The sequence below is a fragment of the Chlorocebus sabaeus genome, chromosome 21 (assembly GCF_047675955.1).
Source record: "Chlorocebus sabaeus isolate Y175 chromosome 21, mChlSab1.0.hap1, whole genome shotgun sequence".
NCBI lineage: Eukaryota > Metazoa > Chordata > Mammalia > Primates > Cercopithecidae > Chlorocebus > Chlorocebus sabaeus.
The window spans coordinates 96,412,250-96,691,746 of NC_132924.1; the positions used below are offsets into that span (position 1 = coordinate 96,412,250).

At 37.0% G+C, this 279,497-nt stretch overlaps 2 protein-coding genes and 1 non-coding gene across 11 annotated transcripts; all 3 read right to left on the reverse strand.

Annotated features, from left to right (window-relative positions):
* Nucleotides 1-118,700: 118,700 nt before the first annotated feature.
* Nucleotides 118,701-197,772, reverse strand: IQUB (IQ motif and ubiquitin domain containing). 8 transcript variants are annotated; one of them, XM_007982772.3, is made up of 13 exons: nucleotides 197,267-197,771; nucleotides 177,411-177,808; nucleotides 175,334-175,468; nucleotides 168,593-168,754; nucleotides 168,335-168,507; nucleotides 167,987-168,142; nucleotides 162,137-162,347; nucleotides 146,430-146,605; nucleotides 135,888-136,058; nucleotides 131,356-131,532; nucleotides 127,875-128,123; nucleotides 123,890-124,075; nucleotides 118,701-119,136 (listed from the first exon to the last, which is right to left on the reverse strand). In XM_007982772.3, exons 2-13 carry the CDS (start codon nucleotides 177,802-177,804, stop codon nucleotides 118,954-118,956), a joined length of 2,373 nt encoding a protein of 790 aa, XP_007980963.3. In that variant the 5' UTR covers nucleotides 177,805-177,808; nucleotides 197,267-197,771; the 3' UTR covers nucleotides 118,701-118,953. The 8 variants fall into 8 exon arrangements, with proteins under 8 accessions (XP_007980963.3, XP_072865415.1, XP_037860358.2 ...); XM_073009314.1 differs by lacking the exon at nucleotides 197,267-197,771 and adding an exon at nucleotides 196,506-196,525; XM_038004430.2 differs by lacking the exon at nucleotides 175,334-175,468 and having other exon boundaries at nucleotides 197,267-197,772.
* LOC119626383 (U6 spliceosomal RNA) lies at nucleotides 124,492-124,594 on the reverse strand. The gene has a single exon (XR_005242552.1). It is a non-coding gene; the product is annotated as a U6 spliceosomal RNA (small nuclear RNA).
* Nucleotides 197,773-203,336: 5,564 nt separating the features above from the next.
* On the reverse strand, nucleotides 203,337-221,231 carry NDUFA5 (NADH:ubiquinone oxidoreductase subunit A5). 2 transcript variants are annotated; one of them, XM_007982777.3, is made up of 5 exons: nucleotides 221,151-221,231; nucleotides 220,780-220,824; nucleotides 213,915-214,031; nucleotides 208,167-208,232; nucleotides 203,337-204,761 (listed from the first exon to the last, which is right to left on the reverse strand). In XM_007982777.3, the coding sequence occupies exons 1-5, from the start codon at nucleotides 221,169-221,171 to the stop codon at nucleotides 204,660-204,662; spliced, it is 351 nt and encodes a 116-aa protein (XP_007980968.1). In that variant the 5' UTR covers nucleotides 221,172-221,231; the 3' UTR covers nucleotides 203,337-204,659. The 2 variants fall into 2 exon arrangements, with proteins under 2 accessions (XP_007980968.1, XP_072865418.1); XM_073009317.1 differs by lacking the exon at nucleotides 208,167-208,232.
* Between the last annotated feature and the right edge of the window lie 58,266 nt (nucleotides 221,232-279,497).

Consider the following 279,497-nt stretch of genomic DNA (forward strand, 5'->3'; position numbering starts at 1 on the left):
CTCATCTCTACTAAGTAAATAAATAAATAAATAAGTAAATAAGTAAGTAAGAAAATTAAATTAGCCAGACGTGGTGGCACACTCTTGTAGTCCCAGCTACTTGGGGGGTTGAAGCAGGAGGATTGCTTGAGCCTGCAATGTCAAGGCTGCAGTGAGCCAAGTTCAAGCCACTGCATTCCAGCCTGAGTGACAAAGTGAGACCTTTTCTCAAAACAAAAACAAAACACACATATGCTACTGAAAAAACATTGAGTCAAGGAAACAATTAAGGAGGATATTTTTAAAAATTTTTAAAAAAAATGAAAATCAAGACATAACATACCAAAACGTACGGGATACAGCAAAAGCAGTGCTAAGAAGAAGATTTATAGTAATAAATGACTGCATTGAAAAAGTAGAAATATTTCAAATAATCTAATTATTCAATTCAAGGCACTAAAAAAGCAGGAGCAAAGCAAATCCAAAATTATTAGAAGCAAAGAAACAATAAAGATCGGAGAAGAACTAAACAAAATAGAGACCAAAATAATTACAAAAGATCAATGAAACAAAGAATTTGTTTTTTGAAAAGATAAGCAAAACCAGTAAGTCTCTTGCTTGGCTAATAAAGAAAAAACGGGAAAAGACCTAAATGAAGAAAATCAGAAATGAAAAATGAGACTTTACCACTGATAAAACAGAATTATGAAAGTTCATCAGAAACTATTATGAACACCTACCTATACACGAACAAACTAGAAAACCTAGAGGAACTAAATAGATTCCTGGGCACAATCTATGAAGATTGAATCAGGAAAAAATAAAAAACATGAACACACTAATAATGAGTAATGAGATTGAATCAGCAATTTTAAGAAAAGTCCCCCAAAAAAGAAAAGTCCAGGGCTGGATGGCTTTACTGCTAAATTCTACCAAATTTTCCAAGAATAAATAACACTAATACTCTTCAAACTATACCAAAAAATTAAAAAGGAGAAAATTCTCCCTAATTCATTTTACAAGGCCAGCATTACACTGATTTCAAAACTAGACAAGGATGCAACAATAGCAACAACAAAAACTGCAGTCCAGTATCCCTGATGAGCACAGACACAAAAATTCTCAACACAATACTAGCAAACAAAATCGAAAAGCATATTTAAAGATACACCACGATCAAGTGGGGCTTATATCAGGGATGTAACGATGGGTCACCATACACAAATTAATAAATGTGATACATCATATCAACGAAATAAATCAAAGACAAAAACTATATAATCAACTCAACAGATGCAGAAAAAATGTTTGATAAAATTCAGCATCGTTTCATGGTAAAAAAAAAAAAACTCTCAACAAACTATGCATAGAATGAACATACCTCAATATAATAACATGATAAAGGCCATATATGACACTCCACATCACATTGAATAGGAAAAGCTGAAAGCCTTTCTCTAAGTACTACAATAAGACAAAGATGCCCATTTTTACCACTCTTATTCACTCTAGTACTGGGAGTCCTAGCTAGAACAATCAGGCAAGAGAAAGAAATAAAATACATCCAAATGAAAAAGAGGAAGTTAAACTGTCCCTCTTTGTTGATGACATGATCTGATACCCAGAACATCCTAAAGGTTCCACCGAAAACTCCTAAATCTGATGAATAAATTCAGTAAGCTTGCAGGATACAAAACATACAGAAATTAGTAGCATTTCTAGACACTAATAATGAACTAGCTGACAAAGCAATCCCATTGATAATAGCTACAAAAATTAAAATACTTAAAAATAAATTCCACCAATCACATTAAAGGAAATGTGCTACAAGGAAAACTACAAAACATGGATAAAAGAAATTGAAGAGAACACAAACAAATGGAAAGACATCCCATGCTTATGGAGCAAAATGATTAATATTGTTAAAATAACCATACTGCCCAAAGCAACCTACAGATTCAATGCAATCCCTATCAAAATAGCCGTGTCATTTTTTACAGAAATAGAAAAAACAATCCTGAAGTATATATGAAACCAAAAAGAGCTCAAATAGCCAAAGAAATCCTGAGGACAAGGATCAAAACTGGGTCAGGTGCAGTGGCTCACGCCTGTAATCCCAGCACTTTGGGAGGACGAGGCAAGTGGATCATGAGGTCAGGAGTTCAAGACCAGGCTGGCCAAGATGGTGAAACCTGGTCTTTACCAAAAATACAAAAAAATTAGCCGGGTGTGGTGCCAGACGCCTGTAATCCCAGCTACTCAGGAGGCTGAGGCAGAGAATTGCTTGAACCCAGGAGGCAGAGGTTGCAGTGAGCCAAGATTGTTCCACTGTGCTCCAGCCTGAGCGACAGAGCAAGACTCCGTCTCAAAAAAAAAAAAAAAAAAAAGGAAGGAACAAAACTGAAGGTATCACATTACCTGACTTAGAAATATATTACAAGTTTATGGTAACTAAAATAGCATGATATTAATATAAAAATAGACACATAGACAAGTGGAGCAAAATAGAAAATCCAGAAATAAATCTACATATTTACAGCCAACTAATTTTTTTTTTGTGCCTAAGATCTCAAAAGCACAGACAACTACAAGAAAAATAGACAAATGGAACTGTATTAAACTGAAAAGCTTCTGCATAGCCAAGGAAACAATCAACAAAGTGAAAAGACAACCTGTTGAATGGGAGAAAATATTTGCAAACTAATCATCCAGCAAGTACTAATATACATAATATTCAAGGAAATCAAATAATTCATCAGTAAAAAACAAATAATCCCATTAAAAAGTAAGAAAAGGACATGAATAGACTTCTAAAAATACGTCATACAAATTACCAACAGTTAAATGAAACAAGGTTCAACATCACTAATCATTACAGAAATCAAAATCAAAATCACATTGAGATATCATTTCACCCCAGTTAGAATGGCCATTATCAAAAAGGTAACAAAATAACAAATACTGTTGGTGGGAATGTACATTAGTACAACTACCATGGAAAACAGTATGATGATTTCTCAGAAAGTAAAACTATATAATTGAGCAATCCCATTACTGTGTGTTTATCCAAAGGGAAAAAAAAGGGATGCTTGCACTCACATATTTATTGTAGCACTATTCACAATAGCCAATATTGGAATCAACCTAAGTATCCATAAATGAATGAATGGATAAAGAAAATGTGGTCTATATAAATGTATTGGTCTATTCTCATCCTGCTATAAGGACATACCTGAGACTGGGCAATTTATAAAGGAAAGTGGTTAAATTGACTCACAGTTCCACATGGCTGAGGAGGCCTCAGGAAACTTGCAATCATGGTGGAAGAGGAAACAAACACATCCTTCTTCATGAGATGACAGGAAGAACTGTGGAGCAAAAGGAGGAAAAGCCCCTTATAAAACCATTAGATTTCATAAGAACTCACTATCACCAGAACAGCATGCAGGTAACCACTCCCATGATTCAATTACCTCCCACTGGGCCCCTCCTATGACAGGTGGGGATTATGAAAACTACAATTCAAAAGGAGAATTGGGTGGAGACACAGCCAAACCATATCAACAAACAATGGAATAGTATTCAGCCGTTAAAAACAATGAAATCCAAGCATTTGCAGCAACGTGGATACAACTGAAGTCCATTATGTTAGGTGAAATAAGACAGGCATGGAAAGACAAATGTCACATATTCTCACTAGGACATAAGAGCTAAAAAATTTGATTTCATGGAGGCAGGGAGTACAATGACTGATTCCAGAGGCTAGTAAGGGTGTGTGATTGAGAGTGGGGTATGAAGAAAGGTTGGTCAATGCATACAAACATACAGATAGACAGAAGGCACAAGTTATAATGTTCAATAGCAGAATAGGGTGACTGTAGCTAGCAACAATATATTTTACACTTTAATGTAGCTAGAAGAGAGAACTTGAAATGTTCCAAACACATAGAAATGATAAATAGTTAAGATGATATATACTCTAAATATGCTGATTTGATCATTACACATTCTATGCATGTAATGAATGTTAAGTTTACCCCATAAATATGTAAAATATTATATACCCAATAAAACCCTTAAGACATTCTTCATGGATTTCATAGTTCTCCCTGATGTCAATATTGTTAGCTCACTGGTTTTTTTTTTTTTTTTTTTTTTAATATACTTTAAATTCTAGGGTACATGTGCATAACGTGCAGGTTTGTTACATATGTATACTTGTGCCATGTTGGTGTGCTTTACCCATCAACTCGTCAGCATCCATCAACTCGTCATTTACATCAGGTATAACTCCCAATGCAATCCCTCCCACCTCCCCACTACCCGTGATAGGCCCCAGTGTGTGATGTTCCCCTTCCCAAGTCCAGGTGATCTCATTGTTCAGTTCCCACCTATGAGAATATGCAATGTTTGATTTTTGTCCTTGCAATAGTTTGCTGAGAATGATGGTTTCCAGCTGCACCCATGTCCCTACAAAGGACATGAACTCATCCTTTTTTTATGGCTGCGTAGTATTCCATGGTGTATATGTGCCACATTTTCTTAATCCAGTCTATATTGATGGACATTTGGGTTGATTCCAAGTCTTTGCTATTGTGAATAGTGCCGCAATAAACATACGTGTGCATGTGTCTTTATAGCAGCATGATTTATAATCCTTTGGGTATATACCCAGTAATGGGATGGCTGGGTCATATGGTACTTCCAGTTCTAGATCCTTGAGGAATCGCCATACTGTTTTCCATAATGGTTGAACTAGTTTACAATCCCACCAACAGTGTAAAAGTGTTCCTATTTCTCCACATCCTCACCAGCATCTGTTGTTTCCTGACTTTTTAATGATTGCCATTCTAACTGGTGTGAGATGGTATCTCATTGTGGTTTTGATTTGCATTTCTCTGATGGCCAGTGATGATGAGCATTTTTTCATCTGTCTGTTGGCTGTATGAATGTCCTCTTTTGAGAAACGTCTGTTCATATCCTTTGCCCACTTTTTGATGGGGTTGTTTGTTTTTTTCTTGTAAATTTGTTTGAGTTCTTTGTAGGTTCTGGATATTAGCCCTTTGTCTAAGGAGTAGATTGCAAAAATTTTCTCCCATTCTGTAGGTTGCCTGTTCACTCTGATGGTAGTTTCTTTTGCTGTGCAGAAGCTCTTTAGTTTAATTAGATCCCATTTGTCAATTTTGGCTTTTGTTGCCGTTGCTTTTGGTGTTTTAGACATGAAGTCCTTGCCCATGCCTATGTCCTAAATGGTATTACCTAGACATTCTTCTAGGGTTTTTATGGTATTAGGTCTAACATTTAAGTCTCTAATCCATCTTGAATTAATTTTTGTATAAGGAGTAAGGAAAGGATCCAGTTTCAGCTTTCTACTTATGGCTAGCCAATTTTCCCAGCACCATTTATTAAATAGGGAATCCTTTCCCCATTTCTTGTTTCTCTCAGGTTTGTCAAAGATCAGATGGCTGTAGATGTGTGGTATTATTTCTGAGGACTCTGTTCTGTTCCATTGGTCTATATCTCTGTTTTGGTACCAGTACCGTGCTGTTTTGGTTACTGTAGCCTTGTAGTATAGTTTGAAGTCAGGTAGCATGATGCCTCCAGCTTTGTTCTTTTGACTTACGATTGTCTTGGAGATGCGGGCTCCTTTTTGGTTCCATATGAACTTTAAAACAGTTTTTTCCAATTCTGTGAAGAAACTCATTGGTAGCTTGATGGGGATGGCATTGAATCTATAAATAACTTTGGGCAGTATGGCCATTTTCACGATATTGATTCTTTCTATCCATGAGCATGATATGTTCTTTCATTTGTTTATCTCCTCTTTTATTTCACTGAGCCGTGGTTTGTAGTTCTCCTTGAAGAGGTCCTTTACATCCCTTGTAAGTTGGATTCCTAGATATTTTATTCTCTTTGAAGCAATTGTGAATGGAAGTTCATTCATGATTTGACTCTCTGTTTGTCTGTTACTGGTGTATAAGAATGCTTGTGATTTTTGCACATTCATTTTGTATCCTGAGACTTTGCTGAAGTTGCTTATCAGCTTAAGGAGATTTTGGGCTGAGACAAAGGGATTTTCTAAATATACAATCATGTCATCTGCAAACAGGGACAATTTGACTTCTTCTTTTCCTAACTGAATACCCTTGATTTCTTTCTCTTGCCTGATTGCCCTAGCCAGAACTTCCAACACTATGTTGAATAGGAGTGGTGAGAGAGGGCATCCCTGTCTTGTGCCAGTTTTCAAAGGGAATTTTTCCAGTTTTTGCCCATTCAGTATGATATTGGCTGTGGGTTTGTCATAAATAGCTCTTATTATTTTGAGATACGTTCCATCAATACCGAATTTATTGAGCATTTTTAGCATGAAGGGCTGCTGAATTTTGTCAAAGGCCTTTTCTGCATCTATTGAGATAATCATGTGGTTTTTGTCTTTGGTTCTGTTTATATGCTGGATTATGTTTATTGATTTGCATATGTTGAACCAGCCTTGCATCCCAGGGATGAAGCCCACTTGATCATGGTGGATAAGCTTTTTGATGTGCTGCTGGATCCGGTTTGCCAGTATTTTATTGAGGATTTTTGCATCGATGTTCATCAGGGATATTGGTCTAAAATTCTCTTTTTTTGTTGCGTCTCTGCCAGGCTTTGGTATCAGGATGATGTTGGCCTCATAAAATGAGTTAGGGAGGATTCCCTCTTTTTCTATTGATTGGAATAGTTTCAGAAGGAATGGTACCAGCTCCTCCTTGTACCTCTGGTAGAATTCAGCTGTGAATCCATCTGGTCCTGGACTTTTTTTGGTTGGTAGGCTATTAATTATTGCTTCAATTTCAGAGCCTGCTATTGGTCTATTCAGGGATTCAGCTTCTTCCTGGTTTAGTCTTGGAAGAGTGTAAGTGTCCAGGAAATTATCCATTTCTTCTAGATTTTCTAGTTTATTTGCATAGAGGTGTTTATAGTATTCTCTGATGGTAGTTTGTATTTCTGTGGGGTCGGTGGTGATATCCCCTTTATCATTTTTTATTGCGTCTATTTGATTCTTCTCTCTTTTCTTTTTTATTAGTCTTGCTAGCAGTCTATCAATTTTGTTGATCTTTTCAAACAACCAACTCCTGGCTTTTCATTGATTTTTTGGAGGGTTTTTTGTGTCTCTATCTCCTTCAGTTCTGCTCTGATCTTAGTTATTTCTTGCCTTCTGCTAGCTTTTGAATGTGTTTGCTCTTGCTTCTCTAGTTCTTTTAATTGTGATGTTAGAGTGTCAATTCTAGATCTTCCCAGCTTTCTCTTGTGGGCAATTAGTGCTATAAATTTCCCTCTACACACTGCTTTAAATGTGTCCCAGAGATTCTGGTATGTTGTATCTTTGTTCTCATTGGTTTCAAAGAACATCTTTATTTCTGCCTTCATTTCGTTATGTACCCAGTAGTCATTCAGGAGCAGGTTATTCAGTATCCATGTAGTTGAGCGGTTTTGATTGAGATTCTTAGTCCTAAGTTCTAGTTTGATTGCACTGTGGTCTGAGAGACAGTTTGTTATAATTTCTGTTCTTGTACATTTGCTGAGGAGTGCTTTACTTCCAATTATGTGGTCAATTTTGGAATAAGTGTGATGTGGTGCTGAGAAGAATGTATATTCTGTTGATTTGGGGTGGAGAGTTCTGTAGATGTCTATTAGGTCTGCTTGCTGCAGAGATGAGTTCAATTCATGGATATCCTTGTTAACTTTCTGTCTCGTTGATCTGTCTAATGTAGACAGTGGCGTGTTGAAGTCTCCCATTACTATTGTATGGGAGTCTAAGTCTCTTTGTAAGTCTCTAAGTACTTGCTTTATGAATCTGGGTGCTCCTGTATTGGGCGCATATATATTTAGGATAGTTAGCTCTTCCTGTTGAATTGATCCCTTTACCATTATGTAATGGCCTTCTTTGTCTCTTTTGATCTTTGATGGTTTAAAGTCTGTTTTATCAGAGACTAGTATTGCAACCCCTGCTTTTTATTGTTCTCCATTTGCTTGGTAGATCTTCCTCCATCCCTTTATTTTGAGCCTATGTATATCTCTGCATGTGAGATGGGTCTCCTGAATACAGCAGACTGATGGGTCTTGACTCTTTATCCAATTTGCCAGTCTGTGTCTTTTAATTGGAGCATTTAGTCCATTTACATTTAAGGTTAATATTGTTATGTATGAACTTGATCCTGCCATTATGATATTAACTGGTTATTTTGCTCGTTAGTTGATGCAGTTTCTTCCTAGCCTTGATGGTCTTTACATTTTGGCATGTTTTTGCAATGGCTGGTACTGGTTGTTCCTTTCCATGTTTAGCACTTCCTTCAGGATCTCTTGTAGGGCAGGCCTGGTAGTGAAAAAATCTCTAAGCATTTGCTTATCTGTAAAGGATTTTATTTCTCCTTCACTTATGAAACTTAGTTTGGCTGGATATGAAATTCTGGGTTGAAATTTCTTTAAGAATGTTGAATATTGGCCCCCACTCTCTTCTGGCTTGTAGAGTTTCTGCCGAGAGATCTGCTGTTAGTCTGATGGGCTTCCCTTTGTGGGTAACCCGACCTTTCTCTCCTGCTGCCCTTAAGATTTTTTCCTTCATTTCAACTTTGGTGAATCTGGCAATTATGTGTCTTGGAGTTGCTCTTCTCGAGGAGTATCTTTGTGGCGTTCTCTGTATTTCCTGGATTTGAATGTTGGCCTGCCCTACTAGGTTGGGGAAGTTCTCCTGGATGATATCCTGAAGAGTGTTTTCCAACTTGGTTCCATTTTCCCCCTCACTTTCAGGCACCCCAATCAGACGTAGATTTGGTCTTTTTACATAATCCCATACTTCTTGGAGGCTTTGTTCATTTCTTTTTCTTCTTTTTTCTTTAGATTTCTCTTCTCGCTTCATTTCATTCATTTGATCCTCCATCGCTGATACTCTTTCTTCCAGTTGATCGAGTGGGTTACTGAAGCTTGTGCATTTGTCACGTATTTCTTGTGTCATGGTTTTCATCTCTGCTCGTTCGTTTATGGCCTTCTCTGCATTAATTATTCTGGTTATCAATTCTTCCACTCTTTTTTCAAGATTTTTAGTTTCTTTGCACTGGGTACGTAATTCCTCCTTTAGCTCTGAGAAGTTTGATGGACTGAAGCCTTCTTCTCTCATCTCGTCAAAGTCATTCTCCGCCCAGCTTTGATCTGTTGCTGGCAATGAGCTGTGTTCCTCTGGAGGGGGAGATGTGCTCTTGTTTTTTGAATTTCCAGCTTTTCTGCCTTGCTTTTCCCCCATCTTTGTGGTTTTATCTGCCTCTGGTCTTTGATGATGGTGATGTACTGATGGGGTTTTGGTGTGGGTGTCCTTCCTGTTTGATAGTTTTCCTTCTAACAGTCAGGACCCTCAGCTGTAGGTCTGTTGGAGATTGCTTGAGGTCCACCTCAGACCCTGTTTGCCTGGGTGTCAGCAGCAGAGGCTGCAGAAGATAGAATACTGCTGAACAGCGAGTGTACCTGTCTGATTCTTGCTTTGGAAGTTTCCTCTCAGGGGTGTACTCCACCCTGTGAGGTGTGGGGTGTCGGTCTGCCCCTAGTGGAGGATGTCTCCCAGTTAGGCTACTCAGGGGTCAGGGACCCACTTAAGCAGGCAGTCTGTCCTTTCTCAGATCTCAATCTCCGTGTTGGGAGATCCACCGCTCTCTTCAAAGCTGTCAGACAGAGTCGCTTGCATCTGCAGAGGTTTCTGCTGCTTTTTTTGTTGTTGTTGTTGTTTAGCTGTGCCCTGTTCCCAGAGGTGGAGTCTACAGAGACTGGCAGGTCTCCTTGAACTGCTGTGAGCTCCACCCAGTTCTATCTTCCCAGGGCTTTGTTTACCTACTTAAGCCTCAACAATGGCGGATGCCACTCCCCCAGCCTTGCTGCTGCCTTGCGGTTAGATCGCAGACTGCTGTGCTAGCAATGAGGAAGGCTCCGTGGGCGTGGGACCCTCCCGGCCAGGTGTGGGATATAATCTCCTGGTGTGCCCATTTGCTTAAAGTGCAGTATTGGGGTGGGAGTTACCCGATTTTCCAGGTGTTGTGTGTCTCTGTTCCCCTGGCTAGGAAAAGAGATTCCCTTCCTGCTTGCGCTTCCCAGGTGAGGCTATGCCTCGCCCTGCTTCAACTCTGGCTGGTCGGGCTGCAACAGCTGACCAGCACCGATTGTCTGGCACTCCCCAGTGAGATGAACCCAGTACCTCAGTTGATAATGCAGAAATCACCTGTCTTCTGTGTCGCTCGCGCTGGGAGCTGGAGACTGGAGCTGTTCCTATTTGGCCATCTTGCTCCGCCCTTCACTTGTTATTTTCTAATATTCTCTCAGGTAGTAACTTTCTCCAATTTTCATTGTGGGTTGCTTGTATACCTTTTCATATTTTTATAATTGAGAATGTTAACATGCTTCTTGTTTCTTTCTCTTCTTACCTTGAAGACTTTTGTTTTTCCTCAAGCACAACCAAGAACCACACTGAGGTAAAAAGTAAAAATGTTGGCACTTATAAGAAAATTATTGGTTACCTATATTTTACTATTGATGGAATGAGAAGTAATAGCAAGAGCAAAGAATCAACCTGGGGCCTTTCGTTTTCAAGCTAAATATGTATTCTTTCTTAATTTTTAAAACGGATCATTAGGTACAAACTTATTTGATTATGGCTTGTTACTATTGCCATTTTTAGTATAATATCTTGTTAAAATTTTCCCTCATTCTTCCAAGGATTTCTCTTTTCATTAAGATCCTCTGGTTCTAAATAGTTGATAAATTTGGCATCAAAACTTTTATGACATTTGGTGAAAAGGTGATAAAAAAAGTTGTAATTAATTAGTCTAAAAGCTCAATGATCAATTTTAAAGTAGTAATGGTCTCCATAAGAGTATTTTTGCAATGAAATACATAATATATATATCAGTCTAGATATAGATGATTTTCTACTATACTTGCTCTTTTCTTTTATGTGAAGGTTATTAGTTTGTTAGCTGGTTATACAAAGACTAGTCTGGGTATTGATCCTGATTCCTTGGTATATTTTATTCAAATATTTTATGTGTATCATGTATAGTGATAGAAATAAAATTCTATAGAAATATATATATATTTCATTAATATTTTAAGTATGTATATTCCAAAATATAGTTTTATATTTCACATATATTTATACATATATTTCATATGTGTGTAAACATATAAATAGATAAATTTATGGAGTATCTATTCATGTAGTATTATAAAACAAGAATTTTTAATGACCCTACCTCAATAATTTGAATTCCTATCTATGGATTAAGATAGGATCTAAACATAAATTTCCAACATGGTTCCTTAAAGTGTATTACTGCTTAAATCCTAGGAATAGAAATGCATGTGATTATATAGTATTTCTTCTTTTTAGTTTCCAGGTGTTTGAGTAGAAAAGGCTGCTATCCAAGTTTTAAGAGCTAAACTTTAAAGGCACACTAAAACTTTGAATGTTCTCAGATTTAATATGAGCAATATCCTTGCTCTTTTGCCTGCCTAGTAAATCATTTACTCCAGCAGGCAAAATTTTTCTTTAAAAAAAAAAAAAGCTTCTTTTGAAAAAAAAAAAAAAGTCTCAAAGTAGTGTTGAAGTAGAAACACTGTGTACTTGCTCTGGATACCACCTACCAAGACAGAAAAGTGGTTGGCTTTTTACTTGTGAACCAGTGGGAAAATGTAGGAAATGAGTTTTAAGTGAGAATAAATGATGTTATCTAAAAATCTTTTTTTTACTGAAACAGGAAAAAAAAAACCTTACAAAAGTTTTAAATTTTCATAGTAATGGAACTATACAAGTATACATTTTGTGCCCAAAGAACCCAGAGGACAAAATGACACTTCAGAATTTAATATCTATGTCTATTCATTCTCCACCCCAAGCTCTAAGAACAGGACAGCCCTGATGACATCTGATAGTCCAGAGTCCAAGTTAAAAGCATTCTAATATACTTGTGTTTATTTCTTATTAGAATGGAGAAGAAAAAAAATTCATAACCAAGACCATAACCAGGAAAGAAGCATGACATAAAAGAGGGAACCAAAACTATACTATCGCTAAATTTTTCTCCCCATGTCTTTTAATTGGACAATTGAGTCCATTTATTTTCAACGTTATGGGTAAAAAAGGACTCACTGTTGCCATTTTGTTGCTTGTTTTCTGGGTTTTTTTTTTTTTTTTTTAGACTTCTAATTCCTTCCTTCTATACTGATTTTCTTCATGGTTAAGTGATTTTCTCTGGTGGTATGTTTTAATTTGTTCCTTTTTATTTTTAGTCCATCTAGTATAGGTTTTTACACTGTGCTTCCAATAATACTTAACAAAAAAACTTCTTATAACAAGTTATTTTAAAGAGATGACAACTTTTCTTAGATCACAAAGAATAGAAACAAAGAAAAAATGAAAAACAACTTCTGCACTTTACCTCTATTCTCCCCGTATTTTGACTTTATGTTGTCTCGATTTACATATTTTTATATTGCCCCTCTCTTAACAGATTGCTTTAGGTATTATTGTTTTTGAAAGATTTGTCTTTTCGGCTTCAAATTAGAATTATGAGCAGATTGCACACCACAATTACAGTATTAGAGTATTCTGGCTCTGTTCGTGTATTTAATATTACGAGTGGTTTTTGTATCTGCAAATGTTTTCTTTTTGCACATTAGTGTTTTTTTCTTTCAGACTGAAGAATTTCCTTTAATGCTCCTTGTAAGATGGGGGTAGTGTTGGTGAATTCGCTCAGCTTCTGTTCATCTGGGAAAGATTTATCTCTCTTTCATAGTTGAAGGATAGCTTTGCCAGATATAGTATTCTTAGGTAGTAGCCTTTTTTTGTTGTTCTTTCAGTACTTTGAAAATGCCATCCCCTTCCCTCCTCGCCTGTATAGTTTCCATTGAGAAGTCTGTTGACATACACATTGGAGCTCTTTTGTAAGTTATTTGCCTCTTTTCTCTTGCTGCTTTTAAGGTCCTTTATTTGCCCTTGATCATTGAGAATTCGATTATTATATACCTGGGAGTAATCTTAATTGAGTCAAATCTGGTGTTCTCTGACCTTCTTGTAAGAAAGACCAAGTTGACCTGCATGTGGACTATTCTGTCAAGCACTGCTGTGGCTGCAGTTGGTATTTACCAGGCTCCATCCTCCAAGTCTTAAGTCTTAAGGGCAATGTGCATGATTCCTAATAAAACATGTGGATACAAAAATTAGGCAAGGTTTGTATTATCAGTCAAAAATGGCTCATTATAATCCACATTACAGGATTCATGAAGAAGATATGATTATTTCAATGGAAATTATGCTAAAAAGGCATTTGATAATATTCAACATGTATTGCTAATTATTAAAATTGGTTTCTTATTAAGAGTACCTATTATAAATAAAGATATAATATTATGTATAATGACAGATTTTTAGACATTTCTGACAAATTAAAGCACAAATCATCTGTGCTTTTAATTAATATATTAGTGGGGGATGAAGAGAGGGAAGAATTTCCATCATGGGAAAATTGTAGTCATGAGAGAATAGAAAAAATATGAATAAATAAGGGATATCAGGCAGTGGAGCAAGAGGAGAACAAATCAGAGAAAGGAGCAGAGGGGCCCAGTTGGGCAGTCTCCAGAGGATGGAGAAAGACACTCCTGTGATTATTTTCCTGCCTGTCACTGTAGCTTCCCTGAGGTCTGGCCACACCTGGGAAGTCCCAGGCTGTTCATGGAATTTTGTGTGGAATTCATTCAGTAAGCCCATATTTTCTTTTATTGGGGGAGGACCTATTTTTTCTGATTATAAAATGTCACCTTTGAAATTAAAACATATATAAAGCATAAATAAGGTGAAGATCAACCATAAGTTTAGCACTTATTGGTGCTTAATCTCCACTGTGCACATGCATACATATATACATATAAGGTATTTTTATGCTATGCTGGCGTGAACTTACATAACCATTGGAGGAGAAATTTGGAAATGTATATTGGGAGCTACAAAAATAATCCTACTTTTTTTTCAACAAAAATTTTTGAGTACCTACTATGTGCCAGGTATTCCTCGGGGCTTGTGGGATATACCTTTGAACAAAACAGGCAGAAATCACTGGCTGCATAGAGCTTATAACAAGAGAGAGAAAAAATAAACAACTAATATAATAAATAATACACATATTGTATGATTGAAAAAGATGAATGCCATGGAAGAGGAAAGTAGCAGAGCAGGGTAAGGAATGAGATTTCAGATGGAGCAGGATGGGGACATGTTGAACTATGAAATAGGGTTGTAAAACTCTGAGCACAGAGTTGCAGATTGAGGAAGTTACAATGCAGACACCTGGGATAAGATCATGCCACACAAATTATTGATGACAGAAATTTCCATTTTATGAACATATTTTAAAGAAATATAAGTATATATGTATTTTATATGGTTTTACAGTAATGAAACATACTTCATATACTGTTATGTAATCTGTCTTTATTTATCAATATATTATTACACATTTTATGACAATAGGCATAGAAGTACATCATACCTTGTAATGATTAGATGGTACTCCAATAAAGGGTGTGCCATAAGTTATTTAACCAATCCGTCAGTTTTCACTATTGCAGAGTACTACAAATGACACTTTTGTATCAATATTTTCCATATGGTTTGTTTTGTTTTGTTTTTTGCTTTAGAACAGGAAAGTACCATCTCTCAGTCAAGGAGACGCACAGTTTTAAGGCATCTCCTTGACCAAGAGACACCACCTTTATGTTAACATGTACTTTATAAGCTGACAATCCTTGCTCTCTTTGAGAATTCCTGAGATTGTACACATTCTTTGTCCAGGTCATAATGGCTGCTGACGTTCAATCTTTCCATGAGGACTCCCTTGCAGTCCCAGCACATCTTCCTGGGACTGACGTTCAATCTTTCCATGAGGACTCCCTTGCAGTCCCAGCACATCTTCCTGGTGTTTTCTCATCTGTTCCTGGTGAAATGGCAGGGAAGGAGGGTGGAGAATCAGACAATATCTTCTCTTCACCTCCCTTCTGAGATCCGAGGGTCACTTAGTGATCACTGGCAGCCATGAGTTTTGTGCTTACTGGTTTGCATTCTCTGAAACCCAATCATTCCTATTAATCACACATACTGGTTTTGTACAGAATAAAATTTAAAAAAATTCATCTCTGTCAGTTATTTTTCCCTTATTTCCCCACATTCTTCTCTAATCCTTCTATAGACCATTCATGTTCCCTGTAGTAATGCCTACGATGTTTTGACATGAGTTTACTACTTACAGTCCTGCTAGTTTATAAACAAACAAAACTATTGCTTTCCAGTGCTGGCAAGGTTCAGAGAAAAAAAAAACAGCACTTTATTTCTATCTATGCTGATTTCAGCATAAAATATTACATTCTTTTTTTTTGAAAATTGTTTGGCAAAATGGAACATGAGCTATACATTTTCATATATTTGGTGTCTGTAATCTCAAATATAGGAGTACATTATAAAGGAACAATTCAGAATATGGATATGGAAAGGCATGTTTACAAACATGTTCATTGTAATATATTTCCATAATTCCCCATCAACACCTGTATTCATTTTCAAAACAAAGGTGACTTTGCTATAGATCACAAATTAAGTGGCTTAAAATGACCGAAATTTATACTCTCGGCGTTCTGTAGGCTAGTGGTCTAAAATCAAAGTGTCAGCAGGGTTTGTTCTTTCTGAGCATTCTGAAGGAGAATCTGTTTCGTGCCTCTCTCTTAGCTTCTGGTAATGGCCAGCAATTGTTGGCATTGCTTCATTTGTAGATGCACCATTCCAATCTCTGTCTCCTTCTCACATGCGGTTTTCCCTGTGTCCCATGATGTTAAACAGTCATGGGAGAGGCTGGCCTTGGGCTGAATCCTGTTTATACCAGATTACCTGACTTGTGGGAGAATCAGTAGAGATTATGACTTTGCCAATAGTTACCACCATGAGGACCAGTTCCTAAGAGTGGTCTCCCCTTCAGTGTCCATGATAGAGTGGGTCACCATGCCACTCTTTAAGCCATCAGTCAGCATTATAATGTTTGGTATTCATTGTTTAAACCCTCCAAACTCTTCAAGCAAGAAGAGCTGTGCAATTCACAGATTCAGTCAGGGCACCATTGAGTACTAACCTTGTACAGTCACTGAAAGGATTTAAAGTTGTCATTGTTAGGATTTACATTTTAAACCTTGAAATGTGATAGAAATTTTGCTGCCAGTATACACAGTTCTTGGAATTTAAACACTTATTTTAAAAAAACACCCATCTTAGGCCGGGCGCGGTGGCTCATGCCTGTATTCCCAGCACTTTGGGAGGCGGAGGCGGGTGTATCACGAGGTCAGGAGATGGAGACCATCCTGGCTAACACGGTGAAACCCCGTGCCTACTAAAAATACAAAAAAAAAAAAAAAAAAAAAAAAAAAAGCCGGGCGTGGCGGGGGGCGCCTGTAGTCCCAGCTACTCGGGAGGCTGAGGCAGGAGAATGGCGTGAACCCGGGAGGCGGAGCTTGCAGTGAGCCGAGATCGTGCCACTGCACTCCAGCCTGGGTGACAGAGCGAGACTCTGCCAAAAGAAAGAAAAAAAAAAATCACCCATCTTATATAATATTTTAATTTCTAATAAGATGAGAAATATTCCATCATATAGTGCAATTTGTGTCTCTACCCATGCCATTGATAACAAGAAAAGAGACAAATAGCCTCCAGGAGTCCAGAATGAAGTGTTTCCCAGGTTGAAAAAGAAATAAATACCAAAAAAAGAAAACAGAAAAATTCATTATCTTCATTGTTATCGAAAAAATTGTATGTTTCTTCACTTATCAATCGCAGAGGAAAGATATAAACAACATCAAAATACATCCTTTCATCAGAGACACTGGTTGTAAATAAGGTTTCATCATTTATATGCTTGTCCAAAGTGGTAATTTAGAATGACTGCTACCAGCTCTGGCTGTATCCAGAATGATAATTATGAAGTAAGTGCTGAGCAGATGCTTGGAAAGAAAAGTTTGCCCTGAGCTGCCAGGAGTCTAAGGACAAAGCTAACAGCCCCCATAAACCCTTAGTTTGGGAACAGACTTGTCAATACAGCCACAGTCTGCCAATTTGCTAAGCATCAATAGACATTAGCCATGCATACAAATATGGATTATTTTAAGAAAATAAATTGTCACTGATATATAATTCTTTTTGCTTTCCTTTCTATGGATCTGTGCCTACTCTGATTATCTTAAAGCAGCACTCAAAATTAATTCACAAGTAAAGGAGAAACAGGCTAGTAAAAATTGTATTATAAGCTCACAGCAAGAAATGTGTGCTTAAAAGGGGATTTATTCTTTCTTATTGGAATGAACACTTAATTTTCTACCTAAAATGAAATAAAACTTTAAGAAAATCTATGGCTGCTGAGAAAGCAGTTTTTCACATGCCAAACTATGTTAGCAAAGTTGGGACTAAACCATCAAAGAAATCTGACTAGTACTACACTGCAGTTCCTGCAAGATAATATTTAACTTTATATCCACATGAAGCAACTGTAGGACAACTATCACTAATGAGTTCACTGAATTCTGTGAACTAATACCTTTGAATAATAGGCAATTGGCATTCCTCCTCTTTTCTTTGTGCTCTGAATTGTACTTCTTGTGCTTTCCCTTCTCATCTTCTTTCCATTGCTACTTCTCTGAAAATATCTTCCTTGTTCTGACATTAAAAGATTTGCACCACTATCCTTATGCCCTCAATTTTCTCCCTTTCTCATTTTCCCACCATTACTGGTATTAAGCCTGCTTCCTTGGCAGCTCCTTTAGGTGACAATGACAAGAGTCAGAGATTTGTTCTCTGTCTTTCCGGACTGCTGATGTGACATGTATTAAATTATACTCTTTATTTAGAATGAGAACAATGATTGGTAGTCTTTCTACAAATGGACTTAAATTTCTATTCTTTTATTGCTTGACTGCATTTTGAGATTTTGATCCAAACAAACAGAAAAATATTTGACTAACAGTTATAAAATTTAGAAGTTTTGAAATGAAGGATTGTCTTTGTCCTTTTGTAGCTTCTAATAAATATTTACTATTGATTTGAAAGAAAATTTTGGCCAATAAATTATGAGTTATATAAGTATAGTATATATATTGACTCTATACACACACACACACAGAGAAGTTTATGTAAATATAAGCATTATAGTTATATTAAATCTCTTAGTCAATTACAGTGAAGGTCGTTTATGATATTTTTAAAAAGATAATAAATACTATTTTTGGAGTACCTACTGTGTGTCAGAGACTTCACATTTGTTATTTAACACACACACCACCCCATGACAATTACTGCTATCTCTGTTAACAGCAATAAGCACAGTCAGTCTTGGAGAAATTATATCACTTGTCCAAGTTCTACTGTCCTGCTAAACCTTTCACAGCCTCAAACATAAAATCCATTTAATTTGCTCCCCATGATTTAGCAATGTATTAGGCTAATTTGAAGGACATGAATTTATTTTGATAGAACGTAACCCATTTATGTAGGGAAGTATTTTATAACAGACTTTCACCATATTTTTATTTCATTCCTATAATTCTTACTAGGAAATGATTTTTGGTTTGATATTCTTGAATCATAAGATTGAAATCTACACTTCTTTCTTTGTGCTGCTTAAATCTTGCTCTTACGTCAGAATTTAATGCATTTCAGGGAAGCTCAAACTTCCTTTAGCAGCAGGTTCTGCCAAAGACTCTTCACTAACACGTATTCTGTTGAATCTAAGGGGCAGATAGAGAGACTTTCCTTAGCCCTCACTAGTGATTCTGACAGTGAGGGAACGTGTTGAGGAAAAAAGCATAACTGAGTACCTATTTGCTTGCCCTTTGGAAGGAAAATGGCAAATGTTTTTACTCCAGGAATTCAACTTGTCACAGGACAGTCATGTGGAAATGAATCAAGTTAATTATCTCTTTCTATGAAAACTTACTTCTGGACATACTAGTTAAACATTAGGACTTAGAGAAATTAATTTTGTAAACTGCCTACCTCAGAGAATTATTGCAGATTAGGGGAAGTATACTGAAAGAATTCAGGAGTGAAGTTGTTTCGGCAGAATCAGGGCCCCTGTGCTCACATGGAATGTGTGAGTCACTTGAAAGAAGATTCCATTATCAAGTTTATTTCTTAATACTCATTGTCTATAAGACACAGACAATCTGTGATGATTCAGATGGTCAATCAAGGGAGGCATGAAAGCACTGTTTTCCTCAGAAGAACTCTGAACTCCTTAACACCACAGATTTTGTCTTATTAATTTTAGCCTCACTAAAGGTCAGCTGAGAATCAAATCAGATACCCATATAACCACAGTAAATGCATCTTCAAACATAAAGTTACATATATAAGGTATAATAATTTTGAATACATGGTTATTAAATTTTATATGCATTTAGTAATTTAATGTTTACAACTCTAAAATATGCACTATTTATATCCCTCATATTGTCAATGGTAAACTGAGGCACTTGTGAGTTTAAGTAATTTTTTCAAAGTCACATTGCTAGTGATGGGCTCAGCTGACCTGAATCCACGATTCTCTTGCCCCAGAATGTGTGTTCCTAACCACCGTGCTTTACCTGCCCCTCATAAAGTCCCACAAAAGAGTGGGAGTTGAATAATGAGAACACATGGACACAGGGAGGGGAACATCACACACCCGGGCCTGTCGGGGGGTGGGCCGCTAGGGAAGGGCTAGCATTAGGAGAAATACCTAATGTAGATGACGGGTTGATGGGTGCAGCAAACCACCATGGCACGTGTATACCTATGTAACAAACCTGCAGTTCTGCACATGTACCCCAGAACCTAAGGTTAAAAAAAAAAAAAGGCCGGGCGCGGTGGCTCTCACCTGTAATCTCAGCACTTTGGGAAACCGAGGTGGGCGGATCACGAGGTCAGGAGATCGAGACCATACTAGCTAACACCGTGAAACCCCATCTCTACTAAAAATACAAAAAATTAGCTGGGCGTGATGGTGGGCTCCTGTAGTCCCAGCTACTCGGGAGGCTGAGGCAGGAGAATGGTGTGAACCTGGGAGGCAGAGCTTGCAGTGAGCCGAGATCGCGCCACTGCACTCCAGCCTGGGAGACAGAGCAAGACTCCATCTCAAAAAAAAAAAAAAAAACAGAGTGTTTTCCTGAGGTACTATGTCTTTAGTCATGTGTGCAAGTTGTCATTTCTTTTAGTAGGCTGTGATCTCATTTTTTTAATTTTTAAAAAATATTTCATTTTTATGAATAAATAACAGTTGTACATATTTGTAGGGTACAGGCAATGTTTTAATACATGCATGCAATGTGTCATGACCAAACCTGGATAATTGGAATATGTATCACCTCAAATATTTATCATTTCTTTGTGTTGGGAGCATTTAAAATCTTCTCTTCTAGCTATTTTGAATATAGAGTAAATTATTATTAACTATACATGCCCTATTGTGCTATTGAACACTAAAACAGACTCCTTCTATCTAATTGTATTTTTGAGCGCATTAACCACTCTCTCTTCATCCCCCTCTGCACTACTCTTCCTTACCTCTGGTAACCACCCATCTATTTACTACCTCCAGGAGATCATTTTTTTAGCTTCTGCATATAAGTGACAACATGTGATATTTGTGTGTGTGGGGGGGTGTGTGTGCATGCATGCCTGGCTTATTTCACTTATCATGTCCTCCACTTCCATCCATGGTGCTTCAAATGATGGGATTTCATTTTTTATGGCTGATAACATTCCATTGTGTATATATACCACATTGTCTTTATCCATTCATCTGCTAATGAACACTTAAGTTGTTTCCATATCATGGCTATTGTGAATAATGCTGCAATAAGCATGCAACTATAGGTATCCCTTTGTCACGGTCATTTCTTTTCCTTTGTGTAAACACCCAGTAGTGGAATTACTGGATTGTATGGTAGTTCTATTTTTAGTTTTTTTCAGGAACCTCCATACTGTTTTCCACAGTGGTTTTACTACATTACACACCCACCAACAGTGTGTGAGCATTTCTCTTTCTTTGCATCCTTGCTAACATTTGTTATTTTCTGTCTTTTTTAATAATAGCCATTTTAACTGGCAAAAATCAACAGGGAAAGCAAACCAAAACCACAATGAGATATCATCTCACCCCAATTAAAATAGGCTGTCAACCTTGAATTCTTTTGGAAAGAATCTGAGTGCTAGTCACTGACAGAGCAAAACTTTGAACATATTGGGTTGATTATTGTTGAAAAGAAATCACATTTAAAACAAAATTCTTTTACCTCAGAGGTAAGGATAACCATGCTGGAAATCTTCATAGTAGCACAGAATATACTGAATATATTTGAGTTCTAGCTTCTCCAAGACAAATATTCCATGACTAAAATCCCCTAAGAAAGGAAAATAGGGGCAATATTCAAACTAGAGCCTAGACCAAAGCAAGGAACCCTGAGCTCTTTGTGGAAAGCCAAAAACATAACAAAAGGAAACCAAAGACTTCTCAGGGTCAGGGTTAATGTGGCAATCCTCCGAACAATATGCTTGGAGAAGCGACCATCAGTGGTCAGCTCAGAAATTTCTGCCAGTGGAAACATATAGGGTGAATCTTTTCCTATTTGGGTGTTTTCATCTTTTCCCATCAGCAGATTGATTATTAGTTTATCAGGCTAGTCAGTTGGAACCTGTTGAATAACATACAGGGAGGGAAGGTTTTAATCAGTGAGCGGAGAGGAATATAAATGGCTCCTGGCGGTAAGGAACCTGAGGAGACATCTAGCCATTACTTGTACAAGCAAGTGTGGGTTATGAAGGATTTTTGGTAATGCACATAGTTTATAAAACATTTTACCAAGTATACGAAGACCTAACCTTTCTACAAATTATGTAGCATTGAATAAGCAGCTAAGCTTCTTCAGGTTTCAGTTTCCTCAACTGTGAAATAGGAGGGGCCCGGAATAGATGATTACTATAGCTCTTTCCACCTCTAACAACTGGAAGGTTAAGGATTAACAGCGAGTTCATTAAGGTCAAAGTCAGCTTTAATCATTCAGCAGTGACGCTGGAGTTTGCAGTGATGAAAAGGCAGAAGTCCTAACTTAGCTCTCACCCTGTCCAGCACCCCTTTTGTCCTTCAATAATCGTAAAGTTCTAACATCTTTGGAAGCTACTCAGGGCCAAGGTACCTTAAGTACTAAAATAAATTCAATTAAAAATCACTGAAAAAGTTTCTCAAAGGAGGGATTTAAAAAAGATAAAAGAACCATGAATGGCAACACTTACTTTAGAAATCCCTTCAACTATTAAAAACAGAACATTGCAAAACAAAAAAAAATAGCTCTCAATTGTACAGTATTCTGTCACAGTGCAGTTTGGCATCATGCCAAATATGCAAACACAGTGAAAATTTATCTTATGTGTTCTCTAAGGGTCCAAAGTTTTCTCAATTCAAGCCCATCTTCTCTTCCAAAGGAGTGATAAATCTGAGATGAAAACAAGTCATATACACAGAAGGAATATAGACTCATAGTCTATTTATTTACAAATATGTACTGTTCCTTCACCATATGGTTTGAACAAAGACATTAAAATGTGAAAACAACAGCAGGTCTCGAGCTTAGCTGCCATAGAAATAGCTTAGTTTCCAGGTCTGGCCTGTTCTCAGAGACATGTCGACCCACAGTCTGTTCAACCACAGGCACTTCTGTTTCAAAACTGTCTCTACAGAACTCTACTTTCTCCTTTTTGCCTGCAGATGAATTAAATTAATGCTTTGCATATTTGGTTTTAAAAAGCAAGTGTAGGTTATGAAGGATTTTTAAAATCCTTCATAAATGACCCTTCCCTGTTTCAGTCATCCTTTCTTTCAAGAATAATATTTTGTCTGGCTATTCAAATACTGTTTTATTAATAAATGACATATGCTAAAGACCAGCCAGATCTGAATGTTGGCATGAGCTTTGTGTCTTCAGCCATGTCATATCCCACATTTTTGGTGCCTTAGAACTTTCTCATCTCAGTTCCTTGGTTCCTTCCACCTGCTTCTTAGCTGTTCTAGCTCCTTTGTTAAGTCTTCTCTTGTTCTATCCCCCTCCCCACCACTACTCAGAGCCAATCTCCTCTATTGTATTCTAGCCCACATTTACTTTCAAATATAATTATCTATGTTCTAAACATCTGATCTGTGAATTAGTGGTACCTAATACAGATATTAGCTAGAAAATATGTATTTAGAGAAAGAACACAAGATCGTGTATATGAATTGCTTTTGGAATCAAGTGATACAGGTTTAAGTCGCTGTTTTATAAAATGGTAAATTTTCTTCTGGGTCTAAACATCATTATTTCCTTGTAAAATAATACTCATTTCATATTTATTGAGCATTTACTATGTCATATATTGTGCAAAGTTTTAATAAACATTATGTCATTTAATATTTAAAACTGTCCTATGAGCTATGCATTACTCATACCTCACTCATTACTCAACCTGACTTTGAAATAAGAAAATTGAGGCACAGAGAGATAATGAAACTTGACTAGATTTAGGGTTTCCACCGACATTTATCTGAATCCAGTACCAAACCTCACCTTGCAATGTTTTTATGAGGATCAAATAAGATGGTGTATGTAAGAACATAGTATAGGTTACAAAGTACTGTGTGAATGTAAGCTACTGTCCTAACCAAGACTTTAAATTAATTAATACAGGAAGTTCAGGCATTGTGTTGAGTTAGAGATGCAGAGGATTAGAGGGCAGGAATCAAACCTACAGACTTCCTATTATGGAGAATAAGGATTCAGGATCCCAAGAGGAACAAAATATTGTACAATGAATAAGTATAAATAAAATGCACTATGTGACTAATAAGAGAGAGGCCTCTTTGAACAAGGAAGCTCAGGAATAAAGAAAAGTATAATGAGCAAACATTGAATTTAATAACCACTTCTTTCGTTTTTCTTTGGTTTTCAATGTCACTATCATTAATTCTTCCCAAACTCTCTAATATCATAAATAAATGCCTCTTAATGCTATTTTTCTAGCAGTGAAAGAAAAGTTGCATGGACAGGTTAAACTGGCAAGAAAGACTTGCAATAAGAATCAAGACCACTACATTTGGTGGTTAGAGATTGGACTCTAGTCCTTGAACACAAAAGTAAAAGAGTTTTGAAGCACTGGAATGAACTAGCGGATTGGCACTGGAGGATGAGGACTTTAAGGGGAAAATTTGTCAATGTGATTACGCTATTGGTTTTTGTTAATTGATGCTTATCAAAGTTAGGTCCCTACCCTTCCACAGAGACTAGGAGGCAGGCACCCTAGCTTTCTAGATGGTTCTGCTTCAAAGGAAATACTCCCAGGTCTTTGAGAACGATATTACTGGGAGTAAAATCGTCAAGAAGCTGGAAGACGATTTACAACTCAAAGGGGCAGAAAAGAAACCTACAATTCCAAGTTTTTCAAAGTGAATGCTCTAAGAAAAGGTGTATCGGGGCCAATCAGAAGAAGACTGTCTAAGGTTTAGTCAAACTGAAGTTAAGGGTGTCTTGGTCACTACATCTAAGCACATCAGATAATTAGATCCCCCCTTTTTTTCTGAACACATCTTTTCTGAAACTCTCTCCTCCCCTCTTTAATCTGGACTGGTTGCTGTCTAGGCCTGATGCATAGCTGTCAACCTGGGACTTTCTTTGCTTCTCTTCCCTTATCCAGAGACACTAATTTAGCAGAATACATAGATTTAGAAGAATATATTCTTCATTAACACCCTGAGACATGGTGCATACAAGTAAAATTTTAAGACTTCAAATGTCTGAAAATGTTCTTTTCTAGTCTCACTCTTGACAAATCATTGGACTGAGTATAAAATTCTAAGTTAAAAATCATTCTTACCTAGATGTTTCTTCTACTGTGTTCTAGCTTTCACTATTCCTATTGAGAAGTCAAATACTGCTTGGTACTCAATTTCTTGAATGTCACTTATTTTATTTCTAAAATGTTTAGTCTATTCATGGTACTGTAACAAAGTATCATAAACTGAGTGATTTATAAACAACAGAAATTGATTTCTCACAGTTCTAGAGGCTGAGAAGTCCTAGATCAAAGGACCAGCAAGGTCAGTATCCGATGAGGATTCATTTCCTTGTTCATAGATGGCTCTTTTTGCTGTAACCTCACATGGTAGAAGGGGTAAGAGGTCTCTCTTGGGTCTCCTTTATAAGGGCACTAATGCCATTCATCAGGGCTCTGCCCATGACCTAATAACCTCCCTAAAGCCCCACCTTCTAATACCATCACTTTTGGGGTTAGGATTTCAACATGTGAATTTTGTAGGGACACAACATTCAGTCTATAGGAGAGCTTGTAAGATATTTCTATTATTCCTGGTGGTTTGAAATTTTATTCATTACACTGGACTCTCAGTGACCCTTTCATTATGAAATCACATCCTTCAGTGATACATACGTTATTGGATTAATTATTTGAAAATTGTTTTGTCTCCCCTTCTTTTTTCTCTGTTCTCTCTTTTGGGAACTCTTATGAATCAGACATTGGGTCTCATGAATTTATCATCCAATCTTCTCTCCTACTCCAAATTTCTTTGCCTTATTATTCTATTTTCTCAAAGATTCCCTTGACTTTATAGTCATATTGATTTATTTAATTGTATTCTTAATCTCTAAAAGCTCAATGATTTTATTGCTTCTTTTAAAATATTCTGCTTTTGTTTTATGAATAAAATCATTCATTTCTGTGAGGATATAGATTTAAATATTGTTTAAAATCTCAGGGTTTCTTTTTTCTTTTTGTTCTTTGCAGAAATTTCTTTTCAATTGATTATTTGGTTGATTGGTCTTTCAAACTGGAAATTTTTCCAAACTGTTGAACAATCCTTGGCTGTCCAGTTATATTTAAGAGTGTGGCACTCAAGAGCTATTTGGAAGTATACTCTAGCAGATATTGGAGCACAGTGGTTTCATAGCAGGATCTCCAAATGTCAGTGTCTTTGCTAGATATTCTGCTTATGCACTGCCCCCACCATGACTTTTCTCCATTTATGTCCATCCTGTTCTGTCCTTGGAGGCTGACACTGAGAACTACACACTTGTACTTCCTGAATGGTTGGGCTTCGGTGGGTAGACACTCTGAGGTTGTTCGTGAGCAAAAAGGGAGAGCAGTCAGGGTATTTTTTTTCTCTTGATTCATTCTCCATTTCAGCACAAAGTCTCTAGTATTTGTAACTCTCTACATGTCAGTTTCTGTTGGGGGGCTTTGTTCCACTGCTCCACTTTGTTCCTTCTGTCCTGGAGATGCAATGGCTTCCCACTGTTGCTAGGTGCTGGGTGACTCACCATCTCCCGTTTATTTGCCCACGTGATGGTTAGTATTAAATAGCTCCTTCATTAACATCTCTTCATTTGAATCCCTTAGGATGAATCTGCTTTCCTGCCAGGATAGTAGTATCCACAAATTTTGTGTTTCCCTCCCCAACCCCACTTTGGAATACTTCAGTTTCTCCAGAGAAGAATCCTCTAATATTTTTTCAGAGAATGGAGGAAGCATATGCCTGACTGTGAATGTTCACAAAGCAAGGATCATTGGGGTGGGGGTTAAAGTTTCCATATGTAGCCTTCGGCTCCATGTTATCACCATTTTATTGCAGTAGTTCTACCCCGCCGGCTGCTATCCCTGGTATTTTTGAGATTTACTTTCCACAAAGTAAATGTCCATTTTCTTGGTGGGGTTGGGATGTAGGGGATGCAGGAAAAGATCATCAGGTCTAATTATCTCTCAGTGAGGTTCTTCTTAGCCAGTTCTTCTTGTTTTTAGCCCCAGGTCTCATTCCAACCTTCTGCAGTATGAGTATCTCTAAGTCTTGAATCCTTCCAAGTGATACGGTATGAATTAATCAGCTTTCTTCTTTAATGACACACCTGTCTTATGGCTCTTGTTTGTTTTTGTTTTTGTTTTTGTTTTCAGATCTGCTCATTCCTTACATTCATTTTCCATCTTCTAAAAATTTTTGGCATCTCTGATCTGCTGTTGATGCACTGCTGATTCTCTTTGTCCTTTGGTGTTTAGACCATATTTATACTTTTCTTCCAACTTGACTACAATTTTAGTGGGATTCATAGGGGAATTTAAAAATCATGTTTTTATTTCACCACAAAACTGGAAACTTCCCCCATTACCTTTTAACAAGTGTAGATCTTGGCACTGAGAGCACCCAATATTGCTGAGAGGAAAGGTAGGTAGGACAAAAGACTGGAAGAGCCCAGAAGGAGAAAAGTTATTCTGCATAAGACCCAGAGGGAAGATCTAAGAGAGGGGAACCAGGGCAGAGCAGAAAAACAAAAATGCACAATAGAAACTTTGATGACATTTCCCAAGCCTTTTCTTTTATACAACCTCTTTATCATATTCTCCCCAAGTCTTCCAAACAACAACAGTATAAAATGTGTTTTATTCACTAATGCTTTCTGGCATGGGTAGCCTTTAGGGGAAAGTACTAGATTCCATTATGAGTTAATGCTACACATGGAGACAAGCATCAGCTGGGCTCTGCTGCTTCTTATATTCATTTCTTTTTTCTCTTTTCTTCCTTTCTTTCATTCAGTTAATATTAAATGCTGTCTACTGGGGTATTATACTAGACCCTATGAACTATATATCTCTGTTTTCAGTATGCTTGGAGACACTGAGGAATACATTGCCATTATGGAAAGGTGAGAGAAGTGTGGGAAGTGCTGCAGTGGAATAATGAACAGAGAGTTTGGTGTAGAGATGAAATCAGACAGTCGCTGTCCACAAAGACTCTACATTCCAGACAGGTGGTTAGAATTTAAGATTTAATATATAGTTAATAATATTGCATTGTATACTTGAAATCGCCAAAAGATTGGGTTTTGAATATTCTCACCACACACACATACAACAGGATAAATATGTGAGGTAATGGGCACGTAGCTTGATTGTGGTAATCAATTCACAACGTGTATGTATATCAAATCATCACATTAGATAGCTTAAACATATGCAATGTTTTTTGTCAATTATACCTCAATAAAGCTGGGGTGAAATTTTTACCTAGGAGAGAGTATATTTCATACAAAAATATGTTATTAACATTTTTATTAGTTCATCCAATGACTCTGCATTTACTACCTTAAATAAAGAGTTAATAGAATAAGGTAAAAAAGAACATTCTAGACAGTGCTAAGGTCTGTGCAGGGACAGTGAACCTGAAACAGAGTGACACTTTTAGTGGCAAGCAAGCCATTTAATGTAGACACAAGGTGGGAAATGTGCAAGTAAGCACACGGGGCAGGCAGTTGTGTAGTGGAGTGCAGTGTGGTATAGTGTGAATTTCATCCTGAAAACTGTGACAGAGTTTCAAGAATTTCAGGATGAGATGTAAGATATAAACAGATTTAGATTGTTAGAAGACTATCTGGGAGCATTGTAGGGGATAATGAAGTGGGACAAGATTGGAAGCAGAGAGAATAGAAGAAAACTGATTATAGGCCAGTCATAAGCATGCACATTGAAGGGGCTCTGTCCTGGTTAAAATCTATAGAATCTGGCATTTGGTAATTGAAGTGGGGAAGGAGGCAGAATTAAAAATACGTAGAAAGAAGACCTAAAATCATTCTTAGGTTTTCAGCTCAGACAATTTATTTCAAGAGACTCAAAGGTTGTTTAGAGGTCTTAAATTGCACACAAATAGTATCTGGAGAGATGAGAATCAAGAGCAAAGAGAAAAAACAGACTGAAGTAATGGTAATGGGCCTAATAAATAATATTTGCTTATGTGAAGGTATTAGAGACTAGACATTTCTAGTTAAAACTCAAACTTAAGTGAGTTCCTAATGCTTTTCTAATGTTCACAACTCAGGGAGCCCAGAAGAACCTTATGCACTCCAGGAGAAAATGTAGTCTTATGCCAGAACTGATGCTGCTGCTGCTGATGATCTGGGTACATTTGAAGGGGTGCAGGGAAATTACACTGGGTGCCTCTCTGAACATCCTGAGAAACACAACCTACTGGTAGCTCAGTGCCCCACATGGAAGCACACTTAGCAGTAATAGCAAAAAATGCCCACATTTGTGGCCTTGTAATTGCATATAAGTTGTAGCTGAATAGACAAATTTATGGTGAGAGAAAGAAGAATTGTGGTTGCTAGGGACTTGGGGATGTGGCGGGATGAGGAATGATTGCTAATGAATATAGAATTCATTTTTTAGGTGGTAAAAATGTTCCGGAATTCAATAGTGATAATGGTCGAACAACCTTGTAGATATGTTAAGAATACTGCATTGTATACTTTAAAAGGGTGAATGTTATGGTATGTAAGTTATAACTCTCAGTTAAAAGAAATAAAATTTTATATATATATATGGCCAAGGCCCAGGGCCTAGGTGCCACTAACCAGATTATATGAGAATGAGGCATCTCCTTTTCCTAGGACCTTTGGACCATAGCACTACCCTCTGAGCTGGGCTCTACTCTCACTAGAGACCATCTGTCTTGGCAGTAGAAGCTTTAAGATAGTGGTCTTTACCATACTCCAGGACATTTACAGCTTCTCTTATCCTTAGGGAGAGCATATTACCCAGGGAACAAAAGTAGCAGAAACAGGAAAAGAAGAAAGTCATACCAACTAGCCCCCAGTGAAAAGTGTCTGCAGCTTCTAGCCGACAAGTGGCTATTTTCTGTAGGACACTGAGACTTTGTTCATTAAAGAAATAAGTGCACACAGAAATATACACTAAACATATATTTTTTAAGGAAATACAATATCTACCTCCTTCATCTTCATTATGTTTGATATTTAATAAAGTTCTTACTTAGGTTAGAAAGTAACAATAATATATTGAGTCATTCTAGTAAAACTGAAAAAGATTTTTCTTGTTAAGAGTCAGATACTACATGCCTTTGGCTAGCATGACACAATAAAAAGATCATGGGCTTTAATGTCCATAAGATATGGGGTTTGTCACTAGTGCCTTATGATCTTGGACGAGGTTTTTGGAATACAAGCCTTTGTTTCATCAGCTCTACATTGAAAATAAAATGAATTAAATGTTATAAAACATGCAAAGTGGCAGTATTTCACAAGAAGTTTTCAATGACCATTTACTCCATTGCCTATTGTGAGAAAGGATATCATTCTCTAGTCTTTTTTTCCTGTTTCTCTCTCTCTCCTCTCTCTCTCTCTCTCTCTGTGTGTGTGTGTGTGTGTGTGTGTGTGTGTGTGTGTGTATGTGTGTGACTGTGTGTGTGATTCTCTCAACATTTCTTTAAAAAATTGGGAGTATTTGAATTTTCCACCAAAAAGGAGGTACAGAAATCTAAGATTCTTTGAATGCCTCCTTTAAAAAAGAGCTAATAATCTACCATATTTAAAATTTTAGTTGTTTCGATGAGTCATGTAAGCATAAAATGGATGAAGATTCTGGAAGCTCTGTGATTTTCCATTACTTAGGCATAATAAGGTAGCTGATAGGTCTCTCTGGTGCTTTCATCATCACTTTCATCCTAGCCATGTTCAGTTAGCATATCATTTGCATGTTGGCAAGACAGTTACTTTAATACGCAGTAATAAAAAAAAAAACAGATATAACCCAAACAGGAAAATAGAACACCTTTTTAATAACTGATGTGTTAAATGAGGAACCGTTTTCTTTCATAAGAATATATTACTTGACCTTCTGCAGAGACAAGTTCATTGGATTTAATTTTGAGGAACCAATTACATTTTTTTTCTAGTCAGAGAGGTCTGATTTGACTGGAGTCTGGTTAGGATGCAAAGAGGCTATTAAAATATTTCAAGCATTTTTTCTAAAGAGCAGTGCATTAATTTCTTGCGAATATTCATCACTCAAACCTCCTACTCTATTATGCTCAAATTGGAGTTGCAAGATTATGATGTTTTATTGATATAATTAATAACAAATGTTACTTGTTAACTTGGTTATCGCCAAATTGGACATTTGACAAATGTACCTAGGGCCTTGAGTCAGTGAATTTAATATCGATATGAGGCAACATATCGACCTCAAAAGATGAAATTAAGAATATTACTGTTGAAATTTTAAAAAGGTAGAGAAATAATTTTACCAAGTTTTGGAAAAGTAAAAAATAATGATTTTTAAAACTAATCCTTTTTAGGCTTCTCTAAATACTATACTCAATTTAAGACATCTGTTCAACATATAACATCAATTGAAATGTTTAAAGATAGTTTAAAATACCAGAAGCAAGAACCCTACAGAAAGCAATAATACTCAACACACAGAAAATAGATTATGAAAAACAATAAATAACCCACTACTTTGCTCCACTTTTCATTCTACCTTCAAGAAAATCTAACTCTTATATAATCAGAAAATCAAAGGAGTAACAGCAATGAAAACCTGCCCTATTAAAATTCTGCAAATTATAACCATCAAAATTGTACTCTGATGTACACCAATTGATCTCGATTGTGAAAAGTCATAGGGAACTAGATTCACAAATGTCATCTAAGGGGCCCACAATAGGATTTTAAATCAGACTAGATTAATTTGCAATTTATCTTGGGCTGAATTGATGTTTACCTTTATATTACTTGAAAGAAAAATCAGAATGTTAATGAGTATTTTCTTTTATTTAAAGAAATAAACTATTTTCCAGCTTTAAGAAATATCTTTCACTATCTTAATTACTGAGCCATGTGAATACGTGGGGAGGTGAAGGTAGGGATGTGAGAAGCAGTGAAACAGGTAGACATTGGCGTTGACTTGACCAGACATAATCACTAGGTAGCTACAGAAGCCATTACATTCCACGAGGCCAGGGTAGGTGACTGTTTGATCCCATTTTATGGATGAAGAACTGAAGCTGAATGGTTATTACTTGTGCAAAATCCAACAACTGGTTAATTGTAGAGCTGAGAATCAATTCTAAGTCTTCTGCCTCTAAAGCCTCCACTTTTTCCATTAGGCTACTTCCAGGAAGACAATGAAAGAGCTCCATGCTATGGTTAACCTTCCTTCAACAATAAAATTGAGAGCAAGCCAGGTGGCTCTGGGTTTGCACCCTCCTCTTTGGTGCCCCTCATATACACTAAAGTGAGCTGAGGTCTTGACAGCTGGAAATGAAGATACCCAATCTTCCCTGACATTTAAAGCCTACCTGGTACATACACATATCATTATGTTATGCCTCAAGTGGGGATTCAGAGAAATAGAATACAATCCTTGTAACAAGATGCTTGTAGGCTGATTAGAAGACAAGGCTGATTAGAATTTTATTTCCCCAAAATTAAATATAATGAGAAGTTCAAGCAACTATGGAGGAAATTTGGAAGAGATATTTTTGGTCAAGAGGACTTTCAGAGGTTCTATATATTAGACACAAGTAGGAGTCAACTTCACAAAGGCATCAAGATATGTATATATATGTAACTGTGAAAACATTACTCCATTCCCTTTTCTGTACTCCTTTCCCTTTTTAGTACTTTCTTTTCTTTTCTTTTCTTTTTTTTTTTTTTTTTTTTTGTATTTTTAGTAGAGACAGGGTTTCACCGTGTTAGCCAGGATGGTCTCAATCTCCTGACCTCGTGATCCACCCGCCTTGGCCTACCAAAGTGCTGGGATTACAGGCGTGAGCCACCACACCCGGCCCTTTTTTAGTACTTTCACAACTCATTTCCTATTGCCCACCAAGGGTCTCCAGCTGCCTAAGTCCTACCTTGATTGTGCTAGGCAATTTATGCTCAACATCTTTTCTTTTCTTTTGTTGCCCTTCAAAACTTGCAGTCCTATTTCTTCATTCATAGTACTCTGCTTTGTCCTGGGAAAATCCAAACTTAAATGCCTCTTCTCCCAGGTAAAAAATATACTTGAATGACTACATAGAGTTGCTATTGGTAGCAATGTTAGACATCAAGGTAAGCTATAGATATTTTTAAGAAGATCACCAAAACTTCCAAAGGAATGTTTATTGTATATTCTTACTCAGACCATATTATAGAACAACAGCTCCTAAACCTGTCTTAGATTTAAGAGTTTCTATTAATTTTATTTCAAAATAATGGATACAGTCAATATTTTTAACCAGGTAATTAGTCTGACCTTTGTTCACATTTCTTTTGTTGTTATTTAAATTAAACAACAACAAAAAAGACCTGAGCAACTTTGCTTAATTAAAAATAATTCACTGTATTTCATATGTTTCAATATATTGTCTATGACTCAATCTGCCCAGTTTTAAAAAACTACTTTTAATTTCTCTTCAAATTTTCACTGTATTTTACAATTACCATCCTTTAATAAATATTGAAAACTAAGAGTTCAATGTAGTAGAAGTCCCACTAAATAAGCTTTATCCCTTAGAAGCACTTTCTTGACCAGAGGTAAATAAAACAGACAAATAGAGTCTCATAGGTAAATACTATCTTGGAAAAAAAGTGAAAAAATAGACTAAATTAGGGTTGTCATTTAAATTGCATATATCAAAATTTCAACAAATACTTGAGACACAATATATAGTTGTGAAACTATTTGGCCATATGACCAATGTCAACTCACTTCTATAAACTTCCATAAGGGTTTCAGATCCAAAATAAAGCACACTTATGATCATTGATAAGAAACAAAAGCTAACCATAACCAGCATAAACATAATTGGATTTGATATTTCCATAAGAAATAACCCTCCAAGGAAAAGATTGGTAAAGAGGTTGCTCAAACAACTATATTTCCTAAATCTGAAGGAGCTTCTGGTGCCTTGTAAAATAAAGCACTTTAAAATATAATTAACTGGGAGAACTACAATTTTGAAAAAACCTACATCTTGGCCGGGAGCAGTGTCTCACGCCTATAATCCCAGCACTTTGGGAGGCTGAGGCGGGCGGATCACGAGGTCAGGAGATCGAGACCATCCTGGGCTAACACAGTGACACTCCGTCTCTACTAAAAAATACAAAAAAAATTAGCCAGGCGTGGGGGCGGGCACCCTACAATCCCAGCTACTCGGGAGGCTGAGGCAGAAGAATCACTTGAACCCGGGAGGCGGAGGTTGCAGTGAGCTGAGATCATGCCACTGCACACCAGTCTGGGCAACAGAGCGAGACTCTGTCTCAAAAAAAAAAGAAAAAGAAAAATACTACATCTTTTATGATAAAGTGCAGTACCATTGAACTAAAGTTTATGGTGATTGGTAAGTCCTTATAAATATATAGATTCAATAGTTTAAAAAACTCACTAGTGTGTCACCATCACTGTCTAAGCGACCCTTTAAGACTCATTTAGAAATAAAGTCCTGGCCGGGAGCGGTGGCTCACGCCTGTAATCCCAGACCTTTGGGAGGCCGCGGTGGCCGGATTGCCTGAGCTCAGAAGTTCACAACCAGCCTACCAACACGGTGAAACCCTGTCTCTACTAAAATACAAAAAATTAGCCGGGCGTGGTGGTGCCCACCTGTAGCCCCAGCTACTCGGGAGGCTGAGGCAGGAGAATTGCTTGAACCAGGGAGGCAGAGGTTGCAGTAAGCTGAGATCGCACCACTGCACTCCAGCCTGGGCGACAGAGCGAGGCTCCGTCTCAACAACAACAACAACAACAACAAATCCTATAGTAGAGATGGATGATGATACTCTTTATTTTTATTATTATTGTCACTGTTCCAGAAGGCTGTGTGACTCCCCGTTTTATAGCATCATGGTTACCAAGTATTCTAATATTGATTTAATTTTGTAAAGAAACTTTCTTATAGGAAACACAATTTACGAACCAGATCAAGTGGGATTCTAGTTGATTTCTTAAATTTTATTACAAAAATTGGCATTCTTATATATAAATGAATTCCTTCAGGATGACTCAGTCTCTCCCAGAATTTATTTACTCCTGACTAAAATGAGAAAATTGGGTTTCTGTATCTGCAAATTGGAGGATGTATGTTGACCCTATCCAGAAGCAGACACTCTTGAAACCCAGTTCAAAAGCAGCTTTCCCTTTTAATTTACACTTTCGTCATTACTTCCACAAATGTTAATTTTTAAGATTAAACACCATTAGTCTCGTCTTTCTTGCATGCACATTTAGAATGAATTTCTATTGTCCTGAGGTCTCACTTTACAAAGGATGAATTACCCATATATTTATATTGATGTTTTAAGAAAGACAAATTTGTAGTCCACTTAATGTGACTAATATGCACTGGGCATCATTTTAGAAGAGAAAGTGGATTGAAATCAATCAGTAAGTGAAAGAGAGTTACTCCAGAAACGTTACAGGGCTCCCACGTCTGGAAACACAAGGACTGTCTATGGGACGAAGTGATGCCAGCTGTCCTAACACAAACATTTGAGACATTTGGGGCAGTGAAGCCCAGGCCATGCCTCCTGGGCAGGCAGAACATGCTCAATTTGTAATCTGCTTACACACAACTATCAAAACCTATGGCTAGTTGCCCATTCAAAAATTGCAGAATTTTGGAGCCACATGATATTTTACTAATTAGCAAACCCAAATGCTTAATATTTCCAAGGAATGGAAGATTTGCCAGAGGTTTCAGAATTTGCCTTTCATTACATGTCTCCTAGAAATAAGATGGCACTTCCCAACTATCTATCTAGAGCTTTCTATAGCCCCACCCTCATTCCCATTTTAATTGCACTGAGGGAGGAAGCTCATGCCTTTCAATCCTCACTGCAGCTACATCCCTTAGAAGCACTATATTGACCAGAGATAAATAATTATTTTATGTAGGTTTAATTAACCTCAAATTGACTAGTCTTGGCCCGAAACCTTCTGGAGTCCCCCAAATCAGTCTAATATGAGAAGCTGAATATGTTCAGCTTGATATGTTTTTTGGATGTACATGCATCTATCTGCTTGGGGTAGGAGATAAGCAACCACACTTTGCTGAGTGGAAGTTTCAACTGCTAGGAAAAAGTGGAAATTAACTAAGCCATCCCATCTAATAAGACAAAAAAAGTCACCCACAGGAAAGATAGCTAGATATCAGGTTGGCATGTACTCTGTCTTTACTTTTAGGTTAAAAAATAAGATTAGTAAGAATTGCTATCCTGAGGCAAAGTGAACATTGTTTTTTTCATTTTGAATAGTCCCAAGTTGTATTCAAATAATTTTTGCCACGATAGATAAACATTGAATGAAGAATGACTCATCTAATATATGTTCCACTACATGTGAAAATAACGGGAAGAATAACAGTCTTCAAAATTTTTCTTTTAATATCTCCCAAACAATTTTTTTTTGAGATAGGGTCTTGCTCTGTCACCCAGGCTGGAGTACAATGGCGTGGTCTCTGCTCACTGCAGCCTCAACCTCCTGTGCTCAAGCAATCCTCCCACCTCAGTCTTCCGAGTAGCTGGGACCACAGGTGTGTGCCAGCACTCCCAGCTAATTTTAGTATTTTTCTGTAGAGATTGGAGCTTTGTCATGTTGCCCAGCCTGGTCTCAAACTCCTGGACTGAAAAAATCTGCCCACCTCAGCTTCCTAAAGTGCTGGAATTACAGGTGTGAGCCACTGCTCCGGGTTTTAAACAAATTAAGTACAGGTTATTTTTAAATGGCATCATAGATTTTTAGTTTTATTTGGAAAATTAATTTGTTTACTATTTCAGCTTCCACAAACCCAATTAACCCATTCTATTCATGAAAAATGTAGCATGAAAGTGTGAGAACAAGCAGATGGCTCACAGCAAGTTGCCAGGGACAGTTCAGTCCCAGAAGGGTTCAGCAAGATCATCTAATGTAAAGAACAACACACTTGTCTCAGGGTAAACTAATGTCTAAGGCTAAGTGGTGCTAGGCAGTCAGTCCTGAAGCCATTACGAAGATTTTAAGAACCTTCCTGAAATTAACACATAACTTTTCTTGGTATCTTATTCATTCATTTATAAAACATTTATTGATCAGCTAGATGCCAAAGTACTGTGCTAAGAACACAAAGTCAAATGGAACAACATACTAGTGTTACTGAAAGCTGGTTCCATTCTGATTGGTTGATACCTGTGCCCTATTGGTTTCTGAATATTTTGAATAAACTCTACTTCCTTGTGGATTGCAGTTATAAATTTTAAGAACCTAAAAGAATAAACATGCCACTGAGGTGTTTTTTTGTTTTGTTTTGTTTTGTTTTTTTGTTTTCAAAGACAGGGTCCTGCTCTGTCACCCAGGCAGGGGTGCTGTGACATGATCATAGCTTACTGCAGCTTCAACTCCTGGGCTTAAGGGATCCTCGCACCTCAGCCTCCCAAGTAGCTGGGACTACAGGTGCATCACCACACCCGGCTCCACCACACCCAGATAATTTTAATTTTTTTTTTTTTTTTTTTTTTTTTGTAGAGAGAAGGTCTCACTATGTTGCCCAGGTTGGTCTCAAACTCTTGGCTGCATGCTATCCTTCTGCCTTGGCCTCCCCAAAGTACTGGAATTACAGGCATGAGGCATTCTGCCTGGCACTCTGAGTTTTAATAGAAGGCCCATGGAAGAATCCTACAAGGAGTGGTGAATTTCACATTATGGCATTTGAGAAGAGAAGATAATACTGGAGCTGAGTTTTAAAGAATGAGGTTTGGGGATAAAGGTGGGGATAAGGGAAGGGACTTGCAGCGGTATAAAAAACTGGGCATTACTAGAATTACCAGAGCATATTCTTTCTCAATAATATTTGGAAGCAGCTTGAAATATACAACTAAATACAGCAATTTCACTTAGACGTTTAAAAAGGTAAGATTACCTTTCATATTTTCCCCAAATATTCAAGGATATCTGGGAGTATTGTTTAAAAAAATCAAAAATGGAAGAAATCAGAAAATAACCAGAGAATAGGAAAGATGGTAGCTCCAAAACATTGTAAAGCACTTTAGACGAACCCTCTTCTAACTTGCCTGAATTCTGGATTGCAGATGCTCAGGAGAAACTGTGGAGAGGATGTCTTTTGGCTGCCTGCCATCCTCTGAACTGGGGCTGATAAACCACTAAAGTACAATAATAATGGTAAATTATTCTGTCTTGTTCCAAATGATTTTAATATTATTTGGAGAGCTTTCAAATGCTTTTGAATTAAGAGAATGATTGTAACCCTAAATTTTAGGAACGTGACAAAACTTCAAATGATCCTATTAAAGTTGAAGTACTTTAACTTTTAAGATATGTTATTTTACAAATCCTTACACATTTCAAGGTCTACACCGAATTTTTAAAATGTTCTTAAAGCTCTACATTGTTTTAAAGAAATTAATATGGACTCTCACTTAAATGTATAAGCTAAATGTATATTCAAATCTTCAATAGCAGCACATTAGTTTGTTAGTTTAAATGCAGTTTTTGAATAAACAAACTTAGAGCTTATGGATGGTACCAGATGGAAAACCAAAGTATTAGTGTCTGCCTTCTTTTGACTGACTAGGCAGTGAGTGTGGAAGCTTAGCTGTGCACTATGCCTCAACGCTGACCTCCAGAGGCTGTTCTAAGAATTACAAAGGTTTTCTTTTTTAATGCATTTATATAATTTCAACTTTTATTTTAGGTTCAGGGACTAACATGTACAGGTTTGTTGCATGAGTATGTTGCATGACACTGAGGTTTGGTGTACAAATGATTCTGTAATCAAGGTAGTGAACATATTATCCAATAGGGAGTTTTTCAGCCCTTGTCCCCACCTCTAGTAGACCCTATACCTATTGTTCCCATCTTTATGTCCATATGTCCCAATGTTTAGCTTCCACTTGGAAGGAAGAACATGCAGTATTTGGTTTTCTGTTCTGCATTAATTCGCTTAGGATGATGGCCTCCAGCTCCATCCATGTTGCTGCAAAGGACATGATTTCATTCTTTTTATGGCTAGTTACGTAGTATTCCAAGGTGTGTATGTACCATATTTTCTTTATCCAATACACTATTGATAGGCACTAGGTCGATTCCATGTTCTTGCTATTGTAAATAGTACTGCAATAAACATAAGAGTGCGTGTGTCTTTTTGGTATGATGATTTATGTTCCTTTGTGTATATACCTAGTAATGGGATTGCGGGGTTGAATCGTAGTTTTACGTTCTTTCAGAAATCTCCAAACTGCTTTCCACGGTGGCTGAACTAATTTATGTTAGCACAAACAATGTGTAAGCATTCCCTTCTCTCTGCAGCTTCACCAGCATCTGTTATTTTGAAGAACGACAGACAGTTTCCTAACAACAGTTGACTAAACTTTAGTAAAACTATCAAATTTGCGTACCTGCTTTAGTTAACCTGTCCCAGATCATAGCAAACAGATGAGGGAATTATCCTGTTTTAATACAGAGAGAACAATTCCTAACATCTGTCATTTCCAATGCAATCCTTGACAATTCCCAAGTGACTGGAATTTCTGACTTATTCAAGTGCTGCTGTTAACACTTTATTCACTCTTCTTTCTGTTCCTTATGAAGAATAATAATTCACAATATTCTCTTTATTCTTGACAATGATCACCAAGATGATTCTCAGTTTTTCTGAATAACCCTTTAATCTTTTTCTATGGGTCTTATTTTCTAAACTTTATTTTTATGTGTCTACTACAAGAAGACCTTTGTTAGATAAGCAGTTGACATTAAAGATAATGTAGTAATAATGAAGGATATAAATTTATTTACGGTCCTTTAGGGAATTTTTATACATTTATACCCACATGCTACCAAAAAGTCCATCCTGGAAAATCAGTTAATTAGTTCACAAACATGCTACTAATGAGATTTAAATAACATGAAGGCATGTTTCTTAAAGCTTACTGAAATACCCCAAAATGTTACCTTGACATATACATATAAATAGGATGGTCTCAGATACCACATGGGATCTTGTTTGCCAGAAATTGACTACTAAAACTCATGCTGGGCACACACAACTCATATTTAAGATCAGAGAACTTACAACTACCAGGACCAACTCTTCTTTGAAGGGCTTAGTGAGATGTACAATTTTGGCAGAACTCCACATGACTACCACCACACCTCCACCATGACCCCATTACCCCCTAAAGTTCCACTTTCCCATTCCCAAGGTATGTAGAATAGGAATCCTGTAAATGATCCGATTTGGGCCTGTGAAGGGTGGTGGTATTGAGAATTACACCCTTGCTGAGGTTTACAACCACAACCTGAGGGAAAGAGGTAGATACCTTAGAAGAATGTGGTAAGAGCCTTCAAAGAGTCTTGGTATTTACAAGAGCTGAACTGACTGAGTGTACGCACCCTGATATAGTTTGAATATTTGACCCCTACAAACCTCACGTTGGAATGCTATCCCTAATGTTGGAGTTGGGGCCTAGTGGGAGGTGTTTGAGTCATGGGGGCAGATCCCTCATGAACAGCTTGGTACTGTCCTGAGGCAATGAGTGTTATCGCTTTTTTTTTTTTTTTTTTCCACGCAAGGGCTGATTGTTCAAAAGAACATGGTATCCCCCCCACTTCTCTCATGCGTGCATTCTCCTCTCTCCCCATGTGACACACCAGCTCCCCATCTGCTTCTACCATGACAGAAGCTTCCTAAAGCCCTCAGGAGGAGCAAATGCTGGCACCATGTTTTTTGCATAGCCTGCGGAACCATGAGCCAAACAAACTTCCATTTAGCAATTTGTTAAAATAGATGGTCAACAGACCTGCCTTCTATGTCACACCTATGTAAAACCACCCATATGCTAGTGATTGAAAAGTGTCTCTTCCAACTCTACTTTAATATGGTCTCACCCAAGGGTGAGCTACGTATCTACTGTCCCATGAAGACAAACTACAAATACCAAAAGCTCTTTGGGCCCCTCCTCATTTGTTCTTCATCTCCTGCTTCAGTCCAGTTCATCTTTTTATCCTGATTCTTGGCCTCAGCTTCATTTTTTTAGACTTGCTTTTCCCACTTTCGATCTAGCACTTGCATCTGATCTCTTTGGTTCCTGGTTTATAGTTCTGACATGGATTCCTCAACCAATTATCCCTGTTTATTCACCCTGGTGGACATAAATAAGACCCTCTAAGTGTAACCCCCAACTCCAACCATTCATCTGGATTTAACCTTCTCATAGAGATTTAAGCACCCACAGAAAAATGCTTAAGCTCCACAAACAGGCCCATTTCAAAAAGTTTTCTCATCCTTAGCGATCTTAATCCAGTGAAAATAGTAGATGCTAAAAATTCTTTCTAGTCTTCCAATTACTGTTCTTAATCTTAAAAAGCACATAGGATACGGATAATGTAAGAATTAAAGTGAGTAATGATAGAGTCATGATGACACAAAGAGTAAGTGATGACACAGGTAGGCTGGAGGCCCATCACAGCTGCTGAGCCCTCTGCTATTTATTGGGACCTGTGACTCTCCACAGGCAGGTACTGTCCCATAGCCATAAAGGAGTTCTAAAATGCTGTGTGCTTGGAGGCAGTAATTTTGGCTGTCACTGACTGAAATGTGCTATTTATAATTTGGTGAGTACAAGTCAGAGTGCAATGCATTGGGCAGTCCAGATAAATGAAGAATTGTGCCACATTCCACAGAATCTGTGAATAATGTGCCTGACATTAAATAGGTGAAAAACTTCATTTATTGTTATCTAAGCCTAGAATCAACCTCCTCATGACAAAAACACATGAAGTACTTTTTACACAATTTTAATCATGCCAAATTTTCCCAAGAATGCTACTACCATAAGGATAATTATTTTACTTTGTGTTCTTCAGAATTTTACAAATAAAATATCACCATTTCACATAAATATATCATAGACAGCAACGTTGTTCGTAGTAACTGAATCACCAATACAGTGTGTGTGCTAATCTATATCTGGGGTCATTTTGTTTGTAGTGATTCTTTGTAAACACAGTCATACCACTTCTCTGTTATATCTTTTAATATGATCATCCCTATATATTGAAGTAGGTATTATTTATTATAAATCACTTTCCTTGTATTTATCATTTATTTTTTAAGATATTTTATTGATTGGTTTGCAAAATTATGTATTATCATTTAAGGATAGCAAAAGGGATGTTGCAAATTATTTTTTATAAAAGGGGCATTGGGGCCGGGCGTGTTGGCTCACGCCTGTAATCCCAGCACTTTGGGAGGCCAAGATGGGCGGATCATGAGGTCAGGAGATCGAGACCATCCTCGCTAACACGGTGAAACCCCGTCTCTACTAAAAATACAAAAAAAAAAAAATTAGCTGGGCGTGGTGGCGGGGGCCTGTAGTCCGAGCTATTCAGGAGGCTGAGGCAGGAGAATGGCGTGAACCCGGGAGGCGGAGCTGGCAGTGAGCCAAGATCGTGCCACTGCACTCTAGCCTGGGCAATAGAGCGAGACTCCATCTCAAACACAAACAAACAAACAACAACAACAACAACAAGAAACGGGACGTTGGGGCTGGTATGGTTGACAACCACTGATTTTGTCTATCTCACAGTTTCAAAATCAGTCCTACTTTCTCACATCTCAATTGCCATTTCTCCACCAACAAATAAAACCAAATAAAGTCAAGCGAAAGATGGCAAATAATATTTTCTAAATAGGAAAAGAGATCTTAAGAAATTATTGGTTAAATCATCAAAGATTTACTTTTTTTGTCTGAAAGTGTTGCTAAACTCAAGCAGTCTCTCTGCAGTGTGGAGTTGGGGACAGATACCAGAGAGGGTGGTCAGGCTCAGAATTCATCAGGAAGTCCGTTCTGAAGGTGATGTACGTGTGAAAAAAATTGTTTTTAAAAGCTTTTAAGAGGTCAGAATCTGCACTCAAATTGTTTCATGGGTCCTTGGAAGTTTGTTTTCCTCGTATCTGTCATGTTCACGACAGAATCAAGGATGGCAGCAAGGACCCACAGAAATCAGCTTCCCAATCCAAACTGAGCTCGTGTTACAGACCCCAGCTCTGGGGTTTGAATTGACAAAGTAAACTGGAGAAGAGTTCTATTCGGCATAGTCACCTACTCTATTTCTTTGGGAGAAAATACCATAAACTGGACAAAATAGCAAATCTATTTTAAAGTGTATTTATTAAATTGTTTCTATATTAGGAAAGATATGCCTTTTAGTATAACTACAGAACTAAAACTTTTAATCTCCTATAAATGCTTTCTCACCAATAAGAACTAGGGAGACAAGAAAGGTTTGTTAACCATTTTCCTCCAAAACACAGCTGCATAGTGAGGATGTGATTTACATTACCAAGCCATTGGCTCAGTCTCCCATCTCTTCTATTTGTTATAATTGTTCTCTGAACAGAGAGGAAAGTTACAATTTTTGATGAACATTTAAAAATATCAGTTTTATATTGATGCTTTGCCAAGTTTGTATAGATTAGCCAATTAAAACTCAATATAATCATTATCTGGAAGTAGCTTTGGGAATAATCATTAATTAAATAAATTAGTTATTTCATTTTAATGAAGAGAAGAAAAACATTTTCCAAGGGACTATTCCTTTAATTAATAGATTTGTTCTCCCAGTTGTAAGACATTAGCATTCACATTTTGCCTCTGCTCAGTAGCAAGACATCACTTTCATCATTAAGAGAAGAAAATTATGACTAACCCTCAACAACAGAAATATTGCCTGGAAAAATGAGGATTTATCTCATTAAGGCTTTCAAAATGACTTCTGAGATGGTGATTTATTATTTTACATTCCAGGAGAAGAAGAGACAACTGTAGCTATCAGTAGCAAGTATATTAGCACACCTACATTCCAGAATGTCTTTCATACTATTTATTCAAGCACTTGTCATGTGAACACACTTAAGGGTAGGAGATTAGGAAAAAAATGTACCTGTCGTAAGCATTTTAATATGCAACATTTCTTATATTCATTTTTTCATGTAGCAATTTATAAAAGCATCTCTGAAACATCTTTTTAAAGATATTCTCCCATGAGTTGTCTAGGACAAAAACTAGTAGACAATCATTGTTCTGGTACAACAGGTATCTATTTTCTATATCCTATATCCATATGTTATTCTTGTAGTCAGCCTTGACTCGTTTAATATTTTTGACTGGAAGGAAGGAACTCCTATTACTTAGAAAACAGAATGCCCAGCCCACCTTGCCTCCAACAAACACTCCCTGTACTTACTTCATGGAGTTGTAAAAATCCAGTGTGCTAGGTCACTGATGGAAGGAATAATGTATATTCCTGGGGCTTAGTACAGGCTGTGTAACTTATTCTACATACTGGTACTCAATATGTCTTACTTATTTACAGTGTATGAGAACATAGGACCCAAAATCAGTTACTGGATTTGGATCCTTTATTTACTAGATTTGTGAGCAAGACCAAGTTACATAAACTCTCCCAAACTCTGTAATTCAAGTATAGCACAAAGTATGAAATAGCAAACACTCAGTAAATACTATCTCTTATTACTGTGGTTGATGTTGTTACATATGTACATCATGCATACAGAAATTAAAATTACATTAAAGAAGAGATTCATGAACTTTCACAAAACATTATGTAACCCATTTATAACCCTCCCTGCTTCAGGAGTTGCCTTTCTTTGGTGCATTTGGCTGCCTTTTGTCCTTTCCTAAGCCATCCCCTTAGGACCGTTTGTGTGCTTCTCTCAGCTTCCCTTGCTTCACAGAGACTACTGGCCTTCCAGAATCAGTGTTGATGCCACAACCTTAGCAAGACTAAATATTCCTTAACTTCTCATTACTTAACTGTCCACAGTGCTAACTCACAATGCTACAGAAGTATACCAGAAACTATATGTATCATTGTATATGACCGTTACTCTTGGTGACTTTTTCAATGATCACAGCCACAATCAGGATCCTGATCACTTTTTAGTAGTCTCCTGTGTAAATCAATTACCAAATGACCAGTGGGACACTTGTGTTTTAATGCTGTGTATGATCTGGGGACCATGACAGAACCCTAGGGGAGACAGGGAATTTGAGGAACCAAGGTCAAGTCTGTCTATCAGTCTGGTGGAATGGGGACCCTGAGTCATGAGTGAAGTAGTTACTAAAGAAGAAAAAAAAAGCAGTATTTTTGGCTCATCTGAATGTGTAGCATGAAAGAGGGTAAACATGACAAATATTAAAAGCTTTTTCAACCAGGCACGGTGGCTCATGCCTGTAATCCCAGCACTTTGGGAGGCCAAGGCAGGCGGATTACCTGAGTTCAGGAGTTTGAGATCAGTCTGGCCAACATGGTGAAACCCCATCTCTACTAAAAATACAAAAATTAACCAGTCATGATGGCACATGCCTATAATCCCAGCAAGTCGGGAGGCTGAAGCAGAAGAATTGCTTGAGCCAGGGAGAGGGAGGTTTCAGCAAGCTGAGATCGTGCCACTGCACTCTGGCCTGGCCAACAGAGCAAGACTCTGTTTCACAAAAAAAAAAAAAAAAAAAAAAAAAAAAAGTAGTTTTTTTCTGAGAAAAAAAAAAAAAGAAGAAGAAGTATACCAGAAAGGCAGAGGCTACATTAAAGAAATGAGAACACTGGAGAGAAACTAAAAGTCACATGGTAAAAGACTGCCTACAGTTCATGGAAAAAGAAGGTCTCTGGTACCCCCTTATAGGGACAGCCCAATTGCTCTCCTTGCTTCTCTGACTTGACAGCTGCCTTTCTTTCTACTCCTTGAAGTGTCTCTTTTGTTACAGAGCCAGTGTCCACCACACTCTAGAGAAACATCACCCCTCCCTGCCCACAGGGGTTGTCTCTTCTGAGGATTAATCTCTTTTCTCTTACCATATCTTACGTTGGATATAACGAACTATGATGCTTTTCCCAAAGACTGACTTATTCAAGTTAGAATTACACCTTGAGGGATGGCTAGTTATGCACACAGAGAGAAGAATCTAGGTTGCGTTCCACTTTCCCAAGTCCTGGTGTCTTCCAAGATTTCCCTACTACTGTTAGAAGATAATCTTTCTCATTCTTCCAAGATAACCAGTAAAGAACAATTCTTTAAACACACACACACAATCTTTGAGGAGTGTGGGGGAAGAAAAGAAGAAAAAATCAGGAGCAGTTAATACTGAAGAAAGCAATTTCCTAAAAACAAAACAAAGTGCAAAGTCTATAACCCACCATGATGACAGCCCATTACATTACTATGCACAGCAGCATCAGTCCCCTTTTGTCATCTACTTGAGACACCTGAATTACAACCTGGGGTCTCTCATCCTGTAGAGATTTCAACACTTCAATTGTCCTCCCATCTTAGCCAGAGAGGTTCTGGGAGCTAAGGACCTGTGCCTATGGTTGCAGTTCCTCATGTACCAGGAGCCAAAAGAAGTCTTAATATGTAGAAAGACTTTTGATTTTGTGGCCAAATTATTTATTTTTTTGAGACAGAGTCTCACTCTGTGGCCCAGGCTGGAGTGCAGTGGCCGGATCTCAGCTCACTGCAAGCTCCGCCTCCCGAGTTCACACCATTCTCCTGCCTCAGCCTCCCAAGTAGCTGAGACAACAGGCGCCCGCCACCTCGTCCAGCTCGTTTTTTGTATTTTTTAGTAGAGAAGGGGTTTCACCGTGTTAGCGAGGATGGTCTCGATCTCCTGACCTCGTGATCCGCCCGTCTCGGCCTCCCAAAGTGCTAGGATTATAGGCTTGAGCCACCGCGCCCGGCAGATTTTGTGGCCAAATTATTAAATTACTTATTAGGTGTAGTGAATTTGGTTGATTCTTTTAGATTTTCTAGGTGTAAATAATAACACACTAAATTATGATAGCTCAAATATTGTATGCTTCTTACCTAATATTTATGCTTCAACTTTTATGGCCAAATTATTCTTAGAGGGAGAAATCTTATATACTCTTTAATGGTTGATGTTGTTAGAGAAATATAGGTTTAAATATTAGTCAAACATATTTGTTGCTTGAATATTTGTGGCACGATCACAGCTCACTGTAGCCTCAACCTCCCAGGCTCAAGCAATCCTCCCACCTAAGCCTCCCGAGAAGCTAGGATTACGGGCATATGCCACCACGCTCAGCTAATTTATGTACTTTTTTGTAGAGATGGGGTTTCGCCCTATTTCCCAGGGTGGTCTCTAGCTCCTGGGCTCAAGTAATCCACCTGCCTTGGGAAGTAACTGTTTTCAGGCATTGAACAGTAGCAGTGCATGACTATGATTCTTCAGCAAAGGATCACACACAAAGTAAGCCTCATGGTTGTCCTGGATTTCTGCCTGGAGGTACTTTTCTGTCTTGACTTGGACAGGTGGACTCCAAAAGGAGTGGAAAGAGTTAAGGAGGCCAAGACTGGAGGTCCTGGTTACTGATGGGGGTTGGAATTTTGAGGGAAACTACCTGAACTATATTGATGGAGGACAGGCAAAAGTCTGCAGAGAGATCCAACGTGGGATATTGGGATTGGCTGAATATGCACAAAATGAGACTTTGGGAAACTTAGCAGAGATTGTCTACCACAGGGGTGAGAACTGAATAATGGGATATAGAGATGAAGAAGGACTAAAATGCTGGGATTCTGGCTCAGCTAGATTGGAAATATGTTTCTAAGAACCTCAGGCCTTCTGCTGAGACCCCCCAAAAGTCATTCTAATGAGTAAGGACCACACCTTACAATAATCAAATCTAAAATGGACTCACCTAACACAAAATGAAACTTTCCCAACTTCATCATGCCTGCAAACAAGTGGCAAAGCTGTATTCTGAACCAAAATCTTTTGCCCCCAAGGCTGGTGTCCTTAAGCACTCTGTTTTCATTCTAGAGTGGGTCCCACCTTCTAGCAGGTCAGGAAACTCCAAAACTATGAATTCACTAGGTCTCACGACAGACATTCACTGTAAATGTTACAGAATCATTTACAAATCAACATTATCCAGTCTGAATCAAAATGGGGAGATAATTAAGGGCATAAGCCAGTGTTGGGATTATGAATCATAAAATCAATAATGAGAAAACAATTGAGAGGTTGTAAATAATGCTCACAACTAAGCACAGAAATCCTGTATGGTAGATAAGCATTGAATCTAAAAAGCAAAAGGAAAGGCGTATCAGTTAGTGAATGCCACAAAATCTTACTGGAAAATTGCAGCAACATGCATTTGTTTCTTTGTCTTGAATGTGTGATGGGCTGGAGTTTTAGTGACCTGGACTGGGTTCATCTGGGTGTGGTTCCAGCCTTCAGCTGTGTTCCAGGTCTCTCCCATCTGTCTGTCATCCTCTGAGGAATAGCAGCTACCCAAGACATGTTCTTCTCATGGCAACAGGAAGGAGTGCAAGAGGCAAACTTCTCTGTGTAAGCATATTACATGCCTCTGCTCAGGTTGCATACAGTAACATCCCATTAGTCAAGAAAGTCACATGGCCAAATCAGAGGTCAAAGGTTAGAAATGTACACTTGACCCAATATGAGGCCATGGTAAGGGTGTGGGTGTATGGTATTATTCCAGGGTAATGAAGAATTGGGACCAATAGTTCAATCTACCTCAAATGGAAAGGAAGATTATTCAAAATTTAATTTTAAAAGCACAGTTTACTGTAAGTTTATGGAGAGGATAGCAGAATAGCATGGCGTTAGGATCCCAAAGCTTGAGGAATAATTTTCTTTTTCTTAATTTTTTTCAGGGAACGGGTGGAGAGGTCAGGGTAGGCAGCATCAGATAGAATACAGATTTGGAAATTACAAAAATGTTACTGATTCCACAAAGTTATTTTCATATTATATCTCTACCTACAATGCCATTTTGAATTCCACTATAAAGTTCTCCTTTTATTTTTAAAGTCATTGCTATTAATAATATCCTTGAGAATCATGGATACTTTAAGTAATAATGTTCCCATCTTGTGGGAAAAGAAATAGAGGGCCTATGTTTATGTACCTTGTTTCCTCCCTGAACAGCATACAGATATACCAATGATTATCAGTTTCTCGTATAATGCATTTGATATATAACTTTTCTGTATGGTCAAGAAATAACATGGGGACCCTGACACCAAGGGAAGTTACTAGTTTGCAGTGTGTCATATGGGTAGATAGAAATGCAGCTTATACAAGAACTGTGTATATAGGATTACTAATTCATATTCTTCCTGCTCTGTCCCTAGAATGGAGAGATTTGGGTTTCTCTGTGCGATAGCATGTTTTAAAAGTATTTTCAACTGTAGGCAATGAATTTTCAATTCTAGCCTATCATGACACTTTAGGTTAGATATTCTACCATTCCCATGCCATGTTCACTTTGGGGTTATGTTTCTTCCATTTCCACAATAGCGATGATCAGCTTTAAAGAATAAGCAAGCCACTAACTGGCACCACTTATGCCAAGATAGCCTTTTATTGTTTAATCTCCTTTATCAGTGTACAGACATAAAAACATCAGAATTCTGTGTAAGATAGCATTTGTCCCAGGCCTAATTCACCCATAACTCTCATTGTACTGGTTTTTGAGCTGCAAGTCTCTATTAAGATCACGAGTCCTTCAACTTAGACCAATGTAGAGTTTGAAGGTGTGCATGGGAAATGTCTTGGACCTGAGGAAGGACATCAACTCTCATTTTTTTCTGTCTTAAGGGAGAAGGCAAAAATTCACTTCTCAAGGTTGAACTTCTGAGTTTCTTAAACAATAAATGTATAATTTAACCCACAGGATTTCCGCAGCTGGGAAGAAGCAAAGAAGTAGGATCAGTAATTCTTTTTTGTTTGCTGGCTTTTCATGACCTGCATATTTATTGAAATTTAGATTTTTAAAAAATTAAACTGGTAGTTAAGAAGAGAGATAGGGTGATGTTTAGCTGAGACTAAAACACTAGTTTATCAGAGACCTCAAAGGATACATAATCTTTACTTCTGGATAGGAGAGGAGTGGGGGCCATGACTAGAGGTGAGGGAGGCACCTGCTTGCCTTGTGTGCAAAATTTAAGGGAGCACCACAATCTCTGTAACCAAGATCAGTAATGTTTTGATACAACATTTAAACTCAAATTGTCAATCTGCTACTCCCTGATTTTAATCAGGTTGCCTGATTTTAACTAAAGTTTTACTGGACTGAAGAATAATTGTAGATAAATCTTATTGGACTAAAGAAAATGATAATGATAGATAAACTTTAAGACATTGTGTAACAGTCACAGCAAAACTAGAGTTTTCCAAAAGGGAGCTGGAAAAGTTCCTCTCTGAGCAGCTATCAGTGGCTGGGGGCACTTGTCAGCTGCTGGATTTTTGTTGTTGTTGTTGTTTTGCTTGTTTTGCTTTGCCTAATCTTGCTGGAGGAAGAACATAGGAGTATAATATAGTATGCAGAATTACTGGGGCCTATCTGGATGAGGGAAAAAAATTAAAACTGATACTTAACCAAATAGTTAAACTAGATTTTGGTTCAACAAATTTCAAAATGGCCTTTTCCAAGTGATTAGCATTCATTTTTCAAGTTGAACATGGGGAAATATTTTTTAAATTATCTTTATTCAACATAAACAGAAAATACAAACAAGCCCAGAGGCTACTACTAGATGGAGAATCTAAATGAGAATGAAGTTAAATTGGCAACATAACTCAGAGTGCACAATCATGAGGCCCAGATGTAATGCTACACATAGGGTTTCAGTGAGTTTCTTCCAACCTTTAAAATCATCCTCTGTTTCAAGAATCATTTCCTAGTAAGTCATATATAAAATATAGGTCTCAATTTTAGATATCTTTAGCTAGTAAATATCAGCTAATTTATGACTTAGCTCTCATTTGTGTGGGTCAGTTCTATTCTTAATTTTTCTGGACTATTAGAGCAAGAAAAACTAGAGAGATTAATACATATGATCCCTGGTTTCCTCACATATTAACTAAAAGTAAATATCTGTGGGCTTCAAACATAAAAGATACTAATGAAAAAGTTCTAATTATTTAGATTATACTGCCAAAAACACCTATAGACTACATACAAACCATAGTTTTATTACATTTTCTTGATTAATTCATCCAACATTCAACAAATGATGTTTCAGTATTATTATATGGCAGGCTCTGCTCTGGGAAAAGAGAATTAAGTAGTGGACAGAAATCTTTGTCCTCATGGTGCTTGAACGTCATTGTAATTAATTTAACATGATTTAAAGGACTGAGTTGGACTTTTTTTCCTGGTTAATATACTTGGAATAAGTTATCCTTTTTATCTTTTTCAGTTGGTTTGGCTTAATCTTTATCCTAATAGCTTAGACTGTTTGTAAAAGAAAAATTACATTTGGTTCATTCATAACACGCAAGTATCAATACATAGTTTTAAACATGTATAATATACTTGAATATTTCTACACACTAGAAATTTATTCTAAAGAAATAATTCAACTCATAGAAACAGAGAGTAAAATGGTGGTTACCAAGGCTAGGGAGTGGGTGGATTGTGGAGATGGTCAAAGGATACAAAATGTCAGTTACACAGAAGGAATAATTTCAAGAAATCTATTGTACATTATGGTGATCATAGTTAATAACAGCATATTGTATACTTACAAATTGTTTTTCTCACAATGACAACAAAATGATAAATATGTGAGGTAATGCATATATTAGTTTTTTCAGTCATTCCACAATGTATACAAATAGCAAAACATGTTGTAAACCATAAATATATGTAATTTTTTATTAAACTTTTAATTATTAATATTTTTGTAATACTAGCAATAATATCTCAGTACAATTTTAAATGAAGAAATTGTGTACGCTTACTTCAAACTATTTCCATGAACAGATTTTTATTTCTGTGCTGTGCCAATCACACTATTGTACATATTTTCTAACAATAACTTCAGCATATGCATTGTGTTGAGTTTCTTTCTCTTTTATCTGCTGATTGTGAAGATGAAATACCACTTTAAGGGCTCCTGTCCTCCACGTTGGTGGCTCCTGATGTTCTACCCCTCAGTCTGTTTATCCACCTTCCCTTCTTCTATCCAAACCATTTATCTTCCTTGGTTTCCATTCAAGGAATAGGCAAGTCCATTTACTTTGTCTCATCCATGTCTGGTGAATAAGTTTACTTCCCTTTATGATCACTGAAGCCAACCAAGTATAGGCAGGTAATAGTTTTTAGAATATGCTCATCTACCTGAAGACCCTTTGCCCCTCCTCACCCGTTTCTTTTTTTTTATTATTATACTTTAAGTTCTGGGGTACATGTGCAGAACGTGCAGTTTTTTTACATAGGTATACACCCGCCATGGTGGTTTGCTGCGCCCATCAAACCGTCACCTAACTTAGGTATTTCTCCTAATACTATCCCTTTCTTAGCCCCCCACCCTTCAAATATATGTAATTTTTACTTGCCAATTTAAAAAAAATTAAAAAGAAAATTCAAAATGGATAAATGTATATCATCAAAAGGATGTTCATCACAGTTTTATTAGAGCATGCTTTAATTCTTTGGTTTTGTCTATCCATATATTTAGTATTTTCTACAATGATCATGCAGTACTTTTGTCAGAAAAAGAATGTTATTTTTAATTTTTAAAATATAGTTCCTTATATTGTCTATAAAAGAATCAGTCAGGGATAAATAAATATAAACTTGGCTCTAAAATAATATATCGTGTACTGTATATATATGTAAATCTATATCTATATATATATATATAGTGAGAGAGTGAGAGAGAGAGAGAGAGGAGTCTTGTTCCATCACCCAGGTTGGACTACAGAGGCAATCATGGCTCAATGCAGCCTTGAACTCCTGGGCTCAACTGATTCTCCCACCTTGGCCTCCCAAAGTGCTGGAATTACAAGTGTGAGCCACTAATATGGTTTGGCTGTGTCCCCACCCAAATCTCATCTTGAATTGTAGTTCCTATAATCCCCATGTGTCATAGGAGGGACCTGATGGGAGGTAATTGAATCATTGGGGCAGTTACCCCCATGCTGCTGTTCTTGTGACACAGAGTTCTCATGAGATCTGATAGTTTTATAAGGAATTTCTCCCCAATGCTCAGCACTTCCCTATCCTGCTGCCATGTAAAGAAGGACATGTTTGCTTCCCCTTCTGCCATGAAAAAGAAGGACATGTTTGTTTCCCCTTCTGCCATGATTGTAAATTTCCTGAGGCCTCCCCAGTCATGTGAACTGTGAGTCAATTAAACTTCTTTCCTTTATAAATTACCCAGTCTTGGGCAGTTCTTCATAGCAGTGTGAGAACAAACTAATACAGTAAATTGGTACTGCAGAGAGCGAGGTGCTGCTATAAGGATAACTGAAAACGTGGAAGTGGCTTTGGAACTGGGTCACAGGCAGAGATTGGAACCGTTTGGAGGGCTCAGAAGAAGAGAGGAAAATGTGGGAACATTTGGAACTTCCTAGAGACATGTTGAATGGCTTTGACTAAAATGCTGATAGTGATATGGACAATGATGTCCAGGCTGAGGTGGTCTCAAATGGAGATGAGAAACTTGTTGGGAACTGCAGTACATGTCACTCTTGCTATGTTTTAGCAAAGAGACTGGCAGCATTTTCTCCCTGCCTTAGAGAGCTGTGGAACTTTGAACTTGAGAGAGATGATTTAGGGTATCTGGTGGAAGAAATTTCTAAGCATCAAAGTGTTCAAGATGTGACGGGTGTTGTTAAAGGCATTCAGTTTTATATATTCACAAAGGTATGGTTTGGAATTTGAACTTATGGTTTAAAAGGGAAGCAGAGCATAAAAGTTCACAAAATGTGCAGCCTGATGATGTAATAGAAAAGAAAAACCCATTTTCTGAGGAGAAATTCAAACTGGCTGCGGAAATTTACATAAGTAACAAGGGGCCAAATGTTAACAAGGGGCCCCAAGGCAATGGGGAAAAGGTCTCCAGGGCATGTTAGAGGTCTTCATGGCAGCCCATCTCATCACAGACATGGAGGCCGAGGAGGAAAAAATGATTTCATGGGTTGGGCCCAAGGCCTTGCTGCTTTTTGCAGTCTCAGGACTTGGTGCCCTGTGTCCTAGATGTGGCTAAAAGGGGCCAACGAAAAGCTCAGGCCACTGCTTCAGAGGGTGCAAGCCCCAAGCCTTGGCAGCTTACATGTGGTGTTGGGTTTGCAGGTGCACAGAAGTCAAGAATTGAGGTTTGGGAATCTCTGTCTAGATTTCAAAGGATGTATGGAATGCTTGGATGTCAAGGCAGAAGTTTGCTGTGGGGAAGAGCCCTCATGGAGAACCCCTGCTAGAGAAGTACAGAAAGGAAATGTGGAGTCAGAGTCCCAACACAGAGTCCCACTGGGGCATTGCCTAGTGGAGCTGTGAGAAGAGGGCTGCCATGCTCCAGACTCCAGAATGGTAGATCCACTGTCAGCTTGCACCATGCACCTGGAAAAGTCACAGACACTCAATGCAAGCCCATGAAGGCAGCTGGGAGGGGGCTGCACCCTGCAAAGCCACAGGGCTAAAGCTGCCAAAGGCTGTGGGAGCTCACCCCTTGCATCAGTGTGACCTGCATGTGAAACATGGAGTGAAAGGAGATCATTTTGGAACTTTAAGATTTGACTGCCCAACTGGATTTTGGACTTGGACGGGCCCTGTAGCCCCTCCGTTTTTGCCAATTTCTCCCATTTGGGATGGGAACATTGACACCATTCTGTACCCCCATTCTATCTGTGAAATGACTAACTGGCTTTTGATTTTACAGGCTCATTGGTGGAAAGGACTTGCCTTGTCTCAGATAAGACTTTGCATTTGGACTTTTGAGTTAATGCTGAAATAAGTTAAGCTTTTGGGGGACTGTTGGGAAGGCATGATTGTGTTTTAAAGTGTGAGAACATAAGACTTGGGAGGGGCCGGGGCAGAATGATGTGGTTTGGCTGTGTCCTCACCCAAATCTCATCTTGAATTGTAGTTTCCATATCCCCAAGTGTCATGGGAGGGACCTGGTGGGAGGTAATTGAATCACAGGAACTCCTGTGCTGCTGTTCTTGTAATAGTGAATGAGTTCTCATGAGGTCTGATGGTTTTAAAATGGGTTTGTCCCTCTTTGCTTGGCACTTCTCTCTCCTGCTGCCATGTGAAGACGTATGTGTTTGCTTCCCCTTCTGCCATGATTCTAAGTTTTCCGAGGCCTCCCCAGCCACGTGGAACTGTGAGTCAATTAAACCTCTTTCCTTTGTAAATTATCCAGTCTTGGGCAGTTCTTCATAGCAGTGTGAGAACAGACTAATACAGCTACTGTGCCCAGCCTAAAATAATATTTTATTGAACTCAGATGTCTACAGGTATAGCTATAATCTGAGCAAATTGTGCTATCAGTTGAGGCATTGTTGACTGAAAAATTAGGACATTTCCTAAAGCAAAGGACTGGAGAAAGACTTTTTTGTGATATATTTCTTGAGTAATCAAGTTTTAACAGTCTTTTCTGATGTGCAATTACAATTTATTTTTATATGAATGAACAATAATCTGTATAAAGCAAGCTTTCTGTTACTTGTATTGAAATGCCATTACATCAGTGACAGCTTTCTTGAGTGTAAGAATTGCCCTGGATGAATGGTCAATTATTTCATGGTTAATGTTTTCCTGAAAAGAGCTGTTAAAGAAGAAGAAAAACAATGAAGTCAGGCAAATACAAATATACAGATTCACATATCCCATCTGACTGACTAACTGGAAATTTGAAAATATTTAAAGTCAGGCTAATATTTCTAGGTTTAGAAAGAAAGTAAGAAAGAAAATAAAGAAGGAAGGAAGGAAGGCACAGAAAGACTTAGCCACCAAATGAATTGAACATGATGTCAGTCTTTCTTGACCCACTTTTTCTGAGTGCACTGTTTTGTGAATCAATGCCCATTAGGTTTGATGTTATTACATAAAGCAGTAACAGAATACATCGTGTTTCTACATGTTCAGAAATGCAGACATTAGTAACAAGAAATGTTTTGGGGCTCATTTATGTTTTGCAAGTTCTATTATGTTGAAGAAAATATTCCCTAATTTTCATTTTAGTTTTATAGTTTGCTTCACTGCTTGCTAGTATCTGGCTTGGAAAAAAATCTTTAAGAAACCATATATTTTGCAAAGGCAATTTAAGCTGAAATCATAGGTACAGCCACTGATTTCATCAGCATAAATAATTGCTAATATAGCTGAAAAATTGAATATTTGGAAATGTCTTTTAAGATTATGATTCTATAAATCTACTGCATGTTAAAGTATGTTTATTCATGTATTTTGTACACAGCAAACATTTCCTGAAAAACCTTTATGTCTGGGAACTGTGCTAGGCATGTGAAATTTGAAAGGAAATAAAATAGACAAGACTATTGCCTTTGGGAGATAGAATAAAAATAAACAAATTATGTACATGTATTGATAAGTGTTTTAGAGGAAACTAATGGAGAACTGAGCAGAGAATAATCAGAAAGGAGAGAATTTGTTTTAGATGAGAAAGTCAAAAAAATGAAGTTTAAGGTTTGAAGTATGAGAAGGAGCCCACGGGGAGTAAGAGTTCGGAGGAGACTGAAAAGAGAGAAGGTCAGAAAAGTAGGAGTGGGTAAGGGTTGGAGCATGCATTCTCATAAATTAGATAATTTTATGTCTATGTTTTTATGTCATGAAGACCTTTGAATATCAAATAAAAGTTATGGACTTTCATCCCCCCAAAAAAGTATCTATGAAAACCTTATGTGAAACTTTGCATACCACAGAGTAACATTCAGGTGATTTGTCCTCGGCACAAAAGACCTGGCCCACTTCATTTGAGTGAAACACTCCTTGGCTCAGTCCTCTCCTGAAATACCCAGGGAAAATTTCCCCACTGGAGAGCTTAGCAAATTGCCCTCAATTCCTTAACGTATAGGTATATGAGTCAGTACAGATCATAAGAATGTCTTAATTAATAGTGTTGAAAAATTCATAGATGTTTCCTTCATTAAACAAGTTATGGTTTCCCAACAGCTTCTCAATGTATGACCATGAGTGTTTGCCAATGATATGGGGATCCTGGTTGGGGAACTCTTCATCCTTCCTTAGTGAGCTGTTTGCAGGGCATCTTCCATATTGCCCTTTATTGGCAGAGCCCTTATGGCAATGGAATTCTCCCTGCTGTTGCTGTTCTACTTTCTCTGCTGCCCAGAGACAGTCCCTAACATGTAGGCTTGTGTTTCTCATGTAGATCCCCATACTCCTCTGGGCACTTGGGTGTTGGCTGAGGATATATAGGAGTCCTCACCCGAGTATTTCAGCACATCAATAGCTGGATAAAATTGCAGAGCAGAGCTGCCCTTGCCCAAGAGTAATGTCACTGGTGCCCTCAATGCCAACTCTCAGGTCTTGCCCCTACTTCAGTCTGTTTCCTTTGCTGTGGCTTCTTGGACTAGCCTTAAATTTCCTCAGGCAAACTTGGGGAATGGGAAGTTCTGAGTTCAGAATCCTTCCTCTGGCCACAGAGTACATCTGACTCATTTTCTTAATGTTTACCAACTACTTAGACCACTAAAACCACCAGTTTTTAAGTATTATTACAACAAATATCAATAATATGAAATCGCCATATTATGCATGAGATTTTCACATGTCAATCTGTCACTGAATCATTTCAAGTCAATATTCAATATTCTAGGGAAAACAACACTTTGAATAGTTCTTTAAAGTTTGCAGCAATGGAACTAATGCATAAATAGCATTTCATCGATTGTCCATTCAACCATGAACTTTGTCTTAGTACAGGGTTTTATTCACATTGGGTACCAGTGTGTCACCTAAAAAGATACATTGCTGTCCTGACCCCAGTACCTGTGAATGTGACCTTGTTTGGAAATAGGGTCTTTGCAGACATAATCAAGTTAAAATGAGGTCATATTGGGTTATGGTGGGCCCTAATCTGATTGACTGGTGTGCTTACAACAGAGAAATTTGGACAATGACACACACATAAGAGAAAGTCATGTGAAGACAGAGGCAGAGATTGTAGTGATGGGTCTACAAGCCAAGGAACATCAAGGACTGCTAGCAACCACCAGAAGCAAGGAGAAAGGCAGGGAACAGGTTCTCTCTGAAAGCTTCCAATAGGAATAAACCCAAAACTAACACGTCAATGGACTTCTGACCTTCTGAACTGTAAGAAAATAAATGTTTATTGTTTGATGTCACCTTGTTTGTGGTACTTTGTTTGGACAGCCCTAGGAAACTAAAACAGGTGCCAAGAGGGCATATACAAAAGGGGAAGATTGCACAGGATATTTTCTTTATTGTAATATGCAAAATGTGATTTAAAAAAAAAAAGAAAAATATATCAAAATATGTGTGTTTTACTTCAGCAGGAGGCTAAAACCAGCTAATTCTCCAATTCTTGAAATTCTATAATTCTGTGACTCTTAAACCAGAAAAATTATGCAGTCAGGCAGTTATACACACAGCTGGGTCCTCATGACTACTAATGTAGAATATTAGCCTTGAAGTCTGAGCTTGGGAGCCTTCATTCATGCTTCTTAATGAAATGCTATGTCGATATTTCTTTAGTCAAAGAAGAGTTTTGGCCTGGGTTATCCATTTATGCATATAAAAATTGAGTGTCTTGCATAATGACAAAATTGCATATCTTACATAAACATGGCTTCCATGTTCATATAATTGTGTTTTATTTCAGAAGCTAAGTACTTAAAATACTTTAAAACAGGAAGAAAACAACTAAAAAACACACACAGAGAAACCTGCATTTATCTTCTGGGATATGTATATTTCTAGTGTAAATTTTTTAAACACAGAAAAACTGCAAACATCATTTCAACAACTGTATTTTAACCTTAAAGAACAACTTGGTATTTTCTTAGGGAAACATGCTCTTAAAAAGTAGGAAAGAATATTCCCTTTTAACAAACCTGCATGTCTACCCCTGAAACTATAACAAAAGTTGGGGGAGAAAAAGAGAAGAAAAAAACAGAAAAATTTTAAAACAAAGGCCTTGATTTGTTTGAGACAAACATAAACAATGCAAAACAGAAAAGGTCTCACCCTCAACCAAACACCACCGAAATGTTAACGTAGCAGAAAATGTCAAAAGAGAAAAATTTTAACCTTTTTAAAAATCCTATTCATTTCCCATAGACTTTAAGAATCTTTTCATTTTAAATAAAATTTCTCTTCCTTTCTTTCTACTGCAGAATAGAATATAAATCAATCTGGCATTGCCCTATTAAAAAAACAGACTTGCAATAAACTGTCACCACTAAACAGGAACAACAAAGGTGTGAAATTATCATCTCTTTCCCAGTGCTGCTGTTTCTTCAAGGACCTTAGAGCATGAATAATGGAGACTATTTACAGACAAAAGTCCTTCAATAGAGAACAAAATTAGCTCTAAGTTTATGTCTACTCTTCCCTTTGCCCAGTGCAGTAGAGCAGAGTGGAAGGGCTACCATTTGCACAGCCCCAGGGGTGTACTTTCAATCATACAGACTATATTTGCAGCATCTCTTTAGAATGGTTCAGAGCCAACCTCTGGAGTGAGTGGATGGAAGCCAACATGGTTTCATTGCTTAACAGCCACGTCACCTTGGCAAGTTACTTAACCTCTTAAGCCTTAGCTTCCTTATCTATTGAACAGGATAATAACATCACTGTTTCACAGGGTTGTGAAGGAATATAAAAGAATGTTTAAGTAACCAGCACATAGTAGGAAGAAACTCAACATACCATGTATATAGTGTTAATATATATGTTTAGGATATGAGTAAAGAAAACCATAAACATCCTTCTGAGTTTCTCTTCTACACGTATGTTCACACATATGTTCCCCACCCCACTTCCTGACATTCTCCTCTAATTTATTTATACAGCACTTACATTAAACAGGTAAAGCTCCAGTTATGAGGTGATATGCCCTCCATAGAGGAGAGCTATTGTCTCAGTGACTGAAGCAAATAAAGATTTAGCTTCCAATTTCCAACAAGCAGTGAGAGGCATTTAGAACTCTGCATTGATGCTGAGTCAGTGATCTAGAGGAGTAATGGCATGGATGAGGGGGACTGAGTCAGAGACACAACAGAAGCGGAAGCCTTCATGTCTGCTCACCAACAGATAAACATCTGGGGAGTTGGTGGCCACATAAGCATCCTCTTTGCCAAAACACTGGCGCTTATTGGCCAAAGAACCAGAAGTCTCAGAAAGTCTGCTGGTCCCCCAATCACCAAGCCTAAAAAAGTACACTGAATTGCAGTTATACCAAATGCTTTAAGCACAAACCAACACAAAGGAAGATTCTGGTGCCGCCATTGAAATGACAATTAGTGTGTCAATTATCCAAGATGGAATCTACTAGACCAGTATCTGTTTACCTTAAGATAGTCCTCTGAATATGTGATCCATTAGATCTATGTGAAGATGTCAACTATATGAGTTTATTATGTTAAGTCACGATATATTTTTCAACTTTCAGAATTAATGTATTTGCCTCCATTCACCCAGAAGTAAAACTTGTCTTATTTTGGCAAGCCTTAAGATTAAGTCTTAGCTTTGGTAGGAATAAAACAAATAAAAATTTTAGTGAACTCAGGAATATTTGGAATGATATGACTTTTGGAAATATTCAATATGTCATTTTTATAGTTTATGTTGTGTAGCATGAGAAACATCCTGAAAGATGAGTTTGGATAAAAATTGCAAAAAAAAATTATCTCAGAAAGAAATTTTAATACTTATTTTCCCTTAGCCACAAGTTCATTACTTGAGATTTCATTTGTCAGTCAAGCATAATTTTTACAATTCAACTCTAAAATTATTTTTTAAAACCCATTGGAATATAGCATGCTGAAGAGAAATAATTGATTAAAATATTGCAAGATGCCTTATGAAATTCTTTACTTTGCTGCAAGAACTTTCAGTTCCTTAAAAAAAAGAAAAGACAAAAACATCACAGTTCAGAAGGATATCTCTGGTCACTAAAAAGAATGATCTTCTGAACCTAAAAAAAAATAGGCAAGGTGCAGTGGCTCATGCCTGTAATCCCAGCATTTTGGGAGGCCAAGGCTGGTGGATCACGAGGTCAGGAGTTCAAGACCAGCATGGCCAAGATGGTAAAACCCTAAGATGATAAAACCCCGTCTCTACTAAAACTACAAAAGTTTGCAGGGTGCAGTGGCAGGCACCTGTAATCCCAGCTACTCAAGAGGCTGATTCAGGAGAACTGCCTGAACTCGGACGGCAGAGGTTGCAGTGAGCCAAGATTATACCACCGCACTCCAGCCTGGGCAATAGAGTGAGACTTTGTCTCAAAAAAAAAAAAAAAAAAAAAAAAAAAAAAAAAAAAAAAAAAAGAAGTGAAAAACAAACTACCATATATTAATGAAATAAGAATGTATGGGAATTCTGCATTAAAGCTAGTCATAGAGACATGTTCCACTCTTGTTTTGTGGTATGCCCTCTCTTAAATGAAGGCTAATGTTTCCACAGTGAGCTGCAAATAAACTAGCAATTGTGCTCAGTTAGTTATTATCAAAGTTGAAGATTTACCACAACAGAGAGTAAAACACTAATAGTTAGTGCTATACCATGATTCTTAGAAAAGAATTTATATATACAGACACCATAATTAGCCAAAACCACTTTTATGAAAATGTTCAGTGAAAAGAAAGTACTACATTCAAGTGGTAATCATCTCAGAATATATTTTATTTTATTTTATTTATAATGCCTTCTTTTTATTTAATATCCTTTGAACTTTCAGAGAAAACTCTTAGAGAAAACATTTTATTTAAAATTTTTGTAGAGCTGTATTTATGGACAGAATGATTTTTAAATGTCATTGAACAAACTGTTTTGGTCAGTCATCCTTTTCTAAATGATGGAAACTAGATTTAAAACTAACTTAACTCCATGGAAATCCTATTTAAAAAGTGGAAGGAATCAAAGGCTTATTCTAAAAATTATGTTTCTAGATAATAAGAATACTAACATCACCAAAATAAGTGAGATTAAAAATGCTCCTCTTTATATTGGCTCACTGGTTGATTTGGTTTGCATTAAGTATTGTTAGAGATTGGGAACATATTTTAAACTTACTAAGGCTATATATGGATATATATCTACAGATTTATCAAAATGCTGATAGTATAGAGATAAGATAATAGATTTAGTGTTGAAGGCAGTGTCTCTACATCTAGTTAAAGTCTCTGTTAAAATCCTTCAAAATATATCAAACTTTTTGTCACCAAAATATTGCTATTAACAGCAACAATGACAGACAAAAGACACAATTAGTACTAATGACAATTGGACTTGAATTTTAAGAAGATAATGAAGACTGTCTTCATAGAGCATCACTATGGTGGTACACAGCCTTTAGGGTACACAGATACATTTGGGCTGGCAACCCTAAAGTGTTCTGACGAAAAATGTATGTCAATCTAGAAACTGCAATCAACAGTTTTGCCCACCAAACCACTAAGGTTTCAGAACTGCTTGGTATTCTCTTGATTATGTCTCTGTGCCTGAAAGTTAAAGTTAAGTGAATACTTTCCTTTAAATTCTTAGATGCTCTGGGAAATGCCATGATTATGGTCTTTGACTTGGTCAAACCTTCCTTAGAAGCATCATTCTAAAATGTGTGCTTCCATCCATAACTCAGGCTTAACAGATTAGTTTTTAGTGAGTAGTAAAGACATAAGCTGGACCTTTATATTAAAAGCCGTGAGTCCTTTAAGACGTTTATTTATCCTCTAACATCAGTTTGTGACAGGGAGAAGACAAAGACTAAAATGTCCAACAAAAACATAGAGTATAGGGCGCACCTCTTGATTCCACTCTTCAGCCCAAAACAGATACATTACTTTTAGCAAAAGAATTCATGTTTTCATTTATCAATTAATTCACTTATTCAACGGACATTAATTAAACATACTCTAGGCACCAAGCATTTTTACTAGGCACGTAAGATACACAAAAATGAAATTTTAAAATGAATAAAATGTAGTCCCTGCCCTTAAAAAGGCTGAGGAAACAAACAGTTGAGATAATTATATTACAATGTAAGGACAGCTCTGATAGAAGTAACAAGGATGCCATGGGAGTCCCATGAACATGACACCCAGACCAGGCATGGTGTAAGGGGAGAGGCAGGTCAAGGAAAGCTTCGTGTATCAGATGATTTCCAAACTAAGTCCAGAAAGATGAATAGAAGTTAAAACAGGTGACAAGAGCTATTCCAAAAAGATATGCCTGGAAGTGTATATTATTGGAAGTGAGCTTAGGTCAGTGTGGCTGGACGATAGGGAGAAGTGAGTAAGAATGGCTAGGTAGAGGCCAATGGAAGACAGGAGCTAAATCAGAAGAGTCTCCCATATCACTGTCTTAGTCTGTTTTGTGCTACTATAATAGAATACGTAAGACTGGATAATTTATAGTGAACCAAAATTTACTGGCTCATAGTTCTGAAGGCTGGGAAGTTCAATATCAAAGCGCTGGCATCTGGCAAGGGCTTTCTTGCTACAGCATAACATAGTGGAAGGAATCACATGGCAGAAGAGCAGAAGAGAAGAGAAAGGGAAAAAGAGAGAGGGGGGAGAGAGAGAGAGAAATAGAGAGCATACAAGACAGGGCAAACCCACTCCTTCAATGATGCACCCACTCCTGAGATAATGGCATGTCTATCGTGTCTATTCCTGCGAGTGGAGCTCTCACAACCTAAATACCTCTTGAAGGTCTCACCTTCCCAATATTGTCACAATGGAAATTGAATTTCAACATTAGTTTTGGAGATGACAAACATTCAAACCGTAGCACCACTCTAAAGTGTTCTGGCACATTTTAGAAAGAGAGGGTCCCAAAGACTTTTAAGTGGCAAAGTCACCCACCAGGTGACTTTTGTTCTGTTTTTGTGAGTTATTGGCCATACATTTTATAAGTATTTGCATGCACACGTTACTTATGGATTTATTTTACTACTTTCCTGCTAAGATTACCTGGAATACATTTTTATGCAATTTTCTTTTTAAGAAGACCATCATAATAAAGCGAGAAAGAAGCAAGGGATTTGAGAGATTATCTAAAGGTGTAATTACATGATTGACTGTGGCATTTCAGTTGAGACAATAAAGAGGACTAGAAAAGAAGGCAATGAGGGATAGTCACAAGGTCATAGTATCAGTGGATTCTAGGTCCCGATGGGATCAACAGATTGTTGAAATGAAAATACCAAAGGCAGCGAACTGGTCAGAGAGGAGGTGATAGTCTCAGAGAGAAATGCTTGAAATTGAGATATAGACAATTGCATTGAAGTTCTTACATTAGCATTATAATTGGAGGAAAGCTTCTTCCTCTCTCCTGATGTGAAAAAACAAGCTTAAGTACTGGCCCCTTTCTGGCCTTAATTCACTCTACCCCTATGCAGGTTTACTGATTTACATGAATTGTAAATTTGGAAGAACAACCCACACAGGGCTCAGCTCTGCTCTTTATTTTTCCTTTTCAGAGCACCTCCTCTCAGAGCACATATGTTCTCTTCTGTCCTCCATGCTGTAAGGTATGTAGAACCCTAGCCTTGTGTTGGGAGGAGGGAGAAGAGGAGAAGTCTGCCCCATCCACTGCTAGGGAAATGGTGGCTAAGTCTGCCTAATTCTTGAGTTCAAAACTGGCCATTCATATATCTTACAAACTTCAAATTCCCTGTAAGAGTTGGGGGAAGGAGTTGCTGCAGAGAATTTGAAACTCAGCACTTACTCTATTCTAGAATATATGAGTCAATTAAGAGTCAGGTATGTAAACCTAGGAGTCATACAGGAAAGAACCTTCTCCCAGAGACTAAACTACAGAGAAAAACAAGACTGTTCTGAAGCTGAAAGGTGGAATTAAGAGTATACTATCAAAATAAGCATAAATTTATCATTTAGGATCTAGTACATCTGCATGGAATATTACTGGAAAAAATATGGTTATAGAGTAAAATAAAGATTCCTGTTCTACTTTTCCCACTTGCTTGCAAACTTCTTTAAACCTGATTTTTTTAATCTATAAAATTGGATATTAACATCAAATTTGAAGGATGTTGTGATGGTATTTTTTTTTTTTTTTTTTTTTTTTTTTTTTGAGAGAGGGTCTTGCTCTGTCGCCCAGGCTGGAGTGCAGTGGCACAATCTCAACACACTGCAACCTCCACCTCCTGGGTTCAAGCAATTCTCATGCCTTAACTGTCCAAGTACCTGGGATTACAGGTGTGCACCACCATGCCCACCTAATTTTTGTACTTTTTGGTAGAGATGGGGGTTTCGCCATGTTGGCCAGGCTGGTCTCGAACTCCTGGCCTCAAGTGATCTGCCTGCCTTAGCCTCCCAAAGTGCTGGGATTATAGGCATAAGCCACCATGCCTGGCCAAGTGAAGGATTTATTTCTAATGGATGTTTGTAAGTGTACAGTTGCACCTTAGATATTCACTAAACTGTGGATAACGATGGAAGATGGAAGAAAATGCCATTTTATAAAATGGGAGTAATGATAGGCAGGGTCTGAAAATGATTATGACATGATTTAAACCTATGCCAAGAAAAGAGAAATACATGAAGCTTGCCTCAATGGTATAGTTTGTTTCCTCCAATTATTCATGATATATGGAAGTTTAGTTCTGTCTAAATGTGAACAATATGGGGAAAGTGGAGCCTCCTGAAAGAGGGGAAAGCTGGTGTTTGCGGACTTGGAAAGATAAGCCTCAAGGATTTAGCCTGAGAGTTCCTAGGTTATAGCAGATCTGAAAGTATATCTAGCTTTAGTTTAAAGATCTAAATATGACAAAATATGAACTCTATCTAAAACTTTAATTTTTATTCTCCCAATCCCTTTTTAACAGATACCCAGTACTTAGCCTTCAGTTAAAAAACTATTTGTGAGCCTATAAAGACCTTTGCACATGCACTCACCTAACTCAAATCACCTGAAGCTAGTATTCCAATCTTTGATAATCCCCATCTCCTAATATTTATCTATTTTTAATAAATTAGAATTTAAATAACGTAAAATAAAATGTTTCTCAGTATGGCATCCACGTGTAAAATTCATATTATCATAAAAGCAAGAAGCACTTGTATGTATTTATACAATGACTATTGCTTGCCTAACAAGTACACTGTACTTGGCACAGGAAATATAGCCCATAGGTCCTTTTTTTGGCTTTTCTTTTATGCTGAAGGGGATGACCCAATTCCAAACTACTTTGCTCAAGACTCAAAGACTGTCTGGAAAATTGTAGCAGGTGGTGGAGTCACATCAGGGAGACAGTCTGGTGCACCACACAAAGAGCGAACCGTCCCTGAAGATTTGGGACATTGTTCTATTCTTCAGGTTTTTTGGTAAGTTGCCTACTAACTCTACTTCAGTGTCTTGGTCTGGATAATGAATTGAGCATCTGAGGCAGAACATGTATATGAAAAATAATTTTAAACTACATTGCAAAGGCAACCAACTATTAAAAAATGAACCACTGAAAGTGTTTAATTCATGCCTTAAAGAAGCTTTCTATTACCACGTTAATTGGTTTAATTCATATGCCATCCTATCTGCCTTTTAACAACTGAAATGGTTTCTTTCCACTTTTGATGGTTTTCTTGACAAAGCATTGTTTTTGCTTGTTTGTTTCTACTCTACTGCTATTATTTGGTGACATACATTTTTTGTTTGTTTTTTTACAAACTAGCTTAAAGATACTTTAATTTAGCTGAGTACATTTGAAAGATCTTTATGGGCTCACGAACATTTTTTTCAATGAAGACCAAGTTTGCAGTATCTGTTAATAAGGATTGAGAAAAACAAAAACTAAAGCTTGCCTTAGTATACTTTATTTCCATTTTTTTTTAATTAATCCCTCTTCCAAGATTTCCTCTAGAACATGACCACAGGTCTCCCTGAAAATATTATCATCAACTGATCAACTGTCTCTCAAGTAGAAAGCATATCCTTTTGAATTTGTTCCAGTTGTACACATATGTAGCCATTTTATTCCAAGGACCTTTGTTGAGACACACAGCCACAAATACAATATATGGAGATTCAGATTTACATAAAGATACATTGGTACATTTTTTCTTTATAAAATGATTTGCTATACATTTTTTTCTTGCTAACTCTGCTGCATGTCATCAAAAACATTTTTTTAAATTATTAAATGTCATGTGTAACTCTCCCTGCAAGGTAATATGGAGAATTTACAATTAGGATGGGATAGAGCTCTACAACTAATTGTAACTCAAAATCTTTAAATCCATTTAAAATAGGTTACAAATAACATAAGTATGGGAAGATGGTAGTAACACATTCTGATTGAAATATTAGTAAAGATTCAGATATTATAACTTCAGCTAAGCATTAATATGCTAGAAGAAACATTTTGATAAATGGTTTAACAGACTATCTTCGTGGCATGTTCTGATTCCCTGCCATTCTTTTTACTGGTTTGGCTGATAATCCTAGACCCTGGTTGCTGTGGGGCATGTCAGCAGACAGTTTGCATGATTAGCCTTCTCTGGGGAATACCCATGGACAATTGAAGCTGCCTTGCCTCCACTTACCTCATTGGTAAAGGTCAGTAATTGATTCAATGGGGGTACAGAAGCCCTATTTCTTTGTCTAAGGTGGGATAGTGTCTGGGGTGCGATTTACATTCCCCATTGGATCATGCTGACACTGGACTGTCTCTGAAACCACATTGTGCCATAGCTCCCCCTTCCTTTCTCTCTATACTGTTTCCCTTGCTCAGATTTCACTCTGAAGGAGGTACAAGCCCCAGGTACGCTGGTTGGAACCAGGAAATTGTGCCTGAGAATGATGCTTGGGTGCGGGAGCAAGTGTTTAGAATAAAGCAGAGTTGATTGATACAGGGGTACTCTCCTGTGAGACAGAATCACATGCCCTGGCAAGAATTCTGATGTGCTGCTGGGAAGGCTCACAGCAGCTTGGAAAAATGGTAGCTCCCATTAAAAGAACAGCAATAGTAGAACTGTGCTGGCAGAGTGCGGAAAAGGACTAAAGGCTCAGGGAAGTGGCCTTGCCAGAATGTACCTAAAATGTAAGTCCCCAAAACTCACAACTGACTGTTTCTAAGAAGGCCTGGAGGACTGTCTTTCACTTGGTGGGCCTAGTTACTGGTATGGTGGCCAGGAGAAAAGGCGGGAGCAGATCTTGACGGCAGCAAGCTTCGTCTGGAAGGCTGATCTCTCTAGGCTGCATTTCAGAGGCAGACCAGGGGAGTGTGGCCAGATGGATGAAGTCCAAAATACAGTATAGATTAGCTTTTATTAAAAAATAAAAATATATGGGAAACGAAAAGAGGAAAATAGTATGGAATTTAAATCCTTCCAAGAAAATCAGTGGAAAAATGATTCTGAATTGATCAGCAAGGCCTTCTCCACATCGCTCAACCCCCACCATGGAGAAAGGCAGCAACAATGAACGTTGATTCAACCCAGAAAATTTTGGGTCAAGGCCAAGTCAGGACCTACATCACACAGTCCTGTTCCTTGTTCAGCCCAGTGATCTTGGAGTGGGAGATTGAGGACTTGGCATGTAAACATAAGACTCTGGAAGCAGCAGAGAGCAGAACCTCTACATGGCTGTGAAAGCTCTTATGCACCAGGAAGAAAAACATCGTACATGGCACTGAGTGTACCATAACAAGAGCAATTACAGCCAGAGTAAATACAGCCACAGGGATCAGTGCTTCTGTTATTCCATCACAGAGGGAGGATTTGGGGTTATTGATACATAGTGCATTGGGAGGGAACATAATGTTGGCCCCAGGGAATGGTGTTCTGTAGCCATGAAAAATACAGTCCTCCTTCCTTGCAACATCTGTCACCTCTGCTAATGCCCAAAGTGTGGTTACTGTTGCTTTTCTCGGAATATATGTTACACTTTCATTTTAGGCAAGATATCGCACACACATCGCCCATCAAGCCTCTTGCAGCATTTGCTGAGACATATGGGAAGAGGAGCGAGGAGCAGAATATCATGGGGAAAAGTGTAAAAAGAGCAGAACCAAGATCAGTTCTCACCAGTTAACCCAGAGCTCACTCAGAATGGAGTCCCAGGAGCAAAAATGTTTGCAAAGCATAAGAAATGTTTGTTGTTTTATAATACAAAATTCTTGAAGTACACTCTAACTGCTGCCATTACCTGTGTTTGAAGATCATATAAATCAGTACAATATATACAAAATAAACTACTCATTATTTTGCACACAATAATAGCTCCACTCCAAACCCTACGTATAATTTGTATGCCTTTAACTATCATTAAGCCTTTCATGTTGATAATTTATGTTTTAAGCCCACTGGGTCTATTACCTTTAAAAACAATTTTTTTAAATCCACTGAAAAAAAAAAGCTGGTTTGATTTAACTTTTTTTATTCCTAGGGTTTTTTGTTGAAGTAGCCACAAAATACCACCATAATATTTTGTGATCTTTTGTGATCAGGTGCTAACTATCGAGTCTTGCTCTGAGATATTGATTTGTCATCTGAAAGAAAATTTTCTTACCTAATCAGCCATCTTCTACTTTGGCATCTACCTTCCCTCATCCATCAATGTCAGCATGATGCCACAGGTGGTAGAGGCAGGAGTCCCTGAAGATGAACTACATCCCAGAGTTGTGAGTGATTGCAGTTTTTCCCCTGAGAAAATTCTGAATGTTTTCTCAGAACTTCATTTATGTAACTATCCTTTTGGATCCAGGCCAGTGCTTTTCTCCTTGCATGTCCTTTGGCATAGCTGATCAGCCACAGACTGCTCCAATAAAAGAGATGGTACTTATGTCAATATATTTTCAAATATCTATCGGCATCTTAGAACGTATTCCTTTTAATGCCTTCTCTTCAGAGCTCATGACTCAATCCAAATTAGTTGAAAATTTAGATATTCATTTCTATTTTCCAGAATGAGGAAGACTGAATATCCACAGAGCAATAACTCCTCCAGTTCAAAACAACTGGAAATGCTAGGAAAAATAACAAATACTCTTAAGTCAAAGCTTTGCCAATGAAAAAGTTAAGGAAATTCAGAGGCCCCAAACCACATAAAAAAGCATAAATCTAGAAAGCTGAGAATGTAGTGAAGCTGGCAATTTCTCTGTGGACTTTGGTCAGTCAGTGCCTGGGAGCCTTTGGTTTAATGAACCATAATGATGTTAGAAGACAAAATCAAGACCTTTCATCATGTGGAAAAATGGACCACAGACCTAGATAAGTATGATGCCTCCAAAAGTCAACATGCAGGATAGATAAGGTTAAAAATTAAGGCAACATAAACACCAGAGGGAGCAGGCAAGAAAATGTATCTCAGCCTTGGTTAGTGATATAATTTGGATGTTGGTCCCCTCCAAGTCTCATGATCAAATGTAATTCCCAGTGTTGGAGGTGAGGCCCGGTGGGAGGTGTTTGAATCATGGGGATGTATCCCTCATGAATGGTGGTGCCATCCTGACAGTAATGAGTTCCCACTATATGAGTTCATGTAAGATCTGGTTGTTTAAAAGAACCTGGCACCTCTTCCCTCTCTCTTTTGCTCCCTCTCTTGCCATGTGATACTCCAACCTCCCCTTTGCCTTCTGCCATGATTGGAAGCTTCCTGAAGCTTCACCAGGAACAGATGCTGGTGCCATGTTTGTACAGTCTGCAAAATCATTAGCCAAATAAACCTCTTTTATTTATAAATTATCGAATGTCATGTATTCCTTTAGAGCAACGCAAGTGGACTAAAACAGTCACAGTGTTTGGCTGAGAGTGACTGCATCCTGAGAATTCATAATCATAAGCTCACACTTGGGTGGACTTGGGGCTGGAATTCACATTTCCAGTGAGGCCCTAATATCCCAAGGTGAAAATCCAGTTTATGGTACTCTTGACTGGGAGTTACTCCAGGCATCTGGCAGAGGCAAAGACAAGTTATCTAAAGAGAGAAGCATTTTCACTCTAGCCTACTTAAAATTCCTAACATTAAATTCAGCTAAATAGGAGTTTGCCAAGATCCCAGTGTTTGGGGGTTTAAATGTCAGTCTGTGTGGGAGCCAGTGACTTAGGCCTTGGGTTTTTGCACAGTGGAAAGAAAGGGAGAGAAATCTGAGGACCCCCCTCCCTCACAGAGAGGTCACACTTTCAGTGAAAGTATATGCTAGAGGAAAATCTGCCCACTTGAGGAAAAACCTCAAAAGGAATTTAAAATAAAACTTCTCTATGTCCACCATAGTTCTGAGTGGGAAAAAAAATGAAATAGTAATAGTCTCCTCTTGGAATTTCTAACCATCGACTAACCCACAATTGGGCTGGGATTCAAATGTAAGTTATTTCCAAGGTTGTGAAAGATCTATGCCAATAAATTGTTTTCAAGTGGTGTATTACACGTTAGGCTCTTCAGCAGCAGGACAAGAGTAAGAGATTGAGGCACAGTTGTTTATTAGTGATGAAAGCCCATGAAAGGAAGCAAGAGGGAGCAGGACTGGGCAAAAGAAAAAGATGAATAATGATGCAGGCCCAACAAAGCCCCAGCCAAAAAAGCAGAGCGATGTGGAGCAAGTATTGCTCATCAGGGTGTCCGAGGTGGTCCATGATAGCCAAGCTATTATACCTGCTTCATGACCTCAGGTGCAGTGGCTCTTTGCAGCTGAAGTAGACCCCAAGTGGATAAGTGGAGCTTATCTGTTTAGCACAGCAGGCCCCAACCTTTTTTTAACCAGGGACCGGTTTTATGGAAGACAATTTTTCCATGGACCAGGGGATGGAGGGGGATGGTTTGGGGATGATTTAAGCACAATACATTTTTTTGTGCACTTTATTTCTATTATTATTACATTGTAATATATAATGAAATAATTATATAATTCATCATAATGTAGAATGAATAGAAGCCCTGAGCTTATTTTCCTGCAACTAGACGATCTCATCTGGCGGTGATGGGAAACGATGACAGGTAATTGGGCATTAGATTCTTATAAGGAGCTCGTAACCTACATGTATCACATGTGCAGTTCATGATAGGGTTCATGCTCCTATGAGAATCTAATGCTGCTGATGATCTGACAGGAGGCGGAGCTCAGCAGGTAACACGAGCAATGGGGAGTGGCTGTAAATACAGAGGAAGCTTTGCTCACTTGCCAACCAGCTCACCTCCTGCTGTGTGACCCAGTTCCTAACAGGCCATGGGTCAACCGATCTGTGTCCCAGGGTTTGGGGACCCCTGGTTTAGCATACTCCACACAGTTAGGCAGCAAGTTCTTTTTTGAAGGGGGATCTGTATGCCGCCTCTCCATGTCTGCCACATAGACTCATACTGATGGTGCTCTCTGGGGGCTTGCAATAGAAAATATTTTCTGGAGGGAAATGTTTCTTTAATTTTTGCCTTGTCAGTTAAGTTCAGCAAAGTATGAGTTCAAAATAATATATTATCAAATGTAAGCAAATAAGTTAGCAAAAGAATCAGAAGAAAAGATAAAACATTTAGGCACCACATAAGACATCATACTGAATATAAAATGTTAGTTTAGATGAATTTTAAAAGTAAAGATATATTGAAAGTATGATCAAGAAACAAAAGGCTAACAAATGGACTAGGTAACTTTCCATAATTTTATGCAACTAAAATTGAAATTCTAGTAGAAATTGGTAATTTTCTAGGGAAAAAAGAGTTACCAAAATTCCCAAACAAAATAAAAAACTCCAAGAAAACAATTTTCCATAAAAGAATTAGAAACATTACAAAATAACTCTCAGGTTAAAAAGTACCAGGCCAATACAGCTTCATGAGGGAATTTTATGAGGTTTTTAAGATCAAATAATGCTAAAGCTGTTTAAATTATTTTAAATCTGAGAAGAAGGGATTATGGATACTTCCTTTAAAGTATTTGCGAATGTGCAGATACCTCAGCCCTAAGGCCAGAATCTTTATATAATGGAAAATCACTAGAGGTTTTCCTAGTAAAATTTGAAATAAGACCAGGATCTATTATTTTCACTACAATTTAACTTTGGATTGGAAACACTAATTCACATAATCAAATTCGAGATAATGAAAACATGAACTTAGGAAGAAGAAAAAAACATCTCTATTTGCAGATTATATAGTTATGTATCTGGAAAATCCAAAAGAATCCATTGGAAAAACTAATAAAAACTATAAAAGAATTTAATAAAGTAGCAGAATATAAATATAAAAATCCATAGCCTTTATGTGTATAAACAAAATTTAGTTAGACGAAATGATAGAAAAACAGGATACATTTACAACTTTGCAAAAAAAAAAAATACCTAAACATCACCTTAAAGTCAGAAATGCAAAATTTGCATGAGTAAAAGTATAAAATGTTCCTGGAAAAAAACCACAAAAGTAGATCTGAATGAACATAAATACACATCAGGTTCTTACCTTAGAATATTCAACATCACAAATGTGTTAATTCTCACTGGGGAAATTTATAAACCTAAAATAATCCTAATAAAATACCATATTTATCTTAAGTGACAAGTTGATTAGTTAGCTAATTCATAAAAATAGATAAAAGGTAAAGCTTTATGAAAGAAAAGCAGTGAGAGGAAGGATGACAAGACCAAATTTTAAAATATGCTATAAAGTCTCTATAAATAAAATAGTGTGGGATCAGTGCATAGACAGACCAATGACCCAATATAGTATATCTGATTGTAGATCAAAATATATATGAAATCTCAGTATATGATAAAGGCATCATCTGAAATGGGTGGGGAAGGGACTTTAATAAAGTATGAGACAACTGAATAACTAAATGGAAAAGACGAAATCGAATCCATTCTTCACACTACACACAAGGATAAATTGCAAAAGGATCAGATATCTAAATCTCAATAACAGTTCTGATGCATGTATATAATATATGTGTATATATTTCCAGATTTCACTGATAACTGCTTTGGTAAGTGAATTGGTCACGCAGATGTACCACTAGAGCAATGAAATTCACCACCTTTTTGTGATGTTTGATTATGTTATAGAGTACATAAAGTGTTACTAATTAACAGTTTTAAACAATGAACACTCAAGAAATGAATGGTGAGGTAAGAAGGATGAAAACTTGTCATTGTCCTTACTTAATAATGACTAGATATGTGGGATGCTTTCCAAAAGCTGGTCATAGGACACTGGAAATTCATACTTTAATGATGTAATAAATTAGCACTTTACCTAAGAGAACACTTTCAAGCATATTAGATACTATTACTTACATATAAATATAGTTCTGGTACTCTGTACAAATGACAGTCTACACAAACAACTGTAATAAATCGAAGTTGCAAAAAATTGCCAACTATTGATGAAAATTTGAAAGGAGCTCTCTTTTAAATATTTAGAGGCAAATACCATGACATATTGAAAACATATTCTACAATTAAGATTCTATTATTTCAGAACGAACTTCTCCTTTTCTTTCACTTTTTCATCTCAGAAAATCAATTCCTGTAACTGGTATTTTATAAATTCTACTAGTGCCGAAAACAAATCACAGGTTTTAATAATCACTTTCCTATAACTTAAACCCTCAAATTAATTCAAAAGTATGTTAGAAGCAGTGATTGGCCACAGTGCTCCAAAGGAGATTTTAGGAGCTTAAAAAACATACAAATAGAATTCTGCTATGATCTCAACCAAATAAGACCCATTGAAGTCACTGCACCCAAAGAGGCGAAGAAGGACAAGGCCATTTTTTCCCACAGGTTGTCCACTAATTCGATCTAGATAAAATGCAGAATTCATTCTTCTGTGTCAACAGAAATACATGGCAAGCAACCATTAGTTTGTTTATTGAGTTTTTTTAATGCACACCACATAGTTTTATTTATTATTATTTTTTAATTTTTTTATTTCCATAGATTATTGGGGAACAGGTGGTGTTTGGTTACATGAGTAAGTTCTTCAGTGGTGATTTGTGAAATTTTGGTGCACCCACCACCCAAGCAGTATACACTGTACTCAATTTGTAGTCTTTTCTTTCTCACCCTCTTTCCGTCCTTTCCCCCTGAGTCCTCAAAGTCCATTGTGTTATTCTTAGGACTTTGCATCCTCATAGCTTAGCTCCCGCTTATGAATGAGAACATACAATATTTTTTCCCATTCGTTAGTTACTTTACTTAGAATAAGAGTCTCCAATCTCACCCAGGTTGCTGCAAATGCCATTAATTCATTCCTCTTTATGACTGAGTAGAATTCCATTGTATATTGTTTCTTTATCCACTTGTTGATTGATGGGCATTTGGGTTGGTTCCACATTTTTGCAATTGTGAATTGTGGTGCTATAAACATGTGTGTGCAAGTATCCTTTTTGTACAATGGCTTCTTTTCCTCTGGATAGATACCCAGTAGTGGGACTGCTGGATCAAATGGGAGTTCTACTTTTAGCTCTTTAAGGAATTTCACACTATTTTCCACAGTGGTTGTATTAATTTACATTTCCACCAGCAGTGTAGAAGTGTTCCTTGTTCACCACATCCATGCCAACATCTATTATTTTTTGATTTTTTGATATGGCTACCCTTGTAGGAATAAGATGGTATCACATGGTGGTTTTGATTTGCATTTCCCTAATCCTTAGTGATGTTGAGCATTTTTTCATATGTTTGTTGGCCATTTGTATATCTTCTTTTGATTATTGTCTATTTACATCCTTAGCCCACTTTTTGATGAGACTCTTTGTTTTTTTTCCGTGGTAATTTGAGTTTGTTGTAGATTCTAGATACTAGTCCTTTATCAGATGTATAGATTGTGAAGACTCTGTCCCACTCTGTGGGTTGTCTGTTTACTCTATTGGCTCTTCTTTTTGCTGTGCAAAAGCTCTTTAGTTTAAGTCCCAGCTCTTTCCACACTCATATCAAAAGATTCATGTTTAAATATTTCAATGCTCATCTTGCCATTACTAGTCATGCCTTCATTTTAAAATCAAATTTTTTACTCTCATATAAGCCTGCTTTTGTCACCCTACTTGTAACTGTAATTAACATTAGAATTGCTGGATATTAGAGATTATAGATGATTCACACACTAGAGGAAAATTCTTCAGCATTTCGGCAGACTTTTCTACTTTTTTAAAATAAATACTCTTCGTTATATCTTTCTGAATTTTCTAAAATCTATTATCCTTGCTTTGAGCTTCCTTTTTACAGGTGGAAAACCTCCTTAAAACTGTGTGCAGTACACTCTTAAGAGTAGATGAAGAAGGGTGAGCTTGAATAAAGCATAGAAAATCATGACTAACCAATCCAATAGCAGATGATTCTATTATTAAATAGAGAATATTTAAAAATGTATTAGAAACTTGTGAAATAGAAGGGCATTTAAGGCACTTAGTCTCAATCTTCCTTCTACATCCTTACAACTCTATAAATTCCAACTTCTTTAGCAAACCCAGGTTCTTAGGTTTGAAGCTCGCTAAGCAGTCACTCACCTACTGAAGCTGAACATTTGTATAAATAAAACAGGGAAAATCTGCAAATCATTTTGTTTCCTTCCATAGACAACAGATAAGGCTAAAGTAAGGATAGTCAAAGTTACCTCCAACCTTTCTTAGACCCTCAACTTTCTGTATTGATCAGGAGGACACATTTCAGGTTATTCATTCTTATTTTTATTAGCTTTGTGGCTTATAGTTTCATTTGTATTTTAATCCACTTTCAATTCAACAAGTACATTTTTGGATATGTAACTCTGACTCAGCACCATGCTAGGCTCTGGGGGTAACAGAAGTAAAGATAAGATTTTATATTCTTTTAAGTAAAAAAAAAAAAAAAATCTGGAAACAGGAGGAATGTTGCTCAGTTTGAAAATGCACCATTTTGAATGACATAGGACAGAAGTATTATACTTAGAAACAAAAGGTAGATAAAGAATGTGACTGCAAGGCTAGGTTTTGGTGAATACTTGTGAATGCAGAAATACAGTCTACTCCTTATCAGTCAGTATGCAATGAGGAAAACATAAACCATTCTAGGTATTTCTAACAAAGGGATTTAACATAGGGAATTGGTAAGAAATGTGTTACAAAGGTTGACTGAGCAAAAGAGAGGATATTACCCCAAGATCAGGAAGCCACTACCACTATTGGGACAGAGCTACAAGACTAGATTCATCACTGACTCTGCTGGGAATTCAGCCATTGCAGCTAAGAAGAAGCTGTCCTTGATCCCTTTACTGGAGACCCCTGTGCTAACTCTATGATATCCTCAGCTCTCACTGAAGATGCTGGAGCCAAGGCTACCACTGAGAAACCTGAAGTTGCCTGCCACTACCAGAGCCAGAAGCAGAAGTGTCTCCCTTCCTCCTGCCTTCTAATTTTGCTTCAGTACCTCCCACGGGTGGCACCTATCTAAAAGCCAACAGTCAAGACATTCTAGGAAAGTGGTTTCAATCTTTCTGGAAACAAAGACAGCATGGAACATGCTGTGTTTGAGTGCTAGTGGACAGTACCTGGCATATGTACAGATTTTAAGAAGAAAACAATGAGGTAAAAGTAATGTCATTAAAACAGGCTTGTATCGTAATAGTTCTGGGTTAATGCAAGTAAAAATACTCATTAGAAGAACTCTACATCATTTCAAGAAAAAAAAAATTTCTTAAAGAATGATATATAATAAAATAGGCAGTTAACTCCAACTAGCTTTTAAACTCGGTTTACCAGAAAAATTCATGTGGTTTGCAATTGAGCTAATCTTCAGAGTCGAAGGAATTTTCTAATGTGGAACGTTACTTCTTAGTGAAACAAGAAGATGAAATAAATCATTTATTCATCCATTCAGCAGTTTGATGTTTGATAAGGGATAGGCTACATGCATTGTTCTAACTTCTGTGGATAATGCCTAAGGACATCATGGCCTCATCGGCAACTTCAGGCCATATTATAATGTGATCTAACAGATATACTGCATATGCAAAATACCATGGGACATAAAGATGAAGTGAAGGAGAACATTAGAGGGCAGAAGTCACAGTATGTGCAAAGCCACAGATGCACAAAAAAAATATGACAAGTTTGCGAAATACTATTTTCTTTCAGTGTGAAAGGCTCTGGAGTGACTGGTATTTCTCTCTTTCACTTTTTTTTTTACACAATGATCTTTAGTTTTTAATGAAAATAGTAGGAAAAGATAATTATTTTCAATCTCATTTCTGTATTTTAATTGTATATATTTATGTATTTATGGTATACAATGTGATGTTTTGATATGTGTATACTGTGAAATAATTAAATCAAGCTCTTTAATATATCTATCACCTCACATACTTATCATTTTTTTGCGTATTGAGAACATGTAAGATCTCTCAGCAATTTTCATATATACATTATTAATTATAGTCACCATGCTGTGCAATAGATTCATAGCTCTCCAGAACTTATTGATTCTAACTGAAACTTTGTATCCTATGATAAACATCTCCCCATTTTCTGTCACACACTTTTCCTGCCCCCAGCTTCTGGCAACCATCATTCTACTCTCTGTGGGAAATATTATTGAAAGGTTTTTCACAATATCCATTTCACCTTGTCACTTTCTTGCATCCAAAACCCCTCAATGACTTCCCTTCACACCAAAGGAATCCCAAAGTCCCTACAAGGCCCCTATGTGATCTGGCTCCTGGCTACCACTTGGACCTCATCTCCTCCCATACTGGATTTCTTGCTGTTCCAACTTTAAGGTTGTGACTCTTGCTGTTCCCTCTGCCCAGAACTCTCCACCCCCAGGTATCTGGCTTGCTTCTCTGCTTCAGCTGGTTGCTGCTCAAATCTCACCCCGTCAAAAAGATCTTTTCTGATCACTGTAACTAACTGAGCTTCTCTCTTCTTACCTTGATTGCCTTTTCTTAATGGTATTTATCTATTTTTACATATTTATACATATATATTTTTATATTTTATATACTTATATATTACATACCCATCCATTGATACTAGACACCTATACATTGTCTCCTATCTTACACATACACATGAAGGGGCAAGCCTGTTGCTTTATTTGCTGCTGTAACTCAGCACCTAGAACAACCTGGTACATGGTAGATACTCAATAATTACTTGCAAAATGAACCAATAAATAATTGAATGAACAGATGAATCAATGGGTAGGAGAAAAAGGTAAAGACTCAGGGTTCCATAGTGGGAAAACAGAATGCAGTATTCAGGCTCTGGTATTTGAGGTCAGAGAAGTGCTAGGAGAGTGGGGGAGGAAAGGATACAAAGAGAAGGTAAAGAGGAGCCTTGATCACTTTTCCAGGTTCTGATTTGCCTGGAATTGGCCCTTTGGCAAACCATTTTGGGTTTTAGATCAAATAGGAAATGCTTTTGGTATACTTATGAGATTTTCAAAGAGGAAACTCTACATAGACTCACATCAAACTTGAGCCTAAAATTTTAAAAAAGAAGACATTTGCTTCCAAATACTGTAGCAAGAATAAAATATGCTAAAGATAAAAATATCACAGAACTGTGGTTGAATGACTAACTGTGAAATCCCCTGCCTATCCTCCCTTCCCAATCACTGTCACCCATTATAACTGCAGGGAAGTCTCCTGGAGATACATATAGTGAACAAGTGATCAGTTCCAAAGGAAAAAAGGTGGCGGAGAGGATAAAAATTAGAACGATGACATGGCAAGTAGCATTAACAAGTAGCATTAAAGGAAAGAGCTGGGAATCCAAGTCAGCCTGGCCAGCACAAGCAACAGCATGGCTCAAACAGCTGCTCCCTGGCGTGTACTGAGGCTTTTCTTCTGAAATAACTTCTTCTAGATGACCTCACTTCTCATCTCATACTCTCTCTCATTCCCTCCTTCTCCCTCCCTAACCTTGGAGGCTGAGCTTGTTTTCCTTGGTTCCTTGCCAAGAACAAGATATAAATTCCACACAAATGCGAAACAAATCCCTGAAGTCCTCCTTGACAATGAACCTTCCTTTAAGAGTTCGGTTTCCTGGCTGCTTAGATAACAGGACTTGCATATGTTTTATGAATTTATTCAAAGCGTAAGACACTTAACAGAGGACATTAGAGAAATAAAATTAAAACACCATTAATGAATTTTACCATGTTCTGTATGGTTTTGTTCTACTACACTTTAAAGCTTTGAGAGTGAAAAGAAAAGGGAGAGTAAGAAAGTTTATTAAAATATATGCATAATAGGCCAGCATGGTGGTTTATCCCTATAATCCCAGCTCTTTGGGAGACCAACATGGGAGGATCGCTTGAGGCCAGGAGTTTGAGACCAGCCTGAGCAGCATAGCAAGACCTTGTCTCAAAATCAAGCAAACAAAATATATGTGCATAATATAAAAAAATTTTCTGATTTCAATCTAGTGAAAGTTCTCTTCAATTCTCTACCTTTTGCCAAATGAATTGGGACAGAAAAGCCAAAGCATTACCCTTATGATAGAGTTGTCAGGTTTGGTAAATAAAAATACAGCAAACGAATATTCAAATTTAACTGGGCATTCTGGTTTGTTTTGTTTGTTTGTTGGCAACTCTGTCTGTTGCTCATAGGACATCCTTAAGAACATGGCTCTAGACACAGCTCTGTAACCTTAGAAAATAATTTAATCTCATTAAGCCTCAGTTTCCTCATCTACAGATGAGTTAATAATAAAGCCTCATAGGATTGTTTTGAGAATTAAATGATTTAATTTATATAATACTATACAAAGTGGTGTTTCACACATAGAAAGTATTCAATTAGTTATTATTGCTAAAGAGATGATGAATTTTTTAAATCAATGCATTTGATTATTAGAAGATTATTTGCCAGTAAAATTTAACCAAATGTCCATGGTTTGGGTTTGTTTAGTATTTTTAACTTTAGGAATTGCTCTTGAAAGTAAAAACAGGAGCATATAAAATTATTACATGAATATTTAAAATATCCACACTTCAGTTCTACATTGGCTACTGAGGGATGTATGGAAAAGGAAAAGGAATAAGAGAGAAGAACACAAACTTGATAAAAGAAAGAAGAAAAAGACAAGCAAATGTGTTTCATTTGACCAGTACAATTTTTATAAATGTTTTATTTTCCAACACTTAAAACTGGGGGAATATACATAGTTATATAGAATTCTGGCTTTTCTTGAGAAATCAAATCTTTGTTCCCCACTGCAACCCCCACCCCAAGCCTTGGGTAGCAGTTGCCCTCTTTAGATCTAGTATTTGCATTCCAGTTTAGCTCATACTGTCCCCCAGAGACAGAGGCCTAGTGCCACTCGCCATTAATGAATACACTTGCATTGTTGTTATTTTTATATTTGCTCTCAACTTCACTCACTCATTTACCTGCCTAGTACAACAGTTGGGGCCCAGGTGTGGTTTAAGATTGCATTGACCCTTCAAATAATCTCTAACAGCAACCCTAAGCCACTCAAATAAACATATAGTCTAACTAAAGACATAATTAGCGATTTTAGTGAGCTAAAGACAGTTAAGACAACTCACCTAGGCCAAGACTTCAAATGTTTATACTTAAATACCTCCTAAAAAATTTTGAAAACTTTGTACTTCTTGCACAGTTTTATGTTGAAATCTAAAATTTTGTATCATGTTTAAACAGTTGAAATGATACTATTTTCGGCAAAATGTCATACTCTACCTTCCATCTTGAATTTCCTCCATATCCTGATTAAATTCTCTTTTATTTACATACTGTAAAATTCTCTCTCTGTGGTGTGCAGCTCTGTAGCTTTTTCTGTAGTCATGTATCCAGTACAAATTCCATCATCCTTATAGCAGAACAGTTCCATCATCCCTCGTCTCCCTCAAGATACCCTTTTGTACTAATGCTTTGTAATATTCAATATTCCTTCACAGAGTAGAGATACTTGAAGAGCAGTGTAGTACATAAATTAGACTATAGAATAAAAGAAATATAGCTTTATGGCAGGCAGTACCAATTGTCTTCTAATAACCAGTTGCCCCTTCTTTCATAGTTTAGGACCCCCAATTTTTAGTGGGTCACTTGATCACTGAGATTAAAGTTTATACTTTTCAGGCTCCTTTGCATCTAGCTTTGGCCATTGTGGCTAAGCTCTGGCCAAAAGCAAGTGTGAAAAATATTTAGCAATATACACAGACCTTATTTACAAGGTAGCTGCTGACTACCTGTTGCCCTTTTCTTCTTTGTCCCTGTCTCTATTGCCCTAGCTGAAACTGGGACATGATGGTTAGCTCTCTAGCTATCATCTTGGGCCATTGAGACAAGAGCCACAGTACAGAGTCCATATTCAAAAGGGTTTTCTGGAGCTGAACCACCGTTTCAATCCTAGACTGCCTATCCGAATTGTCAGATGAAGGAAAAATAAGTATCTATCTCATTTAAGCCACTATATTTTATTTTGTTATTTATTTGTGTATTAATCGTAACAATGTAATGATAATTATTGTACCAGTTGATGTTTTAAATAGTATTCCTTTGAATCATATGCCATTGTCATCTGATAGGTCCAAAATGGGAAGTTATTGAAAATTTCTTGGAATTCAATTAATACATACTCATGGAAGGTGGATAGGGAAGAATATAGAATATATAAGGAAATAAATAAAAATTAATTTTTGGTCACATTACTAAAGATAAATGACCTTAACATTTTGCTACATTTATTAACATTTTTCTTTATGCCTAAATGTGTCAAAATTAACTTTTTAGTATTATTGTCATCCTATCTGGAAGATAGTATACAATTAGAGGAAAATCATTAGTTTTGCAGATCATGACCACTGTTTAGAATTTATCTATTTAATACAGTATTCCCAGAGGGTCAATTGAGATTGTCCTGTAACTTTAAGTTTGGCAGCAGATAATTGGCTTCAAGCTTTTGGATTATCATACATGTCTTTCTCCCATGAAAATATAACTTTGGCTCTTTTGAATATTAAGATGTATAAACTTATCTTTAAAAATAAACTGAAATAAAAATAAGCTATCTTTCATTATCCAAGCTTATTATAGGAGTTTGGTGATCCATATGTTGATTCTAAAGATACTTTTCAAAAGCCATATCCATACATAAATTTACACTGGCAACATTTCTTTCTTCCTGTGTAGTGCTTTAAAATTCAAATGCAAAGAGACCATCCTTAAATTATCTTGCCTTGTGAGTGACATCCTCCATTAAGGCCTAAATTTACCTCCAGCCCACATAGATCCAGTGTTCATAGAGTTTGCTGCTATGAATTTTAATAGCTGGAATAAAGAATAGTGAAAAAGAGGTTTAAGAAATTACTTGTGCTGAAAAAAACTCAGCCTCACATTAGTTTAGGTATCCTTTATGAACATCTAGCTTCAAAGAGGGAGATTTACAGAGGAACTGATTTTGACTTGGGCTCGAGGAATACAAGGCAAGAGTCGTATACCAATAACAAGTGGCCTGTGTTTTGTCACCTGAGATCAGGCATGGCATTGGGGAAAACTTTCCTATGGCACCTCCCATATAATAAAGCTGGAGTTAAAGGGAGTAAGGTGAAAGAAGATTTCTGTGGCATGTTCCTATATAAGGAAATTTCAAAATGTATTATAATAACATCTGTGGAAATAAGAAATATATGTCTGGTAAAAAAAATTTAACTGAAATTTCTACACGTTAAATGAGAGAATATTGTACCCAAAAAATGATAAAGATGGGTCTCCATCTTCATTGAAAACATAACAGAAGGACACAGGCCTGGTCTGTAACATGAGAGAGGTGAGTTATATTTCAGAAATTTCCTAACAGGGAGGCGGCAGTGGACAGGGTTAACAAGTGAAGGTATTGGGGTTCTATTAGTGAAAGCATTTTGGAATCTATATTCACCCATAGCATAGTAGCTTTTGTTTTTGCTATATTTTGTTTTTTAGAGTGAAAAATAGGAAAATACGCTTGGTTACTAGCCCAGTGGCTATTTGCAATGTTCCTTCCAGGAATCACCTTATTTCCCAATTAAGAGGCAGGTGAGAAGATTCACCTCCAACAACTGTGAGAGAAACAAGGCTCACTGTAGAAGTAGAAAGCTGTGCAGACACAGTGGGCGAATGCTATTAGACAGAAACCTGAAAGGAGAAGGGAAAGGTTGTGGGGTGATAGGCAGTGGACAGAAGAGAGAAAGACACTAGAAGTAAGAGCTTGGAGGGAAATGGGAGGGCTGGGTCTGGGTGACCCAGTTCTCCGGGATGAGACTTGGAAGAGTGGAGAGGCAGAATCTGCAGGACTGTCTAGGTCTGGGCATGTTTAGTCAAAGTTTTCTAGTAGCTCAGCTCACCTCCAAGTTCCCTCTCTCATTCTGATAGCTACGATTTCAGGCTGCTGTGCACAGCTCCCTGGTCAGCCAGGCCCCAACCCCCCAGCACCCTTGCACACCTATTTAAGTCTGTCTCACCTAAATCCCTCAAAATTCACAAATTATGGGAGGTCTACTTTCATATTGGTCTTTTTTTGGTTGTCTTTCTCATATATGCTCAAGAAAGTAAGTTCTATCATTATTTGTTCATTTTTAAACTCCTGACAATTTTTGTATTTCTTCCTTTCTCTGTCACCCTCTTCCGTTGTCACTACATTGTATTCCCATTTCCTGGACCTTGAAGGTATCTAATAAGGGTGCAATAAGGCACACAAAAAAACAGGTTGTTCAAGTAACTCTAGATATTCCAGGATTTTACACCCAGAGATTTTAATTTAGTAGACATAAAAAAATGGCTTGACTCTACATTTTTTAAAGTTCTTTTAGTGATTCTAATGGACTCTTACTTGGGAACAACTAGTTCAACTGATAATTTCAAAGGGAAGTTATAACTCATCCTAACATATATATCAAAAATGAAAAACAGGAAGTCTACCCACAGCAATCAGGAAGGAGAAAAAAATAAAGGGAATCCAAATTGAAAAAGAGGAAGTCAAACTATCTCTGTTTGCTGATAATATGATCTTACACTTTTCTTTTTCTTTTTCTCCCTGTCTTTATCTCGTTTCTCCTTTCTTTCTCTCCTGCCTCCTCTGAATATATTATGGATTTACAAACGGAAGTGTCTATAAAAGTTAGGCCAATGTTGACTCCAGAACTTTTATACAAGAGGAGCTAAAGGCCAGAAACAGTACAAGGAAAAACAGCAAAGTCAGCAATCTTCAACCTGAAGAATGCATGGCCCTGGGGTACAGTGGGCATGGGAGTACTTTTAAGAAATGCAAGGATACTAATAATTTTACAATTTTCCATACTCTCAGCATTCTTTTCTAGCATCAAGTAGATTCTACAATCCATCTCCCTTTTCACAACATCGTTCTCCTAACAAAAGTCATACCTTTAGCCATTAGGAATTTCACTATAGTACATTTCTCCAGGGAGTAACAACTTTCAAGGTAAATAGCTAAGGAGAAATTACAATACTGCTATTGGGAAACCTTTTTTACTGAGTAATAACAGCAATTTAACCCCATTTAATTTGCCTGCCTTCAGTTTTGTATCAATTTGAGGTAAGAATGAAGAATTTGGTTTATTTTGGAGCTTCTTAGGATGGCCAAAAGTCAGATGTATTGTAGACCCATGACCAAAAGAAGTGGTGATTTTACCTTTGTAATTTTGAACCCTCAATCCTTAAACTACTAGCAAAGAAGTAATTGCTCAGGAAGGGGTAAGCAAAGCAAGTAGTGTTGCAAAAAATATATAAAGACTTAAATGGTTTTTTTTTACTTAAATGTGAGCATTTTATTTTCCATTTTTCTCAGCCTTCATCATCAGGAGTAATTATCTAGAATGAAAAGCACCTCCAAACAACCAAAGAACAAGAAGTACCACAACATTCTAACTAGAACAAATAAAACCTGCAGATGCAAATGTAATGCGAAATCATTTACATTTTCTATAATTAAAGTATATAAAAGGTAATACAATTAATGTTATCCAAAATATATAATGAAATATATATTTTATATGATGTATATGTAATGAAGGCTTATTCCAACTATATTCATTCTTATTTCATCTTTTTTTTTTGAGATGGAGTTTCACTCTTGTCACCCAGGTTGGAGTGCAATGGCATGCGATCTCTGCTCACTGCAACCTCTGCCTCCTGGGTTCAAGCGATTCTCCTGTCTCAGCCTCCTGAGTAGCTGGAATTGTGGGCATGAGCCACCACACCCAGCTAATATTTTTTTTTGAGATATAGTCTTGCTCTGTTGCTCAGGCTGGAGTACAGTGGCATGATCTTGGCTCACTGCAAGCTCCGCCTCCTGGGTTTATGCCATTCTCCTGTCTTAGCCTCCTGAGTAGCTGGGACTACAGGCACCTGCCACCATGCCCAGCTAATTTTTTTCGTATTTTTAGTAGAGACAGGGTTTCACCATGATGGCCAGGCTGGTCTAGGACTCCTGACCTCAGGTTGTCTGACCACCTCAACCTCCCAAAGTGTTCTTTGTTTTGAACAATTTCTCCCATTTGGAATGAGTATATTTACCCAATGCCTGCACCCCATTGTAAGTCTGAAATGATCTCCTTTGACTCTGTGTCTCACGTCCAGGTCACGCTGATGCAAGAGGTGGGGTCCCAAGGCCATGAAAAACTCTGTCTCTGTAGCTTTGCAGGGTACAGCCCCACTCCAGCTGTTTCACAGCTGACACTGAGTGCCAGTGACTTTTCCAGGAACATGGTACAAGCTGTCAGTGGATCTATCATTCTGGGGTCTGGAGGATGATTACCCTCTTCTCACAGCTCCATTAGGCAGTGCCTCAGTAGGGACTCTGTGTGAATGCTCTGACCCCACATTTCCTTTCAGCACAGCCTTAGCAGTGGGCCTCCATGAAGGCTCTATCCCTGCAGTAAAATTCTGCCTGGACATCTAAGCATTTCCATACATCCTTTGATATCCAAGTGGAGGTTCCCAAACCTCAATTTTTTTCTTCTATGCACCAACAGAACCTAAATCACGTGGATGCTGCCAGAGCTTAGGGCTTGTACTCTCTAAAGCAATGACCTAAGCTATATCTTGGCCCCTTTTAGCCATGGCTAGAGCACTGGGATACAGGGCACACAGCAGGGGAGCCCTGGACCCTGCCCTGGAAACCATTTTTCCCTCCCAGGCTTTCAGGCCTGTGATGGGAGGGCCTGCTGCTGAAGGTCTCTGAGATGCCCTGGAGGCATTTTCCCCATTGCCTTGGTGATTAGCATTTGCTAATTAGTTCCATGTTATTTATGCAAATTTCTGCACCCGGTTTGAATTTCTCCCCAGGAAATGGGGTTTTCTTTTCTATTGCATCATCAGCCTGCAAATTTTCCTAATTTTTATGTTCTGTCAACTCTTGAATGCTTTGCTGCTCAGACATTTCTTCTGTCAGATATCCTAAATCAGCTCTCTCAAGTTTAAAGTTTCACAGATCTCTAGGGCAGGGGCAAAATGCCAACAGTCTCTTTGATAAAGCATAACAAAGTGAATTTTATGCCAGTTTCCAACAAGTTCCTCATCTCCATCTGAGAACACCTCAGCCTGAATTTCATTGTCCATATCACTATCAGCATTTTGGTCGAAGCCATTCAACAAGTCTCTAGGAAGTTGCAAACATTCCCACATCTTCCTGTCTTCTGAGCCCTCCAAGTCTTTAAGAAGTTCCAAACTTTCTCATGTCTTCCTATCTTCTTCTAAGCCCTCCAAACTGTTCCAACCTCCTCTGCCTGTTACCCAGTTCCAAATTTTGGGGTATACTTATAGCAGCACCCAACTCTACCAGTACCAATTTACCTTATTAGTTTGTTCTTATGCTGCTAATAAAGAAATACCTGAGACTGGGTAATTTATAAAGGAAAGAGGTTTAATTGACTGACAGTTCCACATTACTGGAGAGGCCTCACGAAACTTACAGCCATGGCGGAAGGAACTTTTTTATAGGGCAGCAGGACAGAGAATGAGTCCAGAGCAAAGGGGGGAAGCCCCTTACAAAACCATCAGCTCTCGTGAGAACTTACTATCACAAGAATAGCACAGTGGAAAAGTCCCTGCCATGATTCAATTATCTACACCTGGTCCTGCTCTTAACACGTGGAGATTATTATAATACAATTCAAGGTGAGATTTGGGTCACAGCACAGAGTCAAACCATATCATGGAGTTAGTTCTGACTTTTCATACACAATTATTTTTTAATCATTCCCAAAATCAGAGCATCACAGTCTAATATAAGCATGGATACTTATTTACTCAAGGAATACAATGACTTTTAGCATGCTCTCTGCCTCATAAATAAATTATAATTTCAGCTGCTCATACATTACTAAAAATTAAGTAATGAATAAGAACATAAATTTATTGTTCTTATAACCTTCCAAAGACACAAATCATAGTTACATTAGTATTAATTATATTAGTTCCTATATCATTTTAATCTTGAATTGACTATTTGCAGTAAACTTTTATGAGATATAATAATTTATCTTAGGCATTTTATTACATTTAAAAAGTTACATTAACAGGTTTATGAAAATTGGAAGAGGAAGTCAGATGTTTCTGATAGAAATGAAGTCTAGTTTGGTGGAGTGTGTTGACTGTGAGAGAACTGGCTTTGATAATTACATTATATGGTAAGAATTTTGCATAAATTTGTATTAGTTCAGGTCTTCCATGAAGCATGTGCCAAGACACGGTTAGATGCACAAGTGACTAATTTGGGGGGGAAATCCTAGAGAGAATAAAAGGGAAGGAGCAAGATATGTCAGCACAGCCTGCAGACCACAATGTAGGTCTGACACATGTGAAAAATGGGTGGTAAAGAACTATAGGATAGAAAGAGTCTCAGGCAGCAGTGTAATTCTGTGAAAGTCTTGGCTAGGTCAAAGGAAACCCCTGAGCTAATGTTTCCTCTTAGAGGAATCCCATACCCTCAGGAATGAGCCAGCATTATTAAACCCATCACTGGTTGGGAGCAACTCAAGGGAAGTAAAGCCTCCATGCAAACCCAGTGGTGGATCCAAAGAGTACTAGCTGGGACTATCAGTCTAGTCTGCTTCCGACACTAAGAGATCTGAGAGGCATGTTCCATAGCTGTGGAAAACTGAATGAGTTAAATCTGTAATCTTATAGTTTTATTTTTTTAGAAAACAATGTATTTAAAATATTTTTAATACTTAAGATATTAGCATTCTAATATCTTAGATAAAAGATATTAGAATCTTTTAAGATAAAAGATAAAGCATGGTAAGATAAAAGCATTCTTAACCAAAATATTGTATTGGCAAAGCCCTTCTTAAATGAATAATATTTTATTTTCACAGACTTTTCTGGGTACATTGGATTAAAAAGGTGTCTCCAAGTGAAAAACTAATAGTTGCAATTAACAGTCATTTGATAAGTCTTATTAATTATCAGGATTAGGAAAATAAATTATTATAATGACTGAATAATGAATTCTGTTGTGAGTCAGGTGGCTTTCCATTCTTTGTCTTAAAAATAAAATGAAAGAAGAACCTAATTGAGTCATCAGCTGATGTTTAAATTAAAATAATTTTTGGAAACTAGAACACTATATGATTCTGGGATACGATTCAAGCATTTAAGGAATTAAGTGACATAGCCAAAAACTTGAAATTCCAGTTTATATGAATGTTTTGTTGTAGAGAAATTTGATATGTGATAAATAAAAGACTTTCAAGCACAAATGTATACTATAGTAGGATAAAATTATGTGAATAAAGTAAAATTGAGAAAGTACATCATGTACACATCATATTACTGAAAAGGTATTTGGTTAAGCTGATGATGAAGAATATTAAATCACTAGTATATCAGTTTTGACTTGGAGATTTAGAGAACTGGAAGGAGCATTTATCTCACTCTTGCAAAAAGAAAAATCTAAAACAAAAATGTGAAATTAACAAATTTCCTTTAACCAGTCAGACAACCAAGGGCACAAGGCAAAGAACTAACCTAAAATCTTGGAATGAGACAGGTGCCCGAAGGGAGAAGTGTTTGCTTATCTAGAACAGGTGCTATAAGATACCACAGGGGCTGGGCATGGTGGCTTACGCCTGTAATCCCAGCAGTTTGGGAGGCCAAGGCAGGTGGATCACAGGTCAGGAGATCGAGATCATCCTGGCTAACGTGGTGAAACCCCATCTCTACTAAAAATACAAAAGAATTAGCCAGGCATGGTGGTGGGCACCTCTAGTTCCAGCTACTCGGGAGGCTGAGGCAGGAAAATGGCATGAACCCGGGAAGTGGAACTTGCAGTGAGCTTAGATTTTGCCACTGCACTCCAGCCTGGGTGACAGAGCTAGACTCCATCTTAAAAAAAAGGAAAAAAAAGCCACAGGGCCAGTAAAAGGGTCAGCTAAAAATTTTTAATGAATTACAAAAGGATGAGTGTAGCGTAGTATAACGACGTGAAGTTCCTGAGGGCCACGGATATATGAGGTTTCCTAATCTCTTGCAGCCTTTTCTCCATAAACCCAAGAGATACAGAAATGATTGACACAAATCCAGAAAAATCTCCCTAGGGGTGCTGTTTGGGTTGCTGTTTGGCCACTGCTGAAATGCCACCCAGACCTATCTCCCCGGTATCCCCATAATCTATAGGGAAAAGAAAAGCAACAATAAAAACAAAAATGTCACCTTAGAACATGTAGGAAAACCCATTGTAGCTGGAGGAATGGAACATGGAGCAGATAGTTCCACCTTTTTGGTACACACAGGAATACCTGATAGACCCAGCCAGACTGCTGGAGGAGGGGCAGGAATACTTTGGAAAGCCACATTCCTGAAAACAAAAGCCACAGTCACTATCAGAAATTGTTGCTTAATCAGAACACAGCCTTCTCATTTCCCACCACCAGGTTAACAAGTGTTAACCTGCCCTCAGTTTTCTGATTGCTTAAAGGAAACTTCCTCATTTGACCTTATTTTTTTTTTTTTTAAGATTTTTCTTGTTACAGTTGCATACAGCTAGGATAACTGTAAGAGATATACTGTACCACAGGTGCAAAGAAAAGGGAAGATCCAAAGCCTAGGAGGAGCAGATATTGAGAAAATGGCCTTGAAGCTATTAACCACTAGAGGAACTTGAAGCATATGGTACACTAAAGGTAGCCATAGCAACAGACCCCAAACACAGCCCAATTCCTGATTACATTAACAAAACTCACCAAACAAAGGTCTAGCAAAACGAAAGACACCCTTATTTCTGGGTTATTATTATTATTATTATTATTATTATTATTATTTTGAGATGGAGTCTCTCTCTGTCACCCAGGCTGGAGTGCAGTGGCATGATCTTGGCTCACTGCAAGCTCTGCCTCCTGGGTTCACGCCATTCTCCTGCCTCAGCCTCCTGAGTAGCTGGGACTACAGGCACCTGCCACCACGCCCAGCTAATTTTTTTGTATTTTTAGTAGAGACGGGGTTTCACTGTGTCAGCCAGGATAGTCTCGATCTCCTGATCTTGTGATCCTCCCACCTCAGCCTCCCAAAGTGCTGGGATTACAGGTGTGAGCAACCGCGCCCAGCCAAGACACCCTTATTTCTAAGTGTGATAATATTTACCTCAGTATTTATCCTAAACAAGAGTCCAGCTTCAAACAAAATATTATGAGGCAAATGAAAAGCCAAACAAAACACACCCTCAAAAGAAGGGGTAAGAATTGTAATCAGAATAAGACACAGATGTTGGAACTATCAGACAAGGAATTTAAAATAGCTATGATTCATATATTAAAGGCACTAATTAAAAGGTAGACAATATGCAAGATCAGATATATAATTTCAGAAGGGAAATCAAAACTTTAAGAAATAATCAAATGGAAATGCTAGAAATCAAAAACACAGTAACAGAGATAAAGAATGCCTTCAACCAGGCATGGTGGCTCACACCTATAATCCCAACACTTTGAGAGGCTGAGGCAGATGGATTGCTTGAGCTCAAGAGTGTGAGACCAGCCTAGGCAACATGGCTAATTCTGAGCTCAGACAGCCTATCCCTCCCCTAATCTGGTGTTCTTTCTCTACCCATCCTGGTAGTGGAAGACAAAGGACATAATCTCCTGGGAGCTCTCTGGCCCTTCCCACTGCCTGAGAAACCTGAATAGTTATCCAAAGGCAACCCTAGGGCAAGCTTGTATCCTTCCTATACAACCATGTCTGATGTGCTCTTGAAGGTGACACCTCCTGGCTGGAGGCCAACCAACACAAAACCAGCACACTAAACAAAAATACAACCAAGGACCCTCACAGATTCCATTTCACTCCTCTATTACTTTCACCAGATCAGGTGCTGGTATCCACAGTTGAGAGACCTGAAGATGGTTCACATCACAGGACTCTTTGCAGACACTCCCCAGTACCAGCTCAGAGACCAGTAGCTCAGCTGGGTGGCTAGATCCAGAAGAGAAATAACAATCACTGCAGTTTGGCTTTTAGGAACCCCCATCCCTAGGGAAAGGTGGAGGATACCACATCAAGGGAGCACCCTATGGGACAAAAGAATCTGAACAGCAGCCCTCAAATCCCAGATCTTCCTTCTGTCATAGTCTACCCAAATGAGAAGGAAGCAGAAAAACAATTCTGATAATATGACAAAACAAGGTTCTTTAACACCCCCAAAAGATCACACTAGCTCACCAGCAATGGATCCAAACCAAGACAAAATCTCTGAATTGCCAGAAAAACAATTCAGAAGATTGATTATTAAGTTAATCAAGAAGACACCAGAGAAAGGTGAAAACCAACTCAAATAAATTTTTTAAAAAGTGACACGGGATATAAATGGAAAAGTCTCTGGTGAACCAGACAGCATAAATAAAAGGCATTCAACAACTCCTGGAAATGAAGGACACAAAGCAATGCAAAAATGGACTGGAAAGTCTCAGCAATAAAATCGAACAAGTAGAAGAAAGAACTTCAGAGCTCTAATACAAGGCTTTCAAATTAAACCAATCCAACAAAGACCAAGAAGAATAAAAAATGAACAAAAATAATGGCAAGAATTTTCCAAAATGAATGACAGATATCAAACCACAAATCCAAGAATATCAGAAAATACAGAATTTTAAAACAAAATAAAAAATACTTAAGTGTGTGTGTGTATATACACACACTCTCTCAGTTAAGTATTTGATACATATATGTAATATAATGTTATAGTATATTATGCATACATATATAAACATTCACATGTGTATGTATGTATACACATATGTACAGACATATACACACACCTATATAGTGATAGGGCTACTGTAAAATTATATCATAGATTAGGTGGCTCAAATAACAAATTAATTTTCACACAGCTCACAGTTCTAGAGACTGAGAAGTTTAAGATCAAGATGCCAGCTAACTCAATTCCTGGTGAGGGTTACCTTCCCAGTTTTCAGACAGCCACTTTCTCCCTGTGTTTTTACATGGTGAAGAGAAAAAGTTCTTGTCTCTCTTCCTCTTCTTATAAGGGCATCAGCACTATTATATTAGGGCTCCAGGCTTATGACTTCATTTAACCTTAACTACCTCCTTATAGGCCTTACCTCCAAATATAGTTACTTTAGGGGTTAGGGATTCACATAACAAATTAGTAGGTATGGGTACAAATCAGTCTGCAGCATTCCACCCCGGTCCCTCAAAATTCATATCTTTATTACACGCAAAGAACATTCATTCCATTACAACACTCCCAAAGGTCTTAACTCATCCCAGCATCAACTCTAAAGTCTAAGTCTTATCTAAATTAGACATAGGTGAGAAATAACACCCTACTCCTGGTACCAGAAATTGTATTAGTCTGTGTGTGTGTGTGTGTGTGTGTGTGTGTGTGTGTGTATAGACAGGTACCTAGAGCTAGAGATAGATGATAGATGATGATTGATAGGTAGGTAGGTAGGTAGGTAGGTAGGTAGGTAGGTAGGTAGGTAGATAGATAGATAGATAGATTGCCAGATGAGATGTGGAAGTGGAAGACTGATACTGAAATTCTCAACTCTGTGTAGGCCTAGGCTAATGTGTGTGTTTGTTTCTCAGTTTTTAACTAAAAAAAATTTTTAGTAAAAAATAAAAATATTTAAAATAGAAAAAAACTTATAAAACAAAGACATAAAGAAAATACTTTTGCACAGCTGTACAATGTGTTTGTGTTTTAAGCTAAAGGTTATTATGAGTCCAAAGGTTTTAAAAATAAGTTTATAAAATAAAAAAGTTACAGCAAGCTAAGGTTAATTCATTACTGAAGAAATAAATTTTACATAAATTGAGTTTAGCCTAAGTGTACAGTGTCTATAAAGTCTACAGCAGTGTACATATAGTGATACCTTACACCTTCTCATTCACTCACCACTCACTCATCGACTAACCCAGAGCAACTTCCAGTCCTGCAAGCTCCATTCATGGGAAGTGCCCTATACTGGTGTGCCTTTTTAAAATCTTTCATACCATATTTTTACTGTACCTTTCATATTTTTAGGTATGTTTAGATACACAAATACTTACCATTGTGTTATAATCGCCTACAGTACTTAGTACAGTAACATACTGTACAGGTTTGTAGTCTAGGAACAATACACTATATTGTATAGCCCAGGTATATAGTAGGCTGAGCCATCTACATTTGTGGAAGTATACTCTACGATGCTTGTACAATGATGAAATCCCCATGGTTAAGGAATGTATCACTGTAAATATGTTATAGACAATGAGAGACAGATGTGCATCAGAAAAAGAAGTTACAAATAAGCAAATAAAGAATGTTAAAAGGAACACTGTGATATTGGACTGAAATCTAAAATATCAGTGTAAAGCCAGCTTTAATATATAGGATGATATATTTAGAAATTTAAGAGTGTGTACATGGATTCATACATACATATATTTTCTAGCTCTGTTGTATGTGAGGGCCTAGAGGCAGTGACAAACATCAACAAGCATTTCTAGCACTCAGATCTTGGTTTATAAATACCCTTATTCGTAAAAGGAATCAGAACTTCTTAGAGAATTGGCTGATTCTGAAGCTGAGGTACAAAAAATATGAGTCTGGAGCATTTTAAAGTGTCAAAAAGTAAGAATGTAATGACAGGGAGAGAGAGGAGAGAGCATATGCATGTCAAAAGGGGCTCACACTAGGTAAGCTAGAATAATCTGAGCCAAAAATAATCTGAGCTAACAAATAACAATCAAATGTATTTATGAGTTCATACTCATATAAATAAATGACCGAATAAACAAGCAAATTGGAGAGAAGAACAAAACTCTCTCCTCCAGAAGAATTTTGATCAAAAAATGTAGAAGGAAAGAAGAAATAGAAAATCATCATTAGAACATCAATAATAATTGTTACAGGCAAGATCCACCAATGAATGCTAACATTAGCGGGTCAAAGTTTAAGAAGAAACAGAGTATTTGCATAGCTTCCAAGTATCTCCTCTCCACTCAAACTTATTAATTATTGTCGTAGTTTTAACATATTCCATAAATTATCTGATACTTCCCCAGAAGGTAGAGCTTAATTCTCCTCTACATGTGTGGTGTGGACTTTGTATCTTGATTCCAATAAATAGTGTATGAGCAATATACTCTGCAAAAGTGTAAACAGTCATGAAAGACAAGGAAAGTCTGAGAAATTATTTAAGATTGGAGGAGGCTATGGAAACATGACCACTAAAAGTAATGTGGAAGTCTGGACTGACTCTTGGAACAGAAAAAAAGACATTAATGGAAACAATAATGAAATCGAAATGAAGTCTGTAGTTTAGTTAATACTATTATATGTAACCACGTTAATTTCTTAGTTTGGATGAGTGCATCATGGTTATTTAAGATGTTAACACTGGACAAGCTGGAGGAAGGGCACATGCAAACTTGGTGTAGATCTTTACAACTCTTTTGCAAGTCTGAAATTAACTTGAAAAAAAAAGTTAAAAATAAACTCAGGGAATCCAGATTAGCTGAGAGGCAGTATAGAATTTACCTTCCTAGATTCTAATCCCAGCATTGCCATTTTTCTGGCTGCATTATCACTTCCCCTAGAATGCAGTCTCCAGGAAAGCACAGAACTTGTTTTACTAATTATTGTATTGCCCAGTGTGTATCAATGTTTATCAATGCCTAGCATATAAGTTCTCAATAAACATTTGCCTATGAAAAAATAAAAAATAAAAAGCACTGGAGTAGGAGACAGAAAATCTGAATTACAGGTCACAACCAATACCTCACGTCACCAAGATGCCATTTAACCTTTTGTTTTCAATCTCCATAAATTGATGGTGCTGGGTAAACTAGCTATACTATAATATTCATTTTATTTTCAGAATTCTTATGATTTTAGAAATATATAGAACAAAATCCCTCAGGAGGATCCAATTCAAGTGCTCACTATTTGTAAATTAGGGGACACAAATTATTTTTGTTGTGGGTGTGTAGCTTCCAGTGTACAGCAAACCAATGGCTATGCATAGCTCTCTCAGGAAAGACTCAAGAACTTTAATTTTTTCCAGGATAAAGAGAAATATGTACTATAAGATACATACCTGAATTCATTTATAGATGGCTTTGTTATTTCATTATTACCTAGGTCTATGATTATACTTAGAATTAAATATACAAAATAATTTTAATCTGAAACACTTCTTAAAATTAGAAGAGAAAACTGATCTGTTGAGTAATTATTATTACTTTTAATCTGGTATCTAAATACAGATTTTTAACTGACAAATTTTACCATGTAAAGCCCCAGAACAGGGTCATGGCCTGTTGGAGTTGCCAAAGGCTGAGAGACCAAAGTCAATTTCTTACAGCTTTTAAAAAGGTAAATGATAGCTGAGAGACTGGCAATCATAGAAACTGTCACGTCCAAGGCAAAGTTTAGTAAAAGACTTTCCTTTGCTCAAGAAGAAAACATCATGCACTGACAGCCTATGACATTTTACTTTTGGTATGAATACCAACAAAAATATTAAAACGCAATTCATTGACACTATAAAATTAATGGTATTTATATAATTCTGGAAAACTTGAGAGCAGAAGGTGAAAAGAAACCAATACAAAATTAAGTTACTCAATATCATTTTAAAGATATATGTAAATCAAAAATATCCTGCTCCTAGAGCCCAGCTGGTACAAGCAGTGCTAGGCACATGATCTGTGATCAACTGTGGTTTACTAAATTGAATCAAATTGAAGAGCACTGACAAAATGTTTCTGATGTTATCCTCCTGAACCTACTGAAATTCCTATGTGGTTCATGGTTATTGTAGACCTAAAGTTCTAGTGATGCAAAGCACCATGGAGATTATCTGGGCCAAATGGTTCATTGTACGCATGAAGACATTAGGTTACTTATCCAAAATCACAACGTGAGGATTAAAACTCAAGCCTCCTCAAATGCACCTCAGTATTTTTCAGTAACACCTTCTGATTTTTAGCTTATGGTGTGCTTATATATTCCTGCTTAAACATGTACGAGAACACTATAAAATCTTGTTTGATTTCCTGTGCCACCTGTGAGGTTAGCCACATTACTCTAGACAATGTATTTGTATATGAGATGAACATATAGCGGGTAATGTATGTTAAAGTCAGAAATGCTAATTGGCATTCCTTCTAGGGCATTCCTTCTAGTTAAAGTGTGACTGCATTTGCCTTTCTGAGTAATGCTGGAAAGTGAAAATACAGATCATTGCACACAGGGTGTTATTTTGTTTCCTGGTTGGAACTACCTTCCCAGGCAGAGTTGATCTTTTACAACAGGTATAGATTTCTCTGAGACATATTTAGCCTCTCCCACAATGCAGCATCAGAACAATTCAGAGAATGGTGAGGGTAGTGGGAAGAAGACACCAATCTTAGAGTGTTTTAATATTAAAATTTAAAAGCATTTATCATCTGGATTTTATAGATGAGCAAACTATTATTAATAAAATAAATTTGCCTTGAGTAAACATTCTCATTTCTTAGATTGAATAGTTGTTAAAATCTAATACATTCATCTGATGTGATACCTTTATAAATTATTTTAGAGAAAGTCATTTTTATGCCCAAAGTTAAATTTGCATTACATATATAATTACATATAAATAAAAACCTGCCTCAAACTTTCATTCTCAAAAAATGTGCCTTTAGTTTATACGTGAATCTGGGAACATAATATACAGCATCAAATAAATAAAAAATATGTGACTAAGTATTTTTCTTGGAAAATATTGCTTTCACTAAAATAATAGCACTTGACTACTTTGCATTTTCTTTTTTTTTTTTTTTTGCTGGCAAAGGTACATTTATTTAGACTGTCCATTTAAAGTAGTGTTTAACATAACATTACTGTGAAAAACATTACATTACATATTCCCAAGCAAATGAGCTGCATCTTCTTTATCGTATTTTACAATTTAGTACAACAATTTTAGGCCTTAATCTTCACTTCACATCACTGGTATTTTAAATTTGGCAATGATATGAAATTACTTTTGACTTACAGACTGATTATATTATTACTGTGAAAACACATTAATTTCTTAGGAAGTTTTGGAGGCTCTATCTTTTTTAGAGATAATTTTTTTTTATCTCTTTTCATTTTTTACAAAATAAAATTATATTGAATATACAACATATAGGTTTGTTGAGTATAGCTAAATCACTGCTTATAAGAAAATTTATAGCATGAAATGTTTATATGAGAAAAGAAAAAGATTTCAAATCAATTATGTAAGTTTTGACTTAAAACCAGAAAAAGATAAGCAAATTAACCAAAGAAAGTAGAATCAAGGAATTATTAAAAATAAGAGAATAAATCTATGAGATAGACAACAAATAACAGAAAAAACTCAGATCAGAAGCTTGTTTTTGGTGAAGTAAAATAATAATAATAATAATAGATAAACCCCCAGCAAGATACACTCCTTGCTCAACAGAGGAAAAAACACAAATTACCAATATCAGAAATAAAGGAGGTTGTATCAGTAGAAATTCTGTATATACACAATATCTGCTTAACCCTGGAGAAGGCAAAATTTTCCTAAAGAGGATATAAGATGCATTGACTATGAAAGAAACAATTTATCAACTGGGGTTTAACAAATTGAAAACTGCGACTCCTGAAAAACATGACTAATAAAGTTAAACAGAAAGCCACAGATTGCAAGAGACAGTATCTATAATACATGTACCTGATGAAATACCTGTAACCAGCATATATAAAGGTCGTTTATACCTCAATAATAAGACAAACAACCCAAATAAAGAATGGGCAAAAGACTTGAAAATAAAACATTCTAACAGAATTTGGGATCCTCTTTATGAATGTCTTGTCATAGGTTGTCAAATTTATGTCTTCAATAAAACAATAACAATTTGCTATTTTATTTTTGCATAGCATTTATATTAGTGCATTAATGTTGTTAAAACAAAGTATTGCTATGACTTACCAAATACACAAGGCTGCTTTCCTTCACACTCCACACTTCATGGAGAAAGCCTAACCAATATGTGACATTTTTGTTTACAGAATGAAGTCTACTTCTAAGAATTATTCCAAAGGAGTGTGGAAAAGATGGTTTAAAAGGCAGCTCAAGATGTGGTAGGTCAAATAATAATGTAATTTAAAAGCAGAGGAAAAACAGCAGACATCAAATTTGTTCTAAAAAACAATCTCTGGAATTTTTTCCAAAAAAAAAAAAACAATTATAAAAATGTACTTTGTAATATAAATACAAAACAACTGGAGTTTCGTTTGGCAGGTGATAATTTCTTATTCTTTATTCTAAAGCAACTTTTTAAAAGGTACTTGTTCAACTCAAGAGTCCCATTCCTGGCTACTTGCTGTGCATAATAGAAATTAAATACTAGTTTCTTACTTACAATGGGAAATCAACTCCAGTTGATTCTATTCATATCAGGTTAAAAATAGGTAAAGACAATAGACCTACCACAATATGTAATGTTTGTTTATTATAATAACTGATTTTTTTTAACTTTCACATTGTTATAGAATATTTGTAAAACAATTAAGCCTGAAAAGTTTAAGATCACATTACGGTTCTTTGTTTCCAAGCCAATCAGTCTCCTGAAGTTTGAGAGAATTACTGGCTTTACAAATTAGAAAAGAGAGAATTACTGAATTGTTGTCTCCCTAAAATTGCCTAGCTGCCTCTAATTTGGGAAAGATAAATGCAGGTTAGGAAGATCACTGGAAGCTGCCAAACAGAAGCCAAGCTGAGTGGGAGGAGAGAAACTGCACAATCCATTTACAGATAAAGCTCTTGTGAAGGTGGGGAGGTTTTTCTGAGGAAGTGCCACAGAAAGTTTGTAATAAACTCTTGCAATTCATAGCTGCAGAGTATCAGCAGTAGCTGTTCCCACTTTATACACTGGAACCTTCACCTTTATAAAGCAGAGGTCTGTCTCTTTTCAACAGTTTTCATATATATCAAAAGGAAACAGTAAGGATAAGGGATGACACTAAGCTGGAATTAGGCTACAAGGGCTGTTGGGCAAATTTCCACAGTGTCATGTCACTGTTCTAGGGTTTATAACTACATATGCCACTAAGAGAAATGACCAATCATTAGAAGGCAAACCTAATTCTGCCTGTTTTCATCCCACATATATATACTGCATATAAAATAAAAGAAACAAAAAAAGTTGTCTTACAAAACAATGTAAATGAGCAAATGTTATTCATTTAAGAGACATTACACATTCCCTGTGTCCCGTATGTTTTCAGAAATACACTCTAATTCTTAACAATCCTGCTGCTGAAGTATTGCCAACCTCACTTTATAGACAGAGGAACAGAAACTGTCAGCCTGTCTACATGGGTTCCTTAAGGGTATGGATAATATCTTACTTGACATTGTAGCTCCAAGGCGTAACAACCAGCCCATATTCAACTCAATAAATATGTTTTGGAAGAAATAAGGAAATGAATGAATGAGGTACAATTGGGCTGATCTTGAAAAATGCATAAGATTGGAAAAAGCAGAAGCAGGGAAATGAAAGCAGAAAAAAATACCAGGGGAGTGGGGTGGGAGGGGAACCCAGCACGTGGAAATGCATATTAGCAAAGAGAGAGGCTTATAAGTATAGATGATAACAATCACTTGAAAAGCTATTAGGAAGAAATAATCCAATCTCCTTCTTTCATTACTTGTGCCTGCACCTAACTCAATTCACAAATCCAATACTGACATGAAAAACCCAACTCCAGTAAATTACTTTGTCAGAGTCAGAAAAATATAAACTTCTGACTGGTGCAAAAACTTTTATACTCTGTTCAAGATCTATTTGTTTCTGCATCCCTCATAGTCATCTTCACACTAAGTGACTTGAGTCAGCAATAATTAGACATTTCTGAATTCAGTTTTGATATGTTCTTAATTTGTTTTGACATGATATAAAAATGTCAGCTCTCTAGAATCTGAGAACAATCACTTACAGCATGTGTATGTTGGAATTTATTCTGCATTGTATGTCCAAGTGAAGAAATTAAAATTCCGTTTATGTTTCACAAGCATAACCACTGTTGACAAGTTGCTATGAAAAGCAGACATTGATTCTGTCATTATTGCAAATTATTCATATTTGAAAGGTTCATAGTTTAGTATGTATTTTCCTTTCCTGATTATACAAATGCATAATATTAATAGGAATATTTCCTTCTGAATTATCAAGAGCAAAAATTTAGTATAGGTATGTTTTAAAATTTAAATTCATTAATAATTTTTTGATCTGTCTTCTATGTGTATTAGAGGTATGTAATATAAGAACTGGGGTTTTTTTATCTGCCATGCATTAAATTTAATTTGGTAAAAGGATTATCAGAACTCTTTCCCAGCCAAGAGCCTCTAACATACTATTTTCTTGATTCAATTATTTTTTACGTCTCCCTCTGAAACAGTCTCACTTTGAAATATACATTACTTTTCTACAAAATATAGTGTGTGTTAGTTTTTGGAATCCAAAATGATGTTTTATGATGCTCATTATGTAATGATATATTATTATCCCCATAGGCAGCTCTTGGATCCAGTAAAGCAATATGGTGTATCACATCTAATAGGGCACCATGGTACATTCCTGGAATATCACTTGGAGTTGCCAGGGACTATAACTTAGAAAATTGATGAGAATAAAATAATCTTATAACAAAAAAATATGAAAATGCTGTTTTCAACCAGCTGTTGGTTGACATTGTAGCTTTCAACCTATGGAAAGTAGAAATTCTAGTCTGTTCATTTAGGAAGACACACTATTTGGAATCTTTGAAGAATTGCTTTGTGAGTCTCAAATTCTGATTTGGTGGAAATATTACTGTGTTCCCAGGAGAAATTCCTCCCTTGGATATTAAGACCTCCAAGTTTATTGAGTCCAAGACTGAGGGATAGGAAATGATAATTCTTTATGTAGGTTATATGGTACAATAGTGAAAGAAGTCACTCTCTGCTTTATGCTTTTGTCCCCAGTTCCATGCATTCTGAAAACAGGAGAGACAGCAGTATTTATTAGCCAGCTCTACCCATGATTTCCCAACCTGTGAATTCTGGCTGTGAAGGAGACAGCACCGCATATAGCCAATTATTTTAGGCATACACTGCATCCTGTCGGAAAGCACTCTAACCTCATAGGGTGTTGTCACCCGGACAGTGCCATAACTCACCATTTAGTAGGCTATTTCATTTCACTTTATAGAGGCATATATACGTACATGACAGAGACATGGTAAAACCAGTGAATTCTGTGAGCATGAATCCACTGTCTCACTTCCTTCTCTGTAAAATGAGTTCCTTCATTAAAGGCAATGTAATATATGATACCATAGTGATGAGTAAGGCTTTCTGTACATACATAAATGATTTTGTGGAGAGAAATATTGTAAACATAGAAAAGAATCCATATGTTGGCCGGACACAGGGGCTCACACCTGTAATTCCAGCACTTTGGGAGGCCGAGGCAGGCAGATCACGAGCTCAGATCGAAACCATCCTGGCTAGCACAGTGAAACCCTGTCTCTACTAAAAATACAAAAAATTAGCTGGATGTGGTGGGCACCTGTAGTCCCAGCTACTTGGGAGGCTGAGACAGGAGAATGGTGTGAACCCGGGAGGCGGAGCCTGCAGTGAGCCAAGATGGCGCCACTGCACTCCAGCCTGGGTGACAGAGCGACTCCGTCTCAAAAAAAAAAAAAAAAGAAAAGAAAATCCATATGCCTATTAAATATCTATATTCATGAGAAAAAAACAAGTCTGCCCACTCCGTAACAGAAAGGATCCAACATAATCAACCAGTCACCAGATGGCCAGATAGATTTCCTGGGGAATAACATTGTTTTGTGGCTTTTTATTGGCCTGTGCTGTTGGTAGGTTAGACACCCAGCAGTGGTGGTAGCCAAAGCAGCCTTTGTGGGGAGAAAAAAAAAAAAAATCTCTGTGGTTAAGCCCATGAATAAGCTCCATCTATACTGTCACAGTCACTTTGTAAATGGACCCACTGAGTAAGTACCAGAAAGGATAACAAAAGCAGCTGACTGACATCCACAGGAGGACTCATCTTGCCCATTTGGATACTGACAGCTTCCTCTGCAGTGAATGCCACCTGGAACACACTTACCTAGGGCATGCCTATCCACATGCAGTTTCTCCAGAATTCCTTATCACCAATTTTCTAGTTATTATTCTTCCCAAGTCTCTTTTATGTTCTTCCCAAGTCTCTTTTTGGTTGCTTCCTATGGATCTTTGTAGATCTATACTAGCATCCATTTCTCATCCCACAAACATGTACCACCTGAAATTTTTCCTTCTGATTGAATTATCTGTATCACTGTCTCCCATGACCATCTCAAGTGGAGTTGTAATACAGTGCCCAGCATGAGGGCACGCCTATCTCTCAACCAGATCATGTTCTGACACCATAGTGTATGGATCCTTCTATAAACTGGTTCATTTTTTCTTTCATTTAAGTGGTAATAGGGAACTCTTCGTGAATTCATAGTTGTTTGTTGTTATTGTTTTGAGACAGAGTCTCTGTCGCCCAGGCTGGAGTGCAGTGGTGTGATCTCCATTCACTGCAACCTCTGCCTCCGGGGTTCAAGCGATTCTCCTGCCTCAGCTACCCAAGTAGCTGGGATGACAGGCACCCGCCACCATGCCCTGCTAATTTTTGTATTTTTAGTAGAGACAGGGTTTCACCATGTTGGCCAGGCTGGTCTCGAACTCCTGACCTCAAGTGATGCACCCGCCTCGGCCTCCCAAAGTGCTGGGGTTACAGGCATGAGCCACCACACCCAGCCAGAATCCACAGTTGTTAGTTGAGGGGTAAATAGAAAAGCAGAAGGAGAACATCATGGGAGTTTGAACTATCTACCTCATGAAGTTTACTTGTAACTTCCAGACCTTAAAATATATTCTCATATAATCTCCACTTTATAGGAATGATGCTGTGCATGGTCAACTCTATTATTGTGTGGATCTGATAACTCACAGTTTATTATGGGCATTTTGAGTAATGCAGTCATTTAGTGAATCATGACTGGGTAATTCAGTTTCCACCATGACCCAAAAGAAGATCAGAACACTTGGCAGAAAAGAGCATATTTCCTATACTATAGGTATGGGGTTTGCTAAGTCACATGGCCCAAGCAGAAGTGCCTTTATTTCACATAAAACTGCTGTTTTTTTTTCTTTTTATTATTATTATTATTATTATACTTTAAGTTCTAGGGTACATGTGCATAACGTGCAGGTTTGTTACATATGTATACTTGTGCCATGTTGGTGTGCTGCACCCATCAACTCGTCAGCACCCCTCAACTCGTCATTTACATCACGTATAACTCCCAATGCAATCCCTCACCCCTCCCACCTCCCCATGATAGGCCCCAGTGTGTGATGTTCCCCTTCCCGAGTCCAAGTGATCTCATTGTTCAGTTCCCACCTATGAGTGAGAACATGCGGTGTTTGGTTTTCTGTTCTTGTGATAGTTTGCTCAGAATGATGGTTTCCAGCTGCATCCATGTCCCTACAAAGGACACAAACTCATCCTTTTTTATGGTTGCATAGTATTCCATGGTGTATGTGTGCCACATTTTCTTAATCCATTCTGTCACTGATGGACATTTGGGTTGATTCCAAGTCTTTGCTATTGTGAATAGTGCCGCAATAAACATACGTGTGCATGTGTCTTTATAGCAGCATGATTTATAATCCTTTGGGTATATACCCAGTAATGGGATGGCTGGGTCATATGGTACATCTAGTTCTAGATCTTTGAGGAATCGCCATACTGTCTTCCACAATGGTTGAACTAGTTTACAGTCCCACCAACAGTGTAAAAGTGTTCCTATTTCTCCACATCCTCTCCAGCACCTGTTGTTTCCTGAATTTTTAATGATCGCCATTCTAACTGGTGTGAGATGGTATCTCATTGTGGTTTTGATTTGCATTTCTCTGATGGTGAGTGATGAGGAGCATTTTTTCATGTGTCTGTTGGCTGTATGAATGTCTTCTTTTGAGAAATGTCTGTTCATATCCTTTGCCCACTTTTTGATGGGGTTGTTTGTTTTTTTCTTGTAAATTTGTTTGAGTTCTTTGTAGGTTCTGGATATTAGCCCTTTGTCAGATGAGTAGATTGTAAAAATTTTCTCCCATTCTGTAGGTTGCCTGTTCACTCTGATGGTAGTTTATTTTGCTGTGCAGAAGCTCTTTAGTTTAATGAGATCCCATTTGTCAATTTTGGTTTTTGTTGCCATTGCTTTTGGTGTTTTAGACATGAAGTCTTTGCCCATGCCTATGTCCTGAATGGTACTACCTAGGTTTTCCTCTAGGGTTTTTATGGTATTAGGTCTAACATTTAAGTCTCTAATCCATCTTGAATTAATTTTCATATAAGGAGTAAGGAAAGGATCCAGTTTCAGCTTTCTACTTATGGCTAGCCAATTTTCCCAGCACCATTTATTAAATAGGGAATCCTTTCCCCATTTCTTGTTTTTGTCAGGTTTGTCAAAGATCAGATGGCTGTAGATGTGTGGTATTATTTCTGAGGACTCTGTTCTGTTCCATTGGTCTATATCTCTGTTTTGGTACCAGTACCATGCTGTTTTGGTTACTGTAGCCTTGTAGTATAGTTTGAAGTCAGGTAGCTTGATGCCTCCAGCTTTGTTCTTTTGACTTAGGATTGTCTTGGAGATGCGGGCTCCTTTTTGGTTCCATATGAACTTTAAAACAGTTTTTTCCAATTCTGTGAAGAAACTCATTGGTAGCTTGATGGGGATGGCATTGAATCTATAAATAACCTTGGGCAGTATGGCCATTTTCACAATATTGATTCTTCCTATCCATGAGCATGGTATGTTCTTCCATTTGTTTGTGTCCTCTTTTAACTCCCTGAGCAGTGGTTTGTAGTTCTCCTGGAAGAGGTCCTTTACATCCCTTGTAAGTCAGGTTCCTAGGTATTTTATTCTCTTTGAAGCGATTGTGAATGGAAGTTCATTCATGATTTGGCTCTCTGTCTGTTACTGGTGTATAAGAATGCCTGTGATTTTTGCACATTCATTTTGTATCCTGAGACTTTGCTGAAGTTGCTTATCAGCTTAAGGAGATTTTGGGCTGAGACAATGGGGTTTTCTAAATATACAATCATGTCATCTGCAAAGAGGGACAATTTGACTTCTTCTTTTCCTAACTGAATACCCTTGATTTCTTTCTCTTGCCTGATTGCCCTAGCCAGAACTTCCGCCACTATGTTGAATAGGAGTAGTGAGAGAGGGCATCCCTGTCTTGTGCCAGTTTTCAAAGGGAATTTTTCCAGTTTTTGCCCATTCAGTATGATATTGGCTGTGGGTTTGTCATAAATAGCTCTTATTATTTTGAGATACGTTCCATCAATACCGAATTTATTGAGCGTTTTTAGCAGGAGGGGCTGTTGAATTTTGTCAAAGGCCTTTCTGCATCTATTGAGATAATCATGTGGTTCTTGTCTTTGGTTCTGTTTATATGCTAGATTATGTTTATTGATTTGCGTATGTTGAACCAGCCTTGCATCCCAGGGATGAAGCCCACTTGATCGTGGTGGATAAGCTTTTTGATGTGCTGCTGAATCAGGTTTGCCAGTATTTTATTGAGGATTTTTGCATCGATGTTCATCAGGGATATTGGTCTAAAATTCTCTTTTTTTGTTGTGTCTCTGCCAGGCTTTGGTATCAGGATGATGTTGGCCTCATAAAATGAGTTAGGGAGGATTCCCTCTTTTTCTATTGATTGGAATAGTTTCAGAAGGAATGGTACCAGCTCCTCCTTATACCTCTGGTAGAATTCAGCTGTGAATCCATCTGGTCCTGGACTTTTTTTGGTTGGTAGGCTATTAATTATTGCCTCAATTTCAGAGCCTGCTATTGGTCTATTCAGGGATTCAACTTCTTCCTGGTTTAGTCTTGGAAGAGTGTAAGTGTCCAGGAAATTATCCATTTCTTCTAGGTTTTCTAGTTTATTTGTGTAGAGGTGTTTATAGTATTCTCTGGTGGTAGTTTGTATTTCTGTGGGGTCGGTGGTGATATCCCCTTTATCATTTTTTATTGCGTCTATTTGATTCTTCTCTCTTTTCTTCTTTATTAGTCTTGCTAGCAGTCTGTCAATTTTGTTGATCTTTTCAAAAAACCAACTCCTGGATTCATTGATTTTTTGGAGGGTTTTTTGTGTCTCTATCTCCTTCAGTTCTGCTCTGATCTTAGTTATTTCTTGCCTTCTGCTAGCTTTTGAATGTGTTTGCTCTTGCTTCTCTAGTTCTTTTAATTGTGATGTTAGAGTGTCAATTTTAGATCTTTCCTGCTTTCTCTTGTGGGCATTTAGTGTTATAAATTTCCCTCTACACACTGCTTTAAATGTGTCCCAGAGATTCTGGTATGTTGTATCTTTGTTCTCATTGGTTTCAAAGAACATCTTTATTTCTGCCTTCATTTCGTTTTGTACCCAGTAATCATTCAGGAGCAGGTTGTTCAATTTCCATGTAGTTGAGCGGTTTTGATTGAGTTTCTTAGTCCTGAGTTCTAGTTGATTGCACTGTGGTCTGAGAGACAGTTTGTTATAATTTCTGTTCTTGTACATTTGCTGAGGAGTGCTTTACTTCCAATTACATGGTCAATTTTGGAGTAAGTGTGATGTGGTGCTGAGAAGAATGTATATTCTGTTGATTTGGGGTGGAGAGTTCTATAGATGTCTATTAGGTCTGCTTGCTGCAGAGATGAGTTCAATTCCTGGATATCCTTGTTAACTTTCTGTCTCGTTGATCTGTCTAATGTTGACAGTGGAGTGTTGAAGTCTCCCATTATTATTGTATGGGAGTCTAAGTCTCTTTGTAAGTCTCTAAGCACTTGCTTTATGAATCTGGGTGCTCCTGTATTGGGTGCATATATGTTTAGGATAGTTAGCTCTTCCTGTTGAATTGATCCCTTTACCATTATGTAATGGCCTTGTCTCTTTTGATCTTTGATGGTTTAAAGTCTATTTTATCAGAGACTAGTATTACAACCCCTGCTTTTTTTTGTTCTCCATTTGCTTGGTAAATCTTCCTCCATCCCTTTATTTTGAGCCTATGTATGTCTCTGCATGTGAGATGGGTCTCCTGAATACAGCAGACTGATGGGTCTTGACTCTTTATCCAGTTTGCCAGTCTGTGTCTTTTAATTGGAGCATTTAGTCCATTTACATTTAAGGTTAATATTGTTATGTGTGAACTTGATCCTGCCATTATGATATTAACTGGCTATTTTGCTTGTTAGTTGATGTAGTTTCTTCCTAGCCTTGATGGTCTTTACATTTTGGCATGTTTTTGCAATGGCTGGTACCGGTTGTTCCTTTCCACGTTTAGTGCTTCCTTCAGGGTCTCTTGTAAGGCAGGTCTAGTGGTGACAAAATCTCTAAGCATTTGCTTATCTGTAAAGGATTTTATTTCTCCTTCACTTATGAAACTTAGTTTGGCTGGATATGAAATTCTGGGTTGAAAATTATTTTCTTTAAGAATGTTGAATATTGGCCCCTACTCTCTTCTGGCTTGTAGAGTTTCTGCCGAGAGATCTGCTGTTAGTCTGATGGGCTTCCCTTTGTGGGTAACCTGACCTTTCTCTCTGGCTGCCCTTAAGATTTTTTCCTTCATTTCAACTTTGGTGAATCTGGCAATGATGTGTCTTGGAGTTGCTCTTCTCGAGAAGTATCTTTGTGGCGTTCTCTGTATTTCCTGGATTTGAATGTTGGCCTGCCCTACTAGGTTGGGGAAGTTCTCCTGGATGATATCCTGAAGAGTGTTTTCCAACTTGGTTCCATTTTCCCCCTCACTTTCAGGCACCCCAATCAGACGTAGATTTGGTCTTTTTACATAATCACATACTTCTTGCAGGCTTTGTTCATTTCTTTTTCTTCTTTTTTCTTTTGGTTTCTCTTCTCGCTTCATTTCATTCATTTGATCCTCAATTGTTGATACTCTTTCTTCCAGTTGATCGAGTCGGTTACTGAAGCTTGTGCATTTGTCACGTATTTCTCGTGTCATGGTTTTCATCTCTTTCATTTCATTTATGACCTTCTCTGCACAATTACTCTAGCTATCAATTCTTCCACTTTTTTTTCAAGATTTTTAGTTTCTTTGCGCTGGGTACGTAATTCCTCCTTTAGCTCTGAGAAGTTTGATGGACTGAAGCCTTCTTCTCTCATCTCGTCAAAGTCATTCTCCGTCCAGCTTTGATCTGTTGCTGGTGATGAGCTGTGCTCCTTTGCCGGGGGAGATGTGCTCTTATTTTTTGAATTTCCAGCTTTTCTGCCCTGCTTTTCCCCCACCTTTGTGGTTTTATCTGCCTCTGGTCTTTGATGATGGTGACGTACTGATGGGGTTTTGGTGTAGGTGTCCTTCCTGTTTGATAGTTTTCCTTCTAACAGTCAGGACCCTCAGCTGTAGGTCTGTTGAAGATTGCTTGAGGTCTACTCCAGACCCTGTTTGCCTGGGTATCAGCAGCAGAGGCTGCAGAAGATAGAATATTGCTGAACAGCGAGTGTACCTGTCTGATTCTTGCTTTGGAAGCTTCCTCTCAGGGGTGTACTCCACCCTGTGAGGTGTGGGGTGTCAGACTGCCCCTAGTGGGGGATGTCTCCCAGTTAGGCTACTCAGGGTTCAGGGACCCACTTGAACAGGCAGTCTGTCCCTTCTCAGATCTCAACCTCCGTGTTGGGAGATCCACTGCTCTCTTCAAAGCTGTCAGACAGAGTCGTTTGCGTCTGCAGAGGTTTCTGCTGCTTTTGTTGTTGTTTAGTTGTGCCCTGTCCCCAGAGGTGGAGTCTACAGAGACAGGCAGGTTTCCTTGAGCTGCTGTGAGCTCCACCCAGTTCGAGCTTCCCAGCAGCTTTGTTTACCTACTTAAGCCTCAGCAATGGCAGGCGCCCCTCCCCCAGCCTTGCTGCTGCCTTGCGGTTAGATCGCAGACTGCTGTGCTAGCAATGAGGGAGGCTCCGTGGGTGTGGGACCCTCCCTGCCAGGTGTGGGATACAATCTCCTGGTGTGCCCATTTGCTTAAAGCGCAGTTTTGGGGTAGGAGTTACCCGATTTTCCAGGTGTTGTGTGTCTCAGTTCCCCTGGCTAGGAAAAGGGATTCCCTTCCCCCTTGTGCTTCCCAGGTGAGGCGATGCCTCGCCCTGCTTCAGCTCTCGCTGGTCGGGCTGCAGCAGCTGACCAGCACCGATTGTCCGGCACTCCCTAGTGAGATGAACCCAGTACCTCAGTTGAAAATGCAGAAATCACCGGTCTGCTGTGTCACTCACGCTGGGAGTTAGAGACTGGAGCTGTTCCTATTCGGCCATCTTGCTCCGCCCCTCAAAACTGCTGTTTTAAGGTTTATTCAATGAATAGTTTAAAGTCCCATATCCAAATGTGGCTTATGTTGCCCCCAGAATCTAAGAAGCCTACTAAGTATTATGCCTCTTTTTTAACGGTGGGTAATACAAAGTACAGCAAATGGTTTCTTACTTTAGAGAGGAAATCTGAACATTCTCTCCTGTATCTGTCAAGGTCCAGTCAGGAGATTAAAAGCAACACTGTAAATTGAACTGGGAAATTTTAATATAAAGAATTATTGACTAGTAACAAGTGATTACTACTGAGATACCTCTTAAGAATACAGGAACAGCAGATGCAGGGATCTGTCCACCTTTAAGGTAGAGGCAGATCACCTAAAGAAGAAACAAGTTTGCAAGCACGCCCTACCCAAAGCTGAGAATCAGACCTTGATGGAGAAGGTGTAGATATGGCAGAGAAGTGTGTTGTAATGCCACAAGCCAGGGTTGACAAGCAGGAAACTGCTCATCAGATTGCTGGCAAGATTCACTGGGGAACTAATCACTGGGGTGTTGACAAAACTCATGGGAGAGTGAACACCGCCACTGGGTACTTCAGCCACATGCAGAAGTGCTGGCACAATTCACTGGAGGGTGGGTGCCACTGGGTGTTCTCCCCACTGCTTCCCACCACATGGAATAAGGATTCAAAAAAGCACATGGGAACCAAGAAAATAAGCCCCTCACTAAATTATCCTTACATTTCCCTCCAGTAGCAATACTTAACATGGTCCAACTGGCGAAGGAGAAACATTTACAGGATTCAGCTTCAGTATTGCAAGCAGGGCAAAGAAGTACATCATTGGAGCTGACAGGCAGTACAAATAAGAATTGGCACAGCTGACTCCTCTAGCTTCTTGGCTCCTATATACAATCTTCTACCCCCATTTGAACTTCCTATGCCTCCACCTATCAAGATAAACTATCCTTCAAAGAAAAGATGACTTTCTTACCCTTTCTTCCAAATTAGGAGACTCGGTCCCAACTGTTATTCTATCACTAGTTTTATGATTTCTTTCTAAAATTCAGTTACAGTCTGACTGAATCCTGTCATCTAAAGGATAAATTTTAAATGTAACCTGAAATAACTTATATATAAAATTGTAATGGGAAAAAGGAAACTGATTGGCATATGCAGATAAAAACCTACATATAATAAATAAAGAGACAATACACAAAGCTACTACAGCCCTCATTTCTATAACTGGTCACAAGGCCTTAGTTGCTATCTATGATTTCCTTTTTCCACTGCCTATTCTATATTACCTGTGCCCTCAGACAACACCAGCCGGTCAGGATTCTTTATGGGGATGAAACCAAAATCTTTATCACTGAAGTGTCTGAGTTCACAGTCATGTATTATTTGGTTGCTGTAGTTCTCCACTGACCTTTTCTATTAAGAAAACAAGTATTAAAAGACCCCCAGAGAATCCTTTGGATTCCAAACATAGTTCTCCTTGGCCCCCATTGTATAGCATCACCATGAGTTCTCCTTAGTAATTGGGATTAATCATACCAGTTAGTAGTGGCAGATTCCTAAACTTTCACAGGATTCGTCTCCCACCCTCTGGCATGCAGAGGTGTTACTAAGGCACAAAGGATGCTTGCTACTTCAGGCTTGCCAGGTCCAATTTGGAAATATCAACCATGTAAAGGAGAAGCATGATATTCTGTGGAATATCAAGATAGTCAAGACCCTGCTGCATTATGAGGGAGACCAGAAATGTTGACAGAGACTTGAGGTAAGATAGTGAAGACTTACTGCTGTCCCTGACTCATTAAGACTAAACACATATTATGTATTTTCCTAGTGGGAGTTGAAAACATTGAATAGGTCAATAGGTATATGCAAAGAGGTGGAGATACGCAGACTTTCTCCAATAAAGACAAGACATCTGTAACCACAGCTACAATTGCTATCATCCTCTGATTAACTTTATGATAATCCACAGCAGCTTTACAACTTGAATAAAATTTGCACCAGCCTAAAGGGTAATTAAATGGAAACATGGTAAGAATCATTATCTTTCCAGTATTTGATGGCATCAGTTCTCTTATGGATACAGTATTGTTGTTATTCTTTCTGGGGAAGGAAAGGATTGGAGTACAGTTTCAGGGGCTTTCATTTGACCTTTCCTACTATAATAATCCTCACTGCATAGATCAGAAAACCTATGTAGGAATACTGCCAGTTACTAAGTATATAGATATCCTTCTTTATATACTGGGATTGGACAAATGAAATAATGAGTCTATGGTTTGCAATGCACTCATTACTGGATAAATTTAGGTCAGGAATCAAATACCTAGTCATCAAAGACTCCCACCTTTTTTTTTTTTTTTTTTTTTTTTTACAGAATAAAGAGGTTTAAAGAACTTACAGTTCCATGGCTCCCACTTTGATCAGTGGGCTCCAGTGATGTTTTGAATCTCTGGACCTGAGTCATTAGAGAGCCAGTATCTAAGACCCCTTGGAAGGCCTGGGTGTTTGCTTCTCCCCAGGCTACTGTCCCCTGATAAATGGCCCAGGTCCCACTATAGATGGTTTAGAGAAATATTCATGGTAACCATTTGTAAGCGTGTAATCATTCCTTAAAGGCAGCCAGCTGCTTCTTCCATCAAGAGGCTCTAGGTCTGTGAAATGGCTCAAGTCTGAGAACTCTATAAAACACACACACACACACACACACACACACTCTCTATAAAATATTCCCCATTACAGCACCTTGAGTAAAATTTTTTCTGTCCTCCAGAGTTGAAATTTCTCTGCTCATATACGTCATACAGAACCATAGTAGGCTGCTGTAGTAGGTTGAATGGTGGCCTCTTTTTAGATACATCCATGTCCCGATACCTGGCACCCGTGAATGTAACCTTACTTTGGACAAAGGGTATTTGCAGTTATAAAGAAACCGAGGGTCTTAAATCATCCTGTATTATTAGCCAGTGGCCCTAAGTCCAATGCCAAGTGTTCTTATGAGAGACAGAAGACACAGACACATGACAAGAAGAAGGCAATGTGACCACAGAGGCAGATATTAGAGTGATATGGTCAAGGAAGCCAATAAACGCTGGAAGCCACCAGAAGCTGAAAGAGACAAAGAAGGATTTTTCCCATAAAGATTCCAGAGAAAGCGCAGCTCTGCTGATACCTTGATTTCAGACTTCTTGCCTCCAATACTGTAAGACAATACATTTCTGGGATTTTTTTTTTTTTTTTTTTTTTTTTTTTTTTTTTTTGAGACAGTCTTGCTCTTTCACTCAGTTCTAGAGTGCAGTGGTGCCATCTCAGTTCACTGCAACCTCTGCCTCCTGAGTTCAAGCAATTCTCATGCCTCAGTCTCCCAAGTAGCTGGGGTGACAGGCACCTGCCACCACGCCTGGCCAATTTTTGTATTTTTAGTAGAGATGGGTTTTCACCATGTTGTCCAGGCTGGTCTCGAACTCCTGACCTCAAGCGGCACACCTGCCTCGGGCTCCCAGAGTGCTGGAATTACAGGCATAAGCCACTGTGCCCGGCCACATTTCTGTTGTTTTAAGACACCCAGTTCGTGGCAATTTTATGACGGTCCTACTAAGCTACTGCAACTGCCCATTTCATTCCTGTGGATATGATGATCAATTAATAGCTGCTATAAATCCCTGCAGGGTCAAACCACTCTATCCATGGTGACTTGTTTCTTTTAAAATGTTATTGTGGTAAGAGCATTTAGCTTGAGATCTACCCTTTTAACATATTTTTAAGTGTAAAATACAACATTGTTATCTATAGGCACAATATTGCACAGTAGAGCTCTAGAATGTATTCATCATGCATAACTGAAATATTACATCCATTGATAATAGCAACTCCTATTTCGCCCTACCCTGCTCCCAGCCCTGGACAATCACAATTTCATTCTTTGTGTCCATGAGTTTAACTATTTTAGATACTTTATATGAACGGAATCACACAGTGTTTGTTCTTTCTGACAGGCTGATGTCACTTAGTATAACATCTTTCAGGTTCATGTATATTGTCAAATATTACAGGATTTCCTTTTTGCTTAAGGCTGGATAATATTCCACTGCAAGTACTCCATTGCATGTATATTGCATATATCATTTGTTTTATCCATCCACTGACGAACATTCAGGTTTTTTTTCCACATTTTGGTGATTGTGAATAGTGCTGCAATAAGCATGGCAGTGCTGGTACTTCTTTGTGATCTTTATTTCAATTCTTTTGGATAAATACCCAGAAATAGAATTGCTGGATCATATGGTAATTCTACTTGTAATTTTTGAGGAACTTCCAGACAATTTTTTTTTTCTTTTTTTGAGATGGAGTCTCGCTCTGTCACCAGGCTGGAGTGCAGTGGTGCGATCTCGGCTCACTGCAACCTCCACCTCCCAGAGTCAAGTGATCCTCCTGCCTCAGCCTCCCGAGTTGCTGGGACTACAGGTGTGTGCCAGCACACCCAGGAATTTTTTTTTTTTTTTAAGTAGAGAGATGGTTTCATCATGTTGGCCAGGATGGTCTCGATCTCTTGACCTCGTGATCCGCCCACCTTGGCCTCCCAAAGTGCTGGGATCACAGGCATGAGCCACCACACCCGGCCATACAACTGTTTTCTACAGTAGCTGCACCATTTTGCACTTTCACTAACAGTGTTCAAGTGTTCCAATTTCTCTACAATCCCACCATCGTTTGTTGTGATTTGTTATTTTGTCCCTAGGGCTTCTAGGGATTTTTCTCTCCTATGGGGTGTAGGTATTTATAGGAGGTGTCTGAGAAGGTGGCATATAATAAGTAGATCTATTCCAACAACCCATCGTCCTGAGTAATGTTTTCCAGGGAAGTGCTGGCATTTCAAACTGATTGGTATAGGCCACTTTTGAATCCAGGCATCAGTTAACACATCTAGCAATTCTCAACACTTTAAAGCAACACATTAAATCCTGAATTCTAGGCAGAAACACAAATTTGGGTTGATATAATCTTTATCCTTTTAAATCACCTAATACCCTTACACTATGCTCTTACGCATGCTCCCCTGGCTCTTTATAAAATAATGCAAGATCCTGCAGGTCTTCCAGTGTTCAAGCTAACTCATACCAGAACACACTTTTTTCTTCCTCACTAGTATCTTTACCTTAGCAAAAGATCTAATAAGAGTTGACATTTAATTGACAGTACAGCTCTGCAAAGTTTAATGAGGCTCCAGACTTAATCCTCACTCACATGTGCCCTTTAAACATATTTTTAAGTGTAAAATACAGCATTGTTAACTATAGGCACAATATTGTACAGCATATACAGGAGATAAGGAATTTTGTCAGAAAGACTTTGAGTATCTATCTGGGCCTTGAGTTGGACATTGGAGACTTTCAATTTATCCCTTTCAATATGGACCCTCTCTAGTGTAAAATACAACCATCCTATCCCACAATTTTTGTCATCAAAGGGATAAACTGCCTCAACCACTGGATCTCCATATGCTTTACCACCCATCTGCACCCCATTCTATTCTATGCCACCATTGGTGATAATGTGAGTAATCATGATGCTACCACTTGCTGCAGATTGCCATTATTCCATTCACCTGGCAAGGTTATCCATATGCTGTTCAAATGTAGGAGTAACCCAACCCTAGGATTCCTTTTTTTTTTTTTAGATGGAGTCTCGCTCTGTCGCCCAGGCTGGAGTGCAGTGGCGCGATCTCGGCTCACTGCAAGCTCCGCCTCCCAGGTTCTCGCCATTCTCCTGCCTCAGCCTCCCAAGTAGCTGGGACTACAGGCGCCCGCCACCAAGCCGGGCTAATTTTTTTTATTTTTAGTAGAGACAGGGTTTCACCATGTTAGCCAGGATGGTCTGGATCTCCTGACCTCGTGATCCGCTCGTCTCGGCCTCCCAAAGTGCCGGGATTACAGGCGGGATCCACCGCGCCCGGCTAGGATTCCATTTTAAGCTCAGTTTCCTGATATTATTTCTGGTACCAATTACTGCTTGGGTCAAGGTCCAGCAGAAATCTGTTGGCTCACTCGAACTGTTTAATTTAAAAAGTATTTAATAAAAGAATTTTTTACAATGGAGAGGACCCTAACAAAATCAATACGAAAAATAATGCATCTTAACCTAGCTACACAAAAGGAAGCCATTTTCATGCTTAAGCTAAAAGAGGAAAAGGAAAGATGACTCTCAAATTCAAAAAGAATCATGGTGCAAGAGGGATTACCACCCAACCAGAGCTGTGGTTTGATGCAGAGAATTGGAGCCACTAACAACAGACCAAAAAAGCAGATAGGAGAAACCAAGGGAATATATACCCTCACCTCTTTCTTTCAGACTTCAAATTTCCTGTCCTCCTCTCTATTTTTCTCCATAAGTCTTCCATTCCAGTTGTTTCACCCCTGGGTCAACAGGGGAATTCTAAAGTCCTTTATTTCCTCCTCTCTGGCTATTTTCTTCTCACTGCCTGCCTCCCCAGCCCTCCTTGCTACCTCCCCAACCCTTTCTTCTCTGAGCTATGGGATTGTCCTAAAGTATCTTACAAAACATCTAACCATTTACATTCCAGTGTAAACCTGCATTTGTCTGTATTAAATTGCTGCCAGTTTATCAGTAATCAGAATGGTCCCCAATCTAGTCCCATCTGTAATTTATTGTTTAGAGAGTTCCCTGAATTGTCTATGAGACCTTGAAAATGACTACATTATGGCAATTTCCTCCTTGATATACTTTCTTAACTGCCATGTGCTGTGAAAAATTTTAGATATCCTACAAAATGTGTGGCTGAAATGTTGTCAAATGTTTACATAGAACAAATATTTAACTTCTTGATCATTAAACTTGAGAGAAAAGTCTCATTAATTGCTGACTGGAATTAGGAGAAAAATCATCTGTCTTATGTATATATGTTGTGTGTGATAGTGAGTAAAATATTGCTATTTGATTATAGATTTTCACTTTTAATTTTTTCTCCATTTGGATACTTTCTATGTAGCCCTTCAGATCTACTCTTTCCCTTACATACTCTGCTCTTTGCCTTGAAGCCCTAAAAAATTATAAACTGACTCCTACCCCTTCTGCTTTCCTTTTGGATTTGGCCATTGGGAAACCCAAGCAGGAGACTAGAGGAAGGAAGAAGTATGAAATTGTATATTTCTCTAGTTCATGAGATTCCCCTATGCCTGGCTGTTCCCTTCACAGCTGGTCATGTTATCATGATCAAGATAACTTGATCCTCTCAGTTATCTTCTTTACACTCTTCCTGGGTTCTCAGACTTTCTCCCCAAGTTCATTTGAGACTAGAGGGAGAGACAGCCTGTCTGATACTGGCCCTGTGTTCCTTTACTATTCTTTTAGTTTCCCTACCCACTACCCACACCTTACAATAAGGCCCTTTGTAAATAAACTCTCCTTGGCTTAAGCTATTTCGAGTGTGCCATCCATTTCCTGTTAAGACTGACTGGCAAACCATTGCTTATCACCGCAGGTCCCTAATGTATATGTGGTCAAGGTCACTTCTTTGGTTTATTGGAGAAGGGGGTTGTTATGGTTTATTTAACCAAGTTTATTCTTCTTACAATTTCACCATGGTCCACAGGGAGTTTTTCTTGCGTATGCTAATAGCTCCATTGTTTACTCAGAATTAAGGTTTTTTATTTATTTATAGTTTCAATTGTTTTACTGGGATTATGAGAAGGATGGAAGGTGAAAGCAGACAATAAACTGCAAAGATTCAAATGCCTATACTAAAATATAAATTTTTTTATCCTACTTATAGAAATTTTTAAAGAGCATTTTATAATGTTTCCTCCCCTCCACATACTGATTAGCTTCCTATAACTACATTTTATCTAAAATAAATAACTTGAAAGTTGTCTAGTTTTTATTTGGTTGTTAGATTTTAACTCTAATATACTTGAAATTTTTTTAAAAATGTAATGTGAAAACACATTTTTAAATGTTTTCTTTACTCCAAAATATTAATTTCAGTAACAAAATTGCATTTCAATTTAGCACTAACTTCCTAACAACAATATACTTATATAGAAATATTTTCTCTCTATATAACTCAAAATACTTATGAAAAACAAAAAACAAAATCAATAAACAGATTAAATTCCATTTCCATACTCTGTGACCTCTGTATTACCCTATAAGCAGTGAACAAAATGCCGATCATCAAACAAATACTCCTGGATCACCTAAGGAGGAGGTCTCTGGGATTCTATAATCTTAGGTGTTGTGTCTGAGTGATGTTTCCATCTGATCTCATCAATTTCACCATCATCAAGTATAAATGAAGCCAGCACTGGAATCTGAGAAAAATAGTTCTTAGCCAGGATATGTTTGTGTTTGATCTTGTGAATAAATGAGCGTTCATATCCCTGCAAAGAAAAAAATCAAATCCTAGTAAATATCACAGATATATTTTGCCAGATAAAAATACTGTCATGCCTCGGTGCCTTTGCTTGTCAATTCTTTCATCTCAGATTACATTTATTTTTCTCACATTGTCTATCATCATTCACAACTCAGTTCCTATGATACTTTAACCTGGAAGTTTTCCCCAACTCTCCCTCTGACTTCTCTAAGTTTAAACCGCTGCTAGTTACCAACTCAGTATTCATTCTCTCTTCCATTTGAGCCGGAGGCCTGATTTTGTACAGGGTGTGATGTGTCTAGCTTTCTTAGTCTTTATTCTAACTAGGAGTGTCTAGTTAGAATATATATATATATAAAATTATATTATTAATGTTATAGATATTGAGGTCAGAAAAAACAAAAATAAAAAAACAAAGCAAAACAAGGAAAGTCTGAGAAACTGTCACCACCAAGAAGCATCTAAGGAGACATGACAACTAAATGTCTTCCAAGATTATTTAATTATACACAATATATATAATCTTATATAATTATTTATATATATAATTGAATAAAGACTTTTAAAGGGACTTTTAAGAGTAGGAAGACTCGCCTATTAAGCACCTCTAGCCTTTTGCCACTACTGAGAGGTACACGTAATGAAGTAGATGAACTAGCTCTCCTATCACTAAGAGTCCATCAAGCATGAGAGAGAAAGCTGAAGATTAAATGGCTGAGGAAAAAGTGAGATGGCCTGAATTTCTGAGAACAAGGTGAGCCACCATTATAGCCCCAAACTGCCAACATTTGAACTTTCTTGTTACATAAGAAAAGTAAACTCACATTTGATTAAATCATTATAAATTGATTTTTCTGTTCTTGTAGCTGAACCCAAATGCAGCTGAGACAACAAAAAGTTATATTCATTAAATTTTCTTGTTTCTCTGTAATTACTTAGTACAGTATTTGGCACATTCAAAAGTAAATTCTGGTTAAATTAATAAATATAATCTATTACCTATTAATCTTAATTGGCTCTCTTTTCAGTCAAATCACAAATACTACCTACACTTCTTCCTAAAATTTATTTTCTGAGAATAAGACATTCCCTTTATAAAAAAGGTCAAATCAAAGATAAAAGAAAGTCCTGGGTGAAAGGACCAAAGGAGAAGAAAGCATTATATAGGAGTATCCTGGGCTTATTAAAATTTCTTCTTAACAGAAAAATTTACTAGGTTAAAATATTCATCTTTTGAGCTAATCTAACTCTGTTTCTACTACTTCATAGCCCATATTTCAATCAAGAAAAACATACTTTATTATGCTATATTAACTTACACATGTACAGAACTTTATAGGTTTTCAAAGTGCCTTTATAGAACTATAAATTAGTAAAGATGAGATAAATTATGATATATGTGTTCAAGGCACTAATAAGTAACTCTTAAATAATTGAATATATTTCCGTATTATTTATATCGTTAAGTAAAGCAAAGAAACTAAGTCTCAGAGTCATTTAATATGAAATTCCTGCTACAGTAAAAGTGTATATACTTACATACACATAGAAAATTTCCAGAAGGATTTCAATAGATTATTATATACATAAGAAATAGTAGTTATCATTGTAACAAGGAGATAGGGATGGATGGACATCAAGAGACCTTTTTTCCCATTGAAATAAGGTCCATTCTCTTGAAATAGCCATGTGATGGTTTTAAACTATGTCCACAAATTCTTTGGGTGCACAAATAGTTCTAAGAATATTACAGAAAGGTCCCATATACCCCACACCCACATTTTCCTGAATGTTTCTCAATCTGGGTTTGTCCTATGTTTTCTTCATTACTAGACTGAAGGGATGGGTTTGGGGAGGAAGACCACAGGGGTGAAGTGCCCTTCTCCTCACATCATATCAAGGGTACATACCGTCAACATGACACCACTCCTGCTGTTAATCTTGATTACCTGGCTGAGGTAGTGCTTGTCAGGTTTCTCTACCGTGAAGTTCCTTCCCTTCCATCCATAATATACTCTTTGGAAAGGAGTTATGCACAGCCCACACTTAAAGGGTGGAGAGTTATTCTCCAACTCCTTAAGAGTGGAGAGTATATACATAAATTATTTGGAATTCTACATGGGAGATTCGTTTATTTGCCTTCCTTTATTTATTCATTCAATCATTTTTAAAATTTTTAAATTGATAATGTACATATTTATGGGGTACATCGTGATGGGATGATACATATATCATGATCAGAGTAATTAGCATATTCATTTCAGACATTTATTATTTCCTTGTTATGGGAACTTTTGATATGCTTCTTCTAGCTATTTGGAACTATATATTGTAATTAACTATAGACAACCTACAGTGCCACAGAACAGTACTAGAACTCACTCCTCCTATCTAGCTATAATTTGTGTTATCCTTAACAAATCTCTTCCTATTCCCTCAACCTCTGAGACTTTTACTTTCTACATTACATTTTTTACTATGTTCAGATTCTAAGCCAATAATATATTGCTTTTGTGAAAATTAAAAATGCATCAAAAAATTTTAAAGCGCTTTCATAGTTACTACGTAAGTTTATTCATGCCAAAAAAAACTATGTGGAAAGCTTTAAAGAATGTCTACTCAAAGCTTCCCTATGATGAGATACCATTATCTCTTTTTTATAGACAAGAAACTGGGTTATAGAGACATTCACAAATTTGTCCAATTTCTCCCAACTCATGAATGGTAAAGCTAGAATTCAGAGCCAGGGCTGCTTTTATCCTCTTTACTGATTCCACTTATTTAGCTAATCTTTCTAAAAATCTATGAAGCAAAGAGGGCAGGTTTTAATGTAAAGTTGTCAGTGACAGAGATTTCAGTAAATGGGTCAGGATTACTCATTTTAAGTCCATGATTGTTCCTACTTTGGCCAATGTGCACACAGGAGAGATCAATCTGCTCCACTTAAAGTTCACATTAACGAAAAGTGTTTTTCCACATTTCCTATACCTGTTTCATATTAACTTTAAAGCATTTTTTAACTTCTTAAGAAAGCAAATATCTCTGAACATTAAGAAAATTCTGAAAATGGCCGGGCGTGGTGGCTCAAGCCTGTAATCCCAGCACTTTGGGAGGCCGAAGCGGGTGGATCACGAGGTCAGGAGATCGAGACCATCCTGGCTAACATGGTGAAACCCCGTCTCTACTAAAATATACAAAAAACTAGCCGGGCGAGGTGGCGGGCGCCTGTAGTCCCAGCTACTCGGAGACTGAGGCAGGAGAATGGCGTAAACCTGGGAGGCGGAGCTTACAGTGAGCCGAGATCGCGCCACTGCACTCCAGCCTGGGTGACAGAGCGAGACTCCGTCTCAAAAAAAAAAAAAAAAAAAAAAAAAAAAAAAAGAAAATTCTGAAAATGTTCCATCTTTCTGCAAGACACAAACTACTCTTTAACTGGGCTGAAAGTTAATAATTAAAAGACCGTATCAGCCCAAAACCATAAAAAAGGCAAATATTCTTCCAGTTTGTCTGGTTGCAAATCTTGGTGCCCTTTATAGAAATTCGATAAGACTGGCATTCTGAAATTAGAAATGCATGTGAATAGAACATTTAATTTGACACTGCAGTAATTTGATTAAATGCACAAAGGGAGTTGTGTGGATTAATTGAAGAAGCACTGGAATATCAGCTTTGGGAATGAACCTCAATCTCATCATAGGTCCTAGATGACACGATATTGTTAGTATTTACTATGCTTCCTGTGGTTAAATATTTATGAGGCAGCTTAGTTTACTAAATATAACATTTAACACAGCTTCAACTTATTGCTACCTTTTCTTTCAATTCCTAGAGTGAAATTTTCCTTAGCCTTGCTTCCTAAAACTAAAAAAAATTTAAAAACTAAAACCTTAGCTAGTTTCTTATCTTTATATTAATCACCCCTTGTTCCATTAAAAAACCAAACAGGGAATCACACTATTTTAAATGACTATTGTATTTTGTAATTTCTTTACTTTACTTAGCTGACATCTTGCATAGAATTAAAGAATGCAGAGAATCAGTATTAATTATTGGGATCCTGAACTTAGTGTAACTGGATCTCTCTAGGAACTCTTCAGGAGCCCCTCAATTTACCCATCAAAATGTTTTACAGATTGCATCATGTAAGTTACTAAAATTACAGTAAATGGCATTTAATGTTTACAGTGCTTGCTCCACTCCCGGCAAGTTGGAAGCAAATGAAAAATGGAGCATCAGAACGACACTCCATCAGTATGATTGCCATTTAGAGAACAAAATTATGAAAAAAATTTGACAGTTGGGTGTTTTTAAGCAGACTCATGATAATTAATCAAAGGAGGACAGATTCTGGGTTCCATAATACCTATCTGGTGGTAATGCACATTTATTCATTCAACAAATACTTAGAAACTCCACTCTGCAACAGTCAGTATTGTAGGTATCAGAGAAATAGATGTAAATAAGCTGAACAAAATTGCTGCCTTCATGGAATTTACTGTGGAATATGCTTAAACTTGCTATTAGGAGAGACTGGTATGATGTTTAGGACTTGTAATATGTTCAAATCTCTTCTATATACCTTTTATTTAATCTGTGCCATATATGCCATTCATATATTTTTTTGCTGTCAATCCATAAGTTCTGTTTCTTAATCTGATGGAAGTATTTAAGCACGGAATATATTAGAAGGCAGTCCAGGTAGCGCTAATAATTTCAATGATTAAATTAACTTCACAAATAAAATTCACCTTTCTTACCTCTTCAATACTTGTTAGGTTGAGATGAGCAGCCGCTTCATCTTTGGTAAGAAGAATACAGTTCCAGGGGGACCACTCCAGGGATTTATTCCATCTGACCATGACCAGATCACTGAGATCGTCCCAGGCACTGAGGACGGACTGGGACGCCCAGATGTTCTCTGTCAGGTACTGAATGTCTTGTAGCTGCATGTCAAAGCAAGTTTTAAAAACAATGTAGTTTAAATTCGTTTAAGATTATTATATTACTTGAGCAAATAATTAAGTTATAGAGTATTTTTAAGTGAAATATTATTCACTAGGTTTCAGTGACACATAGCCCCTTATTTTTCACTAACCTTCTGTTCATTTTGCCTAAACTACATTATCAGTCTCACAGTTGTGTCCCCATCTCTAAACCAGAGTAAGCAGTATAAATTTATTTCAGTATGCTAATTTTATCTTAATATAATCTTAATAATACTGTAATGTTACCATAATAAACATATGGTATTGAATGATTTTTAAAAATTCATTATTAAGTACCATCTTAATTTCAGGACCACTGTCGGGACCTTTTAAAACCTTTTACTGCCATTTTACAAATGAGGAAGCTGAGATTTTTTTATATGGAACACTTCACAAGTTTGCATGTCATCCCTGTCCAAGGGCCAAGCTAATCTTCTCTGTATGATTCCAGTTTCAGTATATAGGCTGCTGAAGCGAACACAGGAAATTGAGATTTAATAAAGATAAGTAATTCACTTAGTGTTAATTAAAAGACTTGGTTGTTTCAATAAAAAAGAGGGGTAATGAAATAGTTGTTTAAAACTTTTTTAAAAATATAAACTTTATTAGCTAAAACTCTTGGAATGACTTTTTATCATGGGGTCTGCATTATAAATTAAGAATTGCCAGAGAGGGACAAACTCAACAAAGTATAAGCATGTAAAAAGAACATTTTTTTTAAAAGCTTCTGTGAAAAAGTGTGAGAGCAGAAATATTTTCTGTAAAATGAGTAGACAAAACCTAACAATTTGCCAAAGTAAAAAACAAAAAGAACCTGTCATCATCAGCTACAACAGTATTTCATAAATTGATAATTCAATATATTAAGCTCAACTAATGCATTATAGCTTTTACTTAATGCTAAAAAAGACAATACTCTGTACACAGCTGCTATGAAAAATAAATTTATAGACTTTTAAAATTCAATGTTTTATATATTTTACTTACATTCAAAATGCATCTTGTTCACATTTTTGTTTTTAATTTACTTGCTCAACTGTACTAATAATTTTGAAATTGTATCATAAGAATAACATGTTTATTTGCATGTAAATGTCAAATATGCACATGATAAGTGTGGTTGGCAGTCTCTAAGAGCTTTCTACCTTTCAAGTAGTCATTGTACTTGAAATTTTTGCAGTAATACAGCAATACTATTGCCTATTAGGCAGTATTTGTATGCATTACAGATAAATGAGGTGACTAGTACAACACTCAAATCTTTTGTCTAAGCAGAATGTTTACTTTTTGTATATATTAGCTTTCACCTTTTCATTTTATATGACATCATGTTCACATTTAATATATGCTAATCTTTGCTGTTGTTCACAAGATTTACTGTTTATGAGAATGTTCAAACATTCAAATTATGCCTCAAATACTATTACTGAAATAAATATTAATCAAAATTACACCAATTACAAGCGGGGAAGTTACTGGACACTCATATTTGTCTGCTAATCCTAGACATTGGAAAAGACATATAAGAGACCAAAACCCTACACAGATACAGTATTGAAATTAAATCACATCTAATGGAGATTATCCTTATCTGAAAGGTTACAATGCTCCCCTAGAATTTTTTCATTCAATATGTGTAATGGTTGATTTTACATCAACTTGACGAGGCCACAGGATACCCAGATATTTGGTCATATGGTATTCTGGTGTTTATGTGAGGGTAGTTTGGATGAGATTAACATTTAAGTCAATAAACTGAGTAAAGCAGATTGTCTTCCATAATGTGAGTGGGCTTTATCCAATCAGTTGAAGGCCTGAATAGAACAAAAAGTTGACCCTGCCCCCAAGTAAGAAAGACTGTTCTTGCCTAATGGCCATTGAATTGAGACATTGGCTCCTCCTGGTTCTATAGCAGCCTGCTGGTCGTCAGACTTGAACTGGGCCATCAGCTGTTTAGGTTTTAGATTTACCAGCCTCCATAATTATGTGAGCAAATTCCTTGTAACAAATCTCCTTATATGTGTATATATAGCATATATGTATAAAATTTCCTATTGGTTCTGTTTCTCAGGAGAAATCTGACTAATACAACATGGAATATTGAGGCAGCACTTGTTGGTGACTTATATTAAAGCCCTAGTACATATAAGATTCTCTACAAGGAAATATACATCTGTCATGTCAACAATTCCTGAATAAAAGTAGCAAATAAGAATTTAAGCTGATATAAACATCAAATTTATTAATAAAATATTCATTCTATTGGACAAAATATGTAATCATTTTAATTTGTGTTTTTCAAACTGTGGGTTGCTACCTCTTGGGTGATACCAAAGTTTTCCAAATGGAAATTAGAATAAGTAGACTGAGATTGAATAGAAAACATCAGAGTGCATCCATAGGGGTAAAGATAAATATTATTTTGGAAACTCTTATTTCTGAGGCAGAACAGCATGTGTTTACATGTATGGATTCTGGGACTCAAACTGCCTAGTTTTCAATCCTGGTGCTGGTACTTAGTAGCGTAAACTTGGACAAGTTTGTTAACTGCTCAGTGCTTCACTTTCCTCATCTGCAGAATAAAAATAAGGCTATTTTGATGGGAATTTTGTGCTGATTAACTCAATAAAGTATGTAAAGCCATATAGGTACTGAGTATTGAGAATTATCATGCATGCCTATATCAGGTTGTCATAAAAATACATTTTTACTGTAGATTGAGATTTAAGAGTTTGAAAGCTACTGATTTAGAAGAATTTTTTAACAAAGCACATCACATTTGGTACCTGTTTTTAAATCTCTATAAAGTTTTCTATTCATAGTAGTGCCTATTTTCCTATTTGGTATTAAACACAGTTTAGTTCATTTTAATTAATAACTTTAATTTACAGAAAATTTGCCCTTATTTTACAGTCTGTGAACACAAATATCATTAATGAGGTGAATAGTGCACTATAATATACTTTTATTAATAAGTGGCTCATGTTGGGTAGTCATATCAACAACAAGTAAGTCCTTCTCTTTTCTCACTCCCTTACATAAGTCCAAACAGTGTCAGGAATTTGTTTTTATTTTGTAGAGACACAGACTATCCTCTGGCCTAAACAACCCAATAGAAGTCATGGAATAACCAAAGAGACCAAAGTAGTGGTTAAGTTAGGAATTCAGGTCAGAGTTCTTGATCTCACAGGCTCCACCCTCTCACAGAGCTAGAAGTTCTTATGAGAAGCAGATTGCTGATAGGATCAATGATCCAATGCAATGATTCATCCAAAAGAACTCTGGCCAGAAATTTTCCAGTTGTGTGGTATCATACCAACACTTTACATAGACAAGTATCAAAGTCTTTCCCTAAGGTTGTTGTTTTTTTTTTTTTTTTTTTTTTTTAACTTTCTATAAGCCTTAGCTTTCACTTTTGGCGTTATTTACCATTATGGTCACATTCAGTTTACACTAATTAGTACTGTTATTCATAAACACTAGTATGTGTATATGTAACATCAGTTTCTGTAAAAGTCATTCATTCATTCAACAAATATTGAGGGCCCTAAATAAAAACTTGGTACTGTATTAGGTTATAGAGGTATAATGGTGAGCAGGAGGAATAAAAAGCATACTCCTGCCCTTACAGAGCTTATAGTCTAGTGGAATAGAGAGTCATTAAACAATCACACACACACACACAAACATGCATAAGATTGCAAGACAGCCTCCTTGACAGGCTTCAGCTATAATTGGCACCCCTTATTGACCATACCTGCATCAAGAAAGCAATTTTAGAATCATCTTCATAATTAGCTTCTGTAAAGTAGAGCTGCTGAAGTAAACATTTGTACTTCAAAAATGATTCTCGTTTTTGAGCCTCATTCTCAAGGCTAATGCAGTTACGACACCGGTATATGCGGCGTGAGGTGGATGATATAGAAAACTCTGTAGAAGGCAAATAAAGCTGGCAACTGTGGCAAAAGTAAATATTTTTATAAAATTTCAATGGGTCTTGAGGGACCTAAGTAGTAAAAAAATAAATAAATAAATAAGCCAGGTCAGGCCAAATATGATCCTAACCAATAGAAGCATCAAGGGCTAACTTATCTTAGAATGAGATTAAAAAAAAAACAGTTGGCTAATTTCCAAAATTATATTTTCCCTTAACTTCTTATTCTATAGAAAATCTAAATTTCAAGCAGTATTTATTCATCCTGCCAAAATACTGAAAATCTGTTATTCATCAATTCTTAGATATTCGTTGTAAAATCACTTAGAAAATTAATTGACTGAAAAAAATAGTAGGAAGAGGCTTTTTATTGTTAAGAAAAGTTTAGATTTTTTTCAGTTCTACATTAGTTATTCCTATAGGCAATAGCTAGATTCACATATAAGTAAAAACCCACTAAACCAATTGTTCTTCTCGTTTAATTTATCTTCAAAATAAATTTGGACTAGTTCAAATGATTAATTTTCAAAGTTTGAAATTCTATGTCTAAAACAATAGACAGAGAGTAATTCTATCAACAAAATAATCCAATCCTTCACTATGGGCTAAAAATTCACTATTCACTATGGGCATGAATGAATGAGTGAATTGTGAACATCTCAACACAAACTGAATCAAGATGTATATAAGTCAGTCTTTCCTAATTTATGGTACATCAGTACCTCTGGCTTCCATGAAAGTAAAGATCAAGCAGCAACAGAGTTTGCATGTGATATATAAGACTTTCAAAAAATATTTTTATAAAGAAGGAAATAGACATCAATGTTCTATAAATCTACACATTTTTTCTCTTACTCAATGTGGATTTAAAATATTTACCATTATAATCCCTTCCAATGTTTTACTTTGTTCTGAACATCTGTTACCTTTCTGCACCTTCCCTTCTACTCTGCCTTACTTTTCCTAAATGCTCCATCTTCCCGAAGGGTAATATTCTTTAAAAACTTCATTGTACCTTGTCTTGTAATTTTGGGAGATAAGACAATATGTAAATTTAAAAGGTAGTCAATTCTTCGAGAGAAAAGAAGAGTGATCTGGGGTATATGGATCAAAGATCCAGAAGACAACTTATCTGGTTTATTTTCTTATTCTGAGATTTACACATTTTGTTTATCTTAAATGATTATTTTATCTTCATGCCTCCTATGCATTAAATTAGCAAATGTATCAGTCAACCTCATGAAAACACGTTAGCACACCTCTCCATTATAGATGGAGCATTTATTATAATGCCATGGAAAGATATTCTCTACCCATCTGAAATTGTGCAAGGAAAAAAAAAAAAAACTCATTCTCATTATGATTATGACAGAGGGCTCCATTTAAGCTGCAGAATTTAACTCTATGCATTCTCCAGAGTACACTGGGTACTTCATGCTGGCCTACTCCCAAAAAGTGGTTGTGGGGGTAGTGGTGTTCCTTCAAATTCTTCTCCCACTATGCAAACTAAAAATGTGCAAATGAGCCATTCCTTTTTAAAGCCAGTAACTTTTAAATCCAGCCAGTAGTTTAAGATATTAAAGAGTATATTCCCCCCAAAAAAGAAGTACAGGATAATCCATAGGTGTGTCCTAGATTCAAGAACAAACTCTAAACCCTTTATCTTAATATATTTATCACAAACCACAGGCAGAAACGCAACATGGTGCAGTCAGTTTGGAAAAAAAATGTTCAGTAGTCTCTTTTTAAAGTAAACATGCATTTACCATGTGATTCAATATGCCACTTTCTAGGAATTTACCCCAAAACAATCAATTTACCCAAAAACTCGTATCTAGTACTTATAATGACTTTATTCATAAAAGACCAAAACTCTAAACAATCCAAATGTCCTGCAACTGTAAATGGATTTTTAAAGACCTCTTGTATATCCAGATATTAGAATATTTTTCGGCTATAAACACAAACCACTGACACACTCAAAAACATGGGTGAATCTCAAATGCAATATGCTAAGTGAAAGAAGTCAGTCTCAAAAGACTACATATAGTATGATTCCATTTATATGACCTTCTGAAACAGATAAAACTATAAAAATAAAATACATATCAGTGTTTGCCAAGGATGGGGAAGTTAGGGAAAGGGCTGACTACAAAGTGGCAGCATGAGAGAATTCTGGGGGATGATAGGACCATTTCTTATTTTGACTGTGCTACTGGTTATATGACTCTATACATTTTTCAGAACTTACCAGAAAGAGTACATTTTACCAAAGGTAACATTTAAAAATAAATAAAATGATATAACATTATGTAAAGTTGTAGAAACTCTATCAATTGTATTACTCCAAATATAAACCCAATAAGTCTACAGAGAAAGAAGGTGGCTCAGACAAATGAAACACTGGTTTGAATAAGAAATAATATAATGGGAACTTTTTCTCTTGGACTTTTGTTATATTTTAATATTTTTGTAATACAATCAGGTTTTAAAAAATCAATTTGAAAAATATAAAAATTAAACAGTATTTATTCTTCTAGAAGTCTTGACTAAATATGACATTTTGTTTTTTCAAAAAAGCTAAAGATGTTTAGTCAGCTTTTTAAGTAAATTTTAACTGAATATAATCATTGAAATAAAACTATAATTCTCTGACAACATTCTTCACCCCAAGAGTTTTACTAATAGTGTTTTAAATAGCTCTGCACAGTAAGAAGGCAATGAAAATTCCCACAGAAGCCTAACGACGTTGGAGTTGGAGAAGATAGTGTAATTCAAATACATTACATTTGAAGTTCTCTCAGAAGATCCATATGGATCTGTTCAGTAATAACTATAACTATGTGATAAGTGTTTTAAGGAACACAGACAAGGTGTAACATAGAATCTCAGAAAAAAACAATTTAACTCCCTGTGACGCCTCATGAAGGAGAAGAGATGAGAGTTGAGTCTTAGAAAATGAAGAGGAATTGGCTGGGTAAATAGTGAATGGTTCCAGGGGAAACCAATAGTATGTACAAAGCCATGGAGGTGTGAGAAATCATAATACATTCAGCATAATGCAATATTCAGTTGGAAAGTTGGTGAAGATATTAGGAAACAATTGAAAGTTGGAAATACACAGATGTTAAGTGAGTAAGTGTAGTTTACCAACATACAAAATAATCATTCAAAGGAGATACCACCAATAAGATGGTATTCCACATGAACTCCAAGGAAAGTGTTAAAGCAAAACTTGAATATACTTCAATTTACTATACCACATCTAAGGATTTTGAAAAAGGAATATAAAGAAGTAGAATACCTTAAGGTATTTTGCAACTTCAGGATTAAACAGAGGTGTTTTGATATAATGAAAAAAGAGTGTCGCAATTCTTTTTCTGAGTCCTTCAAGGTTATGATGTTTGACTCCTCTCATCATAAGGTCAACCTCTCTGTCAATCAATTCTAGAATTTCCTGAGTTAGTTTACATTCATGTTCCTACACAAAACACAAAAATATATGGTATAAAATTTTACAAATCACTAAGTTCATTTTCAAATTGCCACCGAAACAAACCAAAATCTACATTCCAAAAGAAATGAAACACTGCCAATAGGAATATAAATTGGCAAAACTAATTTGGAAAAAAATCGGTATATCCGACACACTAGAGTTAAATATATGCATAATCTATGACCCAGGAGTTCTACTCTTAGGTGCTTTAAAGAAATGTGCATGTAGAGCTCTACTGTTCATATTAACTGAAAATTAGAAACAGCCAATTGTCCATAAATAGATTACATTAATAAATTACAGCTTATTTATACAATAAATTATCTAATATATGGAAATAAGTGAACTATAGCTATAGTTCATTTTAAAAATTAATTTTACAAATTAATTTTAAGCAAAATACTGAAAGTACAAAATAACAGATATAGTACAATTCTGTCAAATAAAATTCAAGAATAAGCAACACTAAATCATATTATTTACATATTTATACAGAGGTGGTAAAACTACGAAGAAAAATCAAGAAAATGACTACCATGAAAGTCAGTATGATAGTTACTTCTAGGAGATGACAGGAGGAATTGGAAAAGAGGACACCAGAAACATTGGCAACATCCTGTTTAATATTTGTTAAACTGTACGTATATATTTTATTCACTTTTCTGCCTATTTATTACAGGTCACAATATTTTTTATAAAGTAATATAATATAAGTAATATAAATGAGTGTGGTTGGATGAAAAAGCCACAAGTAATAAAGTGATTAATGTAGAAGTATTTATTAGGTCCTCCAATTGCCCAAGGGAAAACTGGAAGATACACTGCTTGAATGAAGGAATCAGAAGATAAAGTCATTAATTGTAAAATAATGCTCTTGTACTACATGGTTGGTAAGGCTAATATGAGAGTCTGCATCAGTGGTCCTTTACCCTGGAGGCACTTTAGAAGGACCTCAGGGGGATTTTTAAAAATTTTAATATTGTCCTCATACCTGAGGAGCTAATTTAACTGCTCTAAAGTGGGGCCTAGATTTATACTCATTTATGCTCATATTCATTCATGCTGTCCCTCTTGCAGGCTCGCCAGGTGATTACAATATGCACTGAGGTTTAAAATTCACTGGTCTGTATTAGTAACTACTATCAAAATAACACCTATTATTTATTGAGGCCCCCCTCTTTGTAAGGCACTATATTAAGTTTTTATATTTATATATGTGTGTGTATATATATCTACATACATGTAGATACATACATACATATTCTCAAAGTAACTAATTTTACAAATGACAAAACTGATTTTCATAAGAAATATTAACTTATTTTAAGGTTGTGCAGCCATAAATGAAGAGTCAGAATTTGAGTTGTGCTTAAAGACTTTAACCCTCCATCAAAATATTTTCAAGTAAATGTATACATGAATATTTCATACTAAACATAGTAAGATATGCATGATTTGCCTTTTATGAGTCCATCCTTTGGACTTTTTATTACTGGTCCTAATTATGTCAGGATTTATATTGTATTCCCTGTGCACTCTCTTTTTGCCAATCTGGTCTTTTTACTGCCCTCTGTAAGTATCATGTTTATTTCCTACCTCTGGACCTATTGCTTCTCCCTCCCTACCTAGCTCTGTCTTTCAAGGTTGGTCACTATGCAAACATCTTTGAAAAGGTAGTCCAGAAAAAAGGCAGTCAATGCCTCTGCTGGTAAGAAATGCAAGATATCTATGGAGATCTCCCAGGAAGAACCATTTACCCAATTATTTAATGTGTTTTAAGAGTTTTGTGTGCCTTGGAGGACAGACACATAAACTCATCAACAGAAAGAGTGTTCTTTACAGTTAGGAGTAAAGAAACCTACACAGAATATCAAAATGTTATGCTTATGAAATTCTCAGGTTTGTAATCATGTAGCTCACTTAGATGGACCGAAATATGGCTGACAGTTTTCAGTTGTTATATATAGTGAACCACTGATTTTCACTACAATATCTATGCCTGTATGTTCTGGCAGTCTGGGCCATATTGATGACCAAAACAGACTGATCATGCAGTTATCTAATCCATTGCTTATGTATAAACTTTAGTTAATACAGATGATCACTCAGAAACAACCTATATTTCTGTGCTATACTGAACAAGCATCTGCCAAGTGTTTGATTAACTTGAGAACTCAAAAGCACAATTCAGAACCCAAATACTTTTTACCTGTATTGTCCACTTATTACATAAGCTTACATTAAATATTGAGCTTACATTATGGTCAGGATAAATTAAATAATGTAAATTATTTAATTTGGGCTATAAAACGCAAGAGCTATACCAATGGTCCTAATAACAGTAGGGTTTCCCCCTTTAATTAGAAATATAGAAAACATATTCATTGTAATGAAAGTTCGAGTGTGTTGCCCAGATCAGCCCTACTTCAGCACTGAAGGAGACTCTCAACGGCAAGTTGTGGTAGTTGACAGCCCTCCACTGAGCCTCTCTCTGAGAATTCCCTGTGCTGAAGAGAGCCATCTGGCCTAAAGATAGACAGTTACCATCAGCTGAAAACAAACTGCCTCATCTAAGGTCATGTTTCTTCTCAGGGACATCGTGAATCAAATGACTGCTGTGGCAGTATAAAGACCCATGATCCTGTGAGAGTCTGGGGTATGTGAAAACAAAAACTAAATCAAGTCTTGGCCCAGGTCCAGCTCATAATGAATCTACTGGGTTCAAAGGGCCACCCAGTATTCATTTCCCTAGTCCTTGAATATATAACTGGAATAGAATACTTGATAATTGGCACAGCCTCACTACCCTTGATTTCTTGACCTGTGGAGTAAGAGCTACCATGATGAGGAAAACCAAGTGGAAGCCCCTGAAACTGCCCTAGCCTGGGAACAGAGGAGGTGAAAGTAAAAATGGCCCCACTTACTACTTGGGAAATTTTTGCTTCCTGCCGTAACTCTGGACTATTTAAGTTTACAGGTCCTAATTCCGGGAGGAAAAATTCTTCTAATGTAAGACATAGTGCAAGTCCTATTAAACTCCAAGCTACAACTGATGCCTAAGCTCTGCAGGCCAAGAGACCTGTGGGCAAAGCAAGTGTTTCCTTAGTTATAGAGGTAACTGACTCTGATCTTCAAAAGCAATGGTGCAGTTATTACCCAATAGGGACAGAGAAGAATATGTTTGGCACCCAGGTAGTGGGCATTTCTTGGTATATCTTTGCCTGATTTTGACAGTAAATGGAAGTCTGGTAGCCTCAGCCTGAGAAAAGCAGAGTGACCTGTGGTTCAGACCTCTCAAGCTGCAAGTCACTCCAAAAAGTAGACCAACTGGACCAGTCAAGGTGCTAGTTCAGGAAGAAGGAAATCTAAAATAGATAGTAGAGGAAGGAAACAGTGAGCATCTCCTGTGGCCTTAAAGCCAATGACTACACTAGGGGCTGCAGTTTTTCTTATTAACCTTGCTTTGGGGCCTATCTAAATCTGGAGGAGCTAATCCTAAAACCTAAAACATGAAGTGGATCCAGGCAACAGTATGTGTATTCTCCCCATCCTGGTAGATTGTTGGCTGACAACTCTCAAGTGAGGCTCTTTCTGAGAACTGCTGTCTAATAAAGAAAGTTACCTCATCCAAAGTCATGCCCTTCTGGAGGCAGCCCATCCAATAAATGGTCAAAGTGGGAGTAAACTGTCCTGCCTCAATTCAGGACAACTCTGGATGGCCTTTAAAGTTTCAGAATTCCCCGTGACACTGGCTGAGTCATTGTTGAGAATCCACCACAATTTAATTTCTCTATCCTGCCAATTCTGATTTCTCTACTGCCTCACAGGAATTATCCCTGATAGCACTCTCCAACAAACTTCCTAAATATAAAACCCATCTCTGAGTTTGTTTTTTGTTTCTAGGGAAAATTTGATCTGTGACATCCACTAACCATGTTTTCATTAAAAGTAGGATTAGGAACACAAAATCAATAACTGACGAGAAAAAAGATAAAAATACAATGGAGCTGCTTTAAAACTGCTAAAAATCAATTTTTCACTGAAAAATGTCAAAATATGTAAATAATTGCTGTTTATGTAATTATTAATCTCATGCTATACTGCATATATTTTCATTCATTGTATAAACATATATTTACATTCATTATACAATATTTACATTTATTATGTATTATAACATATTTCAAGAACTTTTAGGTAAATATTAATGAATAAACCACAACCTTCCCAAATTATACCAAAACAATTCTTAATGTAAAACACTTTACTTGTTTTAGTACTTTATTAATTTTTTTTATTGATAGTGAACTCTACCCCAAACTAAGAGAAAGTTAACATACCTTTACAGTGTGTTTAAGAGTTAAGAGCACATCCAGCCTCTCATCTTGAGAGATATTTTTCAGCATAATGCACTTATAGATATTTTGCAGCTCTCTGGCTCTGATGGTGAACTGCGTATCCATCTCAATTGTTTTGCCATTAGGGGTTCTCCATATCTTTGGAGCTGAACACTTAAAAATAATATTATGTTTATAACTACCAGTTAATTAGAAACTACAAATAACAATTTTGCTCCTTCTACTAAAAGTCTACCTTAATATCATGTGCTTTATAACTAAAGTATAGCTAAAGCTTAAGAAAATTAATTTAAGAATTTATAGATCAGGCAAAAGTAAAATATTTTAGGAAAAAAACAAATATGAAAGAGTTATTCAGTGTGTAGAAGTTCATACACTTCTACAATATTCAGGATTTGCTACTAGTCTTTATGTTGAATTGTTTGAGAGATGTATGGAATTACTCCTTAACCCCCTGAGGACAATTATCTGCTTGGTTCAATTATATTGAGTGTATATAAATATGTCTTGATTCTGCCTTGCCAATTGAAGATAACTTTTGTAGAGTAATTATGACAATCTTCAATATATTTAGACCTAAAGATATACCAAAAAGGGACTCTGTGAGTTATGGTTTAATGTCCTATAAAAATACTTCTATAACAAGTTCAAAATTCTTCTCAAAGCAGATGTCCATAGTGAAAGAGCTATATTGCTATCTTAGCAGTGCTGGGCTGTGGTTCCTGCCTCCCTGATGCTGGCTAAGATTCTCACTTCCTATTTCCAAATCTGGCTTAGTGTCTCCCAACCTAGCCCACCTCCTAAATGAAGGGCCAAAAATGAAGTTCACTTGCCCTGAAGCTCATCTGAGGACTCCCAGGATAAGAATTCAGAGATTAGAGACAGGAGGTGAAATTAGTCCTCTATCGACTCAGGAAACACAGGATAATCTTTAATGATGGTACCTCTGTGTTTGCCACTGCTTCTGTTCCCTCTGACAGGGACATTCAGAGGAGATGCATTCATCCAGAAATTTCACAGTGAAAACTTACTCTCTATTAGCTCCTCTATTTTAGGGTACAAAGCTGCTCAGTTTCTTTCCCTAATGATAAATTTTCAGAAACAAGACTATGTTGATCATGACAACTCTTCAAATGTTGGATGTTTTTGTAAGTTAACTGTAGTTGCTCTGGTGTCCTTGTAGCCCAATTTATGCCGTACTTGCAACCATTTAAATCTTAGATGTGATCTAACATAAGGTTTAAATGGAAGCTCTATGTATTGGAACAGATCATCAGGAATGTGGACTAACCAAATAGAGACATTATATAAAACTGTATTAAAATGACAGCATCAGGAGGAAATTTTAGTTGTAACATCAATTTACATCTAATTTTTTACACTCACATTAGCTAAATCACATTGAGAACTGCAAAGCTACCTGGTAAAAACAACTATATTTGATATATTCTCAAAGCAATGGCATCATATTCAGAGCAAAGCCAAAATGAATGTTACTCAGAGGTAGGAATCTTCATTAGAAACTTTAGATTCTCAGCTCTAGTTTTAATCCAGTAAATGAGAAGCTGCAGCCCTACAATTAATTTATATTGTTACAGCATAAATTTAACATTAAATAATGTATTATTATCAGACTGATATAATTAAGATTGATTAAAAGCTTATAAGGAAATTAGCTCAATAATAAAATATTTTATCATTCAGTTATTATCACTTAGAAATAAAATAATTTTTAAATGCATTTAGCCTTATTTTGGGTAGGCCTCAGAGTGTTATTGAAGTTTGATGCTTATTTAAAGCTCTTTTAAAAAAGTTTTTAAAGGCTAGGTCTAAGTTTCATGTTGTAATATTCGAAAGTCTAACCAATGTCTTAATCTTTGCATATAATTTTCCTCAGGTTTGCTCTACTAAATGCAATTCCTTTTCTTCCAGTAATTTGGACACTTTTTGATCTGCAGGGTGGTAAATTATTTCATTTGTAATAATTCAAATATAATGACCTTTCTATGAAACGCCTACTTTACCTATCACATTGTATTTTTCAGTTGATAGACGGATTTAACTCTATCTTCCCCCCAGGTTTGTAACCCTAACAAATATAGCATAATGTGGTTAGATCTTGGTTTCCAAATATATTCTTCATCTAAGTCCTTTCCACTTTTCAATTTTGCACTTAAACCCTACCTCTTCCGTAAAGATTCCTCTAACTACTACGGTTTGAAACAATTATATCACTTGTACATGAAATCCTATTGTACTTGTAAAAACACACAAACAGAAGTATACAGTGTATCTATTTTAGACTAGAGGCAGTGAAATTTGGATCCAAATTGCTTTATAATTGTTTTATGTTTGCTAATTCCATTTCTCCCAAAAGAGTATGAGAAATAAATTTCTCAGCCAGGCACGGTGGCTCACACCTGTAATTTCAGCACTTTGGGAGGCCAAAGCGGGCAGATCACTTGAGGTCAGGAGTTCGGGACCAGCCTGGCCAACATGGTGATAACCCATCTCTACTAAAAACACAAAATTTAGCAGAGTGCGGTGGCACTCACCTGTAATCCCAGCTACTCGTGAGGCTGAGGCAGGAGAATTGCTTCAACCCAGAAGGTGGAAGTTGGAGTGAGCCAAGATTGCACCACTGCACTCCAGCCTGGGCAACAGTGAAAGACCCAGAAAGAATGAAGGAAAGGAAAGGGCAAGGGCAAGGGCAAAGGCAAGAGCAAGGGCAAAGGCAAAGGCAAGGAAAGGAAAGGAAAGAAGAAAGGAAGGAAAGACAGAAAGGAAAGAAAGAAAAGAAGGAAGGAAGGAAGGAAGGAAGGAAGGAAGGAAGGAAGGAAGGAAGGAAGGAAGGAAGGAAGGAAGGAAGGAAGGAAGGACAGAAAGGAAAGAAAGAAAAGAAGGAAGGAAGGAAGGAAGGAAGGAAGGAAGGAAGGAAGGAAGGAAGGAAGGACAGAAAGGAAAGAAAGAAAAGAAGGAAGGAAGGAAGGAAGGAAGGAAGGAAGGAAGGAAGGAAGGAAGGAAGGAAGGAAGGAAGGGAGAGAGAGAGGGAGGGAGGGAGGAAAGAAACTTTTCATATAGTTCTATATATCTCACAGTGTCTACAATACTCTTTCATTCATTCAACAAATATTTACTGTGTTTACTATACATTAATCAATGTATTAGGCACTGAGTAGATAAAATATTATCCTGGTTTCAAGAACTCTCAAATCTCATGGGATGGAAGGGTAAGAAAATAAGTAATTAGAAAAAAAGATGAGTACGCTTGATGACTGTAGATAAATAGGTAACTGTTGGTTGCTATGAAGCACTTACCTGGTAAAAAGAAAATATCTAAGATGGAATCTGAAGAATAACTAGGAGTTAGCCAGATTAAGGGGAACTGAGTGATACAATCAAAGAATCCTAGATTTGAAGTTCAAGTTCCCGAGAGTTGGCACTGAAAAATATTTAAACATCTGTTCAGCAAAGCTGTTTTTATACTTAGATGTATTTCTGCCAACACAGATAACTTGATCTTCAAGCCTAGGCTTTTTTGATTTCAGGGTTTAAGGTGTTTTCTACTCTGACACAGGAAAAATGTCAACTTTGCTTATTTTTCTTCCCTATTTCCTTTTTTCTTTGAAAGCTTTGGCTGTGATAAGAGATATACAACAATCATGTGCTTAAATTGCTTCAGAAAATAGGAGCATAATAAATTCCATTTAGCTGCCAACAAATGAGACAGCACAGAGCCTGGAAGAGAGAAACAGAAGAACAGCAGGAAGACACATTTCAGGGAAAGGAAGGTGGAGAAATAACAAGAACCTTGAGAGCAGCAGGCTTCCACAAAAAAGAAGAAATGACTGCACTAGGAGAGTAGGTATTTTCTTCCTCCTAAATTGATTCTCAAGCCCCTAAGGACACAAATTAAGAATAGCCTTAACTCCCCACAGAAGCTACTGTATAGTGATCAACTTTTCTTTTACACAGCACAGGGGTTTTGCTCAGCTATAGCAGCGCCCTTACTTCATGCAGTGTTCAGAAAGAGGCAGTGGCATTTTCCTGCCCCACTAACTGTTAGCTACCTGGGTATGGAGAAAAAGCATTGAAAAGACACAGCTAATGTGGATTGCAGTTTTTTAAGCCTGTGATTGTGAATAGTGTACAAATCAACGGGCATCAAATAAATAAATGGCCTTGACTCAAGGAAAAATATCTTACAGAAATTCAAATGGTCTCTTCACACAGTTTGGGTAAATAACACTCAAAGATATATTAGAAACCAGCTGATAATTTTTGATTCAAACTTCTTAACCTGAATTTCTTCACCTCTGTCAAGCTCTCTGAGTTTGTTTTTTCGTTTTTTGCTTTTCTGACGGAGTCTCACTCTGTTGCCCAGGCTGGAGTGCAATGGTGCAATCTCGGCTCACTGCAGCTTCCACCTCCCAGGTTCAAGTGATTCTCCTGCCTCAGCCTCCCAAGTAGCTGGGATTACAGGCACCCACCACAATGCCTGGGTAATTTTTTTTTTTTGTATTTTTAGTAGAGACGTGGTTTCACCATGTTGGTTGGGCTGGTCTCAAACTCCTGACCTTGTGATCCACCTGCCTCGGCCTCCCAAAGTTCTGGGCGTGAGCCACCATGCCCAGCCAAGTTTTTAATATTTGATACCCTGTGGAAGTCAATGCTTGGTAGGTTAAAATTACTAATTATATAATGCTTTAAAAAATCTTTAGAGTTAGCCTTATTATTTATACTAAGAATGAGGACTTAGTATACAGTCTATTGTAATCTATTAGTTCAATGCTTTGACTGGACAAATTTAAGACTGTATCACTCATTATTCAGAGATATTCTGTGTTCAGAACAAAAGAATTACAAATAAAATATTGGTTCAATACACCACACAGTATTTGGACTCAAAAAAGTAAAACTGAAACTAAAATATAAAATTGTATTCTCCAAAGTTATTTCCAAATTGAAGGAAAGTAAATGTTTCTCTGGATGTATCTGTATATTGTGGTGTTAAATGTAGAACTTCAAATTCACATATGGCACTAGTTGTTTGTTAATTTTGACATGCAAAAAAACTCTGGCCTTGTCTACTTTCAGGGATTAATTATAAGCTATCTTTTCTTAAAAATCAAAAACTTCAGAATAATAAGTTACTTCATTCAAGTTTTATGAAATCAACACTGACTCCTCCTGAATATTAGAGATAATACTAGGCTTGGAGTGGGGGAGGTTGACAAGCGTAGAGAAAAATAGACATTTTATAAGTATTCACATCAGAAGAATAAAATTTATCTTGTCTTCTTAGTATAGCATCATATAAAAAAAAGGTGATTTAAATGATTCTGAATTAGAGTAGCAGTGAGTTTTTAATTTACTATAGCAGGCTAAAAGTAGGCCAGAAATCACTGTTAGTCAATATTTTTAAACACTGGACTAATTAGGCTATGTGAACTGACTGGGAGTTGTCATCAAGTGTAACTGATCCATATTGTGGTGTGTTCTTCCTGTCCTAATACAAGTCTTTAGTCAAAACTGAAAGAAAATCCCATTGTATCAACTAAAATGTCAGTTTCCTTCAAATTTAGCCTGGAGATTGATGAGATTAACTGGTTTATCAGCTGGGGTAACTGTGGGTTTAGAACTCCAATTCTAAACCATGTCACCTACAAAACGCCTTTGCCTTGATTTCTACAAATTCTTGTGGCTACCTTCATCCTTCCCTCAATTCTCTGCCTTTCACCTTTGTGTGTTACCCTGTATCCATCTGGACATGGAGCCTAGCTTATTTATCTGGTTTCCTCTCCCTTTCCAAAAATAAGATTATGTTGCATTTAATATTTCCTTTATTTAGTCATATAACTAAAGAAGTCACAAAAAGTCACACTGTACACCCACTGCCTTCCAACTGCCTCCTCACTTTACCTTATCTATTTCCCTCTAGGACAACTCTTGAAAACCTCCATTTTCCTGGAATAGAACAATTCTTCCTGTACTCAGGATCCTTCAGGGTCTCAAATTCCACCCCAATAGCTTATCAAAGTATTTACAAAAAAACAAAAACAAAAAATAGATCTTCCTTCCTCCTAGGAATTCTGGTAAACAGAATTTTAAAATTTCTCTATTTCACTCTTTTTTTCTTCTTTTTGGTGAGGTTTACATGAAAACCTTCTTAGAGTGCCACACCTCATGAGAAAGGGTAGTGGTCATCAACTGCCTCTGGAATCACTTTTCTATGTTGGGTCTTGATCCATTTATGGATACTCCATAATTTCAAAAAGCTTAGTTAAATGTTTACAGACAATGCTAGACATGGGGCCTGGGGTAGGGAATGTTCTGGGTATAAAGAAGAATGGACACTGGGTAAGTATATACAACAATAGAATTTTAAATAGTTTGCAGGAAATAGAAAACAGTATGATGGCACTAGTGGGAAAATTTGGCAGAAGGCTCAGCATCAAGTAAAGAAAGGTGACACCCATCTTCCTTGTCCACGGACACTCAGAGGCTTCCATCTCCTTCGAACATTCGTGTTGCCCTGTGGCCCATACTCTCTTCTCTGGTGAGGTTAACAATTAGGTATCCCAGTGATAAAGCAGGATGCAGATAAAGCAACTTGCTAAATAAATAAGTTTATTTCGAAAGATGACTCTGGAGAAGTATGAATATTATAGCTTTCCTAAAATAAATTCATCTTTCCTAGAATTAAGATATTTAAGCATTTTAAATGACAGTATCTACATTACATAATTTCTTGATGACAGTTGGAATACAAAATTATACAACCACTATTTGTGTCCCTTATTCTTCCTTCCTACCTTCTTCCACAAACATTTATTGACACTGTAGTAAGAACTGTGCTAAGATACGAGGATACAGAGATAAATGACAACTCTTTCCTTTAAAGGTTCAAAATCTAGAAAGGATTCAGGCATGTAGATACAATAAAGACTGCACACTATGTACAAAGACAGAGATGACACAGTCTCATGAGAGCATATACTACAGGCTAAAGTAGGTGGACCAGCATTTGCTTTCTGAAAAAAGAGGCATCTGAGCTTGTTTTACAGGAGCTAGCTACTAAGGAAGGAAGGAAAGGATGTTCCATGTAAAGGCACCCAATGCAAAAGGATCGAGAGCACCTGGTCTTTCTGGGGATATGCAAGTAATTGAGCATGGCTGAAGCAGTATGGGTAGAGTATGCAGGGAGAAATGGCGGTGATGCAACAGTGAAATAAGTGAGGTTTGCAAATACAAAAATCCTTGTTCCCTAAGGGCAGTGAGGAAGGACAGGGTCAGAGTTCTGTTTAGTGAGGCCACGTTGGCAGTGATGTAGATAATGGAGGAGAGAACTGAGAAGTGAAACTGGAGGCAGCAGCTCAATTTGGAAACATAAACGAATCCAGATGAGAAGAAAATCCAGATTCAATTAAGTCAGGGTCAAGTTCATGCACACAAGATAAGTCAAGACCTGTCTCATGACATCCTCCCAGGGGAGATAGGAAGGCCTATTTGATATATGCAGGCTCATCAGGACCCCAGGGCAGAGCCTTTTCCCTACAGGCAATGGTAGTGGGTTTGGAAAGGAAGAAGTAAAGAATTAAAGAGGTATTAGGAATCCAACTTACAAGGGATGTGAAGGACCTCTTTAAGGAGAACTACAACCACTGCTCAATGAAATAAAAGAGGACACAAACAAATGGAAGAACATGCCATGCTCATGGATAGGAAGAATCAATATCGTGAAAATGGCCACACTACCCAAGGTAATTTATAGATTCAATGCCATCCCCATCAAGTTACCAATAACTTTCTTCACAGAATTGGAAAAAACTACTTTAAAGTTCATATGGAACCAAAAAATAGCCCCCATTACCAAGATAATCCTAAGCAAAGAGAACAAAGCTGGAAGAATCATGCTACCTGACTTCAAACTATACAAGGCTACAGTAACCAAAACAGCATGCTACTGGTACCAAAACAGAGATATAGACCAATGGAACAGAACAGAGGCCTCAGAAATAACACCATACATCTAAGACCATCTGATCTTTGACAAACCTGACAAAACCAAGAAATGGGGAAAGGATTCCCTATTTAATAACTGGTGCTGGGAAAACTAGCTAGCCATATCTAGAAAGCTGAATCTGAATCCCTTCCTTACACACTTTATAGAAAAATTAATTCAAGATGGATTAAAGTCTTAAATGTTAGACCTAAAACCATAAAAACCCTAGAAGAAAATCTAGGCAATACCATTCAGGACATAGGCATGGGCAAGGACTTCATGACTAAAACACCAAAAGCAATGGCAATAAAAGTCAAAATAGGCAAATGGGATCTAATTAAACTAAAGAGCTTCTGTACAGCAAAAGAAACTACCATCAGGGTAAACAGGCAACTTGCAGAATGGAAGAAAATTTTTGCAATGTACCCATTTGACAAAGGGTTAATATCCAGAATCTACAAAGAACTTAACCAAATTTACAAGAAAAAACCCCATCAAAAAGTGGGTGAAGGATGTGAACACACACTTCTCAAAAGAAGACATTTATGCAGTTAACAGACACATGAAAAAATGCTCATCATCACTCACCATCAGAGAAATGCAAATCAAAACCACAATGAAATACCATCTCACACCAGTTAAAATGGCGATCATTAAAAAGTCAGGAAACAACAGATGCTGGAGAGGATGTGGAGAAGTAGGAACGCTTTTACACTGTTGGTGGGAGTGTAAACAAGTTCAACCTTCATGGAAGACAGTGTGGCGGTTCCTCAAGGATCTGGAACTAGAAATACCATTTGACTTAGCGATCCCATTACTGGGTATATACCCAAAGGATTATAAATCATGCTACTATAAAGACACATGCACACATGTTTATTGCGGCACTGTTCACAATAGCAAAAACTTGGAACCAACCCATTATGTCCATCAATGATAGACTGGATTAAGAAAATGTGGCATATATACACTATGGAATACTATGCAGCCATAAAAAAGGATAAGTTCATGTCCTTTGCAGGGATGAAGCTGGAAACCATCATTCTGAGCAAACTATCACAAGGACAGAAAACCAAACACTGCAAATTCTCACTTACAGGTGGGAACTGAACAATGAGAACACTTGGACAGAGGGTGGGGAACATCACACACAGGGGCCTGCCATGAGGTGGGAAGCAGGGGGAGGGATAGCATTAGGAGATACACCTAATGTAAATGACGAGTTAATGGGTGCAGCAAACCAACCTGGCACATGTATACCTATGTAACAAACCTGCACGTTGTGCACATGTACCCTAGAACTTAAAGTATAATAAAAAAAAGGAACAATGTATGCTAAAGCAGAGTACTTAGTAAGTGCTCAAAATCACTATTAATTGACCAAGGATTAAAAAAAGAATTAAGGAGGTATTAAACAATAGAATAAACAGGTTGGTGGCTAGATGGAGAAGTCAAAAATAATACCCAGGTTTCTGTCTGGAGCAACTGAGTAGATGATGAAATTTCATACAGATAGGTTATATGAGGCAGAACAAGATTAGTTTACAGGTGAGGGGGCAAGGGATAGTAAGGTGATATGACTTAGGGTTCATCATGTCTCCTTGAAGTGTAATATTGGGATATCCAAAGAGCAGTGACAGTAGGCCATTGGATATATGATGTGGAAGCTCCTTAAAGAGATCTGGCATGGACCTATAGGGAGTTCTGGGATGCAGGTAGTAGTTAAAGGCACAGATAAACTGAGATCAAATAAAGGAGTGAATAAGATGAGAAGAGGGCATTTAGAATATCAAAACTATGGTTTTTAAGAACAAATGTCCTCAAATAATAAGAACCATAGAAATAGAAGCACTACAGGCTAACATCTTAGAGAAATACACCCCTTTTCTTCTGTAGCTGAATTGGCTTTAAATTATTTGGAAAGACCAGGTTTACAAAAGAAAATTGGTCACTGTGGAAACAGGCTATTCAATATCAAACAGGCAGTTTGACCACAAAAGTGGTAATTACTTTCGTTTTTTCCTTAATTATACGTTTTCGTGGTTTTCAATAATCATATATTCTTTCTGTCAGAAATTTGAAGTCAGTTAATGATGTGAGCCAAAGCAAAAATAGCTATTTCTCCCAGGTTGCTTACCATCAGAGCACCCCAGACCTAGATGTTTTGTGACTTTAATACTCTGCATTTTATCACAGTATACAACTTATCTAATTTATATAGCCAATCTAAATCTAAATGAACAGAGTCACAAGAAATGTGTCTCCATCTTTTGCTTCATGGCCAATCTCCTTAATTAAGAATGTATGGATTTCATATTACCTATCAATTTTTACCCTAGGCTATTAAAATCTAAAGCTATACCAGAAAAAAATATATATCACATTTTAAGAAATATGTCATCAAAATCCTAAACAAAATTCATGTAAATTCTTGTAATCTAAGTCTTTCGTCTGGTACATTATTCTACATTTTAAAATTCAGAATACATTCATATTTAAACAGTAGTTACTTCACTAACCTTATCCAAAAAAGCTTGTATTGCTGCTTCCTGATTCGCCATATAAGCAATGTATCTATGTCTCCCAATAGAAGCAATTATCTGAGTCTCTTTTTCCAGAAGTTCACACAGAGCAGCTTTCCTTTCAGCTCCAGTGAAAGATTGGTTAATACGTTTAAGTTCTTCTTGCCGCCAGACTAGAGGAATAACACAATAGACTCTTGAGTTTTTAAAATCCTACTTTTTTATGATCACATCCTGATGAGGAGTACTTTATTTTTACATCAATTTAAACAAAAGTATACACGGATAGAATCATTTATATTGTATACCTGATGTATGAAAAAAAGTGACAAAATGGAAGCCGAGAGACTTAATAAAAGTAGAGTCAAACAAACAGAAGCCAAAGGGAAACAGTACAGATGATGTCAAATTATGTCTCCAAGTGAGCTTTCATACTGCCTAGCATTGACAAAAATATGACTTGGACTTTGTGGCAGCCATGAGCGTGCACTGTTCACATCTCCCTTCAAGAGAGTACCTGTCACAAATGGTAAAGGTAATTGAAAGTTCCAACTACAGCATTTCAGATCTGCTGCCTTGTTGAAGCTGAGGTCACATTCTGCCTACAAAGTTCTCATCAATGACCAAGCACCATGTGGGAGTCAGAACCAGGCTGTATCTGCCCAACAATGGACTTTTCTGTGGTCAATCATATCAGAGCCAATTGTTGGGCTGGCTTAGCATTCCTTAGAGCTAAGACTCTCCATACCCCATCTTCTTTCCTTCCCTCTCTCAATTGATGAGGTGTCAAATCTCATCTCAAACTGAAGATTTCCTTTTCCTTCCTCTGCTCCCTTTCCTCTTTATCTTTCACTTCCAATTACATCCTGGTGTCTGCTTCCCCAAGGACCCAAGTTGATATAGTTTTATGTAGAAGTGTTGATATCAGTCATTTCCTTCATTCACTTAGGCACCATTTTCCATTTAGTTACAAAACTCTAAATTATAGTCACAAACGTTATAAAGTAATTGCATTTACTGTTTACTCAAACTAATGTATTATGTTATCATAATGTTTATGGTATTTTAAAGCCCTGGTTACTATCAATAAAAAATGTGCTGCCAAAACTTAAATAAATCAAAATTTCCGAGCTCAGATGCATGCATTTTACCAAATTTTCATTTAATTTTTACATATACTAAATTTGGAGAAGAAAACTCTTTTGTATCCCACAATTCAAAAATGTCAACCTTATTTACATTAACAAAAGAATAGAGTTGGAAAGAACTTGAGAAATTAAATTGTTCAACCCCACGTTTAAGAAAGGATCCTTCTCTGAACAGCTTGAACAGGTCTAATTGGCCCACCCTGGTTCTAATACTAGCTTGTGAGGCAACACTGCGTCAGGTTGTTTCTTGGGCCACATGGTACTCCTTTAGGTATGTGAAGGGAGCAATCACCCCTCATTTATGTTTTATCTTCTCTAGACATAAATATTTCTATTTCTTCAATTGTGCATCATTTGACTCATTTTCTGTCCATGTAAGTCAAGCTCCTCTGATTTATCATAGTACCTCTTAAAATATGGCATACCAAATTTCTGACAAGATAGAAGCTTCTACACAAAATTCTACCTCCCCTCTCCTATGTCACTGCTAAAAAGATAAAAGAAATATGAAAGACGGGAGAAATGAGAGAGACCTGAATCAGTACTAAAAAATCTGAAAGGAATTTATCCCTATGTAAGAAACCCTGGGGAATTTCGAAAAGATATAGTGTAGATACTCCAAATAAATGAAAGACTGTCAAAAAAGCACATAAATGTTGTTATCCAAACTTCTGCTTTCTCATTTCAGAAAGTGAACATTGTAGCAGAAGATGGGAAACCCCAACTTAAGCAACTTGGAACTAGAGAAAAGAGCAGCTTATCGAGCTATTTGACAGTTTACCGTGCTTTAAGAAAATCTTTGAGAAACTTTCAGAAGAATGCCTAACATTTCAAGTCACTGCAGAAGATAATAACAACTATGAGTTTATGCAAAAAAAAAAAAAAAATTTTAAATGGTACAGAAAGCAAGAAGAGAGAAGCAAAAAAAAAAAAAAAAAAGCATAAGTTATGTTTAAAATATGAAATGATTATACAGATATTTTTCTGTTGAAAATAAGATAATTTTGCAAAATTCTAGGGACATGATGTTTTCAGAGGAGACACTGGAAAAAAACTGACACCAAAGGTGAAATTTAAAAGGTTAGCAGAGGGGGCACGCCCAAGATGGCCGAATAGGAACAGCTCTAGCCTCTAGCTCCCAGTGTGAGCAACAAAGAAGATAGGTGATTTCTGCATTTTCAACTGAGGTACCAGGTTCGTCTCACTGGGGCGTGCTGGATAGTTGGCACTGGTCCCCGGGTGCAGCCTGACCAGTGAGAGCTGAAGCAGGGCGAGGCATCGCCTTACCTGGGGAGCGCAAGGGCAAAGGGAATTCCTTTTCCTAGCCAAAGGAAATTGAGACACACAACACCTGGAAAATCGGGTAACTCCCACCCTAATACTGCGCTTTACCAAGGGTCTTAGCAAAGAGCACACCAGATTATATCCCACACCTGGAGGGTCCCATGCCCACAGAGCCTCCCTCATTGCTAGCACAGCAGTCTGAGATCTAACTGCAAGATGGCAGCGAGGCTGGGGGAGGGGCGCCTGCCATTGTTGAGGTTTAAGTAGGTAAACAAAGCGGCTGGGAAGTTCAAATTGGGGGGAGCCCACCACAGCTCAAGGAGGCCTGCCTGCCTCTGTAGACTCCACCTCTGGGGACAGGGCATAGCTAAACAAAAAGCAGCAGAAACCTCAGAAGAGGTAAATGTCCCTGTCTGACAGCATTGAAAAGACCAGTGGATCCCCCAGCATGGAGGTTGAGATCTGAGAACGGACAGACTGCCTGCTCAAGTGGGTCCCTGACCCCTGAGTGGCCTAACTGGGAGACATCCCCCACTAGGTGCAGACTAATACCTCACACCTCACACAGCTGGGTACACCCCTGAGATGAAGCTTCCAGAGCAAGAATCAGACAGCAACACTTGCTGTTCAGCAGTATTCTATCTTCTGCAGCCTCTGCTACTGATACCCAGGCAAACAGGGTCTGGAGTGGATCTCAAGCAAACTCCAACAGACCTGCAGCTGAGGGTCCTGACTGTTAGAAGGAAAACTAACAAACAGAAAGGACACCCACACCAAAACCCCATCGGTACGTCACCATCATCAAAGACTTAAAGGCAGATAAAACCACAAAGACAGGGAAAAAGCAGGGCAGAAAAGCTGGAAATTCAAAACATCAGAGCACATCTCCCCCTCATAAGGAATGCAGCTCATCGCCAGCAATGGAACAAAGCTGGATGGAGAATGACTTTGACAAGTTGAGAGAAGAAGGCTTCAGCTAATCAAACTTCTCAGAGCTAAAGGAGGAACTATGTAACCAGTGCAAAGAAACTAAAAACCTTGAAAAAACATTTGACAAATGGCTAACTAGAATAACCAATGTAGAGAAGTCCTTAAAAGAACTGATAGAGATGAAAACCATAACATGAGAACGACGTGACAAATGCACAAGCTTCAGTAACCGACTCGATCAACTGGAAGAAACAGTATCAGTGATTGAAGATCAAATGAATGAAATGAAGCAAGAAGAGAAGTGTAGAGATAAAAGAGTAAAAAAGAAATGAACAAAGCCTCCAAGAAATATGGGATTATGTGAAAAGACCAAATCTACGTCTGATTGGTGCGTCTGAGAGTGACGGGGAAAATGGAACCAAGTTGGAAAACACTCCGCAGGATATCATCCAGGAGAACTTCCCCAACCTAGTAGGGCAGGCCAACATTCAAATTCAGGAAATACAGAGAACCCCACAAAGATACTCCTCGAGAAGAGCAACTCCAAGACACATAATTGTCAGCTTCACCAAAGTTGAAATGAAGGAAAAAACGTTAAGGGCAGCCAGAGAGAAAGGTCGGGTTACACACAAAGAAAAGCTCACCAGACTAACAGCAGATCTCTCGGCAGAAACTCTCCAAGCCAGAAGAGAATGGAGGCCAATATTCAACATTCTTAAAGAAAATAATTTTCAACCCAGAATTTCATATCCAGCCAAACTAAGTTTCATAAGTGAAGGAGAAATAAAACCCTTTACAGACAAGCAAATGCTTAAAGATTTTGTCACCACCAGGCCTGCCCTACAAGAGATCCTGAAGGAAGCAAAAAACATGGAAAGGAACAACAGATACCAGCCACTGCAAAAACAAGCTAAAATGTAAAGGTCATCGATGCTAGGAAGAAACTGTATCAACTAACGAGCAAAATAAGCAGCTAATATCATAATGACAGGATCAAGTTCATACATAACAATATAAACCTTAAATGTAAATGGACTAAACGGTTCAATTAAAAGACACAGACTGGCAAATTGGATAAAGAGTCAAGACCCATCAGTTTGTTGTATTCAGGAGACCCATCTCACATGCAGAGACACATATAGGCTCAAAATAAAGGGATGGAGGAAGATCTACCAGGCAAATGGAAAACAGAAAAAAGCAGGGGTTGCAATCCTAGTCTCTGATAAAACAGACTTTAAACCATCAAAGATCAAATGAGACAAAGAAGGCCATTACCTAATGGTAAAGGGATCAATTCATCAGGAAGAGCTAACTATCCTAAATATATATATGTACCCAATACAGGAGCACCCAGATTCATAAAGCAAGTCCTTAGAGACTTACAAAGAGACTTAGACTCCCATACAATAATAATGGGAGACCTTAACACCCCACTGTCAACATTAGACAGATCAACGAGACAGAAAGCTAACAAGGATATCCAGGAATTGAACTCAACTCTGCACCAAGTGGACCTAATAGACATCAACAGAACTCCCCACCCCAAATCAACAGAATATACATTCTTCTTAGCACCACATTGCACTTATTCCAAAACTGACCACATAGTTGCAATAAAGCACTCCTCAGCAAATGTAAAAGAACAGAAATTGTAACAAACTGTCTCTCAGACCACACTGCAGTCAAACTAGAACTCAGGACTAAGAAACTCAATCAAAACCACTCAACTACATGGAAACTGAACAACCTGCTCCTGAATGATTACTGGGTACACAACAAAATGAAGGGAGAAATAAAGATGTTCTTTGAAACCAATGAGAACAAAGATACAACATATCACAATCTCTAGGACACATTTAAAGCAATGTGTAGAGGGAAATTTATAGCACTAAATGCCCACAAGAGAAAGCAGGAAAGATCTAAAACTGACACCCAAACATCACAATTAAAAGAACTAGGGAAGCAAGAGCAAACACATTCAAAAGCTAGCAGAAAACAAGAAATAAGATCAGAGCAGAACTAAAGGAGAAAGAGACACAAAAAACCCTCCAAAAAAATCAATGAATCCAGGAGCTGGTTTTTTGAAAAGATCAACAAAATTGATAGACCACTAGCAAGACTAATAAAGAAGAAAAGAGAGAAGAATCAAATAGATGCAATAAAAACTGATAAAGGGGATATCACCATCGACCCCACAGAAATACAAACTACCATCAGAGAATACTATAAACACCTCTATGCAAATAAACTAGAAAACCTAGAAGAAATTGATAATTCCCTGGACACTTACACTCTCCCAAGACTACACCAGGAAGAAGCTGAATCCCTGAATAGACCAATAGCAGGCTCTGAAATTGAGGCAATAATTAATAGCCTACCAACCAAAAAAAGTCCAGGACCAGACGGATTTGCAGCCGAATTCTGCCAGAGTTACAAGAAGTTGGTACCATTCCTTCTGAAACTATTCCAATCAATAGAAAAAGAGGGAATCCTCCTTAACTCATTTTATGAGGCCAACATCATCCTGATACCAAAGCCTGGCAGAGACACAACAAAAAAATAATTTTAGACCAATATCCCTGATGAACATCGATGCAAAAATCCTCAATAAAATACTGGCAAACCGAATCCAGCAGCACATCAAAAAGCTTATCCACCATGATCAAGTGGGCTTCAACCCTGGGATGCAAGGCTGGTTCAACATACGCAAATCAATAAACGTAATCCAGCATATAAACAGAACCAAAGACAAAAACCATATGATCATCTCAATAGATGCAGAAAAGGCCTTTGACAAAATTCAACAGCCCTTAATGCTAAAAACTCTCAATAAATTCGGTATTGATGGAAAGTATCTCAAAATAATAAGAGCTATTTATGACAAACCCACAGACAATATCATACTGAATGGGCAAAAACTGGAAGCATTCCCTTTGAAAACTGGCACAAGACAAGGATGCCCTCTCTCACCACTCCTATTCAATATAGTGGTGGAAGTTCTGGCTACGGCAATCAGGCAAGAGAAAGAGACAAAGGGTATTCAGTTAGGAAAAGAAGAAGTCAAATTGTCCCTGTTTGCAGATGACATGATTGTATATTTAGAAAACCCCATCATCTCAGCCCAAAATCTCCTTAAGCTGATAAGAAACTTCAGCAAAGTCTCAGGATACAAAATTAACGTGCAAAAATCACAAGCATTCTTATACACCAGTAACAGACAAACAGAGAGTCAAATCATGAATGAACTCCCATTCACAATAGCTTCAAAGAGAATAAAATACCTAGGAATCCAACTTACAAGGGATGTAAAGGACCTCTTCCAGGAGAACGACAAACCACTGCTCAGTGAAATAAAAGAGGACACAAACAAATGGAAGAACATACCATGCTCATGGATAGGAAGAATCCATATCGTGAAAATGGCCATACTGCCCAAGGTAATTTATAGATTCAATGCCATCCCCATTAAGCTACAAATGACTTTCTTCACAGAATTGGAAAAAACTGCTTTAAAGTTCATATGGAACCAAGAAAGACCCCGCATTGCCAAGGCTACAGTAACCAAAACAGCACGGTCCTGGTACCAAAACAGAGATATAGACCAATGGAACAGAACAGAGCACTCAGAAACAATAACACATCTACAGCCATCTGATCTTTGACAAACCTGACAAAAACAAGAAATGGGGAAAGGATTCGCTATTTAATAAATGGTGCTGAGAAAATTGGCTAGCCATAAGTAGAAAGCTGAAACTGGATCCTTTCCTTACTCCTTATACGAAAATTAATTCAAGATGGCTTAGAGACTTAAATGTTAGACCTAAAACCATAAAATCCTTAGAAGAAAACCTAGGTAATACCATTCATGACATAGGCATGGGCAAGGACTTCATGTCTAAAACACCAAAAGCAATGGCAACAAAAGCCAAAATTGACAAATGGGATCTAATTAAACTAAAGAGCTTCTGCACAGCAAAAGAAACTACCATCAGAGTGAACAGGCAACCTACAGAATGGGAGAAAATTTTTGCAATCTACTCATCTGACAAAGGGCTAATATCCAGAACCTATAAAGAACTCAATCAAATTTACAAGAAAAAAACAACCCCATCAAAAAGTGGGCAACAGACAGGAACAGATACTTTCAAAAGAAGACATTCATACAGCCAACAGACACATGAAAAAATGCTCATCATCACTCACCATCAGAGAAATGCAAATCAAAACCACAATGAGATACCATCTCACACCAGTTAGAATGGCAATCATTAAAAAATCAGGAAACAACAGGTGCTGGAGAGGATGTGGAGAAAAAGGAACACTTTTACACTGTTGGTGGGACTGTAAACTAGTTCAACCATTGTGGAAAACAGTGTGGCGATTCCTCAAGGATCTAGAACTAGAAATACCGTATGACCCAGCCATCCCATTACTGGGTATATAAAGGATTATAAGTCATGCTGCTATAAAGACACACGCACACGTATGTTTATTGTGGCACTATTCACAATAGCAAAGACTTGGAATCAACCCAAACGTCCATCAGTGACAGACTGGATTAAGAAAATGTGGCACATATACACCATGGAATACTATGCAGCCATAAAAAAGGATGAGTTCGTGTCCTTTGTAGGGACATGGATGCAGCTGAGAAACCATCATTCTCAGCAAACTACCACAAGAACAGAAAACTAAATACCACATGTTCTCACTCATAGGTGGGAATTGAACAATGAGATCACTTAGACACAGAAGGGGAACATCACACACTGGGTTCTATTGTGGGGAGGGGGGAGGAGGGAGGGATAGCATTAGGAGATATACCTAATGTAAATGACAAGTTGATGGGTGCAGCACACCAACATGGCACATGTACACATATGTAACAAACCTGCACATTGTGCACATGTACCCTAGAACTTAAAGTATAAAAAAAAGAAAAAAAGGTTAGCAGATATGAACAAAAAAGAAAGCAGAAGTAGCAATATTAAAACATAAAACTGGGGGTAGAACCTCAAAATTCAGGTCTTTTAGGTAGAAGGTGATTTTATGATGAAACATGACTGTCATGAATGTTTATACAGGAAATCATATACCATCAAGTATGTTTTTAAAAAATTCTATCAATTATCAACAGAATGTTGGGGAGTATATTTTATATAATTAAAAAATAGATAAAATACAAATGCATTAATCTATGACAGAACCAAGTAAAAAAATTAAAAGCATAAAATATTTGAACAATGATTTTTAAAAATTAAATTGTCATACATCAAGCTCTGAACACCAGAAGCTGAAAATGTAACCTCATTTTCCAAGTTTAATAAACCATTTATATAGATGTATCATATTGTAGTAGAAATCAGAAATGTTACAAACTACATTTTTGCCACAGAACAATTAAACTAGAATAACAAAAGTTTAAATAGAAATATTCCAATTGCTTGTTAATTGAAGAAATATCATCAAAAATAACAATTTAATCAAAGAAAATAAAAAGCATAACAATATTAATTTAAAAAACGCTACATGTCAAAATGCATAGGATGCAACAAAAATTTCAGCAAGGTAAACTTGGGGAAATTTGGTATAAATAATCCTCAAATGTCAGTCATGTACCTGTCAAAAGGAGGAGGAATTTATAAAAAGCTGTAATGTTTGTAATAATCAACCATAAGTCTTCTCTGACAGATCATGTCTTCTGGGCACTTCGCCCATTCTTCATGACTAAAGTTTACTGAGAACAGTTTTGATCATTAGTCTGCTACCTTGGAATATACATCTGGATTGGGAACCCAAACTCACTTAAGCCATGTTTGTGCTATGCTCTGCATAGGCATGAAAGCAAAACAGGTTGAAACTGCAGCCCACTGCTCATTATTCTGAACAAATATTCCCAAAGTCACTTTAGTCATTGGCATGTATCATAAGTTTCAGTTCATTCCACGTCTTTTTGGATTTTCTGAACTATTCCTAAAAATACTTATGTGCCACATTTATAGTTCTCCTTGTTTACTGCGCCTCTCACATGCAGCAACCCTGGTTTTGAATTTGCAGAATTCTGTCCTTGCACTTCCACGAGCAGGAGGCTCATGGATTCCTCCCCATACACAGTAGGCTTCTCTTCCATCCATAGAGGTTTACATAGCTTTAGCTTCAATAAATAAATGGGAAATTTGTAAAAATATAGAAAATCTAAACAATATTATCAACTAACTTGATCTAATTGCCATTTATTGATTACTACACCCAAACACAATAGAAAGTAAATTCTTCCTACATGCACACAGAATATTCTCCAATGTCATTTGTATTCTAGTTGTTAAAATAAGTCTCAATAAATTTAAAAGAACTCAAATTGGTGGGGCACGGTGGCTCACGCTTGTAATCCCAGCACTTTGGAAGGCAGAAGTGGGCAGATCACCTGAGATCGGGAGTTTACGACCAGCCTTACCAACATGGAAAAACCCCATCTCTACTGAAAATACAAAATTATCCCAGTGTGGTAGCGCATGCCTGTAATCGCAGCTCCTCAGGGGGCTGAGGCAGGAGAATCACTGAACCTGGGAGTCAGAGATTGTGGTGAGCCAAGATCATGCCATTGCACTCCAGCCTGGGCAACAAGAGCAAAACACTGTCTCAGAAGGAAAAAAAAAAACAAAAAACATAACTCAAATTATACAAAATTACATTCTCTCATTACAATAAAATTAGAAATCAGTAACAGAAAGATATCTGAAAAATCCCCAAGTATTTAGCAATTAAATAACCTACTTCTAAATATTCCATGGGTCAAGAAATAATCAAAAGGATAATTACAAAGTATTTTGAACTGAAAGAAAATGTCAACTCAACGTATCAAAATGTGAGGATGCAGCTGAAGCAGTACTTAAGGGAAAATTTACAGCACCAAATACCTATAATTAGGAAAGAAAAAGTTCTCAAATCAAATGACCTCAGCTTCCACCACAGGACTGGAAGAGGAGTAAACTGAACCAAAGGTAAGCACAATGAAGGAAATAAATAACAATAGAAATTAACAATTAAAATTAATAGAAATTAAATGGAACAGAGAAAAAGAACTGGGAAAAATCAGGGGAAGAGTAATAAAACTGATAAATCCCTAGGCAGACTGATCAGGAAAAAAAGGAGGAGACACAAAATTACCAGGTATTGAGGTAACATGACTATAGATCCAATAGGTATTAAAAGGATAACATGGAACATTATTAACATTTTTATGCCAATAAATTCAACAACTCAGATAAAATTACCAATTCCTTTAAAGACGGTAACTATCAAAGCTTACTCAGTGATAAATAAGTCACATGAATACCCCTATACTTATTAAAGAAATTGAATTTATAGTTTAAACCTTCCCACAAAGAAAACTCCAGACCCAGTTGGTATCACTGTTGAATTCCTAACATTTTATGAAGAAATCCTACTAATTTTACACAAACTTTTAGAAAATTGAAGAGCACAGAGGAGATTTGCATTATCCAAATACTGAAACCAGAGAGTAACATAACAAGGAAAAAAAGTCACAGACCAATATATCCCTTAGGAATGTAGATGCAAAAATTCTAAAACAAAATTTTGGCAAATCAAGTTTGACAGTATATAAAGATAAGGCAATAACAGGATGTGGGGCCTTTGGGGATGTGATCAGATAATGACGGTGGAACCCTCATGAATGGGATTATTGCCCTTATTAAATAGACCCAAGAAAGCTCTTCATCCCTTCCGCTATGTGAGATCACAGTGAGAAGGCACCATCTACGAACCAGGAAACAAACCATCCCCAGACACGGAGTTGGCTGGTGCCCTGACCTTGGAGTTTCCGAACTTGAGAACTCTAAAGAATTTCTGTTATTTATGTCTATGGCATTTTGTTATAGTAGCCCAAATAGACTACGATCTTAAAGATGCAAAGGCAATACAATGGAGAAATGACAGTGTTTTCGACAAATGCTAAAGGAAAACTGGATGTTCAAAAGCAAAAAGTTTAAAAATTCATCTCAACACATATCTCACATCTCATACAAAGTTTATTTCAAACTGGACAATATACCTAAATTCAAAATATAATATAAAACTTCCAGAACACATAGGAGAAAAGCTGTGTGACCTTAAGTTTGGTGATGAGTTTTTAGATATAACACCAAAAGCATGATTCACATGAGAAGAAACTAATAGGACTTATTGAAATTAAAACCTTTTGCTCTAAGAAAGACACTGTTAAAAGAAAGAAAAGACATGCCAAAGACTGAAAGAATGGAAACCTGCCTGAAGACTGTGGGAAAAGAGTAGATCCTCTGAACACACCCTCACCTCTCACTTCCTTTCCTCACCACTAGCTGCTGCTTCTCCCCTGTACTCCCTTTGGGAGACGAGTGAATGGGAAGGGGCAGTTCTTACTTGGCTGGATAAACCCCCACTCTCCAGGCCTGTCAGATGATTCAAACTCACCATCCTGAGGCTCTTGAGCTGAACCGGAACTCCCCTGGCCCAAGACAGATACATTTGCACTCCAGGTAGCCACTTAGGGATAATCTAGCTGTTCACTTCAAGCTTCTTTCTGACAAGATCCCTTCATTTCTACAGCTGGCCCTATTAAACAGGACCAAGAGCACCTCAAATTACCCTGTTGCATGCTCACTCTTTCTTGTTTTCTCTATTGTACAGTCCCCTTTTGATAGAAAACAAAGATACATCTCTGTTTTAAAAATCCTGGGAGTGCTATAAATAATGCAGCTGCACTCTCCAATATCAAAGAAGTCTTTCAGACTCTCAAGTTCTCTGGGTTTCCTTGTTTGGAGTCACACCCCAGTCTACCATCCTGGTCAAGGTTCAGGCAACAATCCTCGTTGTTCCCCAAACACAGGGAATATTTCAAAGCTCACCAAGAGTACTCCCTTGAAGCTCCTCTCACTAGCAATGGCTCTCCCCAAATGGAGAGAAACGGCTCTCTCCAAAAAAACCTACCTTACTAACCTCTTCAAATCTCTCCTAGCCCTTCTTATACCTTTTATTTTGTTAAGTGACCCATGAACCAATAAATAGGTCTTATTTTACTTCCTTTGTAAATTCTTTATGAGGGAGAGAGAGATTGACTCTCATTGACTCTGGTATCTTGATATCTCACCTATTGGAGCCTCAGTCAAAAATAAGGCAGCTTGATAGCACCCTCTAGAAAGGCTACAATGAAAAAGACAGAAGTGTCCAATGTTGGAGTGGACGATAGGGCAATTAAAACTCTCATACTCTTCCATAGGAGTTTAAAATGGTACAACCTCTAAAAAACTATCTGGTGAGATTCGCTAAAGCTGAATTATGTATATCCTATGATCCGTCAATTCCACTGCTAGGTTTACACCCTGAGAGAAATGTATGTGTGTGTGCGTGCGTGTGTGTGTGTGTACATATACACAAGTAGTACTACTACAAACATCTGTTATATATTCACCAAAGTGTACTACTTATATTTGCCAAAAACTAGTTGTGGGGGGCAGGGTGGGAAGGACCAAATCCACAGTAAAATGGATACATAATTTATGGCTCATCCATGCAATGGCACACTATCCAGAAACGAGAATAAACAAAGGGCAACAACTCACAATAAAAGGATCAGTCTCATGACACAACACTGAATTTTGAAAAACAAACGCAAAAAATTCTATTCTGCATAATTGTACTTAGATAAAATTTTTAAATAGACAAAACAACCCCAATTATTCTATTTAGAATATGGGATACTTAGCACCTTTTTTTCCAAGTAATGGCCCTAGTGACAATTCAGAACGATAAAAGAGATCACCTTCAACATATTGCTATAAAAAGACATAAAAATCAAATATTATTGCCTGGAGATAGCGTCATCTTTGACATATTACCTTATACAGCTAAGTTTATTTTCTTAAATTGATATCATTTTGCTTTTATTACTGAAAAATAGGTTACCTTGAGAAAAAGTTAAGTTTCATATTATGAATTATAGCTCAAAGTATACAATTATCATTATGAGCCACAAGAGGGCAGCAGTTCCAAGGAATGGAGTTATGAATATGAAATGAAATTACAGAAGAGCAATATAAATTATTGAGTTTGTGAACCACAGATTTTTTAACAGAACTTAAAAATTATTATTCCAAGGCTTTTAATTTAGAATTTTAGGACTAGAAAAACCCGAAAGACATCTCTTTTATATAAGAAACTTCATGTATTTCATTTTCCTCCATATATAAATCATATGTGGACTTATATAAAATATATCTGTTTTACTTTAGTATGAAAATTCTGTATAAAATCATTTTCCATAGAACAATAGCTCACATATGTATAGGTCCTTGAACTTTTTAAAATACTTTCATAAATGTAATATTTTATCCTTTTTACTCTATTAAGCCCTCTGAAGTAGACATGCCAAAAATTATTAATTCCCTTTTATAGATGAAGAAATTGAGGTTTGGGAGAAGTGAGTAACTTGTCCTAATTAACACCACTAATAAGTAGAAAAGGCAGAAGCTCATTCAACGTATTTTCTATTATTTTGCACAGTTGTCTGTTAACCACACAAAAATAACAATGGTATCGTTTAGTCACATATGAATTTAGAATATTATTTTAATAGAGCTCTGCTCTAATAGAATGTTAGTTTTAAACTTGTCAATAAGACCTTTCATAGATACCTGGCTAATGATGTTCTCTATTGAACTACTGACACTTAATAATCTTTGTTATCTTCTGATAGAAAAAATGGAAGTAGAAGTGAAGTTTAAAATAAAATAAAATAAGCAGTATTTTCAGAGGATGATGATTAGGATAAAAGGGAAAACAGACACACAATTCTAGGAAGCAGGCTTAACAGTTACCTCAAAAACTACCATAGTAGTTATAAATGTTTACCATAAGCTGTAAATATTCCTAAAGCCACTCAATTTTTATGTTACCAGGAAAATGAATTTATTAATATTGTTTATTAGCCCTAATGTTTAATTATATAATTTTTGGTAAGTAGAATATTATAGCTATAAAAACAGACTCAATATCTGATGCTTAAAAATGTATTCAATTAGAAAGGAAACTACAACTTGAGGAACAGAACATATAACATCTACAAAAAAAAAATAGTATGCAATGAAACAGACGAATGGAAGAAAATTTGCTTAGTGTTATAAATAATCAGAGAGAAATTAAAAACTTATTTCCTTGGACTAAAATATCCCATTCAACTACAAAAGTCAATTGAGGCTACTTCTAGGTTTTAAATTTTTCCATGTCTTCATAAGGGTCTAATTTCTCCACTTTCAGATATCTGGTGTATTACATAACTCTTCTGCTTCAGTTATTTCCACCTTACCAGGTATCGCTGGCAAAGCAGAAGCTAGAGATAGTTGCATTAGTACAACCCTGGGTTTCTTCCTTTTATTCATTCATTCATTCATTTTACAAACATCTGTTGGGCATACAAGCTAAGCACAGTAAAAGACAGCTCATCAAAAAATAAATGAATTATTCCCTCATGGCATAAATAAATGTTAAACAAAAGATGTATTATTACTAAAGAAATAACTGAGACTAAAAAAAAATGTAGTATTACCAACTGTGGTGATATAAATGAAAAGTTTCAGGTGCAATGAAGACCATAAAATGACAGAATGATATCCAACTTATGCTGTCATTCACAAAAACCTCTAAGGAGGTGACATTTAACCTGAGATCCAAAGGTGGGCAATGGAGAAACACCTCCAAGAAGGGGAATGGTGTATCTACTGCCTGAGTAAAGAGTGCCTGGCTTGTTCAAATAACTGAAACTTTTAATTTATCCATGACTAGCACATACACTGTAGAAGAAATAAGGTATAAAAGTCAAGGTGTAGAGAATATACATTTATATAGTATTATTAATAAGGGGGAATTTAAAAAATATTGCCAAGCCCCTTCTCTAAAGAGCAAAATCAGACAGGATACTGGATTGAGGGATTAAAGAACAACTCAACTTTGAGTTCACAAATCCCCAAACCACAAGAAAACGAGATTACACAGTACTTTCTCTCTTTATCTCACATGAATGAGGACCAAATGAAATAATACACTAAAACTGCATAATTCACAAAGCAATATGTACATTTTAATTGTTAATATAAAAGCATTTCTAATTTCATTTCAGCCTTAATTCTTATTCCAAATATAAAGTGGTATTCATCTTTCAAAATTCTCTAGTGCAAATCTCCAAGACATCTCCCTAAAATAACAACCTTCCTTTTGTCTGCAGTAAATCTATTTTTCCTATTAATGAAAAATTTAAAAATATTTTTTGCAAAGCCTTGTCAAACTTACATTCTAATGCATTATAAAGAAATTCAAAATCTTCATTTGTTTTAGGATTATGCCTCCGGTGATAGTCCAATTTTATCCATTCTTCTTTTTCTCTTATCTTCCTTAGTTCTTGCTGTGTTTCCCATTCCAACCTTAAGCTTTTCTGTCTTCTTAAATCCTCTACGAAGATTTTAGCATGCCATTGCCTGTAGTAAGTCTGTATCACTATCACCTATAGTTAAAAGGAAATAGAAAATGTCTATCATCAACTTTTTGATCACACATTAAAGGCAATGATGATTATTTCAATTCCAATTCCATAAGAAAATACTGAGTCTAGTTTTAGACCCAGACTAAATAGATATTTTCACAAACACTAACATAAAAAACATTTATAATGCATGTCACTGGTATTTGACTTTGAATTCTTGCAAATACACTTTCACAGAAGGATGTTTGTACAATCCTTAACAGAATAGACTCTGGAGTAAAACTTAGTTTGAATCTTCCTTCTGCTACTCACTAGTTGTTTGATTTTGGATAAGTTACTTGCCATCTCTACGCTTTAGTACCCTCATGTGTAACACAGTGATAATAAGAGTATACATATAAAGTGCTTAACCCAAGCCTGATACATCATGAGTCCTCAATACTATTATTGTTATAAATATTAATTATCTCCATCTTATCTTAAATGCCACTAGCTTAGGCTCATGTTTATAATAAAACTGTATTTCCTAAATGCACATCAGGTAGGTATGTGTTGAAACCATCAAAGGCAGGTTAGATAAAATGGAGACTGAAGCAAACAAATATTTATTAAATTGTATCAAACATGAATATGTTTGGAAGTACACCATAGTACTAAATCCTCAAAAAGTCTATGATATAGCTGAGAGAGTTTATCATTTTTTTCTGAGAGTTTATAATTTTATTAAACTCATAAATAAAAATAAAATGTGAAGAGGTAGATGAAGACTGATGATAGAGCTTATGCTGATGCATCCCTTACTCTCATCCTAATGCCTAATAATTATAGAAAAACTATGTAAAGCAGATATCAACAAAGATACTGGACCAAACTGAAGGGGTCCCCCAAAAGAAGAGAAACTTTGAAGAATCCCTTCAACAAAAGAGGCTGGTAGAATTAATTGAAGAAAGAGTCTGTAACCTAATCATGCACTGGAGAAGCAAGTCAGAAAATACAGAACGGGCTCTAGGACTGCTCTAAGCCCAAAACTGATGGAAGGTCTGAGCAGAATGGCCACTAACCAGGTGACTGTTTAAAAAATGCAAAAAGGATAGGCTCCTGTAAAATAGTTAGGCAAGGAGCAACAGAGATATTCATCCCTAGGCAAGAGTGGTGAGTGTCCCAGGTGATACCCAGGATGAAAAAAAAAACAAAAAAAAAGGCCCCCATCTGGAAAACTAGCTTTCTCCCATAATCAAGCTTTACATGTCCCGTAAAATCATGGGGTCAGACTGGGTGAACTAATATGCTATTGGCACATTGGACATTAAGAATCTCAAACACATCAGCAGCATCTAGAAAATTATTAGAAATGCAAATTTTCAGGCCCCACCCCAGAGCTATTGATCAGAAACTCCTGGGGTAGCACAGGATTCTATATATTCATGAGCCCTCCAGATGATGCTTATAATAAAGTTTTAGAACTACTAGAGTAAATCAAAACAAAACAAAATACAAGAGCAGACTAAATATAGTTAATATTTTCACAGAGAAAAGAAAGGCTATCAGTATAAAATAATATAATGAGCCAAGAAAAAAGACTGACAAAATTTTTATTTTTGAAATTTAAAAAATTAGTAGAATACGGATTAGCCTGAGTGCTACTAAACTTGTTAAACTTATCTAAAACACCAAAACACATTTGTTTAAACACAGAAGTTTTTTCCCTTTCACGTGACAATCCAGGGATCAGCACAGCAGTTTAGGGCTGGTAAGAAAGCTCTGTCATATTTAACAATTGGTTTCCTACTTATATGTCCCAGATGGCTGGTCCACTTACCAGCTTCCAACCAGTAAACAGAGGGAAAAGGAGCAAAGAGCATTTTAAGAATGATAACTGTAAGTGGCTCACATTGTCCCTCACATCTTGCTGTCCAGGTCTTAGTTATATGGCCTCACTGATACACAAGGGAGGTGATGAAATGTAGTCATCAGTGGAGCAGCCACATGCTCAGATAAAGCTCTACTACAATAGGAGAAGGCAAAAACAGGTATTGACAGAGAACTAGTAGTTTCTTGTAAGCTGATCTGCAGAATGTGCAGAACATAAGAAGTAATAAGTAGGCAAGAAAATTAGGTGAGAAAATCTTTTAGCATGCAGGACAAAGTTTCATAAAAATTTAAATGAATGAATGACAAATAAGAGACATGAAAGATAAATCCCAGCATTCCAAAATGTTTCTTTTTTTTTTTTAATTTTTTTTTGGTTTGTTTTCTTTTTAGGCAAAGTCTCACTCTCATCCAGGCTAGAGTACAGTGGCGTGATCTCAGCTCACTGCAGGCGCCGCCTCCTGGGTTCAAGTGATTCTCATGCTTCCCCTCCTGAGCAGTTGGGACCACAGGCACGTGCCACTATGCCTGGCTAATTCTTGTATTTTTAGTAGAGAAAGGGTTTCACCATGTTGCCGAGCTTGGTCTCCAACTTCTGGCCTCAAGTGATCTGCCTACCTCAGCCTCCCAAAGTACTGGGATTACAAGCCTGAGTCTCGGCATCTGGCCTCATTCAAAAATATTTCCGAGATAAGTTCCAGACAAAATGAGGAAAGTTGATTACAGAAATTCATAAAAACATAATAGAGAAATATTTCCCACAGTAAGACATGGACTCTCAGAAAGGGTCCATCATCAAGTCTCAAGCATATTACAGTAAGTTTGCCAAATACCAAGGATAAAGTGAAAATCCTGACAGCTTCTAGAAAGAGGAAACAAAGAAAGGAGGGGGTAGGAAATGAAGAAAAGCCTAATAAGGTTCTTGACTTATTCATGGAAATGATACATAGCCTGATTAGATATGCACTTGGTATAAAAAATTTAGTTATGTTAAAAAGTATGTATGAGTAACTGTCAGAGGCATGTGAACCAGAGCAACTCCATCTTGAATAGGAGCTGGGTAAAATGAGGCTGAAACTTACTGGGTTGCATTCCAGACTGCTAGGCATTGTAAGACACAGGATGAGATAAGAGGTCAGTACAAGATACAGGTCATAAAGACCTTGCTAATAAAACAGGCTACAGTAAAGAAGCTGGCTAAATCCCACCAAAACCAACATGGCGACGACAGTGACCTCCTGTCATCCTCACTACTACACTCCCACCAGCGCCAAGATGGTTTACAAATGCCATGACAACATCAGGAAGTTACCGTATATGGTCTAAAAATGGGAGGTATGAATAATCCACTCCTTGTTTAGCATATCATGAAGAAATAACCATAAAAATAGGCAACTGGCACCAGGCAACCCTCAGGTCTGCTCTGTCTGTGGAGTAGCCATTCTTTTGTTCTTTTACTTTCTTAATAAACTTGCTTTTACTTTATTCTACAGACTTGCCCTGAATTAGTTCTTGTGGGAGATCCAAGAACCCTATCTTGGGATCTGGATCGGGACCCCTTTTTTGTAACATAACCACTAGAAAAAATAAAATACTTATTTCTGAACTACAAAAGAACAAAAAAAGAAACATTTAATCAAACCAACAAAAAGAAAAGGCTAAAAAAGCATAAACAAATAAGAATAATTAGTAAATAAAACAAAATGAAATAGCAAGAATGAGCCCAAAAATATCAGTAGTCACACATAACATCTTTCTTGAAACAAGAAAGATTTAAAATAGTAAATAGTGAACTCAAAACCTGTTAAAAAAATAAACATGACCAAAGTAGAAAGGAATCAAAGTTAAAAGAACTTATTTAATCAGCTTTTAACAAATCCCTCTGTTTACAGGTCACACCTCACTTCCACCTCCCACAGAACCTCCAATTCACCTTGCAAGACTCTATGGGGCAAATCTATTTGGTTCTTGATGCCACCCTCGTTGGCAGGCATTTAGATTTTCACTCCCTCTGTTCTGGTAAGTCAAGTTAACACTTCTCCATCTGCTTTAAAACTTAAAAAAAAAACCACAACTGACATTTACTCTTCTTATGTATTCTTTGTCCTTGTATATTTATACTTTTATTCTTTCAATATCTTTTTTTGGAGTATGGAAAATGACAGCAATTTCCATTTCCTTACCTAACATCCATTCTCCTCTACTTATTGAGGAGCAATGATACGCTACTTTAAAAATTCATTTATCACATACTTTTGCAGTAGGGATAGTCACATGACATAATTCAAGTCAGTGGGATGCAAGTAGAAGTCACTGGGTGGGGCTTTCCGGGGAAATCCTTGAAGGTGGCACTCATGGAACATGCTGCCTTGACTTTTCCCTTCTTCTCACATGGAATGCAGGCATGATGAAAATTAGTCAACCATTTTATCTTCATACAGTAACAAGCTCATGATGAGCTTAATGGAGTAGAAAGATGAAAGCAGTTTATGATTCTGATGACATCATAGTCACCACCCATGCCCAGTATAGTAAGAAAGTAAAAATTAATTTAGACTGAGAAAGTAAAAAATTGTCAGGCTGGAATAACAGGCACTAATAAGGTCAGCTACAAAATTAACAAAAACAGTATTTCTCCCAAGGACACTCTACAACTATAAAATATTTTAACAATCCCCATCTTTGAGTGACTGCTATTTTCTTACTCACTGAGAAACTTTGTTCTCTAAATTCATAAACTATCAGAAACTTTCCTGTTTGAAATTAGACAAGAAAGAAAGAAACATTCCACTCTTGCCTAGAGGTTGTACATCACTTTGACAGAGAGAAGCAGCCTCAATTTGCAACCAAGGGGCTGAACTTCAGAGAACTTCAAAGAAACATTTCCCATCTCCTTTAACTTTGTTTCCAAAGGAAGGTGACCTTGGTCTACTTCACAGTCCAGACCTAATGTTAGCCCATTTATACACACCCTTGTTTTGCATTGAGACTATCAGGATACTGCTTCCCTTAAATCCCACTCAAACTTCACTTTTCCCCAAATGATATAATAACTTCACATATTCCTTTATTTGGTGAAAATTAGTTTGGACTGAAAAAGTAAAAAATTATCAGGCTGGAATAACTGGCACTGGCAAAGCCTGCTGTAAAGTTAGCCCCATGGTTCCCCTGGTACACTGTTTCCTTCAGGGCAATTAAGTCAACAGATTTAACTTTTTTTCACTACAAGTTTGTCTCTAAAGATATCGGGCTGAATAGCCTAGCCCCAGATTTCTTGTCATTTGAAAATCAAAATCTCTTAAAGTCACTGCTTTCCAGTCATTTTTACTCACAGTAAATTGATGGTAGGAGGCAGATCAAATAGGTTGAAAGTAAAAGAATGAAAAATGATAGACCATGCAAAAAAATAAAACAGAGTTGGAGTGACCACGTTAATATTAGAGAAAATCGACTACTGTCCTATTTGGTTTCAATTAGTCTGGAAAGTTTCCTTGGTGATTCCACTGTGACAAGCGTTCAGGCCAAGGGACAGCAGTGTTAAGAAAGCTAATAATGGCCAAAGGCAATACACAAAGAAGCTGGGTTTCCCTAAGAGGAAAGGAAGGATTAGGAGCATTTAGGATTCTGGTTCTTTACATGGAGATAAAGACTGCTTTGTTAGCAGTGAAACATGACCCATACTCATGAGCATTCTTTCTCAAGCAAATGTGGCTTGGAGAAACAGACACGCTCAGAACAACTGGCTTATGTATCCAATTTTTAGTATTCATCCACAATAAAAGTTATCTCACCGCTTTTAGTCTTTGAGCATGGTATTCTGCTGCTGAAAAATACTTTCCTGGTGTTACCAGTTTATCAGTCATATTTGATACATATACACCAATGTTAGTCATCTGTGTGGATGTTGTATTTGTAGTTTGTTGGAGACTTTTTTTCTGAAAAACTGTCTAAAAGAAAAACATTAAAAATTTAAATAAGTATCCCCTATATACACACATAAGTGAGTTTTTCTACATATGTAAGTTAATTTTCTTTTATTAATTGCCATATAATTACTTAAGAGAAATTTGAGAGAGTCATACAGTACAATTATTGAGTCTATACCTTCAAAAACCTAAAGGGAAAAACGAAAACATTACCTGTGTATCCCTACAAAATACACTGAGTCTTTCGGGAATCTTTTTAGGTACAGTTTGTGTTCCAGCATGGTGATACTCTACTCCTGTTACTTTATGTCTGAATCCACCAAGAAATGGTTTGTGAAAGTCAGATTTGACAATCTCAACAGCTACCTGCTGGTACCGATCAAGGCCTGAGAGATAAAACCAAGATTCAATGAAAGTTCAACCAAGAAGGGATTCAAAAATACTTTCTCTAAAAGACATCAAATAACAAACCAGTTTGGACAGTGACAGTTATGATTTGAGAGACATCAGTTAATCCATCTATTCTTTTGACTGGATACAGATCTGGATTTGTAGAAAAGATTTCCACTTGTATAATCTCCTGTGGCTTAACTCCATGTTGTACTAGAGTCTCATTATTTCTTAGAATTTTTCCTAAAAATTGAAATAAAATTTTTAAAGTTTTATGACAAAGAAATGGCTATTCATTGATTTTATTTTTTGTTTTTTAATTGACAAATTAACAATTGTATATATCGTGTACATGTTTTGAACTATGTATACATTGTGAAGTAGCTTAATACAGCTATTAATATGTCCATTACCTCATATACTTATCATTTTGTGGTAAGAACACTTAATATCTATTCTCTCAGAAATTTTCAAATATGTAATATATTATTATTAACTATAGTCACCATTTCTAGAAATGACTAATTGCACATTCTCATTTTAAGGAGATGGAAAATATCAAAGGTGAACTTTGAAACTTTGAACACATATTTAATTATTAAATATAGTATTAATATATTTACTCATAGGAACACATATTATTTAATTATTAAATATAGTATTAATAGTTTCTATTAATAGTTTCTACTTCTTGCTCTGATGTTAGTACAGACAACTCCATAATAGTAAGTTTTAGTGGCATTTTTGAGCAGGAATTTGGCATTATAAATAACACTATATTACTCTCAGTTTATCAGGAATATAAATATATGATAACCATGAAACTCCATAAACATTTAAAAAATAAAGACATTCTATGGTATGAGCAAAATAATATACTAAACGTTCATTCTACTAAAAAAAAAAAAAACAAAAACGCAATGCGTTAAACGTAAGTACAAGACATACCCACATCAAGAGGAAGGATAATTATTTTAATACCCATCCTACCCCTCATATTAGTTCTTTCTCACATTGCTATAAAAAACTACCCGAGATTGAATAATTTATAAATAAAAGACACTTAGGCCACACATGGTAGTTCACGCCTATAATACCAGCACTTTGGGAGGCTGAGGTGGGCAGATCACTATGGCCAGGAGTTCATGACCAGCCTGTCCAACATGGGAAAACCCAGTCTCTACTAAAAATACAAAACTGAGCCAGGCTGTGGTGGCACACTCCTGTAATCCCAGCTACTCGGGAGGCTGAGGCAAGAAAATTACTTAAACCTGGGAGGAAGAGGTTGTAGTGAGCCGAGATCACGCCACTGAACTCAAGCTTGAGCAAGAGAGCAAAACTATGTATTGAAAAAAATAATAAAATAGGTTTAACTGGCTCAATATTCCACAGGCTGTACAGGATCATGGCTGGGAAGGCCTCAGGAAAGTGTGGCAGAAGGTAAAGAGGAAGGAGGCATATCTTATGTGGCCGGAGGAGAAGAAAAAGAGTGAAGGAGGAGGTGCTACACACTTTTAAACAATCAGATCTCATGAGAACTCACTCACTATCAAGAAGACAGCAAGGGGGAAATCCGCCCCCATGATCCATTCGCCTCTCACCAGACCCCTCCTCCAACACTGAGGATTACAATTTGACAAGAGATTTGGGGGAGGACACAAATCCAAACCATATCATTCTGCCCTTGGCCCCTCTCAAATCCTCAAATCTCATGTCTTCACATTGCAAAATACAATCATCCCTTCTCAACAGTCCCCCAAGTCTTAACTCATTTCAGCATTAACTCAAAAGTCCACAGATCAAAGTCTCATCTGAGACAAGGCAAGTCCCTTCCACCTACGAGCCTATGAAATAAAAAACAAGTTAGTTACTTCCAAGATACAATGGAGATATAGGCATTGGGTAAATATACCCATTCCAAAATGGAGAAATCAGCCAAAACAAAGGGGCTACTGGTCCCATGCAAGTTCAAAACCCAGCAGGGCAGTTATTGAATCTTAAAATTTCAAATAATCTCCTTTGATTCCACATTTCACATACAGGCCACACTGATGCAAGGGGTGGGCTCCCAAAGCTTTGGGAAGCTCTGCCCCTGTGGCTCTGCAGGGCTCAGATCACATGGCTGCTCTCAAGAGCTGGCACTAAGCGCCTGTGGCTTTGCCAGGTGCACAGTACAAGCTGCTAATGGATCTACCATTCTGGAGTCTGGAAGATTGTGGCCCTCTTCTCACAGCTCCACTAGGCAGTGCCACAGTGGGGACTCTGTGGGGTCTCCAATCACATATTTCCCCTCTGCACCACCCTAGTAGAGGTTCTCCATGAGGGCTCTGCTCCTGCAGCCAACTTCTACCTGGACATCCAGACATTTCCATACATCCTCTGACATCTAGGCAGAGGCTCCCGAGCCTCAATTCTTGCCCTCTGTGCACCCATAGGCTTAATACCACAAGGAAGCCACTAAGGCTTATGGTTTCCACCCTCTGGAGCAATGGCCTGAGACATATCTGGAGCTCTTTTAGCTAAAGCAGGAGCTAGAGCAGCTGGGACACAGGCAGAAGTGTCCTGAATGGTCCTGCACCCAGCCCACAAAACCATTTTTCCCTCCTAGGCCTCCAGGCCTGTGACAAGAGGAGCTGCCGTGAAGGTCTCTGAAATGACTTTGAGGCATTTTCCCCATTGTCTTGGCCATTAACATTTGGCTCCTTTTTATTATACAAATTTTGCAGCCTGCTTTAATTCCTCCCTTGAAATAGGGTTTTTCTTTTCTACCAAATGGTCAGGCTACAAATTTTCTAAACTTTCATGCTCTGCTTCCTTTTTAAATGTAAGCTCCAGTTTCAGATCATCTCCTTGCTCACACATGACCATATACTGTTAGAACCAGCTAGGCCACATCTTGAATGCTTTGCTGCTTAGAAACTTCTTCTACCAGATACCCTAAATCATCACTTTCAAGTTCAAAGTTCCACAGATCCCTAGAGCAAGGACACAATGCTGCCAGTGTCTTTGCTAAAACATAGCACATGTGACCTTTACTCCAGTACCCAATGAGTTCCTCATTTCCATCTAAGACTACCTCAGCCTGGTCTCCATTGTCCATATCACTATCAGCATTTTGGTCACAACAATTTAACAACTCTCTAGGAAGTTCCAAACTTTTCCTCATCTTCCTGTCTTCTCCAAAGGCCTCCAAACTGTTCCAACCTCTGCCCATTACCCAGTTCCAAAGCTGCTTCCATATTTTCAGATATCTTTACAGTAATGCCCAACTTCTTGGTACGAACTTTCTGTATTAGTTCTTTCTCACATTGCTATAAAGAACTACTTAAGATTGGGTAATTTATAAAGAAAAGAGTTTTAATTGGCTCACAGTTCCATGGGCTATATAGGAAGCATGGTTGGGGAGGCCTCAGGAAACTTACAATCATGGCAAAAGGTGAAGAAGAAGGAGGCATGTTTTACATGGCTGGAGTAGGGGGAAGAGAGAAAAGGGAGAGGTGCTGAACACTTTTAAACAACCAGATCTCATAATAACTCACTATCACAAGAACAACAAGGGGGAGATCTGCCCCCACAATCCAATCACCTCCCACAGGGTCCCTTCTCCAACACTGGGGAATACAATTCAACATAAGATTTGGGTGGGGACACAAATCCAAACCATATCACTCCCAGTACAGAGAAGCATATATGCACAATCCCTTACTTTCTCTCTTTTCATAATCAGAAACTCATATAAATTAATTCATGCCATGGTAGAGGTAAGCCTCAGTTTTGTGCTAGAAAAAGTATACATTGCTTAATTTTTATGATGCTATTGTTTTAATTTCTACTCACTCCTCCTGCATCTAACCAGTCACTGGTGTATTCAGCAAATTGACTAATTTTCTTTCTCTATTTTAAGGCATACAAAAGTGTAATTACGTCACTGGCTACTGTTTTGTGTCATGGAAACTTCATTGATGGAGTCTATATTAATCTTCAAAATTTATGGTCCTTCTAAATTGCAGTTAGAAATGTGAACACTGCAAAAGGTTTACTTATGCTTAGAAATCCATCAGACACCACTACGTAATCCAACTTACAATGATAATGGTTCAACTTACAATTTTCTGACTTTATGATGATGCAAAAGCCATACACATTTAGTAGAAACCATACTTCGACTACCCACACAATCACTGTTTTTCACTTTCAGTGCAGTATGCAATAAATTACATGAGATATTCAACACTTATAAAAGAGTCCTTGTATTAAATGATTTGCCCACCTGTAGGCTAATGTAACTATTCTGAGCACATTTAAGGAAGGCTAGGCTAAGCTGAGATTTGGTAGGGTAGGCTTACTAAATGCATTTTTTACATATGATGTTTTCAATTTATGATAAGTTTACTGGGACATAACCCAATCATAAGTTGATGAGCATCTGTAGTCTATTTTGGCTATGTTCAAGAAAGCACATTCTAAGATCTTTGAGTTTCTACTTCACACCCTAAATTCTTCAGTTAAAAAATTAACATGAGGGCTGGGTGTGGTGGCTCACACCTGTAATCCTAGCACTTTGCGAGGCGGGTGGATCACGAGGTCAGGAGTTCAAGACCAGCCTGGCCAATATGGTGAAACCCGTCTCTACTAAAAATGTAAAAATTAGCTGGTATGGTGACACATGCCTGTGGTCCCAGCTACTTGGGAGGCTGAGGCAGGAGAATCACTTGAACCCAGGAGGTGGAGGTTGCAGTGAGCAAGATCATGCCACTGACTCCAGCCTGGACAACAGAGTGAGACTCCATCTCAAAAAAAAATAAAATTAACATGAATGTCATATGGACTTTATGATAGGTTGAATAACTGCCCCAAGTATGTCTACATTCTAATCTCCCAGACCTATGAATATTACCTTATACGGCAAAAGTGGCTTTGCAGATTTTATTGAGAATTTTGAGTTGGAAAGATTTTCCTGGATTATCTGGTTGGGCCATAAATGTAATCACGAGTCCCCTTATTAGAGGAAGAGGAAGATTTGATGACAGAGGAGAAGGCCATATGACAGAAGCAGAGAGATTTGAAGATGCTACAGTTCTGGCTTTCAAAAAGGAGGAAGGGGCTAATAAGCCAAGAAATACAAGAAATGCAACTCTAGAAGCTGGAAGGGCAAGGAATTAGATTCTCTTCTGGAGCCTCCAGAGGGACAGCAGCCCTGTAGACACCTTGACTTTATCTCAATGAAATTAATTTTGGATTTTTTGCCTCCAGAACTATAAGCGAAATATATGTGCTGCTTTAAGCCACTAAATTTGTGACTGTTAGAACAGCCATAGGAAACTAATACAGGGTCCCCAGAGCCCCCTTTATTTCTCTACTTATTTCTGTAATGGGTTTAATCCCACCAAACTGGAGCTCAAGTTCTAGTACTAGCAGAAAGCACTTTAGAGGATGGCTGGCATAGAATCAAGCTCTTTTGTAACTGCTGCTGGCATAAGCCTGTTACCCAGTGGTGATGCTTGGTACTTAAAGAAGAAAGGTCATGAAGTACAAAGAACAGAGAAATCCTTAAGTACCACTAGCTGGTTACTACAATCTCAAAGTGCTCTCTCATCCAATTTTGAACTTCACCTTATAATTAATGCACAGTAGTTTCAAATTCCCTCTGAAGTCATACCTACATTTAAGTTCAGACTCTGCCACTTACAAGTTTTATGACTTTGCATAAGTTTCCTGAGTTTCAGTTTCCTTCTCCTGAAAAAAGAGTTACTAGTAATTCCTACATCAAAAGGCTGCTGTGTTGACTAAATTATAAGCTAGGCAAAACATTTTTTGGAAGTGCTAGCACACAGTATATGGTCAATAAATTAGTCACCAACACCAACAATATGGTCATAATCATTATTACTAATAATTATTTAAATTTTAGCTTTCATATACCAAATCAAGCTTTAACAATCACTTATCTGAACACATGAACATCTTACTTTTGGAGTACATTTACTATAATAGATTTTTTAAATAATTTGGAAATTAAATAGTTTTTCTCTGGAACCTTTTAATGGCATCATTATAAGTCAGTATCAAAACTATTTAAAATATTAGTATCTGTTCAGACATATTCTATAAAAACATATATTTAGGTAGGTTAGTCTGATAAACTGTAACAGTTAATAAACACTATGTCCTCTCATGACACAAGATTATATAACTTCAGTGGGCTGTTCAATATCATCCACAAAATATAAATATACCTATCATCATGGAAATGTGAATTGACCTTAATGTACAGAACACTCATAAATCATTTTCAGTCCTCTTCCTGTTCTACACATTCTCTTTTATCATCCATTTTTTCAATCTCATCTCCTCCCGCTACCCATATATAATCTACTTCCAGCCACTGAACACTTCTTAACACTTCCTGAAACTTTCACATTTTCTCACCTCCTTGTGACTTGGCACAATTATTATCACTTTTATTAAATGAAACTTTCTAGAATCGACCAAGTTCCTTCCCCTGTTCCCACAGCTTTTTGTGCACATTTCCATGAAAGCGTTTACACATTACATGGTAGCTACTGCATGCATCTTCTTCCTTACTAGTCTGTAAACAATTTTAGAACAGGAATCTTATTTCGCATTTCTCTGTATCTTCATTTCTTAGCAAAGTATCTAGAACAAAGTATGTCCTTACTAAATACGTGTTGAAAGAGTGAAAGCATAACCCACAGTGTTCAATTAGTATCAAGGTATTTACTTTTTAAAATCAAAGATCTTGATTGTTTACATCTTAAAACTAGAAAAGTCCTGATATGTTTTATTAGCCTCCAAACTTACCTGAGTATCTTATCTGCAGTACAGAAAGTGGGATACCTAATAAGTGTGAAAAATAGTCCTTGAGATATTTAAGAATGGTATCAACCTTAAAAGATATTACAATTTCCTGGCCCACTGGAATAAGTACAACTTTTACTGTAAATTAAAAGAGAAAAGAAAGAATTATAGTTAAATACAGCAAAGGTCAGCAAACTACAGTCCACAAACAGATACAGAATTATGTGTTAATTTTTAATTATATAAAATGCAAGTTGTTCTTGCTAGTGTTTCCCTGCTGCGCCCCAATGATAACAGTTACTTTTAATTTTCTATAAGGAGAAGTGGCCAACATTTAGTTGCTTTGAAAATCAATCCATAATCTCAAAAATTAGCTCTAATGTTCAATACCTGGTATGTATTGTTCAGATATAAGCATAGGAAACATCCCAGGAAATGAGGCATTTTGGCATAGTGAATTTAGGAAAGAGAGACCTGAGACAGACAAGGTCCCAGAAGTTAGAAATGCACTACAACTACTTTTCACAAAGAGGGACATTATATGGCTCAATCCCCTCTAGAAAAAAGAGAATCAAGATTCTTACATATTAAAAAATTTTTAAATATTATTATAAAATGATTATCTGTTCACAAATACAGGAGGGAAATACGGTATGTAAAAAGTAATTAATATGGGTAAACTGTTTTACATCTACAGACTTCAAATTTTAATAAAGAAGATGTAAAAAGATGGAGTATAGAATAAAGACTGTGGGTCAAAAAAGTTTTGTACATTCCTTTCCTGAAATTACAGTTTTCATAAAACTAAAAATAAGACATTTATCAACAACGTGACAAAATTTAAGTAGGCACTGGTAATGCTAAGGTTCTTTGAGCTTGTTAAAACTTGTTTTCACAGTTCTCTATCAACAAAGAGAATACTTTCTCAGATGGCAAACCATGAGAAGGTTATTTTAATTGTCTTCTCAGTGCAAAAAACTATAATCAATTTTAAAGCTTTCACAATAGTGACTTCTTAAGCTTTGGGAAGGGGAAATGTGTCAAGGGATTTGTGAAGCTCACGAGGTACAGGACCAAGACAACTTTTTTTAAAAAAATCACCATGTGTTTGCTGTAAGTTATAATATCAGGGAATGACAGAAATACCCAAAAATGAAACTCAAATTTACATTAAATACTAAAATTGAGAGACACCTGCTTCAGTCAGGTATAATCAGGCTTCAGTAGTTTTCTCTCCTTCTTTTCATTCTTTACTTATATGGACACATCACACAAGGGTAAACTACCCCACTAGATTCAAAAGCTACATTTTACCAGCCAAACTAAGCTGCTGTTATTATTGTTGTTAAATCATGGTTCATGTTCTCCACTCTGTAGGCAGAAAACTCTCTCACAACTCATTCACAAGATGGAAAAGGAGCAGTCAGTTAACCATGCAAGTAGAATGGTTCTCTGTGTAACCACCTTATTGCTGCTGCCACTCTGCTGTTATTAAGAATGTAATAATAACTATTATATGCTATCAACATTATTTTATGTCTTTAAAATTAACCTACAATGAAAAACAATGATTTTTCTGAAGGAAAATATAAGCTAACACTAAGCAGACTACAGAATTATGGAAAAGCAACATAATACGTAGAATAAGCGAGCACTGGATATGAAACTAGAAAATCTATTGTCAAGTTCCCATCCACCTATCCACCTCTTGCTATTTAGATACAACAATTAATTCCAAATTGGCATGCAAAATAATTCCCATTTTAGTCAACAATTTCTCCATCATTTTTAAAGGTCATAAACATTTTTAAAACCCACTTTCTTTGAAAAAATATATAAATATCAATTTTTAAATTTAACGAAGATCATTCATTGATGAAAAATAGATAATGCAGAATATAGAAGCTTTCACAAATAGTTAAGAGATTCAAGCAAAGTAACTCTGGAAGTTTGATGGATGAGGGAAAGGGAAAGGAATATCAAATATAAAACAAATCTTTAAGCGAAAATAAGCCAACAAGAAAACACAATCATTCTTCAAAATGAGAAAATGAAATAGCCTATCTTCCTTAGGTAGCACCTGTTGCTAGAGAATCTTCCACTGATTCTTGCAAAGACTCCTTTATAGCCTTTATTTTATCCAGAAATGCCAAACTATCATCATTTGGACTCTGCATTGCATATTGCTTTTCATGATGTTGTGGAGTATATGAAACTTGTCTTGGTGATAGAACCTCTTTCATGAGTTGTTCATTGTCTGGTTCCAGGCTTGAAAAGCTTCGGTCACTCTGCTCCTCAACATGTATTGCATGGCTCTCACTGAATTGTTGTATCCCAGATTCATGCTCTTCAGTTTGATCTGACTCTTGAGGCTCTTCTGAGGGAACTGGAATAGTAACAATGTCAAAAGCATCACTTTCTTCTGTTGAATTGGCTATATTCTGAGCTTCATACTTCTTGGGCTGATTAGACATTTTCCTAAATTAAGAAAAATAAACACATTTACTACATAAAGTTTCTACATCAAAAATCAAATTCATTGCTAGTACAGAGTAACATTCATAATATTCAACTAAAGTGTTGCTCATTTAAAAAAATGTTTATCTTACTAATGGCATCAAGTTAAAAAAAAAGAACCTCAAAACAATAAATTTGACAATACTCTGCAAAGAATATATGGAAAAATATTTTTAAATGTCTTGTCATTTCTTCCTTATTTATTCCTTATTTTAGTCTCATATTTTTGAGACTTCCTTATTTAATGAAGAATGCCTCATGAAAAGACTTTCTGAATTTCTTTTTTCTGAATACAAAACTGATATATGGATGCCTCTAGCATTACAAATGATTAGAAGCTCCAAGGAACCAGCCATCTCTATAGCAAGTGTACCCTGAACAGAATACACTTTTTGTAGTAGCTCTGCTCTTACAAATTGTAGCAGAGGTCTGCAATGACCTCTGCTCCCCCAAATAAACCTATTAACAACAAATATGGGTTGAGCTTGGAGCTGACTAGACCCACAGCCATAGCAGCCAAGAGCTTGGGTTTGGAAGACAAGACGACAGCATCTGAAAGATTGGACCAGGATAGTCCAGGGCATCCCAGAGCCGGGCTGCAGATGCAGGAGCTAAATTGGAGAAACGAATGTCCAATATAGCAGGGAGCTCACCTATGGAAGTCAGGAAGGGAAAATAGGGAACGTAGCCCCAAGACCAGATTTCTATGGCAAAGACAAGGGTAATATGAAACCTTGGAACAGTAGTGAGGTGGAAAAGCTCTCTCTGGGGCTTCTGCTTTGAGTACAAATCTTTATGGAGAAAATAAATTCACCCACAGCCAGTGGAATTCTCTGGATACTGGATTATAAATTTTAAAAAATGGAAACATCTGCAATAAAAATATATAATTGTTGATCTCAGTGAATAAGCTATACAAGATTAGAGACAGTTGAAGAGAGAATTAGTAAACTGGAAGATAAATAAAATGATTTTATATAGAATGATGCAAAAAGATAAGATACAAAAAATATGAGACTAAAAGCGATGGAAAAGAAAGTCTAGCATGTTTTTGCTAAGCATATATTTTGTTGTGAGCTAAGAATGATTTTGTACTGTGAAACCAAAAAACAACAAAGAAGATGCATTGGAGACTACATGTAGTCTCTGCAGTCTAAAAAAGACCTGTGAAGTCCTTTTCATAAAATGTTTGCCAGCTTCTGAACTAGCATATGTCAAAATGGAGTCCCAGAAGGAAAAATAGAAAGATAGAAGAGAAAAAATATTTTTATGTATTATTTATTCTTTTTGAGATAAAATCTTTCTCTGTCACCCAGGCTAGAGTACAGTGGTCCAATTCCAGCTCATTGCAACCTCCGCCTCCCAGTTTCAAGTGATTCTCCTGCCTTAGCCTCCTGAGTAACTGGAACTACAGGCATGTGCTACTACACCTAGCTTATTTTTGTATTTTTAGTAGACGGGGTTTTGCCATGTTGGCCAGGCTGGTCTAAAACTCCTGGCCTCAAGTGATACATCTGCCTCAGCCTCCCAAAGCTCTGGGATTACAGGCATGAGCCATGATGCCTGGCCAGGAAAAAATATTTCAAAAGGTAATAGCCGAGAACTTTTCAAAACTGATAAAAGAATATGGATCCTCAGATCCAGGAAGCATAACATAAATATATACCAAACAGGTTAAATAAAAATAATGAATAGCCATATACATTGTAATGAAATTACAGAATATCAAAGACAAACAGAAGGTCCTGAAAGTACAATGATAAAGAATATAACAGCTACTGTTTTGAATCATATTAATTTGCTGATACTAATACAAAGAAAAGTAAAATCACTGCAGTCCTATCAGAAAAATAGTAGCCAATGCAACAATAGGCTAACTGACAGAAGATAACTATCAACCTAGAATTGTGCACCCAGCAAAATTACCTCACAAGAAAGAAAACAGAAGTATTTACAAGTTAGTTACTAAGTTATAACCAAGATATTTGCTCTAAAGGAACTTCTAAGGAATATACTCATAGGAGGAAAATGATTTCAAGGGATGTCTGAAGTGCAACTCGGAAAGGTAAATGTGAAAAATCATAAACATATGGATAAATCCAAATAAATACTGTTAATACAAAATAATAGTAAATTGAAATATTAGGCAATAATACAAAATTGGGAAGGGAAAAACCAGACCAAACTCTCAAATCCTTATACGATTTATAATTTTTTTTTATTTGTATAGATTTAGGGAGTACAAGTACAGCACAGTTTGAAGTCTGGGCTTTTATTGTGACCATCACCCAAATAGTATACATAGCACCCACTGAGTAAGTTATCATCCCTCACACCCTTCCCATGCTCCCTTTCTTTCAAGTCTCCAATGTCTATTATTCCACTCTCTGTGTTCATGTGTAGATGTTATTTCACTCCCACTTACAAGTGAGAATATGCAGTATTTGATTTTCTGTTTCTGAGTTATTTCACTTAAAATTATGCCTCCCATTCCAAGGGGGACATATTCTTAACCCTAGACTTCGTTACTTAAATATGCATAGTTAAATCTCACTACAAGCAATAAAAAACAGAAAATTAGTTTTTAAATTTCAAAACAATCAAGAGGGAAAGAAGTGGAATGAGAAAAACCTGAACAAAGCTCAATTTTAAAAAAGGTCAAGAAACCTTTTCAGTCTCTCACCCACAAAAAAACAAAAAATAAACACACACACACACACACAACACCATTTTGATTATTTTCTCCTGTAACACAGCTTAATGGCCCAATTAGAAAGGGGATATCATAACAAAGCCCTAACTCCTAGCAACATATTCATCTGCCCTCTTTGAAGAATCTGAGGTAATGCTTTTGCTTCTATCTGAGGGGTCATCCTCACTCCAAACTGGCCAAGATGGTATCTTCTAAAAACAGCAATAGCAACAAAATCAAGAACTTCTGCTCTTCAGAAAACACAACTGGGAGAATAAAAAGACAAATCATAGACTGGAAGATAATTTTCACAAAATGCATATCTGATAAAGGACTTATATCCAGACTATATAGAGAATAATATGAAAAAATAATATTTAAAAAGGGTAAAAGATTTCAACAGACACTTCACCACAGAATACATATAGAAGGCAATTAAGCAGGGGCAGGCCTAGGTTGAGGCAAGTGAAGCACCTGCACTACTCTACACTTGTACTCGTGTCTGAAAATGAAAGACTCCTAAAATGTTGGGCCTAGGTGCATCATTTGGGTCATCCCAGTCTCAACCCTGAGAACAAACACATAAAATAAAGCTCAATATCATTACTCATTGTAAAAATGGAACTTCAAATCACAATGAGATAGCACTACGTACCTATTAGAATAATGAAAATAATATTTTTAAAGCTCTCTAATAGCAAGTGCTAGTGAGTGCATATAAAGACAACCGGTACACACAACAACATGGATGAAACTCAAACAAATTATGCTCAGTGAAGAAGCCAGCTCTACTAAGGCTGTGTAGTACTGACTCAATTTATATGACAAATCCTAGAGTTAGAAAATATACCAAAGCCTAAGGGTAAAGATAAGAGTTGATTACAGAAGGATGTGGGGATTTTTTATGTGATGGAAACACTCAAAATCTCAATTGTGGTAGTGGTTATGCAAACTATATGTGTTTATTAAAATGTATAGCACTCCAGACTAAAGAAGGTAAATTTTATTGTGTCTAGATTATCCCTTACTAGAAAGATACAACAAAAAGTAAAAGCAACGAATGCTCCTTTCCGGAGGAAGAAAAAAAAAAGTGTGCTCTTAAGACTAACACAAAAGGAATTTCAATAACAATAAGAATTTTTGAAAATCGACATGGCAGGGAAAAACAACTGATTCCAGATGTAAGGTCAGTGGTATAGGAAATGATAAATAGCAAAGAAAGTGAAAATATATGGGTAAATATAAATGCACTTTGGCTGTATAAAAATAATGTTGGGGCACACCCAAGATGGCCAAATAGGAACAGCTCCAGCCTCCAGCTCCCAGCATGAGTGACACAGAAGACAGGTGATTTCTGCATTTTCAACCGAGGTACTGGGTTCATCTCACTGAGGCGTGTCAGATAGGGACAGTTGGCACTGGTCCCCGGGTGCAGCCTGACCAGCGAGAGCTGAAGCAGGGCATCACCTCACCTGTGAAGCACAAGGGGGAAGGGAATTCCTTTTCCTAGTCAGAGGAAAGTGAGACACACAACACCTGGAAAATCGGGTAACTCCCACCCTAATACTGCACTTTACCAAGGGTCTTGGCAAATGGCACACCAGGAGATCATATCCCACACCTGGCCCGGAGGGTCCCACGCTCACGGAGCTTCCCTCATTGATAGCACAGCAGTCTGAGATCTAACTGCAAGGTGGCAGCGAGGCTGGGGGAGGGGCGCCCGCCATTGCTGAGGCTTAAGTAGGTAAACAAAGTCATTGGGAAGCTCGAATTGGGTGGACACCATCACAGCTCAAGGAGGCCTGCCTGCCTCTATGGACTCCTCCTCTGGGGACAGGGCATAGCTAAACAAAAGCAGCAGAAACCTCGGCAGAGGTAAATGCCCCCATCTGACAGCTTTGAAGAGAGCAGTAGATCTCCCAGCAAGGAGGCTGAGATCTGAGAACGGACAGATTGCCTGCTCAAGAGGGTCCCTCACCACTGAGTAGCCTAACTGGGAGACATCCCTCACTAGGTGCAGACTGACACCTCACACCTCACATGGCCGGTACACCCCTGAGACGAAGCTTTCAGAGCAAGAATCAGACAGCAACACTCGTTGTTCAGCAATACTCTATCTTCTGCAGCCTCCTCTGTTGATACCCAGGCAAACAGGGTCTGGAGTGGACCTCAAGCAAACTCCAACAGACCTCCATCTGAGGGTCCTGACTGTTGGAAAATTACCAAAAAGAAAGGACACCCACACCAAAACCCCATCAGTACATCACCATCATCAAAGACCAAAGGCAGATAAAACCACAAAGACAGGGAAAAAGCAGGGCAAAAAAGCTGGAAATTCAAAAAATCAAAGCGCATCTCCCCCTCCAAAGCAACGCAACTCATCGCCAGCAACAGAACAAAGCTGGACGGATAATGACTTTGACCAGCTGAAAGAAGAAAGCTTCAGTCGATCAAACTTTTCAGAGCTAAAGGAGGAACTACGTAACCAGCACAAAGAAACTAAAAACCTTGAAAAAAGAATGGATGAATGGATAACTAGAATAGCCAATGTAGAGAAGACCTTAAAGAAATGACAGACATGAAAACCATAACATGAGAACTACGTGACAAATGCACAAGCTTCAGTAACCAACTCGATCAACTGGAAAAAAGAGTATCAGCGACTGAAGATCAAATGAATGAAACGAAGCGAGAAGAGAAGTGTAGAGAAAAAAGAGTAAAATGAAATGAACAAAGACTCCAAGAAATATGGGATTATGTGAAAAGAACAAATCTACATCTGATTGGTGTGCCTGAAAGTGATGGGGAAAATGGAACCAAGTTGGAAAACACTCCACAGGATATCATCCAGGAGAACTTCCCCAACCTAGTAAGGCAGGCCAACATTCAAATTCAGGAAATACAGAGAACCCCACAAAGATACTCCTCGAGAAGAGCAACTCCAAGACACATAATTGTCAGCTTCACCAAAGTTGAAATGAAGGAAAAAACATTAAGGGCAGCCAGAGAGAAAGGTCGGGTTACACACAAAGAAAAGCTCACCAGACTAACAGCAGATCTCTCGGCAGAAACTCTCCAAGCCAGAAGAGAGTGGAGGCCAATATTCAACATTCTTAAAGAAAATAATTTTCAACCCAGAATTTCATATGCAGCCAAACTAAGTTTCATAAGTGAAGGAGAAATAAAATCCTTTACAGACAAGCAAATGCTTAGAGATTTTGTCACCACCAGGCCTGCCCTACAAGAGATCCTGAAGCAAGCACTAAAGTTGTAAAGGAACAACAGGTACCAGCCATTGCAAAAACATGCCAAAATGTAAAGTCCATCGATGCTAGGAAGAAACTGCATCAACTAGCGAGCAAAATAACCAGCTAACATCACAATGACAGGATCAAGTTCACACATAACAATATTAACCTTAAATGTAAATGGACTAAATGGTCCAACTAAAAGACACAGACTGGCAAATTGGATAAAGAGTCAAGACCCATCAGCTTGTTGTATTCAGGAGACCCATCTCACATGCAGAGACACATATAGGCTCAAAATAAAGGGATGAAGGAAGATCTACAAGGCAAATGGAAAACAAAAAAAGCAGGGGTTGCAATCCTAGTCTCTGATAAAACAGACTTTAAACCATCAAAGATCAAATGAGACAAAGAAGGCCATTACATAATGGTAAAGGGATCAATTCATCAGGAAGAGCTAACTATCCTAAATATATATGCACACTATACAGGAGCATCCAGATTCATAAAGCAAGTCCTTAGAGACTTATAAAGAGACTTAGACTCCCATACAATAATAATGGGAGACTTTAACACCCCACTGTCAACATTAGACAGATCAACGAGACAGAAAACTAACAAGGATATCCAGGACTTGAACTCAACTCTGCACCAAGCGGACCTAATAGACATCTACAGAAATCCCTACCCCAAAGCAACAGAATATACATTCTTCTCAGCACCACATCGCACTTATTCCAAAACTGACCACATAGTTGCAAGTAAAGCATTCCTCAGCAAATGTGAAAGAACAGAAATTATAACAAACTGTCTCTCAGACTATAGTGCAATCAAACTAGAACTCAGGACTAAGAAACTCAATCAAAACTGTTCAACTACATGGAAATTGAACAACCTGCTCCTGAATGACTACTGGGTCCATAACTATATGAAGGCAGAAATAAAGATGTTCTTTGAAACCAATGAGAACAAAGATACAATATACCACTATCTCTGGGACACATTTAAAGCAGTGTGTAGAGGGAAATTTATAGCACTAAATGCCCACAAGAGAAAGTAGGAAATATCTAAAATTGACACCCTAACATCACAATTAAAAGAACTAGAAAAGCAAGAGAAAACACATTCAAAAGCTAGCAGAAGGTAAGAAATAACTAAGATCAGAGCAGAACTGAAGGAGATAGAGACACAAAATACCCTCCAAAAAAATCAATGAATCCAGGAGCTGTTTTTCTGAAAAGACCAACAAAATTGATAGACCAGTAGCAAGAGTAATAAAGAAGAAAAGAGAGAAGAATCAAACAGACGCAATAAAAACTGATAAAGGGGATATCACCACCGACCCCACAGAAATACAAACTAACATCAGAGAATACTATAAACACCTCTACGCAAATAAACTAGAAAACCTAGAAGAAACGGATAATTTCCTGGACACTTACACTCTCCCAAGATTAAACCAAGAAGAAGTTGAATCCCTGAATAGACCAATAGCAGGCTCTGAAATTGAGGCAATAATTAATAGCCTACCAACCAAAAAAAGTCCAGGACCAGACGGATTCACAGCCGAATTCTACCAGAGGTACAAGGAGGAGTTGGTACCATTCCTTCTGAAACTATTCCAATCAATAGAAAAAGAGGGAATCCTCCCTAACTCATTCTACATGGCCAACATCATCCTGATACCAAAGCCTGGCAGAGACACAACGAAAAAAAGAGAATTTTAGACCAATATCCCTGATGAACATCGATGCAAAAATCCTCAATAGAATACTGGCAAACCAATTCCAGCAGCACATCAAAAAGCTTATCCACCATTATCAAGTGGGCTTCATCCCTGGGATGCAAGGCTTGTTCAACATATGCAAATCAATAAACGTAATCCAGCATATAAACAGAACCAAAGACAAAAACCACATGATTATCTCAAAAGATGCAGAAAATTCCTTTGACAAAATTCAAGAGCCCTTCATGCTAAAATCTCGCAATAAATTCAGTATTGATGGAACATATCTCAAAAAAATAAGAGCTATTTATAACAAACCCACAGACAATATCATACTGAATGGGCAAAAACTGGAAGCATTCCCTTTGAAAACTGGCACAAGACAGGGCTGCCCTCTCTCACCACTCCTATTCAACATAGTGGTGAAAGTTCTGGCTAGGGCAATCAGGCAAGAGAAAGAGATAAAGGGTATTCAGTTAGGAAAAGAAGAAGTCAAATTGTCCCTGTTTGCAGATGACATGATTGTATATTTAGAAAACCCCACTGTCTCAACCCACAATCTCCTTAAGCTGATAAGCAACTTCAGCAAAGTCTCAGGACACAAAATCAATGTGCAAAAATCACAAGCATTCTTTTTTTTTTTTTTTTTTTTTTGAGATGGAGTCTGGCTCTGTCACCCAGGCTGGAGTGTAGTGGCCGGATCTCAGCTCACTGCAAGCTCTGCCTCCCAGGTTCACACCATTCTCCTGCCTCAGCCTCCTGAGTAGCTGAGACTACAGGCGCCCGCCACCTCGCCCGGCTAGTTTTTTGTATTTTTTAGTAGAGACGGGGTTTCACTGTGTTAGCCAACAAGCATTCTTATACACCAGTAACAGACAAACAGAGAGTCAAATCATGAATGAACTCCCATTCACAATAGCTTCAAAGAGAATAAAATACCTAGGAATCCAACTTACAAGGGATGTAAAGGACCTCTTCAAGGAGAACTACAAACCACTGCTCAGTGAAATAAAAGAGGACACAAACAAATGGAAGAACATACCATGCTCATGGATAGGAAGAATCTATATTGTGAAAATGGCCATACTGCCCAAGGTAATTTATAGATTCAATGCCATCCCCATTAAGCTACCAATGACTTTCTTCACAGAATTGGAAAAAACTGCTTTAAAGTTCATATGGAACCAAGAAAGACCCCGCATTGCCAAGACAATCCTAAGCCAAAAGAACAAAGCTGGAGGCATCACGCTACCTGACTTCAAACTATACTACAAGGCTACAGTAACCAAAACAGCATGGTACTGGTACGAAAACAGAGATATTGACCAGTGGAACAGAACAGAGCAGTCAGAAATAATATCACACATCTACAGCAATCTGATCTTTGACAAACCTGACAAAAACAAGAGATGGGGAAAGGATTCCCTATTTAATAAATGGTGCTGGGAAAATTCGCTAGCCATAAGTAGAAAGCTGAAACTGCATCCTTTCCTTACTCCTTATACAAAAATTAATTCAAGATGAATTAGAGACTTAAATGTTAGACCTAAAACCATAAAATCCCTAGAAGAAAACCTAGGTAATACCATTCACGACATAGGCATGGGCAAGGACTTCATGTTTAAAATACCAAAAGCAATGGCAACAAAAGTCAAAATTGACAAATGGGATCTAATTAAACTAAAGAGCTTCTGCACAGCAAAAGAAACTACTATCAGAGTGAATAGGCAACCTACAGAATGGGAGAAAATTTTTGCAATCTACTCATCTGACAAAGGGCTAATATCCAGAACCTACAAAGAACTCAATCAAATTTACAAGAAAAAAAACACACAACCCCATCAGAAAGTGGGCAAAGGATATGAACAGACAGTTCTCAAAAGAAGACATTCATACAGCCAGCAGACACATGAAAAAATGCTCATCATCACTCACCATCAGAGAAATGCAAATCAAAACCACAATGAGATACCAATCACACCAGTTAGAATGACAATCATTAAAAAGTCAGGAAACAACAGGTGCTGGAGAGGATGTGGAGAAATAGGAACACTTTTACACTGTTGGTGGGACTGTAAACTAGTTCAACCATTGTGGAAAACAGTGTGGCGATTCCTCAAGGATCTAGAACTAGAAATACCATTTGACCCAGCCATCTCATTACTGGGGATATACCCAAAGGATTATAAGCCATGCTGCTATAAAGACACATGTACACATATGTTTATTGTGGCACTATTCACAATAGCAAAGACTTGGAATCAACCCAAATGTCCATCAGTGATAGACTGGATTAAGAAAATGTGGCACATATACACCATGGAATACTGTGCAGCCATAAAAAAGGATGAGTTCGTGTCCTTTGTAGGGACATGGATGCAGCTGGAAACCATCATTCTGAGCAAACTATTGCAAGAACAGAAAACCAAACACCGCATATTTTCACTCACAGGTGGGAACTGAACTATGAGATCACTTGGACACTGGAATGGGATCATCACACACTGGGTCCCATTGTGGGGAGCAGGGGCAGGAGGGATAGCATTAGGAGATCTACCTAATGTAAATGAGGAGTTAATGGGTGCAGCACACCAACATGGCACATGTACACATATGTAACAAACCTGCACTTTCTGCACATGTACCCTAGAACTTAAAGTATAATTAAAAAAAATAATAATATCATAAAGTCATACACACATAGAAATACAAAACAATCATATGGCATATCTGTTGTGGGGGTGAAAATGATAAAAAGGGCATTTACCTTATCATAATTCATTAATCTGTATATGTGTTTTATATAGCTTTCTGATTTTGTGCTATACTTAATAAAGAAGCTAAATAAGAAAGAAGAAAGAGGAAGAGGAGGATGAAGTACTCTATATGTTGACAAAAGTCACACTCCAAGATATACCGAGTGAGAAAAAGAAAGAAGGTGAAATAAGAATATATATTTGCATTTGTTTCTACCTGGACAAAGAAACACTCAGAAAAGTATGAAAGAAACTAAGAAAACTAGTTATCTGATGGAGGGCAAGGTGAGTAGGAAGTAGCCAGAACAAGGGTGGGCTCCACAATTCTCAATGTATTACTTTTAATATTTTTATTTTTAAACAATGTAAATGTATTACCTGTTTAAAATATTAGATAAGACATCATAGGTTTAGCAAAGTAGGGAAAACACAAGGTGGCTGGGAGAGTATGTGATCAAGTGTGCTAAAGCCTCTTTAGGAATAGGAACTAAGAATTGTGACAGGTCTGAGATTTTATCCTACCTACAACCTAACAATTTAGCCTGCCATAGTTTCATGAATGCTATCAGAATAAATAAGACTCCTGGGTTGGAAACAAAGGACTTTATTACTCATGGCACAGCAGATAGCATGAGCTTTATATTCACACAGGATCCCTGTGCACCCAAATCCCAGAGGAACAATGTGGAATGCCCAGTTAGATGCTATAGACACAGAGGGTTTGCATCACAGCTAAGAAACCCCAAGCTTAGAAACTCCAATCCTTTATAATGGACTGCAAGCAAATATGCCCAACCTCTGCCTTGGAGGAAGATACCATTGTTATTATACTAGACAGATAAATCTGACCTCTGCTTTAGAAAGAGACCCTATATCTTTTAAGACTGTTCACTATACAAATATCCTTGAAAAGAAAATTCAAAACAAAGCTGTCAGTGTATCTTAAGCAGAAATTCTAGAGAACCATGGGGAACCGTCTTCCATGAGGAATAAGAACCATCCATGGACAACACCAAAAAAGCCTCTGAGAGTCAGCATCTAGTGATTATTCTCACAGCTGTCTAGTAAGAATGATCATTTCACAACAGCAATTATATTGTCTTTCCTACAGCCAGCAAGAACAATGCTTGCTCACCTATGCTCTGAAACTTGGTTAGGTTCCATCTGACACTACCCAGTATGAATAAGGCCCCGTTTAATAGACACAACATTTAAAAGTACTCCCAAGGTATAACACCTAAAGGGCAAGCCATGCCTATATCTATCTAATAAGGTGGAAAAGGATTAAACCAGCTTGAATGCCCATATGAAAGTTGATCCAATAGGCCTAAGATAATAAATTTCATAACTGTAACAGGAGTAAATTATATCTAACAGTACAATAAAAGAATAATATAACACAACCAAGGAAGGTCTACTTTTAGAGTAATCCTTTATTTTTTTTCTTTTGCTCACCTATTATCCAGCCACTCAAAAAGCACTGTCAATACTGACCTGAAAATTTAGTCTCAGTCTACTTTTGTCTATCATTCTGTCATACTTTGAAAGTACTACTGCAACAGTCTCAGCTGGTTACCTTAATTTCATTCTTGAAACTCCCACCCCACCAATCCCTGCCAAAAAATTCCATTATTCTCACAGCAGCCAGAAAAAATATTTTTTAAAGAAAATCATACCATGCCCCTCTCATACTTACTAAAACACCTCTAAAATAAAATGCTTTCCAGAATAAAATCCAAACTACTCACCATGGCCTTCAAGGTCCTAAATGATCTAGCCCCTGCCTCTCTGACCTCATCTTCTAACCAACCCCACCTTTTATCATATCTAGGGCTGATCTCCCTCTTGGGGCTTTTGCATTTTAAGTTTCCTCTGTCAAAAATGTGTTACTACAAACTTTTTTTTTGAGATAGAGTCTGGCTGTGTCACCCAGGCTACAGTACAGTGATGCGATCTCAGCACACTGCAACCTTCCCCTCCCAGTTCAAGCAATTCTCCTGCCTCAGCCTCCCAAATAGCTGGGATTACAGGCATGCATGCTTGGCTAATTTTTGTATTTTTAGTAGAGATACGGTTTCACTAGGTTGGCCAGGCTGGTCTCATACTCCTGACCTCTCAAACTCCTGACCTCGTGATCTGCCCACCTCAGCCTCCCAAAGTGCCGGGATTACAAGCGTGAGCCAGTGCACCTGGCCTGTTACTACAAATCTTTACGACTAATTCCTCATCTTCCATGTCTCAGTTTCCAGGGAGGCCTCCATAATCATACCTCAACTACCCACTAATTTTTTTTTCATCAATATAATCACTGTACATTTCTCAAAAGAAGACATAAAAATAGCCAACAGGTATATGAAAAAATACTCAACATCAATAATAATCAGAGAAATGCAAATCAAAACCACAATAAGACATCATCTCACCCCAGTTAAAATTACTATTGTCAAAAAGAAAATAACAGATGCTGGCAAGGATGCAAAGAAAGGGGAATGGTAGTACACTGTTAGTGGGAAATGTAAATTACTATAGTCATTGTAGAAAACAGCAGGAACGTTCCTCAAAAAACTAAAAATAGTTCTACCACATAATCCAGCAATTCCACTGCTGGATATATATCCAAAAGAAAGGAAATCAGCATATTGAAGAGATATCTGCACTCCCATGTTTACTGCAGTACTATCCACAATGGCCAATCAACCTAAGTGTCTACCACCAAATAAAGAAAGAAAATGTGGCATATATACACACAATGAAATACTATTAAGCCATAAAAAAAACAATGAAATTCTGTCATTTGCAACAACATGGGTGAAACTAGGGGACATTATGCTAAGTAAAATAAGCAAGGCATAGAAAGACAAATATCACATGTTCTCATTTATAAGTAGGAGCTTAAAAAGTTGATTTCACAAAGGTAGAGAGCAGAATGATGGTTACCAGAAGCTGAGAAGGGCAGGGGGGAGCAGGGATGAAGTAAGGTTGGTTAAGGGGTTTAAAAATACATTTACATAGAAGGAGTAGCACTGTAGGGTGACTATAGTTAACAATATTTTATATTTCAAAACAGCTAGAAGTTTTGGAATATTCCCAGAACAAAGAAATGATAAGGTAATGGATATCCTAATTACCTTGATTATTACAAATTGCATGCATGTATCAAATATCATAGTTGCCCAATAAAGATGTACAATAATTGGCCGGGCGCGGTGGCTCAAGCCTGTAATCCCAGCACTTTGGGAGGCCAAGACGGGCGGATCACAAGGTCAGGAGATCGAGACCATCCTGGCTAACACGGTGAAACCCCGTCTCTACTAAAAAATACAAAAAAATAGCCGGGCGAAGTGGCGGGCGCCTGTAGTCCCAGCTACACGGGAGGCTGAGGCCACTGCACCCCCGCCCGGGCGACAGAGCGAGACTCCATCTCAAAAAAAAAAAAAAAAAAAAAAAAAAAAAAGATGTACAATAATTACGTATAAACAAAAATTTTTTAATTTTTGAAAAGCATTGGCCATGGCTGAATTCATTCATGCTTTCAACTAATTTTTACTGGGTACCTACTCATAACCAGTCCCCCTTTTAGCTGTGTGTAGAGACACTTCTATGTTTCTACACACAGCCATGGACAAGGCTTTTCAAAAATGTTTAAATTTTTGTTGATACATAATTATTGTACATATTTATTGGACACGTGTGATATTTGGTACGTATCTTTATCTGACCCAGTATATATTTTACTAATTGAGTTGTTACTTGCCCATTTTCCTCACTAGAATATGTTTTTTTAACTGCAGGGATTTTGATCTGGTTGGTAGTTTGCAGTTTTTACTGCAGAGATTTTGATCTGCAGTAAAAAAAAAAAAAAAAAAAAAAAAAAAAAAAAAAAAAAAAAAAAGCTGATATTCTAGTGAGGAAAATGGACAAGTAATAACTAAATTAGTAAAATATACATGGATCAGATAAAGATAAGAGGTAGCAAAATATTAAGCAAAGAAGGTGGCTAGGAAGTATGAGACTATCAGGAAAGAGTATGGCAGAGTAGAGGGGCAAGTTTTGCTAAGTATATGTGGTGGGGAAGGAATGCCTCTCTGGTTAAAATGACATCTGAACAGGAGGCTGAACTGAGAAAATAAGCAAGCCATGAGGACAAATGAAGAAGTGAGAAGCATCACAAATCTGAGGAATAACTAGCTAATCAACTTATATGGCTAGAGAGCAGTGAGTTAAGAAAAGAGCAATAGAAAATAAAGCCAGAGAGGAGGTTGTGGGGAGAGGGCATTAGATTGTGGAAGGTAGGAGAGTGGGAAGCTGGTAGGACATCAGGAGTCTACTGGAATCTATTGTGGTAACCTTGACATGAGATGAAACGGACCTGGGTGACAGTAAAGGAGATGGTGAGAAGTGCTGACTGGATTCTGGATATATATATATACACACACATACATATGTTTTTCTTTGAGATGGAGTCTCGCTGTCGCCCAGGCTGGAGTGCAGTGGCCAGATCTCAGCTCACTGCAAGCTCCGCCTCCCGAGTTCAGGCCATTCTCCTGCCTCAGCTTCCCGAGTAGCTGGGACTACAGGCGCCCGCCACCTCACCTGGCTAGTTTTTTGTATTTTTTTAGTAGTGACGAGGTTTCAACATGTTAGCCAGGATGGTCTCGATCTCCTGACCTTGTGATCCGCCCGTCTCGGCCTCCCAAAGTGCTGAGATTACAGGCATTAAAATAGAGCTGAAAGGATTTAGCGATGAATTAGATGTGAGCTATGAGATAAAGAGAGGAATCAAGGATACTGCTAACATTTTTAGCCCGAGTAAGCAGAAGGATAAAGCTACATTTACAGAAATAAGGAAAACTTCAAATAAAGGAGACCTGAGTATGCATGTAAGTTAGATCAGTATGATTTGGGCCATGTGAGTTTGAGATGCCCATTGCACACAGGGTTAGCAGTTTGAAGTTCTGAGAAGATGCTGGCCTGGAAATTGGAGAGTCAGAAGTCTATGGTATTTAAAGCCATGAGACATGTGCAATCAATGCAGTCAGAAACAGAAGCCATATACTATAAAGTTCCTTTGACAGGTACTGGATAAATTCATACCCCTCCACCTTCCTCCTCAATGTGTCTGTCTCCATTTCCTAGTTGCTATGGTTCCTAATGCTTATATTCATTTCACCCTAATTTTAGTACATTAGGTGTCCTAGATTGTTCCCCTCGAAGCAATCTATCTCCTTATAAACAAGATGAGGGCTGGGCACAGTAACTCACACCTGTAATCCCAGCACTTTGGGAGGCCGAGGTGGTCAGATCCCTTGAGCCTAGAAATTCAATACTAGCCTGGGCAACATAGTGAGACCCTGTCTCTACAAAAATTACAAAGCTTAACTGGGCATTGTATTGTGGCATGCACGTGTAATTCTAATTATTCGGGAGGCTGAGGTGGGAGGATCGCTTCAGCCAGGGAGGTGGAGATTATAGTGAGCCAAGATGTCACCACTGCCCTCCAGCCAGAGACATGGAGTAAGACCCTGTCTAAATAAACACACACAAACACACACACACACACACAGATCATAGTTCTGTTACCTGTAGATTGTATGTATAGTAGTGCCTAAGGTTCATATAAGGTCCTTAATTAATGATATGAATAAATGACCCAAATAATTACATGTTTTCAAGATGTTAGTTGTTGATAAAGAGGGTGATTAGCAACTGTGTTTATGATGGTTAGCAGTGACAAGCATTTACTCAACCTAAAAACAAGAAGTGTCAAGGTTTCTAAGTCATGACTTCATTGCCATGCAGTACAGTGATTCTCAGCTTTGATTTCCTAAAGTGGAATTTCAGGAGGGCTGACTGTGGAGCCAGTCCACCTGAGTTTGAATCCAGACTTAACAGCTTCCTGTAGAAAGAAGCAATCGGCCATGGGTCTTGAGTGTCCCTACATGTTCTTGTGGGGTGTGACAAAAATGCAAGGCCATGACCACTGTTTACCCAGACCATTTCTCAGGGTTGTGTTTGCACTGAGAAACTGCAAAGGTTGAGATAAACTCTTCCCCCTGAAACAAAGAGCAGGCTTTCTTTGGTTTACTATAAAAGCAGTAAATTCCCCATGTGCAGGCATCCATGTAGACTCACTTGTGTTTCCCCTGTTGGACTTGGGGGGCTTGGGAAATTGGCACAAACTTGAAGCACTGGCTACTTCTTTTGCTATGTGCCCTTTGACCCAGCATCCAAGAAACAGTGACTAACTTATTAGTTAGTATGTAGGGTAAAACACCAGACCCCTCAGAGTTCCTGATACTTACTAGCTATATGACTTTGAGATACAGATGTGTCTTAACCTAAGTCTTGTTTTCCTCACTTGTGAAATGGTATATTAGTAGTTTCAACATCAAAGGTTCTTCCAAGAATTAAATAAAATTGTGCATATACAGTACTTAGTAAACAGTGCCTGGCACACAATAAGCACATAATAAATGTTGGCTAATTAGTAATGAACTATTTCTAAAATTTCCAAATGGCTAGTGATAATTATACCTTAATAATGTCTCCTAGGTATTACATAATTACTCATTTTATAAAGTAGGAGAAAAAATACTTTAAAAATAAAGCATATTAGCAAATACACTAAATTATTTCTCACAGATGATATTATTATGCCCATTTTACAGATAAAGAAATTAGCACAGAGAGGTTAAGTAATATTTTCAAGAACACAGAGCTAGTAAGCGGTATATCTGGGATCCAAATCCAGGCAGTCTGGATCCAGAACCCATGCCTTTAACCACTAAACTGTGCTGTATCTCAGTATAGGAGTCCATGGGAGGTTGGGGAGAGAACAGAAAAGGGGTCCTGGTGATTAAGAAAAAGTCTAGAAATTGATCTCCCTGCAGATGAAAAAGCTAAGGCCCAGGAATGCCTCATGGTAGGTTAGTGGTGGTCAGATCCAGAATTTAACTAACAATTTTGTCATCAGATACATTATCAGAGACTGTCTTTTATTCTTAAGTAAGAAACATGACTATTATTTAAAATAGAGTAGAAAATATTCAGATTTTTTTTCACCCATCTAGAACAAGGAGCTAATTTTATTGGTTCCTAATACCCCCTCATATGTATATATTAATATGCTCTACTTGCATACATAAATATGTGTAAACTCTCACTGCAGCAAATATTAAACGTAAATAACAAAACACACATATTAAGGTGTGAAATGTAAAATGTGAAATTTCAACCCAGTTTGGAAAGCTACAGTTGGAAAAGACTTTTCAAAATTGTTTTTTTATTATTGTTATTGTTCATTTGGCTGTTTTTAAGAGAGTAATATGTGCTTACTAGAAAAAAAATCTAACAGAACAGAAGGGGATAAAATAAGAAGTAAAAGTATTCCAGACATGCTAATTTTCTCATTGTTAGGCAGTTTATCTTTCCAGGAATTGTCTACAAAGCTACAATTATATAATACATATACATTTAAATTTGTTTATGATCATATCGATGTCTTTTATAAACTATATTTCTGTTTATTTTTAAACTTTAACACTGTTTTACGACTTATATTTATAATATGTGCTTAACATTTATTTTTACGTAAAATACGATTCTGCCACATTCTTTTCAACAACTTCTCAGTAATTTGTTTGCAAGGCTAAGCCACATTGTAGTCAACTGTTGCTCACTGATGCACATTTAAGCTGTCTCTAGCTTTTTACTATTAGAAATTGCGCTGCAACAAACATCTTATACATCTATCTCTGTATATATGTGTAAGTATACTGAAAATGAGTTCCTAGAATTAGAAGGGACAAGTAAAAGGGCATACAGATCTTAATTTTGTTAAATTCCAACACTGTTTTCTTTTACAGCCACGAGAAGTTCCCCTTACCTGTTTCCTTACATCCTCAGATTGTTTTATGAGTCCTAATAATTAAATATCCCTTTGTTGTGTGTTGCACTTATATTTCCCATTGTATGTTTGATGTTGTTTGTTTTCTCTTACTATACAATAGTTTTAGATTGCTAGGTAGTGACATTTATCAATCTTTTTGCTTATGAGAGTTTCCAAATTTCCTGATATGCTTCAAAACACCTTCTCACAATGAAACATAAATACATAAATTCATCCATAAATACATGAGACAGATCTGTAAATACTGATAGAAAACAATTGGACACACAGTCTTAAGTGTAAAAGCCAATCACAGAATAGTACGCACAATGTTACAGGTGTACCTACCTATTTGCATATGTCTAAAGCACCTCTGGAAGGTGGCCTGGAGATGGGGAGAAATGGGTAGATGGTGGATTTTCACTCTTCATTCTTTTTACTATTCGTACTATTTTTTATGTATTATCTATTCGAATGTAAATGTTTTAATCTTATTGTTTAAAAGAGCAACCTCTATCATGTTTGCATACAAAAAAGTCTCCCTTTTCACCTACATTTCATTCCTTATCATTTAAAGCTTAATACATTTAGAATGTAGTATAATTAGTAAGGCAAGGATCCAGTATTGCTTTCTACCAAATAGGTCTGTTGAATTTTTAAGCTTGTTAAGAGGCAAAGACCACGGGTGGAGAGGAAGGAGTGAGAGTGCCAGGTGAGGAAAGTCTAAAATCCCTCGACTTAATAAGAGAATGGTTGCCACGGAAGGCTAAGAGTTTCTACTGCCAGGTTTGTGTTATACACACTTCTTCTATGCAATTACCGTGAAAAGCACTCGGGGTGTGAGGTGAGGTGTACCTCCTAGCTTGATGCTGCTGATTCAAGTCCCAAACCAGAGCGAAGGAGCCAGAAAAGGAGCCCAGAAAGATGGAATACTTCGCACGGTTTTTTAAGTAAAGGTGGAACATTCCCTACCGACCAGGCAGCCCCAGGAGCTCAGGCGGGAATCACTGCCCCGCACACAGAACTCAGACTTCAGCGCGACTGTTACCGGCTCTAGGCTGGGTCTAAGCGTCGGGCCAGGAAGCCGCAGTCAAAACTTGTCCTCCTACCTGTGTGCGAAACGCAACTATTCTCGTCGAAGTGCTTTCCCAGGCTCCTAAGAAGCAGCTTCAATACTCGCCGCATTCTCAGTTACTGGTCGTATCCTAGCAACGACCCTGGCACCACCTCTTCCTGCCAGGGCCGGACAGGGGGGAAGGGGAGGAGCAAGAGGCGGAATGGGGTAGGAGCCAGAGGCGGGCAGGGGGCGGAGCCGGGAAGGAGGAGCGCGGCAGGCCTGGGGGAGGAGCCAAACGCGGGGAGGGGGTCGGAAAGGAGGAGCGCCGCAGAAGAGAAGGGGAGGAGCCAGAGGCCGGAAGGCGGGGTCGTGAAGAAGTGCAGCAGGAGAGAACGGGAGGAGCTAGAGGCGGAGGGGCGGTGTTGGGAAGGTGGAGCGCGGCAGGAAAGACGGGAAGGAGCCAGAGGTGGGCTGGGGTCCGGGGTCCCGAAAGAGGATCGCGGTAGGGAAGAAGAGGAGGAGCCAGAGGAGAGGGTCGGGGGCTGCACACGAGGTACGCGACAGGGAAAAGGGGGAGGAGCCAGAGGCGAGGGGGCGGGGAGGAGGGACGCGGCAGGGAGAAGGGGAGGAGCCAGAGGGGGAGGCTGTTACCAAGTGGTTACCTAGATCCAAAAGTGAATGAGGACATCCAAGATCTTTTATACTTGTGAAAGGGCACAGCTCTCTGAACCAAACACTAACAGCAATTTAATCTTACAGATATAAAAAATCAGAGTCAGAGAAATCATCAGTTTGAAGTCAGAGGCGGGAAACTGTCAGATGCCTACTTGGTTTTCTTAAATTAACAACTTGCCTCAGCTTCCTGGCAGCCAAAGAGAAATGGGAGACAGTAGCTATCAAATAATTCTCCTTATAAGAGAAGCAGAACTTTTGTTAATCACTAAATTAGTTAATAAACTAAATTTTGTCTATCAATGAATTCTTTTTCTTCCCCTTTTTTTAAGTGTATACAGAGTCTTGCTCTGTCGCCCAGGCTGAAGTGCAGTGGTTCGATCTCGGCTCACTGCAACCTCCGCCTCCCGGGCTCCAGCGATTCTCCTGCCTCAGCCTCCTGAGTAGCTGAGATTACAGGCGCCCGCCACCAAGCCCAGCTAATTTTGGTATTTTTAGTAGAGGTGGGGTTTCACCATGTTGGCCTGGCTGATCTGGAACTCCTAGCCCCAAGCAATGTGAGCCACCGTGCCCGGCCTATCAATAAATAAGAAAACTTTTAAAGAAGCACAGGACGGTACTGGAGGCCAGGTCAAGTATGTTCTTCTTGGAAATTTAGTAACAAACTATATATTACTATCTCGTAATAGCAGCTAACATTTATGAAGTATTAATTGTCATGAGGCATCGTACACAGATTTCTAATTTAATCCTTACAACGATTTTATTAGGCAGAAACTGCTATTAGATCCATTTTGTAAATGAGAAAACTAAGGCACACAAAGTTTAATGAAGGAACTAGGATTAAACCCAAGCAATCTAACTCCAGGTCCCAGATTTTTAATCACTATTACGGTACTGTTTAATTTGATTTGATGTTTTAAAAGGATTAATAAAATTAGTACAGGTTCATTCCCTTATTCATAAATGTTGTCTTCATTTATTTCTTTATACTGTTCTGCTGAAATTGCACTCTCATCTCCCCAATAACTTTGTAATGTTCAATGCCATTTTTTTTAGTCATCTCATTTTAAAATATATTTTACTAGAATAGTGAAATATATATTCTCAGATAAAACTGGCTTTAATAATGATCAGTAAAAGGAAATGCATTTTAATCATTTCCACACATTCATGAAAAGTAAAGGGGAAAAATGGGCATAGAGGTAACCACTAGAATTAGGCTTTCTTGGATGGGTAGACCAGGTGTGGAGGTGCGCAGATAAGATTTTACAAACACTCATACACTCCCATCTCCAAAATCATAATTTATCTTACATTCTGCTACTAATAAAAATTCCGCTGGCTTTAAACATTCACTTTTCTGGGTCTCCTCTTTAAAATTTATCATTCACTGTTCTCAATGTTAGAGACAGTATGCAAACAGTAGGTTTAGGAATAGAGTCAGGAGATGGGAGAAGAAAAGCTGGTAGGAGAGAACTTAAGGGTTTCGCAGTGTTAAATGTGACTTGATATCCACTATTCATATTTTTTTGTAATTTGCTGTGAGGATGACTTTATACAATTTAATCTTAAATAGGAACCTAACTTAACAGTTAGGCTTCCTTGGGTAGTCTGTGGAGCACGGAAAGGTTATTAGTATGTCAAAATCCTATCTACGCACACAAACACACACATACACACAAATGTAGTTTGGTTACATAATAAATGTATATTCAAACTGAATGAAAACAACCAATAGAAAAAAGCTTCTCAATTCCCAAAGTGAAAGAGTAATTTTACAATACCATTTTCCATTTTCCTTTTCATGATAAATCTATGCATGTTCTCAGGATTTATTCCACCAAATGACTTTGTATTTCTCATGTCACATCTACCTTTATTCATCTCAGCATTTATTTATGTGATAAACATTTCTTTTGATGTGCTTTTACTTTACAAAGATGCCACCTAGTGGTATGATAAAATCAAGCATTTCAAAGTATTTCCCGTTGTTACTCAAGGTTAAAATGAATAATGAATATTTTAAATATTAAAATAATTTAGAAAACTAAGGACCTGAAAATTTTTGTTTTGGAAATTATGTATATTAAATTTGGATCATAATATCACTTTCTGAACTTGTTAAGAGAATGGAAATATAGGTCCATAGTCCCTTTTCTGAAACCTTTTGGGACAGATGTGTTTGATATTCAGAATTTCTCAGATTTTTGAAAGGAAATATGGGCATATACTTTACATTATGTAAAACATTCAGAGGGTCTGAGGAAGCAGTTTATATTCAAATATATTGATATATCTATGGCAAAATATATTCATATTCACATTAAAGTGGGATAAATACCACAAATAGCCTCATATAATTCAGGTAGAGTTTGTTGCCAAATTGAGTTATGAAAAAACTTTGTTTTCAGAGATTTTTGAAACTAGGAATTTAGATAAGGGATTGTGGATCTGTTTTACTCTTTTGAAAAAGAATTCACCCTCCAGTTATAGAGAGATTAAAATGCCAATATTTTGTAAAAATAAATAAATAATAGTAATAGTTATCTTTAGAAAAGCTAATAGATTCACCTAAAAAAAAAAAACTTGAGGATCATGAGAAATACCAAAATAAAAGTATTTGCAATGCTTTTCATTTAATTATATACAGAAGCCAATCATAAATTACATTTAAGTGTACCACAAAAAATTAGCTGCTAATATAAACCTAAAGGTCAATTTGAAAATTATTAGTGATGCATGGCAAGTTCAATTCATACATTTTGTGGGGCAGTCAAAAAAAAATTTAACCTTGGTTGTTTTTTTTGTTGTTGTTCCTATGTGTAATTTACCATGTTGCAATTCCCCAACAACACTATGTTCATGGAAATATGGGTTGATGGTGCCACGCTCAGCCTGGATTCCTTGTATGTCTATGAGCATTCCTTGTGAACCCTCCATAGACATGCAGTATGAATAAAAAATACACTTATGTTAAGACACTGGGATTTAAGGATAACCCATGCTAAATCACTACATTACTATTTTACTTCACTATCTAGAATACTGGCTCAACTCTAGTCTCTCAAATGAATTATTCCTGTCCCCATCAATCATTCAAACCCCTTATCACATTCCCACTGTGATTTCCTGTGAATTTTGTCTAAAATAAAACGTTAACCTCCTCTAAACCCAACTGGTAGCCTCTCATTTACTTTTCTCTAAAATAATTGGCATTACTATTGTTGTTGCATAGGCTGCAATCTCACTGAACACTTAGTTTTTTTGTTTTTGTTTTTAGTAGACACGGGGTTTTACCATATTGGCCAGGCTGGTCTCGAACTTTTGACCTCAAGTGATCCGCCCACCTCGGCCTCCCAAAGTGCTGGGATTACAGGCTTGAGCCACCTTGCTTCCCCGCTGAACACAGCTTTAATGGGAAGGCAGCACTCAGCAAATCCAAAATACTCGTGATATGTTCCGCAATTTGGTACTTAATCCTATACTCCACAACACACTTGCGTAGGGTGTTAACTTCTGTTTGTTTACACAATCATAAGAGGATGGGAGGAAAAAGAAAAAGCTGCTATTAGCCTACATGTGGGAATTTTCCTATATATTGTTATCTTCCTTTTAAAAAAGATACATTCATAAACATTGTTACTGGCTTAATTAGCTTCGCTCCTCTGACTGGGATTGGAAAATTGACAATAAAATATAAGCTCCCTTTTTTTCCATCCCCCAAGTCTGAGGGAAAGGCATGGGGAGGGGAGAATGAGAGAGAGTGAAAGGACACAATAAAACCTGAGGCCTGATTGCACATGATGACTGCTACTGCTGGCATCAATTCATTCTATTCCAATGACAGACTACTTGATCCTACTGGTGTGGGAAAGATGGCAACCTTGAGACCTGAGCCTTACTCCAGTAGAGTGTGCCCCCTATATACTGTTTGCCCAGGACAGTCATGGTGCACAGCTGTCATCCTTATGTAGTTATTTTCACTCAAAATCATTCCAGGTGGAATAAGATTATCCTATAGTTGTCCTAAATATAAGCCATTTTCATCCCAAAGGAAAGAATGCCAAGAAACTGGAACTGTCTGCACTAAGTCCCAGTGTAGGAGAAAGAGGGCATCAACTTTGTTGCCATTTCTTCTTTCTTAGCAAAGCTCAGATTGATTAGTTTCTCTTTCTTTTGAAGTATCTGGAGTATGGTGATTAACTAGAATGAAACCCATAGGAGAACTGAAATAGGCCATTCTGAAAATTATTCAAATTAGTTTAGCCACTCAAAACACTGAAGATCTCTGAATAAAAGAATCATTTGCAAAGTGAGCAGGAGACTTAACCTGGATGTTTATAGGAAGCAACTGGGAAAAGACTGAAGGAGTAAAAATGATCAGGTGTAAAGCTGTGTGAGCAACTGAGACAGAAGAAAGAATTAAGAACCAAATTGCAATACCTTTTAGATACCTATCCCATTAACATAATCTGCCTATAACCAATATGCAGCTCTTTGCAGAAAATGAAATCCAGTTTACTACTTCTGCTCATATTTGTTCTTTACAGATATTTTGACAGAAAAAGTCAAGACAGCAGGATCTAGGTTCGCTTGGTACAGCCCATACAGCACAGGAAGGAGTCACAACATCCCAAGCATATTCATAAATAATAATATAATAGGAGCATCAGTTCTAGAACCAGACTGCCTGGGTTCAAACTTTAGCTTCCCATGTTACTAGCTATGTGACCTTGGATTTGTTATTAATCATCTCTGGGTTTCAGTGTCCCCAGGGCCCCAAGTTGCATAATTGCAGGGGAAAACTACTCATGTAGGGTTCTGGTTTCTTATCCGGAAAATGAAGATAGTTTGCAATATCACTCTTAGGGTTGCAGTGCAGGTTAATGAGTGAAATTAGTCAGGTACTTATGATAGTGCCTGACATTCATATTAAAGTCTCAACAAACATTAGCTATCATTGTTATAATATTATTTTTACAATGACTATTATTCTACAATTAGCATTTCTAATGCAAACACCAGGAAGGTCCCCTTTTAGCAAAAAAGTTCAGTAACACTGTTGGTGACATAAAAGATGCCCAAGAATCATGGCAGAAATGGGACTGAAAGTATGACAAAAACACAACAAGCCATCTTTGTTCCAAAGGACCTGAAAAAAAAAAAATGGTTGGCTAGAAAATTACCTTGAAAGTACCCAGGCAAACACATTTTTAGGATCATGTTTTAATAAATATATTATATATTCAAGAAATGTTTAGAACTGAAAATGTTGTTATAAATCATATTCTACTTCTTTTACAGCATTAGAAATAGGCCATTCTAAGAACAGGCCAAACTTGCCTCAATGTACTCATTAACAATACTAGAACCATGAGAATGAGAAACCTTCTAACTCCCCCTCTAACACTTTCCCACTAGAAGGAGACTTCTTGCACTCTAACCTCTAAGAATCCATCTTATTTAATGTTTATTTAGTATTCATGTTACAGCTCTATGAGGGAAGAAATATACTGGAAAGAAGGAAAAATACCAGTTTTTTCTCATTCTGAGCAAATGTACACGTGTGCGCGTGCACACACACACGTACACACAAAACCCCACAAGAGTATAATATTATCTATGAAGGAAAGAGATACCAAGTTAAATTTAACCAAGTATTTAGAAATGACAGGGAGCTAGGAAGAAAAGGCGAAAACACATGTAATTTTATTTTTAACCTTAAGCTTGCCAGCTTCTTTCCCTGAACAGCATTTGTCTTGTTTTGATACCCACCTACAGTTATATTAGAAATGTACTGCAAACTATTTAGTGATTCCACTTTGAATTTAGTCACATGACTAAGATGTTTTGAATATAAGCCTATCCGTATGCCAGATACAAATTTCAGGAACTCTTAATGTCTCTTCTTTTACAGAAACTCTACCTCTATCCTGATGTAAGTAGGTTGATTAAGAAAATTAAAGGCCACGGGCCAGAAAACTAACTTCCACAAATGCAACAAAAGGAAAAGTTTCTCCAATAACCTCTATGAAATGGGAAATCTTTCTTTTAAGTACTAAGTCAATTTCTTCAACTGTACAATGTATTTGAATTTGATGGTTTTCAAATATAACATAGTAACAACAAAATATAATAAAATTAATACTATAAGAAAACAGAGTAAATGATATAATTCAAAAAATAATGACTAAAATAAAATGACATTATAGATTTTGTAATCCAACATATAATTATATATTTAAGTTTTATTTTAGATACATAAGATCACAGCTAAGGAGGTTAACCATAATTTCAAATTTTATCACCAGTCACTTGTGCCATTTTATCACATTTGAAAATACTCACTCGTATTATTTACTTCAAACAGTGATCTATAAATTTGTTTAGACTATATTAAGGACCTTTTCTTCTTCAGGATAACTTAAAAAAATTAAATGATGTGTTGAACATACTGAAGAAACTTTACTTTTAATTATAGTCTCTGCATTGAAGATCTGTAGGAATTTTTCTTTAATAATTTTCAAATCTTCCCATGACCTCTCTGTTCATAGAAATACCATCTTTGAAATAATTTGTGTGAATACTTTATAAATCAAAAATGGATTCACATGACCGTATTACCATAATCACCAATTTTAACAGTCTCCTAGATATTTTCTATATCACTTTTCTTGATTATAAAATGTCAGTAAGATGAAAACACTCTTAATATAACAGTATATTTAATTACATCAGTTTCCCATCAACACATCAAAGTCACTTAATAATTATATTGGCCATTTCCACTGATCGGCAGGAGGCTCTTCCACTAATGGCTCCCATGGTTTCCAGTCCCTCATTTTTCTTGCCAGAATTAGTTCACGTTCAGCCTGTGAATACAAATTTTTTAAAAGATCATTGGATTTTACTCTTCAACAGATATTTATGAGAACTAACAACTGATATTTAACTATTGGATACTACTTTCATTTAATATCTCATAATCTATTCTACCATCAAATGTTGAATATTAAGTAATTAAATTACCTTAATTCTCACAGCTACACAATCAGAAGAAAGAATATCTTTTGATGTCTTCTATTTGATTGAAATTGGCTACAATGTTTAAAAGTTTAGTTGGTGAGGTTTTTTATCTTAATAATATTTCACAAGTTTTTTGAGAATCAGAAGTATGTCTTTACATCTATGTCAGTGACTTTCAAACTTTATTTTACCATGGCCCACAGTAAGAAAATATGTTTTATTATAGGTTCCACAATATAAACATATAACTAAAATTTTTAAATCATTATCTTTACTAGCAGTGATATGTTCTTTTTTCTATTGTGTTTTTTTAATGCTAATCACTATCTAACTGATTCCATCACCCACAGTCACCTGAGACCCAGAATTTATAAAACAGTGATCTGTGGAATGTAGAACACAATAAGTGTTTAAAAATATTTACTAACTGAATAAATTCCTTAATTAAGCTATGTTTCATTTAATTTTTCCTTTCAAATACAACTTATATTTAACAAATGCATTTTAGGTAGCTTTTAATTTCATATTTTTTCTACAACAAAAAAATATTTATGACAACTCCAGCCAACCTGTAAGATGAATATTATTAAACACCTGTCAGGATGTTACAAAAGAAATTCAAACACAGAATAAGTGCTTGGATTATATTAAAGGTAATTATTATTATACAGTTAAAAGATAATACCCCATTTGTGCCAGCAGTCCCAAAAGTCAATCTATGTTTACAAGCAACTGTAAGAAACAATGAGTTAAAGAGCAGATGAATGGAAATCAGGGGTAGAGGTATTACTAATGCCAAAAGGAGAAAATAATTTAAATACTGATGAAATATTTCCTAAGGTTGCCCTGGGTCTCTTGAACATTCAGTGCTTTCTCAATCTCCCCCAGGCATTATAGGGCATGAGGAGGGCACCCAGCCCTCATTCATCCTTGAGAATCAGCCCTATCTCAGGAACCTGAATCCAGCTGCACCTGGCCCCTGATGCCTATTTCCTCCTTCTTCTCTGGCTTCTGACACACTGTCATACCACCCATCTAGAAATGAGACTGTCTAATATGTTAGCCACTACCCATACATAGCTATTGGGGATTTGAAATGCAGCTAGGCCAAATTCAGATGTGCTGCAAAGAGTAAAATGCATACCAGATTTTGATGACTTCATATAAAAAAGAATGTAAAATATCTCAATATTTTTATGATATGTTTAAATAATATACTACATATACTGAGTTAAAAAAAAAATTACTAAAACTAATTTACCCTTAATACTGACCATGAAAACATGGGGAACTGCACCGCTGACTTAAAAATACTTAATATGCCTTAAACTCAATTCCATGAAAAATTAATATCTCAACTAGATAAAGTCATGATCAAAGTGAAATCAGGTGGTACAGAAAAGAGAAATAGGTGTAGGACAACAGTATAAGGTTTGCGGCAAGTTCCTATAACACTGTATCTAGTACCATAGCCTACCTGACAAATGAATATAAAGGCCAGGAAAATAGGCCTTTGAATAACTGAAAGTCTACATTCACAGAAAGCTGTCTCAGTGCTATACTCCTCTTTTTCCAGGGCCATCTAACAATTCTTTTGATTTGGTATATCATGTCTGTTGGTGATATACCTCCCTAATCTCCAAGAGTACCCAATATTTCCTTTTATTTGTCCTTCAATCAACAGTAAGAAAACATTAGAAAAGGTTACATTTGAAAAAAGATAGAAGAAAATAAAAATTAAATAAAACAGAATTGAGTATTTATCAGATGCTTATAAGACAAAGACATTCTAAACCTATAATATGGGGGTTGCAGGGGTGTGGAACAACAAAATTTCACCAAATAAAAAAAAATCTGAGCTGGGAAAGGTGGTCACGCCTATAATTCCAGCACTTTGGGAGGCCAAGGCGGGCAGATCACCTGAGGTCGGGAGTTCGAGCCCAGCCTGACCAACATGGAGAAACCCCGTCTCTACTAAAAATAAAAAATTAGCTGGGCATGGTGGCACATGCCTGTAATCCCAGCCACTCAGGAGGCTAAGGCAGGAGAATTGCTTGAACTCAGGAAGCGGAGGTTGCGGTGAGCCAAGATCGTGCCACTGCACTTCAGACTGGGCAACAAGAGCAAAACTCCGTCTCAAACAAACAAACAAAAAAATTGAAAACCTATACATGTGAGGGAAAAAAACCCATTTGAGAGGCATAAGCAGGCTAAAAAAAGTACATGCAGACAATGTCACAAAAGTTTAAGGTTAATATCTTTTATTATAAAAAGACACTCATATGGATAAATGACACAAAGACTAAATGACAGAGTAAAAATATTAATGATATAATTTATAAAATATAAGAACATATTTTTAAAGCTTAACCTTACTAGAAATTGGAGAAAAAAGACGCAAAACTTAAAAAAAAAAAAAAAAAAAAAAAAAAAAGAGGCATCATTCTTTTCCCATAGATGCTTTAAAAAACCAACTATGGAATATTCAAAATCGTATATTTCCAGCCTATTTACATCAGTAACCTATCTATTTCTATAACCTACCTATGACCAAAGGAAAAGAATTAAAATTCGGATTAAACAAAACTAAACTGTAGTATTTGTTCTCTTGTCTAAGTAGCAGGTATAGTGAGAGGAGAAGAAAATTTCCCAATAGAATAAGATTTAAAATAGTCTAAATGTAATTAATAATGTTAATAACTTTTCTAATTTCAATCTCTTCCTAATCATGCTTACATTTTACTACTCAATATTATATGTCAGGGTTAGTATTTGGGAAGTAATGCAGAATTAAGCTCTCAAATATACTATGCAATTGTTTTTTAACTTGCTCAAATGCTCAAGAACCAAAAATAAAAATAAAAGCATATTTTAATTTTATAATTCAAAATGTCTGTATTTTTCCCTACTAAAAATATGCCACACTCTTAAAATAAGATACAACTATTAAAACAACAGTAATATTGCGTTACCAATTTAAACTAAGGTTAGGCCAAGGAGAACATGCTGATTAAATTAAAAGAGTGTCAAACTCCAGGCTTCTAACAGAAGTCTCACAAATTCATGCTATAATCAACAATAAATACTATAATCAACATATACATGAGAAGCACCACATTTTCTATATGTGATTAGTCTTACATATTTGATGAGTTGATATAAATAAGGAAATTTAGTTTTCCTTTCATTCTGGAATGTCAGTTGTGTGTCTCTATGAAACCAAACACCTAAATAGTCAACTTTTTCTTTACCTGAAGAATCACCTCTTCTAATTGACCACCTTGAAGTTGGTCTTCTAATTTTTTAACATCTGGTTCCTACAATTTCAGGGAGAAAAAAAAAAATTAAAGAAGCATACTCTCTGAAAGTTTCAATATCCCGTATTTTAAAATTCCTATATAAAAACACTTAAAAATACAACTTTTCATGCATCATACTCTTTTTACTAAATATTTGGTGAAAATTCATTTCACCTCTGCTATTTTATTGCTTTTCTGTCTTAATATTGAAAAGTGCTAAATGTTTATTGACAAGCTGATCAAGGGACAGAAATACAATGTCAAATTCTGTCTTTCTAAAACAGATTTTAAAATATGACTTTGCTTTCTTAGTATTTCCTGTATTTCCTCTGAGAGCGTTAGAATTAAAAATAAATGCTACCCTATGACCCAGAAATTACACTCCTAGGCATAACGCCAAACAGAAATGTGTAATATATATACACACACATATGTGTCTGTATATGCGTATATATATACACATATACACATATACATATACACATATACATATACACATATGTGTATGTATGTGTGTATGTATATATATTTTATTTTTATTTAATTTTTTTTTTTTTTTTTTGAGATGAGTCTCGCTCTGTCCAGGCTGGAGTGCTATGGCACAATCTCTGCTCACTGCAAGCTCTGCCTCCCAGATTCAAGTCATTCTCCTGCCTCAGCCTCCCAAGTAGCTGGGACTACAGGCGCCGCCACCACACTCAGCTAATTTTTTTCCATTTTTAGTAGAGATGGGGTTTCACTGTGTTAGCCAGGATGGTCTTGATCTCCTGACCTCGTGATCCACCCGCCTCGGCCTCCCAAAGTGCTGGGATTACAGGCGTGAGCCACCCTGCCTGGCCGCATCATATATTTTTTAAAAAACATGTTTGAGAATATTCACAGCAGCACAAATTACAGCCCCAAACTAGAAATAACCCAAATGACCATCTGTAATAGAATGGATCAATTAATTATAATATTTGGATATAATACTTCACAGCAATGAAAATGAATAAACTGTATGCAATAATATAGATGATTCTCTTAACCACAGTATTAAGCAAAAGCCAGAGTATAGTACGTACAAGACAGTACATACTAATGATTTCACTTATATAAAATTCAAAAACGGGCAAAAAGAAGTCCAAATAGAGATTAGCTTTACAAGTAGTAAATTGAAGGGGAAGAGGCAAGGGTTTGGTTGTTCTGGAAAAGTCCTTTTTTTCTACACATTTGTAATGTATATAATTCTTGAATAAAAGTTTTTAAAAACAAAATGTTAATATAGTACCTAGAACATTCAACGACATTTAGTTATTTTCTAGTAAACTCAGCTTTTTGAGCCAGAAATCTGTAAATATACCCACATACGTAAATAAGGCTTTGTCATTTCAGGGTGTTTTTCTGGCCAATAAATGGAATAAAGAGGGATAAAATAAGACATTTTGTTTTTCAACACAAGACTTGATGTGTTACTGCCTCAGAGTATCTGCTGGATGGCCCAGGGTATCTGCATCACTTGTTCCTTCACCAACTTTCAAATCTTTGCTCAAATAACACCTTCTTATTGATAACTACTGATAATATACATTGTGACAGGCTGAATAACACCACAAAAGATATACATGTATTAATTTCTAGAAACTGTGACTGTTACTTTATACAGCAAAGACTTCACATATATGATCAAGTTAAGGATGCTGACATAGGGAGATTTTCCTAAATTATCCATATAGTCCCTAACTGCAATTATAAGTGTCCTTATAAGAGAGAGGGAGGGATATTACACACAGAAAAGGAAAAGGTAATGTAACCACAAAGGCAGAAACTGCAGTGATGAGACCACAAGCCAATGAATGCCAAAAGCCACCAGAAGCTGAAAGAGGCAAGAACAGATTCTACCCCATATTCTCCAAAGCAAGCACAGCCCTGACACCACCACCTTGATTTGGGTCCCTGATGTTGATTTCCAACTTCTTGCCTCCAGAAATCTAATAAAATAAACTTATATTGTTTCAAGCCACAAAGTTTGTGGGAATATTACAGCAGCCATAGTAAAGTAATACACAGTGTAACATCCCCCATCCCCACAATGGACACATTTTCCTTGTTTTATTTTCCTTCACTGCACTTACTATTTTCTAACACACTATGTACTTCTTTACTCACTTTTTACTTTTTTTTTCTTTTGGTCTCCCATCACTAACACGTAATCTCCAAGAAGGCAAGGATTTTTAATCTGTTTTGTGCCAACTAAGCACAAGTTTCCATGCTAGAACCACACATGGCATGTAGCAGTCATTCAATAAATGTTTCTTGGTGAAAGAAGTGAATACAAAAAAAAACAGTGGAAAAGGGGGGAAAAGGGAAAAAGTAATGGGCATGTTTGAGACAGATTATTTAACAGGGAATTAACTCTCATATGAGACCAAAAATCAAAAACAGAACAGGGAAGCTGGTCACTGTTTTAAGAGACTCAGGAGAGTGAAGGTAAAGAAGGCAAGGAATGTTCAACAACACTTTCAATTCAGAAAAAGTCAGTGTTAGGTGAACAATTCAAAATTTGTCTTACTGATAGTGAATAACGTGATTTTTAGTCACCAATGGCATAATGCCATTAAACTTGATAAGGTACCATGTACTGAATGCTCACTATATACTTGGGACTATGTTAAGCTTTTACATACATTACCTCATTCAGTTCTAACAAAAAGTGTTCAAGGTGGGTATTATTATACCCAAGCTATAAATGATGAAATTGAGACAGAGAACATTAGCAATATGCCAAGTCACTCCACAAATAAGTATTAGAACTAAGATGAAAATCTTGGACAGGGACACAAACCAATGCTTTTCACCAAAATATTACTATCTCCCTAGTAACAATCTGAAAAAAGAAAAAAGTTACTTTTATTTCTACTTTAGGCTTAGTAAATAGATATTGTATCATCATGGCAATATTCACTGAAGATTTTGTGTGTGGCTCTATGCAGGGTTAAAAATCTGTGACAATTTTACCAAAAACAGGAATCAGAGATACAACTGTTAAGTGTTTGGGGTTATATCTAGCCTTTTGGATAAAGAAACATTTCTAAGGAACCTTGTGTTTCCGGTACTATGCTAGAGTCTAAGGATACAAAGTTGAATCCAATATCATTAACAAGTAGCTTATGGCTGGTGGAGACATAATACAGTTATGACCAGTAAAACGGAAAGGAGGTAACGAAGTTGTCAAACTCTACTTAAGAAAGTAAGAAAAGGTGGCTCACGCCTGTAATCCCAGCACTTTGGGAGGCCAAGGCGGGTGGATCATGAGGTCAGGAGATCGAGACCATCCTGGCTAACACAGTGAAACCCCGTCTCTATTAAAAATACAAAAAAATTAGCCGGGCATGGTGGCGGCGCCTGTAGTCCCAGCTACTCGGAGGCTGAGACAGGAGAATGGCATGAACCCGGGAGGCGGAGCTTGCAGTGAGCCGAGATCGCGCCACAGCACTCCAGCCTGGGTGACAATGCGAGACTCCGTCTCAAAAAAACAAAAAAAAGGTTTCACAGAAGAAGTGATGATTTATAAAGAAAAAGTAAGAACTATCAGACAAGGTAAAGGCATTCCAGGAAATGAGAAAATATAAATGAACACAAAAATAAAAATGCAAGGAATCCATAGAACTGCCAGCAGTTTGGTATTGCTTAAGAATAGAGTATAAAACAAGAAGCAACAGCATATGATTGAGAAAATAACCAAGAGCCAGAACTTACACGGTCTTCTATACCATGTTAAGGACTTTACCCTGTTAGGCCAATGGTTCCCAAACATGGCCATACATCAAAATCATGCAGATAAAGGTAGCTAAGTAAGTTTCATACAACCAGTTCAACATATATCCTTAAACTCAGCCTTTGAGAAACACTGAACAGAAAACCACAGTAAGATGTTAAGCAAGCCAGTACGGTTGGCCCTCAGGATCCATATCTGTGGATTCAACTGAGAATGGATTCAACCAACCACAGATGGAAAACATTAAAAAAAACACACAATAAAAATAACAATACAGCAATTTTTAAAATACAGTATAACTATTTACATAGCATTACATTGTAGTAGGTATTATAAGTAAACTAGAGATGATGTAAAGTATACAAGAGGATGTGAACAGGTTATATGCAAATACTATGCCATTTTATATAAGGGACTTGAGCATCCTTGTATTTTGGCATCCATGGGAATCCTGGAACCAATCTTTCATGGATACCAAGGGACAACTGTACCATCACAAGATTTACATATTGAAAAAAAAAATCACTCTATTATTGGCTATATGGTAGAGCATGTAATGAAGTATAATGGAAGTACAAACAGATCAATTAGTTATAAAGTGGTTTAAATAGCAGAGAAAAGGATTTTAGAACCAGTAAGTAAAGAAGTATGGGAGTAAACCCTTCTTTGGTTGAAACTGGCTAAGGGAGAAAACAGAAAAATAGGGCAATAAGTAAAGAAAAATATAAGCATATAGGTTTTTTTTATTTTAAGATAGGAACAAGCTAAAAATATTTGAGGCTATTTGAAAGATGATGATAAAATGGGAGAGGCACTGGGTGCAGGTGGCTCATACCTATGATCCCAGCACTTTGGAAAGTCAAGGCAGGAAGGTCACTTGACCTTCCAAAGAGTTTGACATCAGCTAGGGCAACACAGTGAAACTCCACCTCTACAAAAAATTTTAAAAATTAGCTGGGCATGACGGTGAGTGCCTGTGGTTCCAGCTACTTGGGAGGCTGAGGCAGGAGGATCGCTTGAGACTGGCAGGTCAAGGCTATAGTGAGCTATGATCGTGCCACTGCACTCTAGACTGGGTAACAGAGTGAGACCCATCATATAATACAATACAAAAAAACAATATAAAACAAACCACACGTTTTGTTGCATACCTAACAAAAGATAGGAATTCTCTTTGAACTATATAGTCTGGTAATCTAATAAGAAGAAATATGTGTGCCTAGGATCACTTATGCATGTATATAAATTTCCTTCAGAGTTTTTAAGCACTATTTTAGATAATTACATAGAGTCCATTTAATGATTGCTAGTGTGAAAATTTAACAATAGTGCAATACAGTTTGGTATGAATCAGCAGTCTAGACTTTTATTAACTGCTATTTAATAGCAGTTAATAAGTATCCATGAAAGATTGGTTCCAGGATTCCTATAGATGCCAAAATACAAAGATGCTCAAGTCCCTTATATAAAATGGCATAGTATTTGCATATAACCTGTTCACATCCTCTTGTATACTTTAACTGCTAATAGCAGTCTAGTCTTTTTGATAGGTTTCCTTGGAAAAAAAAAAAATGCCCTTTTTTTGTTTTTCTTTTATTGTTCTCTAAGATTAGAAAAACGAGATCAAGACTGATATATCCATAGACAAAAAGCAAAAGATCAATAAAGGACTAAATAGGCAAGAGAGGTAAAAGGAACAGCTACAATGTTACTTCAAGGAATGATCTGATCCTACTCTCAAACTCCAGTATATAACAGAGCCCTGCATATAGAAAACACTCAATAAACAAGAGTTTGCCAAATAAAAGGGAGGAATGGGAAAAGAGCACTGAAGGAAGGAGAATAGAAAAAAAATGTGTAGGATATATAAAAAATAAGGAACTAAACTTTTCGGTTAAATGATACCACAAATCCAAGAAAACAAAACTGATTTAGCTACTTACCGCTTTAACCATAGCCAGCTTCTCATTTGTAATCTGTTCTGTATACTTTCTATATGCTGCATTTTTAGGGATTTCCGCAAGAACATCAAGAATCTTTGTGTACAATACACTTAGCCTCTGAAAAGACAAACCATACAAATTTCCATAGGTTAAAATATTACCAAAGACTTTTGTAAGTCTTTAAAAAGTCTTTGTAAAACTTTAAAAAGTCTCATAGACAAAACAAACAAAACTCACATCTGGTTTTTTTTTTTTTAATTCTTCTTTGCTGTGACTTCTTTATGTCTGTGCCCTATCTACACCCTTTACAACCTAGGAAAAACCTGTATATAAATGTGGGAACATTCTGTATTTTCTATGTATAACAAGTTATAGATAAGTCAAAGGTATGATAACAAGTAGAAACAAAACTAACTAATGACCTTTTTGGAAATCAAATCATTTACCAAATCTGTATTTTTCTTCCTTCCTTTCTTTCTTTTTTTTTTTGAGATGAAGTTTCACTCGTTGTACAATGGCATGATGTCAGCTCATTGCAACCTCCATTTCCCGGGTTCAAGAAATTCTCCTACCTCTGCCTCCAAAGTAGCTGGGATTACAGGTGGCCGCCACCACGCTTGGCTAATTTTTGTATTTTTAGTAGAGCTGGGGTTCTGCCATGTTGACCAGGCTAGTCAGAAACAAAACTAACTTATTGCTAATGACCTTTTTGGAAATCAAGTCATTTACTAAATCAGTAGTTTTCTTTCTTTCCCTTTTTTTTTTTCCCCCTGAGACAGAGTTTTGCTCTTAAAAACCAGGCTGGAGTGCAATGGCGTGATCTCGGCTCACTACAACCTCCACCTCCTGGGGCAAGTGATTCTCCTGCCTCTGCCTCCCAAGTAGCTGGATTACAGGTGCCTGCCACCACGCCTGGCTACTTTTTGTATTTTTAGAAGAGACAGGGTTTTGCCATGTTGGCCAGGATGGTCTCAAAACTCCTGACCTCAGGTGATGTGCCCACCTCGGCCTCCCAAAGTGCGGGGATTACAGGCATGAGCCCACCTAGCCTGAATCAGTATTTTTCAAAGTGAAGTCCTAAGCCCTGCAAATTCTTTTTTCTTTTTTTTCAGTGTTTCTTATTTGAATTTCTGTAGAAATAAACACATATAAGCATTACATCTGTATGATCAAATTTAACTAAATATAGTCATAATACTTCAGTGTTCTTGCTTCTGATTATGAATGAGTTATGACATAAAGTCTGCATAAAAGGCTCAACAGAAATAGCAAGAGAACTGAGTCAATGCATAGCATGTATTGAAGCATACTGAACTTAAACTTCAGTATAGAAATCACTCAGTAAGAAGTTGATCCTCTCCAATTTAAATATATAATGCATATATTAGTTTTTAATACAGCATTTTAATTAAGTTTTAATCTGATCTAAAATGCAGGTTTAAAATTTTCATCTTTCATGACAAAAATATATCAGTTTCTAGAGAAATGCAGATGAAAATGGGATGATTAATATAGAAGAAAAGAAAAAAATGTTATGAATAGGATGGAAATTTAATTTATCATCCAAACTTGGACACTTATGACAGTGAAAAGATACCTATTAATCATTATGCCAAACCACAGGTATAAACCAGATTAGGTGAAACAAACAAGACATGATCACTCCAGGAGCAAATCTCAATAATTACAAGTATATAAACCCTTCTCCTAAAGAGCAACCTTTAAAAAAAAAAAAAAATGTGTGCAGTCCTCACTATTCACAATAGCAAAGACTTGGAACCAACCCAAATGCCCAATGATAGACTGGGTAAAGAAAATATGGCACATATACACCATGGAATACTATGCAGCCATAAAAAAGGATGAGTTCATGTCCTTTGCAGGGAAATGGATGAAGCTGGAAACCATCATTCTCAGCAAACTAACACAAGAACACAAAACCAAACACCACATGTTCTCACTCATAAGTGAGAGCTGAACAATGAGAACACATGGACACAGGGAGGGGAACATGACACACCAGTGCCTGTCAGTGGGTGGGGGGCTAGGGGAAGGATAGCATTAGGAGAAATACCTAATGTAGATGATGGGTTGATGGGTGCAGCAAACCACCATGGCATGTGTATACCTATGTAACAAACCTGCACATTCTGCACGTGTATCCCAGAACTTAAAGTATAACTTTAAAAAAAAAAAAAAAATTGTGTGCGGCAACAGAGTAAAGCAAAAATAAAAAGCAGGTAAGCTCTAAGTCCACCTTTCTTCATGGTCCAGGACACATAGTCCTCCTGCACAAATAACTCACAATCTTCCTGTGCCCGGCTATCACCAGACCCTCCCCTGATAGCTCACTGCAACCTAGGTGTTACCAGTACTGCACAAAGCTCTCTTCAGCACACAGCACAAGCACCATCCTTTAAGATCCCCAGCAAGCCTTTGCTACTTGCAGTCAGCTCCTCTTCTGCTGACTTGTCAATAGCTTTCTTGCAATGTATTTTCATACTTTCTCTAATAAATCTGCCTTTCTTTACCTCAAATGTCTTGGTAAATTATTTTTACCACCACGCAACACCAGCCCCAGACAGTCGCCACCCATGGCAAAATATACTCAGTACTCCCATGTACAATACCACACTGTTTGCGTATAAAGATAGACTGGATACGGATCACACTCCAATATGTTTAAGGTACTATAGAGTGTACTTATCTGTTCTCATGCTGCTAATAGAGACATTCCCAAGACTGGGTGATTTATAAAGGAAAAGAAGTTTAATGAACTCACAGCTCCACATGGCTGAAGAAGCCTCACAATCATGGCAGAAGGTGAAAGAGGGTCAAAGGCACGTCTTACATGGCAGGAAGCAAGAGAGCCTGTGCAGGAGAACTGCCCTTTATAAAACCATAGATCTCATGAGACTTCTTCACTATCAAAAGAACAGCATGGGAAAAACTCACCCCAAGATTCAATCACCTCCCACCAGGTCCCTCTCCCACGACACATGGGGATTATGGGAGCTACAATTCAAGATGAGATTTGGATGGGGACAGAGCTAAACCATATCACAGGTAAACTGTATCACAGATACAGAAGAGGAATAATAATAAAAATGATAAAAAGAAAAAATAAGTGTGTTTGGCAGGGATGGGGAAATACATAGATCAAAGAGATATTATTAAGGGTATGCTAACCAGAACCTAACTGCTTGAGTTTACACTGGCTCCACTCCTTAGGTGCACCGAACAAGTTATTTCCATCTCTGTGCCGTCTTTCCTCATCTGTAAGATGGGAATAATACTGCTTCATAGGGTATATATAACTTAGAACAGTAGCTGGTACACATTAAGTTTCACTAAGTATTAGCATTATTTTTCTATAGCAGAAGAATTCACTTCAGCTGAGACCAGAGAAAGGTTCATATTTCGAAAAGGCAGCATCTAAGATAGACCCAGACGGATGGTAGGTCATAGAAACTTGAAGATATTGGAAAAGGCAATTACATAGAGAATACATAGAACTGAATGGCAGAAAATACAGCGAACATAAGGAAGTGGTATACAGTTCTATTTTCTTGAACTATGCTGTCCAAAAGAGTAGACGCTAGCTAAATATGGCTATTGAGCACTTGATACGTGGCTAGTCCAAACTGAGATGTGGTATAAGTATAAATACATACCAAATTTTGAAAATTTAGTATGAAAAAAAAAACCACTATAAAATATTGTTTTTTTTTTATTATATACTGAAATGGCAATATTTTAGATGTGTTACGGTAAATAAAATAATTAAATTTTACCTTTTTCTTCATTAAAAAATTAGTCCTAGAAAATTATAAATTACATACAAACATGTCTTACATTTAAGGCTCGCATTATATTTTTATTGGACAGCACTTGGTTAGAATACAGTAGCTCCCCTTTACCCATCCATGGTTTCATTTTCCAAGGTTTCAGTTACTAATAGTTGATCTCAGTCAGAAAATATTAAATGAAAAATTCCAGAAATAAACAATTTACAAGTTTTAAACTACGTGCCATTTAAAGTAGTGTGATGAAATCTCACACTATCCCACTCTGTCCTTTCTTCAGCACAAGAGGGTAGTACATTACAATAAGATATTTTGAGAGAAAGAGACCACATTCACATAACTTTTATCACAGTATATTGTTGTAATTGTTCTATTTTATTAGTTGCTATCTCTATCTTTTTTTTTTTTTTTTTTTTAGACAGGGTCTCACTCCATCACCCAGGCTGGAGTGCAGTGGCATCATCACAGCTCACTGCAGCCTCAACCTCTGGGGCTCAAGCAATCCTCCTGCCTCTACCTCCCGAGTAGCTGGGACTATAGGTGCACACCACCACACCTGACTAATTTCCGCATTTTTTGTAGAGACGGGGTTTTGCCATGTTGCCCAGGCTAGTCTTAAACTCCTGGGCTCAAGCAATCCACCCAGCTCAGCCTCCCAAAGTGTTGGGATTACAGGCATGAGCCAGCATGTCCAGCCTGCTTATCTTTTATTGTGCCTAATTTATAAATTAAATTTTATTACGGGTAGGTATGAAAAAACATAGCATACATAGAGTTTGGTACTATATGTGGTTTTCAGACATCCACTGGGGATTTTGGAATGTATTGCTGTACAGGACACATAAGTAAATACATTGGAGATAAAGTTGGAGAAAATGTCAGATTATAAGCGGTTCTGCATTGCAAGTTAAAGCATTCGGGCTTTATTCTGTGGACAATTAAAAGATTTAGAAGAGTCATATGATTAGATTAGGAAAATTAGCTTCGTTGTATTGAGTTAAAAGGACTGAAAGAGAAACAAGGCAGAAAGGCCAGTAAGGAGGTTGGTGCAATTCTCTAAACAAGAACAAGGACCTGAACTATGGTAGTAACAACAGAAATAGTAAACAGGAGTCAGACTGGAGAGCTGTTATAGAAAAGAATCAGCAAAAAAAAAAATAATAATAAAAATCATCATTGAAATGAATACGAGAGTACAAAAGAAATAACAACTATGATGTCCAAATTCCCAGCCTAGGGAGCAGAAAGATATGAAACTATCAAGAAAAATACAGCCCACAGAAGAAGAAATATATTTAGAAGGGAAAAACCATGAGTTGAGTTCTTTACAACAATGACAATAAAGTTATTACGAAATCAAATACATTTAGAAGGGAAAAACCATGAGTTCAGTTCTTTACAACAATGACAATAAAGTTATTATGAAATCATAGTAAGTGCAAGACACTCATTCAACTAACACTATTTACTGAGCACATACTATGTGACAGAGTTCTAGCAGTGAAACAATTAAAAATCCCTGCCTTCCTTAAACCTACATTCTAGTAGAGAGATAACAAAATAAAACAGTAGAATAGTGAACCGGAGGGTCACAATAAGAACCTTGTCTTTATTTATAATTTAGAGTGAAATGGAAAGCCACTACTTTTAAGGAAAGGAGAGATCTGACCCTACCTTATATTTTAACAAACTCCAGTAGCCTGGCTGGAAAAAAAGACCAAATGGAGGCTGTGACAAGCATTGAGAGGCAGTTAGGAAGTGAATGCAATTATCCACATCAGTGATGATGGTGACCGAGGAAGACGGTAGCAGCAGAGGAGGTAGTGAGATGTTGTCAAAATCAAGATATATTTTGAAGGTGGAACCTAGAGGATTACTGAAATAACAAATGTGGAGTGTAAGAGAAAGGAAGGAATTAAAGATGATTTCAAGTTTCTGACCTGAGTCAAAATAATTGAGCTGCCATTAATTGAGATGAGCAAGCCTGAGAGAAGAGCAGGTTTTAGGCAGAATATCAGGAATCCCATTTCGGACATGTTAAGTTTGGGCTGCCTGTCTGACATATACAAGTGGAAATGCCCACTAAGCAATTAAATATTCAAGACTTTCATAAAGGAAGAGGTCAGTGCTTTACATGAAATCTGTTATCAGTGTATAGGTGGTATTTAAAACTGTTCTCTATTTGGATTTGCTCTCTCGGTGACTGAGTACAGGTCGAAAAGAAAAGGTCCAAGAGCTAAATTCTGAGTAAGTCAAATTTTAAAAGTGGGCATAAGAGAAATAACCAGAAAAAGAGAAAGCCAAAGAGTAGCGGGGAAAACATCAGGAGACTGGGGGAGTCCTGAAGCCCAGTAAAGAAAGCGCATGATGGAGAAAGTGTCAAATGTGTCAAAAAACGCTGCTATTAGGTCAATAAAGGTGAGAAAGATGCGCTGACCATTGAATTTGGCAGCACGGAGATAACTGGGGAACGTGAAAAACGCTGAGGGTGACTGAGTGCATTCAAGGTGAATAAAAAAGAAATTGGAGAAAATAGAGATAACTCTTTTGAGTTATCTGTAAAGAGAAGCAGAGAAATGGTGCGATTATAGAAGGGAGAAGGATAAAAAAGTTTTGTGGGTTTTTTTGATGAAAACATTCGTGAATACAAATGGAAAAGACCTATAGAAGGAAAAGCGGGCAGTACCTTCAGTAAGCTTAAATATATGTAATCCAACCCACCTAAGCATAAACGGTGAGGCGGAGAGAAAAGATGGAAAATGGAGATATAAATTTGAGATGGCGCTGACAGAAGCACGTACAAGTGAAGCCACGAAAATGTCAAGGAAAAAGTCAACAAGAAAACTGGCTTAATAAAGGGGTCATGGCAGAAATAAATAAATAAAAATGTGACATCGGATCAACGAAGTAGGTGGACAGCGCCCGTAACTCAAGAGCTCACGCGGGTTGTAATTAAGGGCTTGAAATATCAGTATCCCGTTAACTCTGAAATAAGCAAAGTGACAGGAATTTAGTCTTCTTTGGGAATTCAGGAATGAAGAAAGAACAAAGGTACATACCTCGTGTGGAGTAGTGCACACAGCCAATCCCACAAGGCCAGTGGTCTGTTCAAAAACAAAACACGATTCATGCTGTTTACTACGGTTTCCATACGTCCAGCACGCTAAGGAAACACAAAACCACGAATCCCCCGGCTAAAACTGGTATAAAGCCAGCTACTGGTCTCTCAGTCCCGCTTGTTTGGAGCTTTTTTCCTGACTCTCCGAGCGGAACCACTGACCGGCCCTACCAGGTAGGGCATGCAGAACGAGTCCCCGAAAAGCACCGCCGAACCCGCGACAGTTAGGGTCAACACCCGCGGGAATTAGGGCTATCGGACTGAGTCTACCCCGATAGTCTAAATTCCAACAGTGACCTCCATTCGTCTCACCTTCTTCAGCACACCCGCCATGACAGCGCCGACGAGTCGATGACGCACAGCCCTTTGAGAACAATTCTCAGACCTGCTCAATCGACCACCGAGGTCGCCACTCTGTCACCCTGGAAACAACTTAGCTCCACCCCCTCAGGATCGCCAAAGGAGCAAAGACTCTGCCCCGCCCATCCTAAAAGCGAAAAATTGACGCATGCGTGATGGGCATGCAAGCCTAAAGCTAAGGCAGAATACGATTGGGGAAAGAAAGGGTTTCTCAGGTGTGTCTGCTCGTGTCCCTGCCACTGTTGACGGCTTGCCCAAAGATTGAGGGAAACATTCCCAACTACCAAAAAACTCCAGTCGCTGTAGGAACCTGCACACTGCTTAACTGTTGATGCATTCCTCAACTTTCCTCTCTCAGTTTAGTAAAATGAAGGTGATAACGGAGCTTGAGCATCCTCTGAATTGACCTCTCAGCAGCAAGTTAGTTCTTCGCACAAGGATATCAGTATTCTGTGTCTTACGAACCAAAGCCATATGGAGTATGTGGTCATTTTCCATCGCTCTTTTCGATTTCACTGGCTGAAGTACATCATCCTTTTTTCATTTTTTTCAGTTGAAATGATATCAGACCATACCACTTTTTCCTACCTCCACAAACACTGACCACTCACTATGTGTCAGTTACTGGGATATAATTTCTAAAATGGGATTGTACATCCTGGAATTCAAAGAATAATGAAGGAGGCGTGTATTAATAAATAATTTGGTAACTAAAAGAAGTTGGTGCAAAGTGTAATGGTACCAGGGAAAAGGAAATAAATAAAAAGTGTGGGTGACTGGAGTTAAAGAAGATATTTTCTAAAAAGTCAGTAGGTGAAAAGAACAAATTAAGAAAACACAAGTACAAAGGAAAAGAGGTTAAACAATGTATCTATAAATTCCAGGTGATTTTATGTGATTGGAAAGGTGGGTTTGATTGTTAAGGTAAACTGGTTAAGATCATGAAAGGTGTTGTTTGCCATTCTACAAAATTTGAATTTTATTTTGTAAGAAATGGGAACAATGAGAAGACTTAAGCTTCTAAGTGACACCATCAAATTTGTGTTTCAGATACACAAACAATTTTGGCAACAATTGAAGCGAATGACTTGGAAGAGATGAGGCCTTTCATTAGAGGCATGAGACTAGAAAAAAAGAAAGCTAAAACAAAAGCAAACCGAAGAGAGGAAATAATAAAGATTAGAAAAGAAAGAGACAGAATATCAATAAAGAAAATCAATGAAACCAGGACTTGGTTCTCTAAAAAGATCAACAAAATTGGCAAACCTTGAGTGAAACTAAGAAAAAAAAAAGAGAGAAGATTCAATACAAGCAAGAATAAAAGAACCATCACTAACAGCCTTACTGAAATAAACAGGAATAAGAAGGAATACTATGAACAACTATGCTAAAAAAGATAGATAAAATGGCCAGATTCCTAGAAAAACATAAACAAACTAAATCAACTCAAGAAGACATTAAAAAAAAAATCTGACTAGATCTAACACAATTAAAGAAATTGAATTAGCAAGAAAAAACCTATCCAGAAGGAAAAGCACAGGTCCTGATGGCTTCACTGGTAAATTCCACTGAACAATTAAAGAATAACCCTTCAGAAACTATTCCAAAATATAGAAGAAGAGGAAACAATTTACAACTATTTCTATAAGGCAAGTATTACTCTGATTCCAACCAAAGAAATCAGCAAGAAAAGAAAACTTCGGGCAGGCACGGTGGCTCATGCCTGTAATCCCAGCACTTTGGGAAGCTGAGGCGAGAGGATCACCTGAGGTCAAGGGATCGAGACCAGCCAGGTCAACATGGCAAAACCCTGTCTCTACTAAAAATACAAAAATTAGCCAGGCCTGGTGGTGCATGCCTGTACTCCCACCTACTCGAGGCTGAGACAGGAGAATCACTCAAACTCAGGAGGCAGTAGTGGCAGTGAGCCGAGATTGGGCCATTGCACTCCAGCCTGGATGACAGAGCAAGACTCTGTCTCACCAAAAAAAAAAAAAAAAAGAAAAAAGAAAAGAAAACTTCAGGCCAATATCCCTTGTTAATAAACACAAAATACTCAGAAAAGTACTACCAAACCAAATTCAGTAGCGTATGAAAAAAATATTATACACCATGAATAAATGATATTTATTTCAAGAATACAAAGTTGGTTTAACATCCCCAAATCAATTAATCTAATGTACCATTGAATACAGGACAAAAATTATATGATAATTTTAATAGACGCAGAAAAAGCATTTGACAAATTTCAACATGCTTTTGTGATAAGCAAGCTGGGAAAAGAAGTTATTCAACCTGATAAAGATGCTTAGAAAAACCCCACAGCTAACATCATACTTAAGAGTGAAAGACAATTCTTTTCTTCTAAGATCATTCACAAGACAAAGATTTTTCCACTCTCACCACTTCTATTCAACAATATATTGGAAATGTTAGCCAAGGGAATTAGGCAAGAAAATAAAGTGAATAAAAGTTATCCAGAATAGATAAGGAAAAGTAAAACTATCTCTATTCACAGTTGCATAATCTTGTAGGATTATCAAGGAATACACACATACATACAATTAAAGCAACTTCAACAAGGTTACATTATACATGATGCATCAGGGTCAGCTCAGGCTGCCGTAACAAAAATACTATGGAAGAGGTGGCTTAAACAACAGAAATTTATTTCTCACAGTTCTGAAGGCTGATAAGTTTAAGGTCAAAGCTAGCAAGACAGATTTCATTCTGAGGCCTTTTGTCTTGACTTATGCTGGTTACCCTCTCACGGTATGCTCATATTTACCTCTTTTTGTGTGTGCTTGGGGTTGGATCAGGGTGGAGTGTGAGATCTCTGGTGTCCCTTTTTATAAGGCCACTGTTACCATCATGACTTCATCTAAACCTAATTATCTCCCAAAGATTCCATCTCCAAATACCGTTTTATTGAGGGTTAGAGCTGTAATATGTGAAATTTGGAGGACATAGTCCATAGCAATCAATATACAAAAATATGTTTTAGTCTATTATAGCAATGAATAATCTGAAAATAGAGAAAACAATTCTATTTACCATGGCATCAAAAAGAAATAAACTAACAAAATAAATGTAACACTTGTACACTGAAAGGTATTAAATATTGTTGGAAATATTAAAGATCTAAATAAATAGACATTTCTTATTTATTGATTTGAAGTCAATATTGCTCAGATGGCAATATTCAAGTTGATGTAGCATTTCATCACAATTCCTATCAAAATCCCAGCTTCCTTTTTGCAGAAATTTATAAGTTGGTCTTAAAAGTCGTATGGAAATATGCAGGATCCAAAATTGCCAAAACAAACTGGAAAAAGAACAAAGTTGAAAGACTCATACTTCCCTATCTCAAAACATACCACAAAGCTACGTTTATCAACATAATGTGGCATAGTGATAGACATTCAGCTTAATACAATAAAATTTAGAGTCTCAAAATAAACCTCAACATTTATGGTCAATTGATTTTCAATAAAGTGTGAAGATAATTCAGTGGGAAGCAGTCTTTTCAACAGTTAGTGTTGGGACAACTGGATAGCCACACACAAAAAATGAAGCTGGGCCCACTACCTCACACCATAAGAAATGTAACTCAAAATGCAGCACAAGTCTAAATGTAAGAGCTAAAACAATAAAACTCTTAGAATAAAAATTCTAAGAAAGATTTACTGAAGAGTAAATCTTTATGATCTTGGGCTAGGCTGTGGTTTCTTAGACATAACACTAAAGACATAAGCAACAAAAGAAAAAGAAATAGATAAATTAGACTTCATCAAGATTGAGTTAAAGTTACATAAATAATGAGTTTAGACTCTGTGGTGTAATCAGTAGTGTATGTTTTGTAAGATATTTCAATATTCCTGGAGTTTTTTGCTTTGGGAGTAGGAAAAGTGCCAGAAGAGAAGCCTAGAGTGATAAGCTGAAAATACAACAGGATGATTAACCTGGAGCCTTTAACCCTTGGCCTCCATAAATGAGCTAGCTGTTAAAATGGTATGTAAAATTTGTCTGTGCATGCAGGCATACCTCAAAGAGATTGCAGGTTTGGTTCCAGATCAGTTCAATAAAATGCATGTCACCATAAAGTGAGTCAAACAAATTTTTTGGTTTCCCAGTGCCTATAAAAGTTATATTTACACTATACTATCATCTGTTCAGTGTGCAATCTGTCTAAATGATGTAAATAATTTTAAAATACTCCTAAAATGCTAACAATTATCTGAACCTTCAGTAAGTTGTAATCTTTGTCTTGCTTTGATGTTGACGGCTGATCAGGATAACAGTTGCTAGATGTTAGAGTGTTTGTGGCAATTTTTAAAAATAAGATAACAATAAAGTTTGCCACATTAATTGACTCTTTCTTTCACAAAAGATTTCTCAGTAGCAGAAGACATTGTTTGATAGCATTTGTCTCACAGAAGAACTCTCAATACCGGAATCAGTCCTCTCAATCTGCCGCTGCTTTATCAACCAAATTTATAAAACATTATAAAGCCTCTGTTGTCATTTAAACAATGTTCACAGCATCTTCACCAGGAGTGGATTTCATCTCAAGAAACCACTTTCTTTTCTCATTCAAGAAGCAACTCATCATCTGATCAAGTTTTATCATGAGATTGCAGCAATTCAGTCACATCTTCAAGCTCTACTTCTAATTCTGGTTCTCTTGCTGTTTTCCTCACATTTGCAATGGCTTTTTCCACTGGTCTTCAACCCCTCAAAGTCATCCATGTGAGTTGGAATCAACTTCCTCTAAACTCCTGTTAATGTTGATATTTTGATCTCCTTGCATGAATCACCAATTTTTTTTTTTTTTTTTTTTTAATTATTTTTTTTTTTTTATTTATTTTTTTTTTTTAGGAGACGGAGTCTCAGTCTGTTGCCCAAGCTGGAGTGCAGTGGTGCGATCTTGGCTCACTGCAACGTCTGCCGCCCCGGTTCAAGCAATTCTCCTGTCTCAGCCTCCCAAGTAGCTGAGATTACGGGCGCCTGCCACTGCACCCAGCTAATTTTTGTATTTTTAGTAGAGAGGGGGTTTCACCATCTTGGCCAGGCTGGTCTTGAACTCCTGACCTCATGATCCACCCACCTCAGCCTCCCAAAGTGCTGGGATTACGGGCACGAGCCACGGCACCCGGCCCATGAATCACTAAATCTTTTTAATAGCATCTAGTGTGGTCAGTTCTTTCAAGAAGGTTTTCAATTTAGTTACCCAGATCTGTCAGAGGAATCACTATTTATGGTAACTATAGCCTTATAAAATGTATTTTTTTAAAATAAGACTTGAAAGTGGACATTACTCCTTGACTCATGGACTGCAGAATGATGACTGCAGCGTGTTGTGCATGAAAACAATGTTAATCTCTTTGTACATCTTCATCCTCGGAGAGATCTTGAGTGACCAGGCACATTTTCAATGAGCAGTAATATTTTGAAAGAAATCTTTTTTTTTTTTTTTTTCTTAGCCCAGCCTTTGTTGTTTCGTTCATAGAACACAGGCAGACTAGATTTAGCATCATTCTTCAGGGTCCTAGGATTTTCAGGATGGTAAGTGAGCATTGGCTTCAATAGCTGCATAAGCCCTTAACAAGGGAGTTAGCCTGTCTTTTGAAGCTTTGAAGCCAGGTGTTGACTTGTCCTCTCTAGCTATGAAAGTCTTAGATAGCATCTTTTTCCCATAGAAGGCTGTTTCGTCCACATTTTTAAAAATCTATTGTTTCCTGTGGTTATCTCCATTAGTGATCTTAGCTAGATCTTCTGGATCTTGCTGCAGCTTCTACATCAGCACTTGCTGCTTCACCTTGCACTTTTATGTTATGGAGATGGCTTCTTTCCTTAAACCTCATGAACCAGCCTCTAACAGCTTCAGACTTTTCTTCTGCAGTTTTCTTACCTCTCTTAGCCTTCATAGTGCTGAAGAGAGTTAGGGCCTTGCTCTGGATTAGGTTTTGGCTTAAGGGAATGTTGTGGATGGCCTGGTCTATCCAGGTCACTAAAACTTTCTCCATGTTAGCAATAAGGCTGTTTGTCTTTTTTCTTTTCTCTCTTTTTTTTTAAAAAAAAAATTTATTTATTTATTTATTTATTTATTTATTTTGGAGACAGAATTTTCTCTCTGTTGCCCAGGCTGGAGTGCAGCAGCACAGTCTCGCCTCACTGTCACCTTTGCATACCGTGTTCAAGCACTTCTCCTGCCTCAGCCTCCTGAGTAACTGGGATTACAGGCAGGCACCACCACTCCTGGCTAATTTTTTTGTATTTTTGGTAGAGACAGGGTTTCACCATGTTGGTCAGGCTGGTCTACAACTCCTGACCTCAGGTGATCCACCCACCTCAGCCTCTGAATGTGCCGAGATTACAGGTGTGAGACACCGCGCCCGGCCTGTTTTGCTTTCTTATCATTCATGTGCTAACAGAAGTAGCACTTTTAATTTTCTTCAAGAACTTTTTATTTGTATTCGCAGCTTGGCTAACTGGTGCAAGAGGCCTAGTTTTTGGCCCATCTTAGCTTTCAACATGCCTTCCTCACTAAGCTTAATCGTTTCTAACTTTTGTTTTAAAGTGAGAGATTTGTGACTCTTCCTTTCACATGAACACTTAAAGACCACTGCAGCATTATTAATTGGCCTAGTTTCAACATTGTTGTACCTCAAGGAATAGGAAGGCTAGAGGAGATGGATAGAGATGGGAAACAGCCAGTTGGTGGAGCAACCAGAACACATATAACTTTTAAGTTTGCTGTCTTATAAGGGTGTGGTTTGTTGAACTTTAAGACACTTACAACACTAACATCAAAGATCAGTAATTACAGATCATAATAATAGATAAGGAAGAAGTTTGAAATATTTCAAGAATTACCAAAATGTGACACAGAAGCATTAAGTGAGTACATGCTATTGGAAAAAACAGTGCTAATAGACTCACTTGATACGGAGTTGCCACAAACTTCAAATTTGCAAAATATCTGTGAAGTAAAACAATATAGCAAAGCACAATAAAATAAGGTATGCCTTTTATACATATACATGGCTGTTATCACAGTACCCTAGAGCCAGTAGACCTACAGGAGGCTAAATGATGAGGGTCACAGAGCCACAGGCAGTTCTCTAAGGGTTTTAAAGAGGAAGCACCAGGATTGAGATTTATGTTTAGATACCACATCATGGGCAGTGTGAAGGAGTCTGCATGTGGCAGGACTGTGAGCAGCACGACCCAATACAAATGTTTATGAAAAATGAAAGAAAATCTATCAAAAAAAGGTTGTTGAATTTGACTACATTAATATTCTATACTTCTGAATAAGAAGAGACACAACTTAAATTGTAAAACAACACAGACGGGGAGAAGATATCTGCAACCCATATAGCCACCAAAAAATAGGTGATGCCCAGAATATGCAAGGAACTTTTGTCAATCAATAAAACAACAACAAGAAAAGAATACCCAAAACAGGTCTCCCTACTTTGAATTTTGCCTCCCTCTCTGGAGCACATTAAATGAGTTTTTATATGTATATGCCTGACCCAGTATGTATAATATGGCAACACCTACTTGACTACTATTAATTTATTAGTTTACTATTTTTATTCTCAACCCAGTAGCTAGAATGATTCTTTTAAAAAGTACTTTGCTCAAAATTCTCCCATGATTTTCTTCACTCAAGGTGTAAAAGTCAAAGTCCTTACACCTTGCAGTCCACAAGGCCCTGCCCCTCACCTCTCAGACCTAATCTCCTGTATTAGTCAGGGTTCCCCAGAGAAACAGAACGAACGAGAGATTTCATATTTTATTTTCATTTCACGCACACACACACACACACACACACGTATGAAATGGCCATATATATAGGATATAAATATAAAATATCCCTATATATAGGATATTTTTATACATACACACACACACACACACACACACATATACAGATGATCTCCAAGTTACGTTTTGATTTACGATTTTTTGACTTTAAGATACGTTTATTGGGACATAACACCGTAAGGTAAGGAACATGTGGACTTAATGATTGTTTGACTTACGATTTCTTAACTTTATGATAAGTCATTGGAGTATTAAATGGATTTTTGACTTATGATATTGTCAATTTTATGATGGGTTTATTGGTATATAGTCCCATTGTAAGTTGAGAAGCATCTGGACACACACACACACATATATATGCATACAACACAAGTACATGTAAACATACACACACACATAGAGAGATTTATTATAGAAATTGGCTTATACAATTACAGAAGTTGAAAAGTCCCACAATCTGCTGTCTGCAAGCTGAAGAACTAGGAAAGCTGGTGTTGTAATTCAGTCCAAGCCCAAAAGCCTGAAAATCAGGAGAGCCAATGGTATCAATCCTGGTCACAGTCCAAGAGTTAAAGCACTGATAATCAAGGGCAGAAGAATATAAATGTCTCAGCTCAGGCAGGGAGAGTGATTTCACCCTTCTGTCTCTTCGTTCAAGCCTTCAAGGGATTGGATGATGGCCACCCCATTGGTGAGGGTAATCTTCTTTGCCTTATTCTATAAATTCAAATGCTAATCTTTTCTCTAAACATCCTCAGAGGTAACAGATACACCCAGAAATGTTTTACCAGCTATCTGGCTATTTAGCTTATGATACACACACACACACACACACGTACACACACAAATTTTGGGAGACACAATTTGCTTTAGGGGTCACCAGATAACATATATTTTTATATATCATTATTTGTTCTGTTTCTCTGGGGAAGCATAATACAAATTGTTTCCCCAAAAATTTATATATTGAAGTCCTAATCCCCATTACCTCAAAATGTTACCTTCAGACCAGGTGCGGTGGCTCATGCCTGTAATCCCAGCACTTTGGGAAGCCAAGGCAGGTGGATCACTTGAGGTCAGGAGTTCAAAACTAGCCTGGCCAACATGGTGAAATCCCATCTCTACTAAAAATACAAAAATTGGCCAGGCACAGTGGCTCAAGCCTGTAATCCCAGCACTTTGGGAGGCCAAGGCGGGTGAATTTCCTGAGGTCAGTAGTTCGAGACCAGTCTGGCCACCATGGTGAAACTCCGTCCTTACTAAAAATACAAAAAAAAAAAAAAAAATTAGCCGGGTGTGGTAGCACGTGCCTGTGGTCCCAGCTACTCAGGAGGCTGAGACAGGGGAATTGCTTGAACCAGGGAGGTGGAGGTTGTAGTGAGCCAAGATTGTGCCACTGCACTCCAGCCTGGGCAACAGAGACTGTCTAAAAAAAAAAAAAACAGTGACCTTCATAGGAAATAGGGTCATTGCAGATGTAATCAAGTGAAGATGAGGTCATTAGAGTGAGACCTTATCCAATGTCAATGATGTCCTTATTAAAAGCGGAAATTTGGACCCAGAAACACACACTGGGAAACCACTACGCAAAGATGAAGGCAGAGATCAGAGTGATGCATCTGCAAGCCGAAGACCACCAAAGTCTGCCAGCAGACCACCAGAAGGTAGGGAAGAGGCATGGAACAGGTTGTTTCTCTCGGCCCTCAGAAAAAGCTAACACTGTCAACACCTCGATATTGGACCTCTAGCCTCCAGAATTGCGAGATAATAAGTTTCTGTTGGTTAAGCCATTCAATTTGCAGCACTTTGTTATAGCAACCCTAGCAAACTAATACCCTGAGAAGTAGATTAGTTTAACAATATGCTCCTCTCTTCCCTAGGATAGCTGTCCCTAGAAACATTAACCATGGAAATACAGCCTTTCCAGTTCAGATGGCTGAAAAATAGGCCTTTACCAAATTACCATCATAATTTTAAATTTCTAATATTTAAATCATCCACAATTATAATTTAGGACAGAGGAAATATTTATTAACAAACATATAGGTCCTCATGACATTTTAAAGACACATATGTGCATGTATTTATATACATTTTCATAAATATAAAGAAGCTATGACATTGGAATTAATCACCTGATATATCCATTTGCTCCTCTGTGAAGTGACCTATGTATTTGGACACCCTAAGTCACTCTTTTCTGGAAACCACATTTGGATTAGGCCAAAATGACCTTATTTTTCAAACGAGGCAGTGCTGGTATGGTCACTGAAACTGAGATGAATAGAAGTTTATGAGGTCATAGTCTTTGTTCCCTGTCCCTCCAGATTCTAAGAATTTTTATCATTGTAGGATGTGTTCTAGAATATAGAATCATGTGATTATGAAAGATGCATGTATGTTGGTTTGTTGTAACCCCGGGTTCAGGCTTCTGCTGTATCATATTTGCTAAAGACACCAAAGCTAGATAGAGCTAGTTGATCCTGACTAAGGTACTACATAATTAAGTTCCATGTAGTGAGAAAACGTGTAGATTTCTGGGCCAATCCTTTTGCAGAGGGGCGGTGACTTGAGAGTGGTATTCTAGGCTAATGACAGTAGAATTAGGAACATCATCCTTGGCATCTGAAGGGGATTTGAGAATGCCTAAATGTGAGTAGCAAGGGGATCAAAAGCACCATGTTCTCAGGTGTGAGAGTTGCCAGAGGGGTAAATGTTCTTGTCCTCTTCAGGAAGGAAATGAATGTTGGGAAGTTCTGTAAATAAGGTTAGTAGGCCAGATCCAGGTGACTTAGAGAAAAATCTGGGTCTCACATTTTACAAAATTTGCTTTGCGAGGCCTCTAACCTATCCAATAAAAGAGCTCTCGTTTATCCAAAATTAAGTGTTGGAAGAGTTAGGACCCTTCCTACACTGCTTCTCAGTGATGCAAGCTCTTTTGCGAGGGACTGGGTCTTACCAAAGTTAGGTGGTTAAAATGTTAGCCTGGAATGTAGGATTCTGGAGCGCTGATTCCACAGCCAGTCACTGAGAGAGGCATGAGGAAAAACCACTGAATAGGAAAAAAGCATCTCAATTCTCAGAGCATGGGGAGCTCATTTCTGAAAATGTACAGGGGACAAGTACTGCTTAGCCAGTTTCCCCTTATTTTTCAAGACTGGGAGAAAAAGCGAAAATAATCCAGAATCAGAAACTATTATTTCCTCTCTCAACCTTGGAAAGAAAACAAACAAACAAACAAATATTCTGCTAAGTTAATGATTAAAATAGACGAAAATATTTGAATTCCAATCATTTGGATGTTATCCATGTCTTGTGCCTCCATCCATATCAGGTGCGTTCAAAAAGATTTGGATTTTTACCTGTGTTTTTCTCTATCTATACTATGAACACTTCTAAAAAGTGTCCATACACAAATAATTGTGGTTTTCAGATATGGTGATTTTCAGAACTTCATTATAAAATGGGCTGAAACTCAAATAAAAGTCATTACCCAGTTTTATCTTAGTGGCTATCTACTTCTATATATTTGAGTTAATCAATGTGTGAAAATGGGGATATCCCACACTTCCACTGAGATTTGGATTAAGTTTAATATTGAGGTTAAACATAATCGTTTCTATCGAAAATTAAAACGGGCTGGGCGCAGTGGCTCATGCCTGTAATCCCAGCACTTTGGGAGGCCGTGATGGGCGGATAGGCTGAGGTTGGGAGTTTGAGATCAGCCTGACCAACATGGAGAAACCCCGTCTCTACTAAAAAAATAAAATAAAAAATTAGCCGGGCGTGGTGGCACATGCTTGTAATCCCAGCTACTTGGGAGGCTGAGGCAGGAGAATCGCTTGAACCCGGGAGGCAGAGGTTGCAGTGAGCTGAGATTGTGCCATTGCACTCCAGCCTGGGCAACAAGAGTGAAACTCCGTCTCAAAAAAAAAAAAAAAAAGAAGAAAAAAGAAAATTAAAACCTATGGGAGGATTGAATATTAAATATTTCTAACCACCTCACCCCTGCAATTTGGGGAAGTCTTAACTCCACCTGTGTGTGTGAAATATTGCTCCTCATTTAAAAGCAAGAAAGAAAATAAGTGATGAAAGGCAAAAATGTTAGTCTAAGGAGATAAAAACTATTTTGTGGGATTAAAATTAATTAAGCATTATTAATGTAAATGGTAATGAGAATATACAAATCAACAAAATGGTAACAAAATAGTAATTATTTTAAAAATGAATACCTTCACAGAATTTAGATATAGAAAGAAAATTAAGTATAAAAAGTTGAAAAATTATGAAAATATATAATACATGCTGATACTATATTTCTAACTAATCTCATCCAACATACAATGACAAGTTAAGTGAAATAAACATGATAAAATGGGGGACAGAGACAACAGCTAAAATAGAGAAAGGACTTCAGAAATCTGAGAAGAAGGATATGATCGTTTTTTAAAAACTGAATAAACAACAAACAACTAAAATAATCATTTATTAAGTCAAAGTCTATTGATGTTTATTCAGTGTCAGAAACTGCTGTAAGTACTGAGGATTCTGGGACCCTGTCAGTGAACTAGACTGGCAGTTCTCAACCATTAAGGAATCATTTTGTCAGGTGGTGCTAAAGAGACAGACATAAATGGCAATCTTGGCAACATCTTAACATTGAGGGAATAAAAAGCTTTTATTCTTTTAAATGTTCTGGTAAATTCATTTGGGAAGAAACGTAACAACCAATACAACATAAAGGAGTTTGAGCTAAAAGATCTCAGATACATGTAAACAGCAAGGGGAAAAAATGTGGTCCAGCAATAACTAGGGCCCAAAAAGAAAGCCAGCATAATATTCAAAAAGTCATTACTACCTAGTGTGGGTGGTATTGTGTGACCCTATGTGGCCTTAAAATGCTATTGCATGCATTTGTAATAGTTAGAGAATGTATGAGACTGACTTAAGACACCATAAAAGCAGGAAGGAAGTGAGAGAGTCAGTGCGTCAGCTGTCAGCACCTAGGGGAAGGGGAGTAATCAGGGAAAAGGAAGAGGCTGAAGAAAGGTGGACAAGGTTATTATACAATCCAGCTGAACAAGAAGATGAACCCACAGTAGCACAAGGCCAGTAAACAAGATAGAAAAGGACACTATATGGAATTTACACGATATCTTAAAAGCATAGTGTAGCTGTGGTGGTTGTAGGGAACATGTACGAAACACTCTTGAGGTAACAAAGGCAAGCCCATTAAGTATAACTAATTTCTTTGGCAAGTTACAAAAAAGAGGAAACAGAAGGGAATTCGAATGTGATGAGAATGGCTTTGTATGGGTGACTTAGACAATTAGAAGTTAGACGCAAATAATGATTGTTATTATTATGTTTTTGACTAAGGAAAAACTGCATTATAATGGGATATGATTAAGTCATTGTCAATAATACCTACAGTTTACGACTACTGCCGTAGCTCTCATAAGTGGTAGAAGGTAGCACTTACTTTTTGACTCTATCACCCACCCTGATAGTTGCCAGACTGTCCCTTCCACTGAGAGTGGCAGGGACTGTTACTGGTATAATATTCATGTGAACAACCATGTGATGCCTCCTTGAATGGCCTTTTCTTTATCTCTGGAATGATGTAGGCATGAGCAAGGAAAGCCAAATACACTAAGAAACTGGCTTCTGAAGTCCTTACTCACTCTAGCAGGCATGCCTGCTTACCTCTACCCTTAGTCTTGAAATGACTCACCGTGACAAATTATTGGCCTGAGCAGAATAACCCTAAAGAGTCCTTTGGTAAATCATGTATTAGTTCCATAAGGAACACACTGCAAGGGAGCTATCAGATAATTTCCCCACAATAGGACCCAGTGTGTGATGATCCCCTTCCAGTGTCCAAGTGATCTCATAGTTCAATTCCCACCTATGAGTGAGAACATGCGGTGTTTGGTTTTCTGTTCTTGCGATAGTTTGCTCAGAATGATGGTTTCCAGCTGCATCCATGTCCCTACAAAGGACACGAACTCATCCTTTTTTATGGCTGCATAGTATTCCATGGTGTATATGTGCCACATTTTCTTAATCCAGTCTGTCACTGATGGACATTTGGGTTGATTCCAAGTCTTTGCTATTGTGAATAGTGCTGCAATAAACATACGTGTACATGTGTCTTTATAGCAGCATGGCTTATAATCCTTTGGGTATATACCCAGTAATGGGATGGCTGGGTCAAATGGTATTCCTAGTTCTAGATCCTTGAGGAATCGCCACACTGTTTTCCACAATGGTTGAACTAGTTTACAGTGCCACCAACAGTGTAAAAGTGTTCCTATTTCTCCACATCCTCTCCAGCACCTGTTGTTTCCTGAATTTTTAATGATGGTAATTCTAACTGGTGTGAGATGGTATCTCATTGTGGTTTTGATTTGCATTTCTCTGATGGTGAGTGATGATGAGCATTTTTTCATGTGTCTGTTGGCTGTATGAATGTCTTCTTTTGAGAAATGTCTGTTCGTATCCTTTGCCCACTTTTTGATGGGGTTGTTTGTTTTTTTTCTTGTAAATTTGAATGAGTTCTTCGTAGATTCTGGATATTAGCCCTTTGTCAGATGAGTAGATTGCAAAAATTTTCTCCCATTCTGTAGGTTGCCTGTTCACTCTGATGGTAGTTTCTTTTGCTGTGCAGAAGCTCTTTAGTTTAATTAGATCCCATTTGTCAATTTTGACTTTTGTTGCCGTTGCTTTTGGTATTTTAGACATGAAGTCCTTGCCCATGCCTATGTTGTGAATGGTATTACCTAGGTTTTCTTCTAGGGATTTTATGGTTTTAGGTCTAACATTTAAGTCTCTAATTCATCTTGAATTAATTTTCGTATAAGGAGTAAGGAAAGGATGCAGTTTCAGCTTTCTACTTATGGCTAGCAAATTTTCCCAGCACCATTTATTAAATAGGGAATCCTTTCCCCATCTCTTGTTTTTGTCAGGTTTGTCAAAGATCAGATGGCTGTAGATGTGTGTTATTATTTCTGACTGCTCTGTTCTGTTCCATTGGTCAATATCTCTGTTTTGGTACCAGTACCATGCTGTTTTGGTTACTGTAGCCTTGTAGTATAGTTTGAAGTCAGGTCGCGTGATTTGCCTCCAGCTTTGTTCTTTTGACTTAGGATTGACTTGGCAATGTGGGCTCTTGTTTGGTTCCATATGAACTTTAAAGTAGTTTTTTCCAATTCTGCGAAGAAAGTCATTCGTAGCTTGATGGGGATGGCATTGAATCTGTAAATTACCTTGGACAGTATGACCATTTTCACGATATTGATTCTTCCTATCCATGAGCATGGAGTGTTCTTCCATTTGTTTGTGTCCTCTTTTATTTCATGGAGCAGTGGTTTGTAGTTCTCCTTGAAGAGGTCCTTTACATCCCTTGTAAGTTGGATTCCTAGGTATTTCATTCTCTTTGAAGCAATTGTGAATGGGAGTTCACTCATGATTTGGCTGTATGTCTGTTATTGGTGTATAAGAATGCTTGTGATTTTTGCACATTGATTTTGTATCCTGAGACTTTGCTGAAGTTGCTTATCAGCTTAAGGAGATTTTGGGCTGAGATGATGGGGTTTTCTAAATATACAAACATGTCATCTGCAAATAGGGCCAATTTGACTTCCTCTTTTCCTAATTGAATACCCTTTATTTCTTTCTGCTGCCTGATTGCCCTGGCCAGAACTTCCAACACTATGTTGAATAGGAGTAGTGAGAGAGGGCATCCCTGTCTTGTGCCAGTTTTCAAAGGGAATGCTTCCAGTTTTTGCCCATTCAGTATGATGTTGGCTGCGGGTTTGTCATAAATAGCTCTTATTATTTTGAGATATATTCCATCAATACCGAATTTATTGAGAGCTTTTAGCATGAAGGGCTGTTGAATTTTGTGGTTCTTTTCTAACAAATTTACATGTCCATATGGACTTCTCTTCAAAATCACTAAAACTGAAAAGAACTCTCAGCAGGAATAAAGCTCTACAACTTACCAGCTGTATGGCTTGGGTGAGTCCTTTAACTCCTCTGGATCTATGCCAATATTTCCATCTGTAAAGCACACAATGGTTTGACTAGGACATCATTTCCTGACAGTGATTCAAGAACCCCTAGCTGTTCAGGCCTGTGTTCCAGGTCATTTGGGTCAATAAAAGTTGTAATATTTGTTTCAATTTGTTTTTAAGTAATAAATAATAATTACTTTAAATTTACCATAAAAACAAATGCAATTGAGAGGCACCAACTGCACAGCAGTTGAGTATGTGCTGTGGTTAGTGGAGGTCAAGTGAGACTGGGAGCACTTTATTAAACCTGTACACAGAAAGCCTCAACAGTTTTGATTATTATTCAGTATTAAGTTGTTTTTCATTTTGGTTGTACTGTGGTTTTTAATTGCATTTAATTATTGTTTAAGACAAGTGTAAGGTCAATCTATGAGTTAAGGAAGAACAATACAAAAATGCTAACTATGTAAAATTTACTTCAAAATATTTGGACTTTCATTTCATTAATCACCCTATGAAAGTGATGAAATATCACAATAATATGTCCCAGAAATGCCAATCAAACAATTTTAAAAATAGAAAATATGATTTTTAATCCAATTTATCTTTTTATTTATAGAGAATAAAGTGTATCCAAGCCAAAATGTGGGTTCAATTCCCCAAAAGAGAAATATTATGTCAAAAAATATAAATAGTTAAGGTCCTTGCCAAGTCTTTCAAAGCAGTGGCACTAATTTACAATATAACCAGCAATGTAAAAGAGATGTTGTTTCTCCCAGCACTTTGGGAGGCCAAGATGGGCAAATCACAAAGTCAGGAGATCGAGACCATCCTAGCTAACACGATGAAACCCTGTCTCTACTGAAAATACAAAAATTAGCCGGGTGTGGTTGCAGTTACCTGTAGTCCCAGCTACTTGGGAGGCTGAGGCAGAAGAATCGCTTGAACCCAGAAGGTGGAGCTTGCAGTGAGCCAAGATCGCACCACTGCACTTCAGCTTGGGTGACAGAGTGAGACTCTGTCTCAAAAAAAAAAAAAAGAGATATTGTTTCACCAAATTCACACCAGCAATGTTTTAATTTAAATGAAATTTTTAAGAAGAAAAGTGAAAGAAGTTTATAATGTAGTCCCATTTGTCTATATTTGCATTTGTTTCCTGTGCTTTCAGTGTAACAAATCATTATCAAGACCAATGTCAAGAAGCTTTTCCCTTATTTTTTCTTCTAGTGGTTTTACAGTTTCAGGTCTTAAGTTTAAGTCTTTCATCCATGATGAGTTGATTTTTGTGTATTGTGTAAGATAAGGGTCCAATTTCATTCTTTGTATGTGGATATTCAGTTTTTTTCACATCGTTTATTGAAGAGACCATCCTTTCTCCATTGTGCATTCTTGACACTCTTCTCAAATATCAGTTGATTGCATATATATGGGTTTATTTCTGGACTCTTTATTTTGTTACACTGGTCTGTGCATCAGTTTTTAGGCCAGTATAACACTGTTTTAATGTTGTAGTTTTGTAATATATTTTGAAATCAGAAAGTGTGATGTCTCCAGTCATGTTCAAATTGCTTTGCCCATTTGGAGTCTTTTGTGATTCCATGTGAATTTTAGGATCCAGAAATTCCACTTGTGGGTTTCTATCCATAAGAAGTGAAATCAGGATCTTGAAGAGATGTGTGCATCCTATGTTCAACTGCAGCATTATTCACAATGGCCAAGATATGGAAACAACCTAAATGTTCATTTAGAGATTAATGAATAAAAACATGTTGTATATACATACAAGAGAATATTATTGTGGCTTAAAAATTTTGGAAATCCTGGCATGTGCAAGAATATGGGAAAACCTGGAGGACATTATGCCAAGTAAAATAAGATGTCACAGAAGGACAAACACTGCTAATTGCACTTATATGAGATCTAAAATAGTCTAACTCATAGAAACAGATAATAGATAGTAGCTGTCAGGGGCTTCAGGGAGAAAGAATGGGGAAAGATGGTTATTGGATATAAAGTTTCAGTTATGGGAGGTAAGTACTAGAGATCTGCTGTACAACATAGTTCCTATAGTTAGCATGGTATTGTGCACTTAAAACATTTGGGAAAAGGGTAAATCTTATGTTAAGAATTCTTATTACACAAAAAAGCACATAGTAAACACTATGTACCCACTATCCAGAATTAATGTTAGCATTTTGCACATTTGCTTTAAATTTTAAAAAAATCATTATGAATAAAGTTGAAGTACTATAGTTTACCCTTCCTTCTTGCAGGCAACCACTGAGTCTTTGATATACATAGTCTGATTTTTTTGTGTGTATATACAGTTAGAATCCTTACACTTTTTATGTATGGTGGTTTTTTGAATTTGTTAAAATGTAAGTAATTATATACATATTCTAGAATATCCCCTTTTCAGTTAACATTTGTTTTTAAGAGCAATCATACTGATACTTAGATATCAATTTATTGCTTTTAATTTCTGCATATTATGATATTATATGACTCTAGTACATTTTACATATTTATTTTTCTTTAAGTGGTAAATTGCATTATTTCCAATTAATCTTAATTGCAAGTTATGCCACACGTTGCCTTCTGCTTATGTACAAGAGCTATTCAAGCAGTAATACCCAAGGATAGAATTACTGTTTGTAGAGTAAATGTTTCTTCACATTTTATAGATAGAGCCAAATAGTTTTCTAATTGATTGTTCCAGTTTTCATACCCATCAGCAGTATCTGAGAGATCCTGACTTAACATTTAGCATCAGAAAAATATTAAACTAATAGCTCTGAAATGTATCTTTTTGTTTTAATTTGCATGTCCTTGATTTCTAGAGAGGTTGAGCATTTATTCATGTTTATTGGCCATTAGGATTTCTCTTCTATGAATTGTTCCTGTTTATATCCTTTATTTTTCTTTCGTGTTGTCTCTCTCCCTCTTTTTTTTTTTTTTTTTTTTTTTTTTCCCTGAGACAGCATCTTGCTCTGTTGCCCAAGCTGGAATGCAGTGGCATGATCATGACTCACTGTAGCCTTGACCTCCTGGGCCCAAGTGATCATTCCTACTTCAGCCTCCCGAGTAGCTGGGACCACAGGCATGCACCATCATGCCCAACTAGTTTTTTTAAATGTTTTTATAGAGATGGGGGTCTCACTACATCTTTTGTAGGGATCTTGCCTAGACTAGTCTCAAGTTCCTGGGCTCAAGCAATCCTCCTGCCCTGGTTTCCCAAAGCAGTGGGATTACAGGTGTCAGCCAGTGTGCCAGACCCGTTGTCTTGTTTTACAGTGACTATAGAGTTTCTTTTTTTTTTTTTTTTTTGAGGCAGAGTCTCACTCTGTCCCTAGGCTGGAGTGCAGTGGCACGATCTTGCTTCATGCAACCTCTGCCTCCCGGATTTAAGCCATTCTCCTGCCCTAGCCTCCGGCATAGCTGGGACTGTAGGCGCATGCCACCATGCCCGCTTAATTTTTGTATTTTTAGTAGAGACAGGTTTCACCATGTTGGCCAGCATGGTCTTGATCGCTTGACCTCGTGATCCGCCTGCCTCAGCCTCTGAAAGTGCTGGGATTATAGGCATGAGCCACCAAGCCTGGCCTGTAGAATTTCTTTATGTAACCTGGATACTATTTCTCCTTATAATTCTGTCAGGTTTTGCTTTATATATTCTATGCTCTTTGCAGTTGCATATGAGTTTACGATTGATATATCTTCTTGGTGGTTGTTCCTTATATTGTTATAATTTTTCTTTCCTTTCCTTATTAATGCTTTTTCTTTTAACTTCTGATATGTCTGATTTTATTGCCCCATGGTTTTTTGTTTGTTTTTGTTTAACATTTTCTTAGTATATTCACTCTATCTCTTTTTTTTTTCAATTTTCTGCAACATGTTTTTTAAATGTGTGTACTTTAAGTAGTATATACTTTTATTAGATGCATTTTATACATTTGTTACATTTATTATAACTGAAGTATTTATATTTTCCATCTTTTAAATTTATTATGCTTCTGTTTGCTTTCTATACCCTTATTTTATACTATTTAATTGTTGACATTTTTCTTTTTTCTCTTTTTTGTCTTTATTTGTCCCTGCCGGTTTAAAAATGATTTACTTTTCATTTTCTAAGGGTGACCTATCAAATTTTAACAAACATTTTAGCTATGTGTTTTTAACAACACCTGAATGTAATCAGTAAATTTTTAGCTTCTTACTGAAAAAATGTAAGGATTTAGCATGCTCTAAAAGTACTCCCTGAAATCACCTCTTACATGTTCTTTTTCATTATTGTCTATGATTTTAATTCCATCATTTATGTAAAAATAGAGATTTTTCTCCCCACAGGCAAGAGTTAATTTTATTTTCTAATATACTTTACTTATTTTATTACCAAGTTTTTTCTCCCCATAATCGCTCCGCTCCTTTCCCTCTGGATTTGCTTTTTTTTTTTCTTTTTTTTTTTTTTTGTCATCTTAGTGTTTGGAAATTTAGTTTAAATGCCCTTCTTAAGTGGAATCTTCTTTCTTCCCATCACCCAAACCTTATTTGTCTGTGCATTTTGCCTAGAGCTCCAAGTCTATAACTAAGTCTTATTTATTTATGTATTTATTTTTTGTCTTCGGGCCTCTGAAGATACCACGGTTCTAGTCCTCAAGCAAAGAAGCAGCTTGGGTGGTGTCCTGATCTGTGAGGGCTTTCTCTAAACCTCCTCTCTTCAGCCTCCCTCCCACTGCCGTCCCAGCCACTCAGGTTTATAAGAGCTGTGACCCTAGCAATCAACATAGTTTTTCTTAGCCTCCTTTACTGAGGAGGGAGTCCGGTCCCAGTCTTAAATTTCGTGTGGTAGGCCTGGCTTCTGTATCTTTCCAGGAGTGGAATAAATTTGGTTCCCATTACCCAGAAAGTCTCAAATTTCTAGACTACTTTAGATCTAAGTCTAAATACCAACAGGTTTATAGCTTCAATCATCATTTAAATGTATATTTCAGTTTCATTTCTGTTCTACAGAAATGTTTATATTATTTTTAGCATGACTGGGTCTTATTAATGAAAAAATACTACCATTGTCTTGTGCTTGGGTCAAGGCAGGGGACAAAAATTACAAATTTACAATATTATTTTGACTGAATTTCATTAAGTCACTTTTATAAATACCTAGCAATATGATAGACCAAAAAAAAAAATACATGTTATTCATTAAATTTGCTATGCTTCTGTTAAAAATGATAGCAGTCTATTTCCACATGATTTTTAGCCAGCTAAATATCCCCTTTGGAGTACCACATCCTTTGCCAAAATGCTTTTTGGAATCATTTTTGACATCTTTTCTTTTTTTATATAAAATTGATCACCAGGTTCCATCTCCTTTTTTTTTTTTTTTTCCTGATTCACTGTTGCAACACTTCTACCCACTTCTAGTTTCTCAACACTTCACTCCTGTACTATACAACAGACTTCTAAGCATCTGTTTAGCCCAGGACAATCTTTTAAAACAGTGGCTCTCAAATTTTAGTATGTGTCCGAATCACCCGAGGACTTGTTAAAACACAGATTGCTGGCCCCAGCTAAAGCCTCCCTGATCCTATCCCCAGGCCCCCAGTTTGTGATATAGTAAGTCAGGGATAGGACCTGAATATGAATTTCTAACAAGTTCTCTGGTGATGATGATGATGGTGGTCTGTGAACCACACTTTAGGAACCACTAGTTAAAAACACTGTTTAAATGTTAGCACTCCAATACTTAATATCCTTCAGCCATTTCCTATTGCCAGTAACATCATATCTACATTCCCAAGTTTGAGGCCTTCTGACGTTGAACCTCATTCTACTTGCCAGTTCCATTTCTCCATCTCTGTGGCAGTCTTACAGCTAATTCCTTAACCCACTGTACTTTGTTCAAAAGATCTTACAACAAGCAATATTATTTTTTTCTTGAAGAGTGGATTCTTTTCTTATCCAGTAACAAGCAACTCATACATGTTTAAGTAGTTCCAGGATTGTTTTCCTCCACAGTACTCTTTTTATTTTTTTATATTTCAGTCTTTTACTAGATTTACACCACACTTGTTCAACTCTCAGCTCCCTTGAGCTGTATTTAAGACACATAGGGAAGAAAAATATGGAGACAGATAATAAGAATCCACCATGAATAAGTTACATTGATCCTTTTCCCTAAGCAATGAGTTAGGCTTACTTGCATTTAATATGACAGGTATGTTTCTTTCTTTTTTTTTTTTTTTTTTTTTGGTAGTTTTTAAAAATATCTTTGTCTAGGCAGCCTGTTTCATTTTTTGTATAATTTTTCAGATATTTAAGAAGGTTTGTATTTTTAATTTAAGGATTAACATTATATTTATATTACATAACTTTTGGTTTTCCATTTTTTTCAGACAATACCTGTTAGTTCTCTAATAGAAAAAATAGTGAAACTATCATGTTCCTTCTTTTTCTCTCATGCTTTGCATATCCTCTTCCATTGATTCTAGTAAAACATTGCCTTTCTTAGTGTTTGCTTTCATATGTCAAATATGTTCATACTTCTATTATTTGGTATGTCAGATACAATGTTATCTCCTTTCAATCTCAGATATTTCACATGAGGCAATCGTACTCAAATCATACACAATTAAATCATACACAATTGAAGAAAACAACTTTAATTGTATCACTTCTGTATTGTCAGGGCATATAATATCAACATTTTGCTCAGTAATCTTAATTCCCTACATTTCTTTTATGATTATTTCTACAGTGAAATATTTTCAATGTTCCCTACTACTCCATTTGTCATAGTTACCCAAGCCATTGTTTGGTAGTAACAATATGTTTGTAACCTTTATGTTTGAAGAATAGCTTGGCTAGAAAAAAATTTTTTGCTTATATTTTCTTTACTTAATTATCTTGTAAGTGATGCTTTGGAGAAATACTATGTTAGATTGTTTTTCCTTTTATGAATTATTTGATTTTTTTTAAACCGGCAGCATGAAGTTTTCTTTTTTTATTTTTGAAATCCACTGACATTCCTAGACTATGTCTCCATATTAAATTTTTGGTTACATTTCCCTGGCATGCATAGTGTGTCCTGTAAGTATTTAGATTTAAATCTTCTTTTATTTCAGGAAAATTTTCTTGATTTATGACTTTCAATTCTTGTTGGCTTCTATTTTCTTCAGCTTCCTTCCTTAGGGTCTCCAACTACGAATTTGTTGGACTTTACTTGACTGTTTTATATGTAAATATAGATGTAAATATATAGATATATGGAAATATGCTTTACTATCCTTAAGGCTTTCTTTCTTTTTTTTTTTTTTTGAGACAGATCCCAGTGTGTGAAGTTCCCCTCCCTGTGTCCATGCGTTCTCATTGTTCAACTTAAATGTTGAATGAATAAAAGGACAAATGAATAGTAAAACAAATTTCAAATTATAAAAGTTATTCATAACCCATACTAGATAATCTATTACTGTTTTCACTATTCACAAACTACCTGCTGATATTTTGTATCAGTTGGAAAAAAAAAAAATCACAAAATTTATCTAAAGCCCCGTGATCCCTCTTTCATTCTCTATGTTGCTCAAAAATAAAAATTACCAGCAGTATTCCTGTGATTATAAATGTGTTTTTTAGCCTCTAGGAAGTAATTTGCTTCGGCCTAAACATCTGTCATTTTAATGTTTGCCATCTGTCTAGACTGTGAACATACCCCTCTTTCCGCCTTCTACTTATTTTTTTGGACCTTTGTTTCCTCTATACTTTTAGTTCTTGCTTTTTTATTCATTCACTTATTTATTTGTGCAAGCTCAGTTAATTTCAGGCATTTGCTTTTCTAACTATTATCACCAGACTGATATTTTTCCTTATTGTAGAGACCTTGGCCAATTTTTGTACATAGTCTTTTAATATCTGAGCTAATGATTGCTGTTTACCACAGCAATTTCATTCAATAGCTTAGTCTTTTCTTTCTCAGGGAGACATTGAATGCATAGTAAGATTTTTATGTGCTAAAATCCACCTTCCTCTTACAGATTCAGGCTACTGAATCATTGCTATCTTTAAACTATTTTATACAGTCTTATTTCCCCTATTTTTGTCAATCTGTTTGAAATGACAAGCTCTGTTTTTCTTCATTAACATAAACCTATGACTATGTAATTTATACGCAAGGTATTTTATTTTATTTTATTTTAGATTCAGGTGGTACATATGCAGGTTTGTTACATGGATATTGTATAATGCTGGGGTTTTGGCTTCTATTATTTCAACCTTTGCCCCTCTCGCTCCCTCCTTTCTCCCTTTTGGTGTCCCTGGCGTCTATTGTATCCATCTTTATGTCCACATCTATCATTGTTTAGCTCCCACAAATATGCAGTATTTGATTTTATGTTTCTGTATTAATTCACTTAGGATAATGGCCTTCAGCTGTATCCATGTTGCTGCAAAGGACATGATTTCATTCTTTTTATGGCTGTGTAGTATTCTATGGTGTATATGTACTACATTTTCTTTGTAAGTGTAATTGGGAAAATTTTAGATAAAAATACGTTCTTAGTTATAGTTAAAAATAAGGATCTTAGATTTACATTTTCAATGAATAACTATTGTTAAATTTCTGTTTTGCTATGTACTCACTGTACAGGTTACAATAGTTATATGTTTGTTCTATGAATTCTTTTGTATTTCCAGTTCACTTCCATGCAAAGTAAACTCTCTATAAATAGTCTCAAAAATACCACAAAGAGTTGTTCTGATTTCTTTTCTCCTTGCTCTCTACCTGACTGTAGCCTGAGGGCTTAATAGATAATTGCAGTCAAAATGAAAGTTAAAAATTAACTTAGAACAAGTTTGCAACATGCCTGGTACCTTGGGATTTGCAAATCTGTAACTTCTGCTCCTGGGAGTTGAGTTAAATATGGCGAATCACACTAATTCAATTACTCACTAGGTCTTTGTTAGAAACAAATCTATTATGCTGTAGAATGCATTGTGGGTTTGGCTTAAGGCTCCCAGCTTGTCATTATTCAGTATTATGAAATTCCTATTTAGACATTTAGTTTAAGTGAGAACATAAAGCATATAATAAAACTGCAGGTTTCTCTTGCCATTGTTTAGGTCCCTAGGTTTTCAATTTAATTCTTATTTATTGAATGGCCGCATTGTGTAAAGCCTGTTACACCTCCTGTCCTCAAAAAGGTTACAATAAATCCTGATGTAACAAAAATACATAAATAATTACTATGTAAGGCAAACAAAATAAATATGACAGGGAAATAAAGGAGGAAAAGAAATGGGCAGGATTAGAAAAATTGATGAAGATGGAGAAGGACGGTCTAAATTGGGTCTTAAACGAGGCGAAAGATTTCTCCTGAAGGAAATGGGGGAGGGGCAAGAAAGGGCATTTGGAAGGACAAGATGAACAAGAACCCGGAGGATGTGTCTTGCCTGTTCAGAGAGCAAACAGGAGTTATGCTAAGGGGGCAGGTGAAGTCCGCAGCTGCATGGCAGGCCGTTCTCTGTTGTAGTGCTTTTTAAATTTTTGGCTTTGCCTGTTAAGTTTTTGGTTTGAGTTGCTTGAGTCAGTGAGTGAAGCAGTCATCGCAATCAAACTCGCTAGACACCGGAGAGGCTTTGAGCTTGCCTCTGCCGTGAGCCACTTGAGCAAAAACTGCTCGGGGTAGTTATGTGACCTCTGGCAATTTTACTTAACCCCCTAAGCCTTACTTCTTCCTTGAAAAATGGTCAGAATAATATGACACCTACTTTGCAGGAATGCTGTGAGGTTAAATGAGATAAAGCATATATAAAAAACCAGAACTGCATCGTATAGCACCTTTGTGCAGTTTGGAAAATTTTGATCATCTCTCCAAGTGAATGCAACCCTTCTCTAGGGCACCTAGATGGGTAAGTGGAGATGGAGATGGTTTCCAGTCTCCCCATTCCCTTACCCAAGCAACCTTGTGCAGGATACAACCTGCACAACTGTACCTGGAAGCCCTGAAACAAGGGCTTAGAGAAATGCTTAGGTATAACAAAATCTCAATAAATATAGCCATCATAATTATTATACCGCAAACTACTAAAAAAACGCAGTGTTGAAGCTTGGTCGGAGACCTTTCGGTTAAGTCTATTATGAAAAGAGACCAATATTAACAATACACACTTAAGTCTCAGAAAAGAGTTCAAAATACAGAACTGGAAACCAAACCAACAGGTGTCCATTCCTGTGACTCTCCTTCCACTAGATGGTGCTGACTTTCTTCAGCTTGTTGCAGTGGAACTGTCTCCCATTTAAAAATGGCTTCTCTTCACCAATAATGCAGGTGGTATCTGTCTCCCACCAACCTCCTTCAGCTCTTTGCAGAGGAGGAGGTGTTTCTCTGAGAGAATGTTGCTCAGGGCATGAACACCATTCAGAGGAGGTGATACTAGATAGTAGAAGGGTATGGGAGATCTGTAAGCCACTAAGGAGAAACTCCATTAACTTCCTAACACTTTGAGTTCAAAACCAGTCTATTGTCAATAATTAATTTATCAAACAACAGCATCATTTTACTATTTGCTCATCTTGGGCATTGTTAGAGTGCGGCAGTGAAAACAGAACACGATCATTCAAGTGTGCGCTTATTAAAAAAAAAAAAAATTCCAGATACCTAGACTCCATGCCAGAGGAAGGGGATCCCACTCAACTTCAGTCCTAAGGCCACATTTTTGTTATTTCTACCTTCATCTTTTTCGATGTGTCATGCTCTAAAGACTTTGTGAGCTTTGCTACATATTAGATTTCTGAAAAGTATTTTGGTTAAACTGATATACATCAAATTGTGAGGAGAATTTGCTGCTTAAGAAATGATTTGCTCAGAGCGTGAACACCACTCAGAGGAAATGATTCTTACTAGATAATAGGATTGTAAAATTCTACTGGAAGTAGGTTGTAAAATGAAAATTTTCTTTTATCACTGTTTAAGTCCAGCTATGAATATGTCACATATGTTTGTATATTTTCTCCCCTTTTGTCACTCCCAAGTCTGTCAAGTTTTGAGGAAAAGACATGAAACTTCAAGAGTACTTTTCAAAAGACTTCTGCAAACCATTTAAAACTGTACAAATGAACTTTTTAGATAAGCAAATGGATTGACTAGCAATCTGAAAAGAGCTTTTTAGCTGCACCAGCTATGAATTCTGGGGCAGAAATTGTGTACTGTTGCTCCATATCCATTTGTGAATAGAGAACATCTTTTATTAATTTAGATGAAAATCTCCATCTATGTTGTAATGGTAAAATATCTGCAAAACAAGGAAAGGGAGGAGAGATTGCTGAAACTGATCATGATCTTTTCCTAGCTAAAATGTTCCTGTGGCTTCTTCTTGTCCCCTGCAGTAGTTCTCAGGTCCAGACCACTTTGAGAGACAGGTTCAACCCACAGTATGTGAAGGTAACGTCCCTGTGGAAGGAAGGATGTGTGACACTGGGAGATGGGGGGTCGGGGGGGAGGTTGTATTACAATATCCAAAGGAAGTGAGTGTTTCAGAATGTTAAGGCTCCACAGATGACCTTCAGAGATTCTGATGAATAATACCACTACCCTAGTGCACCCCAAAGAGAAAGCCTTTTCTCATTGCCACCGTCCTGGAGGAAGAAATAAAACAAAGCCCCAAATTCTTTACTTCAGTATATAGTTCAGTATATGCACGTATCCTACATATTCTAACTCTTACCTAAAGCTCCTGCTCATAGTCTGTAGGTTCCTCAATGCATTCTGTGACCAGCAAGAGTAAATGATCAGCATTCCCCCCAGATATGCCATTTTCCCTCAGATCTGTGTATATTTTCTTGCCTGGAATGCCTCTCCCTATATACATTATTTCAAAAACTCCTTCTTATCCTTCAAGTCTCAGCTCAAACCTTTATATCATCTAAGGCATACTCTTGGTCCCCTCCTAGAAGCTAAGCATCACTTTTTTTAGTCATCTATTCATCCCCTCCGCTGATTGAGAGTAAGAACTGCCTTTTTTAACATTATTATTGTACCAGGCACACAGTAGATAATAAATACATGCTTGGCAAATAAATGAATGCAGTATTATTCAAAGAGGAATATGCCTCATTTAGGATGCTCAGAAATGATAACTTAGTAGCATGAAAGAAGCTAGTGTAAATCTTGTTTTAAAAGTTAATCTACTAGCCTCTATTTTAAAATTTAATTTTTTTTTTTTTTTTTTTTTTGAGACGGAGTCTGGCTCTGTCGCCCAGGCTGGAGTGCAGTGGCCGGATCTCAGCTCACTGCAAGCTCCGCCTCCCGGGTTTACGCCATTCTCCTGCCTCAGCCTCCCGAGTAGCTGGGATTACAGGCGCCCGCCAACTCACCCGGCTAGTTTTTTGTATTTTTAGTAGAGACGGGGTTTCGCCGTATTAGCCAGGATGGTCTCGATCTCCTGACCTCGTGATCCGCCCGTCTCGGCCTCCCAAAGTGCTGGGATTACAGGCTTGAGCCACCGCGCCCGGCCAAAATTTAATTTTTATAGCAGGCAAAGAGATGGCAAGCATCACAAATATTTTAGCGGAACTTGAAACTTTAAAATTATAGAATGTTCAGATGAGAGAACATAAAATGATGACATTGTAGACCTAGGTGTAATGGCTCACTCCTGTAATACAAGCTACTTGGGAGCTGAGGCAGGAGGATTGCTTGAGACCAGGAGTTCAAGATCAGCTGGGGCAATTATAGCAATACTGTCTCTAAAAAAAATATAAATAAACAAATAAATAAATAAATAAATAAATAAATAAATAAATAAAAGACAGTATTGTAGATTTTAAAATTGAACAGGAAATCAGAGCTATTTTGGGGCCTAATTTCAACATATATTATATGAGGAGATATCATGGGAAGTGGGAACTAAGGAGAAACTGGAATTGATAACCATGAAGTGTAGCAAATTTCTAAACTCCTCCAAAAGTCTTCTCTGACAGTGGGTAATACACTCTTTACCTCAATCACTTGCTCATCTAGTGTTTGATGATTCTCTAAGAAAATGCAGTAAAACTAGTTTTAATTTCTACTTCAATTTCTGTGATATGACATTCTCTTTGTTCTAAAGTAGTTACTAGAATAAACTCTTAAAAAAAACTGATTTTGATAAATCAATAACCCTTAGTCATAAAATAAGTAAAATGAGCCTTAGTCGTAAAATAGTCAAAATGAATAGAGAAAGATTTTTTCAGACAGATGTCATGGGAAAAGGAGTAACATTCCTAGACTTAGGAAAGTGTATATTGGTCTTGTGATCCTTAAGTATAAGAACACTGTCTCTTTTCCCCATAACATCTTCATAATATACTGAGAAGCAAAGCAGAGGGGGGACAAGATGGAAAACCAGGAAAGGAAGTCTAGCCAGTTACTGAGATGATTCCACAATAAAAAACCAAATGTAAATGTTGACAAATCCAATGGTCAGTTCTCTGTCCTCATCTTACCTGACTTAGCAGCAGAATTTGATACAGTTGATCACTCCTTTCGGCTGTAAATATTTTTCTTCCCTTGGCTTGTATTCTGTCTCATAGCTCTGGTTAGCCCCAGAGTTCATCCCTTGAACATCTCTATTTTTATATCTGCATGTACTGCTTTGGTGAGATCTTTTAGCCACATGGTTTTAAGTATCACTAATTTATTTCTTCAGCTCAGACTTTTCTTCTAAACTTGGACCATATTAACCTGCCTACTTAACCTTTCTTTTTAGATTTTGATAGGTTCTCACATTTTACATGATCCAAAACTGAGTTCCAGGAGGATCACTTAAGCCCAGGTAATCAAGGCTGCAGTGAGCTATGACCGTGTCACTGCACTCAGCCTGGATGACACAGAAAGCCCTTGTCAAAAAAAAAAGTAAGAGAAAAAGAAAGAAGTTTTAATGTCCTGATGCACAGAAATTAGAGTATCTAAGGGAGGGGGCCAGGCATCAGTGGTTCTAAAGCTCCCCAGGTGATTCCAATGCAAGCCAAACCTAAGAACAACTGCTCTATAGAAGTCACACTTAGAGTTTACATACTGACATCTTGTTCTAAATGCTTCTTAGTAGAATCTATCTTTTTACCCCCGTAACAGATTAGTGAAATATATATATAAGGTTTTCAACTACTCAACATGACAGCATTTTTTACAGAATGCAAGAAAATCAACCTAAAATCATTAGAACAAATAGGAATTCTAAAAGGCAGCTGAATAAAAATAAATATACAAAGAGTGTTCGCTTTTGATGTGCCAGAATAACCAATTCAAATATACCAGGGGAAACAATTCTATTCACAAAGAAATAAAAATTACAAACTATTGAGGAATAAATATGTCAGGAATATTCAAGACATCAGTAAAACTATGAAACTTTACATTCATTCAAAAGAAAAGTTTTGAATAAATTAAGACATATTTTCCTGGGTGAGTGAGAGTGAATATTTTAAATATGTAAAAATATTGAACATATTTGTCAAAATATGTTCATTCTTCCCAAAGGAATCTTTTCTTAGTGCACTTCCAGTCACAATTCCATTTTGACTAGATGATTCTAAGAGTCATCTGAAAGAAATAATGAGTGAAATCAAAATATTTTTAAAAGGAAAATTATGAGGAAAGATCTTCCCTCCCAAATAAAAATAATGTGACCCTAGTAAAGGAAAAGACCAATATATGTATGTGCTAGCATTCCCCTGACTCTGTTATTCAGTTGTAAAATATAATTATCTGAACAAAGAATTCAAATAATCTTGCATTTGAATTTTGTACCAATCCCCCTCTTAGAAATTTATTTTTAAATTTCTGAAAATTTTTTAAAAATGTTGTTTCTTAAAAATAAACTGTTTAACTGTTAAATTGTTAAAGAAACAAGCAAATTTATCTAAGCAGAGGGAAAACTTCCTCCCCCTGTTCCCTAAACCTCAATTTAGGACACACTAGGATAAAGTCCTCAAACTGATACATTACACGTAGGAATTCATATGTAATATTGCTGGATTAACATCAGCCCCCTCTGACCTGGATTTCTTACCTATGTTTATGCTTTCCATTTTTCCAGCTTTATTGAGGTATAATTAATAAATAAAATGTGTATATACTTAATGTTGCAATGTGATTATTTGATATACTTACACATTGTGAAATGATTACCACAACCAAGCTAATTGACATATCCATCACCTTACATAGTTACTATTTGTGTGTGTGTGTGTGTGTGTGTGTGTGTGTGTGGTGAGAACAATTAAGCAAACTCTCTTAGCAAAATTTAAGTATACTATAAATTATCATTAACTATAGTTATAATGCTGTACATTAGATCTCTAAAACTTATTCATCTTAAAACTGAAACTCTGTTTCTATGAGTTCAACATTTTTAGATTCCACATATAAGAGATATCATGCAGTATTTGTCTTTCTGTTACTGGCTTATTTCACCTGCTATAAGGTCCTCCAGTTTCATTCATGTTGTTACGAATACCAGAATTTCTTTTTTCTTAAGATTGAATAATCTTCCATGATAAATATATATTACATTTTCTTTATCCATTCATCCACTTATGGATATTTAGGTTAATTCCATCTCTTGCCTATTCTGAATAATGCTGCAATGAACATGGAAGTGCAAATGTCTTTGAGATACTGATTTCAATTCCTTTAGAGATGTGCTAAGAGGTGGGGTTGCTAGATCATATAGTAGATTTATTTTAAATTTTTTGAGGAACCACCATACTGTTTTCCATAATGACTATACCAATTTACTTTCCTACCAAGAGTGTACAAGATGTTTTATTTCTCTACTTCATCATGAACACTTGTTATCTTTTGACTTTTTGACAACAGCCTTCCTAACAGGTGTGAAGTGATGTCTCATTGTGGTTTTCATTTGCATTCCCTAAGGATTAATGATGTTGAGGACCTTTTCATTCCTGTTGGACACTTGTATATCTTCTTTAGAAAAATGTCTATTCAGATCCTTTGCCTGTTTTTAAATTAGGTTATTTGTTTTTTCTGTATTGAGTTGTATAAGTTTGTTATATATTTTGGGTGTACGGTTTATAAATATTTTCTCCCTTAGCTTGCCTTTTCTTTTGTTGATTGTTTCCTTTGCGTGCAGAAACTTTAAAAATTTGATTTGGTTGTACTTGTTTATTTTTGCTTTTATTGCCTGTCCTTTTGGTGTCATATTCAAAAAAGTATTGCCAAGTTCATTGTCAAGTATGTCCCCCCCAGCCAACTCCGTTTTTCTTCTAGTAGTTTTACAGTTTCAAGTCTTTAAGTTTGTCTTTATTTTGAGTTAATTTTTGTATATGGTGTAAGGTAAGGGTTAATTTCATTATTTTATATGTGGATATCCAGTTTTCCCAACATGATTTATTGAAAAGACTATCATTTCCTCACTGTGCATTTTTTGTGCTTTTGTCAAAGATAAGTTGATTATACATTTATGGGTTTATTTCTAGGCTCTGTGTTCTCTTTTGATTTGTCTGTTTTTATGAAAGTACTATATTGTTTTGATTACTATATCTTTGTCTTTGTATTATAATTTGAAATCTTTGTATTATAATTTGAATTGTGTTATAATTTGATGCTTTCCGCTTTATTCTTAAGATTGATTTAGCCATTTAAGGTCTTTTATGGTTCCATACAAATTTCAAGATTTTCCCCCCATTTCTGTGAAAAACATAATTGGAATTTTGGTAAGACTTGGATTGAATCTGTAGATCACTTTGTAGTGTGAACATTTTAACAATGTTAATTCTTCCAAATTCCATTTATTTGTGTCTTCTTTCAATGTCTTTCATCATTGTTTTATGTTTTTCAGTGTACTCACCTTTCACCTCCTTGGTTAAATTTACTCCCAAGTATTTTATTTTTGTAGCTATTGTATATGGGATTTTATTACAATTTATTTTTCTGATACTTCATTGTCGGTGTATAGAAATACTACTAATTTTTGTAGGTTAATTTTGTATCCTGCAACTTTACTGTATTTGTTTATTAGTTCCAAGAGTTCTTTGGTGAAGTCTTTGAGGGTTTTTTTAATATATATATACATGGTATTATGTCATCTGCAGAGACAATTTAACGTCTTCCTTTTCTATTTGGATGCCTTTTATTTCTTTCTCTTTCCGAGTTGCTCTGGCTAGAATCTCCAGTACTATACTGAATAGAAGTGGTAAGAGAAGGCTTCCTTGTCTTTTCCCAGTTCCTAAAGAAAAGCTCTCAGCTTTTCACCTGTATGTTCACTGTAAGCTTGCCAAATATGACCTTTATTGTGTTGAGTACATTCCTTCTACACCTAATTAGCTGAGAGTTTTTAAAATAAAAAAAAGTTGATATTTGTCAAATACTTTTTCTGCATCAGTTGAGATGATCATGATTTTTATTCTTTATTCTGTTAATATGGTGTATCATATTGATTGATTTGCTTATGTTAAATTATCCTTGCATCCCAGAGATAAATGCCACTTGAGCATGGTACATAATCCTTTTAATGCATTGCTGAATTTGGTTTACTAGTATTTTGTTGAAGATTTTTGCATCTGTGTTCGTCAGGGACATTGCCCTATAATTTTCTTTCTTATGGTGTTCTTGTCTGGCTTTGGTATTAGGAAAATGCTGGCTTTGTAAAATGAGTTTGGGAGTATTCCCTCCTCTTCAACTTTTTGCAAGAGTTCGAGCAGAATTGGTATTAATTCTTTAAGTGTTTGTAAAAATTCAAAAGTGAAGCCACTAGGTTTGGGTTTCTCTTTGTAGGGAGATTTTTGATTACTGATTTAATTTTCTTTCTCATTTTGGTCTATTCAGATTTTCTGTTTCTTCATAGTTCAGTCTTGGTAGGTTGTAGGTTTCTAGCATTTATCTATTCCTTCTGGGTTATACAGTTTGTTAGTGTTTAATTGTTCATAGCAGTTTCTTATAATATTTTGTATTTCTGTATTTTTAAATCTATGATTTTATTCATTTCATTTCAATCTTCTCTCTTTTTTTCTTAGTTAGGCCAGCTAAAGTTTTATTAATTTTATCTTTTCAAAAAGACAACTTTTGATCTTTTCTATTGTTTGTCTTATCTCTATTTCATTTATTATTGCTATGATTTCCTTCCTTCCTTCCCTCCTTCCTTCCCTTCCTTCTTTTTTCTTTCTTTCCCTCTCTTTCTTTCTTTCTTTCTTTTTCTTTCTTTCTTTCTCTCTCTCTATTTCCCTTTCTTTCTCTTTCTTTCTTTCTTTCTTTCTTTTTCCCTTTCTTTCTCTTTCTTTCTTTCTTTCTTTCTTTCTTTCTTTCTTTCTTTCTTTCTTTCTTTCTTTCTTTCTCTCTCTCTATTTCCCTTTCTTTCCTTCTCTTTCTTTCTTTCTTTCTTTCTTTCTTTCTTTCTTTCTTTCTTTCTCTCTCTATTTCCCTTTCTTTCTTTCTTTCTTTCTTTCTTTCTTTCTTTCTTTCTTTCTTTCTTTCTCTCTCTATTTCCCTTTCTTTCTTTCTTTCTTTCTTTCTTTCTTTCTTTCTTTCTTTCTCTCTCTCTCTCTCTCTCTATTTCCCTTTCTTTCTCTTCCTTTCTTTCTTTCTTTCTTTCTTTCTTTCTTTCTTTCTTTCTTTCTTTCTTTCTTTCTTTCTTTTCTTTCTTCCTACTAACTTTGGGGTTATTTTTTATTTTTCTAGTTGTTTGAGGCACAAAGTTAGGCTAGTCATTTGAGATTTTTTTTTTCATAACATAGGTGTTTACTGCTATGCTTTTCTCTTTTAGAATTGCTTTTGCTACATCTTGCAGTTTGGGTTTGTTGTATGTCCATTTTTGTTGGTCTCAAGAGTTTTTGAATTTCCCTTTTGATTTCATTTTTGACCCACTGGTTTTTCAGGAGTGTGTTTAATCTTCACATAATTTTTAATTTTCCAATTTTCTTTCTATTATTGGTTTCTTGCTCCATATCATTGTGGTTGGAAAAGATAATTGATATGAATTCAATCTAATTAAATTTCTTAAGGTTTCTTTAGGGCCTAACATGATCTATCCTGGAGAATGTTCTATGTCCATTGATAATGTGTATATTTCTATGTATTGTTCTGCATATGCCTGTTAGGTTCATTTAGTCTAAAGTTCAATATTTCCTTGCTGGTTTTTCTGTCTAAATAATCTTTTCATTGTTGAAAGTAGAGTATTGAAGTCCCCTACTATTACTATCTACTTCTCCCTTCAGAGCTCTTAATATTTGCTTTCTATGTTTAGGTGCTCAGATGTTGGGTGCATACATAAAAACAATTGTTATATTTTTTGATAAATTTAACTACTTCATCACTATATAATGAACTTCATCTCTTTATTATTATTATTATTATACTTTAAGTTCTAGGGTACATGTGCACAATGTGGAGGTTTGTTACATAGGTATACATGTGCCATGGTGGTGTGCTGCACCCATCAACTTGTATTTACATTAGATATTTCTCCTAATGTTATCCCTCCCCCAGCCCCCACCCCCCAACAGCCCCTGGTGTGTGATGTTCCCCTCCCTGTGTCCATGTGTTCTCATTGTTCAGCTCTCACTTATGAGTGAGAACATGCTGTGTTTGGTTTTCTGTCCTTGTGGTATTTTGCTGAGAATGGTGGTTTCCAGTTTCATCTATGTCCTTGCAAAGGACAGGAACTCATCCTTTTTTACGGCTGCACAGTACTCCATGGTGTATATGTGCCACATTTTCTTTATCCAGTCTATTATTGATGGACATTTGGGTTGGTTCCAAGTCTTTGCTATTGTGAATAGTGCCGCAATAAACATACGTGTGCATGTCTCTTTATTGTAGCATGATTTATAATCATTTGGGTATATACCCAGTAATGGGATTGCTGGGTCAAATGGTATTTCTAGTTCTAGATCCTTGAAGAATCGCCACACTATCTTTCACAGTGGTTGAACTAATTTACACTCCCACCAACAGTGTAAAAGTGTTCCTATTTCTCCACATCCTCTCCAGCGTCTGTTGTTTCCTGACTTTTTAATGATTGCCATTCTAACTGGTGTGAGATGGTATCTCATTGTGGTTTGGTTTTGCATTTCTCTGTTGAACAGTGATGATGAGCATTTTTTCATATGTCTGTTGACTGCATAAATGTCTTCTTTTGAGAAGTGTCTGTTTATATCCTTTGTCCACTTTTTGATGAGGTTGTTTGATTTTTTTTTTTTTTTTTTTTTTTGTAATTTTGTTTAAGTTCTTTGTAGATTCTGGATATTAGGCCTTTGTGAGATGGATAGGTTGCAAAATTTTCTCCCATTCTGTAGGTTGCCTGCTACTCTGATGATAGTTTCTTTTGCTGTGCAGAAGCTCTTTAGTTTAATTAGATCCCATTTGTCAATTTTGGCTTTTGTTGCCATTGCTTTTGGTGTTTTAGTCATGAAGTCTTTGCCCATGCCTATGTCCTGAATGGTATTGCCTAGGTTTTCTTCTAGGGATTTTAAGTTTTTAGGTCTTACATTTAAGTCTTTAATCCATCTTAAGTTAATTTTTATGTAAGGTTCAACGAAGAGATCCTGTTTCAGCTTTCTACATATAGCTAGCCAGTTTTCCCAGCACCATTTATTAAATAGAAAATCCTTTCCCCATTTCTTGTTTTTGTCAGGTTTGTCAAAGATCAGATGGTTGTAGATGTGTGGTGTAATTTCTGAGGGCTCTGTTCTGTTCCATTGGTCTATGTATCTGTTTTGGTACCAGTACCATGCTGTTTTGGTTACTGTAGCCTTGTAGTATAGCTTGAAGTCAGGTAGCGTGATGCCTCCAGCTTTGTACTATTAGCTTAAGATTGTCTTGGCTAGGCGGGCTTTTGTTTGGTTCCATATGAAAATTAAAGTAGGTTTTTCCAATTCTGTGAAGAAAATCAGTGGTAGTTTGATGGGGATGGCATCAAATCTATAAATCACCTTGGACAGTATGACCATTTTCACGAGATTGATTCTTCGTATCCATGGGCATGGAATGTTCTTCCATTTGTTTGTGCCTCTTTTATTTCATGGAGCAGTGGTTTGTAGTTCTCCTTGAAGAGGTCCTTCACATCCACTATAAATTGGATTCCTAGGTATTTTATTCTCTTTGTAGTAGTTTTGAATGGGAGTTCACTCATGATTTGGCTCTCTGTTTGTCTGTTATTGGTGTATAGGAATCTTTGTGATTTTTGCACATTGATTTTGTATCCTGAGACTTTGCTGAAGTTGCTTATCAGCTTAAGGAGATTTTGGGCTGAGCCAATGGGATTTTCTAAATATACAATCATGTCTCTGCAAATAGAGACAATTTGACTTCCTCTTTTCCTAATTGAATACCCTATATTTCTTGCTCTTACCTGATTGCCCTAGCCAGAACTTCCAATACTATGTTGAATAGGAGTGGTGAGAGAGGTTATCCTTATCTTGTGCCAGTTTTCAAAGGGAATGCTTCCAGTTTTTTCCCATTTAGTAAGATACTGGATGTGGGTTTGTCATTAATAGCTTTTATTATTTTGAGATACATTCCATCAATACTTAGTTTATTGAGAGTTTTAATATGAAAAGTTGTTGAAGTTTGTCAAAGGCCTTTTCTGCATCTATTGAGAATCATGTGGTTTTTGTTGTTCGTTCTGTTTATGTGATGGATTACATTTATTGGTTTGCATGTGATGAGCCAGCCTTGCATCCCAGGGATGAAGTCAACTTTATCGTGGTGGATATGCTTTTTGATGTGCTGCTGGATTTGGTTTGCCAGTATTTTATTGAGGATTTTTGCATCAATATTCATCAGGGATATTGGCCTAAAATTATCTATTTATGTTGTCTCTCTGCCAGGCTTTGGTATCAGGATGATGCTGACCTCATAAAATGAGTTAGGGAAGATTCCCTCTTTTCCTATTAATTGGAATAGTTTCAGAAGGAATGGCACCAGCTTTTCTTTGTACCTCTGGTAGAATTGGGCTGTGAATCCATCTGGTCCCAGACCTTTTTTGGTTGGTAGGCTATTAATTTTTTCCTCAATTTCAGGACCTGTTATTGGTCCATTCAGATATTCAACTTCTTCCTGGTTTAGTCTTGGGAGGGTGTATGTTTCCAGGAATTTATCCATTTCTTCTAGATTTTCTAGTTTATTTGCATAGAGGTGTTTATAGTATTCTCATAGCAGTTCGAATTTCTGTGGGATCAGTGGTGATATCCCCTTTATCATTTTTTATTGCATCTATTTGATACTTTTTTCTTCTTCATTAGTCTTGCTAGTGGTCTATCTATTTTGTTGATCTTTTCAAAAAACTACCTCCTGAATTCACTGATTTTTTGAAGGGTTTTTTTGTGTCTCTGTCTCCTTCAGTTCTGCTCTGATCTTAGTTATTTGTTGTCTTCTGCTAGCTTTTGAATGTGCTTGCTCTTGCTTCTCTAGTTCTTTTAATTGTGATGTTAGGGTGATGATTTTAGATCTTTCCTTCTTTCTCTTGTGGGCATTTAGTGCTATAAATTTCCCTCTACACACTGCTTTAAATGTGTCCTGGAGATTCTGGTACATTGTATCTTTGTTCTCATTGGTTTCAAAGAACATCTTTGTTTCTGCCTGCATTTTGTCATTTACCCAGTAGTCATTCAGTAGCAGGTTGTTCAGTTTCCATGTGGTTATGTGGTTGGGAGTGTTTCTTAATCATTATTTCTAATTTGATTGCACTGTGGTCTGAGAGACAGTTTGTTGTGATTTCTGTTCTTTTACATTGGCTGAGGAGTGTTTTACTTCCAACTATGTGGTTAGTTTTAGAATAAGTGCAATGTGGTGCTGTGAAGAATGTATATTCTGTTGATTTGGGGTGGAGAGTTCTGTAGATGTCTATTAGGTCTGCTTGGTCCAGAGCTGAGTTCAAGTCCTGGATATCCTAGTTAATTTTCTGTCTTGTTGATCTGTCCAATATTGACAGTGGAGTGTAAAAGTCTCCCATTTTTATTGTATGGGAGTCTAAGTCTCTTTGTAGGTCTCTGAGGACTTATTTTATGAATCTGGGTACTCCTGTATTGGAAGCATATATATTTAGGATAGTTAGCTCTTCTTGTTGAATTGATCCCTTTACCATTATGTAATGGCATTCTTTGTCTCTTTTGATCTTTGTTGGTTTAAAGTTTGTTTTATCAGAGACCAGGATTGTAGCCCCTGCTCCTTTTTGGCTTTCTATTCGCCTGGTAGATTTTACTGCATCCCTTTATTCTGAGCCTATGTGTGTCTTTGCATGTGAGATGGGTCTCTTGAATGCAGCACACTAGTGGGTCTTTACTCTTTATCCAATTTGCCAGTCTGTGTCTTCTAATTGGGGCATTTAGCGTGTTTACATTTAAGATCAATATTGTTATGTGTGAGTTTGACCCTGTCATTATGATGCTAACTGGCTATTTTCCCCATTAATTGATGCAGTTTCTTCATAGTGTCAAAGGTCTTTACAATTTGGCATGTTTTTGCAGTGGCTGGTACTGGTTGTTCTTTCCCATGTTTAGTGCTTCCTTCAGGAACTCTTGTAAGGTAGGCCTAGTGGTGACAAAATCTGTCAGCATTTGCTTGTCTGTAAAGGATTTTATTTCTCCTTCACTTATGAAGCTTAATTTGGCTGGATGTGAAATCTGGGTTGAAAATTCTTTTCTTTAAGAATGTGGAATATTGGCCCCTACTTTCTTCTGGCTTGTAGGGTTTCTGCCGAGAGATCCACTGTTAGTCTCTTGGGCTTGCCTTTGTGGGTAACAAGACCTTTCTCTCTGGCTGCCCTTAACATTTCTTCCTTCATTTCAACCTTGGTGAATCTGAACAGTTATATGTCTTGGGGTTGCTCTTCTCAAGGACTATCTTTGTGGTGTTCTCTGTATTTCCTAAATTTGAATGTTGGCCTGCCTTGCTAGGTTGGGGACGTTCTTCTGGATAATATCCTGAAGAGTGTTTTCTAACTTGGTTCCATTATCCCTGTCACTTTCAGGTATACCATTCAAATGTAGATTTGGTCTTTTCACATAGTCCCATATTGCTTGGAAGCTTTGTTTCTTTTCACGCTTTTTTCTCTAATATTGTCTTCTCACTTTATTTCATTAATTTGATCTTCAATCACTGATAACCTTTCTTCCACTTGATCGAATCAGCTACTGAAACTTGTGTATGCTTCATGCTGTTCTCGTGCTGTGGTTTTCAGCTCCATCAGGTCATTTAAGCTCTTTCCTACACTGCTTATTATAGTTAGAAATTCCTCTAACCTTTTTTCAAGGTTTTTAGCTTCCTTGCAATGGGTTAGAATATGTTCCTTTAGCTCAGAGAAGTTTGTTATTACCGACCTTCTGAGGCCTACTTCTGTCAACTCGTCAAACTCATTCTCCATCCAGTTTTGCTCCCTTGCTGGTGAGGAGTTGTGTTCCTTTGGAGGAGAAGAGGCATTCTGTTTTTTGGAATTTTCAGCCTTTCTGCTCTGGTTTCTCCCCATCTTTGTGGTTTTATCTACCTTTGGTCTTTGATGTTGGTGACCTATGTATGGGGTTTTGGTGTGGATGTCCTTTTTATTGATGTTGTTGCTATTCCTTTCTGTTTGTTAGTTTTCCTTCAAACAGACAGGTCCCTCAGCTGCAGGTCTGTTGGAGTTTGCTGGAGATCCACTCCAGACCCTGTTTACCTGGGTATCACCAGCAGAGGCTACAGAACAGCAAGTATTGCTGCCTGATCCATCCTCTGGAAGCTTTGTCTCAGAGGGGCACCTGCCTGTATGAGGTGTCTCTTGGCCCCTACTGGGAGGTGTCTCCCACTCAGGCTACATGGGGGTTGGGGACCCACTTGAGGAGGCAGTCTGTCCATTATCAGATCTCGAACACTGTGCTGGGAGAGCCACTGCTCTCTTCAGAGCGTCAGGCAGGGACATTTAAGTCTGCAGAAGCTGTCTGCTGCCTTTTGTTCAGATATGCCCTGCCCCCAGAGGTGGAATCAAGAGAGGCAGTAGGCCTTGCTGAGCTGCAGTGGGCTTTGCCTAGTTTGAGCTTCCCTGCTGCTTTGTTTACAGTGTGAGCATAGAATCACCTATTCAAGCCTCAGCAATGGCAGACGCCCCTCCCCCTGCCAAGCTCCAGCATCCCAGGTCATTCTCAGACTGCTGTGCTCACAGCGAGCAAGGTTCCATGGGAGTGGGACTCACCGAGCCAGGCACGGGAGGGAATCTCCTGGTCTGCTGATTGTGAAGACCGTGGGAAAGGCGCAGCATTTGGACAGGAGTGTACCGTTCCTCCAGGTACAGATACTCTTGGCTTCCCTTGGCTAGGAAAGAAAAATCCCCTGACCCCTTGTGCTTCCTGGGTGAGGCGATGCCCTGCCCGGCTTTGGCTCACCCTCCATGGGCTGCACCCACTGCCCAACCAGTCCCAATGAGATGAACCAGGTATCTCAGTTAGAAATGCAGAAATCACCCATCTTCTGCATTGATCTCTCTGGGAGCCGTAGACTGGAGCTGTTCCTATTTGGCCCTGTTGGAAGCAACTGCAACCTTCATCTCTTATTACAGTTTTTATTTAAGGCTAGTTTCTTTCTGACATATATATAGCTATCCCTGCTCTCTTTTGGTTTCTATTTGCATAGTGTATCTTTTTCTATCCTTTCACTTTCAGCCTGTGTGTTCTTTTTTTTTTTTTTTTTTTTGAGACGGAATCTTGCTCTGTCGCCCAGGTTGGGGTGCAGTGGCGCCATCTCGGCTCACTGCAAGCTCCACCTCCTGGGTTCACGCCATTCTCCTGCGTCAGCCTCCTGAGTAGCTGAGACTACAGGCGCCCACCACCACGCCCAGCTAATTTTTTGTATTTTTGGTAGAGATGGGGTTTCACCGTGTTAGCCAGGATGGTCTTGATCTCCTGACCTCATGATCCATCTGCCTTGGCCTCCCAAAGTGCTGGGATTACAGGCGTAAGCCACCACGCCCGGCCCACTCTGTGTGTTCTTAAAGGTAAAGTGAGTCTTTTGTAGGCAGCATATAGATTGGTCTTGTTTAAAATCCGTTCAGCCATTCCATGTCTTTTGATTGGAGAATTTAGTGCACATATATTTAAAATAATCATTAATTCGTGAGCACTTGTTGCCATTTTGTTAATTGTTTCTGTTCTGTAGTTTTTCTTGTTCCTTTCTTCTGCTTTTATTGTCTCCCTTTGTGATTTGATGGTTTTCTATAGTGGTATGCTTTTATTTCTTCCTCTGTCTCTTCTATGTATCTACTACAACTTTGTGCTTTGTGGTTACCATGAGGTTAACATAAAACATCTTATAGAAATCTTTTAAAGCTAGCTGATGTCAACCTAATTTCAATCACATAGAAAACTCTACACTTTTACTCCACCACATTTTAAGTTTTGATGGCACAATTTACTTCTTGTTATGCTGTGGTATCCATTAACAAATTATTTTAGTTATATTTTTAATAATTTTGTCTTTTAACCTTTGTGCTAGAATTAAGGGTGATCTATACACCAACATTTCAGTATATGAATAGAATATTCTGAATTTGATTATATACTTACCTTCACCAGTGAGTTTTGCATTTTCACAAGTTTTCATGTTAGTAATTAATGTCCTTTTATTTCATCTTGAAGAACTCCTTTTAACATTATTTTGTGAGGCATATCTGGTGGTAATAAATTGCCTTAGCTTTTGTTTGTCTGAGAAAATCTTTACCACTCCTTCATATATAAATCATGACTTTTCTGGGTAAAGTCAAGTAATCTTGGTTGACAGAGTTCCCCGCCTCTGAACACTTTGCATATATTATCCCACTTTCTCCTCATCTGCAACGATTCTGCTAAGAAATCTATTGATACTACATTCCCTTGTGTGTAATATATCTCTTTTCTCTTGCTGTTTTCAAAATCCTCCCTTTGACTTTGATTTTTGACAATTTGAATATAATATGTCCCAGTGAATTCCACTTCATATTGAGTCTATCTGTGAACTTTTGAGTTTCGCGTACCTGGATGTCAATCTCTCTCTCAGGATTGGGACATTTTCAGCTCATATTTCTTTAAATAAACTTTTTCCCCTTTTGTCTCTTTCTTCTCCTTTTCTAAAATGCCCTAATGTTTACATTATTTATGTTGATCGTATCCCATAAATCCTCAAAGCTTTACTTATTTTTTCATCTTTCACTGTGTAATTTCAAATGAGCTGTTTTTGAATTCACAGATTATTTCTTCTGCTTAATCAACTCTGATGTTGAAGTTCTCTATTGCATTTTTCACATATGTATTGAATTCTTTAGCAACAGAATTTGTTTTATATTATTTCTATATCTTTGTTGAATTTCTCATTTTGTGCACATATTCTTTTCCTTATTTCACTGAAATTTTGTCTGTGTTTTCTTGTAGCTCACTGAGCATTCATTCTTAAAACAATTATTTGGATTATTTGTCAGGCAATTTGTAAATCTGGTTTTTAGCTATTACTGGAAAAGTATTGGGTTCCTTTGAGTAGTGTCATGTTTTGTTAGCTTTTCATGTTTCTTGAAGTCTTGTGTTGTTTCCGCATTTGAAAAAATTATCTTTCTTCAAGTTTTACTGACAGTATTTGAGAGGAAAATTCAATCACAAGCCTGCTTGACTAGAGATTCTGAGACTCTCTCAGGTCTTTTTTGTGGATTTGTCTACCCACTTGTTTCCTCTTGGGAGTAGGGGAGGAGTCTCAAAATCATATTTTGTCTTTCAATCTTGCAAAGTCAGGCCAGATTTTGAGAGCCTCCCATTTCTTTGCTCTAGGGCAGTACCCTGAAATGCTCAAGTTTGTGTTCCTTTTCCCAATCTAGAAGAGTCAAATAAGCTGACTGTGTTGCTCATAACTTGTGCAAAAGCTCACACTCGTGAATCTGGAGCATGCCTGGGGAGCCAGACATCTGTGTAGGGGAGGTGGGGCATGTGAGACATTGCAGACACTTGTTGACTAGTTGAGGAAGTCCCTAAAGGCAAGATGTCCTAAGTAGCTTGTGGGCAGGTCTCCTGAAAGAGTCCACAAGGTGGTTAGTAGGACACACAGTTCTTTATTGAGTTTCAGTTCCTGATTTCTATAAATCCCCAACCTTCTTCACTGCCCCCAGCCTCTCCTAGCCACTTAGCCATGCTTATTTCTTCAGTTTTATGGGTGGGATGAGAGAAAGGTAGGCCTCTTGGTAGCATCCTGCACAGCTGGAGAAGCCAGTTGCTCACTCACTATGCTTTCACTTTATCTCATGGGAGGAATCATGGCTGAAGAAATCTCTTTTGGCACTTCGTTGTGCTGCTTTGGGGGAAGGGGTAATATATATAAAGTGTAACTATTCTTCTCATCCTTTCCAACGCTTCTATTCTTGTATTTTATGATCTAGTCATGTGCTGGTACTTCTTCACTGGACTCCTGGACTCCCATAAATGAAGGATTCTCTCATCTACAGGTAGTTATCAAAATTGGTGCATTGTGGGAAGGTGATAGTAAAAATAGAAAACGTATTCCTCTGTCTTGCTGATGTTACTCAATGTCAGCCTCTTACACTTCAAACCGATTTGACAAAGTGTACAAGTTGTGGATGGAGCCATTAAACCAGCAAGCTTAACCTCTTGGTGCTAAAGCTAGAAATTCAACTGTGAGAACGATGCATCATGGCAACAGAACAGATCTAAGTGTTTTAACTGTAGTTAGGATGGGGGAAGATAGAATTTGCTTTCCTAAACTCAATTGCAAACCAATGTTAAAGTGGCTGTTTGCCCTAAATGACGCTTATCACTGCTTAAAAAATGAGCCAGTTTATTAGTCCCTAACTCAAAACCATTCAATTCATGCTCCACTGTGTTTGTAATAAATCCCAAGCTTTTATCCATCGCCCACCTCCCATCACTACCCTCCCTTGATGAGCTTCACTTTCATTTGTTCTCTAGTTGATCCCTTCACATGGCACATCCTTTTTGTCTCATGACAAAAAGTAAAGATTAAACTTACATTCCATCTTCCTAAAAGTTTGTCCTCTATACCTTTCTGTGTCTGGTTATTCTTTGTGAAAGTTCTCAGCACAGATGTGTTCCCTCTCAGACTATCCTTTCTGAAGGAAGCCTCCCCACTTCAATGACCAACTGTTGTCATGCTTATTTTCTTCACAGAGTTTACCACAATTCATTTTCTTACTTATGTAACATTCACCTCACCAACTTAAATACAAACTTTTCAGTGACAGGAACTTGATATAATTCGTTGGTATACCTAGTGCACAACATAATACCTGGCATTGTAGATGGTCAATATTTATTAAATACTGCACTGGTGAGAATCCCACATTCATGTACTTCTCTGGGTCCTACCATTCTTGACTTTGTAAAATGCTGTTTAGCTAGTGAGCTAATTCACTATTATTTCCCACCCAAAGCCCTCTTGAAAGTATTTGTCTACACTGTGGGTGAATGGGGCATATCTTCAAGACTGGAAAATTACCCAGACATTCCAAGCTGCATAAAAACAGCTTAACCAAACCTCGAAACTCAACCTGATTTAATACTTTTTATATTACTGTGTACATAAAGGAAATGTAAAATTTTGCTTTATTTGAATGGTAATTCCATTTTAAATTTTAAAATAAAGCCATAACTAACTCAAATATTTAGTAAATACTTTGGGAATATCCAGAATATTTTGTCTCAGTACTTTTACTGTTCTACTAAAGATAAATCTAAATCTAACATAAATCATCACAGTTTTTCTAGTTTCCCGGAGTAATTATTAAACTTACCTTTTATTTTGAAAAAAACTTGGGGGGAGGCAAATCATGAGACCATTAGAAATTGTTTTAACATACACAAAGTGGTGGCTCAAATTTGAAATACAAAATATAAAGGCCTGTATCCACAAGAGGCAAGAGTGATATCTTTTAATCGTAGAAAGGATGAATTTACACTGAAATATTTAGGCCAGGTGCAGTGGCTCATACCTGTAATCCTAACACTTTGAGAGGTGGGCAGATTGCTTGAACTCTAGAGTTTGAAACCAGCTTGGACAACATGGTCAAACCCTGTCTCTACAAAAGAAATACAAAAAAAATTAGCCAGGTGTGGTGGCGCATGCCTGTAGTCCCAGCTGCTCGGGAGGCTGATGCGGGACAATTGCTTGAGCCTGGGAGGTGGAGGTTGCTGTGAATCAAGATCGTGCCAGTGTACTCCAGCCTAAGTTACAGAGGGAGACCCTGTCTCAAAATAATAATAATAATAATAATAATAATGTGAGAAAGAAAGAAGAAAGAAAGAAAGAAAGAAAGAAAGAAAGAAAGAAAGAAAGAAAGAAAATTTTGAATTAGTATGGTAAGTTTTCTTCATTAAATTCATATAATTTCTTCTATAGTATGTACTATTAAAATGCTCTTTTTATAATCAAATATTAATTAAATGTCATTATGCATTAGCAACTTCAATTAGAAATTGAAACAAAACACAAATGCATATGAAAAGATCAATTCTTTTCAGAGAGAATAGAATACAATACTGAATTTTCAATAATTCAATATTTACTTTGGTTTCCAATATAGAGCTTTATTATAAGTCCTGATTATTATTATGCTTGGTTTATATTAAATAAGGTACTAAGAATAGTGACAACATCTTTGCCTTAGCACTATCAATTTGAGATATGTAAGAAGTCAGAATTATAAGAGACTAGAAGAAAAAGGAAGGTTCTTAAACGATAATCCTCCTTACATGTGGTTTTACTTGTTACCCTAGTCAAAAAATATTAAATGGAAAATCCTAGCAGGAAACAATTCATAAGTTTAAACTACATGCCATTCTGAGTAGTGTGATGAAATTCTGGGTCACCCTGCTCTGTTCTACTTGGATCATAAATCACCCCTTTGTTTAGCATATTCACTCTGCATGTGTCACCAGCCTATTTGAACATTTAGTGGTTTGCCTGATTGTCAGATCAATCATGATGGTATCACAGTGTTTGTGTTCAAGGAACCTTTATTATATTTAATGGTGGCCACAAGAATATTGATGCCGGTATGTTGTTATAATTGTTCTTCATTGTTAATATTGTTGCTAATTGCTTACTGTGCTTTATTTATAAATTAAACTTCAGCATAAGTATCTATGTATAGGAAAAAAACCTAGCATACATAGAGTTCTGTATTCCTTGTGTTTTCAGGCACTCACCACTGTCGATCTTAGAGCGTATCTTCCACTGGCCAGGCGTGATGGCTCACGCCTGCAATCCCAGCACTTTGGGAGGCCAAGGCGGGCAGATCGCTTGAGGTCAGGAGTTCAAGACCAGCTTGGCCAACATGGTGAAACCCCGTCCCTACTAAAAATACAAAAATTAGTGAGACATGGTGGCACACACCTGTAATCCTAGCTATGTGGGAGGCTGAGGCAGGAGAATCGCTTGTACACAGGAGACAGAGGTTGCAGTGAGCTGAGATGGCACCACTGCACTCCAGCCTGGGCAACAGAGCGAGATTTCATCTGAAAAAAAAAAAGAAATCCTTCACAGATATGGAGAAACTACTCTAGGTTGATGATCCATTAATGCAAAACCATTTTCTCTTTTCAAAGCTCGTGTGTGTGTGTGTGTGTCTTTGTTCTCTGACCTCCTCCTCCACAGCCTTCTTAGGTGTCATCTCTCTATTTGTTTGTCTCTACACAGTGGTAAGCTTTTGGGACTAGAACCACATGTCCCACCCATCTTGACATACCCAGAAGTGCCTGGCATCACATTCTGCGTATACTAAAATATGTGTCTGTATATACAGAATAGACAACCAAATGCAACATTATCCCTGATGTCCATTTTATGTCCCCAGAAGTATAATATACTTTTATATTTAGACTATAAGTCCTGTATCTGTAGAGGGATTATTAGTTTTACAAAGAACTTTCATAATTATGCTCTTATTTTCATAACAATGATATGAAATAACAAGAACAGTGTTATTACACAGTAGGAAACTGAAGTATACACCTTTAGATACTTCTAGATGATTTGTCTTAATTCACAAAAACTGACAGATCTTAGACTAAAATACATATTCTCTCCTTTTAATCCAAGTTTGTTTCTCTTAGATACACTTGAAATGCCTTTCACAGTATCGAAAATTAAGTACTTCGTTCACAAAACGAAGAAAGAAAAAGAGAAAGATCAACCAGCTTTTTAAAAATGTATTATGACTCAACCTTAATTGACTTAAACTTTGGTTAAACAGAAATAACTGCGAACACATTTGAACAAGTCATCAGTGTTCAACAAAATATTCAACAAAATATTCAACACATATTCGATGAGTGCCCAGAACTTTACTAGACAAAGTGATAAAGTGGTAAATATAACTGAAACCCCATTCAGGATCTTCCCTGCTGTTTGTTCGTCATTGATTTAGTATAACTACCTATAGTGCTACCTTACTAAAAAATACTATTTCCATCACTTGCCTTTGCTTGGCTGCATGGCAACTAAATGGCCAGAGTAATGTCAACTATGTGGATTCTTCCAGGGGCCTGTGACATCAGTGCTGTTGGAGGAGTTCGTTGCTAATAGATTTGACTCATGGTTTCAGTTGTTTGATTTTCAGTCTGGAAAAACAGCGTACGGCATAGCAAAAATAAACAATTATCAAGGTTCTGGGAAGCATACTAGAAATAAAGGATTTATTTTATGTTTTCATATTTTTTTCTACTGTTTTATGCCTAACCAAAATAAAATATTCATTTCTTAAATCACAGACCCAAAGGCCAAAATAATGGTCAAGTACAGAAAAGGAAAAAGGAGAAAAAGGAGAAAGCCTGAAATATACCAAAGTAAAAATGAAGCCAAGTGAGATATACCTAAGTATTGCTTACTAAACAACAAAATAATAAGATAACTTAAAAACAGAAAAAAAAAAAGAAAAATACAAAAAGAGCACACAAAACAAACAAACAAAAAATAATAGGATAACTTAAAGTAGGACTCTCCAAGGTGTTTGAACAACACCATTTTTTGTAGAAGGCAAAGATAAAGCTCCAGTTCTCATAAAGCCTCATAAAGAATGGGCTGGATCAGAAAGGATGTAGTAAGTGGCTTTGTAGGGGGTACATGGGTTTGTATGACTAATCACAGCAAGAGCTGTTTTTTAAAATCCAGGCCTGCAAGTGTCACACTCTTTTTCAGGAAGACAGAGTACCTGTGGGCAAAGTGAGGCTGTAGCAGTGGCAGGTGCCTACAATATAATATGAAGGCCAAGCTGCCACATTGCTCTCTGGAAATTCACAAACAATGCTACCTAAATTTCTTATTCCCAAAATAGAAATAGGTGGGTCCAAGGACAGTTCTTCTAACACTGTGCTTCAACTATTTTAACCTAAGACTCTTCGTATCAGTTGCTATAATTATCATCTTGAAACAGGACATGCATTTCTTGCTATATATAGATAGAAGGAATGAGTATTTGGATGTCAGGGTCATTTTGTATACCTTCCTTGGAACAACAGTAGTATTCAACTAGTCCTTCGCTGTTAAATCTGACCCCTCCCTGAAACTCATTCTCACCAGATGAAACTAGAGGCACTGTTTGAAAAGCTAGGACTGATTTTGTTTGCCCTTTGAGAAAACCCACAGGGAAAGCCAGCTTCCACAGAGGCAAATATGGAGGTGATTACTAGCATTATGAATAGATCATTCTTTCAAATATATGACTTACTCAAAGTATGTCTTATTGTGTGTGCATAGATGACTAACTACTTGAGGAATAGGCCTCATTAAAATAGTGGTGCCATGGTCATTGTATCATCATCATCATCATCAGTCCCACACTACAGATAAATGATCTCAAAAATGTAAATAATGCATCTACAGAAACAGTAAGTGGTAAAGCAAGACGTGTTCACAGGACTATGTCTTCAGTAACAGGCTCTCATTTATTTTACCACATGGTCTTATTTTGGCTTTTCTATCATATGCATTATTTTAAATGTTGCATGGTATAGGTAGATCTATAACAACTATTATATAAATGGATAAAACAGGCAGACCTTCATTGGTTTAAGAGCAGAAAAGTCACTGCAGTGTGTCAAGCCATACTTTAAAGTGTTCAGTGCACATTTTCCCATACATTTGCATTATACTCCAAAGCTTTATGTGAATTTCTAATATTGTAAGAAAAAAAAAGTTGTATAAAATTAAAGTGTTTCACAACGCTGGTTGCTTTTCACAAGAATTCTTTATTGAAAAATTCCAAATTAGATTAATAATGATAAAATGTAGACAATGTATACAGTGATCTAACCTTTACCCTTGACTATTGCAATACAAAGTTAATAGTGGTTTAAACATAAAATACTTCTCAGCTTGCTTTGAAGATGACTGAAACGCACCTTCTTTTATCACAGTTAAAGAGGAGTTAGGACCTCTCATTTTGCATTTACAGTTTTCTCAATTTTTGAAATAAAACTGGCAAATTCACTACAATCCACATATTTATATTCATTAACACTGAGCACAAAGAAAATGTCAGAGATGAGAAGAAAAACAAAAGCGTGTAGTGCTCCCAGTAGCCTAAGAAGTACAGAGTTTCAGGAAAAAGGAAAGAATCACTGGCAGCAAATCCAATGAGGGTCTGTAAATTAAGAAATGAAAATGAATATAAAATATGAAATGAGTTTCTAAAGTAAGTCAGAAAGAGGTCACTGAGACCCTCAAGAGGAGTTGTTTTATTGACGGGGGGTGAAGGAGATAGAGGCCAGATGGCTTTGTGAGTGCCGACAGTGGCCTGAGTTAATTCAAGGATAGCTATGTCAAAACAAATTTAAGGAAGACTATTTTCATTGGAAAATCAGTAAGATAATAAACTTAATTGGTTTTTTAAAAGAAAACAAACAACCTTCCTCAATTAAAAATCCCAATTTTTTTGCTTGTTTTATTAATAAATTTGCGACTCATTTTTTAGACTATGTATGCTCAATAACTTGACCTAAAATTTCCTGATCAGATTAGATGTCACTGACTGCCCTATCTCTGTCTGTATATCAGATCAGCAATTATTCAACAAAAATCAAAGACAGCAAATTAGTATGACAAGAAAATTGTATTTAATGAAATTTGACCTGAATCTGAAAGATGGAGAAAGAAAAACCGTGTGTATTAAAATATGTCAGAAGTGGATTAGGGTCTGACAACGCAAAGACTTACAGATTTGTCTCTTGAACAAATACCTTTAAATTGTGTGTTAATTCTAAGTGGTTTGGTTTTGTTCTGTCAGTAGGAACACTCCCTGCAGCTGAATTGGCAGGTCCTTTGTTTTCGTAAGAGTTCTTTGAACCAATCAGGACACAGATAATCTTATTATACCTCTGTAGGCTTTTGTTTCTTTTGATGAAAGTCTAGAGAAGTCATGGGTAATATTTTACTGTGTGCCAGAGACCGCTTATGTTTCACTTGTACAAGGTCAGATCTTAATTTAACCACCAACTGGATACTTAATTTTAGATACACAGAAGCACACATTGGCTCCAGGGCACTTCCTCTGATTTAGGAAGGCAAGTCCCTGGATAAGAATGACCAGATGATTATTCCAAAAGGTGAGATTATGAAATATTTGATCTGTACCTCACCAACTAGCTTATTGAATATTTCATTATTGGTAATATTTTAAACAGATGGAAATACAAATTATAGTAGCTACTCATTACTTTCTTTCTGGTTGATCACCTACAGGCTTACCTGTTTAGGGCCTTTTTAATTAGAGAATAAAGCTAGAATTTGTTTGCTTATAGAACATCAACTCAATTGCATAATTACTAAGCATAAAAAAATTATATCATGAGAAAAACAGATTAAGAATGAATATCCTTATAGAACATGTCAATATATTTACTACAGAATCCCAGAAGGGTCTCAGCTCACCTCTTGGTTTCTAATTTAAAAATTAACTATTTTTTGTGAATAAATAAATCTCTTTTAAGGCTTTTTCATCACATGTTGAAAAAGATGAATGCTTTCTGCCCAGACTGAAAAATTTCTGTAGTTAGATTTTTTAAAAATAAACTGAATAGAATTGGAAATTTACTCCTGCAAATTATATAACAAAATATAAAGGTTGGAAAGTCCTTAAAATTTATGTGATATCATCACTCATATTGTTCTTAAATGCACAGTTAACTTCTAAGGAGCTTTCTATATCTAAAATGATTTGACTTCCATGCAGTAGAGCAATGATGTGGACAAGAAAAATCTTATCACTGCTTTGTGCTGAGAGCATTAAGTTATTGTGATAAAAATTATAATTTTATATTTCAGTTATTTTATGAGACTATTTTATTTTCAAATAGAAATTTGCCTACAAGTTTTATATTTCCCTTGGAGTTGTGGGATGAATTTGTTAGGTAGTTGCTTAAACTTTGTTAGAAAACTTTTTCTCAGGTTTATGAAGACCTGAGAGCCTTCCGGGGGGATATTAACAGGGCTCCTGTGTTGCAGAGGAACAATACTTTCTCAGTGTAACTCTGAGAAACAGAACCAGAAAAAGGTTAGAAGAGGAGAAACATTATCTTCAGATAATGTTTTGAAGAGATGGATTCAAGTTCACTGGTTTTCCTAATTGTTACGTTACGAAATAAGACTCTCTTTTCACTAATACCTTCAAAGTAGCTGAGTCATAGTTAGAGTATACTGGTTAAGCGTGGGTGGCCTCCATTGTCAGCTGACTGGGGTGTATCCCACTCTCCACTGCCCACTAGGTATGTGGGCTTAGGTAAGTTACCTAACGACTCTGTGCTTCAGTTTTCTCATCTGTAAAGTGGGGGAGAATTATGTAGACATTAAGTGACATCCATTTAATGCACTTAGTGTAATGCCTGTCACAGGTAAACAATAGATATTAGTTATAATAATTATTAAACTCAATATAAAAATATTTAAAGACCTGCTATGCTATGTGCTTGACTGCGTGCTAAACCTTAAAGAGAAACTGGTATTATTTCTGGAGAAAAATCTAAAATACATGATTTAAAGACAGAAAGCTCCCTGAGGACATGGATCCCATATATCTGTGTCTAGCCCTGTGCCTAGAACATAACAGACATTGAATGTATATTTTTGCATGGACAAATAGGATAGTCTGAACATACTTAGGAAAAAAATAATCACTAAGAATTGGTGGGTTAATTCTTTTCCTTTGTCTTTTTGATTAGCAGAGCAGAAGAATGTAGTATCATAGATAACTGTGCATATTTCAAGATGGTATTTGACAATATTCCTTGATGATGGTCTTGTTATCAAAATGGAGACATTAATGCTAGGTGTTGGTGTCTTTAAGAGGATTTGTAGCTGGATAAACGCCTTTTCTGGGAGAGTGCAAATTAATGGATCAATGTCAACATAGAGGCCTCTGTCCTGTGCCGATTTCTTTTCAACATTTATCTTTATCAATGGAGCTTAAGGACATATAGAAGGCATGCTTATTAAGTCAGCAAATTAAACAATTTGAACTTGGAGAGACAGAAAATGCATTCAATTTTAGCAGAAGGAAATAAAAGCCAAATTGAAAAAATATAAAATGTAATAGGAATAAATAGAGTCCAATAGGGTCCTGCATACAATTACACAGAAAACAATGTAGAGAAAACATATGGTTTGTAGAATTTTGGGATACTGAGGTCTAAATCAACTGTGTAACATGATAGTCTAAATACTTATCTGAGCTTGGGCTAAATTAACAGATGTATAGTGTTTGAGGAAAGGAAAGTGGTCACACCCACTTAAACTTGTGTTGGTCTGACTGTAGCTGTTGTGTTGCACTCAGAGCCTGTGGTTCAGTGTCACTTTTAGAAAGAAATGGATAAACAGATGTGTTTACAAGAAAGCAATCAAGACAGTGCAGGAGGTGAGACCATCTTATAGGAAGAGCAGTTGTCCAGCCTCTGAAAGAAAAGGCTCAGTGGAGACCTGAGAACCTTCCTGGGGGATATTAACAGGGCTCCTGTGTTGCAGAGGAACAATACTTTCTCAGTGTCACTCTGAGAAACAGAACCAGAAAAAGGTTAGAAGAGAAGTAGAAACATAATCTTCAGATAATGTTTGGAAGAGATGGATTCAAGTTCACTGGTTTTCTTAATTGTTAAAGCTGGCTAGGTCAGGCACCGTAGCTCATGCCTATAATCCCAGCATTTTGGGAGGCCGATGGGGGTGGATCACCTGAGGTCAGGAGTTCGAGACCGGCTGACCAACATGGTGAAACCCCGTCTCTACTAAAACACAAAAATTAGCCCAGCATGGTGGTGGGCTCCTATAATCCCAGTTACTCGGGAGGCTGGGGCAGGAGAATCACTTGAATCTGGGAGGTGGAGGTTGCAGTGAGCTGAGATCGTGCCATTGGACTCTAGCCTGGTTGACAGAAGGAGACTCTGTCTAAAAAAAGCAAAAAAATGCTGGCTAAAGGAGAAGCGCTCTGTGAGGAGATAGCAAGCTCCTTGATACTTTGATGTTCAAGCTGAGGCTATTAATGACTTGTTGGGCATGTTGTAAACAAAATTTACTGGTGGGGCTACCTGACGGTCTTTAACTCTGAAAATTGGTGATTCTAGGGAAAAACAGGGAGAAGAAAATAAAAAGGGAGTGTCAGGGTGAATATTGAACGGTAAGCAATAGAACTAAAACTTTCAAAAAGAACTAGAATCCTACGTTCCCATTCCACAGGAGTTCAATCACAGAATAATAACAGGGAATGTTTGCTGACTACTTGCGACCCATCAGACACAGTTCACCAGGCAGCTAATGCAGGCAGATCAGGGTTTGAACAAAGGTTTGACCATTATAATCAACTGCCTCCAACAGAAAGAAATCCATGGCCTGTACATGATTTCGAAACAAGATATGAAAAAATGCAGTGCCTCATTATTATTTGAATCAATATTGAAGGGAAAAAAATTTGACTTGAGCACCAGACAGGATTGACCGTCATGTTGAACAAAGCACATTATGCCAGGAATGAATATTTTTGGAGAGTATATATGTATATATATTTGTATATGAATATTTAGATGTATATTCATAAAAATAATACTTTTTAAAATGCTCAACATCCCTAATCATTAGAGAAATGCAAATCAAAACCACAATGAGATACCATCTCACATACCAGTCAGAATGGCTACTAATAAAAAATCAAAAAATAGCAGATGCTGGCGAGGTAATAGAGAAAAGGAAATGCTAATACAATGCTGGTGGGAATGTAAATTAGTTCGGCCGTTGTGGAAAACAGTTTGGTGATTTCTCAAAGAACTTAAAGTAGAATTACCATTCGATCTAGTAATTGCATTTTTGGATATATACACAAAAGAATATAAACCATTGTACCATAAATATACATGCATGCATACACTCACTGCAGCATTGTTCACAACAGCAAAAACATGGAATCAACCTAAATGCACAATGACAGTGGACTGGATAAAGATAATGTTGTACATATACACCATAGAATACTAGTCAGCCGTGAAAAAGAATGAGATCTTTGCAGCAACATGGATGGAGCTGTAGGTCATTATCCTAAGCAAATTAACACAGGAACAGAAAACCAAATATCCCATGTTCTCACTTACAAGTAGGAACTAAACTTTGAGTACATATGCACACAAAGAAGGGAACAACAGACACCAAGACCTACTTGAGGGTCGAGAGTGGGAGAAGGGCAAGGATAGAAAAACTGCCTATGAGGTACTATGCCTATTACCCGGATGACAAAATACTCTGTACACCAAACCCTTGCAATATACAATTTACCTATATAACAAATGTTAAGGTAAAACTTAAAATGAAATAATGATACTTTTTAAAAGTCTAGAGATGTTATGTTTATTGTTACTATAGGTAATCAATGTAGTCAAAATATTTTTTACTCACCCTACAACTCAATTGCACAAACCAGAAGTAGCTTTTTTGTTGTCTGTAACTGGCCTCATCTTTCTCAGGAGCCACCACTCACTCATTAATGGAAAATAAACTTTTGATTTCATGCAGACAGACACAATAACTTAGGTAATGCAGCCTGTGCTTGGATGATTCAGAAAAATGAATTGCTCTTTCAAATTTCTGCTCCTTCCAACGCCAAGAACCTCTCTTCACAAAGTTCTACCTGCTTTCCTGTACATTTGGGCAAACTCTTTTCTCGAGGTCACCAAGGTTCTTGGCCTGCTCAGTCCTGAGAGGTAGATGCCAAGCTAATTTTCCTGAGAGCACTTTGTAAGCTTTGCCTCTGTAAAGTCCATCTTAGTTCCCTTTTCTTGTTGCTATCAGTGGTGAAAACTCTTAAAATCTGTACCCTTAGCAAATTTTAAGTATACGATACAATACTGTTAACTATAGTTGCATTGTTGTACATTAGATTTCCAGAATTTATTCATCCTATTTAACTGAAATTTGTACCCCTTGGCCAGCACCTCCTAGCCCCTGGCAACCAACATTCTACTCTTTTTTCTACGACTTCAATGTTTTAGATTCCACAGATAAATATCACAACATTTGTCTTTCTGTACCTGGCTTTTTTTCATTTAGCATAATGTCCTCTAGGTTGATCCATGTTGTCACAAATGGCAAGATTCTCTTCTTTTTTAAGGTTAATAGTCCATTGTAAATACACAGCACATTTTCTTCATTTATTCGTCTGTCAATGGACATTTAGGTTGTTTCCATATCTTGGCTGCTGTAAATAATGCCGCAACTAACATGGAAGTGCAGATATCTCTCTGAGATAGTGATTTCACTTCCTTTGGATATGCATGCAGAAGTGAGATTGCTGGATCATAAGATAGTTCTATTTTTAAAATTTTGAGAAACCTTTGTACTGTTTATTACAATGGCTATACCCCCCCCAAAAAAGATCAATTATGTGACAGAATGGGTAGTTTTACTTAGCTTGACAGTGGTGAATATTTCACAGTGTATACATATGTCCAATCATCAAGCTGTACACAATAAATACATATAATTTTAAATTGTCAACTATACTTCAATAAAGTTGGGGGAAAATCCATCATAGTTCCTTAAAAGTGGTTAGTCATAGCTGGTTAAATAAACATCATACTTAAACTGACACTTTACGTTAACTGACATATAACGTTAAATATTCTTCAAGTATATGAATTTAAATAGCTGTGTAGTATTCCACTTTTTACGTGTACAATAATGTCTTGTACAAATTTCCTATTTTGGGACATTTACGTTGTTTCTAATGTTTTGGCAATTTAAACACAGCTGAGATAAACATTCTCACATACACATCTTTTTTTACATCTTTGATTATTTCTTTTATTTATTTACTTATTTAGTTTTTGAGACAGAATCTTGCTTTATCACCCAAATTGGAGTGCAGTGGTGTGAACATGGCTTACTGCAGCCTCGACCTTCTAGGCTGAAACAATCCTCCCACCTCAGCCCCCCAAGTAACTGATACAACAGGTGCATACCACCGCATCCGATTAATTTTTGTATTTTTTGTAGAGATGAGGTTTCACCGTGTTGCCCAGACTGGTCTCAAACTCCTGAACTCAGGCAATCCACCTATCTCAGTCTCTCAAAGTCCTAGGATTACAGGCGTGAGCCACCAGGCACGGTCTTCTGATTATTTTTATAAGATAGATTCCTAGATGTAGAATTACAGACAAAGGATAGGGCTTTTAAAAATCATTATATCATATTAGCTTGTGATCAGGGCATGTCTACTAATAAGTTGTCTTTTCATGGACCTATCTTACTTTACTCTTTGCTATTCTGTAAGTTTATATTCCCCTAGAAACCCATGAGTTTGTGAGTCTAAAGCTCCTTCCTAAACTGTTGTGAGTGTAGTCCTCAAAAGCTAACATGCATCTTCCCACAGTTCTGTTATAATTAAATTGGACTTGGAAATCAATAGTAAAGAGTAAAAATTTCTTTTTTCTCTATTTTTTCTTGGTGTTTTTATTTTATTTAACTAATCTTCATACTAATTTCATTAAAATTTTTTACTTTTGTATTATGAAACTAGAGATAAACAAAACTACTAAACAGGTTCTATCGTTACATAGAAATTACACATCAATCAGTGACGCCCCAAAATTTGAAGATAATTTGGCAAAAATATATCTGTGACCTACAGAGGAACACAAAGCTAATTTTAAGAGTTGTGTTTATTTAATTATACAATTATTCGTTCATTTAGTAAATACTGAATCTTTATCACGTGCCAGATATCATGTTTAGTTTCTACAGATAATTTTGCCTTTTATATCTTTTTCTAAAATATTGAGTTGTGTTTCTTTGCAGGAACATAAAAGTAGCATTTGTTTTTTAGACGAAGATTGTTTGTGTGAGTGCACGTTTTCAATGTATCAGAAGAGCACACTTTGTTGTTAAGACAGATGCTATTTAAACTGATCTAGTTCTCCCCTTCATGGATAGGATTTCTCTTCAGTAGAAAAGGCAAATAGGGAATTGCATAAGTTATTGCT

Bases quoted from the DNA above. Each gene is read 5' to 3' on its own strand.
- IQUB (XM_007982772.3), bottom strand. From the start codon at position 177,804: ATGTCTAATCAGCCCAAGAAGTATGAAGCTCAGAATATAGCCAATTCA. The intron at 162,348-167,986 runs GTGAGATAACTT...TTTTAACTATAG, and splicing joins ATGCTCAAAGACTAAAAGCG to GTGATAGTGATACAGACTTA. The intron at 124,076-127,874 runs GTATGGTCAATA...TTTGACATGCAG, and splicing joins AAATTGCTTTCTTGATGCAG to CTACAAGACATTCAGTACCT.
- NDUFA5 (XM_007982777.3), bottom strand. From the start codon at position 221,171: ATGGCGGGTGTGCTGAAGAAG. The intron at 220,825-221,150 runs GTGAGACGAATG...GTTTTTGAACAG, and splicing joins TGGCGGGTGTGCTGAAGAAG to ACCACTGGCCTTGTGGGATT. The intron at 208,233-213,914 runs GTAAGTAGCTAA...CTGAAATTGTAG, and splicing joins AGCTGGCTATGGTTAAAGCG to GAACCAGATGTTAAAAAATT.